We start from the raw sequence: 283,244 nt of genomic DNA on the forward strand, positions 1-283,244 counted from the left end.
TACAACCACCTCGGAAAACTGTTGGCAACTTCTGATCAAAGTTAAACGTGACTGGGCAATCCCCCTTCTAAGGTGTTTGCTTAAGAAGAATGAACCGCTGGCTGGCACAGCGGTTAAGCGTCTGCCTTCGGCTCAGGGCGTGATCCCAGCGTTATGGGATCGAGCCCCACATCAGGCTCCTCCGCTATGAGCCTGCTTCTTCCTCTCCCACTCCCCCTGCTTGTGTTCCCTCTCTCGCTGGCTGTCTCTATCTCTGTCGAATAAATAAATAAAATCTTTAAAAAAAAAAAAAGAAGAATGAACACTTGGTTCCACACACAGAATTGTCCGACGATGTTTATAATGACTTTATGTGTAATAGCCCCCAAGTGGAGACCCAGGGTGACTGGGTGACCGGGTTGTACCTCCACACACTAGAGCACTACTCAGCAAAGAAAAGCAACGAGCTACTGGCACATAGATGAACCCAAAAGCATTTTGCTGAGTGAAAGAAAGAGGCCAGGCACAAAAGGACACATACCATCTGATTCCAATTCTATGACAGGCAAAACCAATCTACCGTTGCCAGAAACAGAAGGATGGTTGCCTGGGGGTGGGGGATTGTGGGTTGACTGGAAGGGACCTGAGGGACTTTTTGGGGGATGATGGAAATGTTCCAGGTCTTGACTGGCGGGGTATACACATGGTGTGGGCATTTGTCAAAATTCACTGAATCATACGCTTCAGATTTGTGCATTTCACTATACGTATTTCTTACCTTAAAAATAATAAAATAACCACCAGAGCTTGGGGGAGACGCCTCTGACATGTTAGGAGTGTTTATTTCTAAATGGTGGAAATATAGGGGATTTTCATTTTCTCCTATATGCTCATCTGGGTTTTTCCAAGTTTCCAGCAACGCGTATATTCCTTTAATGATCAGAAAAAAAAAAAAAAGTTAAAAAAAATGACATGGCCTGTGCATTTATTAGGAAAAAAAAAAAAAAAAAAAAAGAACAGGGGCACCTGGGTGGCTCAGTGGGTTGTCATGATCCCAGGATCCTGCTCAGCAGGGAGCCAGCTTCTCCCTCTCCCTCTGCCTGCTGCTCCCCCTGCTTGTGCTCTTTCTCTCTCTCTCTCTCTCTCTCTGTCAAATAAATAACAAATAAAATCTTAAAAAAAAAAAAAGGACATAGACTTCTTTTGAGCAACTTTTATTTGTTTAGTCATTTTGAGGGTTTTTTGTTTGTTTTTTTTTTAAAGAAGGAAAGGAAGAGGGAAGAAGGCGAGGAAAGGAATCCTCTCTGTCATTCTGTTTTTTATTTTATTTTACTTTCGACAAGTATTAACTGGGAAGCAGCAATATTCGGTGCTGAGTACTACGGAAAATGACAGTCGTTCCAGGCAACAGACACTGCAATCAAGAAGCTTAGGATTGTGCGGAGCTCCTGAGGAATCCTCTCAGTCCTTTTAGAGCTCTTGAAAAAGGCCACCTCCTTTAGGAAGCTTTCCTTGATTTCTCCTTCAAATTTCTGCCTCTGCACATGGAACTCCTCTTACCTCCATCTGCCCTGGAGGACAGGGTGCTTTCCTTTTCTCTGAATCCCCAGAGCCTAGCCCTGTGCTTTGCAAGAGATGAGTTCTCTGTCCAGGCTCTGTGCACTTAGTTTTTTAGAAAGCCCCAAAACAGGCCGGGGGGGGGGGGGGGGCGTGGGTAGGTCCCTGGCTTTTTACACTTTCACCCTACACTGAACCCATCCTGGGTAGATGAGGAACCGAGAGGGTGACCTCCCAGCCTCTGGGGGGTGGGAACAGATACTTAGGGGAGTCCCACAGGCTTTGTAGAAACTCCTGCCTCCCCTTGAAAGGTCAAGCTGGACATCTCTGGCTTGCCTTCTCTTCTTTTCTGGTTTTCTTGGCCTAGAAAGAGACACGTGCACGGGTGGGGGCTGCGACCTGCCGCAGGCAGAAGTGTCACGCGCACATCTGGCTCCCCTCCTGCCCCTCTGGCCTGCCTGGGAGCTCAGGCGCCCCAGCCTCAGGGCTGGGCGAGAGTGTGTTTGCAGGCGCAAGGGTTGGCCTGGGAGCAACTGGGCCACTCGCATTGTTTTCTGTCTCGGGCAACACAATAGAAGTTTTGCAGAGCCTCAGGGAGCGTCTACAAAGTGCCCTCCTCCGAGAGCGAGGCGCTGAGCCCCGGCGTGTGGGCGGCTTTTTTATCTTTGGATCCAGGCGAAGGTGTGGAGGGGCAGGGCCAGAGCAGGGTGGGAGACAGTTGTTGCAGTGTCGGGCTTTTCTTGAGGGGTGGTGGTCGGGCGAGATGAACGGGATGTCATGCTGCAGGATAAGGGGGCAGGGGTGGGGGGCGGGGAGCACCTCCATTCATAAAGTGGGCAGGGAGGCCACGAGGAGCTTCGAACCAGAGCCCTGCTGAAAGTCCCGCCAGGGAAGGGAATCAGAAGGCATAGCTGGGATACTGTTCACACCACCAGCAAAGTCTTTGCTTTCTATCTAGAAATTGTATTCCAGATTCAGGCCCTTCTCCATCTGCAGTACTGCGGGTCAGGACCAAGTCCTGCCTCCCAAGCCCCCCCCCCCCGCCTCCCCCCCCATAACTCACGGCCTTTAGCTCACCTCCCTGTTTCCTATAATTCTGGTTCTGATTTACTTGCTGTGTGACCCTGGGCAAGTCACTTCACCTCTCTGTGCCTCACATCTATAAAATGGTAATGATTACAGTGGCACCATACTCATTCTCATTGTTATGACGATTTAATGAGAAATCGATCCTTGTATTTCAAATGAAAATATAGAAAGTATTTATTTATTTTAAAAGATTTATTTATGCATTTTTAGAGATGGGGGAGGGGCAGAGCGAGAGGGAGAGAACCTCAAGCAGACTCCCTGCCTAGTCTGAGCCCCATGCCTGCCCCTTCCACCACCCCGAGATCATGGCCTGAGCTGAAACCAAACCTTGGTCTCTCAAACGACTGAGCTGTCTCAGGCGCCTCTTTTTATTTATTTTTTAAAGTAAGCTCTAAGCTGCATGTGGGGCTTGAATTTACCACCCCCAGGTCGAGTCACAGGCTCAGGTCACAAGGGGGGCTCAGTCCGTTAAGCAGCTGCCTTCTGCTCGGGTCACAATCCTGGGGTCCTGGGATCAAGCCTGTGTTGGGCTCCTTGCTCTTCGGGGAGTCTGCTCCCCCCCCCCCCATGCTCTTTCACTCTCTCTGTCAAATAAATAAATAAAATCTTAAAAAAAAAAAAAAAGAAGAGTTGCTTGCTCAATGACTGAGCCAGCCAGGTGACCCTGAAAATACAGAAAGTGTTTAGAACAGTGCCTGGCACACTGTATGTATTACAAAAGGGTTAGTTATGATTGCTTTTACTACTGAGGGCTGTTCTCCACTCAACAGCACAATCATTTAAAAACCAGAATCATGTCATATTACACCTTTGTTTTGACACTTCCTCTGGCTGCCCACTGCACTTAGCATGAAATCCATGCATTTACCTGTCTGCACATTACCTTTCTTTTTTTCTTTTTGTTAAAGATTTTATTCATTTATTTGAGAGAGAGAGAGAGAATGAGCAGGGGGAGGAGCAGAAGAAGCAGACTCCCCCCCCCCCACCCCGCAGGGAGCCCTACATGGGGTTCAATCCCAGGACCCTGAGATCATGACCCCAGGCCAAAGGCAAAGGCTTAACCAGCTGAGCCACCCAGGTGCCCCACCTTTCTGACCTCTTTCCCTACCACTCGTTAGATTATTCATTTCTTCCACCTCACCGTCCTCTTGCTGCTCCTGGAATGTTCCAAGTTTTGTGCTTGCCATTTTTTTTTTCTCCTAAGAAAGCTCCTCTCATGCTTTGTAGCTGGTTCTCACTCAGCCCTGAGACCTCAACTTAATTATTCCCTTCCTAGGGAAGCCATCCTGGATCACCATACCTAGGGATGTGCCTTCCTGTATTTTTCTATAAAAACATCTTGTATATTTCTTAGCTGTCATTGGCTATGTGTTTGTATGTTTACCACCTCTCTCCCCTGAATAGAAGATAAGCTTCACAAAAGATGGAACTTTGTCTTAGTCACTGTTTTTTCTCCTACATCTTGCATAATGCCTCGTACATACGAGTTGCTCAATAAATATGAGTTGGTCAAATGAGCGAAGGAATGAGAAAATCAGTCTAGGATTACTCATGAAAGAGACCAGAGACGGTGATGGCACCCATCTGGTAGAACAGTGGATAAGGGAACGTGGATATAATTGGGTCAAGGGTGGACTTTTTTTCTTTTCTTTTTTTTTTATTGAAGATTAATTAACATACAGTGTTAGTTTCAGGTGTACAATATGGTTCAATAATTCTATACATTTCTCAGTGCTCAACAAGATAAGTGTACTCCAACCCCTTTATTTCAACCATCCCCCGGCCCAGGGACATGTTTTTGAGGTACCTGTGGGACTGCTTGGAAAGATGCCCACTCGGCACCCCACATGGGTCTGAAGTTGTCTGAGGAGGGAGGCCCTGGCTGGTGCTGTTTCTAGAAGTTTCACCATTCATGGGATATATTCATCAGGATGATTTTTTCTACAAGTGATTCAAGACCCAACTCCGTGTGGTTTAAACAATGATGGCAGTCCTAGGCTTGGTTAATTCGGTGACTCAACAGTAGCATCAGGGATCCAGATTCTTTCCGTCCTTCTGTCCGCCTTGATGGTGCAGTCTTTCCTTGTGGTTCCTAAATGGCTGCCATGGCTCCAGACATTGAGTCTTCATATAACATCCATAGGTCAGAAGAACGGAAGAGATCACTTTCCTTTCCTGTGTCCTATTTTAAGAGGGACAAACTCTTGAAGCTTCCAGTGGACTTCTATGAAGGAAACTTCACGTTTGGGCACCTGGGCACCTGGGTGGCTCAGGTAGTTGGGCATCTGCCTTTGACTCATGTCATGATCTCCAGGTCCTGGGATCAAGCCCTTCATCAGGCTTCTTGCTCAGCAGGGAGTCTGGCCTTTCTCTCTCTCTCTCTCTCTCCTCCCTCTGTTCCTCCCCACTGCTTGTTCTCTCTCTCTCAAATAAATAAAATCTAAAAAAATTAATTAATTAATTAATTAAAAAAGGAACTTCACATTTATTGGCTAAAAATGTGTCATATGCCTGTTACCTATGATTGGCTAGGGCTCCTTAAGATTTTCCTATTGGAGATAGAAGGGGCTCATTCTCTCCAGAAGCACATGGCAGCCAAATTTGGAGTTTTGGTAGAAAGAGGGGGAAATGGTTGTTGAGTTTGCAACCAGTGGTATCTTCAGTGGGTATAGAAGACAAAGTCTGAGCTGGCCCCAGGAAGTGGCAGTGGGAGAGAATGAAGAGAATGTTGGAGGTGGTGGTGGGGAGGGGGCAGTGAGCCGGGCACCCCCAGCACTTTCCAGCAAAACAGAAGGAGGGAGAATTCATTGTGCTGAGAGCTCTGAATAATGGAGTAAAATAAGGATGGCGAAATAGCTGTTAGTTTTGGACTTGGAGGTCCAAACTTGCGACCTTGATGAGAGCAGTTTCGGTGGAATGACGGATGTCTCTGGAATCCACGGCTGCGTCCTGACTTTTGCTTCCCAACTCCGTGCTTTATCTTTGCTTTCCTGGGTTTTTAGAACAGCTTCCTCACTGATCCCTGGGACCCGGGGAAGACTGGTGTCATGTTGCAGACGTCTTTCCATGCCAGTCAGAGCGAATTACAATGATATCAGCCAGCAGCAGGGACACTGGAGGTACCTGAGCAAGAGAATAACTTGCTCATAGCTGCCCTTGATGGAAGTTAACCTGAGAGAGTGGTAGAGCCTGGAGGGGAGGCTGGTGAGACTGGCGGCCACAAGAGCCTCCCTTGTCCTTTGCGTTTGTCTGCCAGCATCATTCCCCTCTTTCTACTGCTAGTGCTTCAGTGGACCTTAGGTAATAGCCCCTCTCCACTTTCAGTCCACAAGGTTCGAGTGGAACCCACATTCCTCTCCTCTAGTGGAAAACACCTAACCCAGGCCTGGCTGTTCAGACTCAGTGATTGGACACATGAGCCAATCCTGCCTCATCACACAGCTTTGCAAAATAGGCTTTTGGGAAACGAACAAACAAACAAACAAACAAACACCAAAACCCAAAACAGCCACTTTCTTTGGTACCTGGATCCGGCTGTGCCTAGGAAGCCAGTGTAGACTTTGTTACTTACATGAGCCGATATAGTCCCTCGTTCACTTGAACCGGTTTGAGTTGGATTTCTGCTACTTGGATCTTAAGAATCCTGGAATAATAAAGTAGCCCAGGGATTTGAGAGGTGAGAGTTCTGGACATGGACGGAGGGAGAGTCGAGGTTGACTTTGGAGAGTGGTGGGGCTTCTTAAGATTGGACAAGTGTGGGAAACCATTTATTCATTTATTCAGCACATTTGTTGAGTGCCAGGCTCTTTACTAGACTGCGGAGACTCAGCAGTGAGCAAAATAGATACAAGCCCTTACCTATTTGAGCAGTGGCTCGGGAAACATGGGCTACATTCATTTTGTTATTATGATTATCAGCCTCCTGCCCATTTATAGATGCAGAAACTGAGGTCCCAAGCGGTGAAGTCACACAGCCAGTGAGGGGCCGAGTGGAGCTCTGACTTCATCTCTTTATAATTTGCAAATGGGCTCTGTCCACCCCACTAGGCAGGAGAGAGAGAACACGCCCACGTGGAAATGACTTCACGCTCCAGAAAGAACGCGCAAATTGGTTGATGGGAGTAGAATAGGAATTTTCTACAGAGAGGCTGCAGGAATCCACTGCAAGGTAGAATGTGATCAGAAAAGGGTGAGATTTGGTTTGCAAATCATAGTGGTTTGGGAGCTGGAAGAAGGTCTTTGAGATCAGATGAATCGAGCAGGCTTTCTGAAAGGAGAGAGGCTTATGGCAGGGTCTTAAGAGAAAGGTATTGGTAGGAGAATGTGTGTGGTCTGTGGTCCCCTAATTGCTCCATGTGCCACATACTCAATCCGACGCTGAATCAATTATTTTTTTTCTTTCCTTTTTTTTGTTGCAGGCTGATGAGACTGGGGAACGGAGCCCTGGTTAGTGACGACAGCTTTTGTTGCTGCTGCTGAAATCATTAGCCCCCTGCCAACGGCACCCAGAGCCTGCAGGTCTGCAGGCTGGATATACACACAATGATGCATTAAAAAAATTCTCCAACAGGAGCTATGAGTCATACACATTTCTGCTAGAAGAATAAAAATACTAGGAGTGAAAGATAGATTAGTCACTGGAACACAATTTGCTTTTGAGAACTGAGTCCCTCACAGTTGCCCTGTTCCTCATCAGCGTCTGAAATTTGGAAACCAGACCCGAAACTGATGCCTACCAGAGAGGTGGGATGAAGCCTGGTTAGGTAGGTGTGGGGTGTGGGGGGCAGAGGGTAGGCCTGAAGGAGCAGGACTGAATCCGCCCAGTATAACAGTTCAGTGGCACAGGTTGTGCACAACTGGCTCCTGTTCTGATTGGTCTTTGCCTGAGTTGTTCAGTGGGACTACCTCTAAATTAAAGCCATACGTTCATTCATTCACGACTCATTTACTCATTCAGTCAGTCTACTGCAGGCGAGGTAAAGTGTGAGGCTCTGTGTGGGACCCCAAAATAGATCGAGAAAAGGAGCTTACTGCAGAGCTAAGGCCAGAAAACATGACAACAACGTCTACATGGAGATTTAGAGAAAGGAGAGATCTCTTTTTCTGTCTAGCTCAGGGATTGGCAAACGGTGGCCCTTGGGCTATTGTTTTTATGAATAAAGTTTTATTGGCAACCAGCCACACCTATTCATTTACTTATTATCTGCGTCAGGGCTACAAGAATGGAATTGAATGGTTGCAACAGAGACTGTATAAGCCTTAAAGACTAAAATATATACCCTCCGGCCCTTTACAGAAGTTTGCTCACTCCTCGTCTAGCATAAATCGGGGATTTGCAGTTGTAAACAACAGAATCCACTTTAGTAATTCTATTACTGTCTATGGGGGACTCACAGAATCTCAAGGGTGCCCTGGAAGCCACTCTTCGAGGTCATGCCCCCAAGAACAATGGCCAAACCATTCCATGGGTTGACTCCAGCGATGACCCCACTGAGCACAGACGTTCCAACTGGGAGTGCCAACTCTGGGTAGCTGAATACCAAAGCTCCTGCTGTCACTGGCCCCCAAACCTGGATGCCTCTGCTTCAGTCAGGTAAGCAAAATACATACAAACCCTATCGCCCAGCCATTCCATTTCTGGTAGACAACCTAAAAAACCTTGCTCACAGATGCAAATGGAAAAACGCATGAGGATGTTCACCATAGCGTTGATTCACAGGGTTACTCGCACTAGGAAATGGATAAGTAGACTATGGTTTTCTTGGTTAGGGTTAATGTTAGCCATTATAATAAACAGACCCTAAAATATGTAAAGTCTCAGGCCCAATGGAAATTTTATTTTTTGTTCACAGAATAGTCCAAAGTGAATGTTACTGGTCAGTGGTCTGGCTCCTCCATGCAGGCACTCAGACTCAGGCTGAGGGTGGCTCTGCCACCTTCAGTCCATGGCTTCCAAGGTCACTCTGGAGTTGTCATCCCAATCAGCTTAGAAAGGAAATAAACAGGGAGGAGAGGACACAGAGAGATTTTGTGGCCAGGGCGGAGGCAAATGCACACTTCATCTGCTGGCGTCCGTCCGCGGGCTAAAGCAGGGCTCTGTGGCTCCACCCACCCGTAGGGGGCACTGGGAAATGTAGTCCTTCAGTGGGTCCTGGGAGAAGAGGAAACTGCATTTGGGGAACAGAGAAGCAGTCTCCACCACGGCGATGGGCACACAGTGGAACACTAAACAGCAGTTGGAAGTAGTGAGTTATATTTACACACGGCAACAAGGAGCCATCTCGAAAACATGATGTTGAGTGAAAAAGGTAAGATAACATCAGAAGCATAGCTCTATACCATTGATGCAGAAATTTAAAAATAATCATAAATGACACTTTATCTTGATCTCTTTCTATCTTTTTCACGATGTCTATTTGGATACACACCTATCCAAACAAATGTATGTATGGCAGACGGGTAGAAGGAACGTACTTCAAATATACCCAAGTGGGTGTCCACGGGGGAGAGGGAACTAGGAGCTGAGAGGGATGGTGAAGGCAAAATTAAGGGAAAATAAAACAAAACAGAGGCCACGCTCGCATGCTGCTGACGGTGCGCTGTGGCCCGAAGCTTGGGTAACTACTTTTTGCATCTGAGGCCTGAGTTAAAAGAAGAGGTGGGGAAAGCAACACTGTAAAGAATAAAAGTAGGGGCGCCTGGGTGGCTCAGTCAATTAAGCGTCTGCCTTTGGCTCAGGTCATGATCCCAGGGTCCTGGGATCCAGCCTGCCTGGCTCCCTGCTTAGCGGGGAGTCTGCTTCTCTCTCTCCATCTGCCTGTCTCCAGTTCATGCTCTTTCTCGCTCTCTCTCTCTCAAATCAATCAATCAGTCTTTAAACAAATGAAGAATAAAAGTATACACATCGAACTGTAGAAAATCTGGGAAATGTAAGTGTAGAGAAAACAACAAATACCCGCAATTCCACTGCCCAGCTGTATCTACTCTTGCATTTTTATATATTTCCTTCCTGTCTTTTTTGTGACTGTATAATTTATATTGATAATACTGACATCACAGGCTGCATGTAATTTTTATTCTGCTCTCTTCCCCCCCATTTACCCATGTGCCGTGAGCATTTTCCTATTCCACTGACCATTCTTTGATAGCAGACTTTTTTTTTTTTAAGTAGGCTCTACGCCCAGCGCGGAGCCCAACACCAGCTCAAACTCACGACCCTGAGATCAAGACCTGAGCTGAGATCAAGAGTTGGTTGCTCAACTGACTGAGCCACTGGCATCCCTGAGAGCAGATTTCTAAATGGCTGATTAATTTTCCAATGGTGAAGACAGCATAATGTCATTAGTGAGAATTTGGTCTGTTCCAATGTGGCGCTAAGTATCACTGCAGCGAACATCTTTGGGGCTCAAAGTTTGAGTGTGTGATTGTCTCGTCCTTTAGATTCCCCGAAGGAGAGTAACTTGGTCAAAGCGCACGGATATAGGTGTTTCTATTTATTTTTAAGGCTTTTGATACGTTATTAAGTTGGGACACAGAGAACACATAGAGAAAAGGGCATAAAACATAAATACGGATCAGAATACATTATTATAAAGTGAACCTCTGTGAAATCACCACCAGGGGCAAGAACTTGAGCGCTGCCAGCCCCCTGAAGTCCCCGCGAGGCTCATCCAAATCCCAGATGGCTCCTCCCCAGCCCCCGGGAGGAAACCACTGCCCTGACTCGCATGGTAAACGCTGTGCGCTTTTCTTTATGGCTTCCCCTTCCAAGTGTGCTCTCTGAGCGCCGGGTTCACATTGTCTGCTTTGGGGCACCGTATAAATGGAATCCAACTTCACGTGCTCTTTTCTTTTTTTCTTTTCTTTTTTTTTTTTTTTTTAAAGATTTTTTATTTATTTATGTGACAGAGAGACAGCCAGCGAGAGAGGGAACACAGCAGGGGAGTGAGAGAGAGGAAGAAGCAGGCTCCCAGCGGAGGAGCCCGATGTGGGACTCGATCCCAGAACGCCGGGATCACGCCCTGAGCCGAAGGCAGACGCTTTTAACGACTGCGCTACCCAGGCGCCCCCACGTGCTCTTTTCTATCTGGCTTCGTTGGCTCAACACTATGTTTCAGCAATTCATCCGTTTTGCTGCTTGGAGCTATATATGCAGTGCTTTCTCTGTCATAACCTCTCTTTTGTTTTCTCTGAATTGGTGTAAGGTTTTTTTTTTTTTTTTTTGCCTTTTTTCTTTTTTTGCTTCGGTTTCACATTTCTGAGCACCTCAAGTTGGGAGGTAGGGGAAGAAATTCCTTTCATTTGTGCAGGGCTCTTCATGTTTTCAGCATTTTGGGGTCTGTAAGGTCTCCCTTTGCGCTTGCATTCCCTTGGAGAGCTGGCAGAGACAGGCTTTTTAATGTCCCCGTTTAACAGGTGGGGAAGCGGAGGCTCGGGGCCATGAAGGAAATGACTGAACCGACACTGGGAGCGAGGTCTTGGGAGACTCCATCGCTGTGTTCAGTCTTCTTAAGGAAGCCAGGGAAACTCAGGAAATTGGAAATGGACTCTCTCCAGTTCTGCTCTGGCGTCCACTGGCTGGCTGCCCCAGCTCTGAATGTCGGTGTGGCCTGGGCCTCTGTCCTTGTCTCTTCTCCCCCCATGTGCCCTCCCTGGGTCATCTCACCAAATCCTGTGGCTTTAATTATTCTTATATCCTGACAATGCCTATATTCTTATCTCCAGGCTGGCCTCCCTCCCGAACGCTGGGCTTGTGGATCTGACTGCCCACTCAACACCTGGCTATTGACTTTGACATCTAACACAGCCAAAGCCAACTTTTCCACCTTCTCCCCCAAACCTGCCCATCTCGGTCAATTCCAACCCCAGCCAAGGCCAAAAACCTTGGAGTTGTGTTTAACTCTGTCACTCCCAGCACTTCAATAAATCCTGCAGGCTCTAGCTTTAGGATATGTCTGGAATAGACCATTTCTCCTCCTCTCTCCTGGTGCAAGGCATCAATGTCTTTTGCCTGGACCCGTGCAGTGTCTTCCTCACAGGTCTAACTGCTTCTGACCTCAACCCCTTGCTGTCTCCCCCGCACAGAGCAATCAGAGTGAGCCTGTTAGAACCCGTCAGATCCTACGTCTCCTCTGCTCAGAACCTGCCATGGCTCCCACTCACTGGGAGAAAAAGCCAACATCCACACCGCCTTACCTACACAACTCATCCATCAAGCTTCCCTGTCCAGCCTCGGCGTGGCGGCGCGGCTCTTACAGCTACCTTGCCTTCCCCTTGCTTTCTCGGCTCCTGGCTCTTCCTGTCTCCCAGCCCTGGCACCTGCTGCTTCCTCTGCCTGGAGCACATGCAGGGAATGCTCCCTCACCTCTTTCACTCTTTGCTAAAATGTCACCTCCTTTCTCTCACCCTCTGGGGCTGTGCTGGCCCAGCACTCCGTGCCGTGTCCCCACTCTGTCTCCCCATGGCCCTCACTGCCATCTGGCAGACTTTGTGGTTGACCTCTTGGGGTCCTTATTCCCCACTGCTTCTGCCACTCGTCTGTCAGCTCCCGGGGGGGCAAGGACCCCTGCCTGTTTCGTGCACGGTTCTCAGTGCCTAGAACAGTACCAGGTGTCCCAATGAGCTTTCTCTCAACCCGGGGTCCAAAGAGAGTCCTGGAGGTATTCTTTCACGCATTCAATTCATAGTTAGGTGTGCCTGGCACCATTCTGTGACGGCGGAAACGAGATTCTCACTGTCCACTGGCAACACCTGGCAGGTGGCTTGGCGTGGATTTCGGGTCAGACACAGTCAGGTGGCTACACTCTGGCCGATCAGGTGGGAGTGGGAGTGATGTGTGACACCGCCAGGTCGGGGTCTTGCAAGGACAGGCATTCCCTTCATTGTCCCTCTTTCTCTTTATGTTGGTAGCGATGTGGCGCCAGAGAAACCATGTTGGAGCACTCAGTGAGCACCCCACGTCAGGGACGGTGCAGCCAAAGTGGGAAGGAGCCGAGGCCCCAACACCATGAGGTCTCCACGCCAGCTTTGGGCTCTTCACGCCCAGACACGAGAGCAAAAGAAGCTCTACTTAGAAAAATGTATTACTCTTAGGGTCTCGTCACAGTGGCTCTCTAACTGCACTAAGACAGTGACCTTGACTGGGTTCCTTTCTGAGGCTGAGGTTTCTCATCTGTAAAAAAGGGATGATAATATAATAGTCATCACCGTGAAGGGCAGTTGTGAGAATTTGCTGCCAAATCTTACCAGTGCCTGGGGCACGGTGAGCAATGGTAACAGGTGGTATTAGAAGGTCCCTCCTTTCAGCAAGGCCCCGGGAATGGAATTTGCCAGGGAAACATGGAAGGCAGGCTGCGGCGTAAACGGCATTTGGAGAGGGTGTGGCTGTTTGTGTTTCTGCTGGCTAAAGCGGAAACCGTCCGCTTTCCATCAAAGTTGCCACTGGGATTGCCAGGTGTCTGGATTTGGACTGGGCAGCCCTATTTTTGAGCTCTCAGGCCAGGAAACAAACTGAAAAAGGAAAAAAAAAACCAACCCAGACATATAAATGTGTGTCCAGTATGTCTGTTGGAACCATCTGGCATCCTGGCTGCGGAATTTCAAGATACAGCATCCAGGTCAATCTCTGGTCTTGACTAAGTTATAGAATTTACCTTTGAGGCACTGATCTTTTTCTGAAAAAGTTTAAAAAGATTTTATTTTTTAAGTTATTTTATTACTTTTTAAGTAGGCTCCATGCTAGGCGTGGACAACCCTGAGATCAAGACCTGAGCTGAAATCAAGAGTCAGAAGCTTAACTCACTGAGCCACCCAGGCACCCTAAAAATTTTATTTTTAAGTAATTTCTACACCCAACAAGGGGCTCGAACTCACAACCCAGAGATCAAGAGTTGCATGCTCTGCCGACTGAGCCAGCCAGGCAGCCCCTGAACCTTTTTTTTTTCCCCTTAACTTTTACCCCCCAGTCCAGCCTTCACGTTATAATCCTCAGGTCTTTGCTTCGTTGGGAAAACAACGTGGTGGACAGCAGCACCGTGAGGGCGCATCTGCGTTTTAAGAGAGAATTGGAAAGAGCACAGTGCTTATTTCAAAGGACAGGGTAATCATAATCATCCAAAGCAGGATGTTATTAATAATTATTTGGGGACGACAGGCACAAACCGGGATTGTCCCAGGCAAACTGGGCGTGTAGTCCTCCTCCCTTCCTTTCCCTGTTTTAAGATTTATTTATTTTAGAGGGCGAGAGCAAGTGTGCACACGTGGGGCAGGGACGGAGGGAGAAAAACCCGAGTAGACTCCGTGCAGAGCACAGAGCTGGACAGGGGGCTTGATCCCATGACCCTGAGATCATGACCTGAGCCGAAATCAAGAGTCAGACGCTCAATTGACTGAGCCACCCAAGTGTCCCTGGTCTTCTTTTCAGTAGAGGAATCAATCAGTCCATCTAAGTGGGGAAAAATCTAGGGAAGGGGAGGTATATCAGTTAGGATGCCCTTGGCTGCAAATAAAGAAAGCATGACTCATCTGGCTTAAACAATAAGGAAATTTCATGGGGGCGCCTGGGTGGCTCAGTCGTTAAGCGTCTGCCTTTGGCTCAGGGTGTGATCCTGGCGTTATGGGATCGAGCCCCACGTCGGGCTCCTCCGCTGGGAGCCTGCTTCTTCCTCTCCCACTCCCCCTGCTTGTGTTCCCTCTCTCGCTGGCTGTCTCTCTCTGTCAAATAAATAAATAAAGTCTTAAAGAAAAAAAGGAAATTTTATCATCTTTTAATACGAGAAGTCCAGAGGCAGAGCAGTTCCATAGTTGGTTAATTTGGGGGCTCGATGACATCAATGATCGAGATTCTTTCCCTCTGTCATTTTGTCATCTTCAGCTGGTTAGCAATGACTGTCCTCATGGTGTCAAGATGGCTGCCACACCTCCAAATATCGTGGCTTCACTCAGTTCTAATAGCTAGCATTGAATTGAGTGTCAGGCAGCATTCTAAGCACTTTGGATCTATTAAGTATTTTAATCCATACAACCCTGTGAGGTAGGACCTCCTATTGACCCCATTGTACAGACAGACACATCAAAGCCCAGAGAGACTAAGTCACTTGCACAAAGCCACACAGTTAGGAAGCTGGTGGGGCTGGGATTTGAACCCAGGCAGCTGGTCCCTAGGGCTACAACAATCCAGTCCAAAGGCTGGGAAATATGAACGCATCGATATCAGTGGCAGAGCTGGGATTCAAACCAAGGGTGCTAAGCATTTCCTTCTTTGTTTCCTCCAGTCTATGCTTCCAATGCTTCCTGGCAGGAATAAGATTTGGCAAAGCTCTGGAGCCCTAACTTAATCTGATATCCATTATGCTCGAATCAGATCTTGAGCCAGGGTCCTCTGGAGAGATCTGCTTCTAACAGCCAGGCTTCCTTTGGGGAAGTTTTGACTTTGACTGTTGGGGGTGGCTCACTAGGACTATAAGGAAGGGAATATTTTGGTTTGAAGACATGAACCTTGGCCTGTGTGTCCTGCATTGAGTTCAGTTGTCCAGCTGTTCTGGCCAATGCCAAGGGTGGAGACGCCTCTCTTCTTCTCAGAAAGCTGCTCTCGGTGCTCAGAATGGGGCAAAGACTTTCTGGGCAGCTGGCCTGACTTACTGAGAACTCATTTGCATTTGGGAAATGTTCGCAATCCTGGGCAGTCCTTAAGTCATTTCTCATTGGTTTGTTCAATTTGGGATGGACAAAAACCATCCCTTGTTTTGCTCGCTTTATCTTCGTTATTTTTTTCTTTTGAGCAGAGCTTGGGAAGGCAGCCTTCAAATCCTGAGCCTGCAGAGTCTGAGAGGCTCGTCAGGGAATAAGGAACTGTCTGATGTTTCCAAGCAGCACTAACTTCCCTGCACCTGTGAAATGCACGCAGCAGAAATGAAATGGTATTTCCCACTATTTGCAAAGTACATGGCAATAGAAACTCTAAAATTGTCCCTGTAGAAGAGAATTTCCCTATCATTATCATCACTCTCCCCAGCTCAACTGAAAGATTTTTTTTTTTTCTCTCTCTCGCTCTGTTCTTTTGGTGAATGTTTCCCAGCTATAGCCTATTTTAGGCCCTACCCTGGAGACTGGTTCTAACTGCTCCCCACTGGACATTCTGGAGGGTGTGGGTGGAGGCGATGGGGAAGAAGGTAGGAGAGGTCAAGCCTAAAACAGGGCTAGGAAAAGAAATCTCCCCCGGGTTGTGGTTGCTTAGTCATGTTCTGTTCAGTGAGTCGCTCTGTGCCAGGTTTAGCTGGGAGGCAGCCAGGCCCTGGACCAAGGGAGTCCCCATTGATCATACCAGTGCAGAGCTCCCTGTCTGAATCATAAGATCTGGGGTGGGTGACGACCTGAGCAGAGGCCTGGAGGGGCCACCAAGCAACTCCGGAGAAGCTGAAAAGATCTCATTTGTTTATTGATTGACTCTTTATTTGATTATTTTCCTTCTTTCCCTGCTCTGGACTGGAAGCGCCAAGAGGGCAGGCACCCTAGCTGCTGTGTTACTGCCCTATCCCAGCCTGGGGCGTAGGAGCCTTCCATAAACACTCGTGGAATGAACGACAAAACGTGCTGTCTTTTCTACGTTTCATTTATCCCGGTCTGCCCCTCCCCTGCTGGAATAAGGTCAGCTCCACGAGGGCCTGAGCATATCCGTCAAGTTCACTTCTTTCATCCTGGCACCTCACCCAAGGCTCAGCACAGAGCAGGCGCTCGTGGCAGGCACTTCTCTCTGGACAGCGCAACCCCAAGGTGCTATGTCGCAGATGGAGCAGAGCTTCCGTAAATCGAGAGCGACAACTCTGCTCTTGGTCAGGGACGAAGTGAGGGTGGTCACAGGACCCAGCCTGGCATGTGAAAGCGTAAGAGAAAGCCTGCCTTGGACTTGTTGTGTTGGCGGGGGATGTTGCCCTTGTAATACCCATCTTGAGACTCTGAGGCCCCAAAGCTGGGGAGGCAAGTCACCATGATGGGGATAGCACGGTGGAAGGTCCTTGGTCCTTGCTGACATCATGAGTCTCGAACCAGCCAGATGAACCGGTCTCCTCTGGACCTCTTGTTAAATAACCGATGTCCTTACATTTGAACCCACCAGTAGACCATTTTTCTTGTCTTTGTAGCCAAATGCATCCGAGTGGATTCAGCACACAATCCAAATAATAGCCTTCACTTGCTGAGTGCTTACTCTCTGCTCCAAGCCCTGTCCACGTATTAACTCAGGAATCTTCGCAAAAACCCTATGACATAGGCACAGCTATTGTCCACAGTTCCCAGAAGAGGAAAAGGAGGTGCAGAGAGCTTAAGTAATTTATTAAAAGTTGCATCATCTTCCAGTGGGGATGAAACATCCCAGAGGAATCGGACAGAATGTAGAAGAGATGGAGATGGGCCAGGGGTGGGCTCCGTCCGCAAGTGAGGAAATGCTGGGAATCCTTTTGGCAGCGTGGACCAACGCTTGGATGAGGCATGGGATCTGTGTGTGCACATGAGATGGACAGCTGAAGCTGAAGCTAAGCTTTCGTAGTCACAGTGGGCAAGCGCACTCACAGTTGTTGAGCACCTACTATGTGCCAGGTTTCTGTGTCAGGAACTTTTTTTTAAAAAAGATTTTATTTATTTGTCAGAGAGAGAGAGAGCACATGCAGCGGGAGCGGCAGGTAGAGGGAAAGGCAGGCTCTCTGCTGAGCAAGGAGCCCCATCCCAGGACCCTGGGATCATGACCTGAGCCGAAGGCAGACTCTTCACCAACTGAGCCACCCAGGCATCCCTGTGTCAGGAACTTTTTATCGGTGGTTCTCAACTGGGGGCGACTCTGTCTCTCAGGGGACATTTGGAACTGTCTGGTGACATTTTGGGGGGTCACAGCTGGAGCGGGAGAGAGTGCCACCGGCATCTGGTGGGTGCGATCTACTGCCGAAATGGCTGCAATGTGCAGGGCGGCTCTCCACAGCTAAGACTTACGTGACTCTAGATGTCAATAGCCCTGAGGTTGAGAAACCCTGCTTTACGTACACTCCCCCCCCCAAGACTCCCATTTTACAGATTAGGCAACTGAAGCTCAGAGATGCAACGTGTCTTAGCTAAGGTCACCCAGCCAGTTAGAGTTGGATGGGGGGTACAAATGCAAACCAGTTTCATTCCACAATGTTCCCACTATGTTCTCTCCTTGTGGTGGATAGGATTTATTTAAAGATGAGACTTCTGAGGCTCAGAAAGGTGCTGTGACTAGTCTAAGGCCACACAGCAGAGTGACTCAGAGACCGCTACATCTTTCGGACATAATCGACTCCCCTACCTACACCTGGCAGACTCACCTACCTCACACCCTTTAGCACCTACCTGCCCAGAAGAACTTCACTCACTCAAGGCCCAGATCTAATGTCACCTTGTCCACAGTTCCAAAGACACACCTCCTAGAGGGCAGAAGCCACCCCACTCTCTCCCAGGGTCCTGAAGAACTTGCAGTATTTCCCCAGGCCGACAGGAGAACAGTCTTGGGTATTTGGAACAGAAGATAAATAAGCAATCATGTTCTGGCCTAAAGGATGATTACAGTCTAGAGGGGGTATATTATATGAATGATTTAATCCACTGCAGAGACAGTACAATCCCTGGAAGGTAAATAGGGGAAGATTAGGGATTTTGTGGACGGTTTGGAGAATGAGGCCAGGCCAAGAGGGCAGATTACACATGAGTAACAATAATAATAAAGGACAAACACAGAGAACTTTCTAGGTACTGGGCACTGCTCCAAGTATGTCCTGCGGACTAACACATAACCCTGGGCAGGACCCTACAGAGCTCGACAGCAATATCATTCCCATTGTATTGATGAGAACGCTAAGGCTCTTGAGGCAAGGAAACCAGCCCAAGGTCGCCCACTAGCAAGTGAGGGAGATGGGATTCAAACCCCAGCAGCTTGCTCTAGGCCCCAGAGCTCGGTCACCTCTCCATACCTTCCTGTGAGGCAGGTGAGGACATTTGTCAAGCGGTTCCGCTGATGATCAAGGTCACACAGCGCAGCCTGGAGTAGCAGCCGGGTTTCCCAAGGCCTTATCCCGGGGTGGGGCGCGGGCAGAGCAGCTGCTACTTGATTAGTAACTCGAGAGCAGATACTAATTTCTTCTGGGAAAGGTGGAAGGTGCAGGGTCGTCTCTTGGGGGCTAAGAAGTTCAGAAAGAAAGAGACAAAAACGGAAGGAAGGAAAGGGCAAGAGAAAGGGAGGGACAGAGAGAGCCACGCGTCTTCCTTCCCAAGGTCGTGGCAGCGCCCGAGGGCACCCAAAGGGCTAAGCGTCCAGGAGGCTGGCACGGCCCGGGCAGGAGCCACCCCCCTTTCTTCGCCGGCCGGCGGGGTCGCGCGGGCCGGGGCGGGCTGGCTGGCTCCCGAGCGGCTCTGCCGCGAGCCTTTCCAGCCGGGTGTTCGCTGAGCCCGGGCGGCGGCAACCGGCGGCCGGACCTGCGTGCGTGTGCCTGCGCGCGGTGGGTGTCGCGTGTGGCGGGTGGGAGTGGCGTAGCCCGCGGCGGGGGAGGGGGCCCCGCGTCCCGGCGCGGAGTTGGCGCGCGGGCGGCGGCGCGCGCGCCGCCTCAGGGTCCCCGGCCTCCGCGGCGCCCCTTCCGGAGGGTTCCCGCCCGAGCGCCCCGGGCGCCCCGGCTCCGGCCGCTCTGAGCTTCCGACGTAGCCGCCAAGCGCCGCGGCGCGTCTCCAAGGGGCCCGGTGCGCGCGCGGAGCGCCTCTGCGGCCCGAGAGCGGCGTGGCACTTGGCAGACGCTCCCTTGGCGGCGGGGGCGGTGGCGGCGGCGGGGCCCGCCGTCTGGGAGCCCCGAGGGCCGGCCCCCTCCCGCCCCTCATCCAGCCTCCGCGCGCTGCCTCCGCCCCCGGCCCGGGCCGCCCGCCCCCAGTCCCGCCCGCCCGCCGCGCCAGGCGCCGGGCCCGCCGCTGAGCCCGGCCCGCCGGCGCGCCCCGTCCGGGATGGGGCGCCTGGACGCCTGAGTCGCCGTTCGGCGCGACCTTCGCGCGGGGGAAGGAGCCGGCGCCGCGCCGCCGCGCTAGAATGGAGGGACCCGGCGGCAGCGATCCCAGCGGCGACGCGGCTGGGGACGGTGCCCACCCGGACCCCCGGGTCCCCGGCGCCGCTGCGCCCAGCGCCGGCCCGTGCGCGGCCGCCCGGGAGTCAGAGCGCCAGCTGCGCCTCCGCCTCTGCGTCCTCAATGAGATCTTGGGCACCGAGAGGGACTACGTGGGCACCTTGCGCTTCTTGCAATCGGTGAGTGTTGCCCGGGGCGCGTGGGGACAGCCTCTGAGCCGGCAGCCAGTCCCGCTGTGGAGCGCAGGGGCCTCTAGCGCGGCGCGGTCCCCACAACCTGTGGCCGCGGTCACTGGGGGTCGCGAGAGTCGCCTCAGGGGCGTCCCGGCGGGAGCACAGAGAGGTGGGGAGATCCGGGCTTCTCCAGGGCTAGGCTGTCGCCTCCTTGGCCCGCCAGCGGTCCAAGCCCGGACTCGGGGTCTCCCGCACTCCGTTTCCCCCCCTGCACGCTGCCCTTTTGTCTTTTTCTGTTCCCCTCCCGCCTTTCAAATAGTTTTAAAATTAGTTACATCCGCGAGACAGGGGCTCTGGGACCCAGGCGCCGGGAGCTTTTGCTCCTGTGTTTTTTTCTCGGGGATTTCTTCGCCACCTAGTGCACCACCGACTACTCATCCGGGATGGATCCTAGACAACCTAGAGCCTAGCGCCCCTCCGAGAGTAGGAGTCTGCCCAGAGCCCGGAAGACGGACAGAGATCCCACAAACCCACAAAACCTCTACCCTTTCCCCCGTGCACACGCTTTTGCTGGAGCTTGGGGAAAGTGGGTTTCGAACTCATGACTTGGCAGTCCAGGTCCCACCCCCATATCTTTAAGTCGCAAAACCACAGCGTCAGACTCTACAATAACAGTGGAGCGCTTACTATGTGGCAGGCGCTTACATGTGTCATTAGGAGGTTTAGCCTTCCAAGTGGCCCATGAAGTAGCGACAGTATCTACCCCATTTTTTTAGATGGGAGAGTTTAGCTCCAGCGAGGTTGAGTAACTTGCCCAGAATCACACAGCTGGTTAATTGGGGATACCGGGTTTTGAACCAGGGCTGCCCCAGCCGGGGCGCCGAACTCCTGTGCCGCGTTTCTTTTTCTTCTTTCTTTCTTTTTTTTTTTAATTCCCCCTGTGAGAGGGGAGGAAGGGGTCACTTCCTTACTCTCCTAGGAAGTGAGAAAAGTGGCCGGGGGCGGAGGGGGTGGGCCTGGGGCCAAGCCTCGCTGGAAGTTAGGAGACTCTGAGGGCTTTAATCTCCCGAGCCTCCTGCTGGGACCTCATTTACTCCCTTCTCGGCTCTAGGAAGTCTTTTAATCCTGGTTCTGGAAGAGCTGGTGGGGGCGGTGGTTGTTCCTCCAGAGACCCCAGAGCCAGGCTCTGTGGCTCCCAGTCTCTGGGGGAAAGAGGGAGCCTCTGGCATCCTCTGGGGTCCCCATTGGCTTGGAGGTACAGCCGAGGCTGCGTGAGGTCCTAGTTCCAACTCAGGAGAGAACCCTTCTCTCTGTGGGAAGAGGTGTGTGTGTGTGAGGGGGGTTTGGGAAGGGTTGGGGAGCTGTGTGGTGGCATTGAAAGCCATTTGGCTAAAGGACCCTTCTAGAAAGGCCTGTGAGAATAAGGCAGTGTTGGCATTTCTTTCCCATCTCTCCCTCTCTCATAGTTAAAAAAAAAAAAAGAAAGGAATCTGTTCAGTTTGGAGCTGGCAGTTTCTGATATAAAGATGCAGACAGCTCTGATATCTCTGAGCAATGTCAAATTCTCGGGAACTCCTTACTTCTCCTTCTGAGCCACTCCCTGCTCCTCAGTCGGGAAGGGAAAGCGGAAAGACAAACCAATTTTTATATTAATGGGTAAGAAAATATACCTCTTCCTCCCACGCCCTTGCCGAGATGGTGTGGTGCGTTTCAGAACAGATACAGATTGTGTTTGAGTTAACTGTGGTTTGAAAGTGTCCACTTGTAGAGTCTGAGGTGGCTGGAATAATGGAAATTGATTGGAATCAACCATTCTTATTCTTAAAGAAACAGGAAAAAAAAAAGATTTCCGTACTTCCCACATTATTGAGTTCATCAGTATTTGTTATGTTTGACCTGTCAGTTCTGAGAGGAGCTGGTTCTTGGACCATCATGCCACCTGCCCTGGCCTCAGTTTCTCCACCTGTAAACCGAGGGGAGGAGAATCCAGGCTGCTTTTCTGCTTTGTCCTTTTGGGTGTCCCCAGGCTGGTGCCAGAAATGGACTGATTGTGTAACCTGACCAGCCATACCTTGTTTGTGATCCCCAGAAGGCCTCTCTTGTTTTGCTCCTTCAGAAATGCCCCTGAAACAACCCAAGGCCTTTCAGTTTTGAAAACCCAGGGCTTAGCTTCAGGAACTGCTAATTACCAAGGCTTTCCACGCAGCGAGGCTGGGAGCCTGCGGGTTGTTCTCTTCTGTCTTCCCACTCTCTCGTCTGAGCCTTTATACTTGCTTAGGGAAGAATGCTCCGTAATCCCTCCCAGCTTTTAATTCCACCGGGCAGAGGCGGGTCTTGAAGGGCTGGCCTGGCCTTCCTGTGTCCCTAGTTTTAAGGTCTTGTTGTCCGTAGAAATGACCGAGAAATGTGGGAAATGCAGAAGGGCCAGCTCTCGGTTCCTGCCCTCAAGGAGGGGACAGTCTAGTTGATGGTGGCAAAGTGGATGTTTACAGAAATTCAGATACAAGGCTGGGCTCTGGAGCTAGACTGCTGGGGTTTGAGTTCTTGGGCTGTATGACCTGACCTGAGGCAAGTGGCTTAACCTTTCTGAGCCTCACTTTCCTCCTCTGTAAAATAGGAGATGATAATAGATCTGATCTTACAGGGTTTTTAAGAGGATAAGTCAGTTATGTAAACATATAGAAAGCGCTTAGAACAGTGCCTGGCAGGTCGTATGGCATATAAATATGAGTTATCATCATTAATTATTCTGTTATAGGATGAGGAAATAACACAGATGATTAGGGTTATAGGATTCCAGCTTCCAGGGAGCAGGAGTAGCCAGGGAGGGCTGCCTGGAGGAAGTGAGGTCTGAATCAGCACTGAAGGGAGGACAGGGACCCTGAGTTAATTTCCTTTTGACTGTCTAAACTCCGGAACCAGTGTGTTTTTTTGTTTTTTTTTTTGTTTTTGGTTCCGGTTCTAGGGCTCTGTGGTTCCTCCAGAATCTCCCCATCTTTCCCCACCACCTTCAGGAACTGGTTTACACCCCTCCTCATCTCCAAGGGGGACTGATGACTATGGTGCCGTTTTGTGTGTTTATGTAAGAGTCACAGGAAGGCAAGGACAGCCCTCTTGTAGAGATGCTAGATCTTTCTTGGGGGATACCACAGAGACTGTGGGAGAAAGTGCGCTGGGTTTTGACTCAGAACGTTGGATTTCAGTGTTGAGAAGCCTTGGCTGTGGTGGGTGCTGCCTGTGTGTCCTTGGACAGTGTTAACGCTGATAATGACAAGTGTAGTCCTTACCGTGTAGGAGCTGACACTGATCCGTTATTTACAGTTCTGGGTACGTCACGTGTATCAATTTATTTGATCTTTCCGCTACCCCTATGAAGGGGGTGTTGTCGTTACCCCACTGACACATGAGGAAGTTGCGGCAAAGATAGTTGAAGTGGGCTGCCCTGGGCCGTGTAGACAGCAGTGCCAGGATCTGGTCCCAGGCTGCCCACCCCAGAGCTCATGTCCGTAGCCACATCACAGGCTGTCTCTGGCTTACAAAGGGCTTGGCCCGTGATTTCTTAAGGTGGCGGAACTGGGATTCGAACCCAGGTCTGTGTGACCCTGACCCTCTGCCTGCGCCTCCTCTGGTTACTTCCCCTCTGTGGCTCCTGTTCTGTCTTCTGCAGAATGGGCAGAACTCTAGAAGAATGGAAAGGGCAGGCTGCCAGCTTCCTCCTCCACGCTCAGTGTCTCTCCATGATGTGAGAGTTGAGTGGGGCTCTGGAGCCAGGCTGCTGGCTTTCCCCCATATCGACTGCGTGTGGCCGGGGGCAGGTCACCAGCCTGCTCGGTGCCTCAGTTTACCCATCCGTACAATGGGAACAGTCTAGCACCTGTGTCATAGGGGTGTTGTGACGCTTGAATGAGCCTGACCTTGAAGCTGTTAGCACTGTGCCGGGCACATAGTGGGTGCTTGGTATGCTACGGTGGCTTTTTTGGGGATGTGCAGTGGTGGGGGTCAGAGGAGGTTGTTTGGGGTTCACAGTCTCCCCCTCCCCCCACTTAAAGAGGAGGCTGATTGAACCTTGGGCCCATCTGCCTCTTGGTTGGATGGGTTTGGGGTCCCTGCTTGCAAGTGGGGAGATCTCAGGGGCGGGTGCCGACGTATGCTATGAGGGGTGTGCTAGCCAGGCAGTGGTGGGAAGACGGGGAGCATGGGGGAATGGTAGAGAGACCCCGGGGTGAGGGTTGGCCAGTGGCCCCTGAAGGGCTCCCCTTGGCTGAGGACAGAGACCTCTGTCACTCCCAGGCACCCAGAGGGTCTGCTCGATTGGCTGGACCAGGGTCCCTGAGGATCAGGGGGTGTCGGCAGAAAGCTCCCAGAATGCTTTCTGGTTCTGCTTTTTTGGGGGTAGGAAAGTAGAGCTTCTCTTCTCATTGGAGCTCTGCTTGCCAAAACAAGAAACTGTGGTTTTGTGTTGTCACCCCCTTTTTTTTTTTTAAAGATTTTTTGCTCCTAGTCTCACACTAGAGAGAAATGCCAGGAGGTGGGGGTAGGGGGCACATTTTAAATTCTGTAGTCACTGAAACAGAGTGACCTACTCCGTGACTTCGGGGATTTTCACGACAGCGTGTTGCAAAAGGTAGGATGCTGAGAAGTGTATATAACACAATTCTGCTTTGGGAATATAAATGATAATCGTAACATACACACGTCTGTCGTACGTATGACATTACCGGAGTTTAGGGAAAAGGAGACAAGGATGTGCATCTTGTGGAGAAAGGCAAGCAGGAAGATAATAAAGGGAAAAATCTACTCAGTAATCTCATTTGTAATACTGTTTTCATGTCAAATTATGCATATGTATGTGAATATATATGTTAGAGAACTCTGACGGAAAGAATTGTATTTCAGCCTGATTATTAGGTTAATGTAACGGCAATAATAATTTGCTAACTCCTATGAAGCACTAAACATCTGCAAGCCCTGTGTAAAGCATTCTCCGTGTATCAGTTCAAAAGTGCTAGGTATTGTGCTTCCCATTTTACAAATGAAACCAAGGCACAGAGAGGCCAAGTCAGTTTTGCAAGGTCACACAGCCTGACAGAGCTGGGATTCAGACCTAGGTAGTTTGGCTGCATAACCCACGTTCTTTACTGCTTTCCTGAGCTGCCCAAGATGATGCCGTGTTCACGACCAAAATTAGCTGCCTCTGTGAGATGTCTGGCTGCCCGTGTGGGGAAGGATTAAGCCCAAAGGTCCAAATTATCGGAGCTTTAGGGTGCCAGAGAGCCTGGGCCAGGCCACTTTGTGTTGGACCGGACATCATTAGGAAGTCAGGGAGAATCTTTGGCTGATAAAAGCTTCAGTGTCAGCGGGAGTGGGGGGGCATCCTTTGTGCAGGGCAGACAGAGCTACACACAGCGACATCCCAAAAGAAATTAGACTGCTTTTCTCAGTGCGCAGGTAGCTTGGGAGCACCCGCTGTACAGTCGAGGCAGCGTTCTAGGCCAGGAAATGCAGCTGCCGTCCACAGGGCAGCTGCGGCCGTTGTCCTGGGGAGAAGGACGTCGCAACAGAGATCCTCCGTGCATCTGAATGGGCGCCTTCTTCAGATGAACATCCCGGACGCCCATTCACTACTCTTGGGTGTTTTCCCTCGTAACCGTTTATCTGTCCCTTAAGAAGAGAGAGAGATGGAGTTGGTGTCCCTGGCTTTTGGAGGCTTCAGGGCACCCCTTTCTTAGAGGGTGTCCCCCTTTATCAGGCCACTGAGCAGAAGACCTGTTGATCTTGGGCCACTCCCTCAGATCAAGAAGCCCACATCCTCTTTGCTTCACAGCGTGCCCCCCCGCCCCCCCAGCTTTTGCAAGAGCTGTTTCTGGAGCGGGTCATGGCTGCCTGTAGAAGAACTTAACCGCTCAGATTTTTGTGATTTCTCTTCTCCCCCCCCCCCCCCCCAGCCACCAGCTCTCTGGCCGGAATCCTGGCAGGAGGCGGGTGATCCGGGTGGGCTGGTCCTCAAACCAGTGTGCCTTGTTCCCCAGGCCCAGGGAGGGGCCCCAGCTGGTTCTTGCCTCAGAGTTTTGGAGACGTAGAGTGGTGGGGGTGAGGGGAGAAAGGAGGGGGGGGTCTGAATCTCCTTGTTTTGCCGGTGAGACCCTAGAGGGACCCCCTGCAGAAGTTGTGGCCCCCAGAGGGAGGTGAGCTGTGGTCAAGGGTGGTAGCCCTGGGGCTGGTCAGGGTTCCATCCTGAGAGTTCTGGGAGAAGAGTTCCCAGGATTTGTGTTTTAGCCTGGCTCAAAGGTCCCTCTTAAAGAGGTTCCACAGGGGGCCTTTTGGCCCTAGCTGTTGGTCTAGGGCTAATCCCTCCATATATCAGCCCTTGGCACTCCTGAAATATTGGGGCGGGATCACTGTCCGTTGTGGGGGGCTGTCCTGTGCATTGTAAGATCTTTAACAGCAGCTCTGGCCTCTACCCCCTAGATACCTGTAGTGCCCCCTCCCTCAGTTGGCACAGTCAAAAAATGTCTCCAGATATTGCCACGTGTCCCCTAGAGGACCAGATAACCCCTGGCTGCGAACCACTGGGCTACAACCTCCTTCGACCACCGGCTCTGCATTCAGATCGTCGTAGGGCATTTATATGCATATTCAGAAACATATGGAATCGCCCTGTATGAGTGTGTATGTGCTTACCTGAGTGGCATGAGGCTCTTTTCATCCAGCCGTGTGTCTCGGGTTCGTTGTTAGGAACATGGATTCTAGAAGCCAAACGGCCTGGTTTCGAATCCCAGCTCTGCCCCCGTGTGACCTTGGGCAAGTCCTTTTGCCTCCCTGCGTCCTGGTCTCCTCATCTGCGAATGGAGATGATTGTAGCCCTTACGGGATTGCTGCAAGGACCAAGTACAGTCATCCGTGGGAAGTGCCTGTACAGCCGAGCCCTGAGCCAAGGTCAGGGCTACCCTAGTACCTGCCGCAGGCTCTCCTATTATCTGAGAGGAAGCCCCGAGGAAGAAGGGAAGTCTTCCAGCCTCCTAGCCCTGTGTCGATTTTTAAGTTTATTTTTATTTTCTCGGCTCCTTGAGGACCAGAAGGGGATCTGCCTGCTCCTCTTTTGTCTTGCGGTCGGACACTCAATCTGTGTTTACCCGCCTGGTTCCTTCCCCAGGGTGGGACTGACAGACGATCCCTTGTGTCTGGGCCAGGGGACGCAAGGCTATTTCAGGCTGGTGGGACTAGGGCCACCAAAGTCTGGTGGAAGCAGGTGGCCATGAGCCACCAGGATCTGGGGGCTTGTATTTTCCCCCTTGTAGAGGAGCGGTGGGCGGCTTCCGTAAGGAGCTGCTCCCAGCAGCAGCAGCGAGGCGAGGGCCAGAGGGGGCTGTGGGCAGTCGGTGCTTTCATTCACTCATTCACTTCTTCCTTCAATAAATGGACACTGGGCCGGGTGCTGGCACATGGCCAGAACAAGACGGATAAGGCCCCTGCCCTCGTGGAATCTTCAGATGATACAAAGAGAGATCATTGAGAAGGTGGCGACAGATGTAATGATTACATTCACTGAGGCCCTGCTATGCCTTGTGTGGATTATCTCTTTGAGCCCTTGCAACAATCCTTGTGCCTATTTTGCAGATGGGGCAACTGAGGCCCAGAGATACGGAGTAACTTTCTCAGGTCTGCTCAGCTGGGGAGTCGACGCGCCAAGAAGGAAATAAAATGAGGATGTGTTGGTGACAGGGATGGTGCATCTACTTGAGACGGGGCGGTCAAGGAAGGCCTCTCTGTAGAGGTGGCATCTGAGCTGAGTCCTGGGGTTGAGAAGGAGCCAGACGTAGAGAGAGTGAAGAAAAATGTGTTCTCGGTAGAGGGGGCAGCACGTGCAAAGGCCCTGAGGCAGGACCATGTCTGGCTTGTCTGAGGAACAGCAGGAGGCCGGGATGGCGGAGTTAGGGACATGAAATTGGTGTGGTACAGGACTCATGCATGGTGAGCATTTTGGGTTTTATTCTTAGTGGGGTGAGGAGCCCCTGGAGGGTTTTCAGCAGGGGTGTGGCATGGTCTAATCGAGGATCTGAAAATCATACTGCACGGGGGTCTTCCCAAGATCTCAGCAGCCACCTCCTGCCACTGGCTTGGACATTCAACCAGGAGGGAGGACCATACTTTCCCCTGGCCAGGCAGATCCCCAGACCCTCTGGGAAGGCTGCTGTGTGACCCAGGGCTATTTCCATCCTGTCTAGTTCTTGGCTTCCATGTGAGTAGTGTGTCTGAGCTGACCACACCCGATGAAGAGTTCGGGTCTCTGTTTATGGCCAGGGCGTAAATGGGTTGTGCGGGTGGCCACTGGTGAGACGGCTGTTGATTTATGATGGGTCTCTGCTTCCTGTGAGAGAGGAAGGCACCCCCTGTCTTCTGTTCAGGAAACTAATTTGCATGATTAAAAACTGTTCGGCAGCACCTTGGTCTCCACCCGACTCATAGCCATCTTAGCAACACTTTCCTGTGTGGTGGTAGCTCCCACCTCTGCCCATTGTGGCGGGGAACGTATTTTTCAAACCCACTTTACAGGTGAGGAAGACTGAGGCCCAGGACGTGAAGTGCCTTGCCCAAGGACACACAGTCGAGAAACAGCTAGGGCTATTACAGTTGCCTGCTCTGCTCTCACCTGGGCCCGCCCCAGTCTGCCCTCCACAGCCAGAGGGGTCCAGTGAGAGCGTGAGTCCGTTCAGGCCACCGCCTGCTCAGAGCCCTCCCCTGGCTCTTGGCGCCCTCTGAGTAGAAGCGAAGTCCTCAGGATGGCCTGGAAGGTCCTGTCTCCTCTCCTGTTAGAGTCTCTTCTTCTTTCTCATATAGTTTTTTTTTTAATTGAGATATGATTCACACACCATAAACCTCACCCTTTTGAAAGTGTGTGAATCTGTGGTTTTGAGTATTTTCGCAAAGTTGTGCAATTATCATTGCTACCTAATTCCAGAATCTCCTTTTGCTCCTACTCCCTCCCCCTGAGCCACATGCGCCCTTTCTCCTGCCTCATGGTCTTCCCACTGGTTCTGTCTGGGATGCTCTTCCCCCACTCTCCCTGTGGCTCACTTCGGCCTCCCGAGGAGGTCTTTTGCTGACCACCCCTCCCCCTTTCACAATTGTACTCGACCCCCACCTCGCCACTTCCTATCTCCTTCCGCTCCCCCGCGGGATTGTTCTCCACCACCTGACACACTAGGTGGTTGACCGACTTACTATTTATTATTTGTCTCACTCACCCGAGTGTCAGCTCCAAGAGGACAGGCCCTTTCTGTCTGTTCCATTCGCTTTGTCTGTCAGGCACCAAGAAGAGTGCCTCGCACATAGTAGGTGCTCATTAAATATTTGTTGAATGAAAAACTTTGCTTTTCCTCTGTATACGTGTGTATGTTTTCTTATATCAGAGGATATAATTGTCTTGATTGATATAACAGCTAAATACTTTCGTGCAGACTTTTGGGGAGCTGGGATGAAGACAGTCTAATGCTAACATGACCAAAGGTGGGTGGTGGGCTGAGGGCCCCGGTGTGCTGTGTTTGCTGATCAGTCCCCAACACCCAGCCCTTGTCAGCTTCGGGCAAGGGAGTGGATGAGTGAAAAGGGGATGAATGAGGCACAACGTGGTTCCTGCTACTTTCTGAATGAGTGGCCTTGACTTTGGGGAGTGCAGAGCCCAGTGTGGGAAGTGGCTGCACACTGGTGTCCTTGGCCTCCTGCCCTTAGCACGCCGGGAGGGCAGAGGGAGCTCTGTGTGGTCCCCGCCACCAGCTGATGGCTGGCCAGACTGTTGCTGGGTGGTTTTGAAGATTTATTTCCCCTTGATCACAAAGGTAATAAATAAAGTGGCGGGGTATGTGTCAGAAGCACATTCCCTCCTGTCCATTCAGCCACAAGCATTCTTTCACGGAGCCAAGGATGGTAAAATGTTTTGCGTATATACCTGGCTATATGTATTATCTATTTCTCCATAGGCACAGAGGGCTAGACACAGAACCTTCATATGCCATATTTATGGGCAATGCCATACATTTTTTTAAAAGTTAATTTTTTGGTAACTTTTTATTTTGACATGTCAAGAATACAGAGCACCCCTGCATACCCTTCACCCAGGCTCACCAATCGTTAACTGTCGGCTACATTTGCTTTTAATCCTCCCCTCCTCTTTCCCCTCTCCCACCTGCTTCCCCCAGCCCCGTATAGACGCACATGCACACACACACACACACACACACACACACACACACATTATTGTAATTATTCTGACTTTGATCCATTTGAGAATAATTGCAGATGTAATGCCCCTAAGTCAATCAGCACGTATTTCTTAAGAACACGGACGTTCTCTTAATGTAACCACAGTACACTGAACAAAGTCGGGAAATCTAACCTCGGTACTAACTTACACAGTCTACAATCTGTATTCAGATTTCACCTATTTCCCCAGCACTATCCTTTATACCTAGCTCCCCTCCCCTGCCGTCCCCATTCCAGGGTCCAGTCCTACCTAGATCCTGTCCCTGTGGTGATTTTGTGTGTGATTTTGACCCCTTGTGTGGGCGGTAGAAACTCTTTGCTAAGATGTGGCTCTGCCATTGCTTGTCCTCGGCCACCACTTCCCAGCTCTGTGACCTGGGGCAGTGGACTTTTGGGCCTCAGTTTACTTAGCTGTAAAATGGGCAGTTGCTGTTCGTACCTGATAAAGTTGTAGTATCTTCCCACACGTTTTACCGAGCATCTGCTGGGCGTCTGGGCCTGCTGTAGATGCTGGGGGTACTGCAGCCCAGCGCAGGCAAGCATACGGGCCCCCGGGGCGGGGGGCTCCCGCTCCCACGGTCGCCGGGGAGAAAGGATTTGCTGGGCATGGTGCTGGCTCCCAGGGACACCCACCATGCACTGGCCATCTTTGCTCTCGTCATGCTCATTGTAGAACCTTGGGCAATAAGGTACCCTTCCAAACAGCCAGTGTCCCCTTTTGTGACATTTCGTCCTTTCGTCTTGGCATTTGTTTTAGCGTGGGGGCAACCCCACTGCCCACACGATATTGTATCTTTCTTCTCTGGCCTCTTCTGGGGGTTTCCTCCCAAGTTTGCACCAAGCCTTCTTCATCACCGAGCCTTTGATGGCTTCGTAATGAGACGTGGGGGCTTCGTAAGGAAACGTGGGCTCCCCACTGCTCCGGTTGGATCCTGACTCCTTAGTGGCTGCGTCATCGAGGGCCATCTGCTTCACCTGTGAGTGCCTCAGAGTCCTCGCTCCTGAAAGAGTGCCGCCTCCTGGATCAGTGGGGCAGTTAGCTGAGGTGACGTCCCTGACGCTCGCACAACACTGCCAAGCACGCGATAGGTGCTTTACGTGTATGAGCTGGAATTCCAGTCGTTCTACCGATAGAACAGGAAATCTTACGTGAATACAATTACTATTATTATTTTATTTTTTTAAAAAAGATTTTATTTATTTATTTGAGAGAGAGAGAGATCTTGAGCAGGAAGGGCAGAAGGAGCGGAGAGAGAATACCAAGCAGACTCCCCACTGAACACAGAACCTGACGCGGGGCTCAATCTCACGACCCTGAGATCACAACCTGAGCCGAAACCAAGAGCTGGACACTCAACCGACTGAGCCTCCCAGGTGCCTCTATTATTATTATTACTTAAACTTTTACCTCAGATTGAGCCTTTACATGGTTTCCAGTTTTTCAAAATGGCAGACCACGTGCATCATCTTTATTCAAGCTGCCAGTTCTTGTATCCGTCTAGTAACTGAGGGCTGAAGAAGCCTTGGTTCAAACCTTTTTGGTTTTTATTAACCCCAAGAAGTCATTGCAGCTAGAGTCCTAGAATCAGCTTGTAAGAGCTGGAAGAGACCAAGACGTCATCTCACTCATTCGTCTCATTTTTCCAGAAGGGGAAACTGAGACTCAGAGCTGTTCCAAGCCTGACTTGGCCCAAGCTCACCCAGTGAGCTTGTGGCAGAGATGGAATTTGAACGCAGGTTTCCTGGCTCCTGTCCTATGATTGTTTTGCTTTTGTCCAATAGCTAAGACACGTTGGAGGACAGGGGGAGGCTTACATCGTATCCAGATGAATTGGAGGGCTCCCGTGTGCCCACAGGATTCCTGTGTCCCTGGGAAACATCACTTTCAGACTCTTTGACATGAGGGCCCATAATTGTGGTATATGTGTGTGTGTGTGTGTGTGTGTGTGTGTGTGTGTGGGTTGGGGGGGCCCTTGCTGTGGGCCCAGGTCCTGTGCTCGCTGCTGAGAACACAGATGTGATGAAGAGCTGCTTCCTCTCCTTCACGGTCCATGGGGCCATAGAACTTGGGTTTCCAGCTGGAGGTCCTCGCGCCACATCAGGCCCGTAAGTAGATTTTGTCAGGCCTGATACAGTGTTTGAAAAATTTTTATTAGTTGCCAACATTGAAAAATCAAGATATTTCATATAAAAATCCATATTTCTGGCTTTTTAATCAGAAAATCTATCCACACCAAGTTCACATTCCTACAGGCAGGGCTTGGCTGGAGCTGAATGGCAGCTGCTCCCTTCAGATAGGGCTTGCAGTCTTTACTTTGCCACACTCCCCACTCATCCCTAGCGTCCCTGAAATCGACACCAAATGGTAGTTGCCATTTATCATGACGCTTCCCCTGCTGGTTTTTTTTTTTTTTTAATGTAGAGTTCAGAGGACGATGGAATATTTCTTCTTCTTCTTCTTCTTCTTTTTTTTTTTTTAAGATTTTATTTATTTATTTGACAGAGACAGAGACAGCCAGCGAGAGAGGGAACACAAGCAGGGGGAGTGGGAGAGGAAGAAGCAGGCTCATAGTGGAGGAGCCTGATGTGGGGCTCGATCCCATAACTCCGGGATCACGCCCTGAGCCGAAGGCAGACGCTTAACCGCTGTGCCACCCAGGCGCCCCTGGAATATTTCTTCTAACCTTTGTTTCTATCAGATGGAAAACCGAAAGCCCAAGAAGGTCATGTGTTTTAAGAAAAGTAGGATGTGGCAGGTTTCTCTTTGGAAGAAAGATGTGTTTAATAAGCAAAAATGTGTTGAACAAGCAGAAATGCACTCTTGTGTGAAGAGGATGCCGCTTTCGTTGCCGATACGAAGGACACCCTCCAGCTCCACCGCCGTACCCGCCGGGTGGCTGTAGGCAGTTGAGTTTGACACGTGTGTTCCAGTTTGTGGGTGGGTGGTCCCTCTGGCTCGGTGAGGTGAGCAGCGGGGGAAGGAGGGCCTCCCTTCGAGAGGGTGATTCCATCACCTCAGCTTCCATCTCCGGAGGCCTGCAGGCAAGTCCATCTTCTTTTTTGCAACCTCAGCTGTTGAACTGAAGATTCCCACATTTGTCTGTCCTACTTCCCGAATCTTGTTCTGTACTTACGCTCTCTTGGGAGGCCCTGGGGTGCAGACCCCAGAGAGGAAGCAGAGGGTTCCTGCAAGGGCGTGAGAGGGCCTCCTGTTGTGCTGCAGGGCCCCAATACCACCCCCGGCAGGTGCACGTGCAGCCCAGCAGCGCCCTCTCCCCGGCTTCCATACTCCCATCTTGGTTTTGAGAGAATAACAACAAGAGCGAGCACAAGAACAATAATAGTACTGCTGTTGCTGATGACAGCAGCAGAGGCTCATTGTCAGCGGTCCTCGGTTGCAAGGGACGGGAGGCCCAGCTCAACCTGCTGTAGCGCAGATCAAAATTGCTTGGCTGGTGTAAGGGAAGGGTCTGTCCTTGGTCCTGGAGTGGGCTCTGGTTGGCCTCCTTGGGTCAGGTGGCCGTCCTTGACCGAGTCATGGAGACTTGGAGTGGCCAGGTCTGGGTGAGGGGCCCACCCATGCTCCGTGGTAGCAAGGGAGCGTTAACTCCGGGAAGGAAGACCCGAGGGGCTGGGACAGGAAGAAGGGAGGGGTGCCAGGTGCGAGCATCTCTCCTCCTCTCTGCTGGTGCCTCCCTCCCAGATTGGAAGCCTTTGCCTTTTCCTGAGTCATGGGTTCCCAGTGAACCCTGTTGTCACCTGGCCCGCCTGCAGCGCCTCCCATGGCTTTTCCAGTTCCTACCCTCGAGGTCTTCCTTCACTGTCCTGGCTCTCTCCATGGATCTAATAATAATACCAGTGTCCATAGGTATGAGGTGGTGTGCTCAGTGGACATGTCTCAAGCAGTGTGGCCTCCCAGGAACCTGATGGGGAAGGTTGCCTATGTTGCCTATTTTATATACGAGGGAACAGAGGTTGAAAAGGTTCAGCAACCTGCCCAGAGTCACACAGCATCCTTTTCTCTTCCGGCAGACCCTGCTGGATACATTTTGTCTTCTCTGAGGCCACACAGCCTGGGTTTGAATCCAGGCTCTGCCCCTTCTAGGTATTGTCACCCCAGGAGAATGACTTAATCTCTCTCTCTGAGAGAAGAACATTCCAGGCACGGGGGAACAGCAAGTGCAAAGGCCCTGAGGCAGGAACATATTTCAGGAAAGAGGCCAGTGTGGCCGGAGCATAGTGAGCCAGGTGGAGAGTGAATTGGAGGTGGAGTCAAGGAGGTAGCAGTGGGAGTCGGGGTGGGGGGGGGAGGCTGGTGGCCAGATTGTGCAGGGCCTTGTGGGCCACTGTAAGGATTTTGCATTTCACTTTGTGTTGGGGGTGGGTGTCCTTGGGACTTTGGAACGGAGGAGGGACAGAATCTGACTTAGTTTTCCCAGGGCCCCTTTGGCTGCCAGTGGAGAATGGACGGGTGGAGGGGCTGGGTGGAGGCAGAGGGAGGAGGCTGCCCCATGGTAGCCCAGGTAGAAGAGCGTGGCACCTGGGGCCTGGGGTGTTCTGTGGGTGCTTAGAAGTCACTTAATTGCCTCTTCTTTGTGCTCCAGTGTTATTTAGTAGTTGTGTGATGTTGGGTCCTGGCTTTATCTGATTGAGCCTCAGTTTTCTCATCTGTAAAATGGGGGTAATGATGTTACCTCGCTTATCAGGCTGTGGGGATGACTTCTACGAGGTGATGGATATAAAGTGCTTCCTGGAGTGCCTGGCATGACAATAAGCCCTCAACAAATATTTGTGGAATGAGCCAGTGAGTGAAGGATGGGGAGTTTGGGGCCGCTCCAGCTCTGCCCCAAGCATCTACCCCTAAAGTCAGCCCCAGAGTGGGAAGCATCCTGCTCTCCCCCGACTTTACTCTCCTCCTCCCCACACACGGAGATTTGAATGAACAGAACCCAGAATGTTCTGGCAATAGTCGCTCCCTCTTTTCTAGTGACAAAGGCGTCTTTGTTATGTCTGGGTGTGAAATCCATTTCAGAAGTGAGGACAGTGCAGGCTCAGGAGTCAGCTTGTGAGGATGGGGGTGGGGGGGCTTGGGAGGAAGGCATCTCAGGGCCCAGTAGATGGACAGGCTGCTTCTTGACAATCCTCTGTCCTCATCTGTGTCCAGAATGCTCTTGAATTGGTATTATTTTGTGGAACGAGAGCTATGTGGACATTCCTGCTGAGTAACCAGTCAGCATTACCTTTGGTAGCATTACCGTTCTCTCTCTCTTACCCACGCAAACTGATAATACCCAGTGCTGGCGTGGCTGCTGGGACACAGGCAGTTCCCCATGACGCCAGTGGGAGTGTTGACGACTGGCGTCTTTTGGGAAAAATAGTCTGGCAGTGTCTTTAGAAATAAAATTTAAAAAATCCCACAATACCCTTTAATTCAATTCATTTGGGAATCTTCCCTATAGAACCAAGAAAAAAGCATGTAGAGACGTAAGTTACAAGGATATTTATTTCGGTTTTGTTTATAAATGGCCAGCAAAAAGGGGGCAGGGACGCCGCATCAACAGAGAAAATTCTGATGCAGGTTGTTGCGTATCCGTGTGTTGGGGTATCAGGTAGCAGTTTAGAAGAATGAGCTTGATCTCCTTGACAGGAAGGGCTGTGTACGCTGTACCGTTGAGCAAGAAGGGTTAAGCTGTGAGTCAAAGGTAGGGTGTGATCCCAATTTTTAGGAAAAATATGTACAAGACTCTCTCACTGGCGTTTGTAAACGTGGAGAAAGGCTCTGTAGGACACGCACCAGAAAATTAACATCGGTGGTCTTGGGCTGATAATGACGAGGGGTGCGGAGAAGATATTTTGTTTGTCTTTTGTATTTTTTTTTTTTGCATTGCTTCACCAGTTATAATTAACACATTATTTCTTAAATCTCTCAAATTAAGATAAAGTAATAATTAAAAGAAAAAGGTAATTACTGGCTTCTCACCCGCCGTGTGGCAGACCTGTTTGTCTATAGTACTGGGTCGAAGACATACTCCTGTCGTGCTTTGAGAATCAGGCTGGCGGGGTGGTTGAGGCCCCTTAAGTTACACCTGGGCCCCGGATTTGACAACTGGACGCAGATCTTTCCCTTTATGGAGCCGACACGCTGGCCGGCCTAGAACTGTACCTGGGACCCGCAGTTCGCAGAGAAGGGCCGTTTCTGCCCCCCTGCCCCCACGGGGGACATTTGGCAATGTCTGCAGACATTTCTTGGCTGTCGTAACTGGGGAGGCAGGGTGCCGCTGGCATCTGGTGGGGAGAAGCCAGGGTTGTTGCTAAATGTCCTGCAGGGCCCAGGACAGCCCCCACCACAGTGACCTGACCCTAAATGTCCGTGGTGCCACGGGCGAGAATCTGGGTTCGATCAGTGTCTGATCGCGCTGACGACATCGGTGTCTCCGTGTCGGCCGCCCATCGGACAGGCAGGGCCGCGAGGCCGAGAGAGGGGCCGCTGCTAAGGTGGGAGCATGATGCCCCGTCCCTGGGCTCGGGGCTGGCCTGCACGTCCAGGAAGAGGAAGACCCTGATCCTGGGGAGGCTCTGGAGACCCAGTCCTGAGTCTGGTGCTGGCTGCCCTTCCCGCCTCTCAGCTTGGTGCCTGCACTGTCCCGGCTGCATTCACTGGGACGCCCTGGGCCGAGACATGTCCTCGGCCCCTTCCCTACGTGTCGGGCCTTTGTCACATCCTCCATGCTGGCAGCCGTGGAAGGTGGGGTGGAGGCGGTGGGTGAGGGGGTCTCTTTACTTCTGCTCGTGAAAAGCTGTGCTTCACAGCAGCATGTCGGGTCTGCAGCCTGCGGCCTGTGTCGGGTGGCTCTGCCAGCCGAGTGGCCCTCAGATCCCCTGGCGCCAGCTTCGTCCCTCTCTGGGCCTCCGTTTCCTCCGTTTCTCAGTGGGGCAGTGGAGCGGGGTGGGGAGCTCATTCCTGCCCCGTCGGCCTCTCCCAGGAGCAGGGAGGGGATGGATGAGGACCCGCCTTGTCCACAGCCGTTCATTTCAGAAGGAGCTGATGTCACCGTGACTCTTTATCAGTCCCTTTCTCTGGCTCACAGTCAGGGAGGCTGGCGGGCGAGAGAGCCCAGTGGCGAGGAGATGGGGAGGGTTCGTTCCCTCTGTCCCTTCGTCTCCCGTCTTTGCTCACCCTTCTGCGGTTGAGGGCCTCCTGTTCACTCACGTGAAATGCCGTCGCTGCTGACATTGCCTGTGCTGACCTCTGCCCTGCCATCCGGGTATCTCTATCTGGATGACAGCTGGGCATCTCTGCTTGGGCGTCTGGTGGGCAGCACAGACGCTGCGTTTTCTCCAGCTTGCCCTGTTCGGGGGCCCCTCCCGTCTAGGTAGTGGCCCCTCCGGCCTCCTGCTTTCTCAGGCACATCCTTGGAGCCATCTCCTCTGCTGTTCCCCTTACATCCTACATCGGGAAATCCCATTAGCTCCATCTTCAACGACCACCCAGAATCCGGCCACTCCTCACCCCTCTGCAGCAGCCACCCTGGTTTCTGCCGCCATTGCCTCCTGCTGGGACTGGTGCCGTCACCTCCTCCCTGGTCCCCTCTGTCATTGCCCCCTGACAGGTGGTTCTCCACCTTGTGTAAGTCACGTCACATTCCCCCTCTGCTCAGAACCCTCCCATGGCTCCTACCTCACTCAGTATAAAAGTCACAGCTCTGAAGATGACCTAGATGGCCCTTCAGTATCTGGTCTTTCCACTCCTCATGTTTACCTCTCTGACCTTATCTCCAAACATACCTTACATAGTCCAGCCCCAGGGCCTTTGCACTTGCTGTCTGCATGGTCTAGAGCATTCCTCAGGTGTCCATGTAGTTTGTTACCTCTTTAGGTCTCTGCTCAGATATCTCAGTTTCTCAGTGCAGCCTTCCCCGACCTCTCCATCTAAAAGCTGCACCGCCTCCCCGTGCCCCCCTCCCTTCTGCACTGCATTTATAATTTACTCACTTGTTTGATTAGTGTCCGCTCCCCACCTGCTTGAATTTGAACTCCTAGAGGGCAGGTTTTTTTAATCTCTCCTGTTCCCTGTTGTTCCCCGACCTAGAGCAGTACCCGACACCTAGTGGGTACTCGGTAAATATTTGTAAAGGAAGGAAGACCGTTCATTTGTTGTCCTTATCTCCTGAGATTATGTTATATATCCGGACTTCAGATATAGAATATATCGATCGACACCAGGGGCAGAGCTAAATCGAACAATGGTGTGTGTCCTCAAGGACCTCCAGTCCAGGGGAGAGAATGGGAATGTAAGAGATGATAGTGCAGGGTGGTAAGTCCTTTAACAGATGTATCAAGATATATCAGGACTCTGGATTGTAAATGACAGAACCCCCAATTCAAAGGGTCCCAAGTTAAAAAAAAAAAAGACTTTTATGGGTTCACTTAGGAGTAATGGCTTCTGGCGTCGTTGGACCCATGTGCTCTCTGGAGGGCTTCACCCTTGGGTCATATACCCATCCATGAACCAACGATTGCCCATCCAGGAGTCCAGAGCTCTGACTGGTCAGGCCTGGGGTCCTGTGTTTGTCACTGTAGATGGAGGCGAGGCTCAGCTCCTCCATAACCATATGTACCAAGATTGGGACTCAGGATGGCTTTCAGGAGGTCCCATTTCTGGGAGCTGTTGAAAAGGTGGATTTCATGTATACTCTCAGTGGTTTTGGGGGTGCGTGGCCCTGTGTATTGCAGGTGGTTGGGAGCAGAGTGGGGGTGCTGCAGGTTTCCTGGTGACAGGTGGCCCCCTGCCTCTCCCCGCACACACCTCCTTTGCCCCATCGCCCCGCACTTTATAAATACTCCTGGCTCCCCGCCTCTCCACCGTCCTCCCTTGCCTGTATCACAAAGGGGCTCCAGATGGTGCGGCTCTCGGGGAGTCTGCCACGCAAATCTGCCAGGTTCCTACCCCCCTTCTCCCTCCCCTCCTGCATATGCTGACTGTGGGCTTCTTGGATCCTATTTCGGGCCTGAGGGAGGAAAGATGCTCAGGGTCCCTGGATGGGCCTGGGGTTCTTTCTAGCCCAAGGTGCCGGGAAGCCATGTTTTACCTACTTCGGCCTTTTGGGTCCCAGGGATGCCTTTAACCAGACTGGCGTGCTATTACCCGCCCACCCTGGGTCTAAACCAGGATATCTCAAATTTTACTATATATTCAAACCACCTGGGGACCTAATTAAAGTACAGATTCTGGGTTAGCAGGTCTGGGAGGGGGGGCGCTGAGAAGCTGCATTTCTAATGAGCTCCCGGGAGCTGGGAGGTGTATACTGTTGGTCTGGGTATCCCACTCTGAGCGGTGGGGGTCTACAGTACCTTCTCAGGAAAGCCCTCCTTGGCTTGCCCCCTCCCTGTGCCCTAGCCTGGCTCAGATCCCCCTTTGCTGGCTCTCAGGCCTGCCCGTCTTCTGTCAGAGCCCTTGCCACAGAGGGAATGGGTGATTCACACACCATGTTAGACACACTTTAAGCTCCAGGAATCTTGTTTTCTGCTGTCTTCATACTGTCAGCAAATATCGTTTAAGGTCTTACTGTTACCCCAGCCAGGCACTGAGGAAACAGCAGTGAACAAAACAGAGAAAATCCCTGCTCTTGTAGATCTGACATTTAAGTGGGGGGACATGGACAGTAAACAAATAAGGAAAACCCTGCAAGTGACAAGCCCTATGAATATGGCAGTACAGGGATACGAATTAGAGTGCTGGGGGCTGTTTTGGATTTGGTGATCAGGGCAGGCCTGTCTGCTGAGGTAGGTAACTTGAAATGGGACCTGAATGCTGAGAAGGCACGCATGGGAAGAAAGGCAGGAGGCGTGGCGTTCTGGGCAGAAGGAACTTCCCGTGCAAAGGCCCTGTGGCAGGGTAGAGTTTGGTGAGTTTCAGGATGAGCCAGGAGGCCAGTGTGACTGGGATGGAGTGAGTGTGAGGGGAGAGTGGGTGGGAAAGGAGATCTGAGCAACATAGTGGGAATCACATCGCACAGGGCCAAGGTGAGGGGCTGGGCTTCTTTTGTAAGAGCAGTAGAGGGTTTCAGGCCAGGGAGTCTGTAGTGAGTGATTTACCTCTGAGAAGAATCCCCCTGACTGCTGTGAGGAAAGTAGTTTGGGGTGGGGAGACGGAGAGGAGTGGTGAGCTTCAGGATATGAGTAAAAAGCCAGTTTCCATGGCACTGAAACTGTGGCCTTGGCTCTCACCTACTCAAGGGCCACACTCCATTGGGTTCCACTAAAGGATGGTTTTAGGACCCTGCTGGGTGCTGCCTCGTGGCCAGGCCAGTCTGGGCTTTTGAGGAAATGACTGATGCTGGGGGTCCAGGTCGAGGTGGGGGAGATCTCCTTCTCAGATTATCTGTGAGTGGGAGAGCCCGGCTGGCTGGGCCTGGCTTCTCAGAATGAGGCCTTTGACATCACTGACCCATACAGAGCTGCTGAAAGAGGGGGTGTGCTGTGCCCCGCTTCCCTGGTTTCCATGAAAGACAGCGCTGCTCATGATACTAGTAATACTAACACCACGGCCGCTGCTGCCCTTGCTGACCGCGGCCGATGCTCAGCGAGTGCTTCCTGCGTCCGAGCCCTGCAGTGGGGGGAGCCTCGTGGGATGCTCGCTGTGATCCAGCCAGAGAGTCCTCGGTATCCCCTTTGCACAGCTGAGAGACCCGAGGCCCGGAGGGGTGCAGGGACTGGCCCAGAGACCTCCCGGTCAGTGAATGGCACCTGTTACTGTCTTTTTAGAAATCCCGGAACTGGTTGCATCCACGGCAGTCCTGTATCCCACAGGCTTGGGGCTCCTACAGGGGAGTGTTCAAAGCGCACCGTGGCTCTTGGGGTCCTGTTTGGGTGCGGAGAGCCCTAGGACACGGAGAGCCGGGCCACTTCTGCCATCCGGGCGCCTGCGCTCCCTCTGCTGGGTGCTGACCTCGGGCAGCTTCGACAGCCTCCGTGGTCCTCGGTTTCCTTGTCTGTGAAGCGGGGGAGGGGACGAGGAGAACAAAAGCCCCGATCTCTGTCACGGGGCGGTGTGGTGAGCGGTCAGTGAAGACCGTGCTCCGGGGGTTTGCACAGAGCCTGGCTCACGGAGCGGCTCGGTGGTCGTTAGCGGCTGTTACTGTTACTCTTGTCGTCTTTATTCTTACTGACAGGTGGAGTGGTACACAGAGTGGCCAGCTGTCCTGGTTTCTTTAGGACTGTCCTGCTTTCAAAACGAGAAGCCCCACATCCCAGGAAACCCTGAGTCCTGGGTGAACTGGGACGGGCGGTCACCCCTCTGGTCAAGTGCTTCGAAGTGAGTTTAGGCCCTGGTGTCTGCCAAGCCTGGCCTGGAATTCCGCCCCGCCACTTCCCACTGTGTGACCTTGAGCAGGTGACTTCGCCTCTCTGTGCCTCAGTTTCCCTCTCTGCTCCTTGGGGAGCGGTTGTAGTACCTGCCTCAGAGGGCTTTTGTGAAGTTTAACTGAGATCATGGGTGTGGCGCAGCGGTTGTATTTAAATTGTCTGGGGGGCCCAAGTGGGCTCTGGGGAGAAAGTGAGAGGTTCTGAAGGCTGGGCCTCTGGCCTTGCAAGTCCTCCCCGCCCCCACAGCTGGCTTCAGAGCCTGGCTGGCTCCCTCCTCTACCACATCAAAGCACCCCCGGGCTGCCTTTATGGCAGGGTCTGCCAGGCCCCTGGTGCAGAGGCCGATGACAGCAAGATCCTATCTGGATGCGGGGTGGCCGAGGTGGGGGGGCCGGTGGGGGCTGGCGGGGGGCTTCTTCCAGCAGCCCCTGCTCCTCCCATACAACCCAGAGCACTGGCTGATGCTCTCTTGGGTTTCGACCTGGCCGGCCCCTCGCTGGTCCTCTTGACGGTGGACAGAAGCCCACACGCCAGTGGGACCCCGAGAGGCTGGTCAGCCTCTCTCAATGGGGGTGCTAGAGCCTCCCCTCCATGGGGGGGCCTCCCAGCTTGGACTGTATTCACAAAATTCATGTAGGACAAAACCAGATCCCTGGGGGATGGCATTTGAAATCTTTTTCTTGGAACCAGTGAGCGCTTTGAACACACACAGGGGTGATGGAACTTGCTGTCTAGGCTTAGGATGCTGCAGACAGGGTGCTCAGGGGGCCACAGCTTCAGAAGGACCTTTCCAACTATTTCCTCCTTCAGTCCCGTCTTGCTGTCCTCGTGGGGGGCAGCTCTCTGGGCAGCGAGCCCCGGCCACCCCCAGCCCAGCGTGCAGGGCTGTCTTTTGAGAATTAAGTGGGGGAAAATAGATGGGCCCTCCAGAAGTGAGTGCCATTTCTTTTAAATTGAAATTAAAATTTTTTATTTGGTTCCCTGTCGCCAGACTTAAGTCAGGGTCTTGCCCAGATTGGAAAAGATTTCAACTTATTCCCAGTAGTGGGACCAGATACCTCGTTCACCACAGTCTGATTTCGCCAGGTGACAGTAACTGGAGTAGATGCATTTTCCTGAGCACTGACTATGTGCCAGAACCTTGTAGGTCCTTTCCGCCCTGCAGGTGTGCTCCAGGGGCCAGCAGGGATGACCTGGGAGCTTGCCCCCCCGCCCCACGGCTGTATCAGAATCTGCTTTTTCAAGCCCTTTGTGGTAGTGAATCACAAGCACGCCGCAGTTCGAGAAATGTCAGTTTGGGTGTTATTCACTCCTTCAGTCCCTACAACCACCCCACGCGGGAGGGCCCCTTCTTACCAAAGAGGACGCTGAGGGACAGAGAGGCTCCCATGGATAGTGGAGTCTATAAAGAGGCAGCCAAGGGCTCACACCCAGGCCACCGGCCCCAGGGCTCTGTTCCTGAGCACCGTTGTAACCACTCAGGGGCTGCCAGCGGAGACCATGGAAAGGGAGGGGAGATTCTGATTGGGGCAGGGTCCGCCCCTGTGGCAGCTCGATTGAGTTGGACCCTCAGGGAGGAGGAAGCTCTCATGAGCAGAGGAGCCTGCCTGCTCCATCCCCAGAGTGCTGCTCCGTTTGGCCCGTCCCTGCCCAGCACCTCGGGGGAGGCCCTTGCTCTCTGCTCTGGCTTCAAGGAGCGGTGTGGGATCCACCCTCCTCATCCTGCTGGGAGCCCCAGGGGAAGTGGGGAGATCTTGGCTGGTACCCAAGAGCTGGTCAGTAGCACCTGCTTACTGTAACATAGGATGGGCTGGCGCTTGAACTGGATATAATTCAAGAAGAATAGGAACCACTTTTCATCAATTAATCAAGTCCCTAATCTTTATTGAGGAGGGGAGGAGGTCCTGTCTTTGATGGGGTGCTCAGGAAAGGCCCGATCTAGGAGCGAAGCCGTGGATAATGAGCGGGAGCTGGCGTGTGCCGGTTTGGGGTCAGGGCTCCAGGCGGAGGAGGAAAGTGAGGGGGAAGCCAGGGAGGTAGGAGAGGACTTGGCGAGTTTGAGCAGCAGGTGCCAGAGTGGAGAGAGGGAAGGCCAGGAGGTGAGGAGGTGGCATTGTGCAGGGCCTGGCAGGAAAGGGGGGGGTCTGGGACTGCCTCCTAGCGGTGGCCATGGGGGGCTGGAAACAGGGCAGAAGAGTGGTCTGATTTAGGTTTTAAAAGGGGCTGCTCAGGTCGGAGTGTGGAGGCTGGGCTGTAGGAGCAGCAAGACTGGTTGGGTGGCAGCGGGTGGCAAAGGATGGTGGTGGCCTGGGCCAGGAGGTGGTGCAGAGAGAAGATGACAGACTTAGGATGGCGATCGAGCTGGCTCAGACTTGAATTGGCGGTGGAGGAATGTGGGTGGTGTGGCTTTTCAGTGGAGGGGAAAATTTGACCTTGACTGGTGTAACCTGGAAGGCTTCCTGGAGGAGGTGGAGACTTTCAGGATAGGAGGGACGGGCTTGGGGACATTCTGGAGGTAGGGATACCATGAGTGAGGGCAAAAGTGAGTTCATGTGAAGGGCAGGAGATTGGCTTATGTAACCTCTTTCCAACCCTTGAAGGTCACCGAATGAGCTCAGTTTTCCCTGGGGTTTTGAAACTAGAGAAAAGGTTGAGGGTCAAAGGTTTGGGTCACCCCCTTGAGTGGAGGCGGGGGGGGGGGGGCAAGAAGGCAGCTTAGGGAAAGTCAGGACATCCAGGCAGAGGAGAGTTTTAAGGCTCTTAGCGCTGGCCCTGGCTGGACTGAGGGCCTGACTGTCCTTGGGCCTCAGTTTCCTGAGGCATCAAGTGGGGTCACAGTGAGGTACAAAGCGTGCCAGCAGCCTGGCACGCTGGAACAGGGTGCCATTCCAGGGCCTGATGCCCCTGTGCCAGGGCCAAGAGCAGCTTGGTTTGCAAAGCAGCGCTTTCTGGGTGAGAACAGAGCTGTTTGAGGAAGGCGACAAGGAGGGGTGCGGGGGGGGGGGCTCTTTCTCTTTTCTCTCTGGGGAGATCATTGAGGAGGAGCGGGCCCATGGAGGGGCAGTGAACAGAGACAGCGCTGTGGGCCTCCTTTTTGGGGGGTGGGGAGGGGAACGGGAGCTAGGTCAGCTGTATGGGCCACTTAATACCCATGAACTTGCAATTAAATGCGGAAGTGGGAGACAAGGGGGTGGTAAAAGGGGATATTGTTCCCAGCTCCGGCTGGAGCCCTGGGGAAATGGCCAGCCTCCAACATGAATGGGCTTCAGTGTCCTGGGGGGGCTGGGGGGAGCAGGGGGCCGTCATTTGGCCCTTTGTCCTGCTCTGCTGGACCCAGCCACAAAGGCCAGCTTGATTCCCATTCGGCTTCTTTGGGGAGGGGGGAGCGGAGAAGGGGGAGCCTCAACCCCAGCTTGGCCCCCTCCCAGGGCCTCAAGCAAAGAGTTCCCTCGGGCAATGGGGGGATGATAGAATTTGGGGGCTCTCTAGAAATCCCCCTCTCACCGTGATGGAACCTTTCTTTTTTTCCACAAAAAAATTTTAATTAAACAATTTTAAGGTGTATTTTGCATGCGAAATGCACAGTATTAAAAACATGGCTTGATAAATTTTTACATATGATTTATCCGTCTAACCGACACCCACATCGGGTAGCAAATATTGTCAGTACCCCAGAGAGGGTTCCTCTCAGTCAGTATCCCCTAAAGTAGCCACTCTTCTGATTTCTATCGTCAAGATTTTGCTTGTTCTTGAACTTTTTGGAAAATGGAGTGATACAATATATGCTTTTCTTGTATCTTTACATTAAAAATATTGTAACTATACACGTATACGTGATTGTATGTATGTGTATACACAAAAACTATATATGCTGTATGAATAATCTATTTTTTTGGGTGTGTATGGTATCTGTAATCATCCCCACGGTCCAAATTAAGAAGGCATAAATAATGCAGAGTGAAAAGTCAGCCTCCCAAAACTCCGGAGACAGTCAAAAGATCAGTGGTTGCCAGGGGTTGGGGGTTGGGATGGGGAGGAGATGCAGAGGAGGATTTCTAGGGCAGTGGAACTACTCAGGATGATAGTGTAATGACGGATGGATGTCACGATGCGTCTGTCCCAACCCAGGCAATGTCCACCACCACCAGGGAGCCCCTAATGTCACCTGTGGACTCTGGGCAATAATGATGTGTCAAGGCAGGTTCACGGATTGTAGCAAATGGACCACTCTGCGGGGGGATGCTGGTAATGGGGGAGGCTGTGCGTGTGTGGGCGCAGAGGGTCTAGGGGAAATTTCTGTACCTTCTGCTGTGTTTTGCTGTGAACCTAAAACTGCTCCAAAAAGAATAAGTCTTAAAAAAAAAAAAGTCAAAGCCAGCCGCTGGCCCCAGTTTCACATAGGACCTCCCGATGGTCTAGACATGCCCCTTTTGTTACACAAGCGGTGGCTCGTTGAACGCACATTTCTGCCCTTGGCTTTGTCCCCCTTTTCAGCCTGTGTCATGGACGTTGTTCCGTAATAGTACAGAGAATTCCATCGGATGGTTTGGTTGTGCTGTTTTCTTCCTTTTCTTTTTTTTTTTTTTAAGCTGGTCCCCTTTTGCCGGGCATGGAGGTCGCTCCCATCTTTTGCTGTTACAAATGACGTACGGCAGACACAGGTCACTTCATACCTGTAGGTTTATACATTTTTTTTGGAATGAAATTTCTGGGTTAAAGGGTACATGCACTTATAATTTTTTTTAAAGATTTATTTCTTTGAGAGAGGGGAGAGGGGCAGAAGGAGAGAATCTTCAAGCAGGCTCCCCACTGACCGTGGAGCCTGATGCGGAGTTCGATCTCACAACCCTGAGATCATGACCTGAGCGGAAACCAAGAGTCGGATGCTTACCCGCCTGAGCCACCCAGATGCCCCTGCACTTAAAATTTTTCGTTCATCTTAAATTACGTGACAGCTGTGAATGCGATCTCTTTGTAGAAAACTAAGCTGTTACAGATGAGGTAACCCTCCCCTTCCTGCTCCTGGTTGCCCCCACCTCCAGTTTCTCTTGTTACTGGTCTCCTGTGCCGCCTTCCAGGTCTTTCCCAGTGCTCGTGTCATTGACATACATCAATACGGACCGTGGAAGCGGCAGGGCATGATTTCACGTGCGTGCGTTTGGGGAAAGGGCAGCAGACCGAGGCCGTGGTGCAGGTGGTCGAGGCTGTAGACCCCGGAGCCAGGCTCCTGGGTCTGACTTCTAGCTCCCGCTTTCACCTGCTCTCTGAGGGGAAACCGCCGTGATCACCTAGCTCCTGCGGCGGGCTTTGTTCCCCGGATGTGGACTTCTGGGTGATCTTTATATGTTGCTTCACACAGTTGCGGCTCCTTCCTTCTAACTTCTGTCTACCGTTTTGCAGGGCGATTATGCTGGAGTTCAGATCTGCTCCCCTCTTGCTCGGCATCTGGGCGGTTCTCTTTCTTCTACAGCAGGAGTTCTCAGCGCCAGCACTATTGACAACTTGGGCTGCATAATTCTTTGATGTGGGGGACTGTCCTGTACAATATAGGGTGCGTACGGCATCTGTGGCATCTCCCCCCCAGATGCCTGTCACACCTCTCTCCCCAGTCGTGACAACCAAACCTGTCTCCGCGCATTGCCACATGCAGCGCTGAGAAGCGCTGCAGGGAGCGTTCTTGTCCAAGCCTCTCTGTGCACCTGGGGCAAGGTCCTCATTATTGTATTCCCCTTCCGCAAATAAGGAACTAGAGAGGCCCAGAGAGGGCGAGTCATTTACTTGAGCTCACACAGCACATGCGTGGCAGAGCCAGGGTTTGAGCTCACGCTTTTTCTCATTTTGGGGGGCGCCCTCCAAGTGCCGGGCGCAGTTCTGCGCTGAGCTGGGTGTTCAGTGGCTGACGGAGCAGACCTGAGCCCCTGCCCTGTGATGGATGTAGCCTTCTCGTGGGAGCGACAGACAGACAGTACGCCAGTCATCTCACGGACACTTGACACATCAGGCTGGGGTGTGAGGGGAAGGAGGAAAAGAACGGTACCAGCAATGTCAGCTGACATTTGATGGTATTTTACAGTAATAACTAGTGTGTAGGGAGGGTTTCAATACGTCAGTTACAGAAACTGAAGAGTTTCACATGAGTAACTCACTGAATCCTGCCCCCCACCCCCTTTGAGGTACCATTAGTGCTTTTCCCATATGGCAGGTGGGGAAACCGAGGCACAGAGGGCTGAAGTCCTTTGCTAGGAAGTGGCAGAGCTGGTTCTAAAACCTGGGCTGCTAGAACTCGGAGCTACTCTGCAGCCCCGCCCGCACGCCCGTGCTAGCACCTACTTCCTGGGTGGTCGTGGGGGTCACCGGGGCTGACAGCACAACTCAGGAGTGTGGTTTGTGTGCCGGTAGAGATGGAAACTGTGAGTGAACGTTTAAACTTCTATAGCAATTGCGCAGAGTACTTTTATGCCAGTTTAGGCCAGTACTAAAATGATTAGGCTTGTGGGTTTTTTTTTGTTTTTCAAAGAATTCGTTTTTATTGCATTTTACAAAAGCCTAGGTTTCAAGCAGATTGGAAATTAAAGGAAAAAAACAGCTCTTCCCAACACAGGTGGAGGCAGGCTGTGCGAGGATGGGGCCAGTGCTGAGAACGGAGCCTGGCTCGTAGTAAGTCCTTAGAAAATACGAGCTTTATTGTTCATCTGTTACTCTCACATTTGGTTCTCTCCATCCAAGCCCCTTGCCCCTTAGGGCTCTAGATCAAGCTGAAGCATCTTCTCCCCATTAAATGGATGAAGAAATCGAGGCCCAGGCGGGTTGAGTACTTAGGGTGGTCTGGCGGGGTCTGGATGCTGGGGGCCTTCTCTTTGCTGACTGCCCCTCTCCAGCCCAGGCAGCTGGATAGGCCCTGACCTGCAGGCTGCCCCTGGAGGTATGGGTGGCCAGCAGTTTGGAGCCCTGGCTAAGCAGGTCCTAGAGAGAGGCTGGGCTTCTCTGGGCCTGGAAGTGGCCGGGGCCCCTCTTGGGGAACCATCCCCGGCACCTCATCAGCTCCTGTCTTTGTCTCCGTGGCCATGGCAACTTGGCTGGACACTAGGCACTCCCAGGCCCAGCCCCCAGCCTGACCAGCCTGCTTCCTCCGCTGAGGCTTCCCTGGCAGCTCCTGCCTGGCCGGGGAAGCCGCCCCCACCTCCCACTGATGAAGAACCCCCAAATGAAAGCCCCTGCTGGGTCTCCTCTCTTTTTCTCAGCCTCTCCGCTTCTGGTTTGAGGCACTCTTGTTCTCAGTCATCTTTCATTCTTCCTTTCTTTCTTGGCTTTCTTTCCCAACTCTGCCTTCAGCCTCCTTCTGGAGCTTTTTGTCAACCTGAGTCTGTTCCTGCCCTTCCCTCTCTGTTTTTCTGCCTGTCCTATTCTTTGTGCCTCTGTCTCTCCCGCTCTGTGTCTGGCCTCTCATGCATCATTTGCGGCTTGGTCCTGCATCTCAGAATGGGGCTGGTGCGGAGCCCCCTACTGCAGGATGCCCTTGAGGACCTCTCCGTGCTCAGAAAAAGGGCCATGCTTTATCGGGGCTCATTTGCGGAAAAGCTGCAGCCCCGATCCCAGCCCCAGCAGCCCAATGAGATCCTGCTGCTCCAGGGCACTGGGGAGAAGGGTCCGTGAAGGGATCTTCCCATGAGGGTTGGGGTTCTCTTGTCCCGTAGGAGCTCCTCGTGGTGAGGGAGGGGTTCCTCTAGCCTGGTAATCTTCCCATCTGGTGAATAATTCCCATCTGGCCAGGCACTAGTCCCGACGAAGGGGATGGTCTCCTGGTCAGACCCTCTTAGGAGGAGGTGGGCTGCTGAGCCCCCCTGCTCTGACACCCGAGCTGGTTTTGTGAAGGGCTCAGACTTGGAAAACCCAGAATGTTTTCTTCCCGTGCACCTGGGAGGGGGCCAGTTCCCACTGTGGCTCGTTAAAGTCATTACTTATTAATGGTCACAGCTGTCCTTGTAGCTATGAATACGTAATGCTTCATTACAATGCCCTAGACTTGTAGGATCCTCGAGGACCTCAGAAGGATCTAGATTAAGAGTCATCCCAGTCTGGCCTTTGACTGGAGCGCAGAGAGAGGAAACGATTTGCCCGGGCGAGGTGTGAAAACCCAGCTGCCCAGGGCTCCTACGCGTCCAGCAGCCAGGTGTAAGGAAGAGCACGTCGCCCTCCCCGCCGGTGTCTTCTCTTTCTCCACTTTCAACTTCTGCGTGGATATAGAGAAATATTTATCTTTAATTTCTCTGGGCCTTGGTTTCTTCATCTATAAAATGGGATGATAACATCTTTCTTTTTTAGAAACATTTAAAAATTGAGATAGAATTCACACACTATAAAGTCCACTCTGTTAAAGCGTCCACTCCAGTGGCTTTTAGTATCTTCGCAAGGTGGGGCACCGTCACGTTTTCTCCTTCCAGAACATTGTCATCGCCCCAGAAAGAAATTCTGAACCCATTAGCGCTCACTCCCGTGCTTCCCCTCCCTGGCCCCTGGCAGCCGCCACTAACCTACTTTCTGTGTCTGTAGGTCTGGACGTTTCATGTACGTGGAATCCTACAGTATGGGGCCTTTCGAGTGTGGCTTCTTTCACTTCCCGTCATGTTTTAGAGGTCCGTCTGTGTTGTAGCGTGTGTCCGTCCTTCATTCCTTTTGATGGCGGAGTAATATTCTATTTATATGGCTACATCACATCTGGTTGTCCCATCATCTGGTGACAGACATTGGCTTGTTTCCCACTGTTTGGCTATTTGTGCCAAGAACACTTGTGTACACGTTTTTAGATGGACATAGGTTTTCATTTCTCTTGAGCCTCTGCCTAGGAGGGGTCTTACAGGCTTCTTGGGAGGATTGATTAAATCCATAAAAGTACAGCTCTCAGGACAGGGCTGGGCTATAGCAGGTGCTGGGTATGTGCTATTCTTACTACCCCACAGTGCCTCAAGCCGCTGGCCTTGGTGTTGGGGCGACAGCGGTGCCATGGAACACTTACTGAGTGCTTATTGGGGGCCAGGCACTAGTCCCATGGAGTGGCTCCTCTTTTACAGATGAGGAAACTGAGGCCCAGAAGCAGTAATTTACCCAAGATCACACAATAAGGAGATGGCAGAGCCCAGACGCGAGCACGCCCTAGCGGTCCGCCTCCAGAGCCCATGCCCCTGACCCTGGGCTTCTGCAGAATGGGAGAGCACGTGTCCGTGCCCTGAGTCCCAAGTGCCGTGTAAAGGGGGTAGCTACTTCTCAGCCCGGAGCAGCGGTTCTCATGTGCAAACACGAGCCCAGTATTGCCAGATTTCCTGACTTTTTAAGGATGTTTCCCAACAGCCGGAAATGTAGAGTTTTTGGTATGAAATCATTCGATTTTTAAAAGTTGGCCACTCAGTCACATTTTTAACAAACACTGCGTTGGCCAAACAAAACACGTCTGTGGGCCAAACCTGTGGGTTGCCCGTTTGTACATTCTGCCCCGAGGGCAACGTCGCTGGGTGGGGGGAGGGGGCGTATCTGGGCACTGACCTCCACAGCCTGTACCCTGGGACCTCGGGCACCTGCCTTCCCTGGGGGTTTCTGTTTCTCTTCTGGGCCAGTCCTGTTTAAGTCTGGGTCCTCACTGGCATGACAGGGGCAGGTTCGTTGAGGGCCCCAGGGGCGTCTGGTCGTTTTGGGATCCCTCCCTTTCATCCCCAGGGTCATAAAACCCTGGCTTGCTCGTATTGGATGCTGGATGGATAGATAGCCCTTGCCTCGGACTTTAGGAGTTCACTGTCTTCCTACGGCTGGAACCCCCCTGGTCCATCAGTGCCTGGGATCCAGTTTCCATCCCCGGTTCAGACTCCGGCCCTGCCACCTCTCCGCTGGGACCTCGGGCAAGCTATTTAGCCTCTTCGTGCCTCAGTTTTCTCATCTATACACCTGCAGAATGGGACTGACACAGTATTTCAGGAACTAAGACATAAACTGTGGTCAGGGGCACGGGGAGCCCAGCATCCCGGTCAGCTGGCTGTGCTGTTGCAGCCCTATACAATGTGTATAGTGCGCCGTAGGGTGCAGGCTTGGGAGCCCGGCTGCTCGGGTTCGAGTCCCACCTCTGCCACTCGGCAGCAGTGTGACCTTGGGGCAAGTGACTTGACCTCTGGGCCTCCGTTTCCTCATCTGTCAAATAGGGGTACCAGTAACACCTCCGTCATGGGGCCGATGTAGCACGTAGGATGGCAGGACAGCGTCTGGGAGCGGGTAGGAACTCAGCTGCCACTATTATTACATACCAACAAATGCACAGACACGCAGACACGTGGTAATTGCCAAGGCTCTGCCATCTGGCAGAAGCAGCGCGAAGGTGACTATTTCTGTGTGCGGCTCTGCGTGTTTACTGCGGGCGCGGTGCTAATGTGTGTGCCTGCACGAAGCTGCGGGGTCCTGAGCCAGCTAGCTGGGCTGCTGTTCTCTGCTTACGTAGCGCCCTGCATTCACGCAGCGTATACCTTATGTGTGCATGTGTGCACTCTCTCTCTCTGGCACGTGCCCAGAAAGAAGTACACGTTGGGTTCTCCGGCTGCGAACCCGGTCACCAGAGCAGCCAGTAACGCTGCAGCTGACTGGGGAGAGTGGGAGCTGGTGGGGGGCCGGCAGGCGCAGGTGCGTGGAGGAACCGTGAGGGCCGCTCGGGAGGTCGGGATGTGGCAGGGAGAATGTTGGGGGCACGGAGGGCCGGGCTGGGGCCTTGGGCGTGACCCGCAGCTGCTGGCCATGGCCGTAGGGAGAGGCTCTGGGATCCCGTGTTCCCCCTTCCTGTGTTCACTGGTCTGGGCGCCGCGCCCAGTGGGCCTGAGCTTTGCTCCGCTTGTCTTCACCTTCCCTTTCTCTGCGCGGCATATTGCAGGCGCTAATTTAGGCAAACGCTCCTCGGAGGCTGAGAAAAGCTGAGGCAGGCAGAAGCCGCACACCAGAATTTAGCTATGTGCAGGGCAGCCTGGGCTTCTGAATTTATTGATTTTTCCCTCCTGCCTCACGTTCTTTTTTTCCTCCTGTTCAACTTCTCAGCTCACCTTGCAGCCCACTGACTTCCTTTCTCCTTTGAGCCTGTGGGGAGTCGAGAGCCTGGTCTCCTCTTTTCTCTTTCGTCCCTGGAAAATCTTCTGGAGCTTCGGGGCTGGCTGCTTGCGAAGGAGTGAGGGGGATCCATTTTGGATCCTTTTCCTGTCCCAGTCCGAGGATGGATTCAAGAAATGATTCTTCACACTGTCACGGACATAGATCAGGCCTTAGGCTGTATCGGACGGTGTCCTGAGCTTTCTGCAGGCACGAACTCACTCGTTCCTCCTGACAGCCTTGATGGAGGGATTCTTATTGTCCAGGTTTACAGGTGGGGAAACTGAGGCCCAGGGAGGTTCTGTCAGGCGCTCTGGGTCCCCCAGTGAGGAAAGGCCGAAGCAGGATATGAACCAGAGGCGTGGCTCCAGGCCCAGGCTGCTCACCGCAGCGCTGTGCCGCTTCCCTTGCGAGTGGGTTTAAGTCAGTGTGTTTCCTGAGCACCTGCTATGTGCCAGGCCAGTTCTTCTCCTTCCTTCCTCGCCTCTACTTCATTCTTTTCTCCCCCTTCTCTCTTGTCCGTCCGTCCGTCCGTCCGTCCGTCCATCTAGCCAGTTAGTGTTTCCTAAAATCTACTCATCCTGGATCGGTCTGATTTCTGTTGTCTTCATCTACCAGTGGCAACATTATTTCTGTAGTTTTTTGACTTAATCTGACCCTCCTCCCTTTTTAAAAACTTTAGTCTTAAGCAAAAATGTTCAGGAATCATGGATGTGATATGATAGCCATAGGTATAAATATCAGAATAAGAGCTATTCGTGCACGCTGCCCCTGTGTAACCTCTGCCCAGCATTGCGGGGAAGGCCTGGGGAAGCCCGGCGTGAAGCAAGCACAAAGGTCACGGCTCCACACCAGACCCAGGGTAGCCGGGGCGTCTGAGATCTGGGTTTTCCGCCAGTAGCTTTTACTGTAATGGGGAAGGTCACACAAAAACCTCCCAGTGGGCATGCAGCAGGGAAAGTGCCCGAGCTGTATTAAAGGACTCTGGGAGAGCACCCGAGATCACCTCTGGCCAGAGAGTCAGGGAGAGGTGACATTTGAGCAGGAACCCAACATCAGATTTTTTTTTTAAGATTTTATTTATTTGTCAGAGAGAGAGAGAGAGAGCACGAGCAGGGGGAGCCGCAGGCAGAGGGAGAAGCAGGCTCCCCACTGAGCAGGGAGCCCGATGTGGGACTCGATTCCAGGACCCTGGGATCATGACCCAAGCCGAAGGCAGATGCTTAAACAACTGAGCCATCCAGGCGTCCCCCAACGTCGGATTTTGGGTTTTGATTTGTCAAATATGTATTTTAAATATTTATTTGTTTAAGTAATATCTACACCCACCATGGGGCTTGAACTCCCTACCCTGAGATCAAGAGTCACATGCTCTTCTGACTGAGCCAGCCAGGTGTCCCTCCCCTTTTTTTTTTGAACATTTTATTTTTTTAAAAAGATTTTATTTATTTATTTGAGAGAGAGAGAGTGATCATGAGCGGGGGGAGGGACAGAGGCAGAGAGAGCAGCAGACTCCCCACTGAGCAGGGAGCCCAAAGTGGGGTTCCATCCCAGGACCCTGGGAACACGACTTGAGCCGAAGGCAGACGCTTAACCCACTGAGCCACCCAGACACCCCTGGTGTTTGTTTGTTTGTTTCTTTCTTTCTTTCTCTGGTATCTATCTATCTATCTATCTATCATCTATGAATGAGGGGGAGATGGGGGGGCAGAGGGAGAGGGAGGAGCAGACTCCCTACTGAGCAAGGAGCCTGACATGGGACTCGATCCCAGGACCCTGGATCAAGACCTGAGCCAAAGGCAGATGTTCAACCGATTGAGCCACCCAGGTGCCCCCAGCCAGGTGTCTCTTGGTTTGTCAAATATGTTTTGAGTTCCTGGTCTGGGTGAGTGCTGGCCAGACAGGGTAAATGGGAGAGTTGTTTCTGACCTTGTCGGGCTTACGTTCGGGGGTGCTTGGGGTTAAAGACAGACAAACGGAGGGATGAAGCATGGATCACTCAGACAGTGGGCAGGGCAGCGAAGACTGTAAAATAGGGGTGAGGTGGATAGCGTTAAGGCGGTTTCAATAGGCTGTGTTAGCCAGCACGGGCAGCGAAGGCCAGGCAAGGAGGTGACGTCACTGAGCGATGGGAAGGAGCAGCATTTAGAGTTCTTGGAGAGAGTTGTTTGAGTTGTTTGGGCAAAAGGAATGGCGAGTACAAAGGTCCTGAGGTGCCAGATGGGTATAAGGGGCAGGGAGCAAGTGAGGAAGCAGCCGGGGCCAGATCTTCCCAGGCGAGGTGTGGAGCTGGGATTTTTTTCTAGGTATGTGGGAAGCTGGCCATTGGAAGGTTGGCAGGGGAGGAACACAAGTGGGTTTTTTTCTGAAAAGTTTCCTTGGTTGCTGCATGGATTGGGGCAGACCAGGGAGGAGGCACTGATGGTCGACCTGACCAGGGAGATGGCAGAGAAGAGAGGTATTTAGAAGGTGGGGCTGATAGGATTTGCTGATAGTTGGCTCTGGGGGGAGAGATGGGAGTCGAGGGGAACCACAGTGAGGCACAGGAGGAGCTCCTCTCAGGGTTTGACCCCATGCTTGCAGGACCCTGAGCGGGGGCCCCCCCGCCCCCCGCAGCCACCGTGACTCCAGGGTTTTTGGCCTGAGCACCTGAGCAGGAGGCTTGGAGAGGGAGAAGAGCTCATGCAGATGGAGCTGAGTGAGGGAGGACCCACAGTGGCCCTGGGCCCCCCTCCTCCTCTGAGCTATGCTCAGGTGGGTCTGTCGGGGGGGGGCTCCTCCACTCATCTGTGGACTAACATTGTAGCTCGTTTTCTCTCATGGACAAGAGTTTTCTTACTCAGACTGATCCCGGTGTGAAAGAGGCTGAGGGGGTGACAGGTTGGGGGGACGGACAGTGAACAAATAAACAAGTAAATCCACGGAGTACCCATTGGTGATGAACATCAGGAAGAGAACGGAGGCAGGGGTGGGGAGAAGGAGCGCAGGGGTGGGAGTGAGCTGCTTTTCTCCCATAGGCTGAGCAGGGATGGCTTCCCAGAGACAGTGATGTTTGGACAGAGTCTGTGGGGAAAACCAGAGCCAGAGCCTGAGGCTCAGCGGGTTGTCCTGGCAACACAGGTGAGTGGAGACTTTGAGGAAGCATTGTGAGGTTGGGAGAAGCTGGGGGCCTGAATTTGCCCTCTTCCATGACACCTGAAGGACTTGTCACATTCTGAATTGGTGGTTACTTGGAAGAGATGGACATAGCGGGCCTTCTAAGCTCCTAGCTGGAGTCAGAGTTTTGTTTAATCCTTGGATGGGGGACTCCTTGAAAACACAAACTAAACGGACTTAAACAAGAGAGGAAATGTCCTAACTCACGAAGCTAAGACATGAGCTTCAGGTACTGTTTGATCTAGGGGCTGTATGTCCATCTCTTAGTCACCTTTTCCACAGGCTTCATTCTTGTGCCTTGTGTGGGAGATTTGTCTTTGAGGTGGGGGACTAGGGGGCCTTCAGGTCTCAGTCCTGTGTTCTGCAGTGGAGATTTCTGAAGGACATTTGAGGGCTGCTTCCATGACTCATTCTTGGATGAATTCACTTCACCCAGGTTACATCATATCCCCAGACATCTGCCCTCCATCCTGCATCCTAGGACACTGCCTGCCTGGTCCTTGGGGGGTAGAGAATGGGGTTCCACGGTGGCTGCCGTCTCAACAGGGAAATGTCCAAGGCTTGCAGAACACTTCCCACCGGCTTTTCAAACACACCGAGAGAATTACTCGTTCCTTCTGGGTTTGCACACACGCTCTCACGGTCCGCCTCTGACGGGATGTTTGGTTTCTGGGAGCATTCATTGCGAAGCCCTGGCAGTTCGCACGTGAAGTCACCACATGGGCAATGTTCCTAGCGTTTCTTCCCTGGGTACTTGTGACTTCCTTAATTTTTAGGTTTCTTAAAAAACAAAGAAAATAAAACAAACCACAGTCGTATTTCCAGACCCCAGCATCTGGTGGCCACTTGTAATTTGGGATGTTTGGAAAAAAAAAAAGTGTTTTGATCATTTTTCAAAATTAGACTTTAAAAATGTATCATTGGGTGTTTGTATATTAAAAGTTTGTGTGGTTTTTTTTTTCTTTCTTTTTTTTTCTTTTTAAAACATTTTGCAACCAGGCTTCTTTAGGGATTGCCTTCATTCTTCCCCTCCCCTTCAGATCTGCTTATAAAATTCCTTGTAAAAATGGGCTTTTCTTTTTTTTGGCAAGAGTTTTGTTTTGTTTTGTTTTGTTTTGTTTGCTCTTTGTTGTTTTGTTCTTAATGGAAATCTACAAAGTCATGAGCAGCAGAAAGAGGAAATGAGCTAGAAAAGTGGCTCAGGCCTTTGAAATGTTCGCTTATGGACCCTGGTTGGCCAGGAGCTGTTGCTTTTTCGAACACTTGTTAGGTGTGATGTTTGGGAATCAGCCTTTTTTTTTTTTTTTTTTTAAATGTATAAAGGACCTTTTTGATGCACTCACTGGACAGTTGGGACCAACTTCTAAGATCGGTATATTCGGAGGTGCTGTGCAATCCCATGTCTGGGCAATCAGACACAGGTGTTGTTTTTACCAGGCTGAAAGAATGCTCTCTGTCCTTCCTCAGGGAGGGCTCAGGGCGCAGGGGATGGTGGGCAGCCATCACCCACTACCATGGTGGGGAAGGGGGGCATCCCACATGGCCTGCTGCTCAGCTTTGCTGGACTTGCCGGCCACCAGCGAGGCCCAGGGAGTGAGTCCCCAGAGGGTCATCGGCATGCGGTGCTCAGCGGGGCTTCTGAGAGGTTCTCAGAGTGTAGGGTAGGGAGCAGGGACTGGGAGGGTCATGGGTCATCGCAGAGATGCTCTGACCCTTTCCAGCGACCTCTTGCCCTTCCCGCCCCTCCTCCCCTTCACGGCCTCCTGACTCTCTTCCCCTTCCCCCCCCTCCCCACGCTGCTTGCAGAATCCCTGCTTTTCACCACTTCCTTTTCCGCCGGCTTTGCGTGGACTGTCTCGGGCCACAGGTGCTAGTCTCTGCAGGATCCAATCCAGAAGGGGACTAGTTTGCTTCCTCTGAGGACACAAGGATTTTAGAGTTTGGTAGTTGTTGCTTATTTATCCTGTAAAGGAGTCTTTACACGTGCCTTCCCACCTGAGAAGGTCCCTTTCCCAGGGAACTTTGTACAAGCCTGGATTTCTGGGTCGGCTGCCCCCCCCCCCCCCCGCACCCTGCCTCAGCCTGGAGCCCCCCTGCCCTCCTGCAGCTCCTCAGGCACCCCAGGCACCGTCCTGCCTCATTCTCTTCCTGCTGTGGGACACTGTCCTCAGGACCCACCTAACCTGCCCCCCCAGACCTCTTTCCCTTGAAATACTCCTCTCAGGGGGGCCGGCTGTGGCCACCCTGTCTGAAAAAACCCCACGCCTCCCCCAGGTTTATTCTTCCTCTAACAACTTTCCCCTCCTCTTGGTCGCTTGTATTTATTTTTAAAAAAATTATTCGTTTATTTTGGGGGGGCACGCACAAGAGAGAGTGAGCAGGGGGAGGGGCAGAGGGAGAGGGAGAGAATCCCAAGCAGACTCTGTGTTGCGCTCTGAGCCCGATGTAGGACTCAATCCCACGACCCTGAGACCATGACCTGAGCCTAAATCAAGAGTCAGACACTCAACTGACGGAGCCACCCAGGCGCCCATGGTCGGTCGTATTTGTCTGCTTTTGATAATCTGTCCTCCTTTACTAGAAGTAAATGCTAGATTTCTCCTGTTCCCTGCATCTCCATTCCCTGGCCCGTGCTAGGGGCTCATAGATATTTGTGGAATGAATTTTGGGGTATATGCTCAATTCTTTTCCTTTCCTTTCCTTTCCTTTCCTTTCCTTTCCTTTCCTTTCCTTTCCTTTCCTTTCCTTTCCTTCCTTTTTTTGCTGGGGCACTGGGGGTTCAAAAACCAAAACTCAGAAGTGCACACATGGGCTCGAAGGATAGCAGAGGGGCCATTGGCTGGGGCCTGATTATCAGGGGAGGTAAGCTTTCGAACGTTGGCTGTAAAAGCCGAGAGTTCGGCCAGTTGAAGCGTGTCCTTATGGCTTCCGAGGGGCTCAGGGTCACGTCCATGGGGTGAGACGAGGAGCCCCAGAGTTTGATTCCTGAGCTTGGAACTGGCTGGGACAACAGAGCCGCCCTGGTGCCAGGCCCCCTGGAAGGGGTTTGGGGAGCCCTGAGCGGACACAGTTGTTGGGGGCAAGCCTGAGCACCACCAGGGAGAAGCCCTGAAGCCAGTGTCCTGGGGCGGAGTGAACGGCATGGGGGCACCAGTGGCTCTTAGTGTCCTGTGCATTTCTTAGGAGTGAGCCTTAATGGTGCTTCCTGGCCCGGTGTTGGCCCTTACCTGTAACTGCTGGGGGGCTGGGCTGCCTGCTGCAGGCCGTCCCCCAGCTGGCCTGTTAGAGGGGGCCATAGGCAGGATACTCACAGGCAGTTCAATACTTCTTACAAAGATAATCTTTCTTGAGGTGTAAATCACATAAAATAAAATGTACCCATTTAAAGCCAACACCTTTATAAGATGTCACAAGGGTAGGTCCAGGGACTGCAGGCGGGGCTGCTGATGGCAGCTTGCTGCCTGGCCTGTGGGGTGGGAAGGGGCCGCTGTGGGGTCAGTGGGGTCAGGGGAGGCACTGGGTACTCCCCACTTAAGGCGTCACACCCAGCAGTCCCCTTGGCTTTCTCCTCTGGTGGGTTTGTGGTTCCTGTGGGAAAATCAGCTTCTTGCCCCCCCCCCCCCCCCCCCGCCCCGGGAAGAGGTTTCTCTGGAGAAGGCAGGGATGTCCCTATGGAAGGAGGGCCCGGCACCCTGCGGATCCGGGACAATCTTGCTGTCACAGAACGACCTGAACCCAAGAAATTCATGCAGCTTGAGAGTCCATCGGAAATGGGTCCTAACATAGCAATATTGGGGGCGTTGGTTAGATGAGGACTTCACCTTGGAATAGAAAATCAGGATCTAAACATCAGTAGAATTTCCTCCTTTCATTAATTAGGATCTAGTATTTAGGATACAGGAGCAACTCAGCACGGGTTCTTAGAATCAGCAAAGAGGGAATCAGTTGTTGATATATTTTTTTTCCATTGGAGCATGTATATTTTTTTTCACAAAAAGAAGTGATTGCATGATAGGATGTCGTTCATGCACGTTTGCCCTTTGCAGGGTGATGATAAGGAGTGCGAGGATAGAGCCATTTTGCAAAGACACGGGAGCCTGTCTTCGGCTCTCCTGTGTGTAAGTACGCTCATGCGTGTAAAATGCACGGTCTCGGATCTAACTGTAATTCTGCCACCTGTCGGCTCTGCGACCTTAGATAAGTTGCTTGACTTCTCCAGGCCTCAGTGTCCTAATCTGTAAAAAGGGGCTAATCTTCGGATTGTGGAGAGGATTGCGTGCAGGAATTTTGTAAAGCACGTAACTGTAAGGAGTCCAGTATATAATAACTGCTCAATAAATGTTAGGTTGTCATTACCATCATCATTTTTATTTCTAGACTAGCCTTATAGGTGCGTCTTGAACTTTTTCGGGCACATTTTAATCTTCAGGATTTCCCTTTGTGAAGTCCAGTGTGGATGTGGCCATTCCCATTTTATAGATGGGGAAACTGAGTTTCCTTGAAGTTCACTGACTTCTTGCAGTTACGGGGTTCCGTAGCAGAGCAGTGAGCAGTGGGCAGCCCCAGCCCTAGCAGGCACGCCACCCATAGGCTGCTCAGTCTTCCATGGGAGCCTAAGCGGGCCAGGCCTTCCCCTTTTGAAGCTAACCGCAAATTAGAAGGGTCCTGGGAGCTGGGACCTCCTGGTGAGTGGTTGGGTTTCCTACATCAGGAGTGTGGGAAGTTGGGGAGAGACTTCACGGACATGTGGCTGAGGAATGCGGGTGGGCATGGCCCTGGCAAAGGATGTAGGGTCATTCCAAAAGACCTGCCTCGGGAAAGAGAGGGATCCTGTCATTTTGGACGATGGGTTCCCAGCCCTGTCTTCCTCTGGTACCCTTGGAAACCTTAGGATCAGGTTCCTTTTGCCCTTGAAGGTTTCCCAGGGTTCCAGGGTTTGGGAGATTTCTCCAGGGTTGACTCTGAACCTCTCTGCCTTTCATTCCCTGGAGGCCAGGTCTCTTAACTCCTTATGTCCTTAGGAAATTAAACCCCACCGTGTAGGCTGTGTGTCCACTGTCTGCCTTTCTCAGCACTGCTCCTTCCTCACTCCTCCCCAGCCTGTGGGCCTTCTTGAGCCCTCCCACAAACTCACTCCTGCCTCAGGGCCTTTGCACCTGACGTTTCCTCTGCTGGAATGTTCTTCCTTAGATTGTCCCTTGTCTGTTTCCTTCTCATCCTTGAGGTTGGAGCCCAAGTGGCACCTCCTCAGGGAGGTTTAAGAGAATGGCCTTGGCTCATCTCTGGATCTTTGCTTCCCCTAAAGGCTAGAAAAACCCAGTTGAAGTTACAGAGCAAGTGTGGAAGAAGTGGTGGAATGTGAGAGCAATAGTTGTAGCACCCCGGGTTGTTGTAGCGCTTAGATAAATGTGTTCATGCATGTAAGACCCTCAAACATGGTTAGCATCCAGTAAGTGTTAGCTATTATTTTGTTGTTCTATTGTTATAGCAAACTCATTGTCCTTCGGGGGTTTGGTCTGTGTGATGAGCGGCCTCCAACGTGGCCCCTAAATCTCCATCTCCTATTACTCACACTCTGCCGTTCTCTCCCCTGGACTGTAGGCTGGACATAATGACTCACTTCTGATGAATGGAATGAGGAGGAACAGAAAGTGACCTAGACTCTCAGTCATGAAAGGATCGTGGTGGGTGTTCTCTTTCTCTGTGATCGCTCGCCCTAGGGACGTTAGCCGCCATGTTGTGAGGCAGCCCTGTGGAGAGGCCCATGTGGTAAGAAGGTAACAGAGGTCTCCAGCCCAAAACTGTGTCAGTGGATCCTCTGTGCTCCAGATGACTGGAGTCCCGACTGGCCGTTTGTCTGCAACCTCATGAGAGACTCAGAGTCAAATTAGCCATATTTGTTACCCAAAAGGTTAGTGGCTTAACATACTAAACATTCACGTCTCACACAGTTTCTGTGGGTCAGGAATTTGGGAGCAGCTTAACTGCGTAATTCTTCTGGCTCTGGGTCTCTCATGACGTCGCTGAGAAGCTGCCAGCCAGGTCTACAGGCTCATCTGAAGGTTTGCCTGGGGCCAGAGGCTCTGCTTCAAGATGGCACCCACATATGGCTGTTGGCTGGAGGCCTCCATTCTTCACCGTGTGGGCCTCTCCGTAGGTAGACATAACAGGTGGCTTCCCCCGAGTGTGTGGTCCTGAGAACTGTAGGTAAAAGCCACAAGAGCTTTTATGAACTTGTCTTGGAAGTGCTATCCCATCTCTTTTACTCTGCTGTGTGTAGTCTCTTGGTCACGACCCTGATGGAATGTGGGAGGACACTCTACATGTATCAGGTGTTGTGAGTACCAGGAGGTGGGGTTCACTGGGGCTCATCTCAGAGGCTGCTGGTCACACAGCTCTTCCGAGCAATGTTGCTGTGAACCCTGTTGGAGAGTCTTCTGGTACATATGTGCTGGACGAGTGGAGGTGCTGGGTTGTGAGGTCCCCCTCTCTCGTTTTCCTCTCAGTCATCTCTCTCTCTCTCTTTTTAAAAGATTTAATTTATTTGAGAGAGAGCGTGCATGTGCTTACGAGTAGGGAGAGGGGCACAGGAAGAAGCAGGGAATCTGGTGGGGACTCGATCCCAGGACCCTTGAGATCATGACCTGATCTTAAGGTCACTTAAGGCTTAAGTGACTGAGCCACCCAGGCGCCCCTCTTATTCACGTATCTTGGAGCTTGTTCTCCACAGTACCTACAGACTTCCTCATTCTTTTTCACAGCGACATAGTTTTTCATTCCTTGAACGGACCCTAATTTGTTTAGAATTGTCGCAACAGTCCTGCAGTTACTATTCTTGTAGCCACGTTTCTGTGCCTGTGTCTGAGATGTTCCATGTATTAGGATGTCCTGTGTATGAGGATGTCGTATGTGTGAGGACGTTCCCAGCAGGGGAGCCTTTACCCATACGCAGAAGATCATTTCCCTGCCCTGCCTCCTTGCCGTGCAGAGTTCTGGGGCTCAGAGAAGGTACTGTACACAGAGCGGGGTACAGCTGTGTTCGACTTGAATTTCCTTCCCCACTCATAAGTTGTTGATGAGATGTCTCTGTGCTTCAGCCCCTGTGTGTTGCTGTAATGAAAAGATAACACCGAACATTAGTTCACCGTAGCTTTCCTAGCAACTTCATAGCAAGGCACGCTCGTCTGAGCTTCATGATAACCCCTGAAGGTTGACCCCTGCCCAGTTTTCAGACGAGGGGGAGACCCTCACCCAGGCTCCCACACTGAATTTGTAGCCCCGTGCCCTTTTGTCTGCAGATTCTAGGTGTGGCCGTGAAAAGCTGATCAAGAGGGTGGCTGGCGCTGGGGGCACCTGACTTGGGGAGTCTTCTATGTATGAGTTCAGAAACTTGTTTGCTTGGGCCTCCCTGGGGAGGAATGGGGGTGTCTGGTGTAGGCCAGTGTATTAGTCTGCACGGACTGCTGTAACAAAACCCCATAGGCTGGGGAGCTTAACGAGGACACTGCTCACAGTCTGGAGTCTGGGAAATCCAAGATCAAGGTGTGGGCAGATTCAGTTCTTGGCGAGGACTTCCTTCCTGGTTTGTAGACAGCTGCCTTCGGCCGTGGCCTCACATGGCAGAGAGATGGAGAGCGTCTTTTCCTCTTTTTATAAGGACACTAATCCTTTGCTGGGGACCCCACCCTCGTGACCTCATCTAAACCTAATCACCTCCCAAATGCCCCACCTCTAGATACCATCACGTTGGGGGCTAGGACTTGAGCGTACGGATTTGGGGGAGGGTCACACATTAAGTCCATAACAACCGGGAGTGTGAAACTGTGGCTCGTGGGCCGAGTTTGTTGTGTAGACGTGTGTTGTTTGACCAGTAGCTGAGTTAGCTTGGCCAGCGCAGGGTTTCTGATTTTGAGATAATTTCAGACTTATGGAAAAGTTGCAAATACAGTACAGAGTTCCCGTACCCCCTTCAGCCAACTTCCGCTTAAGTTAACATTTTGTAGAAACGTAGTACAACGACCACAACGAAGGAATTAGTCTGGACATGATGCCATTAACTAAACTACAGAATTTACTTGGATTGCACTGATTGTCCCACTCGGACCTTTTTTCTTCCCGAGATCCCATCTAGGATACCACGTTGCCTTTAGGTATCAAATCTCATTCTGTTCTAGTCTCTGACGATTCCGCAGTCTTTGCTTTGTCTCTCACGACCTTGACACTTGGGAAGAGTACCGGTCAAGTATTTTATAGATTGGCCCCCATTTGGGTTTGAGGTTCTGCGTTATTGGGAGGGATAGGCAGGGGTGATGTGTCTTTCTCAGCACGTTGTATCAGGGACCCATGGAGTCAGTATTTACTACTGATGTTGTTAACCACGGTCACTTGGCTAAGATGGCAAAAGCCAGAATTCTCCACGGCGCAGTTACGATTTTTTCCCTTTATAATGACTAGATATCTGGGGGGAGATTCTTTGAGACTGTGGAAATATCTTGCTTTTGCTTCAATTTTCACCCACTAACTTTAGCATCCATGGGTGTGTATCTTGCCTGGGGCAGTTCCTACTGTGATGTTCTAATGGTGAATTTCTATTTTCTTCATTCCTTCTATTTTTATTAATGGGAACTTTTCTGTAAGGAAGCATTCTCCCCTGTTGACTTGTTGATTCACTCGGTTATTTATATCAGGATGGACCCATAAATCAGTGCTATCATTATTTATTTTGTCCAAGTGGTTCCAGCTTTGGCCACTGGGAGCTCTTTCCACTTGGCCCCTCTGCCCTTTTGAGATGCCTTCAACCTCCTTTTAAAAAGAAATTTTTAAAAAAATTAATGAGTTAATTTATTTTTATTATTTATTTATTTTTAAAAAAGATTTTATTATTTTATTTGTCAGAGAAAGAGAGAGAGAGAGCACGAGCAGGGGGAGCAGCGGGCAGAGGGAGAGGGAGAAGCAGGCTCCCCGCTGAGCAAGGAGCCTGATGCCGGGACTCGATCCAGGACCCTGAGATCATGACCCGAACCGAAACCAAGAGTCAGACACTCAACTGACTGAGCCACGTAGGCACCGCTGCCTCCATTCTTCTAAAAAAAAAAATATTTCTTTCTCTTGCTTTTTTGCACTATGTAATATTTCAGGCCCATCTTGTATTTTATGTGTCCCAGCCCTGGGATCAGTTAGTTTTCCAAGGAGCTCTGGTTCTTTTTTTTTTTTGGAAGATGGTGTTTAGAAACCTTGATCTGGGCGCTACTGCATGTCACTGTTCCCGGGCTCCAGGGGAGAGAGCGAGGGGACACACATATACAGACTAATTCGTGCTTGCACCAGCTCTATGCCTGTAGCATTGTCTCTGAATACATCTTTAAACAAAAACCCTGAGTTCGTATTGGTACCCAGTGCAAGATTTTTTCAAGATTTAATTAAAAAAATTCTTGTACAAGAAACATGACATTTTGGGGTGCAGAGTTTTATGCGTTTCAGCACCCATATAGAGTCGCATTCCTACACTGCAATCCGGATACAGACCACCAGGACACTCCTTAGTGCGGCCACGGAGAGATCCCGCCACAGGTGCAGCCCCTGCCGACCCCTCATCTGGCTTCTGTCCCCGGAGTGTTGCCGTTTCCAGAACTTGTATCTGCCACGTGAGCAGAGTCACGGCGTGCAGCCTTTGAGACGGGCTTCCTCCATTCAGCACGAAGCCTCTGGGATTCACCTGTGGTGTTGTGCGTATCTGGAGCTCGTTCTTATATTGCTGAGCAGTGTCCCCTTGTTGGCATAGGCCAGTTGTTCATCCATTGGCCTGTTGAAGGACGTACTCATTGTTTCCACCTTATGGCAATTATCAACGGAGTCGCTGTAAACAGCGGTGTACAGGTGAGCGTATGTGTTGATTTCTCTAATGTCGATGCCCAGACGTGGATGTTTAACTTCACGAGAAACTGCCAAACAGTTTTCCAAAGTTGCCGGACCGTTTCACGTTCCCGCCGGCAACAACTGAGACCCTGTGGTTTCCCATCCTTGTCGGCACTTGCTGTTGTTGGGTTTTTTAAAAGCCGTTCTCACAGAAGGACAGTGCTATCCCACTGTGGTTTCATTTCATTTCAGGTATATTCCCGAATGTCCGATGAGGTTGAATGTCTTTTCCTGTGCCTCTTTTCCATCCGTATATCCTCTTGGGCGAAGCATGTGTTCAGGTCTTGCACCCGTTGTTTTAAATTGCGTGTTTTCTTCCCGTGGAATTTAGAGTTAACATTTTACATGCAGAGCTTCGGTCAGCTGTGTCTTCTGCAAATATTTCTCCCAGTCTGCAAATATTTCTCTTTTCATTTTCTTAACAGCATCTTCTGCAGAACAACAGTTTAAAATGTTAGTTAATCACTTATTTCCTCTCCCGGAGCTTGCTTTAATGTCCTGAGAACTTTTTGCTTAAGCTCAGGTCCCAGAGATTTTGTCCTACGTTTTCTTCTAAGGGTTTTCTAGTTTACATTTAGCTCCATGATCTGCCATCCACCTCGAGCTAACTTTTGTATAAAGTGTGTAGTTTAGGTTGAGGGTCATTAATTTGCATATGACCTCAGCAGTTCCAGCCCCATCTGTTGAGAAGACTGTCCTTTCTCCGTTGAAGGGCCTTTGCGTCTTTGTCAGGAATCAGATGGCCATATTTGTATGAATCTGTTTCTGGACTCTTCGTTCTGTGCCTTTGATCTAGTGTCTGACCTTTGGCCAGTACCATACCGTCTTCATTACTGTAACTTCAGAGTAATTCTCAAAATTAGTAGTGTGATTCCTCCAACACTGTCCTTTTCAGTATTGTATTGGCTCCTGTAGTTTCTTTGCCTTTCCATATACATTTTAGAACGAGCTAGCATGGGGTTTTAAAAGTGGGAAAAATGATCACAAAAAATCTCAATCCCTAATTCCTCTTGGACAGCAGAGAGCTCTGGTTGCGCTCCTGCCTGCTGACCATGATGGGAGCGGAGTAGTGGCCACCCCTTGCGACGAGCGTCTGTGCTCCCGTGTGCCACAGTCCTCCCCGCCTCCCTTTAGTGCCACCTGGTCGGCTTCACTCGTTTACCCTACGTGTGTGGCTCCTGTGGGCACTGCACTGGGATTGGCAGCCCCCAGGGTGGGCTGCTGGGGGGCGTCTCTGGCTGTGGGATCTGCAGTATTGATAATCCTGATAATGACGATGATGGGGCAGTCCCAGTCAGGGCTGTGCTGTGGGTGCTATTTGCAGCCTTGCTGCTGCTGCTGCTTTTTTCTTTTTCTTTTCAGCCTCGATTCTCATCCACACCTTTTCCTCAGATCTTTGCTGCTGCAGGTTACTACTTCATTGCGCGTCCATTTTACAGATGAGGAAGCTGAGTCTCAGAGCTGAAACGGCCGGCCTAAGCCCTGCGTTCTGTTAGCGTCCCCTGGATGCGGTTTTGGCTGCCTGGGGACTGAGGGCAGAGGCCCTGCCAGCAGGTTCTCCGCTTCCCCAGCCGGCTCTGTGCTGTCAGGGTTGGTTCTCAGATGTTTGCGATGGAGCCGTTTACTTCCCCGCAGGCCCTCTCTGTAGATGACTCTGGGTGGTGGGGGTGGGTGAACGTCCGGCCCAGTGGCCAGCCTTGAGGAGGACGGGTTCACAGCTTTCTGTGTGGCTGCCTGGTGGGGGGGGGGGATTCCAGTGAAAGCCGGCACACCCTCAGGGGAATGGTGGGGTGTGGCGGGGCGGGACCCTGGGCCACAGGCTTGAGGCTGGAGGGTTGAACTGGGGACTCCGAGGCTTTTCCAAGACAGGCTCCGATTGCGGTGATGAGACACTTACTGAGTGCTCCATGTGGTGTGGTGGGTTTTGGTGTCAGAAACTGCAGTTTCAGGACCATCTTGAGTACCTTCCAGGCAAGTTGCCTCACCTCCCTGTGCCTCGGTTGCTCCCCTGTAACAGGGCTGTTGATACACCTCACAGGGTCGCGAGGACGAGGTGAGCCAGTGCAGTTGAGTGTCTGCTCCGTACGATGCACTCAGGAGACCTTGGCCGCTGTTGTTACCACTCTTACGAACACTGGAGGAACATTTGCTGACTGGACCAAGCCCAGGCCCTTCGTACACCAGAGACAGGGTGATGGCGTGGTTAAGAGGCCCGGCATGGCGGTCAGCCTCTCTGACTCTGCCCCTCACTACGGGTGACGCTTTCCGTCCTAGTGCCTCAGCTTTCTCATCTGCGAAATGGGGTTACTACATAACAGCACCCACGTCCGGAGAAGTAAATCCCATCATGGCACATAAAATACAGGGTTCTCTGTAAATGCTCGCTGCTCCTATTTTTGTGTGTTAATGCCGAATTCTCAGGTGTCCCTCCGTGGTAGGCCTAGCCTCCCTTCCGGAGAGGACATGGAAGGCCCAGAGAGGCCAAGTGAACCACTCAGGCACCCAGGGCGGGGCAGGGAAGGGAGGCCTGGGCCTCCAGTCCTACAATCGGTGCCTGCTGGACTTTTCTGAGGGGCCGTGAGTCACACTGCTTTAGAGAGGAGCCTGGGAACCCCCTGCCTTGACTCCCCCTCTGAAGCGGTGCCTGGCCTCCGGGCCCCAGCTGCTGGTTGCCATGGAGCCCGGCTGCCATCCCACCCCACCGTTGCTAGGCAGGCGTCTGGTTGCCAGGCGCCACCTCCTCAGACACCTTAGCTTTCAGAGAGCCTGTTTCAGGCTGTCTGAGGAGGGCCGGGTCCTTGGGGGCCCAGCTGACACTGGAATCTGGGAGGTTCGTTCTCAGGGGAAGAGGCTTCAGAGCAGCCCTGAGGCTGGGGCCTGGGGTGCCCCAGCCTCTTGTTTCAGCGTCTCAGCATGCTCCTCACTGGACCCTCATGGGAGGCTGGGTAGGGCTTGCGTCGCCATTTTATGGATGGGGACAGATGAGGCCCAGGGAGCTGAGGGGAGGGTCCGATGCGGGGGTGTGGGGGTTGGTGTCAGGGCTTGGAGGCCTTTGCACTGCCCTGGGGGAAATGGGGCTGCACTCACCCTCCAGCCCTGAGGACTCGGACTTTTCCCTGGCTTGTCAGAGCTGCTGAGTGACCCGCCGTGCTTAGATCAGAGTCCCGTCTCCTTAGTCTGCACGATCTGGCTCCTGTGTGCCTTTCGGCCAGAGTCCGTGAAGCCCGCCTCCAGGGTCACCTTGCCCGGGCCTGCCACTCACCTGTTTGCTCTGCTTCGCCACCATGGTCTCCTTGCTGTTCCCTAGACACACCGAGCAGGCCCCTGCCTCAGGGCCTTTGTACGTGCTTGGGCTGTGTTCTCCCCTGGTATCCCAAGGCTCATTCCTTCCTTTCATCTGGGTCTCAACTGGTTGTCCGCTTAGAGAGGCCTTCCCCTTCATACCTCCCTTACCCACTGGAGTTTCTTCGTAACGCGTGTATCCGGTGTCCCCAGGGCCTAGAACAGTAGCTGGCCGTTTGGAACGCTCAGTCTGTGCTTTGTTGAGTGAGTGAACGAATGCACTCCCAGTGTTATCAAGGATGCAGAGGCAGTGTGTCCTGGGAGGTGTGAACAAGAAACAGTGTGAGCAAGAGTATGGTGACTGGCTTATAAAAATGCGGGCCAGCAGGCGCCCTTTCACCCCAAAGCTGAGGAGAAACTGCCTTCTGGTTGCTTGCCACCCAGACCCCTCTCCTCTTTCTCGAAGCCCCTGCCGCCAGCACTGCTGTTTCAGACTAAATTTGGCCTCACTGTGGAAAAACACTCTTGCCCCGTGGCAGACTGGGAGCCTGTGCGTTTTCATAGTTCCCGTTTTGAACGGGTGGAAAATCCCAGCAGGGATGGCCAGGGTGGCTGGGGGCAGGAGGCTCGCTGGGAGCCGGTGCTCCAGGCCTGTGGTTTTAGCCCTGCGGGGCCCAGCTGCTCCTTGCCCGTCTTGTTCCAGCCTCTCAGACAAAGCAGCTTTCACTGGGGCTCAGGGGAGGCACGCCGTGTTGGGGGAGGGAGGTCGCAGCTCCCTCTGGGTTTCCAGAGCTTCACAGCACCCCAGAAAGTTGGCACCGTCACCCCTGTTTATAGATGAGGAGACTGAGGCATAGAGGGGTGAAGTCACCAGCCGAAGGCCACACAACAAGAAAGAGGTGGTTCTGGGACCTCACTCTGACCCCACGTTTCCACCATAGAAGCCGTGCCGCCTTCATTCCTGGACTCTGTCCCTGCCGGCTGTGGAGGGTGAGGGGAGACACCAAGGAAAGTGGAGAATGCACAGAGGTACCCGTTTTCCTCACCTCCCTAGCTCCTCTGCCTCTTGGCCTCAGTTCTGGTGTGCCTCCTCCAGGCAGCCTTCCCTGAATGCCATGCCGTTGCCTGGGTCCCCTTGCCCAGTCCTGCTTCTTAGAGCTCAACACGATCGCACTTGAATCCACACCGTGCGATGATTTGCTGACAGTCTTGTCTTCCTTGCCAGACGGGCTTGCATGGAGGCCGAGACTTAAAATGTCCCAAATTGAACTCTTGCTCTACCCCCAACCCCCAATCCACAGTCTTTCCTGTCTCAGTAAAAGTGACCTCCTTCCTGCCAGTGTCTCAGGCCAGATACCAGGGAGTCAGCCTCTACTCCTCTCTCTCACCCCCCACAATCCCATCCATCAGCAATCAGCGAAGTCCAAGGTGGCTCTGCCACATTGGGAGCCACCTGACCATTTCTCCCCCTGCCACACCCTCAGTCCTGGGCGAGACACTGCCGTTTCCCACCCGGGCTGTGGCAGGAGCCTTCCCGCGGGGCTCCCCACGTCCGTTCTCTGCACACAGCCAGGTGGGTCTTTTGGCCACTCCCCCACTAAATGTAGGTGTCAGCCCATATGTCACCTCCTCGGTAAACACCTGCTGAATGAATGCACCAGGATTCTGTCCCAGGAAAGTTCCTTCACCTCTCTGTGCCTGGCATGCGGCTAGTGCCTTATATGGTTAGTGGCAGCCAGGAGAGGGGTTAGTGCAGGGCACGTGGAGGCCAGGGGCAGGGCCTCAGCTCCGCCAGAGGAGGCTTTGGCAGGATGTGGGAGCCAGCTGCCAGGGTGAAAAGCTGGAACTTGATAATTGTTACGGACATTTATGGAGTGCACACTGCGTGCCGGACCCTGGCCCGGGAAGCACTCTCTCTATAGATCTTTCCTTATATAAATCATCATAGCAGCCCTCAAGGTAGGTACTGTTTTGCCCATTTTCCAGATGACGAAAACCGAGGCCAGTGACAGTAGTGGCTTGCGCGTGGACACACAGTTGCTGAGTTGACTTGTTTGATTTCTCCAGACAACTTCTCCCTCTGCCTCGGGGTGCTGCCACGTGGCCATCCGTGGCTGCACAGCAGCGGGCGGATAAGTCCTAGCCCGGCCCGAGCTGCTGCTTCCTCTTTCCTCAGCAGACATGCAATGATTTGTGTCACTGTCCCTGTCACCATTCCTCCTGCCGGGTTTTTCGACTTCCTTTTCAGCTTGATGCGGTGGGAAGTTCTGCAAAGTCAAAAAGGGAACTGGGTCTTCTGTTCGAAGCTGGGTCCGTGGCTTGTGGCTGGTGGCCAGGGGCAAGATTTGGGGCATGAGGATGCCGTCCTCTGATGGCACATCTCGCCTACAGATGTGTCTGCAGACTTATGCCTTCCTTCCGCCATGAGTCACCTGCTGTATTCCCAGGGGTTTGGCTCCAGTGCTGGGCCACAGGCTAGGGCATCTCTCCAGCAGGCAAGGTCCAGCAGTGACATTGGGATGTGTGTCACCGAGGGTCCCAGGGACAGGGCTGGCCTTATCGCCAGGAATGGCTCTGTCACAGGCTGTAGACTGATGACTCCTCTTGTCCTGTCTTGTGGGGGTGGGCACTCTGCCAGGGCATTCCTGTGCTGTCTGAGAAACTTGGTCCAGCGTTCCGGAACCCTGATTTTGTTTGGGGATGCTCGGGGATTTTCCTACACATCTGTAGGAAAATCAAACACAGGTAATAGCAATCATGAAACGTGCTGCGTGCTCGGTGCCCACCAGTACGTGGGCGCCCGCCCCAGCGCACAGGGTCCTGCCGAGGATCACATGGGTTCTTGTTAACAGCCCTCAGGACCGTGGTCAGGGTTGAGTCAGTTCTCCAAGAGCATCGGCCTTGCATGTTTCACGGTCTGGGCCTCAGTTCCTCTGAGCGCTGGTGGGGCTGCACCCACGATAAGGCTTGACCTCGATGCCTTTCGTGGCATTTGGGGGCGGTGACCTAGTGCAAACCCTTCGGTGGATCGTTCAGCAGACTTATTAGCAGGAGCCTCCCAAACATGATGCCCCCGGGACTGCGGGACCCCGCGCTTGTAAACGGAGTCTAGAAACAGTCCTCAGCGTGGGGAGCGGGGTAGGGGCTCCTGTGTGCCCTGGTGTTCCTCGGAGCACTGTGGGTGAGAACCCAAGGCTGGAACAAGCTGAAAGTCCCCAAGTGGTGAAGGAAACAAGCTACGCCCCCTTCTTCAGTCACCAGGGAAAGGGGACACCCCAGACCACATACAGCCTGGGATGACAGCTGCCACCTTGGGAGCCACGCGGGAGAAGGCACCGGCGGTGACAAGCCCAAGTATTTGCTGTGGGGGCTGCTGCATTTCCAGTTTTCTTAGGATTGTATCAGTTCTCTTGATGGAAGGCAACTGTACACATTCAAACCGAGTCAGACCCGGCCAGTGCTTCCCGAATCTCAGGGCCCATCACAGTGTACTCAAGCATATTGATTGATTGATGGATTGATTTATAGATTTTATTTATTTATTTGACAGAGAGAGAGACAGCCAGCGAGAGAGGGAACACAAGCAGGGGGAGTGGGAGAGGAAGAAGCAGGCTCCCATCGGAGGAGCCTGATGCGGGGCTCAATCCCAGAACGCTGGGATCACGCCCTGAGCCGAAGGCAGATGCTTAATGACTGAGCCACCCAGGCGCCCCATGTCAAACATACTTAAAGACGCACTTCCATCCCACTGAATTGGAGCCTCTGAATATCAGGGCCCAGGAATTGGCTTAGTCTGATCATGGCTGTTTGTCAGGATCTTCTCTGTCGTCCTCTTCTGGGCAGCCCTCCCTGACCACCTGCCCCATTCCCAAGTTCCACAGGTGCTCCAGTCCTTCAGGGTTCTCTGGGAGCTTTGACAAAGGCACAGGTTCCCTGGCCTTCTCCAGACTTCTTGAGCCAGACTAGAACTTCCCGGGGCACCTCCCGGGCCAATGCGCCCTTTGAAAAGCTCCTCAGGTAATTTTTATGCCCAAGCTTTGGACATCAGACCCAGTGACCTAGGGATGGTTCCCGCCTGGCTTTTAAAACCAGGTTTCTGATTGTGCCTTTTCAGTTGTAAAAGTTAACACATACTCGTAACAGAGAACTGAAACAATGCCAAAAATATGAGAGTGAATCCTATGATAAGCCTCCGGTTTACCTTCTTAGAGCCATCAGTAATTTATCGAGCACCTGCTGTGTACCAGGTGGCTGGAATGCAGTAGGTGCACAAGGCAGACAAACCCTCACCCCCATTGAGTTTACAGCAGACAGACAGTGAGGATATTAAACAAGAGAAGTTTATAGTGCTAGTGGATGCTAAGTGCTGTGGGAAAAAGAAGCAAGGCGAGGTGACAGTGTCCTGGGAAAGGTGTGGCGGTCTTAAGTAGGGTGGTCATGGTGGGCCTCCCTGAGGAGGTGATGGTTGAGTCAGGACCTGAAGGAGGGGAGGAAATGAGTTGGGTGGACACCAGGGGATAGGTACAAAGGCCCTGTGGCAGGAGCCTGCTGGGGGTGTCCCTGGGAGGTCAAAGGGGCTAGTGTGGGAGCAGAGGAGAGGGAGGGGAGTCAGAGGGGATAGGAAGCTAGTGAGGTCAGGCCTTGAAAGCTGCAGTAAGGAGCGTAGTTTTGTCCCGAGAGTGGTAGCTGCTCTCGGAGGGTTTCAGGCAGGGCCGTGACGGTGAGATGGCCTGTGATACACAGGGCGTGCCCAGTGCTGCCGCTCCTGGAGACACCCCATAACTGATGTAGAGCGGGCATTTGTGGATGTCCTTGTGCCTGCGGTGGGTGGGGGACACCCATCAAACACCCAGATAGGATCTCCTACAGTATTCAAGGCACATCTCGTTCAGGGGAGAGCCCCTCCCGCCCCGTGCCTTCCCCTCCCCTACCACCCTTGGCCTTTTCGCTTCACAACCTCAGAGCAGACTTCCTGTTCTGGCATCTTCTCGGAAGCCGGGCCGGAGGGCAGTGGTGGAGGGGTGTGTGCGGAGGGCGGCTTGTCTCTCTGGCAGCGGGCCCCACAGGAGCCAGGGCTGCGTGGGTGGTGAGGGGGCCCGCGTCTGCCCGAAGCCAGAGGGGTGTGCTTGCTGCCAGGGCCCGCGAGACCCCCGTGTGGGCAAGGGAACAAACCCCTTTCTGTCACTTTGGTGACAAATAATTTTTGGAACAGCTTTTATTGCAGTGTAACCGCATACAGTAAGACACGCAAGTCTCCAGCGTGCGTGGCCACGGGTTCACCTGTGCGTCACCACCAGGCGAAGATCTAGAACATTGACTGGCCCCAGAGGTCCCGTCAGGCCCCTTGCCAGTCAGTACCTTTGCTTTTTGGGTTAGAAAAGGAACAACTGCTGTAACCTCTTTATCAAGGTGCATTTTGTCAGCTTCTGGGTTTTGTGGCGTGGAATCCTGCAGGAAGCACCCCGCTGTGGCTGACTGCTTTGGCTCGGGCAGGGTGTTCAGGACCCAGCCACGTCGTTGTGAGTGTCAGCAGCTTTCCTTCTGATTGCTGAGTTGTATCGCATCGTGTGAACACACCACACTTTGGCCAATCCCCTGGTGATGGGCATTTATGATTTTTAAAAAAATTTGAGCTTTTCTTGTGTTCCTTTCCCTGTGCTAAGCGCTTGATGGCACACGGAATGTTTTCTTTATTTTTCTCTTTCTTTATTTTTAAAGATTTTATTTATTTATTCGACAGAGATAGAGACAGCCAGCGAGAGAGGGAACACAAGCAGGGGGAGTGGGAGAGGAAGAAGCAGGCTCATAGTGGAGGAGCCTGACGTGGGGCTCGATCCCGTAACACCGGGATCACGCCCTGAGCCGAAGGCAGACACTTAACGACTGAGCCACCCAGGCGCCCCGGAATGTTTTTTTTAATCCTCAAAAGAACCGTCCAAGATAGAGGCTCTTATTTATCCTGTGTTACAGATGTAGAAACGGGATACTCAGAGGCTTATGTAACTTCCCTCCTTTCTTCTCTTAACAAGTCGTTTTTGAGCATCTTCTGTCTGCCTCACCCCATTCTAAGGGCCGTGGATACAGCGGTGAACCGGACACACAGACATTGCTGTCCTCAGGGAACTGGCCCTTCACGGAGGGAAGGACAGCTGGTCAATGCACAAAATACCGTATAGATTGTGATAACTGCTTTCCAGGGACCTAAAGCAGAGTTGTTGTGGTAGCGAGTGACTGAGGGTGAGGGAGGCTGCTGCAGCCATGACGGTCAGGGATAGGCTCTCTGAGGGGCAACATTTGACCTGTCCTGTGCTGTAAAGAGCTGGAGAAAACATCTTCCAGGCTGAGGCAGCATCATGTGCAAAGGCCCTGCGGTGGGAATAAGCCCGGTGTGTCGGGCGGACCAGCCCATATGACTGGTGTGGAGGGAGATGCTTAGTTTCGGGGAAATGTCAGGAACATACGGTGTGGTCTGTATGTTGGGGTGAGGTTTTCCTTTATCAGGATGCGCTGACAGATAAAAATAACATCAGTGATGGTAACAGCCAGTGCTGACCTCTCCTGAGGCCTCCTTCTGGGGCGGTGCTGAAGTTGAGGTTCATTATCTGTTTGATCTTCTGAGGTAGGTGTTTGAATCTCCGTTCAGAGAAGAGGAAACTGAGGTTTACACTCTTGGGCCTTCCCCAGCTGGCAGGTGGGACTGGGGCCAGAGCCTCCCCCACCCTCCTGTTTCCTCCCTCCTTGGGGTCCCTGGGCCGTGGTTGAGTCCCCCATGGAAGGAGCTGTGGAAAGACTCACTTGTAAAGTCTCTGGGGACCTGTCACTCTGTGGTGAGGCTGGTTGCTGTTCATTTGGCTGGAAGGTGGTGGGGGCTGGGAGCGGTTAGAGTGGGTGGGCCTGACCCCCCAACTCCAGAGCTGTGGTTCTGTTGTCTGACCCCTGCGACCTGTATTTCGCAGAAGAGGGAATAGAGGCTGGAGCACAGGAGTGGATTCCCCCGGTCACACGGCGAGTCAGTGGTAGGGCTGCGTTTGGAACCAAGCCAGCAGGTCCTAAGCAGTAGGCATTGTATCGTACCCATTGTGCAGAGGGGAAAACTGAGGCCCAGAGAGGAGGAGTCAGTCTCCCTAGCCACCTAGCTAGTGTACATCATTTCTTGTAATTCTCGTAGTGATCCTTGAAGTCAGCACTACTGTTATTACTGTTTTACAGGTGAAGAAACTGAGCTGCAGGGAAAGGGACCGACCCTTCCTTCCTTCCTTCCTCCCTCCCTCCCTCCCTCCCTCCCTCCCTCCCTCCTTCCTTCCTTCCTTCCTTCCTTCCTTCCTTCCTTCCTTCCTTCATCAAAAGTGTACTGAATGCCAGGCACTGTGGTGCTAAGTGCTGGGCCTAAAGCCATGGCTAAAATAGAGTGATTGAAACAAGAATAAAACTGTGAGTAAGCGAGCTCTGGGAGCTCCCTGTTGGGTGAGGAAGACTGCCATTAATTGAATAATCTCAAAATCAAGGTTAAGTTCCAGCTCTGGTGGTGCTAAGTAAGGAGGGTATGTGGAGGGGTTCCCCGGGTGGCACAGTCGGTTAAGTGTCCGACTCTTGGTTTCAGCTCAGGTCGTGATCTCAGGGTGGTGAGATGGAGCCCTGTGTGTCGGGCCATGCACTCATCAGGGAGTCCGCTTCTCTCTCTCTCCCTCGGCCCCCCCTCCCCCCATGCTCAAGCTCTCTCTCTCTCAAAAAAAAAAAGGTTATATGGAGCTACTGGAGTCTGTGTGGGCTGTGACCTCATTGGGAGGGCGGGGGAGGTGAGTGGTTGTGAACTAGGTGAAGGGACGGAAATGAGGGTTGGAGGTAGAGGGAACTGTATGTGCCAAGGCTGGGGGCAGGTATAAGCTTGGTGTGTTTTCAGAACAGCCTGAAGAGCCTAGAGGCTGGGCTGGCTGCAGCATACTTTGGTGGTAGCAGTGAGGCTGGGTCCTACTTTTGGTTGTTACTCTCAGAGCAAGGGGGGAGCCATTGATAGACATGGTGGCATCCATGGAAGAAACTACATTTGCATTTTGTAAAGATCCGCTCTTGACTTGCCTGTTGTCACTCTAGCCAGGGATGTTTAAGCGACCTAGGCCTCCCAACCCCCGGTCATCCTGCCAGGCCACGCTGCTCTCCTACCCCAATGAACTTCGCCCAACTTCTGAACTCAAGAGGCAGAATAGTCCCATGGGAAAGACTTGATTCTGCAGTGCCATGGGCCTGGGCTCAGTCATGGCTCTGGCCTTTCCTCCTTGCATGACCTTGAGGAAATGACTCTACTCCGTGATTGCATTTCCTTGTCTGTGAAACAGGGACACAGCAGTTACCTCCTTATAGACCCTTGGCGTTGATATACAGTAAGTGCTTGATACATGTCGAAGCTCGTTCCTGTGGCCATACTGCATTGGAAGCACCAGCGTCATATAGTCCAGATAACTTGTTGTCCTGGGGTTTCCCTCATCTGATCTCACCAAATGGCTCCTTGCTTTCTAAACTCAGGAACTGAATGTAATTGGGTAGTTCAGCATAGTTTATATTATTATAATTATTATGATAATTATCATTATCAGATCGTCTGTCCTTAATGAATATTTGCTAAAAGAGACTGAGTGGTGGAGAAAGAAGCCATTTCACAGCTTACTGATTATGAGACTAATACATAGCCTATGAAATAGGAAGCCATGCTATGTAACAATATCTATTGCGTATTTGTAATAATTCACAATGAGGTGTTAGGACCATGTCAGCTCCTACTGGAGATGCTTTGGAGGTTTAGTTCTCTTGCCAGCGAGGTGATTGTATTCGTTAACTTTTGCTGCTGTAACAAAATGCCACAAACTTGGTGACTGGAGACGACGGAGATTATTATCTTAGACTCCTGGAGGTGCGAAGTCTGAAATGGCACTTACAGGGCCACCATCAAGTTGTTGTGGAACATGGCGGGCTGTGTTCCCCATGGAGGCTCCAGGGAAGCATCCACTTCCTTGCATTTCCGGTCTCTGGAGTCGTCCTGCGTTCCTGAGCTCCTGGCCCCTTCCATCCTCAAGGCCAGCAGTAAACCGGTGGGGTCTTTCTCACGTGGCACCACGCTGACGCTGTCTTCTCCTGCCTCCCTTTTAAATTTCCCAGGGCCCTTGTGATGACGTTGGGCCCCTCTGGGTATTCCGGGATAACCTTCCTGTCTCAGGTTCATTAACTTAATTGCCTCTGCAGGGTCCCTTCTACCATGGAACACCGTGTATTCACAGGCTCAGGGATGAGGATGCAGACATCATCTCTTGGGCGGGGGTGGGGGCGTCTTGTTTGGTTGACCACAGTGGTCAAGGGCAGGTGGGGTCTCTCTGTTCTATGGCATCTTCAGACTCCCTCTGCAAGGTCTCCCTCCCTTCCCTTCCCCTTCCGGGCCCGGAAGGCCAGAGACTGTGCTGGACCATGCGGACGAAGGTGCCTGCCCTCGTGGGGCAGGGTGAGGATGGGGACAGCTTCATCGATGTGGCCGCATCACGAGCGGCACGTGGGTGGGTAGCCCTGGAAGCTGAGAGCACAAGACTAGGTCAGAGCGGATGCAGCCGGGCAGTGTCTGGACGCTCATGGCCCAGAGGTCAGATCCTGGCTCCCTCCAGCTGGCTGTAGGTGGTGGGGCTGGCACTTCCTCCACGGAGAACCTCGGTCTCCTTTTCTGTGAAGTGGGGTGAGGTGGTCTGGGATAAGGCGATGTGCAAGAAGCAGTGGGAACGTAGCCGACACACCCTAAATTTAAGACCCCCCCCCCCAACTGCATCGGAGTGGCAAATGTCTGTGCCCTCAAGACAGACGCTGCTCTTCCTGTGCCCGAATTCCTTCCCTGGGGTCTGAGCAGGCGCTGGGAAAAATCAACCAGAGGAAACTTCTGTGCAGAGCCCCGTCCCCTGGCCGTGCCCTGAGTACCGCTATTTTTACATTCTCTCACTTTTGTGTATTGTTTCCTGACTCTGCAAACACAATCCTTCACAGGCTGGGGCGGCGGGGGCGGGGGGCGGAGGGGGGACTCCCTCACCAGCCCCAGAAACGATTGTTTGGGGAGAAGGAAAAAAAAAGGCTGCTCTGAGGAAAAAACAAAACCTCTTGAAAGTCATTGTCTTCAGATGTCAAGTGTCAGCCCCTTGGAGAGGAGACCACATTCCACCCATTGTCCTGCCACAGACGGGCACAGGGACCCCAGGACGTCCCGCCGCCCCGCCCTGCATCCTGGGGCCCCCGAGTGACTTGGTTTGCTTTGTCTGGGACATTCCGGCGGGAAATACCACCCAAAACGGAGCCTGTTCCCAGCCGTCACCGTCCTGGTCACTTGAGGCTTTTCCTCGCAGCTGACCCCCCCCAACAGGCCCCTGATGGGCTGGTGCTGACAATAAGGGCTGACACCCGTTTTGTGTTTTCTAGCGCATTTCATCTCAGCTCATCAAGGTGGGCACCGTGTGTGTGTGTGTGTGTGTGTGTGTGTGTGTGTGTGTGTGTGTGAGAGAGAGAGAGAGAGAGAGAGAGAGAGAGAGACAGCTTAGCAGGGTATAATTCACGGACCGTCTGATTTACCCACGTTTAGTGTGCAATACAGTGGCTTTTAATATATTCACAGAGGTGTGCAGCCATCACCACCATCTAATTTAAGGACATTTTTAGCAACCCCCCCAAAGAAATTCCACACCCATCAGCAGTTAGTCATTGTGTTTGTATCCCCATTTCGCAGGGAGAGAAACTGAGATGACAGAGGCTGTCCAGGGTCACAAGGCCAGTAAATGATGGAGCCTGGCTCTAGAGACGTTTCCTTCACTGTGATGTAATGCAGTGGTTCTTAACTGGGAGACATTTCGTCCCCCAGGGGAAATTGGGCAATATTTGGGGGCATTTCTTGTCACAACTGAGGGCAGGGTTTGTTACGCTGTTTAGCGGGCAGAGGCCAGGAATGCAGAACATCCCACCCTACACAGGACGCCCCCACAACAATGAATTACCTGTTCAGATTTCAGCTGAATGAAATCTGGGGATGACAAGCCCCTCCAGAATCCTGCTCCGATGAGCCCAGCCTTCAGGAAAAAACACCGAGGGGCCCGAAGGAGGGGGAGAAGTTGGGGTGAGGATAGGAAGGATCTCAGACCACGTTACAGGTCTAGGGGCCAAGAACAAAGGGAGAGAAATTCCCAACAGTGTAGAAAGGACTTAGCAGGAATGAGATCTGTGTTCCATTAGTGATGCCTGCCCTGGGTGAGGGTGTGGGAACAGTGGGCTCTCAGTGGCCAGGTCTGCATCGAGGACTGGGATCTCATAGGCAAGTGCCCCTAGGCCCAGGTAGGAAGGTGAGTATAAGCAGCACGGCGGGTAGGGGAAAAGAGCAGCGCTGGCCCTGGGTGAAGGTGGGAGCTGCGGTGCTCCTGCAGCCGGCTGTGGCCCTCTGGGCATTTGAGACCTGTGGTCAGCTTTTCCAGAAGAAGCTAGGAACTGGGATTTTAATGGGAAATCTGGTATTGAGACCTAGGCCTGAATGTTCTCAAAGCCCACTGCTGGTCAGACGAAACATGCCTGGGGGTCACCAGTTTGAGAGTGAGTTTTAGCTTGATAGCATGCAGGAGGCTCTGCGGGAATCATTGTTGAAAGAACGGCAGGTTGTCGGTGAGTTCAGGGAAGAGTGCAAGCCGGGCCCCAGCCCCGGGATGGGGTGGGGCCTGTGTGGGGAAAAGTGTTGCCTTTCCTCTGTCCCTCCCATCCCCCTATTATTGCATCAGCCTGTTCACAACAGGTTGTAGCAACTTGGGTTTTGCTTCAACTGCAACTTCCTCCATGCTCAGGGATGGAGTGGTGCTGGGTGAGAACTGGACACCTTTTTTCAGGGCCTAGAAACTAGGTTGGGGGTAGGGCGAGTCTTTTCTAGATGATTTATGATTCCTCAAATAAACACAGATGATTTACCACGTGGTAGGCCCAATCCTGGGCTTTGGGGGTCCAGCGCTACCAGGTCAGACAAACATGATTGCCTTCCTGGAGCTGACAGTCTGGCACGGTAGCTGAACAATAGGCTGATAAACGGACGCGCGTACCATCCACAGCGACTATGGAGAACACAGGTCAGGAGCAGGGACTGATAGTTTAGTTAGGATGGTCTTGGAAGGACCGAATGTGCCTCGGGGCCTTTGCACTGACAGTTCCCTCTACCTCGAATGCCTTTCCATCAGATAGCTGCAAAGCTGCTACCTCACCTCAGTCCCCGAGTATCTATCTCCTCAAATGCCATCTCATCAGAAAGGCTTTCCCTGACCATGTCTGTGAAATAGCTCCCCTACCCCATCCCTCTGTGTTTCCTGATCCGGCTTTATTTTTACTCCTAGCACTCATCCCTCACTGCCATCGCATTTTAAAATGCGTGTGTAACTGGTCTTGCCGCTGCTCCACGAGGACAGAGATCGGGCTGATTCACTCAGTCACTGACATGTCATTGGCTGCTGGCACAGGGTCTGCCCGGTATATAGCAGCTGTGTCGTAAGTGTTGAGTAAATGGGTGACTGCAGGAATGAGCGAACACGCCCATAGCAGGGTCCTGTCCTGTGTGTCTCCAGGGCACACAGGGCCCCGGTAGTGCTGGTTCGCATGGAGAAGACTTGGTGATGGCTTTCTCCGCCGAGAATATAATCATCCCCAGGGTCCTGCTTCCTTTTGTGGCCCCCGGCCACTTCTTCCAGGTTCTTCCAGGAAGTCTTTGTAGTTGACAGAGTTTTTACCTGCATCATCTCGCTTAAACCTCAACTGCCTGTTTTTTTAGGCACGGACACAGAGTCAGAGAAGTAGGGTGACTCACTGAGGTCACGTGGTTGGCAGTTGACAGGGCAGGATGGCGAGGTGTGCCACTAGTGACGGGGATGTGGCAGCCCACTACAGTTTATAAAGCCTTTCTCTTTCTCGAAACTCCAGGAGACTTGGAAGCAGGCAGGCAATCACGGAACTGTTTTTATGGAAAACACAACTATCATAAGTGAAAATAATGTAGAACAAGTGTAAAAGTCCCTGGTGGATCGGAGGAGCTCTATAAATGGGGTTGATCCAATTCCAGAAGTTTCCTTAGGAAACACAGTGGGTTCGTATCTATCCACACCAGGGCTTGGGTTCCCAGAAGATACCCTGTAAACTCAAGGTGGGGCTGTGGAGAATATTCTAGCTGATGCTTGACTGAGCACTTCCTGTGTACCAGGCACCACTCGAAGTGCTTGTTACCCGTGTTCGCTTCTGTAATCCTTAGTGTAATCCTCTGGACTCGTTCTTTCCCCATTTCATGGAGGAGGGAACTGAGGCAGAGAGAGGGTAAGTAATTTGCTCAAGGTTGCACAGCCTGCCAGTGGCAGAGCTGAGATTTGAGCCCGCTGACCCAAGCACATTGTTTGCGCTTACATTGTATTTCGTTTTAGGTTCACCGGAGCCTATGATGTCAGTGGTTTTGTTATTCCTATTCGAATCACAGATGAGGCACAGAGAGGCGGAGCCCCTGGTGTAGGTCACACAGTAGCAGGTGGTGAAGGCAGGACCTGAATCAGGCGGCGGGTTCCAGCCCCTGAGCCTCAGCCACTTCATATACCGCTTCCCTGAGAGATGCAGGGTCCTTCCCGCATTTGAGGAGGGAGAGCAAAGAGCAGAGAGGGCTTGGGGGGGGGGGGGGCGAGGAGCATCTGGGAGGCGGTCCTGTCTCACGGGGAGTGTATGTAGGTGCCCGGCCACGAGGCAGCCCCGGTACGAAACCGCTTCCAGGTCTGACTGGGGCCTGCCCGCGGTTCCGCAGCCCCCCCCCCCCGGACTTCAGCCCCCCACCCCCTGCAAGATGTTGCCACTCATCACAGTATTTCCATGTTTTAGCAGCCAGGAAGGCTGTCCTGGTGCGGACCGGGAATGTCAGTCTGGCCTGGAGGGGCCTCTGTTAACCAGTCACCGTGCCCTCCTTCTTCAAAGGCTTCCCTCCTGCAGACAGGGCCGTTCCAGGTGTTTCCTCCCACCCCTCAGCAAGGCCCTAGACCCTCTTTGTTCTGGAGGCTGCATGGTGGCCCCCTAGCCAGACTCGCCACTGCCAGCCCCTGCAGTCCTGTGCCTGGTGGCTTCGTCCGGCCAGCAGAGCTGCAGGGCCCACCGAAGTGCCAGGCAATGAACACCCCCTCCCCCCAGCCCTCCAGGCAGGACTGGTGTATAAATGCCCCAGCTCCCTTGCTGCCTCCCTGCCCCAGGGTCACTCAGAGACACGTGTTCTGCACTGGCTCTCAGGGGGTCTCGAGGGCTGGAGCTCCTGTCGCCCACCCTGGCCACTTGCTTGCTCTCATGCCCTATAGTAGCTGCCCTCCCCGCCCGGGCCCGCTTCTCCCCTCCCCTGCCTGTGTTTGCCGGAGCACCTCCCAGATCGACTGCTTGCACTCAAATCCTTATCCTGGCCGGCGTCTGCTTCTCGGGGCCCAGCCTCAGGACTCCCATCATGGCCCGTCTGCTAGAATATGCCCGCCGTCCACGCCCGCGGTGTTGTCTGCACAGCTCCGAGTAGAGCTGGTTGGTGTTGACGTTTGTAGACGTGTACATCAAGATTTATTCCTTGGACGACATGGTTTTCTTTTTGCATTTGGAGCCAATACTCGGATTTTTTAAGGTCTCCAGTGTTTTGTTTTTTAAAGATTTTATTTATTTATTTGAGAGAGGGAGACAGCGTGAGAGAGGGAGAGAGAGTGTGAACATGAGCAGGGGGGAAGGGCAGAGGGAGGAGAAGCAGACTCCCCACTGAGCAGGGAGCCCCATGCGGGGCTCGATCCCAGGACCCCGGCATCATGACCCAAGCCAAAGGCAGCCACTTAACCCATTGAGCTACTCAGGCATGCCAGGGTCTCCAGTGTTTCTGGTGGTCGGAAAATCCAGGCCTAGAGGCCAGGGGGAAAGGGCCTACTCTTGTTTAATACGGAATTAAAAGTGCCTACCCCTTCCGTGGTCATTTATCGAGTACTTATTGGGCATCTCCTGTGTGCCTGGTGACGAGCTGGATCCTGGGGGCTCTCAGTGTGGGGGTGGAGGGAGACACACAGGTTGACACATGGTGTTTATTTAATCCTTATGTGAGCACGTTGCAAGGCGAGGCCTTGTTACCCAGGCACAGAGCCTGGCCGGCTGACTGTAGGGCCTCCATGTGCAGATTTATGCCCTGGTTTCCTTTTCCCTAAAATGGGGATGCTCACAGCACACCTTGTAGGATTGTTCCCAAGGTCAAACAAGCTGGTCATCATCAGGCACCTGCGAACCCACTTTTACTCCTCTGTGCCAGGCAACGATCTAGGCTTAGGAGTGGATGCTGTGTGAATAAGCCTCTGCTTTCCTGGTGTAGACATGGCAGGCAGTAAATGAGTGATAAGCAAGGAAATAGATATGTGTAGGTGGAGGTAAGTGCCGTAGGGCAGGAAGAGATGGGTGAGATAGAGCGATCGGAGGGCAAGAGTGAGCTGAGCTTCTGCTGCAAATGGGGTGGTAGGAGAAGGCCTCTTAGAAGTGACGTTTGGTTCTAGATGGGAATGAATTCAGTGAGGAAGGGGCCCTGCGGATATCTGGAGACAGTCTTCCAGACAAAGGGCAAGTGCAAAGGCCCTGGGGTGGGATGGTGCCCTGTATGTTCATGGAACAGTATGGAGGCCTCAACTGTAGCTTATTTCTAGTGCTTACAAGAAGATATTAGTCTGTTAAAGCTATGGTACGATGCAACATTATTTGTGCTGCTTTATATAGTGACATGAATTTTATATACATATGCAGAATTCATCATGTGCTATGGGGGACGTGACATAAAGGAATAAGTGTGAAGTTGTAAAAGGAATGTTATTTTCTCTCAGTCCTGTCTGGTATATCTGTGAGTGAATGTGTAACCTTCCCTGACTATGACGTCTCTAATCTGAAAATTTGGGTATTTTGGGAAAGTTGTTCTGGGCAGTGGCTTTCTGCTCCTGGCACAGGCCCCACAAAAAGGGGCGAGGATGGCGTGTAGGAGGTGTCACTCTCAGCCTGGGTGGTGGTGGGGGCTCGAGTGGGGGGATGGTCTCTCCCCCCTGGCTGTGGAAGTGCCAGGCCAGCTCGTCGGGGGCAGGCGGAGATGGGCACCTTCCTGGGGGGCCTTGTGGCTTCCAGAGTCAACACACAGAAGGAGGGGTGTGCAGCTCAGAGGCTCACAGCAGAAGGAAAGCCTTCTCCTCTCCTGTTTGTCTGGCTCCTGCTCTCCGCCGGCGGGCACTGCCCTATTTGCACGGGGACACACGCCCTTCGGGAGGAGAATGCAGACTAGCCTCCTCGACGCTGAAGAAATGATAATTTGGGTGGGCAGGAGGGCCTGGTTTGTGTAGCCAACTCTTCTGCCCAAAATAAAAGAGAGAAAGAAAGAAAGAAAGAAAGAAAGAAAGAAAGAAAGAAAGAAAGAAGGAAAATACATTTATGTTAGAGAATGACTTGTGATTAGAAAGTGGCATGCTCATTTTGGAAATGTGGAAAAAAACAGAAATGAAGAAAGAAGAAAATTAAAATCACTTCTAATTCCATTCTCAGAATTAGGTTCCCTGGCTAGCGATAAAACCCCAGTAAGGGTTTTAATGAGATGGAAGTTTTCTTTCTTACTGAATTACAGGCAGTCCGGGGCAGATACACTGGCTCTTCTGTCCTTAGGGACATAGGCTTCTCTGTCACTGCTCCATCTTCTTCAGTATGGTTTCCACTTCATGGTACAAGGTGGCTGCTTGACCTCCAGGCATCACATTGGTTATCCAATCGGTAGGAAGGAGGAATAGCAGAAAAGAATCCTTGCCTGTTCTTCCCATCCCCAAGGATACCTCCAAGATGTTGTGCCGGGTATGTGCACTTACAGTCCCTAGCCCAAACTTAGTCACACGGCCATACCTAGCTGTAAAGGAAGCTGGGAAATAGTCTTTATTCTAAAATCTTGGATTCTATTTAAAGGCGAGACCAGATATTGGGGGACAGCTACTAATGTTGGCCATATTCTCACACAGTTCAGGTTCTTTCCTTCCACACTTCTTTTTTCTGCGCTCATGTGGAGATGATTTATTTAACAAAAAATGAGATTATATTTTCTGTATTCTGTAACTTGTATTTTTCCCCCCACCGTCAGGGAACCATCAATAGCCTTTGTCCATACCATTAAATGGACTTCTGAAAAACCATTTCTAGCATGATCGTCCTTTGTGGAGATGGACAATTTATTTAACTGAACCCCAAGGGATAGAATTATAAATCAGATACTGAAGTTAAATCTCGATGTCACGTGTGAGATTTATTTTTTGCCATGGCATAAATGCCCGGAACTTGAATGGATAGAGCATAGAATTTGGGCATTCGAAGGAGTCAGTGGGCCTTTGAGGGGTCTCCCCAAACTCTGGCCTCTGTGGGGCTGCTGGGAGCAGGCCACGCAGCCCCCACTCTGCTGGTTTTACTGTTTCATTGTTACTGCTTGGACTCGAGGGCCCTGCTTTTCTGTGACATGCTGCTTCCCTGGACACCCGGCCACCCAGACCGTGGTGGGGGATGGGTCCCCCCTTTCCTCTGTCCTTGCTGTAGTCCGGGGCTGCCCCGCCCCCCCACCGCCCCTCACTCCTGGCTGGTCCCCTGGCCCTCTCCGATTTCACCATATGTCTGGTGAGGTCACCCTGGCCACGGCAGGGATGTCCTTGGGGGGCAGCCGAGCCCCCCTTCCCCCAGTGATCAGGTTGCTGGCATCAGTCTCAGAGAGCCACTTGGAGGCCTCTTTCTATCCTTTTTATCTCCAGGGAGAGATTGATCCTCCCCAGGCTGTGGCTGCAGGTTCCAGACAGATGGCAGCTCCCCAGAGGCACCCCGAAGGGCAGCTGCTACCTGTTTTATGCTCGTGTGGTTTGTTGTCTGTAGTTCCTCACCGAGGATACATGTGTGTTGGGGGGGTAGGCTGGGGACTCATCACCGGACCAGACTGCCTGGGTTCGAGGCCCAGCTCTGCCACTTGCTAGCTAGGTGGCTTCGGGTAAGCTCTTTACTGTGCTGGGCCTCCGTTCCCTCCTCTGTAAAATGGGCACAGCAGTAATAGTACCTACCTGCTATTGTTGTCTGAGGATTAAAACACTTCGCGCAGCACTGGGCACATAATAGCGCCGAAGATGTGAGGGATGGTACAAATAACCAAGAGCGAATGTTTTATTATTGCTATTATTATTACTGTTACTATTCTAGTACTCCCAATTCTGTACTGGTTACTTCTGGAGCCTCTTCTGGGCCCCCTGCCTCGGTTTCTCTCCCTCTCCCACCTGTCCTCCACACCTTTGTTAAGCACCTGCTGTGGGCTGAGGACATGGCAGTGAACGAAACCGCCTTCTGCCCCGAGACAGCTCGCGCTCTACGGGGGAGACGCTGCCAGACAGGGCGGTACATACGTAACTCCGTCGATCAGGCCACTGCCGACAGTGACCAATTCAGGGGAGGGTGACAGGGTTCAGATGGCTGTGGGGAGCGTGGCGAGACTGTCCTTTCCCTGGGCCTAAGAGGAGACCTCTCTGAGCAAGCGTCTCCCCTGCTGGTCGAACGTCTGGGAAGAAAGCTCCCTGGCACAGAGCAGCCACCGCAGGGGGCTGGGGGGGACAGGCCCACTGCGTTCACGGGACAAGAGGGGACTAGCTCCCTGCAGCTGAGTGAGAGGGGCGGGAGGAGCCCTCATCCCGCAGCGTCTTGTCTTTCTGGGTTTTAGTAGGAGCCTCTTCTAAGGCAGGGCTTACTCTTCCTTGGCACTACTGACGCTTGGGGACCAGACACATCTCTTTGGGGCCCGTCATGGTCACTGTAGGATGTCTAACGGCATCCGTGACCTCTGCCCAGTAGCACTCACATCCCTAGTGACAACCCCAGGTGCCTGCAGACATTGTCATCTCTTCTGAAGGGCACAGTCACTTCTGAGTTGGGAACCGCTGCTGCAAGGCAAAGATGGGGCAGGTGTGAGCCGCACATCGGGAGACCTGGTTCCGATCCGTGTTTTATCCCTAACTTTTTGTTTGACCTCGGATTAGTGCCTCTCATGCTCCCTGGTTTCCTCCGTGCAGTAGGAGTTCTCTGGAGACGGCAAACACACAGCCCTGCTAGCCCCGCCATTGCCATAGCTGTGGCAGACGTCACTGATCGATCCTGCTGTGTCTGGGAGCCCTGGAGACACTTGGGCCCAAGGAGCAGCCTGTCTGGTCCTCTCTGAGCAGCAAGCAGGAGTCAGACAGTCCTGGGCTCGGGTTTGGCTCTGTTGATTTCTGGCTAGTTGACTTCTATTAGGTTACTTAGCCTCTGGGCCTCAGTTTTTCTCATCTGTAGAGTGGGACCAATATACCTACCCTGAAAGCTGATTGTGGGGTTCGAAATCAACTAATGATGGGACCGTGTGGGTCTCAGCACAAGTCTGGTACGTGAAAGAATGAGAGCACTTGGGTATTGTTCTGGGTGTGGAGTCGTGGGGACTCTCGTCCACTGCTGGTTGGAGTGTATGTGGGTACGGTCACGTCAGAGAGCTGTTTGGTATTCACTTGTCAAGTTGAACATGTTTCTCACCTCGGGCCAACAATCTCACACCTGCGTACACATCTGGAGGGACTGGCACGCTCGTACCGCAGGAGACCCAGGTGAACTTGGGGGATCTGGAGCACCTGGGCCCCGTGGACCTACTACTCGTAGCTTTGTGTATTCGAAGGACATTTGAAACGACCTACACTTCTGCCCCATGCGAGTGGGTACTACACGTCTAAGTCCTCAGCAACAAAGTGAACAACGCTGGGGGGGCAGGTGCACAGGTGGCTCACCTGTTTCTGCCGTGATTCTTTTCTTCCTGTTCCGCACTGAGGTTTGAGATTCACACGGTACGTGGGGATACAATACACACTGATGAGGCTTTGCATATGCATTGGCCTGTAACCGCCGCGCAGATCAAGTAATAGAACATTTCCAGCACCTCCCAGGGCTCCCTGGTGCCCCTTCCCAGTCTGCACCTCCCCCAGATTTGATGAATTTCTTTTAGAAAATGGTCTGAAGCAAATTTGGGGTAATGCTAAGATTTGCCAAAGCTGAGTTTGTGGGTGTTGGTTGGCTTTTTCTCTGTCCTTTTCTAAATCCTTCACGTATTCCAGCATCATCGTCATTAAAAGCAGAGGGGGGCTTGGGCAGGTGTGGGGGCAGGGAGCCCGGCGGCATGGACACCACACGGACAGAGATGTCGGGGCCAGAGCAGAGTCTCAGGCAGCCCTGGGACTCCTGAGAATGGCCTCGTCTCTAAGTGAGGCTCCCGAGACAGACCTGCTTTTGGCCGAGTGTTCCAGAGCTGTCAAGGCTTGGGCCAGGAGTTGCCCCCGAGGGTCCCTCTAACCACCCCGCCCGCATGGAGGGCATTGGCACCGGCTAGAAAAGCCAGTTGTGCCTTGGGCAGCGCAAGGGGCTGGGCCCAGAGCCCCTGCCTATCCATTCTTTCTGGGTCACGAGCTGCCCATTGTCCCCATCACGCAGGCCCGGCCCGTTTGCGGCTCCTCTGTGGGTGGCCCGAGAGGCCTCTCATTGTCCCAGCACAATAGGGGTAGCTTTGCTTGCTCCAAGAAACCAGGACAGGAAGCCCCAATCTAGGCCAGCACTCCCAGCTTCCTGCTGTCCCCAGCAGTGCTGGGCCAGCAGGCCTTTGTCTCCCTCCAGTCTCAGGAGGCTGGAGGCCGGCCTTCCCAGCAGCACCACTGCCTACTGAAGCATCTTCTAGGAGCTCCTGTCCCCCGGCCCTGGCCCTTTAAAAGGAAAGGTCAGCAGGCTTCCAGTAGGCTCCTGCTGTGTGTCGGGCACATCCCATCCCTTCCTTTGATTGTTGAGTGCTTGCTGTGTCCCAGGAATACCGCTGGGAGCAAGACAGGCAAGCCCCCTGCCCTCATGGAGCTTTTATTCACTTTATCCTATTACATTCTGAAAGGTAGGGTGGTGTTGCTATGATCCCCCTATTTGGGAAGAGTAAAGCGAGGCTCAGAGAGGTTAATGCATTTTCCTGAGTTTACACAGCAGGAAAAGGAGGATATCTGGTTTAAACACAAACTGTCAGTTTCCAAACCTGGCCTTTATCGTTGGATTGGGGTAAAGGTTTCGTTCCAGCCATGCTCCCTTCTTATCTTGGCCTTTCCCTTAGGAGCTGATGTAGATTGCCTAACCTCACTCTTTGCATCTGTCGAATGGATTTTTAATGCAAGATGGGAAGGTGGGGAGTGTATGAAGACAAGGAGGGCTTCCTGGAGGAGGTGACATTTGAGCTAAGTCCTGATGGATGTTAAGGAGCTGGCCCATGGCAGAGCCAGGGAGAATATCCTGCTAGTAAGAGCAGCATGTGCCAAGGTCCTAGAGGCAGGAATGTTTCCTGGCAGGTGGAAGAAATAGAATGATGGTGGGGCTGAAGATTATTGAGGTGTGGAGTGATGGAGTGCTGGAAAGTGCTGAGAGATTGGCTAGGACAAGATCATGGGGGCCTTATGGGCTGTGGAAGGATTTGTTTGTTTGTTTCTTTAAGTGTAGTCGGAAGCCATGGAGAATTTTAAGCTGTGGATTGACAGGATCTGATTTACATATTTAATAGGATTCTTCTGGTAGCGTGTGGAGAGAGGACTTTGGGGGGCAATGAGGGGGAGCAGGGAGGAGTGATTGCATTAGTCTAGAGGTGCCTTGGACTGGGGCAGGGATGGCCATGGAGGTGGAGAGAAGAGGTTGGATTTTTTTTTTTTAAGATCTATTTATTTATTTGAGAGAGAGACAGAGAGGGTGCACACGCAAGCAGGCGGAAGGGCAGAGGGAGAGTGAGAGTCTTCAAGCAGACTCCCCACTGAGCACAGAGCCTGACGTGGGGCTCGATCCCACGACTCATGAGATCATGAGCTGAGTGGAAACCAAGGGTTGGATGACCAGCCCACTGAGCCACCCTGGTGCCCCCAAGGTTGGATTTTTAATACCTGTTGAAGGTAAAGCTGATAGAATTTTCTAATGGATAGAAGTGGGGTGCCAGAGAGAGGGGTGGCAGGTGACTGGGACGACTGAGGGGTTTCTGCTGGAGCCCCCGGCAGGCAGCGGTGCTGTCAGTCGGGCTGGGAAGAGCTTGGGTGGTTTGGGTTGGGAGGGAGGATCGGGAACTAGGTTTCGGATGCCCCTTGGCATCCGGGTGGAATATATGGAGTCTTCAGGGGAGAAGTCCAGGCTGGGGACATAAAAATGGGCTGAGGGGACTGGTGGATATGCTGTGCCTGGCTCTGTGTCCTTACTTTCCTCCCCGTGACCCACGACACGAGGCACCAGTGCATCAGCCCCTTGGAGACCTGAGCCTGCGGTGGCTGGCGCCCTGCGACAGCCACTGACATCCACTGGGTGATGGAAAAGGATCTGACAGCCGTCTGTGGAAGGCCAGCCTCCTCTTGGCCTGCCTGCCCTTGCTTTCCTCCGTCCTGGGCTGTCCCCTCTGTGTCCCCGCCACTTGGAGATCTCTCCAGACAAGCATGGGCACACGCGACACATTCTTCATTAACCTGCAGCCGGCTCTGCAGTGGGGACCCCGCGCAGATCCCCTTTGCTATAATCAGCTGTGGCAGGGAGGGCAGCCGACGGGCCACCACACCTCCTTATGGCCCTGTGGCCGTGACAGGACCATGAAGTCGTTTTCACAGGGGATGTCCTATAGCTGATGCCAGGTCAGCCTGGGTCCGAGTCCTCCAGTGGGGGCAGACCAGGCAGAGTTTGCCGTGTGGGACCGGCCTCAGTCTCCCTTGGGTGCGTCTCCCCACCCCCCACGTTCTTATCAGTAGTCTTTCCACCACCTGCTCTGTCCCACCCACATGAGGGCCAGGCCACCGTCCTTTGTCATTTCTCATCAGCATGACTGCACCCCTCCATTCTGGTGTCCCCCTCCCGTCACGCTCAACCCTAAAATCCTGTTCTTCACAAAAATGACCAGTATTTTAAAACTGGGAGACTTTGCTAAAAAAAACAAAAATAAAAACAAACCAAAAAACCACTTTATTTCTGGCTTCTGTTGAAAAAAAATTCCAGAACACCTGGTGGTACTGGGCCCGCCACCTTCCCACCTGACCACACTTGGAAGGGAGAAGCGGCCACCCCCCCCACCTTTGATGGAACGTGCTTACCAGCTCCTCGCAGTCCCCAGCACCCCCCCTTCATTGGCGTCTGTCACCTCACAGAGGACAGAGATGATTTCTCCGTTCTGAGCCCCTGAAAAAAGTGGCAGGACAACTGCGGTCCGTCCATACAGCAGGATCCTGGGCAGCTGTAAAAAAGAATGAGGATGCTCCCAGTGGAGGATAGGAAGGGTCTCTAAACAGGATTAAGTGGGAAAAGCAGGTGCTGCCTGTCCTGGGTATGCTGCTATTTTTTTTGGTGTGTAAAAAAGGGGAAAAATAAGAATACGCGTGTGTGTGTATGTGTATAAGTCTATCAATTCCCATGCGTCATTTTTGCATGAAGATTCTCTGGAAGGGTACCCAAGACACCAGGAGCTGTGGTTTCCCTGGGGGGTGGGGAGGGACTAGATGCCCTAGGGCCCAGGGTGTAGGAGAGAAGCTTCTCGTATTTTTGACTCTTTATATTTTTGACTTTTGAACCATGTGAATGTGTTATTATTAAGAAGTTAAGTTTTTGAAAAAGGAAAAAAAAAAAGAAGGGAAATGAATTATAGCCTGAGAGAGACCCATGGGCGAGGAAGCAGATGGGGGTGCGTCTCCCAGAAGGCAAGGCTTTGCCGTGTTCCCTGCACAGGGCCTGGGCCAGGAGATGCTCAGTCAACATTTGTTGACCGAAGGGGGTGAGGGATATTCCAGTGTGTTTCATGCAGAAGCCGGGTAGGTTTTTCCTTTCCCCGGGAGATCGGGGACCTGGATGCTCACGTCTCCCTGCTTCTCTTCCCCTAGGCATTCCTGCATCGCATCCGGCAGAACGTGGCGGACTCAGTGGAGAAGGGCCTCACGGAGGAGAACGTCAAGGTGCGGACCGCTGAGCCAGCCCCTTTGCACACTGTGCTGCTGCTGGAGGAGCGAGGCTCAGAGGGCAGAGTGGGAGGCGCGCCCACCCTGCGGGCAGCTGGCTTTGCCTTCCTACAGCTTGCTCCTGCAGCCTCTGGGGGCTCCGTGCTTGGCGGATGTCAGGAGGACTCAGCCAGCTCGAGACTTTGTCTCCTTGCTCACCATGGCCATCCTGTCTTCCAGACTTCTCTGTGCCAGGGCCCCCTGGCATGGAGCCAGCGGAAAATCCCTTCCCAAGCGCTCCTGGGAGCCTGGCACCTCCAGCTGCCCTCTTGGCAGCCCTGGCCTGTGCCCCTGCACTGGGCATTGAGTGTCGAGGCAGGGCGGTTGAGTAATTGGGTCCGGCCTTCGTCTTGGCTGTGGCTCTGGGGAGTTTCGGGAGGACGTCAATAGGCCCTCTGTGTGCATAGCGGGGGCCCCTGCACTCCCCGGGCCTGGCTTTCTAGCGTGACCTCACTCTCTGGGAAGCCGCCTTTAGTTCTCGGGGCTCCGCGGTCCTGGTCCAGAGGGAGAGCGGGGGCAGGGTGGGGTGGGCGTCAGAGGTGACTGGCACGTACTGCACACGAAGGACTTGGTCCAACAGGATGTTCCCCCCACATGTCTCGGTTAGTCTGGACAGGGACCTTACAGTGGATAATTCTGAGTCCAGATTTTTGATAAGAAAGCTAAGGCTTTAGATGTAAAGAGACCTGCTCGGGTCTCGCTGCCTGGCTGGTTCCTGATAGCGCTGGGATTTAAGTACTTTAGGCATGCACGTATTCTTCCGTTCAGCAAATATTTTCTGAGGACCTGCTGTTTATTTGTTACGTGTATTTCTCACAATTTATTTCTTTTTTGCAATTTAACAGTTATTAGAATTTTAAATTATAATTTATTACGGTTTTTTTAGAAACTTTTTGAATAAGCTATGACTCAGTAAAGAGTGCATCCTAAGTGTTAAAACGTGATGCAGTTTCACATGTGAACACACCTGCGAACAGGACCACAGTGAAGACGGGGCATTTCCCGCCCCCGTAGGCTCCTCTGTGTTCCCCTCCCCATAAATGCCCACTCCCCAAAGGTAAACCACTGATCAGTTTTGCCTGTTTGTGAACTTTATGAAAAGTGAGCCCTTTCACGTCTAGTGCCTTTTGCCCACTGGTATGTGTGTGAGATTTGCCCACGTCGTTATGTGTGGCTATGATTCAGTCTCTTCAGTTGCTAGGTCATGATCCATAGTTCGAACGTCCTGTAAATTACCATCCATTCTCCTGCCGACAGATATTTGAGTTATTTCCAGTTCCGGGCTTTTAGGACCATTCTTACATATGCCATTTGGTGGACACAGGCTCTCGTTTCTTTTGGGAGACAGGTATTTATTTTGAAATTTTGCCGCCGTCCCTTGGAGGAAGTATGGCACTAGGCTCTATCCTACCTGTCTTTAACATAAGCCGATTCAACCATGTGAACTGGAAAGGATGAGAGAGAGAAGCGTAACCAGAGAGCACACGTGATTCTTCCAGCCACCTGCCTGATGAGTGTCCCCCAGGGCGAGGCGGAGGAGCAAGACACTCCCTGGCCCTCTCAAAGCGCAGCCACTGAGGAATGGTCTCCACCCCTCTGCCTTCCCTGCCCACCCTCAGGCCATCTCCCTCTGCAGACTTTCTGGTGCATTCCAAAAGTCAGTGGGGTTGGTCTTCGTTCCTTGAGGTCTTCGACTCAGATGTCACCTTCTCAGAGTGACTGTCCCTGGCCCTCTGCCCCACCCTGGGACTCCCTTCCTGTTTTACTTTTGTCTTTAGTGCTTCTGACCCCCTGGAATATTCTGTTCTTGTTCTTTGTTGTCTGTTCCCTTCCATTCCAATGTCACCTCCGTGGAGGCATGTACTTGTCTGTTCCCTGCTGTATCCCCCAGGGTCTCTAACAGTGCCTGGCATAGAGCAGGCGCTCAGTCAGTATTTGCTGAACAAATGAATGAGGAAGAAAACCTAGAGGGAACCAGAAACCAGGAGTAACACCGTTACCCCTGCTGCGAGCCCCAGTGAGATGGCTGGGGGGAGGGACTCCTCACTGGATTCATTGTGCTGTGTTTTAGTTTTTGAACCCTGGGGGTACCTTCTTCAAAATTAAATTAAAAAAATGCACCTCTTTTTTAAAAAAGAAGGAATAAAGAATTTATGCCGTTCAAAAGGACCTTAAGTAAGTACGTGAAATTCTTCCTAGTTCCTTTTCCCAGAAGTCCCTGCAGTCACCAGCTTGACTCTTCATTCAGATAGTCTCTGCTTTTGCCAGTCTAGAGAGGAATGGCCTTTTTAAAAAAAATTTAAATTTAAATTTATTTTTTTAAAGATTTTATTTATTTGAGGTTGGGGGTGGGGACTGAGCGGGGGCAGAGCGAGAGGGAGAAGCAGACTCTGCACTGAGCAGAGAACCCGATGCTGGGCTCGATCCCACAATCCTGAGATTATGACTTGAGCCGAAGACAGATACTTAACCAACGCCACCCAGGCTCCCCCCACATCCCCCCCCCTTTTTTCTTTTTCATCAACAAAAATGGGCCCATGCTGGAATCTTGCTCGGCACCATGATTGTCCCCCCACTTGCTAATGTATATTCAGAATCATTCCAGGATCCCGTATCCACATATACAGAGCTACAGATTCTTTCTATAGGCCGCATAGTATTTCCGCATGTAGAGTTTATTCAGTTATAACCACTCCAGTTTATTTAACTATTTGACGAGTCCCCCTTTGGACATTTGCCTTTTCCCCCAGTTTTTTGCTTTTGCCAATAAGGCTGTAGCATGTCCTTGTCTATCCACCAGGCTCTTCACCTTGGAATTATTAACACTTTGGGCTGGATGATTCTTTGCTGGGGGGCTGTCCGTGTATTGTAGGGTGTTTCACAGCATCCGTAGCCTCTACCTAGCAGATGCCGGTAGCATCCTTCCCCACCATTTGTGATGACCACAGATGTCCCTAGACACTGGCAGACGTTCCCTGGGGGACACAGTTGTCCCTGTTTGGAGACCACTGATTGACAGGCTAAATTCTAAAATGGAGAATTGGTGGGTCAGATTATGCATTTCAAACTTTGTAGATTCACATGGGGAAAAAGGCACTCATGTTATATATTGTTTGTGCATGCTAACGCAAGGATATTTTGGACATCCTTCCCTACTGTATTTTCTTCTGCCACATAATTTTAATAGGTGCGTGGAAGTACCCCCATCGTTTTAAAAATCAGCCTTATGATTGGACACACTGGTTGTCTGGCCACGATGAAAACCGTGATGAATGTCTTAATATAAAATTCTCTGCATGCTGCGTGTGAACCTCAGTTTCGCTGCTTACTGGACTGTGTGACCTTGAGAATGTTAATTCACTTTGGGTCCCTGCTCTTCGTCTATAAATGAGGAATGACAGTAGTCTCTACCTCATGGGGTTACAGTGAGCATTAGGGCCATCAATGCACGTAAAGTTCTTAGCACAGGATTGGGCATTAATCCTGCATCATAAACGTTGGCCATATTTTGTTTTAGCATTATTTTTATTAATAGGGTAAACTGACTCCAATGTATCAGAGTGCCTGTTGCGTTACAGCCTCATCCGCACTGGGGGTTTTGGTTTTGTTTGTTTGTTTGTGTTTTGCTTGCTTTTGCTCTCCCTCTGTGCCCTGATTGATGTGATCCTTTGGCCTCCCTTTTCCTCGCAGGTGCTGTTCTCGAACATCGAAGACATCTTGGAAGTTCATAAGGATTTCTTGGCTGCCTTGGAGTACTGTTTACATCCCGAGCCTCAGTCTCAGCACGAACTTGGCAATGTTTTTTTAAAATTTGTGAGTACCATGGCCCAGCCTCTGTCGGAGCCTGCGGCTTTGGGGAAGTGGGCTTCTTCCCCAGCTTCCTCAGCAGGCCTGTGTGGGAGATGGAGCGGCAGGTGGCAGGCAGGCCCAGCCTCTGCTCCCGGGAGCAACGGGAAGCAGTTCAGGCCCAGCAGACTAGTGGTATTCTGAGCGGGCTCTCCCTCCCCTCAGTGCCACGTAGAGTGTGGCTCCCTTTCCCTCGGGGCTCCTTGCTGAATGCCTGTGTCCTGGGGTTCCCATGACCTCCTGGTTTGGCAGGGCCCTTCTGCCGCAGAGTGACCGACAGGGGTAGTCAGTGCCAAGAGGGAGGCCTTGGGTCAGACAGACCTGGGTGTGAGTCCCCGCTCAGCCAGCCTCTGGCCCATGAGGGTGTCTTAGGGTCCCACTTCACCTGCTGGTCCGAGAGGCTGATGCTCTTCCTAATAGCCTCTGTCTTCCTGCAGGATTGCCAAGTGGCTTGGAATAGTGAGGGGATGGCTGGAGGAAGGAGGGGGTGGGCACCCGAAAACCCAAGCACTAACTACCGAGTTGATCGCAAACTTTGTGCCGGGCACTGTTTGCAGTGCTTTACATATTATCATTCATTAAAACTTCACAACAGCCGGGGCGCCTGGGTAGCGCAGTCGTTAAAGCGTTTGCCTTCGGCTCAGGGCGTGATCCCGGCATTCCGGGATCGAGTCCCACATCAGGTTCCTCCGCTGGGAGCCTGCTTCTTCCTCTCCCACTCCCCCTGCTGTGTTCCCTCTCTCGCTGGCTGTCTGTCACATAAAAAAATAAAAAATCTTTAAAAAAAAAAAAAAAACCAACTTCACAACAGCCTTCAACAGTGTGTACTGTTACCGTTCTCACTTTGGAAATAGGGGAACTGAGACCCAGAGAGGGTAAGTCCTAATGCAAGCTTTCACAGCCCGAGAGCGTTGGAGCCTGGATTTGGAGCCACTGTAATCTGGCCCCAGGGCTTATGTTTTTCACCATCTTATATGATAAGTCTCCTGAAATACATGGTAAACATCTACTGTGTGCCAGGCACTGTACTTGGCTCTGAGGATGCTGCCCTGAATAAGCGGGCTCGTGCATGCTGCCCTGAGGCTCAGAGGCTGGAGAAATGGAGGAGGCCATTTCAGATGGTGACGCGGGCTGTGAAGAATATAAAATACAGATGTGGCAAGCAGTGACTCTGCTCGAGGTTGCTTGAAGTTGGGAAGTCAGGGACAGGGTTGCTAGACTGGGCCAAAAAGAGCACCCAGGATATCTGAGTAAATGTGGTAAATGACAGATTAATTTTTTAGCATAAATATGTCTCATACACTATTTGGGACGTACTTATACTAAGAAATGCTTTGTTGTTCATCTGAAATTTTGAACTCAACACAGTGTCTTGTGTTTTATCTGGCAACGCTGGTCAGGGCAGGCCTCTGGAACGTGGTGAAATGGAATGATCTTGGGGAGGGACATTCCAGAGGGAGAGATTAGCAAGGACAGAGGCCCCAGACTTGGGAACAGGCATGTCCCCAGGAGGAAGGCAGGCACCCGGTGTGGCCGGAGCAGAGTGAGTGACGGAGGGAATGCAGGGATGCCATGGGGGCAGATCCCACAGGGATCTTATTCTAAGATTTTTAGCAGGGAGCTCATGTGGTCCACACATTCCGAGCTGTGTGAATAGGCGGATGAAAAGTTGGGGAAACCCTTGCAAAAGCGAGACCTGGATCTCTTGCTCGCCTCCGTGCTGGGGGAGATGTCTACATGGCCAGCTCCTTCCCTTCTCTGTCTCAGTCTTTTTGGGTGTGAAGTGAGTGGTTTGGAGCAGATGGTCTCCGTGGAGTATGTGTCACTCCCTGGGTAACTGTGGACAGCAGCCATCACCTCTGACAATCCTTGAGGCCTCCCCGGGGGCTCGACCCTCTTCCCCAGCTGTCCCTAGCTGGCACCTGTCCACTTCTCCTCCTTCACAGCCCAAACCCACAGCCACACGTTCTCCACCCGCCACATCTGTGTGTGCACAACTGCTTGTCCGTTTCTTCTTGGCACAACAATCAAAGCCCCATGTGGGGCCCCTAGGAGGAAATTGAACACTTGGGCTCTTAGCTGTCTAAAGCAGCATTTGCATATCTGCAGGGTCTCAGGCCTGAGACACAGCTGGGATTGGGCTCAATGAAAGGACAAGGGGGATCATGGAGCTGGGCATGGTTTTGAGGAGGGGGTGTTGCCATTTGCTAAATTTAACTACTCCAAGCCTCAAGCCTTTGGTCGCCTGCCCTTTCCACAGGCTGAAGGAGAGGAGGACACTTCAGTGTGTATCCGAGAACGGGCTCAGGGAATGAGGAATGACAGACCTGCAGCGATCTTACCACTCGCTCCCCCCTCCTGCAGCCGTGGCAGACATTGCTAATCAATCACAGCATTCTGCCTCTGGGCTCCCCGGGGGAGCTCCAGAACTCTTCTCACCAGTGTTCCAGCCAGTGCTACTCATCAACTGAGGTTGGCATGTGAGAATACACAGATCTGCCTCTGCTTTCTGGCCCAACCTTTTCATCGTACAGATGGAGATAGACAGGGAGACCCTGTCACCTCACCAGGCTTGGGTCCAATTTTTTATTTTCTTCTCCTTTTCAGAAGGACTGTCTTCATTGCAAGTGACAAAACCACCAATTCAAATAGGTTTAAACAAACAAACAAACAAACAAACAAACAAACAAACAGAAAAGACTTTATGGCTCATACAAATGAATATTCTAGTGAGTGGGCTTTAGGCATAGCTGGATCCAGGGCCCCATACAGTGTTTTCAGGACTTGGTCTGTATCTTTGGGCTCTAGTTTCCTCTGTGTTGGCTTCATTCTTGAGGTGTGAGGGGTGGGTGTATGCTTCACATGGCCCTCAGGAGTTTCAGGCTGACATTCTGCCAGTTCAGCAGTGACAGTGCAAAGGGAGCTTCTCTTCACAGTAATTCCAACATGAGTCTTTGAGGGCTGTCCTTGGCCCCGCTGGGGTCACATGGCCCCTGCTGCCAGGACAGAGAGCTCTCTGATTGGTTTGGCCTGGGTCGTGTGCTCACTTGTGGTGCCTGGGAGTGGAGCGGGGTCAGTGGGCTCAGAGTGGAGGAGCTGGTTCCCAGGGGAAACATTGGGGGCCATGACTGGAACAAGGGGGAACGGCTGCTGGGTGGGTAAAGCAAGACATGGTCCAGCAAAGAGCTGAGGCTGTAGTTGGGGTAGACCAGGGTCATCTGGAAGAAGCGCGGGGCTGGTGTGAGGCCTGTTGGGCCCCTCTCAGTTCCTCCTTCGGCTTTCTTGCTTTCATTCACGATGCCTGCTTGCTGCCGGGGACTCCAGTCCCCACTGGGACTACGGCAGTGACCCCAGCAGCTGCAAAGCCCGCCCCCATGGAGCTCACATTTTGGGGGGAGTTGAGGGAGGCAGATAGTGCACAGCTGAGGAGTGAGACGTACTGGGGGTCAGGGCCTACCGTATTTTCCAGATTCTTCCTTGGTGGCCTGTTCTAAACCTGTGAACCCTCTCAGCTCCCTTCCTCCCCACTCTGCCCGCCTCTTTGTCCGCCATCAGAACCTACCCACCCACTGCCCCACCCTGTCATAGGCCAGCTCACCGTGGGATAAGGAATTTGCTGAAGTCCTAATAGTAGTCGTAATAGCAGCCCCGGTAACAGCAGCAACAATACCAGCTAATATTTAGTGAGCCCTTGCCACGCACCATTTTCAGCGGTTACAATGTATTCACCCGATAATCCTCACAACCACCTCCTGGTGGAGAGGCCGCTGTTGTCTGTACTTCATGGACAAGAGTGCAGGGCTCTGAAACCTGACGTGCCTTGCCCAAGGCCACAGAGCTGGCGGCCTGGGGAGCCAGACTCTGAACCTGGCTGGAGAACTTGCACTTGGACTTACAAGGTTGGTGCTGATAGGGCCATGGAGGCTCTGGTGGCTTATCTCTGAACAGGACTGATGGCAGGGTCTGTGGGTCCCTGGGAAAGTTCAGGCTCTTCTGGCTGCAGAGCAGTATTTTCCCCCCCCCTAGAGCTCCTTACACGTGGTGGGACCTCCTGCTGTCATTCCTGTGCCTGCATTCGGAGCCCAGCCTCCGCTGTAGGGCCCTGCAGACCCTCTCTGCAGCAGCAGGCTCCGGGCAGGCCACTTCCTGTCACTTTCATCAAGCGAGGCCCTTTCTCTCTTCTCTGCAGCCCACGTCACCGTGGTCTGCAACAGGGGCCTGGCTCCATGTGCGTCTTGCAGCCCCCCCCCCATTGTTTTATCCTTGCTTGGGTGAACCCCTGCAGTCCAGACTTCTGACATGTCTCCAGTGGACTCGATGGGCCCCGGGGCTCACTGGAGACAGTAGAAATGGCAAGAGGTCTGCTTGGGCAGTGTGGGGGATGCTGGGGTCCCCCCTCCCCATCCTCGTGTGTCTGCAGACACTGGGTGAGGGAGATGGTCGTTGGTGACTCGGGGCGTGTTTCTGTGTGCCCGCTGACACTGGCGGCAGGGTCTGGAGCACGTGGCTTCTGTTCTGGGATGTTTCAGATCCTTCAGCCACTCCTGGGAGTACCCGTCGGGGTTGTTCGTCCCGGGTAATCGCGACATTGTTTGTTTTGGTGTTTTTCTCTATTGATTCCTGTTTGTTGGTTGTGTGTGTAGCCAATACTTTCAGAGGATTTTGAAATATTCTGTAGAGTCCCCTGTGTCCCAGGTACTGTCCTCCTCATTCTGCACGGATTATTTAACCCACCAGCCGCTCAAGTCGTGGGGGGCTCTCATTATGTCTGTGTGTGGATGGGCGAACCGAGGCAGACAGAGGTGAAGCAGCTTGTCCAAGGTCACCTGCTACTCCGGGAGCACAGGGCTGGCCTTCCGACCCAGGTGGTCTGGGTCTAGAGTCACTCTGAGCTTTTCATCATTACCTGCAGTCCCCCTCCGAGCTTCGTGGGTGGATTTGTGGCTCGCGATCTGTCCCCTTTGGCCTTCTCCCATCCCCATCTTTTGCCATGACCTGGAAAAGCACACCAGCGAGGGGTTTCCGAGAGGTCGAGTCCTGGCGCTGCCGCTTCACCAGGCGTGAGCCCTCGGGCCCGTGACTTGTCCTCGGTTCCCCCCATGTGCCACTGGGGCAGAGAGAGTCATTACCTGTCAGGTTGTTGTGAGGAGTGGGTAAGTGGACCCGCATTCCATGAGAGCAGCGTGTGGCAGGGGCTAGGTGCTCAGCGCACACTCAGTGTTGGCCAGCGGCTCTGGCAGTGCGCCCTTCGCTGTTGAGGACGTCTGCGTAGGTCGTGGACCCACAGCCCCCAGAGCTGAGCCACGGCGGGCTGGGACAGCTGATTGATTCTGAAACCCACTCTCCCTCCTCTTCGGTTTTCTCTTTCCTGCAGCCACCCGTCGGCAGGATGCCTGGGGCTTTGTTTAGAACCAAGATGAGATGCTTGCTTTGCAGACCCACCTCTTCCTTCCTTAGCTTCTTGGGGTCCCCTGCCCAACCCCCAGCCCAAGGTCAAGGCCCTTCAGTCCTTCCTGTCTAGTGGTCTTATCCAGGACATCCTTGTTTAGGGTTCGGCAGGTTGGGAGGTGGTGTTCTGTGAGCCTTTTGGAGCCGAGAATGTTCAGTGCAGAGCTTCCTCTAGTCCCGGAAGCCCTGACTGATGGTTAGAGACCTGGTGACCCACAGGTGACCTCTAGATTGGAAAGAGTCCAGCTTTGGGCTTAGGGGCATTTGGAGGTCAACAGAGCTATCCCCATGCCTCAAGACTGCCACGGCTGTGTGGAGGCGACCAGGGATCTACTTTACCCCCCAGATTCCTGAGCCTTCTCTAGATTCTTCAGGTTCATATATACAGGGCATTGCACATAGTAGGTGTTTAACTCTAGCTAGTTAGCAAGTGTTCATTGAGGGCCGACTGTGTGCCAGACATTATGCCACAATCAGGGAATAAATACCTCAGTAAACAAGACGAATGTGGTCACTGCCTTTAGGGAGCTGACCGCTACGTGGGAATAGACAGATAAACAAATGATCTGAATCATTCCAGATTACACCTGGCTGGCTACTTTAGCTAGCTTCGTCCAGGTGTTGCTTGAGGAGGTGGGATCTAAGTTGGGGAGTAGCCAGGCTTGGGGGAAGAATGTTCTGGGTAGAGGGTATGGCAAGTGCAAAGGCCCTGAGGTAGGAATAGGCTGGCAAATTCAAGGAGTGGCTAGAAGGCCAGGGAAATGAGGTCAGAGAAAGGCAGGGTCACATTATCTGGCCCTTGAAATTTATCATCAAGTGTTGGATTTCATTCGTAGTGTAGTTGAATACCACTGGGGGGGTTTTCAGCAGGGGTGTGACAGTCTAACTTGCGCTTTAATGCTAAGGATGGACATTTATTGAACACTTACTATATGCTGAAGCCTTATGTTTTAATTCATTTAATGCCTCTAACAACCCTATGAATTAAGGAGTATTAAAAACTCCACCTTCCCGGTGAGGAGACAGAGGCACACAGAGGCCAGGGAACTTGCCCGAGTTCCAACTTGGAAATGTGGAGCCAGAATCGCAAGCCCAGGCTGCTGGCTTTGAGTCCACGCACTTGACCCTGGGCCGTGCTGCTTCCCGAAAGGTTACTTGGGCTGCTGAGCACAGACTTGGTGCAGGCGTGGAGGCTGCGAGGCCCACAGTGAGCAGGCACCACCCACCTGAGGTGTCCCTCCTGCTGTGTGGTCGCTCAGGGTCTGGGGTTCCTCCCAGGCTGGCCCAGCCATCGGCACATCTCAGAGCGTCTGCTTTCCTGCCATGGACTCTCTCCCACAGGCTCTGTCCTTGTCTTGCAGAAGGACAAGTTCTGCGTGTACGAGGAATACTGCAGCAACCACGAGAAGGCCCTGCGGTTGCTTGTGGAACTCAACAAGATCCCTACTGTGCGCGCCTTCCTTTTGGTAAGTTTCCTTGTCACCCTCCCTTCTGCTCTGCTTCAGGCCTGCGGATCTTTGGGCACAAGAGAGCTTTGCGCTGACCCGTGTTGCCTGGGTCAGCCGGGCATAACAGCTGGGGTAATGCTGAGATCACCAAATGTTTTCTAGAAAGGGCCAGATTTTTGCCTTTTTGCATCACGCAGTCTCTGTCACAGCACTCAGTTTTGCCGTTGTAGCATGAAAGCAGCCGTAAATAATATATAAAGGAGTGAGCATGGCTGTGTTCCAGTAAAGCCGTATTTACAAAACAGGCGGAGGGCTGGATCTGGCCCCAGGGCCACGTTTGCCAATTCCTGATCCAAAGTAACGATCCTGATAAGAGTGGCGGCAATGGTAGTAATGATTGTATTGTTAGGATTATTTAACTGTAAGTGAAAGAAAATCCAGTTAAAATTGGCTTATGCCAAAAAAATTTTTTTAGGGGTTCATTTTCTGGGAAGTTTAAGACCCAAGAGGGCTTCAGGCAGAGCAGAATCTAGGTGTTCAAATATGTCATAGGAATGTGTTTCTCGGTTCTGCTTTTCTCTGCCTTGGCTCCATTCCCAGGGAGGCTTCCCCACGTGGTGCCAACATGGCCTCCAGCAGCTCTACGCTTACAGCTTTCATAGCAGAGCAGCTGTAGGGTACAAGAGCTCCTCTTCCTCAGCAGTTAACAGCAAAAGTCCTGGGTCTTAAGCCCATTGGCTCAGCTTGGCTCAAGACCTTATCCCTGAACCAGTTGCTATAGGGGGAGGGTTTGGTTGTTGCTCTGATTGGTCACTGCTGGAGCTGGGGGGCGGAGTCAGCTCCACCCATACCACAGGCCCTAAGGGTGGGGTGGAGTCCTGAAGGACTGTTGGTTTGCCCTTGTGCAAGTAAGTTGGGAAGAGACATTGGTCAGGCCAGACCCCAGACATCCCTTCTTCTCTACCATTGCAGAGAGCTTCACTTGTGTAGAAAGGTTCTCATTTGTGATTTCCTTGGAGTTTTACCAGCCACTGTCTGTTGTGTGTGAGTTAGGATATACGTTCCTCTGCTCTGCAGACATCCCAAATAACAGTGGTTTAAATAGGACGTTTATTTGTCTGTCATGGTAACAGTGTGGATGTAGTAGACAGCCTGAGGCCGCGATGGGGGCCCTAGTGTCGGGCCAGTGCCCTGGGCCATGCGCTCATCCACGTGGTCCAAGTTGACCTCTCACTACTTCCACATTCCGGGTAGTGGGGTACAGGAAGGGTGGGAAGGAGGGCCTGCCCTTCTCCTTTTAAGGGCACCGCAGGAAGTTGCACACATCTCTTCTACTCACATCCAGGACCTCGCCACATGGCTATACCCAGCTGCAGGGGAGGCTGGGGCGTGCAGCTGTGTGCCCAGATGAAAATTCTCTTGCCGTGGAAGACTACAGTAGGGGTCACACAAAGCCCTTGCCAGCAGGTGATTTTGATGACTCTAAAATCTGAAGTGACTTCCCAAGAGTCCGTGAAGAGCGATTGAGCTTCTCATGGGTTCGAATCCTGATCCCTCACTTCTAAATTCCCAGCTCATTCAGTCAAAGACCAACACCCCTGCCCCCAAGGACGGTTTTATTTTCCAACAGCACATAGAGAAAAAGCACACAAAAGTAGAACAGCTAACCGGGCACAAGGAGTGTTAACCATGTGCCCAGAGGGCTAAACTACACAGTAAAATTCTGACCCGTGCTTCCCCCTGCTGCACAGTCTCCAGCAAAGTATTTCCAGAATTTTGACTCAAACTGTGTGTTTCCTTCACTAGTGTGTTCGGGTTGCTTGGTCTATTTCTTGGGAGCGTCTGAAGAAGGGCAGATGGGTTTCAAGTGTCTTAGTGTTCAGACTGATGCTGTTGGCTGCCCTTACCGGCGTCCTTGCCTTGCCAGTTGTGTACTTACATTCATTAAAGAGTTAAGCCAAAAACAAAGATAAAGTCACGTAGCAGCAGACCACACACGGCCCCGTTTCTGTGATTGACCTGCTGACTTGAGTCCCGTAGTCCCTGCTGCCCAGGCTCTAGGCTCCTGGAGGTGTCCCCGTGGGCTCAGCTGGGTCTTGGGAAGCAGGAGATGCCAGGATGGTGTTAGCAGGGGTGTGGGAAGGGAAGGGCCCCACTTTCTCTTTCCTTCCTTCCTCTCTCTCCTGCAGTCTTCCTGGTGGGCCAGGCTGCCGTTTGCCTAGCAGCAGCTGAGCGGGGTTGGATTGGGCAGGGGAGGACACGGGGTGGGGGGTGCAAGCCCATGCATCATCTCCCCCCCCTCCCTGCTGGTGTCTCCCAGCTTTTGGCCACCTCCAGAAGAGCTGTCTCGAGTCTACCATGGGCTGTTAAGGCATTGGGAACAGACAGGATCTGGCTTTCCAGTCATGATGTGGTATGTGCTCACTGAGAGGATGGGGACTTCATCATTCTGAGACTCAGTTTTCTTATCTGTAAAATGGGGGTAATTTATTCATTTATTCATTCATTCTAAGTCTTGGGGTACAACAGTGACCAAGGCAAGAAAAGCCCTTGGTCTCATGGAATAGCCATTCTAGTAGGAGAAACTTACATGCTATGTCATGTGGTGTTAAGTCCTCTGGAGGAAATACAGTAAGTTAAGGATGACAGGATGTTTGCAGGGAGTTAGGGTGGGGGCTGCTATTTTAGATTGGTCTGTGGGAAAACCGTGTCTTAGGTGATGTTTAAGCAGAGACTTCGGTAAAATAAGAGAGAGAGCCACGAGTATCTGCAAGGAAAGCATTCCAGGTAGAGGAATTGTACGTCCCAAGGCCCTAAGGTAGGAGAGTGGTTGATGAATACCGAGAAGGCCAGGGTAGCTGGAATGGAGAGTCTGAGAGGAAATGTGGGAGGAAGTAAGATCAGAAGAGTCTAGAGGCCAGATAATAGAAGGAGCATTTAGAGAGTGGAAGGGATCTGAGATTCTTAAAAAGCTCTTTTTATTGCAGGATATAGCGACACATACTCAATGCACTCGTAGTGGAACACCTCACCCGGATCAATTCTGTGGAGGAGGAGAATTTAAAGAGATAATTTTCAAAAGTTCTTCCCATCGTGCCCTGAGTGTCATCTTGCTAGAATAGTGAATGGCAGCTCTGTGTGTGTTTGCTTTTTTGTTTTTCCTTAAACGAAAATAATGTGAAACAAGAATTTGGAGTGTTTGGGGAGAAGTGCGGTTGGCAGCTTTGACAGTTATGTGAAAACCCCTTGATCCTGGACAAAGAGCCAGGCCCTTCTCCTGCCAGGTCCTGGGGGCTTCTGGAAAGCACTCCCCTACCCCTGGGCTCCCCTCTCTCTGCCCGGAGCTGACATCACCAGGGCAGCTTGTGGCGAGCCCTGGCTCGGAGGACAAAGGCCTGAGTGTGAGCAGTGTGGGGCCTGGCCTCTCCCAGCTGCCACAGCTCAGATCACCCATCTGTGCCCCGGGGGCGGGGGGGGGGGGACGTGTGGACGGGAGCCGTGCGGCTCCTGCCAGAGCAGGGACCTGGGCTCCCCTGGATTCTGCTTCTCCAAGGAGAGGGCCCACTGAGCTGAGAGGCGGCCGCTCTGAGGCTCGGACCCGTCCTTACTTCTGTGTCCCATTTCCCATCTGTAAGAGGGAGATAACGTCCCTGCTTATCCCGGGCCGTGAGGATGAACTTTACTTATAGGCGGAGTGCAAGGTGCAGGGCCTGGCACGTGGTGAGCACAGGGCGAATGTTCTCTGGGCTCGTTTTCACTTGAGTATAAGCAGGGAACTTGTCTGCTTTGTCGGGCAGGTTCCCCAGTGCTTGGAACCGTGCCCAGCCCATAGTACACACACAATATATATTTGCGGAATGAATGAGTGAGTGAGTGAGTGATAGGATGAGAATCCTTTCCCCCAGGAGTTCCTGTGTCATTTGCAGTCTGCTCGCGCAGTGTCGGGGAGGAAGGCAGGGACCGTGGTCGCTCGTCCCTTAGTGTGTCCCTTCCTTCCTTCCCGCATGCATGTCAGCACGCATGCGTGTAGTGGGCACATAGTGAGCCCCGGGACAGGACAGTGAGGGGTTACGGTGGGGGACTCAGTTCACTTTCCGAATCCCGTTACCCTCCCTCTGCAGAGGTAACCAACCCCGTTAGAATTTGGTTTATTTTTCTTCCATGCCCGTCTTTGTATTTTACCACAGACGTGTTCTCCACGGACAATGCCTGGTTTTGTTGTGTGTGGTTTTAAAAGCTTTGTTTGAATGGGTTCATAGCATCCACATCCTTTGGTTTGTGAGGTCCGTCCGTGTTGCTCTGCGCAGTGCCCGGTCCCCCGTGTCCCCCGCCGTGGAGTGTGGCAATGATCAGTCGATGGGCGTATGTTTCCGTCCTTTCTTTGGTGGCTGTTCGGGTTGCTTTCCATTTTGTGCTGTTGTAAACAAGGCAGTTGGGACTGTCCCTGTTCCCGTGTCCTGGCGCGTATCTGTGCAAGTTCCTGTAGCTCTTACAGACCAGGAGTTAGCAAGCTTTTTTGTGAAAGGCCAGATAGTGAACACCTCAGGTGTTGTGACCACGTGCTGTCTGTCACACCCGCTCTGCTCCGCCACAGCAGCTTGGAAGCAGGCACGTGCAGGTACGGAAGCAAAGCATGTGGCTGTGTTCTAGTGAGACCCTGCTGACCGCAACAGGGAGCGGGCAGGATTTGGCCCCGGGGGGGACAGGTTGGCAGGCCCCGATCTGGGCTTTGTGCCGGGTGACAGGTACGCCTATTTCCGCCTCCCCTGGGTGTTGCCGAATTGCTTCCGAAGTCTGCAGCTGTGTTTTGAGAGCGCTTCCCCTGCTCGTTTGAAGGCGGCCACGTCCCCTTGCCGTCCCCGGCGAGTTTTAACGAAGGTCTTCTGTCCCTTGCAGAGCTGCATGCTCCTGGGAGGCCGGAAGACCACGGACATCCCTCTGGAGGGCTACCTGCTGTCTCCCATCCAGAGGATCTGCAAGTACCCCCTGCTCCTCAAGGTGAGGCGCTCGCCCAGCTCCTGCCCTGCGCGCGAAGCAGCAGAAAGCCCGGCGCCAACTGGCTCGCTCAAAAGTAAAACGTGGCCGTTGGGGTCGCCGAGACGCGCAGGGACCACGCTGGCTTTGGGCCGGGCCGGGTGCTACCAGGACCCTGCCTCGCTGTGTTCAGTTCTGCTTTACGTTCCTCGGGCCGCGCGCCGCCTCGCGTTCGAGGGCGGCGGGAAAGCGCGGGCCTCTCTCGTAGTAGCTCTGACAGAAGGCCTGAAAGCCACTCAGGCTCTGGCCATCTGGGACCAGAAGAATGTGATGTCCTGAACGGTTTGGGCCCGAGGCGTGTGGTTTAATTCGAACCAATTACATGAAGCCTTTGCTTGTGCCATTTAGCCTTTTTCTCGCCCGCGCTTAGACGTGCCTTTTACCCCAATGGCGAGGAGCGGGGCAGTGCGGCTCTGATGGGCTGAGATGTGGTCCAGTGCGGCGAGCCGGGCAGTGTTACGTTCTGGTGGGCTGCTATCAGGATCAGGTCCTTCCTGCCTGACCCAGTCACACTGAGCCATGAGCTCTGATTGGTGCAGACTTCGGTCATGGGCTCCACCGCCAGCCAATCACGTGATCCCACAGGCCGCAAGCCCGTGGCTGGGGATGTAGGACCTCCTCGTCACAGTGCTGGCTATTTGTGGAAGAGGCTGGGGGCTGCTGAGTGGGCCAAGCACAAACAGCCACACACCTGCCGACTTCACCTCTGACTGAGTCTCGGGAGGGCAGACCAGGGGAAGATTTGCTGCTTGCGTGGCGACCCAAGGAGTCTTCATTCCCAGCTTCAGAGTCGGCTTCTGGGCCGATCCCCAGCTGGGTGCATGGCTCTGCCACCATCCGTTGCTCTCCGCCCCGGGTCTTCGGTGCTTGGAAATGGCAGCTATTGGCCCGAGCCTCCCCTGGCTCCATCCTGAAGGCCTTGCATCTAACAGCTGTTCCTTGGGGTCCCTGCTGGTGGATTGATTTGGCTGGTGGTGCCTCATTCATGCACCTGTCACTGGGGCCACATGCATCCTTGCTCCATGAACCGGAAGGCAGAGGGGAGGGGAAGATTACTAGGGCACTCTTGAACTTGACTTTCTGCTGGACAAGGTGGGTGACCCTTGAGTCTGCGAGCTGGACCAGACCCCCTCTGGGGCCATCAGCTCTGCCCGTGAACACAGGCCTTGAACATGTGCAGCCACGGTTGGTGGGACGAAGTTCTCTCTGCGCCTCCTCTGGCCTGCTGCTGTTTGTCTGTCCCCGGGATCTCAAAAGGACCGTTTGTGGTGGTTCTTGGAGCTGCTTTGACCCCCAAACTCGTGTTTGAAATGCTGTGTGTAGCTAGCTTTTCACCTTGGTGCCGGAGAAGCTCCGGGTAGAACTGGCAAATTGGCAGCCCGTGGATTGAATTGGACCTACAGATGTGCTTCGTTCGAGCTACTCGGTGTGTTTTCCCAAACTTGAATCGGTTGCCGGCGTTTAAGAGGCAGTACCCTGTAGCGGTTTAGGGCAGGGGCTGGCAAAACGGGCCTGTGAGCCAGATTTAGCCCGGGGCCTGTTTTTGTACAACGAATGAGCTAAGAATGATGTTTACATTTTTTAAAGCCTTGTTTAAAAAAAAAAACAACCCTAAAAACAAACAAAGGAGAATATGTGACAGAGACCGGATGTAGCCAACAAAGCCTAAAATATTTACTATTTGGCCGTTTACAGAAAAAGTCTGTTGACCCCTGGATTAGCGCCGGGCTTTGTCGCCAGAGGCTGCTTGAGTTTGAATTCTAGCTCTGCCGTTTACTAGCTGCCTGACCTTGGGCAGGTCACTTCCCTGTGCCTCAGTTACTCATCTGTGGTACAGGGTTTGTATTAATACAGACAGGGTTGTTAGATGATTGAACATTTATTCACTTAATTCTGAGAACAACTTGATGAGGGAGGCACTGTGATTAGCCCCATTGGAGAGACCGAGGCACAGAGGAAGTGGCCTAGTCACAGCCACATATTAGGTTAAATAGTAGGAACCATGATTTGAGCCCGTTCGAGAGGCCCGCCCTCTAACCACTAGGCTACGCCGCCGGGTAAGCACTTTGGGGAGTCAAGCTGTCAAAGTCCTTGGGTTTTGGGGATGCTGACCTTCTCAGTTCCGTAGGTGGGCGTCTGGGAAGGTCAGCGGCCTTGTGTTTTGTGGCTCAGTGGCTGCTGTGTTCTTTCTTTCCTGGGTTTTCAAACCTGGAACATCTGACCCTTTGGAAGAAATGCCAGCTCTAGCCCCACAGCCCAACCAAGGCTCCCTAGGTGTTAACCCTTTGGTTTCTGGATCTTGGAAAAGTCTGGGGTCTCAGCAGGTGCTTGGAGTGGTAGTTTCCATAACGTATTTTAACAACCAGCAGAACTGGACCTGTGTGTGTGTGTGTGTGTGTACTCAAAGCTCACAACGGAAGACCCAGGCGTTTCTGAGGGGCCACAGTTCGGTCTGGCGGGATCCATGGGCTCTGGATTTCCAGGAGAACAGACAGAGAGGAACAGAACTGGCTGGCAACCAGTGGGAGAATAACTACCCACAGGAAACGATGATGAAGCCAGGCTGTGGGTTTGCTCTCCTGACCAAATGGCTGTTTACTCGCCCCGTTTCCTCGGTCTCCAGCTGTGTTTATCGGGAGCTCAGATAGCACCGGGGGACCGGCCAGCAGGGCCTTAGATTCCTGTGGGGACGTGCCATGCTCCCCGCCTGATGGACTCGCTCAGTGTCCTGGCCTTTGGCACCCACAGCTGGAACATTTGCATCAGGACACAGCTGGGACTGAGGGCAACGCTTCATGCTCCTCCTGAGTTCCTCCTTCCTGTCACATTTTCCAGAGGATTCTAAAGGACGATACCATGAGCCCAATCCCTCAAGCCTCCCCCCCCCCCCCGGCCCCTGCAACTCTGACGCCCTCGCAGATGTCCCCGTGGCCCTCTGAGCCCCCTTGTTTGAGCTGAACTCCGAATCCAGGAGGTGAACAGGGTCAGGGAGCCTGGGTGGGAAGAGGGAAGAGGCGAGAATGAAGGCCTCATTGGGAATGACCCCAAAAAGCTGAACTTGAACATTGCCTAAGAATAGCCGGAACATTCTATCTCAGCCGTCGGCCCAGGCTCAGGATAGACAGTTGGCATTTTTAGCCTTTGTTGAGTTTTCCATCGACGTTTCCAGGGAAATGATTCAGGCTTGGGGTCGTGCCCCTGGTGCTCAAGTGACAGGTGCCCGAGGGGAGGCTGACTGTCCCTGGCCCTTTGGGTTGTTTCCTGGTGATGCACAGATCTCATGGGGCCACTCACTGTGCCCCAGCTGCTGGTGTGGCCCCGGACCTGCAGTGGCGCATGGGATAGCCCCTGCCCCTCAAGCTCCAGGCGGACTGGGCCCCACGAGGGCCTGGTATGTCATGGAAACGGGTTGGAGCAGGTGAGGGGCAAACTGGACAGGCACATCTGTCCAGAGGGGGCAGCTGCCACCCCAGGCCCCCTGTTCTCCTTTGCTTCCTAAGCCCTTGGTGCCTTCCTTGTAGTCTCCTTCGCTGGCTCGACACCTTCTGGGCCCCTAAGCGTCGGTGGGCCCAGGGCTTGGTCCTTTTCTCTCTCTAGACTTGCTCAGGAGTGGCCTCATCCACCTTATGGCCTTTTAAAAATATGTATATATTCAAAAGTTGTGCGATCTTCATCATAATAATTTTAGGACATTTTCATCACCGTCGAGAGAAACTCCAGACCCATCAGCAATCCCTGGGCTTTTCCCTCCTGGCCCAGCCCCTGGCCGCCACTCATCCACTTCCTGTCTCTGGGGGTTTGCCTGCTCAGAACCTTCCATATAGATGGGATCATATGATATGTACCCTTTTGTGTCTGGCTTCTTTCATTTAGCACAGTGTTTTCCAGGCTCGTCCACGGGGCAGCGCAGATTCGAGCGTCATTCCTTTTTATGGATGAATAGTATTCCGTTGTATGGAGCCCCATTTTGTTTATCCATTCATTCCTTGAGGAGTGTTTGGGCTCTTTCCACTTTCCGGCTGTTTTGAATAGCGCTGCTCTGAACACCCGCACGCCACCTCCTTGTGGCGCCCCCGTGGCTTGAAGCCCCGTCTCTGTGTCCAACGTGCAGCCTGGACCTGTCTCCCAGGCTCCGGGCTTGTTCTCCTGCCCACTCAGCTTCCCCACTTGGAGGTCAGACAGGCATCTCCTACCTAACATGTCCAAAACAAATGCTCGGCTCTCCTCTTTCCCCAGACTGGGCTCCCCTCCCCGCCACCCGCTTGTCCCCATTTCTATAAATGGCCAAACCCGAGCTGTCTTTGGCTCACTGTCCATCTAGTCTGTTAGGAGGTCCTGTTGGCTCTGCCTTCGGAATCTATCCTGAGTCCAGCCCTTCTAGCTCCTTCACTCCACCTTGCTCCCGGGCCCCTGCTACAGTCTCCCCCTGGGTCTTCCTGACTCTGCCCTTGTCCTCCACAATCTCTTCTCAATTCAGCAGCTGAGCCTAAGCCAGTTCATGTCATTTCCCCACTCAAAACCACCCAGCAGCTGTCACTCAGATCGAAATCCGGATTCCCCATCCCTGTTACCCATAATGGGTTACACAGTTCAGTTATGTTTCTTTCTGACCTCCTTGCTTCTTCTCCCACCCCCCTGGCTCTGCTTTGGCCACACGTGTCTCCCTGCCGTTCTCTGAGCACAACAAACACATTCCTGCCCCAGGGCCTTTGCACTTGCTCTTTCTTCTGGGACATCATTACTGTAGATATCCTGAGGCTCATGCTCTAATACTGTCAGGCCTCTGTGAGCCTTGCCTGACCTCCCAGCTGTAGCAGAAGTACCTCTGCCATTCTCTGTCCCCTCGCCCTGTTTTTATTTTTCTTCACAGGCCCTTTCCCTAACTCACATTCTGTTCTATAACTCGTGGTATACGGATTGATCTTCTGAATCCTCATTAAGCTGTCAGCTACTGGCCAGGGCAAAGGTTTGGGCCTGTTCTGTTTGTTGCTATCCCCCAGTGTCCAGAATGGTGCCTGGCACATAGTAGGGACCCCTCCTCCCCCAGTTACTCACTGAATGACTATGGAAATGCCACCCTAGTGTTGCCAACCGTTTCTAAATCCAGAAATTGGGACTTTTATGTGCAAGCGCCTGATTTCCAAATGTCATCTTGGTTCAAAACTTGTCTAACATGCTGGGGCCAAATAGGGCGTGTCCTGGGTGCCGTCTGCTGGGGACAGCTGCTCTAGCGGGCTTGTGGCAGGGATGCTTTTTGCAGAATGGCTGCTCAGGGTACAGCCTTGGGGCCCCGCACGGGCTCTGGTGTGTCTTACACCTCCCACATCTGTCTGCGGGTGATGCAGCTGTCGCCCACGCTCAGCGCGAAGACCTTGCCATTCAGTTGTTCCCTCCGTGTCCCTGGCCACCAGGCGTGTGGCACCCCTGGGGATGGACCGTGGTCCGTCACCACTGGGGAGGTGTTGCCATCAATTCTTGGTGCAAGGGGATGGCTGGGGAGTGGCATGTTCCCCGGAGTGGGGATGTGGACCACTCGGAGGCCTTCACAGGATGTTAGGTGGCCCGTGAAAAACCTTTATGTGTGGTGAGTGGTGGGGGAGGGGGCGGGAAGCCCTGGAAAGCTGTGCATCCCATAGGGAGGATGTTCTTTTCTTAGCAGATCCCTTTGTGCCTTCCTGATTCCCTCCGGGAGAGGGTTAGGGTTGGTGCTACAGTGTCAAGCGTTTGGGAGGCCATTTATTTACTCACCAACGACTGCTGAGCAACTGTTACGTGTCAGGCATCGTCCTAGGTGCTGCAGATACAAAGTGAACAAAATGGTCCAGAGCCCTGCCTCTGTGAGACCAGCATTCTGCTGGGGGAGACAGACAACGGTTGGATGGATAGAAAATGAAAATGCCTGTAGAGTTGGCACGGGTGGAGGAAAATATCTCAGACTAAGAGGGTTGGTAAGGGCCCGGAGTGGGGGACTGAGAGGGTGACATTTGAGCAAAGACCTGGAGGAGGTGAGGAAGGGGGCTGTACAGGTACCTGGGGGAGAGTCTGACAGACAGAGGGAAGAGCCAGTGCAAAGGCCCTATGGCAGGACTGTGTCTGAGGAACAGTGAGGTGGCCAGAGGAGGATCTGAGGGAGAGAGTGGGGGAGTGAGGTCTGAGAGGTGATGGGGCCAGATGGGGCCCTTATGGGCCATTGTGAGGTCTTCGTCTTCTCTGAGTGTTGTAGGTGGCTCAGGAAGGTTCTGAGCAGGGGAGGGACAGGGTCTCACTTCGTTCTGACAGGATCCCTCTGGCTGTGTGTGGAGAATGGACTGTGGGGGGAGGTGGGGGCGGGGTCCAGGGAGTTGACTTCAGCCGTCCAGGTGGCAGGTGGCTGGACCAGGGTGGTGATGGTGGGGGGTTCATTTTGAGATTTGCCCCTTCACATCATTTGCCCATTTCCTATTGGATAATTTGGGTCATTCCTCTGGAGTTCTTTCTCTGACCCTGATGTTATGAAATGAGCTCCTTATCTGCCAGGATCTGGCACTGTTTGTCACCATCTTGGTGCGGAAGTCAGAATTCTCCTCAGTGCATCCCCCGCCGCCCTGGCTCTCGTGCTCCCCCGGCCGCAGCGCCCACCCTCCATCCTGCCTCTCGGGCTGAGCGCTGACACCTTGCCCACAGCTGCTCTGACACCCGGTGCCAACCCAGGTTCTTTCCTGTGTGGTCGAGCAGCAGTAGCCTTGGGACGCTCCCTCGGGGGGCGGCACCTGCTCTCACCTCTTTTTTTTTCCCAAAGCTTCGGGTCACACTGTCCTTCCCCTTGTCTGATTTATCTCGTTTGTGTTCACTGCCTGGGGCCGTTGTCTGGTCCCCCTTCCCCTGCGGGAGCACCTTTTGCCAGAGAGGGGGCTCCATCTCCCCTTCCTTGCTTCCCCTTTGCTGTGTCCCCGGAGCATGGCAGGCGCTCAGGAAACCCTCAGCGCCCTGATGTTGCAGAACATCTGGGCCTCGGCACCGTTAGGACCTGTCCTCCAGAAAAGAGGCTGTTGGTTTCCAGGCAGGGCAGAAATGAAGTGAATGGAGAAGGGGCGTTCTGGAGCTGGTGTTCTGCTCGGAGTGCTCCGAACAACGCGCTGGCGGACTGCCATGCTGCCCAGCTAGCCAGTGTTGTCAGACAACAGACTGATGATGGCTAGCGTAGCCTGAGTGCCTACCAGGTGTGTACTTGACCGCGGAGGTCCTTTTCCTGGAGTATCGGATTCACTGTCTGTGAACAGAACCAGACAGGCTCACGTCCAGGTTCCTCCTTTTACTTTCTCGGGGCTTTGGGCTCTTCTGCCTCAATCTCCTTATCCGTTAAAGGGGATAAGAATGGACCCTGCCTCTCAAGCACAGAGTAAAGGCTGAGTGGGCGGGAACTGCTGTCACCCTTCTTCTCCTCCTCTTCCTCACCACAATCCTCCTTATCAGTGCTTTTCAGCATGGAGGGCGACTGGCCCAAGGTCACCTGGCTGCAGAGGGGCGGAGGCAGCCTGGCACCCACGTGTGGCACGTCAGAGCGCCACGTCTGTGATTCTCAAGGGAACAAAGAGGTGGGGAGATACTGGAACTGTTGGGCACGTCTGGATCAGATGGTTAAGGGACCCATCTCTGCCGGCATGGTCCTGTCGGTTGAGATTTGGTTGGAAAATCTTCCCTGCAATCTTGAGGTCCTGCCAGTTTCTCCCTCTTGTTTCTCTCTCATCGCACGTAGCGCGTGGCTGAAGCCCTTTGATGACAACGAGCCTGGCCTTCAGCTCGGCCCAGGCCTGCACTTGTGCGGGGGGGGGGGGAAGTGGTGGGGGAGGGCCGTGGAATAGGACCTGCCTGGACTGGCCACTTGATACGGTCCGTCCTGGTTCCTGGGAGGGTGGGGTGTTTTTATACCTGTCCTACAGATGAGAAGACTGGGGCTGGGGGGGGGTCCGTATCTGTGGCCTTCTTCTGACTCCTGATGTCCGTCTTGTTTCTCTATTTTCCTTTCCGTCTTTCTCACTTACTCCCCGCTACACCGCCTCCTTGTTGTTCCTCCTTATATGCCGTCTGTGCTCCCACCTCAGACCCTTTGCATTTGCTCTACCCTCAGTCTGGCACCCTTCCCCGAGATTTTTGCAGGACTCCCTCCCTTGCTTTATCCAGAGTCTCTGTTCAAATGTCACCTCCTCCGAGAGGCCTCCCCTGACCTGCCATTTGAAAGAACACCTCCTGGGGTCCTGGGTGGCTCGGTCGATTAAGCATCTGCCTTTGGCTCAGGTCATGATCTTGGGGTCCTGGGATCGAGCCCCACGTCGGGCTCCCTGCTCAGCAGGGCATCTCTTTCTCCCTCTACCCATCCTCTGGCTTGTGCTCTCTCTCTCTCAAATAAATAAATAAATAAAATCTAAAGAAAGAAAGAACACCTCCCTTTCCAAGACCTTGTAGCCTGTCATTCTGATTTGCTTTCATAGTATTTATCACTGCCTGACATTGTATTGTACATGTGATTTTTCTTTATTTTGGCCCTTCTCCTTTACTAGAATGTGATACCCACCCGGTGAGGAATTTTTCTTTGTTTCTTTTGTCCCCAGGCCCTAAAATACTGCTCTACCACGAAGAAGGTGCTCAGAGGACATTTACTGAATGAGTGAATGAATCAGTGATGTTCCCCAGCCCCAGAACACCCAGCCTGTACAGAGCAGGGCCGGGATGTGGTGCAGGGCCGGGTGTCTGGGCCCCAGTGAGTTGATGTCTCTCATTCCCGTCCTCCCCTGTCCCTCCAGGAGCTGGCCAAGAGGACTCCTGGCAAGCACCCGGACCACCCCGCGGTGCAGAGCGCCCTGCAGGCCATGAAGACCGTGTGCTCCAACATCAACGAGACCAAGCGGCAGATGGAGAAGCTGGAGGCGCTGGAGCAGCTGCAGTCCCACATCGAGGGCTGGGAGGTGCGTCCGGGGCGGGGCCTCCGCGCTCGCGCAGCTGCAGGTGCTCGCACCGCATTCAGCCTGCCGGCTGTGTTTTGTTTGGCCTCCGTGGTGTGTGTAAAAAAAAAAAAGTTTAGTTATTTTCCAGTGAAGTCCACATAAAAGTCTAGATTTCACGTTTCTTTTGAAAAATCAGTAGCACGGGGCCCCCACTTTCCACGGCCACAGCCACTAGAGCTTTCGGTGTTCCTCAGTCCCACTGCCCCCCAGTCCTCCCCAGTCTCTCTCTTTCACACGTTGCCTTCTCTGCCTGGTGTCTGTAGGCCTTTGAGCTCTTGATGCCAAGGTCCGTGGTAGTGCTTACGGGTCTACTCCAGGACAGAATTCTGGCTTCGACGCTCCCTTGCTGGGTGACTTTAGTCAGATGTCTTGACTTCTTTGAACCGCCTATTTCCTCATCTCTTCCTGGCACACAGTATGTACTCAATAAATGGTCTCATCTCTTCCTGGCACGCAGTAGGTACTCAATAAATGGCCTCATCTATTTCTGGCACACAGTAGGTACTCAATAAATGGTCTCATCTCTTCCTGGCACACAGTAGGTACTCAATAAATGGTTAAGTGTTGCTATTATATTACTATCGTCATGCTTACTGGGGGGGGGGTCTGGGATTCTTGAAATCTTTTCGTTGTGCATGTGTTTAAACCTCCACATCTTCCTTAGATTTATTTGTTTAAACCTCCATGTCTTCCTTAGATTATCAGAGATTTCCTACAAATCTGTTGAAGGAAATGGGGAAATCTGAATAAATAAAAAAAATCAGTATCAGAGTAAATGCAGCCGGCACAGAAGATCAAAAGCAGAGATGAAAGACGTCTAGATTCTTCTCTGAATCATCTGCCTTTGGGTTTTCTGGTGCTTGCGACTTTTGGGATTTCCACTTCTTTCCCCTGCGTTCCGGAATCCTGGATGCGACTCCGTGTCACTGTGGAGATTGAGAGTCTGGCTGTAGAGGGGGGCCTGCTTTCAGGGAGGAGGCCGGTCGTGTGGATTAGCGCGGCCCTGTCCCCTTCCTCTTCCCGCTGGGCCTTCCCGTCCTGCCAAAGCCGGGGAATGAAGAGCTGAGTCGCTCAGTCCCCCTTGTAGTTCAGGGTTGGGATGCAATTGGCCGCACTCAGATCCAGCTGCTGGGGATTTGGAAGACGGGGTGGGGCAGAGGCCCCTGGGCTGTTTTTGCAGCAGAGCAGAGCCCTGGTGTGTCTGGCTTTCTGTGGTAGCATCTTCACAGGGTCCGGCCTCCAGCGCCCTGGGTATCCAGGGGCACGGGACATCTGCTTGTTGTTGGTGGCGTGTGTCTAGCAGGCAGGGATGGCTCTGCAGCTGACAGTGGAGGCGGCAGCTCCCGAGGGCCTGGATGCAGCCTGGGTGGTGATTTCCTGGAGGATCCGCGTGGGCAGGGGTGTGTGATTCTTCCTTTTCCCAGTTGGGGCTGAGGCAGTGGTTCTGTGGGGGGTGGGCCAGCCCTACAGTGTTGTTGGCTTTCTGGGAGCCCTGGTATGGATTCCTGGCTCCCCTAGACCATCCAATGATGAAGGAAGCCCCTTATTTCTTTCTGCTTAAAATGTATGTAGCTTGGTTTCTGTGTCCTGCGACTGCAAATTATCAGATCCTCCGGTGTGTCGGTTAGGGTCAGTTGTCTCAGGACTCATTTCAGCCCCAAGATGTGAGAGCTCCCACTTTGTCTCTTGCAGTCCTGTTGGCCTTGCCCTCCCGGTTCCATGAGAGCGGGAGCTCCAGGCATCATGTGTTCCCACATAGCAGGAGACAGGGGCACGGCCAGCTCAGTGAGAGGGAGCTCTTCTCCTCAGTGGAGGAAAACCTTTCCCAGAAGCCCCAAAGAGACTTCCCCTCTCATCTCATTGACCAGGGGGTCACACGGCCACTTTCAGCCAACACGCTTTCCTGAAGAGCAAAAAGAGTGGAGGATGTGTTTAAGCCTGTTTGGGCTTTGAGCTTCCTGGCAGCCAAGGTGAAGAGAGCAGGAGACATAAGTTACTCAATATTTATTTTTCAAAAAAGGAAGACAGAACTGTTCTTCTGGGAGACAGAGAGTTTCCTGGAAACCAGCTGAAGAAGAAATTTCTCACATGGGCCCCTGTGGAGAGGAAGATTGAGCAAGCAGTTTGGCAGCCGGAGCAGAAGTGATTTCTTGATGCCTACTTCTGGGAAGGACCTAGGGAAATAAGAACTGAGGATCTTTGGGGGTCCTTTTAGACCCTGAAAAATCCACAGTTGGAGAGTGGCCCTGATTTTGATCACCGTTTCTGGGTAGGACATGCATGCGGCACGATAAGAATTTCTGGCAATTACTGAGCCCCTATTACACGTCGCCAGGGCTAAGCGGAGGTGCCTTCATGATCCCCATTGGAAAGCTGAGGAAACTGAGGCACGGGGACTTGCTTTGGAGGCCCAGCCCTGTAACTGATAGACTGCCCGGCCTCAGGCAAGTCTGTCCTGCTCTCTTGGCCTCCATTTGCCCTTGGTCGTTTAATTTGACTAATAATATCTCTTGAAGGTATCCCCTGGTGTCATTCTTTTTTTTTTTTTTAAAGATTTTATTTGTGTGTGAGAGAGAGAGAGCACAAGCAGGGGGACCAGCAGGCAGGGGGAGAAGCAGACTCCCCCCTGAGCAGGGAGCCTGACTTCGAGGCTCAATTCCAGGACCCTAGGATCATGACCTGAGCCAAAGGCAGACGCTTAACAGACTCAGCCACCCAGGCGCCCCTCTCCTGGTGTCATTCTGAGGATAAAGTGAAAATTGGAGTGTGACTGCTCTTTGGAAGAAGTAGAGTGGTTTTCTGTGCAGTAGAAAGGTTTTTTTTTTTTTTTCCTTTTAAGTGTATTTATTTAAGTAATCTCTATACCCAATGTGGGGCTTGAACTCGCAACTGGGAGATCAAGAGTCACATGCTCCACTGACCGCGCCAGTAATAGAAAGGTTTTTAAATGCAGTTTGATCCTCAAGGTGACTTGTAAAAATAATGTGTCATAGCTAGAAGAAATGATGCGTAACAGTGAAGCTCCTTGCGGTGGCCTCACGCGCTCTGTCCTTACAGCCTCGGGGACAGTGTGACTTAGGGTGTAGTTTGTGGTGAATGGCCGTGGTTGCAGATCCTTACTGCTGATAATCTTCCTGATAATTACCGATCTTTCCATCTGACCTCTCGCCAGTCTGGTTAGCTGGCTGCATCGAGCTCTTGGAATATGGCTGGCAGGGGACTCGTTGTGGGGGGAGGGGAGCCTCTCCCCGGCTGCTCTCTGGCTGTGTGCTTGGGCTTGCATCATGAGTTTGATCGCTGATCGCTGGCTCCTCCCCCTCTCCCATCCTTCCTAAGCTGCTTGTCCTTTTTAGTCGTGAGACTGGTTTACTTAAAACCAGATAAGTTAAGCCATAAATCCACTTTACGGCGCAAGGAAATGGCAGGATGTTGCAATACCGTGGAAGCGAGTGAACGAGCCAAGCTCTCTTTGCGGGGAGGGGTTCTTTGTCCTCAGTTTCCCCATCTGAAAAGTCTGGATAATGGCAGTCCCCCTTCTTGGGTCACTTGAGGGTTCGGGAGGGACGCATCCACAGCACTCAAACCGGTGCTGCTCCGTAAACGTCGGGCGGAGCTGTGGCCGCAGAGCGGGTTTCATGCTTAGTTTTGTTTTGTTTTTTTTTTTTAGATGAAAAAGCATCATGCAACTTTAGCTACAGCTCAGACCCGGTGTGGGCTGACCCTCCCGCAGAGGGACACTTGGGGAGCAAGCCCCATGGACTTTCGTGCGAAGCTCACAGTAATAAAAAGAAATGCATGGTCTTAATAAGAAGGAAGTAGGGCACACTCGTCTCGCTGGCTCTGGAAACGCTGGTTTAAGAGACCGTCAATTGCCCACTCACCCACGAGGGGACGGAAGGAAACAGGAGTGAGGAGCCATAAAATTGTTATTCAAATAAAAAAAAGAGAGAGAGAGAGACCATAAACAGAAATTGTCATAGGTCCTTCCACCCTTCCTGGGATGCCTTGTGCTCCAGGGGGCTGTGGTCTCTCCCCTTTGGAGACCCCTGCTCTAGACCAGTTGTCTCATAAAAAGCCCTTCAGGTTGTCAGGTTACCTTCTAAGAGGCAACCCTCCCTCCCCCTCCCCTGGGTATTGGGGCCATCCTGTCTGGGTTCAAATCCCAGCTTGCTCACTGACCAGCTGTGTGACCTTGAACACGTCACTTTCCTGCTCTGTGCTCCAGTTTCTTCATCTGTAAAATGAGAGTTGTCGTAAGGATGAACTGGACTTGTTTAAAACACTTAGAGCAGTAGTGGGCAGGGGCGCCTGGCGGCTCAGATCACGAAGCGTCTGCCTTCGGTGACGGGCGGGTGGTAAGCTTTCCCATCTTCTCTCCATGTCAGCGCTTCAGGTCGAGCACGTCTACACTGTCCGCAAGTCTCTAGCCCGGGCTGGCGGACACCTTGGTGCCCAGCCTCTTCCCTGTGTATCCGATCCTCGGCACCACCCCTGACCCAGGGGCAGGGATCCTGGGGAGACCGAGAGCCAGCTGGGCTTCTCAGCAGGGCGAGGGCGGACGGGGCAGCCGCTGGTAGTGTCCTTGGCATTCCGGGTGTATTTGCTAGGTGGTCTTTGGCCAAGGCTGGAGGGGCAGCTTCCCAGGCTGGGTTCACTGCTCTCTGTGGTCCCTGGATGTTGACAGAGAGGTCAGGGGTAGGCCTGTGTGACGTCGGGGTTCTGGGCCCTGCAGCCCGGCCAGGTACTGGATCCAAGCAGCTAGAATCCCCCTTTGGAGGCTGGAAGGGCAGAGAAGTGGGCATGAGTGAGGTGAGGGGACGAGGTGGGGAGGCAGGCGGCCTCCAGGAGCGGCTGGACGGCTTCTGCCCTGAGCTGGCCCATGGGCCCTGGATAGAGCCTCATCACCCTAGGAGTCACGCTCACCCTGTTGGCGAGGATACTGGGGGTCCCGGGGGGCTCTTCATCCTGAGAGCCCCGAGCCCTGGTGCGGTGGGTTCACTCCGCCGCTGGTGGCTGTGTGTGGAGTTCGATCCCCGTCTGCAGGGGGCAGGCGTCCATGCTGTGATTTCTGTTAACGGTTGCACACTCCTGCCCGAGGCTGCCTAGCCCTTGACCTCGGGAGGTGGGTGTCCCAGGACCCCAAGTGAGCCCCAGAGGGCTCCCTGGCATTTTTGGGAGATGAGTTTGCTGTGCTCAGGGGACACTGCATGGAGCAAGGGAGACTGCAGTGGGCAGTTAGGAGAAAGCCTGATTTCTGTGTTTCTGGAACCAGTTCCCCTTCCTGGGTCTCAGAAATAACTGAGTCAGCATACCTCATCGGGTATGAGCTCCTCTTTGGTTCTGGGTGTCATGTGTTTGGGGAAGGAGACGGGGCACACTTCTCCCTCTGTCTTTCTCAAGTTCATTTTTGGGCAGAGACAGCATCGTGTCTCATTCTCCCGCCTCTGTAATCTGCAGGTCTGTCAAACGAACCTCCCTGAACCCCTCTTTTGCATAGTAACCCTTGGGCCTAAATGTCACAGGCACCCCACTGTCTCCCTGTTGATGGGCCTGGTCCTAATCCTGTTGTGTGGGTTCAAGTGCATGGTTGGGTGCTGAAAGGAGAGAGGGTGGCATAAACGAGGTAGAAGTTGGTTTCTCAGCAGCAGAGCTGGGCGGGGGCGGGGCAGGGGCTCCCTTTGGACCCAGGTTCCTCCCAGCTCCACCGTCTGCTACAGCGCGTGCCTTCACTCCGGCTGTCTTCCAGCCTGTGACAAGAGGGAAGGGAGGGAGAGGAGAGGAAGCTGTTTTCTTTCAAGGGAATGTTGTAAAAACGGGGCACACAGGCCAGATGTTAGTCACATGACCACACTGGTCCAGGGATGCTGGGGAACGGAGTCTGTGGTTGGATGGCTAAGTGCCAGCTAAACTCTGTTCCTGCGACAGGTGAGCAGTCTGCGTAGCTGGCCTCCTGGGCCCTCCCAGGTGTGTTCCCAGCTTCCTCTCATTTCGCACTTTTGAGAGCTCTGTGCCCCGCCTCGTGTCACGGAGATTCAGGGAGCTGCACGCACAGTGAGGTCGTAGGCACTCCCGTCCCTTAGCAGAGGTGAGCGGGTAGAGTCTGAGACCTGCTTCCACCTGTGTTCTGTCTGTGGCTAGGGTCCTGCCCCGATGGCGTTCGCACTGTGTTTGGCACCGGCTCTGTAGGCATTTCCTGAGCTCTGCTGTGTGCCCGAGACGGTTACAGGTGCTTGGAAGACAGGGGCAAACGCTTACTGATGCTCAACAGGCATGCTGGTCGGGGTGATACCATCACCAGCCGAGACTTAAATGAGGAAGGGATAGGCAAAAACAAAACAAACATGAAAAACTCTAAGCCTCAAGCAAGAACTGAACCAAAATAAAACCGGACGCCAGCGTGGGCCGCGGGCCGGGTGGGTCATTTCCCCTCCCCGAGCACAGGCTTTTCTTCTATGAAATGGGCCTCCCCATGTGCTCTCCCCGGCATTGTTCCAGCCTGCTCCACAGACAGAAGCCGTCGATCAGATAGTTTGGATTTTTCTGTCTGCTGACAGATTTCCCGCAGCGGCGCATTTAGGTTTTGGGCCGCGAGCGAGGCAGTGGTAGGTTCGGTCTCGGAAGGAAGCGGATAGCCCCGAGTGCTCTTCCAGATTGGCCAGCTCATTCCCTGCTCCCTCATCACTCTCCCAGGGCTCCAACCTCACGGACATCTGCACCCAGCTCCTCCTCCAAGGGACTCTGTTAAAAATCTCCGCGGGCAACATCCAGGAGAGGGCCTTCTTCCTCTTCGACAACCTGCTGGTCTATTGCAAGCGGAAATCCAGGTGAGCTGCTGGACGGCGCGGGCGGGGCTGCCGGGTGCGCCCGGAGGCAGGGATTGGGTGGGACCTTGACGGTCTCTCTCACGGTGACCCCTGAGGCTCGTCACTTCCCTCTCTTGACCTCCCTTCTCTCTTCCGAGTTGAGGGGTTTGTTCTGGGTCAGCACTGCCTAATAGGAAAATTACGCGAGCCACACGTGTTACTTAAAATGTTCCTAGCAGCCACATTAAAAAGGTCAAAAAGAAACAGGGCAAGTGAATTTAAATCATTTATTTTTTCCAATATATCTCTAAATATTATTTTAATGTATACAACCAATGTATAATCAATTTTTGAAAATGATTAAAGAGATATTTTGTATTTGTTTTGCTTTGTACGCGAAGTCTTCAATCTGCTGCATATCTTACACTTACAGCTCCTCTCGGTTTGTCCTGTCCTCGTTGTAAGTGCTCAGTAGCCACACGTGGCTTGTGGCTGCTGTATTGGACAGTGTGGATCGAGACGGTCACAGAAATTTGGGGATCTTTGTGACATTAACATCCTATGATTCTAAGATCCAAAGGTGGGGGATTCGAGGGCAGAGGGCTCTTCCACTCTCAAGCGTTTTGAGGGAAAGGATAGTATGTTTGCCACCCTTGTGTTTTTCCCTGGAGTTTCCCACACTTTGCAGAGTCGAGGAATGAATGGATGGGTGGGTGAGTGGTAGACACGTCCAGATGCGTGCATGACTGCAAGTGTGAATGACGGGATGTGTGGGCAGATGGGAGGAGGGACAGGTGCATGGGGGGTGGAGGACGAGTGGATGGTGGATGAAGGGGGGCAGGGAGGATCGTGGATGGATGTGTGAATGGATTTGTGGGTGGATGAGTGAGTAGATGAAGGAACGAGGGGGTGAGTGGTTGCAGGTGTAGGAGTTGGCTGGATGGAGGGATGGACAGAAAACTGGGGGAATGTACGGGTGCTTGGGTAGCTGGAGACGTGCGTGAAGACCTGTGAGCTGGCAGACGTGTTCAGATGAATGGTGAGTTGGGGCCTTCATGTGTGATATTTAAATGAATGGACTGATGGAGGGATGGTCATAAAATGGGAGACTAGTAGCTAGATGGTCAGTGGGGTGGATGGATGGATGGTTGGTTGATAGTTGTTGGGGTGGTTGGATTCTGGGATGGAGGGTTGGGTCATTGAATGACCAAGTGGGTGGATGGGTGGATGGATGGTTGGAGAGAGGGAAAATTGGGAGACAGAGGGGTAGGGGAACAAGTGGCTGGCTGGGTGGGGAGCTGGGTGGATAGATTGGTGGACTGAGACCCCTCTCTTCCAGTATTCTGAAGAAGCTTTTTGAATCCTCCTTCTTGTTACCTTATTTCAGGGCTGAAACAGTGACTTTCCAGAGGCTTCTTTACTCCTTCCTCTAGGAAAAGCTAAGGCGGAGGGGAGGTCCAGACCCTGGGCCTTACCATCAGCATTGCCTCCATCTTCCTTTGTGGCTCTAGGCATGTCCCTTACTGTCCCTGAGTGTCCTTTTCCTTGTCTGTTTTTGCTGGCCTCCTAAGGTCATCGTGAGGAACCTTTCCACAGGATGAATGATGGCGTTCCTTGCATCGGTGTGGGCTTCTCTTTCTCCTCCAGCCTGACCTCGCTGAGCCTCAGTTTTCTCTTCTGTAGAATGGGGATGATAAACCCCTTCTTACAGTAGAGTTTGGTGTAGAGCCAAGCCCCTTACAGTTGAACCCCTGTTCACATTTCTCTAGCTCTGTGGCTTTGCCTCTCTCTGCCTCAGTTCCCTCATGTCAAACTCAGGTGCATTACCGTATGTATCTCAAAGAGGGATCGCCTAATACGTTAGGCGTGCCCAGTACGTAGCAAAGCTCACAAAATAAGGGTGAGCTGCCGTTACCGTTACTGTTAACTGACCTCCATCCGTGTTGGGTGCCTGTTCACGTACAGGTACAGCTCCAGGCACATAGTAGGCACTTCAGCCACGGGCCCCTCCCCCTCTGCCCTTCTTCCCTGTTCCGCGTTTGGTCCTTCTGGTTAAAGGCCTTGGCCTCCCTCTTCTACCATCTCCTGGAATGTGTCTTCCTTTTTTGATGTTTTATTCCTGCCCACTCTGGTAGGTCTGTCTGGGTCTGTCTCAAGTCCCCCAGTCCCCCCACGAGCACCCCCTTTTCCTTCCTCCTTGCTTCCCGTCTCTTCTCGCTGGGCCCATCCTGAGAGTCCTCCGCCCTTCCCTGCCAGGCGCCCCGGGCTGTCTGAAGCAGGCACCTTTCCCAGAACACTGGGGTTTAGAAAACAATGTCCCTTCGGTCGTGTGTGACCTGCTCCAGCTTTGACTGACTTTGCTCATCCTTCGGCCGCCCTAGCGCACGCCTTTCCTCCGTCCGTGTGGTCGCACCTGTTGGAGCAATAGCGACCGATTCTGGTGCCGGATTCCAAGTGGGCCTTCTAGGGCTGGCCCTGTGGCTGCCATGAGCTCTTTTAAGGCCATTCCCTGCCTCAGTTCTGTGAGTGAGCCAGGCTGGCTGGAGGGAAAGGGCACATCTGTCTCCTGAGAGAACGTGGCTGGCGGCCAGCATTCTTGCCTCTGGATGGGGAGCCAGAGGGCTGGGCTCCAAGAGGTCCCAGAGGGATTGGGCAGGGGTGGATGGAACTGGCCGGCCTGACTGATGTGGTCACAGGAAACGCCTGCCACTGCTAGGTGTCTGCCGACTGTTTTGTCTTTGCCTGGGTCATGCGGGGCACCGCCCGTCCGGGACACGGGTCAGGGAAGGTCTCTGACTCAGAGCGTTTCTGGCCTAATTCTAAAGTAGAGGCTCCTTGGATATCAGAAGCGGAAGGAGTGTTCTGAGAGCCCACCTCCCCATTCTTTGGAATGGGAAACTGAGGCCCCCAAGAAGAGAAGAACCCGAGAAGAGCTCCATCTCTAATGCCTCAACTGCTTGTTGGCATCTTAGAAGTAGCAGCAGCGTGTGGGGCTTAAGGGCACAGAGGCCCTGCCGCTCACTGGCCCTGCGGCCTTGGGCAAGTTCTGTCAGCTTTCTGTGCCTCTATTTTCCTATCTGTTCAATGGGGCTAAAAGTCCTCCCCATCCGATAGGATTGTTTTTCTAGATGAAGTACTATAAAACACGTAAATGGGTTAGAATAAGGCCTGGCACGTGTACGTAAAGGAGAAGAATTACCACTCTCTGGCTTCCTTTGGGGGTCTTGCACGCAGCTCACACTTAAATCGTGTCTAAAGAAAGATTCTTCATTTTCATCACAACTCCCGCCACAGACCTTTTCCTCCTCGAGTTTTCCTCGTTCTGAGTAAACGTGCTACCGTTTACCCAAGAGCCCAGGCTGGAGCTGTAGTTGACCTTGATGCTGACCTGCCTCACCCCACGCCCACTCCTTCAGCAAGTCCCTTCCTTCTGTCCCCAAACTTTGGCCAGAACTTCAGTGTCATTCTAGTAGGAATTCCAGAAGGGAGTTTTTGTGTGTGTATGTGTAAATGACTGTAAAATTTATACAGAAACACAAAATCGCCTCGACAGTTTGAGAAAGGACAAAGCTGGGGGCCTCCTACTGCCGGTACCCCGGCTTTCCTCCACAGCTGTGGTTATTAAGACAACGTCGTATTGGTGCAAAATCAGACAAAGAGCGTAGTGGAAGAGAAGAGCGAGTTCAGGAGCAGCCCCCCATGGAAGTGGTCGTTTGGTTCGTTTGATATCCAATGGGGGAAACTGAGTCTTGACTGTCAGCTCACACAATGCACGGAAAATCAACCTCAGATGGATCACAGATTTCAATGTGCAGGGTAGAGCAATCAGGCTTCCAGAAGAAGGCATAGGAGACTATCTTCACGGTTTGGTGGTAAGCAAAGATTTCTTGAATCGGACAAAAAGTGTAATTCTAAAGGAAAAACAGATTCATCAGATTACATTAAAATTAAAAACTGCTCATCAAAAGACACTGTGAAGAGAGTAAAAAGCTAAGCTGTGGATTAGGGATCTTCGCAATCCATTTAACTGACAGGGGGCTTACATCCAGAGTATATTAAGAAGTCCTATAAGTCAAATTTGGGTCTCTGTCTGTTTCTATAAATAAAGATTGATTGGCACACGGCATGCCCATTTGTTTTGGTGTTGTCCGTGGATGCTTTCCTGCAGCAAGGGCGGAGTGGAATCTTTGACACAGAGACCATGGAGCCCACGAAACTGAGAATGTTTGCTATCTTTCTGGCCCTTTTCAGAAAACATTTGCCAACTCTTACTATAAATCTTCAGGAAAAAGTTAACCCAACAGAAAAATGCCCAAGGGACAGTCATTTCACAAAAGCCCGTGGGCCACAGGACCAGATGGCCAATAAACATGGAAAGGTGCTCAGCCCCGTTACTTACCAGGGAGATACCAGTGAAATGTTTAATGAGCCGTGACTCTGCCCACCACAATGGCCAGCATGGAAATTCGCTACAGAGGATGGGGAGCCACCGGAATGTTCCTACTCTACCGCGGCGGGGAGAATTGGTGCAACTACTTTGGAAAACAGCTTGGCATTCTCTGGTAGAGCCGACCGCGTACCTCCCTCGTAACTCACAGTTCAGGTAGATCCCCTGTGCAGACGTGCACGTGTGTTCTTCGTAAGACCCGCGCAAGAACAGTCATGGCTGCGTCAGACGGGAATCAGCCGACATACCCGTCACCGTCAGCCTTTGCGATTCCATGTGTGTGAAGTTCCAGAATAGGCAGAGGAAGCCACGGGTCATAGGTCAGGATAGTGGTGACCCTTGCAGGGGAGACGGGGGGAGTGACTGGGAAGGGGGCAAGGTGGGGGGCTTTGGGGGTGTTTACAGTGATGATGGAGGTGCTCACTCTATAGAAGTGAAACGAGCCACGTCCTTCTTTGGGCATTTTCTCCCTGTGTGGATTTTCTACTGTAATGAAAAGCTTACAGAAGCTTGTACATGTGCTCACGGGTATAGGGGCACGTGGGTAGGCACGCACAAACCGTCGCGCTGCTTGTTGGCTCCTAGCTCCCCCCCTGCTTTCTGCTGGCCCCACCTGCCGTCCCTTCTCCACAGGAAGCCAGGGGGAGCCTTTTATAACCTGGATCAGATCGTGTTCTTCCTCTGCTCAGACCCTCCATGGCCCCCATCTCACACTGGCAGGAGGAGTCCATCTTCCTGGCCCACAAGACCCCGCAGGATCTGGCCTGTGTGGCCGCTCTGACCCCTTTCCCCACACTTGCCCTCACCCACTCCGCTCCAGCCACCAGCTGGCTTGTTGCTCCTTGCAATGTGGCATGAGGGCTGTGTCCTCCGCCTGGAATGTTCCTCCCCAGATACCCTGCTAGGCTCCTCCATCATCTTCCCTAGGTCTTTGCTCCAAAGCCACCTCTTCATGAGGCCTCCCCTGACCACCTCTCCCTCCCCGGTCCCAGTTAAAATCACCCTCCCAACCATCTCCTTTATTATTATTATTTTTACAAACCTTCAATATTTTATTTTAATCAAAAGCACACACATTGCATTCATTAAACATTCTTTTCATTGGGAGCCAAGGTCTCTTCTTTGAGGGTAAGTTCACTCTTAACACAAAAGCAACTCACCTTTTTCAGGTCTTTCCAAAACAGTTTAATTTTCAGGGAGACAACTCTCTTTCCACATTCATATGTCCTCACTTACATAACACATAGTTTACCCAATTATAGTGACAGGAGCACATCAGGCCAATAGATGTGGGAACATCCCCCACCTGGTGGAGCAGAGGGGCCTGTGTGTACCACAAAGTGGCCTTCGAGCCCTGAGACTTCCTTCTCTGCTTTATTTAACCACACATTTAGCACTCCTGACGTCACTCGTCTTTGACTTCTCTGCTTAGCGTCTGTCTCTGTGCCCCTGCCCCCTCATATCGGAGGATGAGTTCTCAGAGACTTTGTTTTGTTCACTGCTGTAGCCCCAGCTCCTAGCGGAGTGCTGGCACTCAGTAGGTGTTCTCTAAAGTGCTTGTTGAATGCATGGATGAGTGACTTGCCTTGGCCCCAACTTGGCATCCTCTCCATAGGAAGCTCTGGTCAGATGTTTGTTGAGTGACTGAGTGAGTGGCAGATGGACCTGAGCGAGGGCATGAATGGTGGGCAGCTGGATGGGGATAGTTGGGTGGACTGCTGACTCTGGGCACCCTTCTTCTCCGGTCTGATTTCAGGAAGACCCCTCTATTAGACACTCTGAGAGCCCCTACCCACTTTCGAGCCAAGAGGGATGAGTTTCTATTGCTTCTGATTAGTTTCTCATCAGTGTCAACTGTTAGCTATGGCTCTGTGAGGTCAGCAAGGCGACGAGCCTGTTTTCCAGATGGAGAAACTGCGTCTGGAAGTGGAGAAGTGACTTGTTCAGGTCAGCCAGCCACCAGCCGAAAACCCATGCTCCTGAGCCCGGTGCAGTGCTCCTGCCATCTCCGGGCGCCCTTCCAGATTACCGCTCTGCTTCCCTTTGCTCTTTCCAGCCCCTGTTAGGTGAGACATAGGGGTTGTTGACTTCCTGCTGTCTTTCAGGGTCACCGGGAGCAAGAAATCCACCAAGAGGACCAAGTCCATCAATGGCTCCCTCTACATCTTCAGGGGTCGAATCAACACTGAAGTCATGGAGGTGGAGAATGTGGAAGATGGGACAGGTAGACCCTAACCCCAAGGCCCTCCTGAGCTCAAGCCCCACCTGCTCCGTGGCACAGTCTCTGTTTTTTCTTTCCTTTCTTTCTTTTTTTTTGTGAGGTTGGGAGGTGCAGAGGGAGAGGGAGAGAGAGACTCTTAAGCAGGTCACCATGCTGGGCGTGGACCCCGATGCGGGGCTTGATCTCACGACCCTGAAACCATAACCTGAGCCGAAATCTAGAGTCTGATGCTTAACTGACTGAGCCACCCGGGCGCTCATCAGTTTTTCCTTTGATTTGACATGTAACCTACCTAAGAAAAGTATCTAAAACATAATGCACATCGAGTGAGCCCCTGGGTAGTCACCATTCAAGTTAATACGTAAAATGCTGCACGTACCTCGGAAGCTCCTCACACACCCCTCTCAGTCACAGCACCTCCTGTCCCCCAGAGGTAATTGTCCAAGTTGTCTGATGATCATTTTCTTGTTCTTTAAAAAACATTTTTATCTCCTAGGTACGCGTTAGTAAACATCTTAATGAAAATTTGTTTCAAAACTTTCTTTAAATGGTTATATCATTATGTGCGTATTAAGTGGCTTTAAACATATCCATGTGGTTGTATAGATCTCGCCTTATGAATCTGTCTAAAGGGTCATAAAATATCGTGTGTTCTTTCGCACCTCGCTCTGTGTTTCTGCATGTAGCCGTCTGCACGGTGTTGGTTCCCACTGCTGTGTGACACTCTTATTCATGCCTGTGGTGATAGACATTTGGGTCATTTCTGCTGTTTGCTATTATGCACAGTGAGGCCGTGAGCAGTCTTGTGTGAACCTATTTCTGCATGCGCCCTTGGACTTGGCGAGGGCAGGAGTTCCTAACTGGTTTTGAGACACAGACTCCTTTGGCAGTGTCACGAAACCTGTGGACCCCCTCCTCGGATTTAGGGTATGGGCAGCTTCCACTTCCCTGGAAAATGATAGCCTGTTTTTAAAGATGGTGGCCAGTCCCCATCCCAGCGAGCAGTGCGTAGGGGCCCCGGACTTGATTTTGTTGGGCTTGCACTAGGTTTTAAGTAGGCTTGCCCAGATGAGATGGGCAGGGAGGCTGGGACATAATCCCAGGCTCTGGGACTCCTGCATTTGTGCCCGGACTGTGGGGTCTTGAAGCCCCCGTAATTGAGGGGTGGGGGTCTTCGTTTGCAGATCTTCTGTTCTTTGCAGAGAATAGAGAGGAGAAGGAGTGAGCATTCGAAGGGTTGCAAGTTCAGCTCTCAGACCCTGTTCCTGTTGGTGCCCCTGGCACCCTGCCTTTCTGGAGCGAGATGCACTGGTCCCGTGATCTTGCTTTCAAGCGTGCAGCGGGGACCGTTCAGAGTTGTATGGCTGAGTCCGGGCTCACCCACCTTTGCCTTCTGCCCCTGCCAGCGGATTACCACAGCAACGGCTACACTGTCACCAACGGCTGGAAGATCCACAACACGGCCAAAAACAAGTGGTTCGTCTGCATGGCCAAGACAGCGGAGGAGAAGCAGAAGTGGCTGGATGCCATCATCCGCGAGCGGGAACAGCGTGAGAGTGAGTGGGCCCTCTCCTGGGCCTCCGAAGAATGGTGGCTCTGGAGGGCTTTCCTGGGATCCTGGTGTGTATGGCTTCCCCTAGGCTGGTCACGTCTGCAGAGTGAGGACTGCGTCCAGGGAAGGAGCTGGGGTCCTTTCCAGAGAGGTTGGAGGTATAAGAAGCAGGTCAGTGAAGGGCTGTGTTACAACTTGGTGGTATCTTAGATCACCCGAGGGCATCTGTTAGAGCCCACTCGACAGATGGTGAAACTGAGGCCCCGTGGAAGGGACTTGCCCAAGGGTCAAGGGTCACATGGTTGGCCACCCTGAGATTCTTGGCACCCTTCACCCTTGAGGGCTGGTAGCCAAGACGTTCCCTGCATGCCTCTGTCTCCCCCACGGTTCTGTTTCCTTCAGCTAGGGTTCTTTGTGCTTGAGACTCGGAGTCTGCATCTGGGAGGAGGATGCTTGGGGGCCGCTCATTGACTGTGGTCACAGATCTCTCTGGGCCCAGGTTCCCCCGAGGCAGCTTGCATAACGTCGTGCGCGGCTGGGTGTGGTAGCTGGGTGGGGTTGGGACCTGGCTTTGGGTTGTTGTGCAGAGATCTGGGAAAAGGGAGCTGTGCTATGTCGGGGGGCAAGTTACTTTAGCTTGCCAGACCTCAGTGATGCCGTCTGAGAAGTGGGGATAAAACGTTCCTGCTGCACAGGGTTGTAATGCTGCTAAATGCGGTTTGGATTTGACCTTACTTGGGAAATTTGACACATGATCCTAAAAACCCTACCCCCTCCCCCCACCTTTGCAAAGGAGGAAACCGAGGCAGTTTTCTCTGAATCTGCAGCCTTCCACTTGGGTGTGTCATAGACCTCTCACACTTGCCGTGTCTAGTCAGAACTCCTGATTTCCACCCTGCCTTCCGCTCCAAACCTGGAGGTTCCCCATCTCAGTACCTGGTTCCTCCCTTTGCCTGGGGCCTCAGATTCAAACTCTTGGTGCCGTCCCTGGTTTCTGCCCACTCCCCAAACTCAGTATATGGAGTCCCTTTACTTCTGCCAAATCCGCCCGCTTCCCTTTCCCTCCTACTTCCATCCGTCAGCAAGTCACCACCATCTCTCAGGAATATGGGCCCAGCAGCGCTGGATCCATTGTTTTTTCTTTTCCGTAGAGAAGCTAGATTTTAAGTTTCAGGTGGTATTTCTTGACTTTAAAATTTTTTTTTTTAAAGATTTTGTTTATTTATTCGACAGAGATAGAGACAGCCAGTGAGAGAGGGAACACAAGCAGGGGGAGTGGGAGAGGAAGAAGCAGGCTCATAGCGGAGGAGCCTGATGTGGGGCTCGATCCCAGATCGCCGGGACCACACCCCGAGCCGAAGGCAGACGCTTAACCGCTGTGCCACCCAGGCGCCCCTCTTGACTTTAAATTTTGTTCACAGTTTTTTCCAGTGGTTTGAGGCCCAGCTAACCCCTGAAGCTGGCCCCTGGTTGGCAAGCTTGTGAGCCCTGAAACTGGTCAGGGCTGGGCGTGTGCTCAGGACGGGGGTGGGGTTCAGGGGTGTGGACTGGCCTGGGTGTGGCTGATCAGTGTCTTTGTGGTCAGAATGGAGAGCTGTGGTCCTTGCAGGGTATATGCGAGCACCAGTAGGGTGTGGCCTCCGTGGGCCTCAGTCGTTAGATCGGGTGTTGTCCAAACCTTGACCTCAGGGCTGGGTGTGCGGGGGATGGTGCAGGCTGGGATCAGGAGCACAGATCTGGGTCGAAATCCTGGTTCGCCACGTCTAGTTGGGGAACAGACAGACAGCTACATTTCTCTGGGCCTCCGTGTCTTCATTTGTAAAGGGGGATTATTTTGCCTAACAGGTTTCTTGAGGATTAAGTGGCGTATAGTAGGTGCTTCCAGCATTTTCTATTGTTATTTGTCACTGCAGTTGTCAGGAGTGGACAGGGTCCAAGTAGAAAATGGGGGCAGGGATCTGGTCAGGGTTCTGTGTGTATTGTCTAAAGAAATGGGCAAATTTTTATCCCTGGCTAGAAGAACTCAGTAGGCTTTCTGATAACCTCTGAATTTGGAAACCCATGGTCAGGTTGAAGGGTCAAATGAGCTTGACTGCTTATTACCCTGGGACTAATCTCTCTGGGCCTCAGCTTTGCCATCTGTAAGATGGGGGAGATCAGCCTCCCCTCCCCCCCCCAAGCAGGGTTGTGCCAGGAGCCACTGGCAGGTGCTTGGAGCAGTGGCTGACACGCAGTGAGTGCCCTATAGGTGACCCCGGCTGGGGCAGTCATGGGGGCGGCTGGGCGGCGGGCTTCCAGGAGCTGCAGGCCTGCCCTTCTCTGCTCCCTGGTGCCGACGCCCGCCTGAGTGCTGACCATATGCCTCCTCCGTAGGCCTGAAGCTGGGCATGGAGCGGGACGCCTACGTCATGATTGCGGAGAAGGGGGAGAAGCTTTACCACATGATGATGAACAAGAAGGTGAACCTGATCAAGGACCGCCGGAGAAAACTGAGCACCGTCCCCAAGTGCTTCCTCGGCAAGTGAGTGGCCCCACCCAGGCCTCTGCGGGGTCCCTGGGCTGGTCCCGGGCAGCAGGTGGGCCAGACTGTGCCCACCTGGCTCTTCTCCCGGAGCCCTGCGGGGCAGAGCTGCTAAAGCACCCCGCATCCTCATGTGACAGACCTCAGAGGTCAGGAAGGATAGTGGGGTCCCCCGTCAGGTCTTTCAAATGTTTCCTGCCACAACTCACTGCAGAACATAAGTTTTATGTTGTCACCTGGGGCACACATCCATGTGACGTATGATCGAAGCCAGTTTCACGAAGCTTACCGTGCTGGGTATGTGCTGGAAGTATCTCTTCTGTGTCTTTTCTGTTCTCTTTCTTTGCTATTCTGCCTTGTCCTTGGTATGTTACTCATTTCTTCATTTGTTTTAAAAATAATGTGAAGCAAGACCATGGCATTGATTTCACAAACTACTAATGGGTTGCCCACCAGGGATTGAGAGACACTGTCCTCACACTCAAAACGGAAGTCACCATAGATATTTCAAGTGAGGGATTGAGAGACACTGTCCTCACACTCAAAACGGAAGTCACCATAGATATTTCAAGCGAAGAGGTCTTTAACACAGGGAGTTGATGTCAGAGTTGCTGGAAGCGCCGAAGAGCAGACGTGGGCCTTTGCATCATTCCACGCAGGCTGCTGTCACCACGCACCGCAGACCGAGCAGCTTAAACAGAAACTTACCGCCTCATGGTCCTAGAGGCTGGAAGTCCGAGACCAGGGTGTGGACGGGGTTGGCGTCCCGTGAGGCCTCCCTGCCTGAGTTACACGTGAGGGACAAAGGGAGGCTCCTGAAAGCTTTCAGGATTTGAGGGCCTCCAACGTCTCTGTTTGGGAAATACATTCCTTCCCAATAGTAAAACATTTCCCCCCCTGCGCCCATTTTATAACCAAGGATCCAAGGGGTCAGAGCACAGGTGTATCTCAAACCCAGATTTACATCTCCTTCACCTGGTGGGGGCGGCAGATACACCGTCCCACTAAAATTGCCAAGCTGTGTGTCAGCCCTGCCGTGCGCTCGACGTGGGGGTCTGCACGGAGGGTGCCAACCTCATGGAGCTTGTGGTCCAGCAGGGGAGGGGAGTTTGCCTGGGCGGCGGGGACTTTTTTGAGATCGTATTGACTTATAACCCACCCACTTCCCAAAAGCTCTTGAAGAGGCCCTGGATACAAGCCTTTGTGTTATGATGTTGCCACGGACCAGGGGAGAGGTGATTTGGACAAAGGGAGTCACAGTAAAGATGGGGGAAGTGGTTGCATTCTGCATCATTTTGAAAGTGACCGCATTTGCTGGTCGGGTGAGAAAAAAGAGAGCTGAGGATTGTGAGCCCCTGGAAGGCTGGAGTTGCCGCTTGCTGAGAAGGGGAGGGAGACGGATGGAGGAGCGGGTTTTGGGGGCGAGAGTAGAGCTCAGAGGTCCCTTTCGAACAGGTTCCCTTGAGACTCGTAGACACCTGGACGACCGTTAGTTGGCTATAGATCTTGACTTGGGGAGAAAGGACTGGGTTGAAGAAGTAAAGGCGGGCATGTGGGCATTTGTATTTATTTTCAAAGATTTTATTCATTTATTTGAGAGACAGCACGAGCTGCGGGAGGGGCAGAGGGAGAGGGAGAAGCAGACTCCCTGCTAAGTGGGGAACCTGATGCGGGGCTTGATCCCAGGACCCCAAGATCATGACCTGAGCTGAAGGCAGATGCTTAACCGACTGAGCCACCCAGGTGCCATCAAAACATTTTGATGGTTTTTATTTTTATTTTTTTATTTTTTAAAGATTTTATTTATTTGAGAGAGAGAGAGAGACAGCCAGCGAGAGAGGGAACACAAGCAGGGGGAGTGGGAGAGGAAGAAGCAGGCTCCCAGCGGAGGAGCCTGATGCGGGGCTCGATCCCAGAACGCCGGGATCACGCCCTGAGCCGAAGGCAGACGCTTCACGACTGAGCCACACAGGCGCCCCCATTTTGATGGTTTTTAAAGCCATGGGACTGAACTCTGCAAGGGGACGTGCAGGGAGAGCCGAGGCAGGTACTGGGCCTTGGGGCCGCCGGCGTCAGGAGGAAGGGCTAAGAGGGAGCAGGCAGAAAGGTAGGAGGCACTCGGGGCAAGTGTGGCGTCCTGGAAGCCAGGTGAGGAAGGTGCAGAGACAGGACGCAGCGGCAGCTAGGTTTGGACACGCTAAGGTCGAAGTGCCCTGGAGACATTTAAATACCAATGTGGGACAGGCCTTTGGGACCCAAGTGTGGAGCTGGGGCGGAGCTCACTGGTCACAGCCTGAGGCTTGTGGTGGAAGGGGCAGCAGGCAGGAGATTCTGGGGGGGTGGTTGGGCTCCTGAGGGGTGGTCGGGGGATGGCCTGGACTGGGGCTGCCCTGTTGCGTCCAGGGGTCAGCAACCCCAGCCGCGAGCTCCCTGGGAGGGTGTGTGGCGAGGAGAGTGTGGACCCGGGACCTGCGGGAAGCGGGGAAGGGGCAGCTTGGCTCGTCTCCGTCAGCTAGTCTGTAATCCCTGGGCAGAAACGAGGTTTTTTTCTCGGGAGGGGCTTGCTTCCGGGCCCCCTGGGTCAGACGACCTCTCCGCCTCCTGCCAGGCCCCCTGGGGAGCTCAGTCCAGCCGGATGGGATAACCTGTCTGTGATTAGAGCTTCAGCGGAGGGTTCTGTCTCCTCAGGAAGGATTAGGGAGATTTCTCTTACTGCCCATTTGAAACAGGGCCAGGATTGAAGCTTGTTTTACAATCACCGGGGCCTTACGGACCAGACTTCCTGCAGAAGACTGTTGTAATAAAGCTCTTCTCCCGGCACAGCTCTGCTCTGTGTCCAGACCTTCCTCCTTCCCCACTAGGGCTCAGCTCCCAAGTCTCCTGTGGAAGCCTCCTTGGTCCCTTCGGGTGGAAGGAACCTATAGGCACCCAGACACAATTATCAACCTTTTCTCTGCTCCAGGCACTGGCAGGTGGCTATGCCTTTTAACCCGCATACAGCACTGCGAGGCAGGTCACTGCCATTATCCCCATTTTAAGGGTAAGAGAATTGAGGCACAGAGAGGGAAGAGGTCCTGTGTAAGGTCACACAGCCACAGAGAGGGAATCCATGAATACAAAACGTGTCTGATTTATCTTCATAACTTTTGAGGGTTGGGCTTTGAGTCAGACTTGGATGCAAGCCCTGGTTCCTCTTCTAGCTGTGTGACTGTGGGCAAGTTTCTTAACCTCTCTGAGCTTCAGTAAATGACCAGTTAATGAGAAATAATCAAATACGCTTCACAGGATTGTCAGAGGCCTCCGTGAGAAAATGCGTGTGACGTGCTGAGCACCGTGCTGGCCAGAGTGACAGAAGTGTGCATGGGGGTGGCCTGTTTCTGCCCTGCTCCGAGACAGAACGCACAAAGAAAATAGATCTTGCGCAGACAGAATCGATTCATTCGTGCTTCCGTGCCGTTCGTTCAGTGTTTACTGAGCCCTTACTGTGTGCAGCAGGGAGCAGGACAGATGAACCCCTGTCCTCATGGAGCTAACTGTCCAGTGGGGAACCAGAAAATACACAAGTGGACAGCCACCGGCACCTCTCTGTGTTGAGGGGATTTCAGCGAGTGAACGGATGCTGAGTTAGCTTGATGTTAAGGAGGTGAGGAAATCGGGTGCTGTTTCAGCCAGGGTGGTCAGGAAGAGCCTCTCAGGGGAGGTGACATTTTAACCAAGCTCTAGATGATAAGCAAGAACCAGTCATGAGAAGATCGGGGAACAGCCTGCCTGGCAAAGGGAACAGCAGGTGTAAAAACCCCACGGCTGGAATGAGCCTTGAGTAAGTAATTAAGAGACAGCCAGGCCAGTGTGGCTAGAGCGAGGGAGTAGCCAGGGAGTGGGAGATGAGGCTGCGGGGGTTGGCAGGGGCCATTTCGGTCAGGGAAGGGGGATCGGGGGGTGGGTTTTATTCTGGGTGCCCTGGGGAGCCATTCAGAGTCTAATAAGCAGAAGAGTGGGATGAGGATGAGCTCATCACACAGGCTCTGGATGGAGGAACTGTCAGAGCTGTAAGAACTCAGGGGACAAGTGTAATGGTGTGACTGGCAGGGGCAGTCAGGGAAGGCTTCCTGGAAGGAGAATGCCTTTGGTTTCCCCCTTGCCAGAGGTTAGATGTCATTCATTGATGGATGTCTGCCGGAATAGAAGGTCTGAGGTGGGAGGGGCCTCGTGTCTCAGCTGCCTGCACACACAGGTGCAGGGTATCCGTGGGGAAGAGCCCATCAGTCATGATTTGTCGGACATTGCTGCGGGAAGCTTCTCCAGGAATTCTTCAGGAAGCAGCTTCAGGCAGTGGAATTACAGGGACAGATATAAAACCCCCAGTCCTGCCCTCACGGAGGAGACAGGTGAGAACAAGGGGACTGCCGTACCGGGTGGTGAGTGGTACATTGGGCCTGAGCTCAGGGGACTGTCCCAGGGAGAAGGCGAAGACACACCCGTGTATCCCTGTGCCCAGCATTGGGCTTGACACGTGGTAGTGATTCTGGGGGTCAGGAGGGAAGGAGGGCAGACGCTGGGCACGTGCTAACTCAACCAGTGCCCCGTTGCCTGAATCCCAGACTCCCCACCAGCCTCGGCTGACCTTCTCTCTGTGTCCCCAGCTCAGTGCTCCCAGTTGCATCTCTCTGAACAGCTGGATCTTGCTGCTCTTCGTACCCAACGTCCAGCCACTGGCAGGTGGCTGGTTTCCCTCCTTCCTTCTCACTCGGGGCCTTTGCATGTGCTCATCCCCTGCCTAGAACACCCTTCCTTGCCCCGGTGGAGGCACGCGGTGCCGCACTGACCTAGTGCAGTTCGCGCACGTGTTTTACGTGGGCCACATGGTGCTTTCAGGAAATTTGGGATTATATATCAACATTTAACAGTTGGGAGATTTCCCAGGAAATGCCGAATTTCCGGCTTCTCTTGGAAAGTAAGATGCTTTCGTCTTCCCATGTGGCCGCCGTCAGCTGTGTGGAGGGGTGGCTGGCGTCTTCAGGAGCCCCAGCCCTGGCTGGTTCAGCATAGCCTTAACCTGGCGCCTCCTCCTCCTCCTCTTCCTTTTTTTTTTTTTTTTTTTTTTTTTTTTGAGAGAGAAAGTGAGCAAATGCGAGGAGCGGGAGGCGCAGAGGGAGAGGGAGAGAGAGAATCTTAAGCAGGTTCCATGCCCAGCCAGATCCCGACACAGGCTCGATCTCACAACCCTGAGATCATGACCTGAGCCGAAATCAAGAGTCGGACGCTTCACCGACTGAGCCGCTCTGGCACCGCCAACCTGGCCCCTTCTGTTCGCTTCTAAGAGCTTGAGGTTCCTGCATTAGAGATGAGTTTTACCTGGTTTTGCACACCGGGTTCCAGCTTGAGATTTCATATGATGTGAGGGTTTACCTGCTGAATCCAGAAGGCCCTTGAGTGAACCACTTGCTGGAACGACCGTACTGAGGCCCAGAGGGGAGCGATGTCTTGTCCAAATTCGCCCAGCAAGCTGTGAACCTCCCTTGTTGCTCTAAAAAGGGGTAAGACTCAGCTCGGGGCAGAAACCTGGGGTCACAGTTGCTCTTCTCTGGGCTGCCTTCCTCCGTCCTAGCAGAAGACGCTGGGACACTGCCTGCCCCTCATCTGGCCACAGGGCGGCCGGTCAGTGCCAGAGGCGGCCCCCGACGGGACAGCTGGTGGGCAGCCGGATGCCGAGTCTCCAGCTTCCGAGAGTGGGCACTCAACATCTGTTCGCCTCCCTCCGCTGTTGGCAGCTTTCCCCTGGCTCTGAGTTTTGGGGCTTTGAGAATGAAACCAGGAGTGGAGGACCTAGAACAATCTCTTCCCCACCTGGGGCTCCCACCCCACAAAATAGATCCATTTCTTCTCTGTCTCCCCCCCCCCCCCCCGCCCCCCTTGGCCTGCACCCGGGGCCCTTTGAATGCCTCGACACACACCACTACCTACACACGGGCGGGCTTTGCTCAGCCAAACACTGGGAAGCTAAAAATAGCCCTGCCCCCTCTGGCCCTGTAATTGGAGGCGGGACAGCTGGTTTCGATAAGCAGGAGAGCTCTGTGCTCTGGCCAGCTGCCACCTGCTTTCATTGAACACAGATTGTCTCGGTGCAAACAGCCCCGTTACCGGCTCTCCCTTTTCCTGCTGACTTGAGAGGGTTGAGCTCTGCACTGAGCCTGAGTGCGCCTCCAAGAGCAGGGACCTGGGGTCCGGCCGAGCCTCTACCCCCACTGGGTAGTCACGTTGGATCTGCCTGATTTCCTCGGGCTCGTGAGCCCTTCTTTCTCCCAGAGACCTTCCTGCCGAGCCTAGAACATTCCTTCTTGTTTGATGGCTCATTCCTTCCTGTGTTCAAGAAATGATTATTGAGGTCTACTGTGCTTTAGGTCCCCCCCAGGTGCTGGGGCTAGGGCTGTGAATAAGACCGACAAAAGTCCCTGTCGGCGTGGAGATTACTTTCTGGTGGGGCAGACGGCTGATAAACACATATATAAACCTGTACCAGTACAATTCCAGACAAGGATAAGTGCTAAAAAGGAAGCAAAACTGAGAGATGTGAGGATTGTGTGGGGAGCTGCTTTCGGTGAGAAGGAAGGACTTAACATGAGGAGCTGGGAGAGAGCGTTTCCAGGCAGAGGGAACAGTAACTGCAAAGGCCCCGAGGTAGGTAGGAGTCTCATCTTTTTGAAGAAGCAGAAGGTGGTGGGTATCGCTGAAACATAATAAGGGAAAGGTATAGGAGAGGAGATCTGTGAGGACGGCCGTTCACGTGGGGCGTTGTCATCACACAGGCAGAGGTCGGATCTTTTTCTGAGAGCAAGGGGGAAGCCCTCTGGAGAGTTTGACTAGGAGAATGACATGATCTGATCACCATGAGCTCTCTTGACTCTCCACAGTCATCTTTCTGGGCCCTTATTTCTTCCTGCCTGTTTGTTTCTTCCTTCCTTCTGCTCATCCATCCATGTTGCCATCCATCATCCCTTCCCCCACCCATCTGCCTGGGTCTTTCTCCATTTAGCATCTGCCCATCCCCCCCACGCTCCCCTCCACCCCCTGCCCACTGGTCTTTCCAGCTACCTGCTCATTTGTCTATCAGGTCATCCATTCATCTACTCCCTATTCACTTACCTCCCCACTCATGTGTCCATCTGTCCATCTGTCCATCCATCTATCCATCCATCCTCCCATCCTCCCTCCCTTCCTACTTTCCTCCAGTCTATGCATCCATCCTCCTTCCCTCCCTCCTTGCCTCCCTCTCATCTACCCATCCATCCTCCCTTCATCTCTCCTTCCCTCCCTCCCTCCCATCCATCCATCTACCCTTCTTCCTTCTGTCTTATCCATCCATCCTTCCATCCATCCATGCACCCATCCAGTGCACCTGAGTCAGGGCCTGGGGTCTGGTCACACCCACCCCTCTGCCATTGGTCCTGGGAAAAAGCACAAGGTCTCAGCACAACCCCCAGGGCTCTGGGCCCCCAAGCTTTGCTTTCCTGTGGGACATTCTAGCTGTCCTTTACAGGAGTGGGTTGGGCCAAGCCAGTTTGGTGCTGGTCCCTGTGTTCCCAAGACTGGGGAGGTTCTCTCAACGGCATCTTATGTTCCTGGCAGTGAGTTTGTTGCCTGGCTTCTGGAAATTGGTGAAATCAGCAAGACCGAAGAAGGAGTCAACTTGGGCCAGGCCCTGTTGGAGAACGGTATAATCCACCATGGTGAGTGGGGGCTGGGCCCGGGCAGCCCCAGGGGGAGGCACAGGTCAGACCTCAGCAGTGTTGTGCTCCCCCTAACGCAGGGGGTGTCGCTAGCCTCCTGTGCAGCCGCCCCGTTCCCTGGGCACAGTGTGGCCTCGGGACGCGGATGCCCTTACAAATCGGCTCACAGGGCCGGAAAGCCCTGCCCTCACCTGGGACACCAGCAAAGCAGGGACACCTCGAAAAGTCCTTTCAAAAAAGGGCAAGAGCCATTTATGTTTTAGTCATTCAGCCAATCTTTATTGAGTGCGTGTTAGGTGCCCGGCACTGTGCACACAGCAGAGAACAGGCCAGATGAAACCGTCCTCATGGGGCCGATGTTCTGGTCAGAGGGGAAGGTGATGAACGAAGTGAAATCTGTGTGTATCCAGGTGGCTATCAGTGCCGGGCGGGGGAGAGAAGGAAGGGGTTGGCAGTCAGTTTTGAATAGGGGTTTGGAAGGCCTCTCCGAGAAGGTGCCCTGAGAGAGCAAGGGGCCGGGTAGCACCCGGGTTTTAGGCCGCGGGAACAGCAGGTGCAGAGTCCCCGCAGGAGAGTAAGCAGGTGTCCAGGGAGCCGCAGGGCGGCCGGTGCTTCCGTGGGAGCGGGCGTGGGCGCTGCCAGGAGACACGGTGGGCGGGCTCGGGGCCGGGGATAGTGGGGAGGGGATGAGGTCCGGGGCCGTTGGAGGGATAGTGGGGTCTTTGGCTTTTACTTGCAGTGAGATAGGTAGCTGCGGCTGAGTGCCGGGAAGCCCTGCCAAGACTCAGACTTGTGCAGGATTCCTCTGGCCGCCACGTGGGCAGCAGGGGACCGGGCGAGGGGCCGTGATGTTCCAGACGGGAGATAACGGTGGCTCGGAGCAGGCTGGGGTGTGGAGTCAGACTGTTAATGTTTTGAAGGCAGAGCCCCCAGGATCTGCTAATGGATCCATGGTGGGGAGGGCCAGAAAGAAGCAGCAAGGGCACCCCAAAGCCATCGTATAGAGAGGGTTTCATAAATCCTGATTGTGTAAGACCACACCCCGGCACCCACAGTCCCAACACATGCTTTGGTGAACTAGCACCGTGGAGGTGCTGGGCCAGATGGGTCCCAGTGCAGGCTGGGTCAGGGCATTTCTGGGCCCCTCTTGAGACCTGTAGGTGCCCCGGCCCCAAGCGGCAGGGCTCAGCAGGGCCTCAGGCAGAGCAGGGGGACCTGGTTTCCACAGAGGAGTGAGGGCAGGGGTTCAGCGAGATTGCGCGTGGCACAGACCCTGGCCGAGTGCAGGGCGGTGATGGGCGGGGATGGGCCCAGCCTCACCGGCACCCTGCGTCCCTCCAGTGTCTGACAAGCACCAGTTCAAGAACGAGCAGGTGATGTACCGCTTCCGTTATGATGACGGCACCTACAAGGCCCGGAGTGAGCTGGAGGACATCATGTCCAAGGTAGGGACGCCGCCCGACCCCACGACCCTGATCCCACCATCACTGCAGAGCAGGCCTGCACCCCAGTGGCCTGTGATCGTCCCCCTCCCCCACCGGCCTGCTCTGTCCTGAGAGCCATCTCTCCCAGCAGCCCGGACTCGGAGGCTCCTGAAGGTTGTGGCCTGATCCCAGACACCCCCTTTTTCTCTTTCAGGGTGTGAGACTTTACTGCCGCCTTCACAGCCTCTACACCCCCGTGATCAAGTAAGTTACCTTCTCCCAGCTCTACTTTCACCTCTGCCTCTTCTCAGCTGGCTGGCCTTGGGCTGGTAACTTAACCTCTCTGAGCCTCAGTCGCTATCTCCATCAAATGGGGCTAATCATCGCCTCCATTGTCCATGTTTGTCCTTAGGGTTAAGTGAGCCAATCTGTGGGAGACGCTGCAGTGCGGTGGTGACGGGTGTCCGTTCTGGAGCCAGTTTGAGTCTCAGCTGCTAGTTACCAGCTGCGTGACTTTGGGCAGAGTTACTTAGCCTCCTGGTGCCTCAACATTTTCCTCTGTGGAATGGGGATGATAATAAGATCCACCCCGGGGCCTTTGCACTGCTATTCCCTCCACTTGGAATGCTCTTCCCTTACCTATGTGCATATTTACTCCCTCACTTCCTTCAGATGTCTCCAAATCAGAGGGGCTTCCCTGCCCACCTCTCTAAAGCATCACCGTCTGGTCTGCACTGTCCTCCTTACTTCACTTTGGCTTTCTTCTTGGAACTTGTTAGTGGTTGACATATTACATATTTATTTTTTATTGATATGCTGTCTTTCTTTACCACTGAACTGTGAACTCACCAAGGGCAGGGAGTTTGCTCACTGCTGTGTCCCCAGACCCTTGCCCAGTGTCTAGAGCGCTGCTGTCCTGTAGCCCTTTCCACACTGATAGCTGTGCTCTGTGGCTGTGGGGTCAAGTACAGTAGCCATGACTCACATGTGGCTTTCAGACCCTTGAGATGGAGGAATGTGATTTTAAGTTTGATTTAATATTCATTGATGGACAAATGGGTACATATTGGAGAGCGCAGGTCAAGGGCAGAGTAGCCCTGAATGAATGTTTGTCAAGTTGAAAGGTAATTAACATCTTTGGCCTCTGATTCTGCATCTGTGAAATGGGCATAAGAAGAGCTCACGCCTCTTGGGTTGCTATGAAGATTACATCTGAATGATGCCCGGTGCATAGTGAGGGCCGTATAAATGCCAGCGACTGGTTGTTTTCTTTATTATGAAGCTATGGTTATGGATGAAGGGACGGAGAGGGTGACCTCATTCTTACCCAGCTGCACATTCCTCTGCCCCCTGTCCTGACGGCTCGTGTCCACTCTTAGAGAGGCAGAGGGGATTCCAGCATTTGCTGGCCTCGTTGGGGATCAGGCCTGGGAATCCCTCGCCTCTCTAGATCTGCCTCTGCTTCCTCGGTCCGGCCCCGGCCCTTGCGAGAAGGGCCCCCTGATCAGCCCCAGAGAAGGAAGTGGCAGGGGCCAGTGTGCCTGTGGCCTGCCAGCTCCCCAGTTCCTAAAAGTCTGAGACAAACTCCCCAGCTGGACTTTGTCATCAGTCTCAGCATGGCTGGTCACGTAAACTCCTGTTTGCCAGCTTCGAAGCCCGAGACATGGTTGCAGTCTGACTGCAAGGTTAGCGCGACCCTCCATACCAGCGCTTGGGGGGGGGAGTTTAGACTCCACGCACGTCAGAGCCTGTGCCTGGGGAGAGACCCGGGGGCCCGATTCCCACCCCTGTGCTCCCCGATGTGCTAATGTGTGCTCCCTCCCCCTGCAGAGACCGCGATTACCACCTGAAGACGTACAAGTCCGTGCTGCCCGGGAGCAAGCTGGTGGACTGGCTGTTGGCTCAGGTGAGCTCTCCCCCTGACCCCTGGGAGCATCTGCTCGCTCTGCCCGCCACTGAGCAGCGGGCCGGGCTGTGGGCCTCGACGTTTCTTCAAACCATTTTTTCTCTAGTTTTTACTCCTATAAAATATACATCTTGCTTAACTGTCGTCACCAGTGTTTAGCATGCAGTTCATGGCATGACGTCCCCTCACATCGCTGTGCAGCCGTCCCCACCTTCCCTCTCCTAGAGCTCTTTTCATCTTGCAGAACTGAAACCCTGTGCCCGGTCAACGCCAGCTCCCCACTCGCCCCTCCCTGCGGCCCCTGGCAACCTCACTTCCACTTTCTGTCTCTAGGAGCTTGGCTGTGCCAGGGACCCTGCGTGAGCGGGATCACCCAGCTGTTGTCCTGCTGTGGCTGGCTGATGGCGCTCAGTGTCATGTCCTCAGGGCCATCCATGTGGTGGCCTGGGACAGAATTGCCTTCCTTTGCCAGGCCGAATAACATTCCATTGCATGTATCGCCCACATTTTATTTATCAGTTATTTAATATTATCCGTCTATTAGTGTCTATTTCACAGACGCTTGGCTTGCTGCCACCCGGAAGCTTCCAGGTAAAACTGGCACAGTCCCGGCTGAGCTGGGACAAGTTGGTCTCATGCTCGAGCACCAGATCAGAGCCTCCGCAGTTACTCCTTTCACAGAAGTTGCCAGGGGGCAGGGGCTGGGCAGAGGCTTGGAAAGTCCACGCGTCGGTTTTGCTCCAACTTCCCAAAGGCGTTTGCTCCACTGAGATGCCGCAGACACTTCTGTCTGCCTACCGCCGATGCTTTGTGGCTGCTGCTCCCTTGGCGCTTTCTCTGGGCCTGGCCCTGGCTGGGTTTTGTGCCTTACCTCGTTGAGTCCTCCAACCCATTTATAGACAGGGCAACTGGCACCCAGAGAGGCCGAGCACTTGGTTCAAGGGTACACAGCCCGGGTAGCGGCACAGCTGGGATTGGGATGGGCCCGTCTCACCCGGCTTGTACCTCGGTTCTGCGAACTTTTCAGGGAGCTCGCAAGACTGTTCATTTGTAGTCTGTAAAAAGACCGTATTGGCTCCAAAGACGAGGAGACAACTGTGAAATCAAAATGGATAAATGTTTAAACATTTACAGAGCGCAGGTTTACGTCAGCCTCCTTAATTGTTACATTTAGCATTCATAAAAACCTCGTTCCATTTGAAAACAATTTGCTGGCGGGACTTTCGCATGTCGCACAATTCCCGATGATGGCCTAGAAATCGTAGCCAATCTGTAAAGTGAATGTTTCTTGGCGCCAAATCACTTCAAAAGCAGGTTTAGAAAAATCCTTGAAACATTTTTTTCAGGCCCAAGCAGCATATTAAATGTAGGATGTGGGTGTATTTTAATAGATTTGCTGTGGTGTGGGATGCTAAGACCCGGGAGGTCTTGAGACAGCCCCGGATTTGTATTCGGTTTTGCACATCTGGAAGGGGCAGAGCGCTAACCACTGTGCAAGACTGCCTCCTCCCCCAGGCTCCTGTGAAGCCAGCCCGGAGCACGTGCTTTATTGATAGCCGGCCGACCTGGGTCGGATCCCAGCTGTGCGTCTTCCTAGTGGGGTGATCTTGGACAAGCCTGTTAGCCTCTCTGTGCCTCCCTTTCCACACCTGGAAAATGAAGCTCAAAACAATACCTTTCCCGTTAGATTATTTTGAGGATTCAATGAGTTAATCACGTAAAATGCTCAGACTGGCACCTGGCACAGAGTAATTGCTCAGTAAATGCGACTCTTATTATAATTCCTCATCTCCTGCACAGGGGACTCCAGGTGGCTCCAAATTACATGCAGTGCGGACGGCTGAAGAATCTGCAGAGGGGTATGGGGGCGCAGGGACGCTAAGATCAGGAAACAACCTGCTTGGGGGGAAGGGCAGATGCACAGAGTCCCGCCTCTGGCGTGTGCGGCCACAGGTGAGGGTGACACGGGGTGATTTGTGGTTTAGGTTCTTTGCTTGGAGCCCAGACGTGCCTGGGTCCGGGCTCTCTGAACCAGCTGCTTCTCCCCACCTCGGCCCTTTCTGTGGCCTCGTGTTTCCCAAGCCCCAGTGGTATCCACGGCCATGTGGGGGTTTCAAAGCATGATGTGGACTTTGCCCTAAGGGGCGAATCCCAGGCCTGAGTTGGGAGTGAGGCGGCTCGCTGCAATGGTGAGACGTCAGTGGGTCCGAGAGATGTCTGGAGATGGGGTGCAGGGCATGCAGTGCTGTGGGGTGGGATGGGGAGCAAGGATGCGTCCTGGGGCTTTGGTGCGCCCGGGGGCTGGAAGTACCCTTTACAGTGATGAGAAGACGGCGGAGAAAACCCCTGGGTGCCTGGGAAAATCAAGAGTTGTCCTCTGGTGCAGGAAGGCGCTGTCTTTGGGGTGCCCGCTGGACTTCCCAGGGGGTGGGTGGAGGATGGGGCAGGGTCGGCATGCCTGGCGCTCGGGTGGCATCTGCCCTGCGGACGCTCTGTTCCTTGTCAGCTCTGGCAGTATTGAAATGAGCAGTCAGGAGAGCGTGTAGACCAATTCAACAAGAGGGCCCGTTAACTCCTCCCTTTGAACACCTACTGTGTACCAGGCACCGTTTTAGGGTTCTGGGGACACAGCAGGCTGGTGGCTCAAGGCGCTGGCAGAGGACACAAAGCATCCTCAGGGACATGGCAGGAGCCCTGGCCGCAACCTTCGGCAACTAACGTGTCCTTTTAGAGCCTCAGTTTCCCTAACGTGGTGGTGGGGGGAAGCGTCTGGCTCTGAAAGGATTCCTTTCTCAATGGTGCAACCTAGGGTGAGTGCGAGCACATCTGTGCCCCAGTTTCTTCTTCTGTTCAATGGGAGTAAGGAGTGTGATTGCCTCTGGGTTGACACTCAAGACCGGGTGAGATTGTGCAGCGCCTGGCTCGCTGCGAGTCAGTGAGAGGCATCCTTGGACGTTGTCCTGGGGTTTCCCAAGTCACGGGCAGGGAGCCTCCCGCAGCCCTGTCCGTTACCCCCCGGGAGTGGTCCATCACCCAGCCCAGCTCTGCCCCTGCTGCCTGCATCCCAGGTGGTTCTCGATAGAGATGTTTTGTGGCCCACTGAGCGCTAGATGCCCTGGGGAGACAGGTAACCTTGACGGCCACCACTGCTGCCCACGTGGAGCCGATGTTCTAGTGAGAGACGCACCTTAAACCATAGTCACATATCTGGAGGAACCCCAGCACCGGGAACAGTTGGTGCTGATTCTCCCGAGAGCAGTGGCGTGAAGGGATGAGTTTGTTTCAGACTGTGACAGGTGCAGCCCCAGTATCATACAAGGTCATGAGAGTGTAACGGGATGAACATTTGTTGAGAGGATGTGCGGGGGTGGGGGACTACTTTAGGGTGTCCTCTGAGGAGCTGACTTGGACACTGAGACCTAAAAAGCCAGGACGGGGCATTCCAGGGGGAGGAAAGAGCAAATGCAAAGGCCCTGAGGTGGAGGCATATAGTTTGTGAAAGGACTAGCAAGGAGGCCAGTGTGGCTGGAGCCCCAGCACGGGGGCTAGTGGGTGGCTGGGGGAGATGAGGGGAGCATGGCAATGGCGGTGCGGTGGCCAGGGCTGTGTGTGCTCGTGCCTTCCTCCGGGAGGGAAGAAAATGATGATTTGAGCTTTTCCCACAACTTGGCGGGATGTGGGGTAGGGAGCTTACTTTTCAGGTGTCCAGGGACGGCGTATTCCATGGCTCACTTGAGAATCCTGCTGTTGTTCTAACTTTAGGAACCTCCCTGTGGGTCATCCCAGGGCTCTGTGGGAAAGGGGGCAGGGCTGGGCTGGGAGCCCAGACTGTGAGTGCCTCCAAAAGCCAGGTGGGCTCCAGACGCCTGCTGGGGCCTCCCAGGCTGCAGATCCGGGGCCTGCTGGCCACCTGGATCCCGGCTGTGCCTCCCCTGCTGGCCCCACACAGCTGGGGGGCTGCTGCTCTGGATGCAGCCTCCCTCACGGACGGCCACCTCCCCTGGCAGGGCTCTGTGCACACAGCCCTCCGGCTGCTGGCCGGGGGTCCCACAGGAGAGATTTGTCTTCCTCGAGTCGGCCAGTGCATGCAGTCCTGCGGCCAGTGGCTTTGCCAGGCCCCGTGCCCTGAGTCTGAGCCGCAAGCCTCGGCAGGCTGAGTCCGGCAGCCCCTGGCATTTGTTTCTCCTTTAGCTGGGAAATTCCCTCCCCGCCCCTCGGCTGCCGGCGGAGGCGCGGGGGGACAGTCGAGGAGACTGCCTCTCGAAACAGCTTCTCACTTTGGGAGTCCTTTAAATGAGAGGTCGTCGGGCCTTGTGGCCATCTGAGTGTGGTTGAAGCTCACTGACCTGTGACCACAGGCTCCAGCATGATTTGGCCCCTGCTGACAGCATCTTTATTCAATCACCAAGTATTTATTAAGCACCTCCTGTATGCCAGGCCTAAGTTCTAAGCCCTCGGGATTCCGCAGGGAACACAGCAGTTCAAACTCCTTGTCCTCATGGAGCTTGCTCACCCCCTCCCTGGTGGCCAGACTGCCTTTTGTGCCACAGGCTTCGTCCCACCCCTGGACCTTTGTCCGTGCTGTTTTCTCTGCCTGTCACCCAGCCGCTCCCCCCAGCCCCCGTCCCCAACTGCACCACACAACTCCCACGATTTCCCTGATGAACTGAGATCGTTGGGTTTGCAAGAACCAGAAACAGACTTGGGCTAACTTAAGGAGAGTGGGAAAGAAAAGAAGGCGGTTCATAGAAGGGTAAAGACCGCCAGAGTCAGGGAGACCCAGAGCCAGGCTTAAAAAGAATCGGCACCAGGCAGGGGCGCCTGGGTGGCACAGCGGTTAAGCGTCTGCCTTCGGCTCAGGGCGTGATCCCAGGGTCCTGGGATCGAGCCCCGCATCAGGCTCCTCCGCTATGAGCCTGCTTCTTCCTCTCCCACTCCCCCTGCCTGTGTTCCCTCTCTCGCTGGCTGTCTCTATCTCTGTCAAATAAATAAATAAAAAATCTTTAAAAAAAAAAAAAAAAAAGAATTGGCACCAGGCGATGCCCAGCTTCTTGGGAGTGGGAGCTGAGGGCACCTTCTTCAGGGCACTGCTCTCAGGGAGAACCACACCGACCGTTCCCTGTCCTTGGGTTCCTCCTGCTACGGGTCGTGTTGCTGGGGCAGGGAGCGTCACCTGGGGCAGGGAACGTCACTGTAGCTTTGCACGGACCATGTGTCCTCAACCTGGTCTGGGTTGGTGGGGGGCGGGTGGGTGGTAGTGAAAAACTCTGAGGGGCTGTCCCACTACGATGACATTCCACAGGGGAGAGTCGGGCCCAAAGGCGGGCCCAGTAGGCCATGACCGTTGATACTTCAGTTTTGGGTTGGCTGTTACTTCCTTGGAAAAGCCCTGAGATGAACCAGACTTCCGTTGTACTAGTTAGGAGTGTGTTCATTTGCAAGAACAGAAAACCCAACTAAACAGTGGCCCAAGCAGATAATTGTGCCCCATACCAGTCACATGTCACATGTGAAGCAGATAATTGTGCCGCATAGCAGTCACATGCCACATGGCAAGAACGTTCCATCCTTCACTCTAGCCTCAGTGTTGTCTGCCACCGTGGTCACTGGATAGCCCCTTAGCCCTACATATGTCACTTCCTCCTATGACTTCGTGCTTGGTAGGGGAGTGTGGTACTGCTCTTCCTTTTTATGAGGGAGGAAGGTATTTTCCAGAATTCCCTGGTAGCCTTCCCCAGGTGTCACTGGCTATAGCTAGGTCATTAGGATTCGGACTTCATTGCCCGTATCAAAGACCCAGCTACAGGGGCTGATACAAATCACGGGTTGATCTTCCTTTGCTCTGAGAGGAGCCTAGAGGTGGGTGGTCTAGAGCTGCTAGGGTGGCCTCATGAGACCTCTGGGGACCACACTCTCTCTCTCTTCTGCTTTGCCATCCTTAGCATGTTTTGATCCCGGGTCATATTATGGTCTAGGATGACTGCAGGAGCTCCAGCCATCACATCTTTGTTCCAAGGAGGAGGAAGAAAAAAGAAGGGCCAGGGACAAAGGATTTTTCCAGAGCTCCCTACCAGTGATTTCTGAGTATATCTCATTGGCCCCCCTCTAGCTGTGATTTCTAGATGGATGCCTTGCCGTCTTCAGCAGTGATAGTTTCGTTACTGGTGTGGTATGGGGGAGGGGGAGAGGGTTATTGCTAGGCAGCCAACAATATCTGGCACAGAAAATCTCCCTTTCTCCTTTGTTTATGGCACAATACACAGTGGATTTATCCCAACTACTCTTACTTTTCTTGTGGGGTGTATTCACAATAGTCATTGACACGTTCGGTCAGTACGACAGTGCCTAAAATAGACACAGATTCCTGCCCCCACGGAGCCTCCATTCCAGGTGGGCTTTTCACAGCCTCGCTCAGCCCCTCTGATGTTGGGTCACCTAACACCCTCCCCTTCCTGTTCCGTTCCAGGGTGACTGCCAGACGCGGGAGGAGGCGGTGGCACTTGGCGTGGGCCTGTGTAACAACGGCTTCATGCACCACGGTAATCTGCCCCTTCCCTTCAGCCCAGCCTCTGGGGGGGGGGGGTCTGTCCTGGAACAGAAAAGCTAGTAGGGAGCCTGGTCCCTGGGGCATTTTATGGGTGGGGGGTGAGGGGAACTGAGGCCCAGAGAAAGCAAATGGTGGGGCTGGAGGCCGCTTAGCCTGCCCACGGGGGAGCGCAGGCGAGATGCTGGCTCTGTGGGCCCATAGACCTTGGGGAGTTTGGGGCGGCTCAGGAATCTTACCCCCCCCCCCACTTCTGCACCGATGGCTACATCACCTCAGGGGTTCAGTAGGGACCAAGATGGCTGGAAATGCTTGGCTGGAAAAATGGACTGGACTTGAGGTCAAATCTGTGGGCTTCCTGGGCCCTTCTCCTGGATGGGACGTGACCTCTGGGTGGGCAGGGAGGCCGGATCATGCAGGCCCGGCCCGCGGGCTTCCAGGGGGAGGAGAGGAGAGGGGTCTGAGGGGACAGAGGGCAGGCAGGTTGTAAGTGAGAGAGGAAGGGAGCCGGGCAGGGACGTTTGCACCGCTTTGCCCGGCCTCACCCCTTAGATAGGTCACTCTCCTTCCCATCGGAGAAACACTGAAGAGGGTCAGAGAGGTGGGCTGTCCTGGGATGATCCTGAATTGGGAAGGTGGGCATAAGGAAGGAGAAACTGGTTCTGCTGTTACCATTTCACATTCAAACAGAAGTTAATACGCTGTGTGCCTGGCCTCCTGAGCGCTCCCCATGTATTAATTAGTTTAATTCTGAAACGATCCTTTGATGTTGGTATTAATATCATCCCTGTCTATAAATGAGGAATTGGAAGCCCAGATAGTTAAGAGACTTGCTCAAGGTCACACAGCAAGTAGGAGCTGGGATTTGAACCCAGGCAGGCGGGCTTCACACTGAGCTCTGTGACCTTCCCACTGGCCGGCCCTGGGGGAGCCCTGAGTCTCCTACCCTTTCAGCAGGACGGGTAGACTTAACTCCCACTAAGGAGCCTTTCTTCTCCTTCCAGAACATTCCCCGGGGCCGTGGCTCTTGCCGTTTCCCTGGCCTGGGGTGCCCTACCCACCTCACGCCCCCGACTTGCTCAATTTTTCTGTTTGGTTCACGTTTCCCGAGGCCTCCCCAAACACCGCTGCCTAATGGCTCCTCTCCTTCGTCGCTCTGTGCTTAGCTCAGATTCACACTTCTTCATAGAGCTGTTCTCTCCCTGTCAGACTAATCCCACGCTTCCCTAGTGTCTTCGTTCATGCTGCTCTTCTCCAGCCCTTGCGTGCCTGGTGCAGGCACCGTGCTAGGCTCCGGGGACGGAGCGGTGAACAAGGCAGATGAGAGTTCCGTCCTCGGGAGCTCACAGCCTAGTGCATGTGCGTGCACGTGTGTGCGCGAATCAAGCAATGAAGTCAGTCCATGTTCTGGAGCAGTATGGGCATGTGAGGAGGACTTCGGCTTTTACTCCAGTGCAGTGGGAGTCCTGACAGGGTTCCGAGCAGAGGACGGCTGTGGAGGATGTCTGCGGTGGGGGGTGGGGGATGGGAGTAGAGAGGCCAATACAGAAGCGACTCTGACTCCAGGGGACGGTTGATGTGGCTTGGGCCCTGGTGGTGGCAGTGAAGGGGTGAGACTCTGGAAGGTCTTTTGGCCATTCCTTCTCCCAGCTTCTGCGTTGTGCTCTCAGAGGTCAGCAAACCCTTTCTGCAAAGGGCCAGACAGTAAATATTTTAGGCTTTGTAGGCCATAGGGTCTATTACAGCCCAACTCTGCTGTCGTAGCATTAAAGCCGCTATGCAGTTTTTAAATAAGTGAGCGTGGCTATGTGTCAATAAAACTTTATTTAGAAACACAGGCAGTGGGCCATAGTTTTCCACCCCTAGTCTAGCTGCTGGGTTTGCTGTCCCTTCGACAGGATGACAGGTGTGCCAGTGAGATGACAGGTCGCCAGGCACATCCCCTGCCTTGTAGCCAGCAGGCCTTGTTCCTGCCCTGACTCGGCTGACTCCCAATAAGCCTGTGCCCCTCTGTGGGCCCCCATTTCTTTATCTTTCCATTGGATCCCTTCCTCCTCTGAGGTCAGCATATCCATGGCTCTGTGGGGTTAGGGGTTAGGACGCACTCCCAGCTGCCCATTTCACCAGCTGAGAAGGGTAGGTCAGGCCCAGCCAGGGTCATTTCCGTCCATCAGCTCCTCTCCGCAAAGTCCCTCATTCCCAGAAGCTGCTCTGTTCCCTGCGGGGCCCTCTGACAGCTCCATCCTTCCCGCCAATCAGCTGGGCAGAACCTCTCATTTGTGGGTGAGAGTAATGAGGGGTCCACCCCAGCTGCTATTCTGGGAAGGCTGCTGGCTGAGGACATTCTGTGAGGGGGGGGGTGACTCCCAGGCAGCGCCAATACCCGCGGGGCCCCTCAGGGAGAGAAATTGCAGGGCGTGGCCCCTGCTCCCCTGTTCCCCGCCACGAACTCAGAAATAAGCTAAAATAGGAAAGGGCCAAATCCCAGGGTTGTGGCTGCTGCAAAGTGCAGGTTAGGGTGCAGGGTGGAGGGTGGAGGTGGGGCCCGGGCGGCACCTCCCGCGGCGCCTGACCCGAGCTCCCAGGCCCTGAGGTGTCCTTTAGGCACATATGGGGAAACTGAGGCTCAGCGTCTCATCCCCCACCCCTCTGGACGTTGGTGCTGTTAGGATCCCCACAGATGGGCAGGGCGAAGAGGACATGAAGTTGGGCAGGGGCTGGCAGGGGTTTGAACTTGGCCAGTGGCCTTGAGTGAAGCCTACATCAGTGAGTGGGGGGACCTCACCTGACTGAGGTCCTGGACTCTGGGGTTCCAGCTGTTTCCCTGAACATTCCAGCCAAGACACAGCATCGTGCTTCCTCCTTCCACTCCCAGAGGCTGTCAGCCTCATGTTTACAGTGGAGGTGAAGCCAGCCGGCCCCCGGGGCCTGGCTCCCCAGCTCTGGGCAAAGCAGCAATTTGTGTGTCTGTTTTCTCCAAAGAGGTGATGGGGTGGCCGGAGGGAGACACAAACAGCTCGATGTCCTGGGAAAGAAGGAGAAAGAAAGGATCGCCTCCTGCTGCTTTTCATGTAGTCACCAAATCGGTAGACAGCCTCCGTCTTCAGGCATGGTGGGGACGTCTGGAACCTCAGGCAGCTGGGTTTCCTTCTTTCAGGGGCCCACGGACTTCAGACAACTGCCTTCCCCACACCAAGCCTGCATTTCCCCCGTGCTGTAATTCACCCCTGCCCCCATCTAGCAGGCCAGGCTGGGATGGTGAAGAGAAGGAGCCTGCCCACTCTGTGACCTTGTGCAGTTTATTTAGCTTCTCTGGGCCTTAGTCTCCCCACCTGCAAAAGGGGTGCAGCAAATCCTGCCTTGTGTGAGGAGTAAATGAACCTAAGCCTGCATCCACGGTGTGCCCAGCACTGGTAGATACTTAGTTAAGTTGTAATCCACAGGGACCAGATCACATGCTCGTTGTTACTGGTTACTTGTATTCATTTTCCTGCGTTCTAGAACAGAGATCAGAAAACGTTTCCTGTCAAGGCCCAAATAGTACATATTTTAGGCTTGGTGGGCCATGTAGCCTTTGGCAGTTATTCAGCTCTGTCACTGTGGCCTCAAAGCAGCTACAGACAGTAAGTAAATAAATGGATGTGGTTGTGTTTCAATAAAACTTTATTTATAAAAAGAGGTAGTGGGCCGGATCTGGCTTATAGGGCCTGAGTTTGCTCATCCTCACTCTCAAGCGTCTCATCGTGGTCTGTTTCTGATTGTTAGTGAGGTCGAACTCCTTTCTACGTACTTGCTGCCCGCTTGGGTTTCCCCATCTGGAAATTGCCTGTTCATATCCTTTGCCCATGTATCTGTTTCCCAGCTGCCTCTGGTTGATTTGTCGGAGTTTCTTTTATATTCTAGATCTTTATTCCTTGCTGGCTTTAGACATTACCGTTATTTTTGAATCTGCCATTTGCCTGTAGTCTTGTTATTGAACTGAAGCCCTTAATTTCATTATATTGCTCTTTTTTTTGGGGGGGGGTTCTTGTATGAAATCTTTCCTGCCCTAGGACAAAGATATTTTGCATTTTGTTTGGTGAGCTTTAGTTTCCCTGTTCGTATTTAGGTCTTTAATCCATCAGGAGTTTATTGTGATACATGGTTTGAGGTTGGGATCCAACTTTATTTTTTTTCCTCTTAAGTGAGTCAGTTTTCCCTACATCAGCTGCAGAATACGCCACGTGGTCATCATTATCATATGCTAAGTTCCCATAAACACATGGTCCTCTTATGGGATTTCTGTTTTCTTTCACTGGTCCTTTATCTGTTTCTGCCATAATTCCACACTGTTTTTGTTACTGTGGCTTTGTAATATGTCTTTATAGCAGGTGGGGCAAGTTCAGACTTTTCACGAGCAGTCACAAAAGCCAGACGTCTATGCGAACTATCCTAATCCGTTAGTGTTGGCACATGACTCCCTCTAATAAAACACCATGCTCGCCAAAGCAAACTTGTCCAGGGGTTGGTTCCGGCCCCGTGGTTGCCAGTTGGCAGACGCTGCTGAAGCCTTCCCATGTGAGCCTGACCATGTGCTGCGCGTCTGTGGGTTTGCAGTGCTGGAGAAGAGTGAGTTCAAGGACGAGTCCCAGTACTTCCGCTTCCACGCAGACGAGGAGATGGAGGGGACCAGTTGCAAGAACAAACAGCTTCGCAACGACTTCAAGCTGGTGGAGAACATCCTGGCCAAACGTCTGCTGGTAGGAGCAGAGCTGAAGGGCTGCATCTTGCGTCCCGGGCGCAGCCGCAGCCTGGGAGCTGGGTGACCTTCCGATTATGGCTCGAGAAGTTGGGCTCAACTTGGGGCACCCGAGTGTGGGGCTTCCAGGTGGTGGCTGGCGACCCTTCCTGGGCCAAGACTGCTACCTTCTTTATGAGGAGATTGGGCTTGCTGGCTCCTTTTCTTTTCCTTTCCTTCTCCCCGCGTCCACCCCACATCCCAGCTTAGTGTCGTGTAGAGAGGTGGGCCCCCCGCAGTGGCTCATCCCAGATAACAAAGCCTTTGGTCTTCCGGTGGTGCCCTATCCATGTTCAGTTGCTCTAATTATCCTGGCAGTGGAGGAAGAACATTTACCAGGCTGTTCAGATATTTCTCCAGCCTAGCCCACCAAGTCCTGTTTCTCTGCCTCCTGATGACCAGCAGCCTCCCTCTTCATGGCTGGTCTGCAGGAGGCAGTCGAGAGGAGGCTCAGCAGGTTAGATTTCCTGTTCTAGCCAGAGTTGGGACTGATGTCTGACTCATATGAAGATGGCATCACTAACTTCCCTCCTGTGGTACTTACAGGGCTCCCATAAATATGTGGATTCCCATTTCTCCCACTATAAAACCCACCAGTGCTCGCCATCATGCTGGGGATGAAATCCAGCCTCTCATCCTGGTTTACAAGAATCTCCCTACCTCTCCAGCTTCATCTCCTGTGTTCTCCCCTCCCTCACCCCACCCCAGCCACTCTGATCTCCTTTCTTATCCTCAAGTACTATGGGCCTGACTCAGGGCCTTTGCACATGCTGTGCCCTCTGCCTGGAACACTTTTTCCGCTCTTCATAAAGTTCTGTTCCTCATTTCAGTCAGGTCTTCTCAGCCCAGAGAACTCCTCCAGGACCCCTGCCATGCCGTGGTCTATCCCTTTAAGTGCTTGATTTTAATCGGACTGTGTACACTCGCTGCATCGCATTCTGCATTTGCTCATTTGTTTGTAGTCTGTCTTCCCCACCGGACAGTCGGCCGCAGCGGGGCAGGAACTGTCTGTCTTGTCCAGCCCTGTTTCCGGGGCCCAGTAAAGCACTTGGCTCACATAGTGGGCAGCAGCTCAGCAAATATTTGTTGAACGAATAAATGCATTTCTCTGTCCCCCCCCCGCCACTGAACCCCCAAACCTCCCAACCTGCCTGCCAGCCTGCAGTGGGGAAGGACTGCTCCTCCCTAAGCTCCTTTCATGTCCTTAGGTTCTTGGCGGCTGGACACCTCTGGATCTGTTTTACTCATTAAGCCGGCGAAGGCTTACTGAGCACCTACAGTTTGCCAGCAGATGGGGAGACAGTGTGTATAGCCGAGGAGACTCGGCGCTCAGGTTGGGAGGAGAAAGGGGAGAAAGGCAGTGAAAAGTAAGAAGCATGTGGTCAGCACCAGGCTGAGGCGCGAGCCAGGGGGTGTGTCTTCCCTTGGCAGGTGTGTATTGAGCACCTACTGTGTACTTGCTGCTCTTTGTATTTAATCTCATCCTGCCGCGCACCCCCGCTCCATGTAGGTCTGGGGCACGAGGAGCCGGCGGAATCGCGGTCTCGTGGGGTCATGGTGGGGCTGGCAGCAGGCCCCGCTCACCACCTCACCGGGTCTCTCTTGCCTTGGGCCCGCAGATCCTGCCCCAGGAGGAGGACTACGGCTTTGACATCGAGGAGAAGAACAAGGCCGTGGTGGTGAAGTCGGTCCAGAGGGGCTCGCTGGCTGAGGTGAGGCTTCTCAGAGGGGCCCCCGGCACTGTCCATCGTTCCTCCTCGCTTGTTGCCCTTTGGGCACACTCAGGCCAGGGCAGGCTCGCCTGCCGTCCCCGGGGGGAGCTGTGAGAGAGCCCCCTGCTCGGGGCTGTCCTCCCAGCGTGTGCGCCGCCGCTCCCCTTGCGGCCCCGTGGGGAGGTGCAGGAGAAAAGCGGGTTTCTGAATCAGGTAGTTTCCTGCGTCGGCTGTGATGTGGGGCAGACTACAGCGACTTGAATAATAGGACAAGGTGGTGGCTCTGCCACGGACGTGACATGAAGATGAGGGAGGAAGGAGAGCCTGGGCAGGCCGAGGGTTCAGCCCTGCTCCCCCCAGCTGCTCCCGGGGCTGTGGAGTTGGGGGGGGCACCTGCTGCATTGTCGGGTGCTCTGCTTGCGTCCTTGTAGCGGTTAGGGACGCTTTGGGCAGCGGGTGGCCACGTGCTCGCCTCCTAGTGGCCGGAGCCATTGCATGGGTGCTTAGAAGAAGGTGGCTGTGAGTCTCCGTTCAGGGTCAGCACCTCTGGCCTTCCTGGCCAAGCCGTCATGGTCACAGGGCGGCGGCCCCCGTTCGATGCCTTGTGTCCTCACATGGCAGGTGGGAAGCAGGGGCGGGCCACGGCCCTTCCTCCTCAAGGAAAAGTCTTTCCCGCTAGCGCCTGCGGTAGGCTTCCCTGCAGAGCTCATTGGCTGGAGCCGGGCCTGCTCAGCCACTGAACCGCTGACCACAGCGGGGCGCGGGGCTGCCCTGGGGGGCTCACTCCGGGCGTGCTCGGTCCAGGAAGGGAGGCTGGTAACCTCGTGTGCTTGTCTCCCCCCCACCCCCGCCAAGATGGCTGGCCTGCAGGTGGGGAGGAAGATCTACTCCATCAACGAGGATCTGGTGTTCCTGAGGCCCTTTGCTGAGGTGGAGTCCGTCCTCAACCAGTCTTTCTGTTCCCGCCGCCCGCTGCGCCTCCTGGTAGCCACCAAGGCCAAAGAGTGAGTGTCCCCTGATGGGGCGTCCGGCTCATCTTCCTCTCGGGCTGAGGAGTTGCCCGAGTGCCGGGGGGGGGGGGCGGGTGGTGGGGACCCCGGGTTGTCCTGGTTCCCCGTGGATGGGGCTCGTTCTACAGGCACGTGACATGAGGCTGCTGCTTTCATTCATTGAACAGATGTTTACTGAACGCCTACTATGTGCTGAGTGATGTTTCAGGCTGTGGGGATCCAGCTATGCCTGGTGGACACATTTCTTCCCTTCATAGATCTCAGTCTAGCTGGAGGGTAGGGCAGGAGACAGACAGTAAAACAAAATAGAGAAGAGACATAGTGAACCAGGTGGTAGCAAGGCTGGGCCAGTCTCTGTAGCTGGGAAAGGAGATGGGCTGTGTTGGGGGGATGGCGGTCAGAGAGACGCCACTGTGAACTGATGGGAAGACCGAGGAGGGAAGGGAAGGAGTCAAGGGGAGGAAGAGCGTTCCAGGCAGAGGAGACAGCCAGTGCAAAGGTCCTGGGGTGGAACCGTGTCTTGTAGCTTTGAGGAATAGCAAGGAAGCTGGTGGGGTGGAGCAGAGTGAGTGAGAGGGAGGGGTGGGTGATGAGGTCAACCAGACAAGGGAGGTCAGGCCTTGTAGGACTTTGTGCCCATGGTAAGGCCTGTGGAGCCACTGGAAGGTTCTGAGCAGAGGCAAGGCATGATGTGATGTAAATTCTGGAAGAATCCGTCTGGCTGCAGGTGGAGACTAGATTGTCAGGGGCAAAGGTGGCAGCAGGGGAGGGGTGAGGAGGCTGGTGGCCCGGCCCAGCCCAGTGTGGTAGCCGCAGAGGTGGTGAGAAGTGGTCGGATGCCACATATAGGTGCAGGGAGAAGCGTTTTCTATTTTAAAAGTTGTGCATTTGGTTTTCATTTCTCTCTTCTATTTAAGGCAAATGCTCCCGGTTTCCTATTGACGGGAGTGATGGAAAGTTTTAACGATGATTCTTTCAGTGAGAAGGCAAGCCAATTTAGGGAAGATGATTGATAGTTTGGTATGTGGAAGTGGCAGAAATCACCCAGGGGAATGTGTCTGCTTAAAGTTCTGGAAATGCCTGGGGTTTGAGAACAGGCTCCCTAGATGGTTTTATGTGGCTGGTGGGGATGGGAAGAGGACCTTCAGGCCCACTGTGGGGGACATGCCCTTGACAGGGAAGCACATTCCTACATCGAAGCTGCTGGATGAACGTCGCCCGCCCCACAGCCCTGGGTGGGCGCTGCCCGCTGTGCTCTGGCCATCCATCTGTGGAATGGCCAAGACCTGGCCTTTCCAACTGTGTTCTCTAGGGGACACTCGTGGGCATTTTTCTAGAGTCAGCCCCAAGCCATTCTGGGTCATTTCTCACCCTCCCATCTGTGATTGTTGGACAAAGTATTTGCAGCCTGTGGGGCTGGTTTGACCACCAAGAGGCCCCCTCTCCCCAAGAGAGTGACGGAGAAGGCACGGGAGGGTGATCTGGGATTTCCATGCATGGATTCACTCTCCTAGGGCAGGACGGGTGGTTCTGAGTCATTAAAGGTGCTGGAGGTATGGGCTCTGGTTAAATGAGGTTTGTCTGTCTCTTTGGGAGCCGGAAGTCTGCCATTGCTACTCCTTTGGGCTGGATGTCCCCACAGTCTGGGAGGCAGGGGCTCCCAGGGCGGCCCCCGGGGCTATGGGGCATAATACTGCTTCTCTTACGGCTGCCCCTACCTGGTGCAGGATCATCAAAGTTCCTGACCATCCAGAGGCTCTGTGCTTCCAGATCCGTGGAGCTGCCCCGCCGTACGTCTACGCCGTGGGCAGAGGTGAGCCTGGCAGACAGAGCGGGGCGGGGGGTTTGGGAGATGGGTCTGTGTGTGTGACCAGCAGGCCTGTGCCTCATTAGCACTCACTTTCCTCACCCGGAGCAAAGGCTTACGAGCGCCGACGTCTCTGGGGGTCAGGTAGTCACAAACGGACGGCTGAGGGGAACGCATAGGGAGTGGTGGGGACTATGGCAAGGTGAGAAAAGACATGCTCATCTTAAAAGGGGTTCATTTTTCCTCCGCTCAAGCTCATTTTTGCCAGGTAGGGATGTGGGCCCATCCTTGCCAGACCTGAGTTTTTAAAGGAAGCCAGAAATGGGAATTTTGGCCACCCTTGTGTGGTCAGATCCAGCCCGAGGGCCGACGGTCAGAGACCCCTGCTTTCACAGTGCCTCGTCCGTGCGCGCTGCTCCCAGGGTAACTCTGTCCTGGAGACGAGGCCAGATAGGTCTGAGGGTCTGGCCTCCGAACCCTCTTTGTATCTGAGGGCCCCACTTCTAAAGTTGAGACATGAATTGTCCAGTTTTGTGGTCCGAGTTGTCGTATGAGTTGACGAAGGAAACGCCTGTCATGGCAGAAAGTTACCGTGAATTTGTTAACTATTTTAAAGCAGATTTTTAGTTTCTCCTCGAAGCAGTGGTTCTCCACTGGCGGGGCGGAGGGTACTTTCACCCTGCAGAGGGCATCTGGCACTCTCTGGAGACATCTTTGGTTGTCAGAACTAGGGGTGGGGCTGCTATGGGCGCCTCGGGTGGGTAGAGACCGGGATATTCCTGCACACCCTGAGCCGTGCACCGGGGGCCCCCCAGCAGAGACTTGCCCGGCCCCAGACGTCAGGAGTGCCGAGGTGAGAAGGCCGGCCTTGTAGTATCTACAGAGAGTAGGTGTTTATAGGTGAGCCAGGCTGAAATAGGAAAGCAGCTAAGATTTCTTGAGCCCTTACTAAGAGCAGGGCGTGGGGCTAAACGCTCTCCAAGTTTAACTCCCAGTCTCTCGAGAATCCTATGAGTAGATACTGTTAGTGTCCCCCTTTGACAGATGGGAAACCAAGGCACAGAGAGGTTGGGGAGCATTGCAGAGGTCACACAGTTGGTCATGGCAGAGCCCGGTTTTGAACTCCAGCCCCTGGGTCCAGGTGGGTACTCGTTACCATCACACCAGACAGGTCTGATCTTCTCCCAGGCACGGATGGAACTTGGCATTCATGTGTATTTCCAGACTCTTCATATTAACCACACAAAACCCTGGGGGCCAAGACCTGTACTTTGGGAGTCATGGTATAGCCGAAAAAGCATGCACTTGGGAGTCTGGTAGACCTGGGTTCGAATCCTGGCTTCTCCTTGCCAAGTGACCTTGAGAGAGTCACTGCCTCTCTGAGCCTTTGTTTCCCTGTCTGCAAAATGGGGCCGAGCCTGTCACATCGCAGGTTGCTGAGGGATCTTAAAGGAGGTGAAGCGCCAGAGCGAAACGTGCCTGGGTTCGCACCCAGCCTTCCTTGCTGTGTGACCGTGGGCTTGCTGCTCAGTTTCTTCTTCTGTGAAACGGGAATGCCAGTCCCTGTCCTGCCTGCTGGGGTGGGTTGGAGAGTGGCTCTAGGGTGGGAGGGATGGGGGTGGAATGTCTGGGTATGTGTTTGGGGGGTTGGGGTGGTGGGTGGGGTGGGGGCCAGTGTTCATCTGGTTACTTGCCCTTGTCTGCTGCTGCCCCAGCCTCTCTGCCTAGCGTTCACCCTCAGACACTCCTGTCGCCTTAGGCTCTGAGGCTGCGGCCGCTGGGCTCTGTGCCGGCCAGTGCATCCTGAAGGTCAATGGCAACAACGTGGTGAGCGAGGGTGCACCGGAAGTCCTAGAGCACTTCCAGGCATTCCGGAACCACCAAGAAGAGGCCCTGGTGAGTCAGCCAGCAGCCAAGGGGATGGGGATCGGGGAAGCCCTGCTCAGTGGGGTGGGGGGGCTGAGGGCCACCTCCCTTCCTTGTGGAGAGGCCTGAAGGCACCGCAGCGTTTGGGGTGGGGAGGGGCTGCCTACCTTGCGGGGCTGAGCTGGGCTTGGGCTCTTGCCCACTCTGTCTCCCTGGACCGGAGCTGGGCCGTGATACTTCACGGTCTCGATTGTCACAATTGTGACATGGGTGTGATAAGACCCTTTTTTCTTACCGCATAGCACATTGGGCAAAGAGTCGATGGTAGAAGTTGATGTTCTAGTTGGGTTGGGGGCCGGGGTCCTGGGGTGGGTGGCACTCATTCACCGGTTCATCCAATAAGTGTTTATTGAGCACCTGCTATGTGCCTGGCATGTTTGTGGGCCCTGGGGCTGCGGGAGAGACAACGGGTGTGCTCCCATGGGTCTGAGCTCTGTTTTCAAAGGCCCCCTCTCGTCTGGCTTCTGTATGGAGCATAGACTCTAGAGGGTGAGGGCCGAGCATGACTGGAGGTCCCTCAGCAAGGTTCCAGAGCGAAGTCTTAGAGGACTCTCCCAAGATGGTGTCACCAGCAGGCGAGAAGCCTGGGCTTTGGAGTCAGGGAACAGCCTCTCCCTTAGCCCCGTCCCTTCCTCCCTGGGCTCCTGGTGTCACGGCGCCCTCTTACTCTGCCCTTCTGGTAGGGTCTCTACCAGTGGGTCTACCACACCCACGAGGATGCCCAGGAGGCCCGAGCCAGCCAGGAGGCCCCCGGCGAGGACCCCCAGTCCGACTCAGGTAAGGGGCCAGGCGGGCCGTATAGCCGAGACTCCAGCGGGGACTGGTCCTCTTCTGTGTCCGAGGTCCTCCGAGGTCCTTCCTGCTCCCGGCCAGGCTGTGTTGGTGCCACCAGCTCTGCGTTACGTTCTGCCTGCACCTGTGACACAGTGCCCACACACACGCCTTTATTTCCTCACAGCACTGGAGGTCAGGCGTCCACAGTGAGCCTCGTTGGGCCATTGGCCAGGTGTCAGTGGAGCTCTGGTTCTTTCTGGGGCTCTAGTGGAGAATCCATATACTTGCCTGTTGCAGCTTCTAGAAGCTTCCTGCATTCCTTGGCACACGTGGTCCCTTCCTCCATCTTCAGAGCCAGCAGTGTTGGCCTGAGTCCCCCTCACACAGCTTTCTCTCTCATTCTGACTCTCCTGCCTTCTTCTTCCCCATTTAAGGACCATGTGGTCACACTGGGCTCATCTGGATAACTCAGGATAATCTCCTTTGATTCTAAAGTCAGTTGGTTAACACACTTAATTCCGTCTGCAACCGTAATCCCCTCCCCCTTGCCGTGGAAAGCATACTTATGGGGTCTGGGCGTTAGGGCATGGACATCTTTCAGGGGCCAATATTCAGTCCGTCCACTGAGAGCTCCCGTCTTTACTTCTAGCCCAGCCTCAGCCCTGAACTCCAGACCCGTCTTTCTACTGGCCATCCCTGGGATGTCCATCAGACTCGGCACGCTTAGCATGGCCCAAATTGAAATCGTAACCTCGCCCTGAAACCTGGTCCTCCCCTAAGTGTCCCTGTTCCATCCTTCCAGATTCTCGGGCCCCAAACCTTGGAGTTCGTCTTGACTTTTCTCTTTCTCCTCTCGCCCTGCACCTTGATCCCAGCAGCGCACCTGTTGCCCTACCTTCCTCCTGCATCCAGAATCAGACCACTTCCCACCCCCTCCATTACTGCCTGGCGTAAGCCACCATCGTTTGTTTTTTTTTTTTTTTTAGAGATTTTATTTATTTATTTGACAGAGATAGAGACAGCCAGCGAGAGAGGGAACACAGGCAGGGGGAGTGGGAGAGGAAGAAGCAGGCTCATAGTGGAGGAGCCTGATGTGGGGCTCGATCCCACAACGCCGGGATCACGCCCTGAGCCGAAGGCAGACGCTTAACTGCTGTGCCACCCAGGCGCCCCGCCACCATCGTTTTTACCAGGACCCCTGCACTAGCCTGCTCACTGTTCTTCCTGCCCTGCCTTACTTATTTCTCCTGCAGGCTCTTTTCAAAAAACCGAACAGAACCTTCTGGTGGCTCCCACACTACTCCAGGCAAAGACCGAGTCCTCCTCCTCGCAAAGACCGAGTCCTCCTCCTCATGGTCTTCCAGCCCCAGCCCGGCTCTCCAGCTGTACCTCCCAGCACTTTTCATCTTGTGCTCTCTGCTCCATCCACTCCAGTCTCTTGCTCTCAGATACCAAATGTACTCCTGCCCCAGGGCCTTTGCACTTGCAGCCCCCCCCCCCCGCCTTGAAGGCTCTCCTCCAGAGCACTTCTTACCTCATGCTCTTCACCTCACTCAGCTCTCTGCTCAAATGTCACCTCGTCAGGGAGGCCACCTGAGCACCCTGGTTAAGCCCTTCCTTTTCCTCAGTGTCTCCTTATCCTATTTTATTTTTCTTTGCTGCAAATATTAGTTAACATATCATACAGTTTTTGGTCTGTTGTTTTCCCCACTAGAGCCTAAAATCCACGAGGGCAGGGGTGTTGTTTGTTTTCTTCCTTGCTGGATCCTCAGGGCCGAGAACCGTGCCTGGCACATGGTAGGCACTCAGTAAACGTGTAGTTTGAATCGTAGCCTGTTTCCTGCAGTTGCTTCTCCGGACTCTGCCTTGTGTTTCTGCTGGGCTGGAGGCAGAGGCTGTGGGAAGAGTAGGGGCTTCGCATGCCTCTGCATCTGACATCTGTGGGCTCCGTGCTGCACTCACGGTCAGCAAAGAACAGGGTTTATGGGGTTGTTTGGGGAGCCGTCCCCCTACTGTGAAGTACACACAGCGTGGCCGAGGGATCCTGAAGGGGACAGGCTGATGGGGAGGGAGGAGAGGCCAGTTGGCAGCTCTGAGAGGAAAGGGCTGTGGGCCTTCTTCCCCAGCCTGTGGGGGACCCCTGATAATGACGGTCAAGTATGCCGAGAGAAGCTGGCAGTTTCTCCTGTTCAACAAGGAGAAGCGCCTGCTGTATGCCAGGTCCCGATCTAGGAGCTGGGGGTCCATAAAAACATTGGTTTCTCTTTTACATGCTGTTTTCTGCCCACGGTGGTTCTAGTGACTTGGAGTCCGCAGTTGAAAAAGAGAATGTCTTCTCTTTGTAGATGCAACAAAAGTCCCAGACTTGACTCTCATTGGCCTAGCGTGGGTCACATGCTCGTTTCTTCAGTCCAGCTTCCAGGTGGACAGAGTTTCTGTCCTCATGGTGCTGACCTGAGGGGAACAGACTGGGAACAGAAAAACTGACAGGTAGTGGCATCGGATGGGTGTGAGGGTACGACAGTCCTGGTGTGTGTGTTGAGAGGTGCTCTTTGGGGCAGGTATCAGGGAAAGCAGTTCAGTCCAATAAAGTGCCTGCGTCATTTTCTAGACATGTCACTACCGAGCTGTGTGGCCTCTGAGGAATCACTTAGACTCTCTGGGCCTGTGTTAATCAGGACTGAAACTGGGCTACATAAAAACAATGGCTCAGCAAACTAAAAAGTGCATAGGGTCAAGCAAGCTTCAGGTCTGGCTCTATCCAGTTCTACGTATAGTCTTGGCAAGAGTCTCTCTCTTTTTGTCCGGTTCTCGGCTGTGCTCTCTCTGTTTTCTGCCTGCGGTGGTTCTAGCACCTTGGAATCCCATTGAAAAAGAGAATGTCTCATTCTCTTTGCAGATCCAACAAAAGTCCCAGACTTGACTCTCATTGGCCTGGTTCGGGTCAGGCCTGCTCGTTCCTGAACTAATCATTGCAAATAGGGGAGATCGAATTGCTGCTTGGCCAGGCCTGTGCCTCTGGGGAAGGCTGTGGTCAGGGCTTCCTTCTTCTGAGCCTCAGAGACTGGGAATGGGGCACAAGGGTTGAACCCTAGCAGGAGAATCGAGGACAAGGGGTGAGCAAGAGTGGGCTGGCCAGGATGGGCAGGGCTGCCGCACAGGCTTCGTCTCCCTATGTGTCCCACGTGAGCCACTGCGGTGCTGGGTCGGGGGGCGGGCTGGCTCGGGGGTGGTGCCCCCTCCTCAGGGCTGCCTGTCCCTTTGGTTTCCAGCCTTCCCCCTGCTGTCCCTGGGGCCCCAGCTGAGCCTGCATGAGGACAGCCCTGTGGTCACCCTGACCGTGGACAACGTACACTTGGAGCATGGCGTGGTGTATGAGTATGTGAGCACTGCGGGTGTCAAGTGCCACGTGCTGGAGAAGATCGTGGAGCCCCGTGGCTGCTTCGGCCTCGCCGCCAAGGTCTCACTGGGTGCTGCCCTGCCCTGGGCGGGGGGTTGGAGCACCTCATTCTCGTTTTCTCAAACTTAGCCTGGAGCCCTGAAGTCTAGCCGCCCCACCACTTGGTAGCCGTGGGATTTAGGAGAGTAGCTTTTTTTTTTTTTTTTTCTCTTTAGCCTCAGCTTAGTTATCCGCAAAATGGGCCAGTAACAGACCCCGTCTCCCAAGGCTATTAGGAAGCATAGAGGAGTCACTGTAGATAAACTGCTTAAGGCCCCCCTTGGTGCAGTGAGTGCTCAGTGCTTGTTCGTGTTTCTACAGATCCTCAAGGCCTTTGCTGCCGATGACAGTGTCTTTGTGCAGAACTGTGGGCGGCTCATGGCCCTGAACAACAACATCAAGACCATGTCCCACTACGAGTTCCGCAACATCTGTGACACCAAGCTGGAGAGCATTGGCCAGAGGATCGCCTGCTACCAGGAGGTACCTGCCCCAGAGGGTCTCAGCCTGGGGTATCTTGGTTGCAAATGTCAAAGTCCAACCCAACGTAGATTAAACAAACAGGAGCATTAATTGGTTTATGTTACCGAAAAGTCTGGAGGTGAACTTCAGGCATGGTTGTATCCAGGTGCTCACACAGCCATCACACCATCACGAGAATGCGGCCTCTCTCCTTCTCGTGCCTGTGCTTTCCTGTGTTGACTTCATCTTCAGGCAGGCCCTTCTCACATGGTGACAAAATGGTCCCCAGTAGCTCTAGCCTCAGCAACCCCAGTAGAAAAGGAACTCAGTGGGAACTCTTACTGGCTTGGCTTGGGTCCCTTGTCTAGCCCTGTACCAGTCACTGCAGGGATGGGAAGGCCAGCCGTTCTTATACCTCATGGACCGTGGGTTGGGGAGAGATGGTTCCTCAAGGATAGCTCAGGGCAGGTAAGATGAAGAAATGAATGTAGGTATGTACTTGGAGGCCTCCAGTTTCTCCACACCTTCCCTGAAATCTGGGTGCAGTGAAAGGCCGTGTAGGGGAATCCACTTTTCCATTTGAAGCTGTTGGCATTTTGTCCAGTTTTGGAATGTCTGGCTCAGGCTAGGATGAAGTGGGTGCTGGGGGTGGTCCGGAATTCCAAGCCCCTGAATCATGACCCCATGTCCCACACCTTTCTCAGTTTGCAGCCCAGCTGAAGAGCAGGGTCAGCCCACCCTTCAAACAAGCATCCCTGGAGCCCCATCCGCTGTGTGGCCTGGACTTCTGCCCCACCAATTGCCACGTCAACCTCATGGAAGTGTCCTACCCCAAGACCACTCCCTCAGTTGGCAGGTCCTTCAGTATACGTTTCGGTCGTAAACCCTCCCTCATCGGCCTTGACCCCGAGCAAGGTAACTGCATGTGTCTGCTAGATGTTGTGTTCAGGTCTACGGATACATAAACGGAAACAGGTCCAGAGGCCAGCAGTCCAGGACTAGAGCGGTGGCTCCCCAGTCAGTCGTCAGGGATCCAGGTTCCTTCTACCCCACCATCTCTAGATGTGGCTTCCTTCCTGAAGGATGCCTTATGATATAAAGTAGCTGCTGGAGTACCAGCCATCATGTCTGTGTTCCAGTCAGGAAAAGTTTCATGGTATTTAAAAGCCTATTAGCACCAAACTGAAGCTTTCTTCTCGAAGTCATCTAGTGGGTTGAATATTTAACAGGGAGTTTTTCTCACTCATTGGGATCCTTGAAATAGGTTTGTATATTTCTGTGTAAGGGGTATATGGGTGTCTGGGGCTGTTTCCAAGTGAGCTCCCCCTCCCTCCACTGTAGGCCACCTGAACCCCATGTCCTACACCCAGCACTGTATCACCACCATGGCTGCCCCATCCTGGAAGTGCCTGCCTGCTGTGGACGGGGACCCCCAACACCAGAGCCTCAACGACAGCGGCTTTGGGTCAGCCAGTGAAACCGCTGGCCAGGAGGACCGGGGCCTAAGCTTTCTACTCAAGCAGGAGGACCGTGAGATCCAGGGAGCCTACCGGCAGCTCTTCACCAAACTGGACGTGGCCTTGAAGGAGATGAAGCAGTACGTCACCCAGATCAACAGGTGCGCTCTGGCCCCGGTGGGGGGAGTGGGCCAGGGAGGGGTGGGGGTGGGGGTCAGCGTTTGCCAGCCTCAGCAATGCCGGCATTTTGGGTAGAATAAGCCTTTGTAGTGGGGGAAGGGCTGTTGGATATCTTCTAGGCGACTTAGCGATGCCCCTGGTCCGAGGTTGTGACAGCCGAAAATGTCCTCAGACATTGCCTGATGCCCCGTGGGTGGGGGGCAGAGTCCCCCCTGATTGAGAACCGCGGCTCTAATGAAATAATGGACGTGAGCAGCGATCATTAGGAGACGCTGACACTATTTGGAGAAAGGTTTGGGGGGGACTTCCTTTGCAGAAAGAGAGACAGCTGGACACGTCCTTTGTGGTGTCATGCCACGGGACACGCAACGGAAATGCGCATCCTCCAGCCAAAGTCTGGGTCTCACTACTTGGCGACAGGATGTGGGGGATGGAGGATGCTGGACTGGCACTTTGGGAATACAGTTGGCCAAATCCATAGGGTGGGCGATTCTAGAAGACAAGTGGCCCAGTCTCTTTAACACACAAATGGTGGTGGGCGGGGAGCAGGTACAGGGAGGAGGAGGAGGAGACTTGAGACACACATGGGCCACATACAGCATCTGGACCCCATCAAGATCCTGTTTTTAACACACCAGCTGCGAAAAGACACTTTCGAGACTGTCAGGGACATTTGAATGTGGATGGGGGTACGAGATGGTATTAAGGAATTATTAATTATGTTAGGTATGGTGATAGCCGTCTGGTTATGTTTGAGAGAATGTTCCTTGGCCTTGACACTGTTGACATTTCGGGCCACGTTGTTCTTTGTTGTGGGGCCATCCCGTGTGCTGTAAAATACTTCGTGGCATCACTGGCCTCTACTCACTGGAGGCCAGAAGTGGTCCCCTTGTCCCCCACGTCAGTTGTGACAAATAGAAATGTTTCTGGACGTTGCTAAATGTTTGCCTCTCAGGAAATATGCTAAATTGCTAAATGCTTCCGGGGGGGTGGGGGTAGGGGTGGCAGTTAAGAACGTTGCTTTAGAAGAAGGCCTTACGGGGCACCTGGGTGGCACAGCGGTTAAGCGTCTGCCTTCGGCTCAGGGCGTGATCCCGGCGTTGTAGGATCGAGCCCCACATCAGGCTCCTCTGCTATGAGCCTGCTTCTTCCTCTCCCACTCCCCCTGCTTGTGTTCCCTCTCTCGCTGGCTGTCTCTATCTCTGTCAAATAAATAAATAAAATCTTTAAAAAAAAAAAAAAAAAAGAAGAAGGCCTTACATTCTAGAGACGCATCTGGAAGTATTCATGGGGGAAATTATATGATGTCTTAGATTTGTTTTAAATACTCCAGCAGAGATAAAGGCAGCGGAAACAACTGAGGAGACAGAGGTGGGCCTTGAGCTGCCACGGCTGCAGCCAGCTGCTGGGTCCCTGGGGCTTCTTGTACTGTTCCTTCTACTTTCGTGTACGTTGGAAATTGTCCGTGATAAAGGGAAAATAACGTAAGGTCTGGAGACAATAGCTGGGCGACCTCTCTGAGCCTCACCGGTAAAATGGGGCTGATTCTCACCCTGACCTTGCCGAGGGGTAGTAGGACCGCATCAGCCAGGGTCTGTTCATCACTTGCAAGGTACCGGCCGCTTTCCAAACATTTTACATAAGTCCCTTAATCTTTACAGCAGCCTAGGATATAGATACTGATAGGACTCCATTTGACAGCTGAAGAAACTGAGTCTCCGAGAGGTTAAATAGTTGCTCTAGGTCTCTAAGCTAGTAGGAAACGGTAGCATTGCGATCTGAATCTGGGACCTGTCTTAAAACCCTATACTCTTAACCGTTATAGTCTGTGCCAGGGACTGACAAACTATGGCCTATGGGCCAAATCCAGCCTGGCCCACTGCTTGTTTTTTTAAATAAAGTTTTATTGGAACACAGCCATGTCCATTTGTTTACATCTTGTCTGGGATGCAGCAGAGTTGAGTGGTTGAGTAGTAGCAGACTGTATGGCTTACAAAGCTGAAGAGATTTGCTCTCTGGGCCTTTTTAGACTCAGTTTCCTAGTTGTGTTCTGTGCTTTTGAGCCTTCTGTGGCTTCCCCATGAAATAAACCTCACACCGCCTACAGGAGTACAGGAGGGACGGTGTATGCGCATCTGCACGATTGCTGGCCGGATTTTCAGGGAAGGGGTAGGAAGCCTTTGATGGGTCCCTGTGTTTTGGGTCAAAGGCGAGGCCTGAGGGCAGGGCCTTATCTGGGACCTCCCTGGAGGGGAGTGAAGCTGTGGGCCCGTGCCTTTAAGTTGACACTCTTTGCTCCCGCAGGTTGCTGTCCACCATCACGGAGCCCACCTCCGGTGGGTCCTGCGATCCCCCCTTGGCCGAGGAGGCCTCATCCCCCCCGCTGGCCAACGAAGACACCGAGATGGACAGGGCCGACCACGGGGGCATCAAGAAGGTGTGCTTCAAGGTGTCTGAGGAGGACCAGGAGGACTCGGGCCATGACACCATGAGCTACCGCGACTCTTACAGGTGAGGGCATCACGTGGGGATCCTGGGGGGTTGACGTGGATGGCCGGGGGAACACTTGAGGACCCTGACCCATGGGAAGTCGGAAATAGCGGGACATTTCCCAGGAAACAGTGGGATGGAGCAGTGTTCTAAACCGTTTGGTTCTGGGAGGTTCTCTGAGCCCCCCAAAGCACATCCCAGATGCCCCCCCTTGGCTCTCCTGCCCCGAGGCCAGCGTTTCAGGGCCCCGCCCCTTGTGGCCCCGTCCACCTGTTTGCTGCACTTCCGCTCTGCGCTTGTTGGTGGAATGTGGGCAAAGAAAAGTCAAGATCGCGGTGTGTTTTAAAACTCAACATTTAAGACATATGGTTCCTACAATAAACACCATTTATTTTTACTTGATTCAGGGAGGAAGAGAGTGTTTTTTTCCCCTCCTAACTCTGAGACGATCCGAATTATTTTCCTACTGGTTAAGTGAATTATAACCAGATCAGCGAAGTCCTAATTAGTGGGTTAACTCACTCTAAAAACTCAGTTTCCCATCATAAACCATATAGTGGATACGTAGAATTTCTCACCTTGAGTAAACAAGCACTGTGGTCTCCAGCGAAAGGTTATGTATCGTTTGACTATTGTGAGTAACGTAGAGTCTTACAGGGCGCTTCAGAAAATACGGAACTGGCCAGATTGGACAAGAAAGCCCTTTGCCCCAGTCCCCCTTGTTCATAGTCTTTCTGTCTCCAAGGGAGCCACTGGTCAGTGTTTCTGGCTTGCTGTTTACACATCGAGGTGCTCTGGCCACCGGACACTGTGTCCTTGGAGCCTCCTGTCTGTAGTCCAGGAGTTCCACTCCTACATTTTTGGGTCCTCCGATTTTTCCCTTAATTGTTGAAAAGGTGAAGGAAAGAATTGTGGGATTATGGGTTTTGATCCCCTGTACTTTCTGAGCTCCCGGACAGTCCCCGTCCTCACGAGGTCACAGCCAGGCTGGAGAGAGAACTAGAGCCGTGGGGCTGAGTGTGGCACGTGCAGGTGTGTTCAGGGACAAGGCTGTCCCTCAGGAGGAGTGACAGAAGTTCCATACGGGCGGAACCGATCCACTGCCCTCCTGCTTCTGTGTTTCTGTGCTGGGGCCTAGAAATGTTTTCCCACCGTCAGACATGGAAAACCCATCCAGACCACCTTCCCTGTTTCTGACACTGGGGGTCGAGGGGCCGGGGGTTCGGTCTACACTCTGGAAAGTGGGTTCTGGGAGCTGGGACCAGAAGGTGTGATCCGGAGGATGACTCATCCCTTCCTCTCTGCCCCTTTGCAGCGAGTGTAACAGTAACCGGGACTCGGTCCTGTCCTACACCAGCGTGAGAAGTAACAGCTCCTACCTGGGCAGTGACGAGATGGGGTCTGGTGAGTGCAGCGGCTCGCGCTCCGGAGAGCGGCCCCCCCCCCGGGATTTTGTTGTGCTTACTTTGATTTTATTATACTTGTATTATTTTGCGTAGAGTGGTGGTATATTTCCTTTCAATCAGTCAGCAAATGTTTACGGAGCACCTGCTGTGTGCCGGGACCTCAGCAGTGAATGGAAAGACAAAGGTCCTGGCGCTCATGGAGCCCATGTTCTCCATGAACGTCACGGACACGGAACAAATGAAGGATACCAGATGCACTGACGGACAGTAATGTCACTCGGGAAGGGTGACCTGACGGTCTCCATAAAAATGACACATGCTCAAACCAACATTTCACGTGACCTAGAAAAATGCAAAAGAAGTACTTGCAAGTAAGTCAGAGTCTCACCCCGTCCGCCAGAGGTGACCGGTGGTAGTATTTGGAGATCACTGGTGAGCGCGTATTTCTGCACAGATGGACGTGTGGGTGGATGGCCGGCTGGACACACAGACAGAAATAATCGTTTATAAATGAGATTAGACTGTACTTGCAGCTTTTACTGAAAGACCGAAATTTGTTTTTATTTTAGTTTCATTGATTAGAGCCTTTAAAAAATTTATTTCGTGCAGAGGTCACATGTCCATACGGTTCCTATTTCAGAAGGCAGAGAGGGTGGGCGATGACAAGCTTCTCTCCCACCCTCGTCACCCGGCCGCCGGTTCCCAAGCTCCCACTGTCCCTGCTGCCTTCTGGGCTCTTCCCCAGCTAGTCTGTGCCTACAGATTTAATTGTCATTATACTTCGGCTTAACAGAAGAGAAAGAAGCTCAAGTACAATTGACGATATTGCTGAACTTCAGATCAGTATTTCATCACATAAGATGTTTCGCCGCATCAAGTGTCCCTGGGGAGGTTTTAGGCGGGAGCTACTGTGTGGCAGCTGATTTAACTCAAACAGCTGGGAGATGAGTCTGGAGACTTGGGATCCAGCTCCTTTTCTCTGGCTCCTTATTTGCAGAACGGAATACTACCAATGACTTGCCGTTGTGTAATGCTTTAGTTCCTGGTGTCTGTTTTGCGAATGAAGAAACTGAGGCTCAGAGAGGGCAAGTGATTTGCCCAGTGTCACACAGCCAGGATCTGAGTCTGCCAGACGCCAGATCTGCCTTGGGTGTTGGAACTCTGTCGCTATCCTGCCTTCTTGGCAAAGAGGTTGGGAAGGTGTGGATGGGGCAGGGATGGTTGATGGCCATGGCTTCTTCCTTCTTCCAGGGGACGAGCTGCCCTGTGATATGAGGATCCCATCAGATAAGCAGGACAAGCTTCACGGGTGCCTGGAGCATCTCTTTAACCAGGTAGGACCCTTGTCCCTGCCCCCAGCCTAAGCTCGGGGTCTTCCCATCATCCCTGGGGAGAAGAGATAAGCCAGGAGCTGGGGCAGGGGCTGTGGGTCATGGCCCCTGGAGGGCTGCAGGGGCCAGACTAACCCGGAGCTTCCTGCCATCCAGGTGGACTCCATCCATGCACTCCTCAAGGGGCCAGTCATGAGCAGGGCTTTTGAAGAGACCAAGCATTTCCCCATGGACCACAGCCTGCAAGGTGAGCAGACAGGAGTCCCGAGGTGGCAGTGGCATCTTGCACCCAGCAGGGAGACAGCCTGCGGTGCGGAATGCGTGCCGGACGGGGCAGGACGCCTGGGTCATAGTCTCAGCTTTGTCCCTCTCCTGCCCGATGGCTGTGGGCTAGTCCTGGGGTCAGTAAGTTCAGCTCCTGGGTGATATCTACTCATAGCTTGTTTTGTTTCCATGAGCTGAGAATGATTTTTTTCTTTTTTTATTGAAGAGCTGTAAAAATAAAGACAGAGACTATTTGTAACAGAGACCATATGCCTGCAAAGCCTAAAACGGTTCCTATGTGGCTCTTTCCAGAAAAAGTCTGTGGATCCCTGGAGTGGTCCTGAGCCTTTCTGGGCCTTTGTCTGTGTGTTTGTAACGTGAGGAGAAGGACTGGAGCAGCTTGCCAAATTCCCACATCCCCCCCTTCATCATTTTAGCTGCATTCACAGATCCTACCTACATCCTCACATTTTTTAAAGCCATATTCATTTGCTGTCTTTGTTATTACTGATATAACTTTTTGGGAAAACCTTTCCCTTTTACAAATTCAATTTTGAAGAGAATTTAACCTCCCTGTGTAGAAGGAAAGCCAGTATAACATACCAGAAAGTAATGATCACCATGATGCTGAATACAATGGAAGCATCAACAAAAAATGTCATTACGCTCCCATTAGATAGTGTTGCCTGAGCGCTCTGTGCTTTCATAAGGGGATCAGTGAGTGAAAGAAGCATTAAGGATTTACCAGAACCAGATTGACACTTTATTCTTGAAATGATCGAGAGAAAAAGAATTGACGTTTATGCCCTCCCATCAGCCTTTTCTCCCGTCTACCCATCCGCCCATGACCTGTGTGCTCACCCACCCGCCCGTCCACATACCCACACACCCACCACCCATTCACTGACTCATCAGCGTGCCCCCGCTGACCCCCCCCCACCGACCACCCATCCACCCACCTACTACCAACCATCTACTCATACTCACTTATCCGCATACTCACCCACCACCTACCGTCCGTCCACTGACCCACCCACGTGTCCACCCAACCACCCATCCGCCATCCTGTCCACCCACTCACCCCCACGCATCCATCCATCCACCTTCTTGTCTACATACCCACCAACCACCCACCCACTCATCCACGTTCCCACCTACCCACCGTCCATCCATCCATCCACCCACTTGTCTACACGCCCACGCACCCACGACCCATCCATTGTCCACCCATCCATGCACCCGCTCATCCATGCACCCACTCACCTACCCACCATGCATTCATCCATCCATGCGTCCATCCATCCAGTAATTCCCAAGAACCAGCTTGTGCCAGGCCTTGTGCTGGGTGCTTGGGACCTGAAATGGATGTGATACTGCCCCTGACCCCAAGGAGCTCTCGGTTGAGTGCAGGAGTTGCCCCTAAATAAGGTAGGAAGTGGGAGGAGTGGGAGTGTCCTAGCTCCTCTGCGCCCCCTGCTGTCTCACGATCCTCTCTCCCAGGGACGGGCTTCAACAAGCAGAAATGTCAAACTCAGAAAAACCACAAATATCTCAGCAACCTGAGACCTCATAGGAAGGAAGAGGCCAAAGGACAGGGGCCTGGCCTTTGAATGGTCCTGCTGGGGCCAGGTTCAAATCCTGTCTCTGTCATTACCCAGCTGTGTGATTTTAGGCAAGTCCCTGTGCCAGGACTTCCCTCTCTGTATAGGGAAAAGGTTATACCTCATGTGTCAGCTCGTCGGGTTGTGGCTCTAAGGAGGTAGTACCTGAGAGTGTTTCCGGGACTATGTCCAAGCCTGGGAGAGAAGGATGCAGTGATTGATTTGTGATGTCTGCATTGGATTGGTTATAGCTGCGAGAAGCTACAGGCTCAGTCTAGAGGGAAGGAGTGCTGAGATTGATTAGTGATGTCTGCCGTGAGTGCGGTACCATGAACCCGTAGCACACTTACCATGGGTTTGCCCTCTACGGACTGGTTAATTCCCAAGAGTCCTGCCAGCATCCTTGATCTAGGATTCTGAGCTTTGGAATCTGGTGATGGGACCTAGGCCTTTGTGCCATCATTCTTCAAAGCTACCTCTGTCACTCTCCTGCCCCAGAGTTCAAACAGAAAGAAGAGTGTACAATCCGTGGCCGCAGCATGATCCAGATCAGCATCCAGGAGGACCCCTGGAACCTCCCCAACTCCATCAAGACCCTGGTGGACAACATTCAGAGATATGTGGAAGGTGAGCTGGGCAGGGAAGGATGTTTTGTGGCCTTCAGTTCTTAATGTGGCTTGCAGAAAGATCAGGAATGGCTCTGTCTCCATGTCCCGTGTCCGTCCATGCCCAGGGGAACAAAAAGAGCGGGTTCTCCTTTCTCAGCTGAGTGTCCTGGCCTGGGCATGGCCCTGGGCCTTGTATGCACTTGAGCTGGGAACTGCTGATCCTGGGAGCCTGGGGCTTCCTTGGAGTCAGGAGGCTGAGGAAGCTGAACTGGTTTCCTTCTCAGCCTCCGAAATTGTGGATTTAATTCAATTCCTTTTGTTTGTTATTAAGGTCTCACTGAGGGCCCACAGGTGGGTTTGGGTGCTCTAGCATTAAAAACTGTGAATCCACCGACAGCATTTACCATGCAAGAGCTCACATAAAAATCTAGATTTCGGGGGGCACCTGGGTGGCTCAGTCAGTTAAGCATCTGACCCTTGGCTTTGGCTCAGGTCATGATCTCAGGGTTGTGAGATCGAGTCCCGTGTCAGGCTCCGTGCTGAGCATGGAGCCTGCTTGGGGTTCTCTCTCTCCCTCTCCCCCCACACCCACTCACGCTCTCTGTCTCTCAAAAAAAAAAAAATCTAGATTTATGGCTGCTCTCGAACAGTCAGAAGATCTGGCAGATAATAGGCCTATAGTCCCACATTCACACTCAGCTAGAGATGAGGGGCCGAGGGTATCTTCTAGTTCCCCACACTCCCCAGCACTCCCTGCGGCCTGCTGTCCACTTCACACATCCGACCTGACCTGTCTGGTCCTTGGCAGTGTTTGAGCCGGGGCCTCCTGGGTTGGAGGGACCCCAGGACAGCAGGAGGTGCTAGACCTCAGGGCCATCCCCCCAGAAGAGCAGACTCTGAGTTGGAAGTCTTTCTCGGCCCTGAGCCATCCCATTTTCCAAACTGGAATCTTAAGAGCATGGACTCTGGAGCCAGATTGCCGAATCTCAGCTCTCCTATGCTGGGCTGCGTCGTCTTGGCAAGTTCTTTGAGCTCTCTGTGCCTCAGTGCCTTCGTGTGTAAAATGGGCTCATAGGGCCACCTCCCTCCCATGTTGTCGTGGGAATTAGAGATCACTACAGTAAACGCTGCAGTCAGCGCCCGGCTCACGGAAGTCATCGGGAGTGGACGCCTCTGTGGCTGCTGTTAGTACCACACCGGCCCTGCGCCTCGGCCTCTCCACGACAGAAAGGATCCCAAGAGGCCGACACTAAAGGCCTTTCTGATTTTTCTTGTAAGCCCTCTCTTGGCCCAAGAGCCTCTTTCCTTCCTTTTCTTTTTCTTTCTTTCTTTCTTTCTTTCTTTCTTTCTTTCTTTCTTTCTTTCTTTCTTTCTTTCTTTCTTTCTTCTTTCTTTCTTTCTTTCTTTCTTTTCTTTCTTTCTTTTCTTTCTTTCTTTCTTTTCTTTCTTTCTTTTTCTTTCTTTTCTTTCTTTCTTTCTTTCTTTCTTTCTTTCTTCCTTCCTTCCTTCCTTCCTTCCTTCCTTCCTTCCTTCTTTCTTTTCTTTTCTTTTCTTTTCTTTTCTTTTCTTTTCTTTTCTTTTCTAAGATTTTTTATTTATTTATTCGACAGAGATAGAGACAGCCAGCGAGAGAGGGAACACAAGCAGGGGGAGCGGGAGAGGGAGAAGCAGGCTCATAGCAGAAGAGCCTGATGTGGGGCTCGATCCCATCACACAGGGATCACGCCCTGAGCCGAAGGCAGACGCTTAACCGCTGTGCCACCCAGGCGCCCCTGTTTTCTTTTCTTCTTTTTTAAATTATGTTATGTTAGTCACCATACAGTATATCATTAGTTTTTGATGTAGTGTTCCATGATTCATTGTTCGCGTATAACACCCAGTGCTCCATGCAATACGTGCCCTCCTTAATACCCATCACCGGGCCAGCCTATCCCCCCACCCCCCTCCCCTCTAAAACCCTCAGTTTGTTTCCTGGATTCCATAGTCTCTCATGGTTTGTCTCTAGCTCTGTTTACCCCCCTTCATTCTTCCCTTCCTTCTCCTAATGATCTCCCTCCTATTCCTTATGTTCCACAAATGAGTGAAACCATATGATAATTGTCTTTCTCTGCTTGACTTATTTCACTTAGCATAATCTCCTCCAGTTCCATCCATGTTGCTGCAAATATTGGGTAATCGTTCTTTCTGATGACTGAGTGATATTCCATTGTATATATGGACCACATCTTCTTAATCCAGTCATCTGTTGAAGGGCATCTCGGCTCCTTCCACGATTTAGCTATTGTGGACATTGCTGCTATGAACATTGGGGTGCATATGGCCCTTCTCTTCACTACATCTGTATCTTTGGGGTAAATACCCAGTAGTACAATTGCTGGATCATAGGGTAGCTCTATTTTTAACATTTTAGGGACCTCCACACTGTTTTCCAAAGTGTCTGTACCAACTTGCATTCCCACCAACACTGTAAGAGGGATCCCCTTTCTCCGCATCCTCTCCAGCATCCGTTGTTTCTTGACTTGTCGGTGTTTGCCATTCTCACTGGCGTAAGGTGGTATCTCAGTGTGGTTTTGATTTGAATTTCCCTGACGGCTACTGATGTTGAACATTTTTTCGCGTGTCTGTTAGCCATTCGTGTGTCCCTGAGAGCCTCTTTCTGAAGGAACCAGAGGACGCAAGGCCTGAGCTTGGTCCCCGCGTGTGCAGGGCCGTGGCTGCGTAGCATGTGCACAAGTGCCCGAGGTCACGCCTGGGTTATGTCATGTGTGTGTGTGTGTGCCCACGCGCGTGTGTGAGGCTCCTGGGCTCTGGCCCACAAGTTGGAGGGGCGGTGTCAGTCTCTTTTTGGTGGCCACAAGTAAACAGATGTGGCTAACACTTGGGGTTACATCCCCTGGATGTCCGGGGTTTCTAGAATGCACCCAGGATGCCACAAAAGCTGCTTTTTAGCACAGCAGCATGTGCCCGGGCTTCGCCACAGGGGCTTCGGAGCACCTGGGCTGTGGGGAGGGCCCAGCTCCATGGTACCTTTTTTTTTTTTTTTTTTTAAGATTTTATTTATTTGTTAGAGAGATAGAGTGTGTATATAAGCTGGGGGGATGGGCAGAGGGAAAGGGAAAAGCAGGCTCCCAACTGAGCAGGGAACCCAGTGTGGGGCTCGATCCCAGGACCCTGAGACCACGAGCTGAGCGGAAGGCAGATGCTTAACTGACTGAGCCACCCAGGCGCCCCCCCCCCCCCCCGCACTTTTTGCTGACTCCTCTCAGCCTGTCTTTTCTCTACCTTCTCCTTCCAGATGGGAAGAACCAACTGCTCCTGGCCTTGCTGAAATGCACAGGTGAGGCCTTTGAAGGGGCACTGGCTGTGATTGGCACACACCAGTGTGTCCAGGAGAGGCCGTCCTGGCAGGGGCTTTCTCGATCACTGTCCAGGGAGACCTCTTCCGCCGGCCGAGGTCGACTTCCCCATGGTCACTGGGGCCTGCACGTGGTGGTGGGGGGGAGGTAACATCATGGCCTCTAGCCCCTCTAAGAACTGCTTAGACCTCACGTCTTCCTCTTGTGTCCGAGGGACAAGTCTCAGGGCCCGGGAGCCAGGAGCCCCGTCTCTTGCCATCTCCTGGGCCTGGCTGGATCTTGATGAGGGCGCAGGATAGAGGGTGATGAGTAGGGAGGCTCCTTGCCTCTAGGGCCTTGAGCTCCAGCCTGGGACTCCCTACCCAGCAGACAACGGGGAAGAAGAAAGAGCTGATGGTGGGCTGGGGGTGGGGGGGAGAAGGGGTTGGAGATGTTCTCTGTCCCTCCCTTCTTTCCAGAAAGTCTTAGCCAGGGAGCAGCTATAATAGGATCTAGGTCAAAATCGGTCACTGAAAACTAATTGGCAGAAGCCGGTCATCAAAAATAATCTTTTCCAGAAGATTGCAACCCTGTACAACTGATTGATCGAAATTGGCCAGTTCGGCAAACCGTGTCTAGAGCAGGGGCAAGGAAAGTGGGGGACGGGGGGGAAGGAAGGTCGACTTCTCAGAAATAGAGAAAATGGTAAAGTGCGTTTCTTGAAACATGGAGCTTGGCAGACATGCTTGGTGTCATTGTCATTCTCCGTCAAGGCCGAGAAGTCCCCTAACACGTGGAGTAACATAGCTGAGGGTGAGGGTTTTGGGGAAAGCCTTAGGACAATGAGAAAGGTTTTTTGGTGGTTGTAGTTTTTTGAGTAGGCAGATGGATCATGGAGAGAATTGAGTCTTTTGGCAAATTGGCTTGTTTTCAGAGAACTGAATTTTGCAAAGTTGGCTTTTGGGGGCGGGGATTCATTAACTTCTGGCAAGCCGACCCCCGAGGGTGGTGTGCTGGGAGGTTGCTTCAGGGCCCGGGCTCTGGGGCAGGGGAGCCTGGGGCTGGCCCGGGAGCGCGCAACCCAGCGCCCCCCCCCCCCCCCCCCCCGCCTCTCTCCAGACCCCGAGCTGCAGCTGCGCAGGGATACCATCTTCTGCCAGGCCCTGGTGGCCGCCGTGTGCACCTTCTCCGAGCAGCTGCTCGCAGCCCTCAGCTACCGCTACAACAACAACGGCGAGTACGAGGAGAGCAGCCGGGACGCCAGCCGCAAGTGGCTGGAGCAGGTGGCGGCCACCGGCGTCCTTCTGCACTGCCAGTCCCTGCTCTCGCCGGCTGCCTTGGTGAGTGAGGGAGCCGGTAGCGGGGGGTGGGGGGGGGCTCCCTGGGACGTGGTGCAGGAGGGCCCTTGCTGGCTCTCTCGCGCTCTCACACACCTTGTCATGCAGTCAGCATTTATTGAGCACCGACTGTATGCCATTGTTACAGGCACAGGGGATCCCGCAGTGAACAAAACAGTGTCTTTGTAGTCAGGAATCTCATATCCTAGTGTGTGTGTGTGTGTGTGTGTGTGTGTGTTTGTGTGTGTGTGTGGGGAGGCAGACATAAATAAGGAAAATCAATGGTATAGACCAGTGGTTCTCAGGTGGGCAGTTTTACCTCCTAGGGAGGCCCTTTTGCGATGTCTGGAGATATTTGAGGCGGTCACAACTGAGGGAAGAGGCAGACGCTGCTGGCGTCTGGGATAAGAGGTTGGGGATGCGGCTAAACATTCTGCAGGGCCCAGGGTGTCCTTCCCCAGCAGATAATTCTCGGGCCCCAAATGTCAATAGTGCCACATCAGAGACACCCTCCTCTATAGTGCTAAAGGCCAATGAGAGAAACAGGGAAGGGGCGGGAAGGTCTGAGGTGGCAGCAGTTGAACGTTTCGATAAGGCGGCCAGCGAAGTCCTCACTGAGAAGGTGACATCTGACTGAAGAACCGAAGGAAGGGAGTGAGGGAGCCATGAGGATGTTGGGGAGGAACCTTCCAGGCAGCAAGGACGGCAGGTGCAAAGGCCCTGAGGCAGGGACTTGCATGCAATGTTTGAGAGACAAGGTGCGCGGTGTGGCTGGAATAGAATGAACCAAGGGAGGGTGGGGGAGGGCAGTCCTAAGAATTATCTGCCTCCCATCGTGCAGGGTCTTGCAGGCTGTGGTAGGGACGTTGGCTGTCACTCTGTGTGGTGGGGAGCTCTGGGAGGGTTTTGAGTAGAGGAGGAAACAGGGTCTGACTTCTCCACTTAATGAATCTCCCATGCTGCTGGGTGGGGATGAGACTACAGAAGGGCAAGAGTGCGCTGGGAGGTTGGAGAGCAGACTTTTGTAGTAATCAGGCAAATAGCATCTCATTTACTCCTCGTAGTAGCCCTGAGGTGGGTCCTTTACAGCCCACATTTTAAAGATGAGAACCTCAAGGCCCAGGGAGTCAGGTTTGAACCCTGGGAGTCTGGCTCTGGGCCTGGTAACCCCTAGGGTGCCCTGCTTTCTCTGCATCTCCTCTTTTATCTTTGACTGCCCTGTCCATCCACTCTCAGGGCTCAGAATCCGGGTGGGCTCCTCTGCCAGCCCCAGGGAGGCAGAGCCAAGGCCTCAGCCTTTGGGGGCTGCCGATGCCCAGAGCTGACGTCCCCCAGAAATGCAGCCTGCGGTGGCACTTGCCCTGTGCTGTGCTTCTTGCCCTGTGCTTCTCGCCCTGTGTGCCCTTTGCTGGAGCTCCCCCGACCTCTGCGGCTCTGAGCCTCCTAGACATTGTCCCAGGCCGCGCTGGAAGCAGTGGCTGCTGGCCTGATGGGAAAGGGTGGCTGTGGCGCGCCCTCTGCTGGCCAGTGTTGCATGCAGGTGTCTGCCAAGCCAGAGATCCGCGCTGACTTGGTTCTCGCAAAGCTCACTGGAAGCCCCGAAAGGGCTGCTGGAACACTCAGCCCTCACTGTGCTCGTCTCAGATGAGGACGTGGGGCCTAGTGCATTAATTCACCTGTCACCATGGTGTGCCAGGCTCTGAGCTGGGTCTGAAGCTCACTTTCTAGTTGGGTGGGTGGTGGGAGGGGGAAGCAGCCTGAGAAGAGGGGATGGGGGAGGGAGGGAGGATGGAAAGAAAAAGAGTTCTGCAGAAGATGAAGCGGCTGAGTTTTTTTGGGTTCAGTGGTCAGAGCCGGCTTCTCTGAGGAGGGGACATTTGAGCTGAGATCTGGGTAGCCAGACAGCCGATGGGGTGAATGGTCTGAGGAAGAGTGTGCTGGGCAGAGGGAACAGCGTGTGCAAAGGCTCTGAGCAGAGGCCAGTGTGGCCAGAGGGGAGCGCTGGGGGGATTTGGGGGATCAGGTTGGCCGTGTCTGAAGGGCTTAGGAATATTCTAGGAGCAGAGGGAAGACTCAGAGGCTTTGAGGCAGGTGGGTGAAAGAACTCAAATTAAGTTTTTGGGAGATAACTTGTAGTAACAGGGGAACCTAGGTCTGGTAAACCCTTGGCTGCCCTGCTCTCCCTGCATCTCCAGGGTTGTCCCTGTCTGCCCCTTGCTTGGGGGTAAGGGTGGCCGAGGGAGACCTGCAGAGAGGCAGGTGTGGTCCTTGTACTGGGGGTGGTGAGGAGGGTGGGGGAGGTGGGTGGGTCAGGGGAGGGTTTTGGTGGCTGAGTGGGTAGGACTTGGTGACGGTCAGTATAGGGTGAGGGGAGAGAGATGCTGAGAAGTCCTTAAAGGTCTGGGGCTTGGGCACCTGGGCCGATGCTGGGGTGCTTTGCTGAGATGGGCCTGTTAGAGGAGGGTGAGCTGGAGAATGGAGACTTTTGTTGGGTGCGGTAGGTTTGGAATGGCTACGATTGGTGCACGTTAGAGCAGAGATGGGTTCTGACCTCTGACCCTGGGAGCTGCAGCACAATCCAAGACCAAATGCGATTTCACAGCCAGCCCTGGATAGCCCAGCGCAGGACCTCGTGTCTGGCAGGCCCACAGCCCGGTGTGTTGGCTAGAGTTGAATCACAGAATCTTGAAGGGAAATCCTGGGGTAGGGCTGGCATCTAAGACTCGTCCACCCCGTCTTTCTCCTGCAGAAGGAGGAACGGACCATGCTGGAGGACATCTGGGTGACCCTGTCAGAGCTGGACAATGTCACCTTTTCCTTTAAGCAGCTGGATGAGAACTACGTGGCCAGTGAGTGATTCTTACCACCCCTACCAGGAGAGTTGCGTTCTGGGATGGAGGGGACTGCTCTGGGGCCACCCTGCCACCAGGGCAGCTGCCCAAGGTTAAACTGGGATCTAGCACTTTCAAACCTTTTGCTCCCAACATGAGTCTCAAAGCTGAGCCTTGGGGCACATACGGAAAAGAGGGGTTTCTTTTTGTATAAACTCAGCCATCTCCAAAAGTTCTTAGAAGGGAATAAGAGCCAATTCCCAATTCTTATTAAAATTCTACTCTAGAGATTTCCTTCTTTAGAGTGAAGACTTGTTAAGATGTCCTAAGGGTTTATACCGTAATTTTCCTCCTTTCTTTCTCCCTCCCTCCTCTCCCCCCTACGCTTTCAGCTATCCACTCGCCCACCCATCCATCCATCCATCCATCCCATCTACTTATCCATCCATCCCATCTATCCACCCGTCCACCTGTCCGTCCGTCCATCCATCCATCCATCCATCCATCCATCCAACCCACCCATCCACCCATCCGTCCACCCGTCCACCTGTCCATCCATCCACCCATCCATCCACCCATCCAACCCACCCATCCACCCGTCCACCTGTCCATCCACCCACCCATCCATCCACCCACCCACCCATCCATCCACCCATCCAACCCATCCAACCCACCCATCCACCCATCCATCCATCCGTCCACCTATCCGTCCATCCATCTGTCCATCCATCCATGAACCAATTTCCACCTCCTCGGGGGTACTATCCTCCTGTTCAGAATGCACTGACTAGAGTCTAGAGGGCTCACAGGTGTCTTCTCAGGGACCAATTGGGACTGGTCGGCAGTGGCTGCCTGGCTATAGGCAGAGTTGGGCTCAGGGGCAGCTATTGACTGGTCTGTGGCTTTTTGCTGTGGGTGCAGGATGGGGTGTGTGTGCTGTAATTCTGCCACCCCTGCCACACGCTCTTCCTTATGGGTGTAAATAAGCTGCAGGTCCTATTCGAGGACAGCTTCTGCCAGGTAGAGACCCTGGGCTACCAGGTGAGGGGTACAAGGAATGTGGTGAAGCTCTGAAGGCACTGACAGATCCCCAGTGGGGCAGAATCAGCACCAGGTCTAAGAATGAAGTAGTGGAAGCTAGGAACTGCGGAAGGAGGTGAAAAGTCAGAGGCTGCTCTCCTGAGTGCGGGAGGATGGGGCTGTCCGAGGCTAGCCCTGGCGGGTGGGAGGCTGGGGCTGTCTGAGGCTTGCCCTGGCGGGTGGGAGGCCGGGGCTGTCGGAGGCTAGCCCTGGCGGGTGGGAGGGTGGGTCTGTCCGAGGTTAGCCCTGGCAGGTGGGAGGGCAGGGATGGCTGACCAGTGCTCTGGGGTGGGCAGACAGGGAAGGCCCAGGATGCCTCTCTGAGGGCAGGAGGCAAGGGATTCTGAGGCTACTCCTTTGAGGTGGTGAGAACAGGGAGGTCCCGGGACACCATTCTAGAAGTCTGAAGGCAGGTGTGAAGCTGCCCTAGTGAACAGGGGGCAGGGCTCCGCTCGGGCCTCAGTGCTGAGCCACCCTGCCCCGCCATGTCCTCCCACAGACACCAACGTCCTCTACCACATCGAGGGCAGCCGGCAGGCGCTGAAGGTCGTCTTCTACCTCGACAGCTACCACTTCTCCAAGCTGCCCTCCCGCTTGGAGGGCGGGGCCAGCCTGAGGCTGCACACCGTGCTCTTCACGAAAGGTGAGCTGGGGGTGCCGTTTGGGGCCTGCCGGGGACGGCCGCGGCCTCTGAGCATACCGGGACCCCCGACACCTGCCCCCCTCCTCTTCCTTCATAGCTCTGGAGCATGCGGAGGGGCCGCCTCCTCCAGGCAGCCAGGCTGTGGAGGATTTGCAGCAGGAGATCAACGCCCAGTCCCTGGAGAAGGTTCAGCAGTATTACCGCAAACTCAGGTAACTGCCTGGCTTACGTGCGGGGGACAGGAGTCTGGACACTGCCACGGCCGGGCGGACAGTAGCATGTAAGGCACCGGACAGGCCCCCAGCATGGGAATGGGCCTTTTCTTAAGCAGCTGCTCCATGCCAGGCCCTCTTGTACATGGGCTCTTCAGCTCCTCCCAGCGGGCACAGTAGGCCATTCTAACCCACTTCACAGATGAGAAAACTGAGGCCCTGAGAGCATAGCCAGCTTGCCCAAGGTCACACAGGTAGACAGTGGCTGAGCTCAACTTTGAGCTGGGTCTGTTTTGCGTCAAAGCAGATTTTTCCAATTAAGAGGAGCTGCCTGTTTGATTCTGTGTAGGGGTGGGAGCTGGGGCAGAGGCCCTAGGATTCTTGAACCTGGGGGTAAGGGAGTAAGGGGGGTGGTCCCCAGGGCCTTGGCCCTGCTCAGAAGAGAACCCCCAGAAGGAAGCTTCAGGCCCAGGGAGGCAGCCCGGCTCCTTCCTACGCCTGCCTCACCTTCTTCCCCTGTGGAAAAGGTAGGCTGAAAATCAGGAGATCAGGGTTTTGGGGTGTGGGTAAGGGCTTTACTGTTTTGGGGCCCAGCTTTACCATTTGGAAGTGGGGAATGGTGCTTTCATTAGTTTGTTCAGGGAAGATATCCAGCTGTATTATTAAAACCGGCATCTCTCTGGATTCATTGAATCCATCAATCCGTCTGGTGCCGTTTGCTGAATATTTTAAATTTCGCCTCCGAGAGCCTTCCCTCATCCGTCCTTCCCTTACGCAGCACACGTTAAGTGACAACTCTGTGGGCCAGGCTCTGTTCTGGACGCTTGCTCCGGAGTCAGTAGCGGCCAAACAAAGCCTCTTCTTCACAGGGTGCAGAGAGCCGCAGTTGCCCTGCTTTGTCAATAAAGCTTTATTAGCACCTGGCTGTGCTCACTTGTGTATGTACCGTCTGGGCTGCTTTTGTGCTGCCACAGCAGAGCCGAGTAGCATCTTGGTGGAGACAGTCTGGTCCACGCAGCCTTAAATCTTTGCTGTTCGACCCTTTACGGAAAAAATGTGGGGGAGCCCGATTTGTAGAGGGGGCGATGAGCAGTAAGCCAGTCGACGGAGCCCTGTAATGCGTGCTCCGAGGAGAGGTTCAGTAGGACGAGGGCATGGACAGTGGGGAGGTCGGGTGCTGATTCTGATGGCAGGCGGGGGAGGTGGCATTCGAGGAGTGCCTGGGGAGAGTGCCCAGAGGCCCCCTTGTTTTCCACCCTCTCCCCGCCACTATTGGAGGACTAGGTCCCTGTGGACAGGGAGAGCAGTGCAAGGTGCCCCCAGGGACAGTCGTTGGAGGAACAGAGGGGGTGGCGGCCGCTGTGGGGTGGCCGCCCCACCCTCCCCCCCTCCTTCTCTCTCAGGGCATTTTACCTGGAACGGTCTAACCTGCCCACGGATGCCAGCACCACGGCGGTGAAGATAGACCAGGTGTGCCCCACCTCCCCTCACCCCGCGGCGGAGCTTGGACAGAGCTGGGGGCTGTCGGGGTCAAGATGCAGCAGATGGGGCCCGGGGTCCCACCGCAGCCCACATCCTGGCAGAGATGCCCCTGAGGCATCTGGAGTTGCTCCTGCAGGAAGATGCCTCCTGGGAGAACTCCTTCCCCATTCAGGAGTTCCACCTTCTTCCGCACCGGCTTTGCAGTTGCTGAGATGGCTTTCCGCCTGCTGGCACCTGCTCCCCCGCGCCTTCCTGCTCCCCCTTGGTTACCCAAGCGTGTCTCTGAAGCAGGCCCACACCAGAGGTGGCCACGTGGCATTCTTTTTGTTTGATTGGAATTTGTTGTCAACATTTGAAAATCAAAAGCTTTCCAGTGAAATGGAGGCTTCTGGCTTTTCTGGAGAAGCGGAGGGATCTGGCCGTCCAGGGCCCACATTCCCACGTGGCGCAGTTGGCTTTCCAAGGGCATGTGCTCTAGGCCTTTCACCCCCTTCCCAGGCTCAGACAGGCCTCGAATTTGACAGTACTTTGGGGGTCCTGGCCTCAGGACTGGAGGCTGGGGGGTCCCAGAGAAGTGGTGGGCACAGCCCTTTGGGAGTTTGTAGTCTGGCTGGTAGAATCTTAAGATGACACAGAAAGAATTGGCAGACCACCACTGAATGCCCATTGAGAAAAGCTGGAGTCATGGGCGGGGCGGGGGCGGGGGGGCTCTTCCCAGGAAGGCACTGTTTGGAGAGGACAGCAGAGGGCACTTCTCTCAGGGTTCGTTGGGGGCACTCCGGGGCAGGTGGAATGTTAGGCCTGCAACACTGAGTAAACACTGAATACCAGCTTGCGGGCCAGATGGTCCTTGAGCTGGGGTCGTGGAAAGTTAACTGGGCCATTACCCTGGGAGGGTGAGCTGGGAGGGCGGCTGCAGTAACAGAGCTGAAGGGGAGGGAGAGGATGGGAAGGAAGGCCAGGTGGAGGCCTCCTGCGAATGTCCCGGTGTGTGCGCCTGCCTTGCAGCTGATACGCCCCATCAATGCCCTGGACGAGCTCTGCCGCCTCATGAAGTCCTTCGTCCACCCCAAACCCGGCGCCAGCGGGAGCTTGGGTGCCGGCCTCATCCCCATCTCCTCTGAGCTGTGCTACCGCCTGGGCGCCTGCCAGATCGCCATGTGCGGCACGGGCATGCAGAGGTGAGCTGCTGTGACCCCTGCGTCAGGGCAGGAGGGGGCTGGACGGGCTCCCGGCAAGTTTGGGGGCCCAGGACAAGGAGGCAGGAGGCCGGCTTTGAATCCTGGTTCTGGCACTGCTTGTTGAGCCCTGTCGTGGCCTTGGCCCTCCCTCGGCCTCCGTTTGGGAGGTGGGACTTCAGGAGTAGGGGGTCCGAGGAGGCCCGTGGAACTCTCTGGCTCCCTGACTCTGGGGTTGGTGTGAATGAGAATCTGTGCGCTGTGGTTCTTCTTGACTCTCCAGTCAAAGTGAGCTCACTCCTCCCTACTGGGGCAGAACTGGCCTCCGTGCCCCACTGGATACCCTCCAGTCACCTTCTCCGAGTGGCCTTCCCTGACTTCCCTATTTAGGACTGCACTCTCTCCCCACCACCAACGGCCTCCCCTACTCTTCCTCAGCAACCCCACCGCCATCCCACACACAAGGCACTTTGCTCGCGTGTTCGTTTATTCCTGGTCACCCCAGCGTCGGCCAGCTCTGTGAGCGCAGGGACTTGTTTTCTTTCTCTGCCCTACCCTGGCACTGAACGGCACCTGGCACACAGCAGGTGCTCAATAAATGCTTGTTGAGAATGCTTACTGTGCATTAGGCACCGTTGTTAAGGGATTAACTCATCTCCTCTTTAGAGCAAGCCAGTGTGTGTGGCCTTTCCCAGGGGCTCTCTGTGCGGGGCGATTTTGCGCCCTGGGGGACCCTTGGCAATGTCTGCAGACATTTTTGACGGTCACAATGGGGAGAGGAGGGTCCTATTGGCATCTAGCGGTCAGAGGCCAGGGACGCTGCTGACGTCCTACCAAGCGCAGGACAGGCCCCCGCCCTCCCCCCTGCCCCGGTCGGTAGTGCCCTGGTAATGGTCTTGCCCTGTCTTACGGTGAAGGAGACCAAGGCCTGGGAAGGGCCGCTGACCTAGTGAGGGTCAGAGTAATTCTGTGGCTGAGACTTGAATCCACGAGGTCTGGCTGCAGAGCCCATGTTCTCGAACTGTAGAAAACAGATGGGAGGGCTGACTAGATGTGTCCGTGTCAGGCCCGGAGAAGTTGTGGGGCATTAGGGGAGCGCTTCATTTATTCCTTCCGCAAGAATATTTACCAAGCACCTCTTCCGAGCTGACCCGCCGGGAATATCAGAACAACACAGGCAAAGGAAAGCTCCTGCTGCGCCGTGCTGACGTCTTAGGGGGTGCCCAGAGCAGAGCAGGAAGGTGCCCGCTGTGTGCAGGAGTGCTGGCTGCCAGGAGGAAGGACGGGCAGGCGTGGGGGGTGGACAGGAGGGAGGGGTGGTGGGGGGCTGTCAGAGAAGACGCCTGAGGGGAGGGAGCGCGTCCAGCAGTTATCTGGGGGCCGGAGGGGCAGTCCCTGGGGGGAGAGGGCAGTGATGGCCCCGCCCGCCCCTGCCCTGCAGGAGCACCCTGAGCGTCTCCCTGGAGCAGGCGGCCATCTTGGCTCGGAGCCACGGGCTGCTGCCCAAGTGCATCATGCAGGCCACGGACATCATGCGGAAGCAGGTGAGGTGGCCCCGGGCCTCCGGGGACTCTCTAGCGCCTGGGAGGCTGCGGGCACGGCGGGTTCTCAGCCACGTGTGGGGACTGGGTGGTCACCAGCCCCAGACTTGGGCCTTTTCCCCATCTGCTGGGGCCCCAGATCTCAGCATCTGGGGCCTCCGGTGACTCCCCTCACCCCGCCCCCCCGCACCCACGTGCTTCCTCCCTGAACTCCGTGTGGAGGCAGGCGCCGGGCCTCATGATTCTTTCTTCCCAGGGCCCCAGGGTGGAGATTCTGGCCAAAAACCTCCGAATCAAGGATCAGATGCCCCAGGGTGCACCGCGGTGAGTGGCTGCTCCCTCCGACCCCCCCAGAAGGCCAAGAAACTCCCAGCCTCACGCCAGGCAGCCCCCCTGGTGTTCCTAGGGGGCTTCACTCAGGCACCGTTCTTATTTCTTTCCCAAACGACAACCCTGTGGGCATTCTCTCCAGGTGGCCAGTGGGGACACTGAGGCACAGAGAGATTATGTATCTTGTCCCAGGTCATACAGCTAGTAGATGGCAGAGCTGGGATTCTGCAGCCAGGCAGTGGCGGCCCAGGGGCCAAGCTCCTGACCACTGGGCTGCCCTGCTTCTCTCTCCTGCCCCTGTCCCCGCAGCAGCCTCCTGGCCGGTCCCCCTGCCATCCTCCTCTTCACAGCAGATCTGTCCAGTCTGTCCTGCTTGAGACCCATGAGTGGCTCCTTCCTTGCAGATGAAGCTCAGAATCTTGTCGATGCAGATGTTAGGGAAACCAGGGCTGTCCATGGGGTGCTGGAGCGGTCCCCAAAATCTGTTAAGTAAAAAAAACTCCAGGGGCTGAGCGCTGTGTCTAGTCTGCCATTAAGTGTGGAAAAACGTGGCCCTTACACAATGTACACACACACACACCCCCCCCACGTATCTTAACACCCAAACACGCATGTGCAGGTGCGTCTATATTCATAAACCCACTGCCAGTCTGGAGGGGGCCGGAGAGCTGGGAGAGAGCGTGCACAGTCCGGATCTTTTTCACCGTGCATCTTTTTATACCTGTTGAGTTTTGTTTTCTGGGCAGGGATTACATGTTCAAAAAAATGGCCTGCCCGCCTGTTCCTCATTCTCTTCGCCTCTGTCCACCAGGCTCTACCGCCTCTGCCAGCCGCCAGTGGATGGAGACCTCTGAACGTTGGGATTCTGCCTGGTGCTCGGCTGTATCCTCTGGAGCTGGGTTTGGGGGGGCATCGGGGGCCACGCTGGCCTTCTCCAGAGCTGGCCGAGGCTCCTTCCTGCTCTGGGACCTGCCAGCCTTCTCCATCCCCTCCCGTGAGGACAAGTGGTGCCCCTGCTCTCGGAGGAGCTGGCCCATTGGCCGTGGGCCAGCCCATTCTCCACACTCGGGCCTGAAGCCCGAGGGGTGCTGGGGACCCGCAGAGCTGGCTGATGGGTACAGCCAGGACCTGGGCTCCTGCCCACAAGTCCCCGGGACATAGGGGAGAAGTCACGGGCGCTGGAGCTGGAGGCCTGCAGACCCAGCTGCCTCAGGATGGCTCAACCTGCACTTTTGAAACCCCTGGTTTCCTTCTAAGTCCACATTCCAGGCGACACACGTGTCTCCTCCTCCCCTTAGCTTCCAATTCACCCCTAACCCTGTACTAACCTGCTCGGTGGACTCGGAAAAGCCAGGCCTCTGACAGGAAAGACAGAGGGACAGGGCACACCACCCGTCACCAAGAGGAAATTCGAAAGCCACACCAGCTTCCGACGTGACCGCCATCGGAACTTGAGCCATCAGCCCTGGGCGCGAGATTTGCTCCGACTTTATTTATATGGCGTGAAATCTCTATGGTTTATTTTGGGGTTTTTATGTTGTTGGTGTTGTCGAGTTGTTTTTTTTTTTTCCTCTGGGTTGTGTGATTATATATTCGACATTTTAAATTTCAAAGAAAGGTGTATTGTCTAACAGGGGACCAACATAAGGTAGCGTTGATGACTTTTCCCACTTCTACTAAAAAAGAGAAAAACTAAATTATTGAAAATTCAAAAAATGTCAGTATTTCATCTTTTTTTAATATTAGGGTCTTAAGGTATCACTTATAGGTTTTGACTACGATTCCCACCCACCTCTGTTCTCCAGCGGTCGGTCCGCATTAGCGTGAATGACTCTGCTGTCTTTGGACGCTGCGCTGCAAGGGTCGTAGCGGCAGCTGGACCAGGGCTGGGGGCTGGAGGGGGTTGAACCACCCACCTGAGATGCTGTCCCGCACAGGTGTCTGCCCTGAGGGGAGGAGGGCCACCGGGAAATGCAGGGTGGTGGCTTCTGTAACTTATTTTTTTTGATGTTAGCTCAGAGCAGGACATTTGGGACTTCTCAGCCAGCCAGAGAGACAGGAAGCCAGCCTGCCCACCTCCTGGGCACAGGGACCCGCAGTGGGATCTCAGCAGTTTGTCCCCTCCAGCTTCTGTGTGCCAGCAGGGAAGCATCCTAGCTGAGGTAGCAGGGAGGGAAGGTCTTTCTAAGCTTGTTTGGTGGCTGAGGTCGGGAATGGGTTCCTCACTGCCCCTAAGGCTTGAAGCCCCACCAGCATCTTGGCCCCCTGGGCCTCCAGGGGCCAACCCTCACTCTCTTGCCACTGTGGCCTACGTTGCAAGAGGTGGGCCTGTTGCTGGACACAGGTGACCCGGATACAAATGAAGATGTGCTTTAGCCCCCTGGCGGGAGATGGAGAGGAACCCCCGAGGGCAAGGGCCTTGTGCACTGGTTTACTTTAAAATGTACAGATCTTCTCATTAAATTCATGATAGATTTTTTTATTATTATTAAAAGTCAGTTTATAATACAAAGATCCTGATCTGTGGAGGGTTCCTTTGGGGGCTGCCCCCCGTGGGGCGGGGTGGGATGGGCTCCTGCTCTGAACGGGGGACAGGGGTGGTTCCCATCGATACTGTCCTAGTCCCTGAGCCAGCGACGCCTGCAGCGACGTTACCACTCTGAACCTGTCTCCTCTAAAATGGGGGCAGTCTATGTGATTTCTTGCAGGGGAAGATTGGTGAGGACTCCCCGGTGGGCCTGTGCCTCACGTGTGCCAGGAAAATAATGGTCTTTATATTGTGTTCCCCTTTACATGCCATTCTGGGCTCCCATTTCACCGCAATTTTCCAGGCATTCCTTGTCTTCTCTTGGGGGTCACGCCAGGGCTCCCCTACACGTGCCCAGGGGTCAGGGTGGGTCCAAGCGATGCCACCGAGGGGTCCTCGGCTCCATCCTGCAAGGCCCACTGGGCTCTGGGATCTGGGATGGGGCCAGAGTGGAGTTCTGCTCAACACGTGGGCTGGTGCCGGGCCAATCAGAGTCCAGGCTGCTGCAAGCGGGCCAATCAGAACAGACGCCAGCGCAGACTCTGCGCCTGCGCCCCTGGACCCGTGATGTGGGTTTCACCTCCCTGTTCCAGGGCCGTCCTTCAGGATCTTTCTGGGTCCGTCTGCCCCAGCCAGAGAAATCTCACTGCCTGCGCTGGATCTGAGCTGCAGACCTGTTTCGCTGGGCTTGTTTGATTCCTGCCTCCCTCTGTCTCCCGCCCTGCCTCCTTTCCTCCTTCCCTTCCCCCCACCCTCCCCCGTCCAACCGTTTCCTCTCCCCTCCATCCTTTCCCTCTTCCCACCCTCTGGAAGACACTGACATCTATGAAAGGCTCCCTTGGGGTACCCTCCTCTTGAAGCCTGCCACCCTTGGGAACTCCCTGAGCCATGATGTCTCTGCCCAGTTCTGCCTCTCAGATCCGCGCTCCTTCTTGCAGTCTCTTCTCCTTCCAAGCTAACCCATTCCAGAGCTCATTCTAAGGGCCAGATTGGGTCCTTCCCAGAGAGATGTCCTTGTGTCCTTCAATGGCAGGTTTAAAAGATTCCATACTGTAATAGTTGAGAATGAATCCTGGTGGGATTTGAGGCACAGTGACGGGCTGATTGTTTGGAATTACTTGAGACCAGCGTCTGGATCCAGGGAAGAGCGCTTTGAGGGGAGAGCTGTCACCTCAGTCTATATTTGAGGTCAACAGGGAGGATTTGATGCCTTCCTTCAGGCAGGTGCTTGCACAGGAGACAGCAGATTCTGCCTGTGCTATTCCTGGGTACCAGAAACAAGACGTGAAATCTCAGGTAGTGATAGGCAGGGGCAGCTTTGGTTTGGAACTGAGAGGTAGGGTCTCTGTGGCCTTGAGCAAGTCACAGCCCTTTTCATACACACAGCTTTGCAAACGGGGTGATGGTGGTGGTGGTGGTAGTGGTGGTGGCGGTCAGAACCTGCCTTCGTTTCAGGAAGGCCTTTCTCACTGTACAAAATGGGGCTCGAAGTGCTGCCTGGAGCAAGGGGTCATTTTATGGATCTCCAACTGGTGGCCCGCGGGTTGAAACTTGGAAATAGATGTGGGTTTTGTTTTTTCCTGATATGGTGTAATTTTCATAATTTTGAAACAGACACTTGAGAATCAGCAGATTTCACTTCCAAATTCTCATTTTTTTGCTTCCTGTGAAAATTCAGAAGTTCTGGTCTCACCCTGACCCACATTTCTGCCTGGCCATGTGCGGCTGCCGCGGAGGAGGGCCACAGCCTTTGGGCAAGACGCCAGCTCTCCCGTCCCCCGCAGCCCCACCCGGCCCAGCACATTCCTTTACCTGACCTTCTCGGCTCTGGGCTGGCCTCGCTCAGGCCAGCTTGGCCAGTGCCTGCCTTAGAAGTGTCCAGATCCTTAGATCTCGAGTCACCATGGTGATGTTGGCTGAGGGAGGACCTGGTGACCGGGGTTGCTGGGCCGGTCAATGGAGCATCAAAGCCCTGCAGCTAATGAATCTCTTGAACCTCCCCACTGGGCTTCCAGAATCCCTCTGAGCCTCGATTTCTTGCAGCTGTCAAATAGAACTCAGAAATGGCCCCTTGGTGTGGATGGTGTCAGGGGCCACTCAGGAAGCCAAAGGTGGGATGGGCTGTGTTGGCCACTTTATGATTTTATCAAAATTTAAATGTCTTTGCATTTACCGTCCTTCTTTCCCACCAGTAAGAGCATCCTGAGAACAGGAGCCATATCCCTTCTGCATTCTGTGTCCCCAGTGTCCAGCCCAGTGCTGGGCAGCAGTGAACCATGGCTAAATAAAAGAGGGATCACGACTATCAGAGCCAGGAACCCATGGCACAGCTGCCTGCAGCCATCGATCGTGTCTCTAACCATGTGCTCTGCACCTGGCTTTGTTCTGGGGCTGGACTGGATCGAGGGTTATGAGGATCTGGCCTGAGACCTTTGAAATTGGATAACCTCACCTCCCCCCCGGACCTGGAAGTCTTCTGTACTTGCTGGTGCCTGCTCCTGAGAGGTCACCACCTCTCTTGGAGCCTCAGTTTCTTTCTCTGAGAAGTGGAGAGGTTTACCCAGCTGGTGTGTTGTTGGGAGATCAATGGTCTCCAGGTTTCCCAAATTTGGCTTCCAGCGTATAAATGTGGTGCTCTGTTCTTCCAGCAGGTGGCGCCAGAGACCGGGTAGAGACCGGAGGTGTTGGTTACCTGTGCTCTTGTCCTGCCAGGTCCTGCCTTCTAGCTTCCAACCCAAACGTCGTTGCTGGGTGCCCACATTTGGGACAGAGGTGTCCTGGAGGCACAGGCTGGGACTGTCCGGATGATGGGCACTGGCCCCTGCTCTTCTGGCCTGGGTTTGGCCTGACTTGGTGTGGATATTTTCTCTTTTTCTTTATTTTTCCATTTTTTGTTATTTCTTTCTTTAAAATTTTTTTAAAATTTAATTTTAATTTATTTTTATTTTTAAATTTTAATGAGTTAATGAATTGATGGATTTAATTTTAATTTTAATTTTTTTACGTTATTTCTCTTTCTTGATTATTTTTGTCTCGTTCCCCTCCATTTCTTTCTTCCCTAGATTTTCTGTTTTTTCTTTGTCCAAAACACACCTGTGAGCTAGACTCTATATTCTTTCCTTTTTTTTTTTTTTTTTTAATTTTGAGCGTTTCCTTCTTTCTCTTCTTTCGTCCCTTGCAATTGGATGTATGAGAAGGATGTGAAAGATCCTTGTACACTGTCAAACGAGATGCTCCTGAGGGCTGTGGCCAGGAACCCGCCAATTACTGAGGGGCACCCCACCCTGGCCTGGAACGAGGACCGGCCTGGAAGCACTGACCACCAGGTGGCGCTGTGGGCCTGGCTGAGCCTCCCAGAGCCACCGCGGCAGGGTTGCGGGGGGGGGGGGGGGGGGGTGCGGTGGTCGGCTCCTGCTATAAGTCCCTGGGGTTTGGGGCTTTGTGGGGAGGTGAGTCAGAAAGCCTAGCCCAAACTGGCCTTCTCTGGGCACTTTGTAACATCTCCTGGAGGGTCAGGAGAGGGCTGTAGGGCAGCAGAGTCCAAGTTGTCCTTCCATGTGCCTCAGTTTCCCTACCCACGATGAGAGTGGGCACAACTCAATTCCTGAAAAAGGACTTATCCTCTAACCAGCCTGGCCTTCCTGAGATGTCTTTGAAGGATTAATAGCAACGTTGAGAATCTCTCACGTGTGTTGAGCGCTCAGTATCTATTGGACACTTGGCTGGCGGCTTAATGGCATCTTCTGGTGTGACCCTCTCACCATCCCTTTGAGGGAGGTACTACTAAGGCTCCTTTTTACAGAGGAGGAGATGGGCTCAGATACTTTTAAGTGACCTACCCAGGGTCACGCAGCTCAGAAATACCGGCCCCTGATACAGTTTCAGGGCCGTGGGAGCAACATTACATGTTGCAAGTGGGAAGCACAGTGGCCACTGGATTTCTTGGACTCTGCCCCAGGTGCACCATGGGAGAATCTGACTTGGATCCCAGAAGCTAGCAGAAATGGGGGCAGGGGAGGGGAAGGGTTGAGAAGGTCACCTGACTATGGAAAGGCCTGCAGGCTCTCATGGGAAAGCAGAAGGGCGCTTTGCTGCCTTCTGGCCACAGGTGCTGCCTCAGGGCTTTTGCACATGTTCCCAGGGCCTGGAGCGCTCTTCCCTTGGTTGGCCTCGGGCTTTGCTCCCTCATTTTACTCCTGTGCGCTCAAATGTCACCTCCTCTTCCATTCTTTCCTGTGACCCCCCCCCTCCCCTCACCCCGTCTCGTTCTCCTGCATAGCATTTACCAGCACCTGGCCGAAGCGATCCTTGGTTCGCTTCCCATCTCGCACTATAGGTCAGCTCCGCAGGGGCGGGGCCCCTGTTCATCACATTTATCAGTGACTCGCAGTTCATCAGAATGTGGCTTCTCATGACAGAGCAGCCGCCTGGGTCCCTGGCGGAAGGACATGGAGGCTTAAGGGTACAGGAAGAGGCCTAGAGACTTCAATGCTGAGGCCACACGGGCTCTGGGCTGCCTGTGCCATGGGTCCTGATCGAGGTGCCTGTCACCAAGGCAGAGGGAGAGGAAGCCCACGGGAGGCCTGGTGGGCCCAGGTGCAGAGGGAGGTGCCCGCTGTGAGGTCAGGCCCACCACACAGCCCAACGGCAGTGCTGCATCTTGAGCACCTACTGTATGCCTGGTGCCGTCCTGGGCATGTTAGTACAGTGCTCAGTACGCTGGAGGTGCTCGTTGTCTGCGGAGTATGATAATCTGAGTCTTGTCCCAGTAAGTTCTTCCTATTTCTTGCCGGTGTTCAGTCAGTACTAGTTGACTTTCATGGACAGAATCAGGGGACGAGGGGTGCAGTGCGGAGGGCAGCGCGTCCCCACTGGCGAAGATTCTGGTCACTAAGCTTCACCAGTTCTCCCAGTGCCTGTGAGAAGACACAATTATTAGTCCCATTTTACAGATGAGAAAACAGGCGGAGAGTGGGAAGAGACCTGTCTGAGGTCACGAAGCCTTGGAGCTGGGACTGAGCGCATCGAACTCCAGCTCGCCGGGTGTTTGACCAGCCAGCGCCGAGGGGGCTCCAGCCTTTGCAGTCTCCCCCACACCCTGCCTCTCTGGCCCGCTGTCCTTCGGGCTCTCTGATCTCGCTCTTTGTTCCCACCTCGGGAGCTTTGAACTTGATGTTTCCTCTGCCTGGAACGCTCTTGCCGGCTGCCTCTCCTGTGGCTGGCTCCTTCCCGTTCATTATTCAGGTCTCAGTGGCCATGACACCTCCTCCAAGAGGCCTTCCAGATTAAGTAAAGACATCGCCACGTATTGACTCTCACACAGCATGCTCTTTCTTTCTGCCCAAGATCCAGTCTTTATTTAGTTTCCTTTTGCATTTCTTAACTCACATATCATTGGCCCACTGCAAGCGGACTGCAGGTTCCGTGAGGGCCGGGCCTGCCTTGCTCACAGCTGTATCCCAGTTCCTAGGACTGCGGCATAGTAGGTGCTCAGACCATCGTTGTTGGCTTTGGCCGAATGAATCAGTGAAGGAGCGACCGTAGCTGGCAGGATTTGGATCAGTATACAGCCGCCCCCTCATGCAGTATTTATGCTCATTTAATCTTCAAGTTTTGGAAAGCCCACGGTTATGTCTCTCTTTCTTTCCTGGGTGGATAGTTCTGGTCTTAACCCACTTCCCTTGGAGCCCTTCTGCTTCAGCCAGGCCTCAGAGCCCTTGTGGGAGGCCAGGATGGAGCTGAATGGCCCCACGAGAATGTTCTTACATCAGGCTGGATCCGAGTCACTGGGTGCTGGGTCTGATTTGGCAGGAGGGCACAGCTGGTGACGCAAAGCCACCCTATCCAGAACGTGTCCTCACCTGGCATTCCGGCGCACGAGGTCCGCAGAAACCCCTATGTGACCCTAGGTCTGCCCTGCAACCCAGCTGGCCCACCTCAGGCATCGTTTATCAAATATTTGTTAAGGGCCCACTGGGTGCCAGGCCCTGTTCTAGGCCCAAAGTCACATCAGCGAAGTGCTTGTGGAGTTTATTTTCTGCTGGAAGAGATGGACAAAACCAGTAAACACAGGGGTATGAATATGTCAGATGGTGTAATTGCCAATAAGATAAACCCAGCAGGTGGGAGGTCAGGGACAGATGTGGGAGCTATTTTAACAAACGGTCAGGGAAGGCCTCTCGGGGGCAGACCCTGGAATGGAGACCCAGGAGGAGAGACTGCAGAGATAACGGAGTCCACACAGCAGAAACAGCCGGAGCGAAGGCCGGGAGGTAGAAAGTTTCCTGGTGAGTCGGAGGAGGCGTGACAAGGCCACTGCAGCTGGGGCAGTGTGTGTGGGGGAGAGAGTGTGACATCGGACTGGGCAGGGGCCAGGGCGCATGGGTGACCGGCAGGCTTTGGAGTTCCGTCTAGAATCAGGAAGCCACTGGCGGGTTTGGAGCAAAAGACAGTTTTCTCATCTGTCCACCAGAGCAATTACAGCTCTAGGTCCCCCAGCCCTGCCCACTGGAGCGCTTTCTAAAGGAAGCTGAGAGGACTCTCGACAGTGAAAGTGGTATTGTAATATTTTATTTCCATGAGCTGTTGCATTTTTCCTGTTGGGTTTTATGAAATGTGTACCATTACCATGACATACAATTACACTGCTGTCTGGTCTGTGGACAGCCGTCTCTGATGAAGCCTGAAGCAGGGGTGAGGGTTCTTCTGGAGACAAGGTACCTGACCGATGGCCGAGTCGCAGGCACGCAGACTGATGGGGGCGTGGGCCGGAGAAATCCTCCCGGAGCTTGGCGGGGGGGGGCGTTGGGTTACAACTGTGCGACACCAGGAGCTGGGAAGGAGGTGCATCCGGTCCCAAGAGGTGAGGAGAGTAAGAACCACTGTCCTCAGCACTTGGTGGGTGTCACTCACATCTTCTAGTAACTCCCTGGGCCACTGGTCCCATTCGAGGGACCCGCAAAGCTAGGCCCGTAACTCACGTACGCTGAGTCTCACCTGCTGAGGCCACGGCCCACCCTGGGGTCTCCCCCCACTGCCCACACCCTCCCTCCCGCCCAGGCCCCTTGATCAGCCCAGGGATGAATCACAAAGACAGGGCTGCCTTCACTGCACGTGACCTCTGTTGTCACACGGTGCTCAGAAGGGCCCCGCGATTGGCTCAAGGCTCTGTGGTTGCTGTCTTGAAATTCTTTTAAAATACATTTTTTTTTAAAGTAGTCTCCATGCCCAACACGGAGCCAATCATAGCCCACATTCGTGAGTCTGAGAGCTGAGACCAAGAGTCAGACACTCAACCGACTGAGCCACCCAGGCACCCCGCAGTCTTGAAATTCTTAATTATCTTCGAGCAAGGGGCTCTGTGTTTTTATTTTGCACTGGACCCCATACATGGTCAGGGTGGTCTTCACGAGGCTGTAAGCGGATCCTGGGATCCTGCCTCTTTGCCTGTCGTTGGTGGACATTGACCCACTTCTGACCAGTGAGGTGCAAGGGCCTTGAGCTGATGTGTTCTGGGAAAATCTTTTCTCCCGGAAATGAGAGGGCTCATGAGGGACGTTTCTTTTCTCCCTGAGCCCCAATCCTTCCTGCTTTGGGTGTCGGCCACTTGGCTACTTCTCTCCACATTTACTGCTCCCACCCTGATCCAAACCATCAACTTTTGCCTAGAATATTCTGGTGTTTTGACTAGTCTCTCTGCTCCTATCCTCACCTGCTCTGCAATCAACATCCGGTTCTTCTGCCTTTCTGCCCAGAAGTTCTGGGATATTCAGCAGAGAGGCCCAGTCCCCCAGCACAGCCCCATCCTGGGCAGGTCTGAGCCAGCCTCTGCCCAGCAGGCTAGGAGGGCACAGCTAGGACCTGTCTTCCCTGCTATTCCTCTTCCAGCACTTTCCATGCCCATGTTCCCAGTGCAGGGCTGTCCCAGCATCCCCACCATGGAGCCTGTCCCTGCTGCCCTGGGTTCAGCTTCCAGATCTTTCCAGATCCTTCCTGCCCATTCACCCTCTCTCCAATCAAAGCCTACCCACTGTCTGTCCCCCTTCATCTGGTCCTGCTCCCTGCTGAGGGACACGTGCCTCACAGTGCCACAGGAGCAATGGAGAGACATCCCCTAGTTCCCTAGTTCCCTATTTGTGCTTCACCAGGACCTCCCTAGAGCTGGGGGTTTTTCAGACACCATGACAATGGAGGGGGAATGAACTGTTCCAGGGCCAGGAACACTGCAGGCCAACAGGCTGGAGGAGGGCAGCCCTGCGGGGGCCACACACACTTGCCAATCTTTTTTCTGGCTTTTGATTCAAATAGCTCTTTGGAAAAGAACACGGAATGGCCCTGGCAGGTGGGACTTGTTTCCATGGTGTGTGGCCAACATTCAAGGACAATGGAGCTACAGGCCTCTGGGGAACAGCCCAACAGAGACCAGGGAGGCTGGGGTGAGGGTGGCAGGGCTGCCCCTCCATCCATCACACCACCTGCTGCCAGGGAGCCTGGAGGGGGGCTTGGGCAATGGTGCCTTGTGGGGGGGGGGGGTGCAGCCAGGGAGGGGCTGCCCTGTCTGTGTCCTAGCAGGGCCAAGCCAGTCTTGGATCCTGTTTGCAGAGACTCAGCTATAGAACGGGGGCCAGAAACACTCTGTCACCCTTACCCCCAACCCCTCTTCTGTTTCACCTGGTCCGACTTGATGGTGGCAGCTCAGAATGTCTGACCCTGCCTGACCCTGCCTGACGGGCATGAAAGGAAATCTAGCCTCCCTTCTCCAAACTGACCGATGGCAGGGATCCCAGCGCCCATCTGGGACTAAGAGTCAGTATGATGTGTGGTGTTCACTGAACACCTGCTATGGGCCAGGCCCAGTGTTCACGTGAACACGTCACTTCATGGATTCCTACAACAGCCCTACGAGGGCACCGTATTCACCCCCTCCCATTGTAGAGAGGAAGGGGGCAAAGAGGTGAAAGGGCTCACCCAGGGTCACGTGGTTGAGGGGTGTCCGAGCCGGGATTTGAGAACATGATGCCCGGTCCCAGTTCTCACTCCCAGCCCTCAGGCCTGCCAGCTGCTCGAGGAAGGGGAGATGCCTCCGGTGAGGACGGGGTCGGTCGGAGAGGGGAGCCCAGGACGCTTCCCCCTGGGGGGCTCCTGGTGGACCCAAACACGGAGCCATGCCGGAATCGGGTAATGAAGCCGGCGGGCTGCTGAAATGTCGAGGTGGACTAACGCTTTATCGTGGTGCTGCACAGAAAACAGGAACTGCGCTGATTTAAAAGAAAGATGCCAATTCCAGGTGCTCTCAGGCACGAGGACCGGGATGCGGGGACGGGTGGAGACACAGGATGGGGCCTCGTGATCAAGTGATGAGCTTTGTGGCCGGACTTCCTGGGTTCAAGCTGATTTTCCCGTGCCTCAGTTTCCCCGTCTGTAGCAGGGGCTCCCAGCAGCGTGCTCCTCCCAGGGCTGGAGTGGGGCTGGCTGGGGGAGCGCAGGTGCAGCCTCTGCTGGGCGCGGGGTCCGGGGTGCGCTCAGGAGGCTGCGGAGGCGGACGGGGCGCACAGACCAGGGTTTCTCTCCGTCTCCAGGCGCCTCATTCAGAGAAAGCTCCAGAAGTCTAGGAGTCAGGCCTTTTGTGAAAGTGAGGCCCAGGGCCTGTGATAGCCCGGGCCCTGGGGACGCATAGCATCCATTTATTTTACAAAGCGGTGTGTTTATCTGCATTTTCCACCTGAATGCTCCAGGGAAACGTTCATTTGTGAGGAGCTGCTCCCAGAATAACCGGTGATTTCATGTGAGGAGCTAATTAGGCAGGATCAATGGGGTTTACTCTAAAGAGGGTCCGTTTCCACCAGAGAGGCGCGGAGATGAAGGCATGAGCACCGCTGGGCTGAATGCGAACCGGCGAAGGGTCTCTGGGACTACCCAGAACCTCCCCTGGGGAACGTCACCCGGGTCACCGGGAGCCGCAGGATCAGAGCCTGGGCCCCCTGCACGACACCCCCAGGGCGGAGGTGGCCCCTGCGCCCCACGTCCTGCCCCAGCCCTCAGGGTCACCACCAATGCTCCAGGGAGACTTCAGTGTGAACCCCAAATCAGGAGTCGGATGGGCCTTGGTTCAAACGCCAGCTCTGCCATTGACTGGCTGTGCGGGCAAGGTTCGCGCATGACCACGCTGAGCCTCAGTGTCCTCATCTGTCAAATGGGAATAAATAACAACACTTCCTTCCAGGAGAATTGTGAGGCTCCGAGAAGTTGGCAAGTGCTTGGCAGGTGCCCAGTGCGCTTGAAGTGCGGAGGGAGGCTAGCGGTGATCATTCCTTGCTCCTTCCTCAAATGCAGAATAATCTTGGCGTGCGCACATCCGTCACAGAGGTTATAGTCCTTACCTGGGGCAGGTGTGGGGCCTCGGTGAACCGAGCGGTTCTTCCCAGGGGCGCATGAGGCTGGACACCCCGATGCACACACTCGGGATAGGCCGGTGGTGCTGAACGGCAAACAGCCCCCCAAGAAGAGGCCCTGCCCCGGAAGGCGATTTGTTGCTGGAAGTGCAGGTGCACAGAGGGGAGGCTGGGAGCTGGGCTCAGGGGCTCCGCACTTGCAACCCAGGTGATGGGGCAGCCCTGCCCTGCATCCCCAGGGCCTGGGCACAAAGAGCCAGGTTGGCCAGGGGGCCTCGCACTGGCAGTAAAGCACACAGCCCGGGGCAGTGCAGCGGGGTGTGCCCGCAGGGTGGACGCACCCCTGACTTCCAGAGGAACCCTGTCCGCGTGGACGGTGGATTCTGCACATCTGAGCACGTGGCCAGGGAGCCTGGGCCACTCCTGTCCCCGCTCGTGAGCTGGATTCAACGCAGTCCCTCCGTGGGGAGCCGCGGGGCTTGTAGCTGATGCGCCCTGGGATCTCCTTTCTGGGGTGGTCCCTTCCAGGTCACACACGGACTCGTGAGGAAGCACACGTGGGATCTGTTCGATTCTGCAGGAACCGTGTGTCCGTCTGCATTTCAGTCCCAAAGAGAAGGGTTTGCTGCAGAAGGGCCTCTGTCTGATCAGAGCAGTTCTTAAAGAACATTCTCACTCGTGGATTGTGTAGTGTGTACACATGTGTATGTGTGTATATGTGTATGAGTGTGTGTATGTGAGTGGATGTGCTTGTGTTTATGTGCACGCATTTGTATGTGTGTTTATGTGCGTGTATGTGTATAAATGTGAGTGTGTATGTATGTGCATGTGTGTATATATGTGTGTATATATGTGTGTATGCATGTGTGTATATGTGTGTATATGCATCTGTGTATATGTGTGTGCATATGCATCTGTGTACACATGCGTGTATGCGCGTTACGTATATGCGTGTACATATGTGTGTCATGTGTATGCATGCGTGTGCATGTGTGGGTGAGAGACTTTCTAAAGCCTTCCGAGCTCACACAAAGCTTTTACGGTGCCCCGGCTCTCAGAGGTCTGGTTGCACAAACGTGGGATCCCCCGACAGCAACGGTGTTAAAGGAGCCCATGTGGACGCTGTTGAATTCTGCTCCCTTCGGATAGTGAACTCTGGAGTCTCCACTTTGCAGGGAATGGCAGCTTGGGCACAGAAAATTCCAGGGCACTGATGCTTGAGCCTGACTCTGGGCTACCCTGTGCTCCCGCCCCATCTGATGGTGCGCCCACATTCCCAGCACCCCGAGAAGTGCAGAAGAGGGGTTGGTCTCTGGCCTCCTGCTTCACCCGCTTTATCCTGCTCCCCGGCTATCTATGGTCACGTGGTCCTCAAGCTGGGCTTCCCGGGCTCCCGGGGCCTTCCCAGAGGCCCGAATTGCTGAGGGCGGGGGGGCCTGCACCCTTAGCTGGGTCTCCACTCCTCCCCCTGGAGGCCTCCCTGACCGTCCTGTCTCCTCTGAAGTCACTTCCCGTTCCAGAACACCTGACTGTTTCCTTCGTGGGGTTTCTCAGTCCTCTGATCATCTGGCTCATGTGAGTATTGACTGTCTCCCCTCGAGGAAGCCAGGTCCGTGAGTGCAGGAGCTGTGGCGAGCCCAGGGCCGTGGCCCCAGGACCCCGCACTGCGTGGGGCACAGTGGGTGCACTTTTCCAGGGCTCACTGTGTGCACGAGTGTAGGGACGAAGGAACAGAAGCTCGCCCTGGTACCATGAGCAGACTCCGCTCCAGCCTCACCTGTCCCACGTCCCATATCCTTCAAATCCTGCCACCGCCGAGGACTAATGAAGAACTTATTTGTGATAATGAATATATATTAGTTCTTTCAAGATGAGATATACATATTTAATAAGGAATGTCTAGAGGGGCGCCTGGGTGGCGCAGTCGTTAAGCGTCTGCCTTCGGCTCAGGGCGTGATCCCGGCGTTCCGGGATCGAGCCCCACATCAGGCTCCTCAGCTAGGAGCCTGCTTCTTCCTCTCCCACTCCCCCTACTTGTGTTCCCTCTCTCGCTGGCTGTCTCTCTCTGTCTAATAAATAAATAAATAAATCTTAAAAAAAAAAAAAAGGAATGTCTAGAGACTCAGGTTTTTAATCCAAGGAAGTCACCCCGATAATGAGAATGTAGAATGATAGTGTTGAGAGGGTGTGGATATTTAGGGCACAGAGGCCGGAGGAGCCATGGATCCCAGACCTGAGAAGGCCTCCTGGATGTGGCGTGGGAGGGCAGGGGGAGCTCTGCAGTGGGAGTCAGCCCAGGACCAGGGTCTGGTCCCAGCTCCGCTACCCCCTGTGTGTCTGACCCTGGGCGAGCCACTCCCCCTCGTCCTCCGCCTCAGTGTGGCTATCTGTAAGTGGGGATCCTAACCCACCCCTCTTGGGGGTGTCCGGTGCAGGTGCCGTGAATGCGGTTCTGGTGTTTCGGAAATTACTAAGTGTTAGCTCACTAAATAGAAGGGATTATGGTAATGAGCAAAAGTGTCCCTACCTGTCACAGATGGGATATTTTTGGCTTCAAAAAACAGAAAACTCCCAAACATGTGGCTGAACACTGAGGACAATTGTTCCTTCATTACCGAGGCTTCCCCAGGGTGTTTCAGGCAGCTCCGGGTCTGGCCGGCTCAGATGCCGAGGCTTCGCTGGGACCCGGTTCCTTCCAGCTTCTTGCGGGGCTATGGTCCCCTCCTTGGCTTTCGCCCTGACGGTTGCCGGAAGGTTCTGCAGCTCTGCGTATCACAACCTCATGCAACAAAGCCCAGAGGCAGAAAGAGAGAAAAATATGTTTCTTCCATTGCCTCTTTATAAGACCTGGGCAACCTTTCCCAGGAGCCTCCTGCGTATTGCCTCTCATGTGACTTTGGCCGAGATTGCATCCCAGGCTTACTCCTAGACTAGTGGCTGGCAGAGGAAATGTACCAATCGTGATTGGCCACCATGATGTTTTCAGCAGAGGGGTCGGCTCCCGGGGGGACGTGTTGGGACTAGGGGGTGTTTTGGTTTGTCTTCATGATTGATGACACTGCTGGTCTTTACAGGGTGGGGCCGGGAATACGGGGTGTCCTACAATGTGAAAGACAGTCTAAACAAGATAGACGTCATCCACGTGTATGAAGAGCCACTTTAATTTCATTTAACAGTGTGGAGAGCCCCATTTAATCATAGAACCTAGGTCAACGTTATAGCAAAGCAAAGTATTTTTGCAAGATTTTAATGTACTCTGAATATACTATTGCTATTCAAGTATCTCTCATTTTTCTGCCCTTCTATTGTGGGGTGACCCCTGATCTTATTTCTCTTACACCCAAACTTATTCCCCCGACGTGGGCAAGGATCTGACTATTCACCACGTCTCCTCATGTGTCTGCCTGCTCATTTACATACTGAAATGTGATTTATTTTATTACAAATTATTTTCCTTTTATTTCTTTTTTATAATCCACTTAAGAGCATTATAATGGGTTTTTAAGTACATGTGATATTATAGGTTAATTATTTATGACTTCCATTGCAGGGCAGAAGAGAGGTTATCGAGTACATTCCTTCTTTGGAGAGGTCGTTGGGTCTGCCAGATTTGAGACCATTGGCCTGACTCCATCACGAGTCACATCCTGGGGTGGGAGGAGAGCCCGAGTTCTGAAACTTGTGGCTTCCTGGGACCGGCAGCACGTCAGAGTTGGGTTGAGAGTGAAGACCAGAAGAGGCTGTTGGCTTGGCAGCCATGATGTCTGGTTGCCCCAAGCAATGGCCTCTTCGCTGCCACTGAGTCACAGTGGACGTCCAGGAAAGAGATCCACAGAGTTCCACAGAGAGGCGTGAAGGTGCCACGAGGGCTCCTGAGGCAGAGCTGGGTTTGCATGTAGCCCTGAGACCCGACGGTGGAAACCCACCCTGCCCATGGCCTGCCAGGTGTTGGTCATACAGCTGCATCAATTTACCTCTGGGAGAGAATTTGCTGGTGGGAATGAAAGATTGGTTCATCTCCTTGAGCACAATCTGAAGAATACAGAGGACAGGTAAGGTGTGACCAATGCCCAGCTGAGACGGATAGCTCTGGATGAGGCCTCGGAAGACAATTCCCTACATTCATTCATTCAGCCATCCAGCTAATATCTACCGAGCGTCTATCGGATAGTAAGACTCATGCTCCCGGATATGAAGGTTCGGGATGCATCAGACCTGAGCCTGCCTGTTAGGGGAGGCCGGCATTAGCTCGAGACAGGGCTAAAGAGGAGCCGGACAGCGGGGGTTCTGTTCAAGGAGGCTTACCTAGAGGAAAAGCCTCAATTTTGATGGTGAATTTATTACAAATTAAAACATGAGATAGAATTTCAAATGCTTGGCCCGTACTCTTGAAATGTTTTTACTCATCCATTCAAAAATATTTGTCATGTGCCCTCATAGTGGGCACTGGAAGTCACACAAACATAGAAAAAAAAGAAACAGGAACCAAGTAGAACCAAGTAGAAACAGGCTCCTTTCCAGGCCTCCCTAGAAGGTTGTTAGAGGGTTTCCTTGCAAGGAACTACCTCTTCCCCTCAAACCCCACCCTAATCACTCGTGCTGCTACTATACTAGGATCGGGGGCCAGCATGTTCCAGAAGGGCAAGCGCAAAGTCTGAGCAGGAGGAAGTAGCACGCACTCCAAGGCGGTTTGGGGATGTTGCTGATTTACACGGGCAGAAACCCGGGGAGTATGTGCAGGAATAGATTTTGCAAGCGTGTTAGACCAAGGAGGACAGCATGTAACACTGGATCAAAGTAAATGTATAGATGTGGGTGCACTTACGGGGACTGGGAATTCAATGGTTAGCTCACGAAACCGGAAGTGGCTCTGTTTACTTGGTTGCTGACCACCCTCGGCCTCAGTGGTGGCCCTCATTTAATCAGGTTGGGATAACAGAATGTTCCTTGTATAACGTAAGGGAAGAAATCCAAAGGCTTAGGGATTTGTGGAGGGAACACCTGCATCCTTGAAACTCCATGTGGCTGTTCTCAGTAGGCCAGCTGCCATGGTAGAGGGGCCGAGGGAGACACCAGATGGCAGCTATCAGTGGGGATGAGGACAAGTGACAACATTTATCCCCCTAAGACAAGGATGGATATTTACCATATTTTCCAGAGGAAAAGAAGTGGTGATCAGAATGTCTCAGGAAATCTTTTGCATGGCTCATTCATCATGGTGTCCTTAGAAGCGAAATAGATGGGCAGTGTACCAAAATGTTATTGGATCTATATAATGGGAAAAGATCTGGTGGCCAGAAACCAACACATGACTCTCCGTGGCCTCTTGTCTAATGTTCTAAAAACAGAGATCAGGTAATACATGGAATATTGACTCATGTTCAAATCACAGTGGACCCAGTAGGTCTGCAGATCCCGAGCTCCTTGGCAACTATTGGAATAAAATCCACAATAGAGGTAAGACCCAAGTGAAACCCTCTAGTAATGTCGGTCCTAACCAGGATGGCATTTTTGGTGAATTGCAGAGATTGGCGCCACCCTTGAAGACTTGAAAGATGTGGGGGTGGGGAACCCAATCACGTCTCTATTTAACTTGCCTGTTTGGCCTCTATGGGGGCAGGTGGTTCTTGGAGAATGACCGTGGATTACCTTAAACCTAATCGGGTCATGACTTTGATTATAGCTGCTGTTCCAGACGTAGGATCTTTGCTTGAGCCCGTCAACGGCTCCCTGACACCTCATACGCAGCTATTGACCTGGCAGATGCTTGATTTTTTTCTAGAGTGATCTACAAGGACTATAGGAAGCAGCTTGCTTTTACCGCTCAGAGCCAACAGTATATGTTCACAGTCTTGCCCCAAGTCTATGCCAACACTCCCGCTTTTTGCCTCAATATAGTCTTCTGAGATTCTTGGTCATCTTTTCATCGCACCAAGCATCACAGTGGTCCACTACGGTGTTGACATTTGGCTGTTTGGACCCAATGAACAAAATGTAGCAAACACATTAAATGCTTTATTTAGTAAGTCAAATGTGAATCCTAATCTTGGTTCTAATTTCTGTATGAGTAAGAGTCCAGTCAGGAGACAGAAATCATGCCAGTTAATTTAACAATGAAAATAGTATGTATATAATTGTTAACTAGGTATTGAGGGATTGAAATGCAAAGAGAGAACACTAAGGCAGGGAGAGCAAACTGCTGTTCATAGGTAGGCTATCTGCCTTTGTAAATAAAATTTTATTGGCACAGCTATGCCCGTTTGTCCACATATTGTCTATGGCTTCTTCCACACTACCAGAGCTGAGCTGAGTGGTTGCAACAGAGAGCACGGAGCTTGCAAGCCTCAAGTATTTACTAACATGTCCCTTTAAGAAAAAATTTGCCCACTCCTGCTCTAAGGTGTATTACAGATGGCAACTGCAGGAATCAGCTACCACCTTAGCACTGTGGGGAATTAGGTGATAATGATGAAAACAGAAGCTTGGAAGAGGGACCTTGCAGAACTGAAACCATAGGGCTGAAAACCATCGAGCACTGGTTGCTTGATGCTGGTACGCCTGAAGACACTCAGGTGACATTGATAGGACAGTAAAACAGACCGGAAGAAGCAGCGAAGCAGTGACGGGAAGCAGAAGGAAACAGCAAAGCCTTTCTTCCTCCTCCAGTCTTGATGTCTCCCTCTAGAGCCCCCTCTTGGCAAAGCCCACCAGGGAGCACTAGCAAAGCTAACATGCGGTTTGCAGAGGCGGCCCCAGTATCTCAAAGGAGCACACAGAAGGGTAGGTATTCAGATGAGAGACAGTAGTTCAAGAACTGATACAAGGAGCAGGGCATTCAGGGTACATATCAAATAGTCGATTGTAGGTTCTGTGGTTAAGACTCAGTTTCCTCATCTGTAAATGGTAATGAAAAACACAGCAGTAATAATACACCTGTTAATGAACGTGTTTGGTTGTATTTGGTCCTGATACCCAGCAACAGAATGCAGCATGCCCACCGCCGCTGGCCACATGTGCATGGATCGATGCCTCTGGCTCTATCCACCTATGCCAGCACCCGAGAGGGCTGTTTTTGCCCACACTCACTGTCACAGTCGGGTCTACGGTGTTATCCAGCTAAGGTGACTCTCCTTTCCCTAGTCACTGTCACAGACCCTGTTTCACTCACTTCATGGGCCTCATCATTGAGCATACCCAGGCAACAGGTTCCTTCCCTCGTCTGTCCTCTTGCAACACCTGAGGTCTGGGGCCTTGTCTTCCTGGCCTCCACTGTTCCCCCAGGGCGAGCGGAGGCCAGGGCTGGCATGCAGAAGGCGCCCAACAAAGAGTCCATCCAGAACTGCCCTTTGTCCTCAGCCACCCGCTTAGGTGGGTTTTGTTATCCTCAGTGACAGGTGAGAGGACTAAAGCCCAGAGGGGTTAAGTAACCTTCCTGATGTCACAAAGCAATGAATGTGCACAGCTGGGCTGCAAAGATCTCTCATCCCGTGCCCTTGCTACAATGCCGAGCACCTCGCTTTCCTGTCCTGCCTTCCAGGGGCCTCTCTTGGGCCACTTTGCCCTCAGTTCACAGAGGGCCAGTCCCATGCTCGGATAGAAGTCCACTGTCCTCTTTATTTTGATAATGGAATGAAAGACATAAATACAGCATTATGTGTGTGGCCAGTTGTCCTATTTCTTTTTTTTTCTAAGAAATAAATTTATGGGGCATCCACGCTCAGGGGTGATTATTCCCCAATAGTTTATAGTATCAAGGCTCCTTTATCCCCCTCCCCCCGCATAAATCTAATTTATATGGTCCGGTAGATCAAGCAGTGCGTTTCCTGGTGTCGGAATGCCGTGAATCACTCACAGTACTTTTAGAAACTTGTGGAGATTAAGGTTTTGCATAATGCAAATTGGGGCGAGAAGATGTTTGCTCTGCCCGTGGATGCAATTAGAGCAATGATCACCAGGAGAAATTCATTTTCCCGGGACAGGGAAAGGTCTGCTTAGTATGCAAAAGAGCAGAGTTATTTGCAACACAGGAGCCCGGAACCTGGGGTTAGCAAAGCACCCAGTGCCTGTTTGATTTGCAGCTTTAAAGAATTTAAGGATGAATAAAACATTGAATAAATTTTCAAAGAACGGTTGTCAGACAGCATAAGATCTAAGCATTTGCGGGGGAAACAAAAAGCAAGACTGTACCTGTGATAGTCCAGCTCCAGACCCTGGGAAAACCTTTATGCCACCTGGAATTTTCTCCCACCAGCTTTATGGCTCTCCTAATCCCGTAAGTCCCAACTCAAGCCCCCTCTTCCAGGAAGTCCTCTCTGCTGACCCCAGCCCACCTACCCTAGCTCCTTGGACCTCTGGTTCACTCATTCATTCAGCAAGGACTTCTGATCACCTGCTACGGGCCAGGTGCTCCCTGTTCTAAGAGCATGGCCTAGATCAGCCAAGAAAACAGACAAAAATCTCTGCCCTCTCGAAGATGATGTGCTAGTGGGATGTGAGAGACAATAAATGAAATAGAGAAGTTATTACTACATGAGACAATGCTAAGTGCTGTGGAGAAAAAGAAGCTAAACTGGGGGTGGGGTAAGAAATGCCTGGAGGTGGGGGTGGTTTGCAGTTTTAGACAAGCTGGTCAGAGAGGGCTGAGATAGCGACATTTCTACAGACATCTGCGGGAGGTGAGGGGCAAGACCTGACCTATAGCCAGGGAAGTGTTCCAGCAGCAGGAAGAGCACGTGTTGCTGGACAGTTCGGAGGGAGGGGAAGAATGTGGGCCACGAGTCCAGAGCAGGAGCAGGGCCAAGGTCATACAAAGCCCATTCATCCATCCGTTCCATCATCTCCCTGAGCTATTCATTCCTTCAACCAATAATTTGGTAGCCTGACTGCGGGCCAGGACTTGCTATTCTAGACCCGGGAATCCCCGCAGTGGACCCAACAGGCAAGGTCCCTGCTCTCATGGGACTCACATTCTGGTGGGAAAATAGAGAATAAGCAAATAACCAAATAAATAAGATCATTTCAGAGAGTGATCCAGAGACAAAAGAGAGTGACAAGATAGGAGGTGGGCAGGGAGATCCACTCACCACTGGCTTCCAGGAGCGCCTGGGTCTGAGAGGACACTCTAGCAACCAAGCTCTCCGACCAGGCCAGGCCAGGCCGTCCCAGCACCTTCGAATTAATCCTCCAACTACGTGGAGTGAGGACTGCTGTCATCCCCACCTGCTGAGTGGGAGCCCCCACCCCACCCCGGCAGTTGTTGAATGAACAATTGATCGGGGGGGTGACTCCCCCTTCTCTGCTGCCCCGGGCTCTTGGGAGGGCACAGGGGAGGCCTGTGCCATGTGCAGGGAGGTGGGGGGTCCTCCCTCAGGGGCCGTTTCTTCTTGGTCCAGAGGCAACACCGGACTCTGCTCCTCACCACGGGGGTGGGGGGGCACTGGGTGTCACTTTAAAACAGAAGGCCCTGCTCCCACTCACCAGACACTGGTCCAGCCGGCTCGGTGTTCCCATCCCTGTGGCCTCAGAAGGCCTGGGGAGGGAGAAAACAGATGTGATTGTGACGGGCAGGGGACGGGCAGGGCTCGGAGGGACCGAGGCACAGAGACAGGCGCCAACCCGAGGCTTTTTGTCCAGAGGCTGTTCCAGGCACCTGGGTGGACGTGGCCTTGAGTCCACTGCCTGGACAGACCAATTTGGGGGACATCTATCTGGCTGTCTGCCCCCATTTTCATGTGAAAGGCAGGCGGGACATGACATGGGGGATGGGGGGGGTTTGCCATCTGCTCCTGGAAAAGCTCTGTGTTGAGAGCCATGTGTCCCACGACAAGGGTGGAGAGGCTGGCTGGGGCAGAGGGTCAAGGAGAAGGAAACTAGCAGAAGGTGCTTTCAGGACGGCTCACGTGGAGGGGGGCTCTGAAGGGCAGGGCTGTTCTGGGCTGTGTCGCCATCTGTGCCCATTTCCCTCTGGGGCGGTTCGGGGCTCAGTCCAGCTCAGCGGCATCCCTTCCTGCCCGGGCGGGGCTGTCCCGATGCCGCTGGTGTGCAGCCCTGCTCAGCGGCCAGCTGCGGAGCCAGCATCTGACCCAGCTCGGTCTGGCTCCAAGGTGTGTCCGGCAGGCCATCCCGCCTCAATCGCTTGGAGGCCAGAACGTTGGGGATGGTCCCCAGGCCACACCTGCTCAGCGGCCAGGAGGTGGCCCCCAGGGAGGCTCCCTCCAGCTCTGACCCTCCTGGTCTGGACCCCTGGACCCCCCACCAGAGGTGACCCAGGATGAGGGCAAGCAGCAAGCAGGTGGGGAAGGAGGGACCCCCCCATCCTCTGGCAGTGAATTTCCAGAAGGAAGAGGCTGTGGTCTTCTCTCTCCGCAGGGACTCTGCGCAGTGGGGCAGTCCCCTGAGTCAGGACAGCCCGCTGTCCCGCCGCAAGGACCTCGCTGCGGCCCAATCCCAGTGCTGACCTCAAAGTGATTCCTTTCCTTGTTTGAGTGGATACATGGTGCGCCCCCTTTTGGAGCAGTTTTAGGGCCTGGGGAACAAATACGTGTCTGAACAGCAGCCCAGGTGGCGCAGAACCCGCAGGAGCAGCTGCAGGGGTTTGACTGGTGACGGGGGGTGGGGGGGGGTGGGGGGGGGTGGGGGGGTGGGGGGGGGAGGGTCCCCAGACACAGAAGGAGAAAGGAGGGAGTGCTCTCGCTGGCCGCAGCCAGGCAGCCCGGATCGTGATCGGAAGGGACATGCCAGGCCTGGCCATTCCTGCTGAGCCGTCTTCACTTCTCCCCCCTGCACACCCGGCCGTGCTCACGCCGAGGGAAGCACAGATATTCTGTTTGTAATTAAAAAGTAATTTAATTATCCACTGAAGACGAGGTTCCAGCATTAATATTGCGATGAAATCTAGCAGTGCCATACAACACCCTCTCTCCTGCTTGATAGAGAATCAGGAGGTTGGAGGGCGAGAAGGCCCAGGAGGAAGCGTGAGGTTCCTTCCTCAGCAGACCCCCAGCTCAGTGTCAGGGGCCCTTCCCAGGTGCTGTGGGAATGCAGCCGTGGGGGCCAGACAAGCCTGAAAATCCTGTCCTCTTGGAGTGTATATTTCAGGGGCAGGAGACAGACACTGAACCAGTAAATGGTTAAATACACAATGTAGTGTTAGGTTGGGGTAAATCTTAGGGAGAGTAAATCTGTCAGAGGAAGGGGATGGAGAGCAATGGTGGGCTATGTCAGCAAGGCAGGTGGAGGGGATCTGTGGGGAAGGTGGCCTGTGAGCCCAGGCCTGGGGTATTGGGTGGAGTCATCAGGTATGGGGGTGGGTCAGGGGGTCCTGATAGGGGACAGAGCCAGGGCAAAGGTCCTGTGGGCACCGCCTGGAGAGTAGGGGGTTCCAAAGGCAGGGGGTGCAGTGCCCAGGGGGCAGAGAGGAGTTTGGGGGGGCGAGGTCGTTCCTGTGGTGCCCGCAGACTGGGGTGAGGGCCAGGGTGAGGGCTTCTGCCTCGAGCGACATGGGAACCGGGATGTCCCAGCACAGGAGCGACCTGAGTGGGTATTGAAGTCTCCCTTGAGCCACATGTGGAGCCCCTGCAGGGGAAGGGGAACGAAGGGAGAGGAAGGAGGCCGGGGAAGTGAGTGGCGCACAGGCAGGACGACAGTGTGTAAATGAGCAACGGAGAGAGAGTTTGGAGAGAAGAGTAAGTGTGTGCGCGGGGTCTTGTTTTATATCACATGTTTCCTTGTCCTCCTTAAAGCCTCATCCCATCAGGGACACAAAGCGGGGGTGGGGGGGTGGGGGAGGCCCGGGACACGCCCCTCACACCCATTGGTCAGGTGTGGTCACTGCCCACCAATCGCAGACAAGGGGTGGATCCTGTCACTGGCTCAGCCCCTTGTGGTCCCCTGGGCTGGGCACATGGCTCCAGGCAGAAGTGGGGTGTCAGCGGGGCCGCGCGAGGGACCCGCGGGCAGAGGCAGGTGACCCTGCGGTGAGCCGCAGCCTCAGCAGCATGAGATCCGGGACAGGGAGTAACTGCCCGGACCTCTAGCATCTGTGAACCACAGAGAGCCAACTGCGCCCCAGTAACTACTTACAGTAACGACTGAAAAGCAGGAATGCCAACTCTTGAGACCAAGACGGTGGCAGAGTGGGATCCAGGGTCTTGACTCCGCCAGGGCCCCTTCTTCATGTGCCCCACTGCCGGCCCGCCCGCCTCACGCGGAAGCTTCCGGGATGCTCTGCCGGGCCTTGGGAGGATAGGGTCATCGAGCTGAGGTTCGCTGAGGTCTTGCAGGAAGTCCGGGCCGTTCAAGACCCCATCGACCAACAGGCCGATCAATACGCTGTCAGCGGAAGCTTCCGGGCAGGGGGCCGATTCCCAGAACTGGGCTCTCAAGACGGGCCTGTGACTGGCAGGGACATGGGGGACCTGGCTTCCTGGACGCCCTGGCTGGTGGGTGGACGCCGGGCTCCAGCGGTGGCTCTGACACAGGCCTCCGCAGTCCCAGCGGGAGGAGCGCGGGATCTGCCGGCGAGCGAGGGCCGGACCACGGGGCGCGGGCCAGAGCAGGTGCTGGCGCCGAGGGCCCTCCCGGGGCCGGGCCGCTTCCTCCAGAGTGCTGTCCGTCCTGCTGTGCCCGCCGTCGGGAGTGCCGACACCCTCCGCCGTCCTCACGCGCCTGTGGGCTGCGCATGACGCTGGAGGCCGGCCGTGACCCTGGCCGTGGGCGCTTGGTCAACATCGTTGAGTCGGTGGTAGACGCCGAGCCTGGTGACGCCTGTCACGGCGCGTCAGGGACCCTACCAGCTGCTGAAGGATGGCCTTGTCTAGGGTCTCTGAGCATGTTCTGTCTGCTTGTCCTCTCTTTCTCACGCTGCGGCTCCCCCTCCCTCCATCTAGGATCAAGGACAAGTGACCCTTGAGCCCCCGAAGGTCAGGCGATAGTGGGATCCGGACAGACACATGGCTGAGGCCGAGGAATTGCCAGCAGCTGTCCCTCCCCAGGCCGTGGGGGTGCGGCTCCAGTTCCTGCCTCGGGGGAGGGCACGTGCCACACGGAGGCCGACCATGTTCACCCCAAGCTGGGGGTGTGCTGTGGGCTGGGGACACAGGGAGGAAACAGACCCGTCCCCACCCTCGGGGATGCCCCGTCCGGCAAGGGCGAGCCTGAGTCAGGCTGTGGGCTGAACCCTCGTGCGCATGCTCCCATCCCTACCTCAGTTCCTTATTCCAAGACACCATTCCACTGCAGGTGAGAGAGTTTTATGGTTTTCTGTTTTGTATTTAGATCTAAGATCCAGTTGAGTTAGTTTTTATACAAAGTATGAATTATAGGTTGAGGTGCATTTTTTTTTTTTCCGGAGACATGACCAGTTGCTCCAACACCATTTGTTGACTGTACTCTTTGTTGCCCACAGACTGGTTTTTGTACTTTGTGTGAAATCAATCGGCCATAGGACTCTAATCTTTCTCATTGATGTATATGTCCATTCCTTCTGCGATACCCCACTTTCCTGATTGCTAGAACTTTATACTTAGAATCGGGTAGTGGTTCTTCAAACTTTGTTCTTTTTCAAAACTGTTGAGCTATTTTAGATACTTTGCATTTGTTTCTACACTTTACAGCGAGCTAATCTATATTTAAATTTTTTCCCTGGTATTTTGATTGATAACGTGTTAACTCTCTGAATAAATTTGGGGAAAATTGGCATCTTTACTATGTTAAGTCTTCCAACCCATGAGCCTGGTGTGTGTTTTAATTTATTTGGGTCTTGTCTGATTTCTTTCATCGACATTTTGTAGTTTCAAGCGTAAAATCTTACACGTGTTTGTTAGATTTATACTGAAACATTCCATTTTTGGAGTGTTTTTGTCAAAGATATTTAAAATAGTTTTTCCTATTGTACATTTCTATTGTATAGAAATACGATTAGTTTTTCTGTGCTGACCTTGCTAATCTCATTATTAACTTCTAGGATTTTTTTTCTTTTTTGTGTGCATTCCTTGGGATTGTCTATATAAGCAATCATATGAATGCAAATAAGGGCAGTTCTTTTTCTTTTTTTCCAGTTTGTATGCCTTTTATTCTTGCCTTCTCATGCTGCTTTTCAAAATTGTGTTTTTGCCAACATCAAAACAAATTACAAACAGTTTATTTCACATCCCAAACCCTGGCATCATTCAAAACCAGAAAAGTAAGCTGCACAGGACATGGCTTCCCTTACACAACAGGGTGGCAGAGCTGGGGAGCAGCCATCCCTGTAGACGGAGCACATGCCCTCCTACACCCCTCACCACCCATTCACTAGCCTGCCCTTGCAACCTTCGCCCCGAGCAGTCAAGTCTTGGAGGATGGCAGCGAGCGCGGTCCATCCCAGTGCCAGAGCCGTGGGGTGATTTCCCTGTGCTCCAGATGTCTTGGCGATCGCAGAAGAGCAGTCGGGCTAGGAACGACAGGCACAAGGAGCATCTCCATGGCAACCACTTGAGCCAACACTCAGGATCCAAGCGGAAGGGTGGGGGTTTCAGAGAGCGCCAGCTCAGAGAGATGGTGCCTGAGGACCAGGTTGGTGCCCCCTCCCCTGGACCAGGTAAGTCCTCAGAAAAGGGGAAGAGTCAGCCCCAAATTGTCTGAGGCCAAGTTTCCACCGGCTGATGACGTGTTTCCCATACGTGAATCTTTGAGCATGACTGCCGTGAAATGAAGCCATCATGTTCCCACGTTAGTGCAGGAGGACGATGACCAGGATGGTGACAAAGGCAGACTGATGCACATGCCCTGCTGGGGACCTGACACCACAGGCGCCTACACGGTGAATGCTGTCCCCTCAACGTCTATGAGAGCTTCTCTCTGAAAACCCCAGCAGGTCTTCAGAGCGGATCCAAGCGGAAGGGTGGGGGTTTCAGAGAGCGCCAGCTCAGAGAGATGGTGCCTGAGGACCAGGTTGGTGCCCCCTCCCCTGGACCAGGTAAGTCCTCAGAAAAGGGGAAGAGTCAGCCCCAAATTGTCTGAGGCCAAGTTTCCACCGGCTGATGACGTGTTTCCCATACGTGAATCTTTGAGCATGACTGCCGTGAAATGAAGCCATCATGTTCCCACGTTAGTGCAGGAGGACGATGACCAGGATGGTGACAAAGGCAGACTGATGCACGTGCCCTGCTGGGGACCTGACACCACAGGCGCCTACACGGTGAATGCTGTCCCCTCAACGTCTATGAGAGCTTCTCTCTGAAAACCCCAGCAGGTCTTCAGAGCACGGGAAGAGGATAAAACAAGCAGCAATTGAGGTCATCCTGTCAGTACCTGTGCCCCTTACCCCTTCCTTTCCAGGGTACAGGCTCACCCCCAGCTTGGCACCTGCCGGCCTCGGGCTTTCCCGGTCCCCAGAGCTGGTGTTCATGTGGAATTCATACACGCAGGGCATAGCTTCAGTCCTGCTGGAGGAGGTGGGGGGCAAACGTCCACACTGCCGGCACGTGGGGACACTGGGCCCAGGGGGGCACCGCTGGCACACGTCCTGTCCTGTCTGCCCAGGGCCCAGCTGTCTGTGCTGCAGGCACCCCTGAGGGCTAACATTCTTGTTGACACACCCAGTGTCCACTGCCTTCCCTTCCCCTCCCCCACCCACCCACTCTAGCGGTCCTGGGGTCCCGCCTCGAACAGACCACTGGCCCTTGAATCCTTGACTCAGGGTCTGCTTCTGAGGAGACCGAACCAGGATCCCAGCGGAGTGAGATTCTGACTCCATGAATGTCTGGAGGCCACGGGAAGCCCAGCTGGACTGGACAAGACCCTGGTTTGTGCAGGACTGTGCCACATGCGGAGGGTGTGATGGCTGGCACCCCAGCCACATCCGCGGCTGGGGTCAGTGGAGTCCCCAATTATCATGGTGATCCAAAATGTCTCCACTATTCTCAAACACTTCGGGGGGCAGGACCAGCCATGTTGAGAATTCCTGTATCTGATCCCTCCAAACCAGGAATGTGGAATCCACGCTCTGGATGGGTCAACTGTGAGTTCTGGTCCCCACCCCACCCCATTTCCATCAGTGTCACCCTCCTGGTCCCCTCCCCATTTTGGGCAGGAGGGGAGACTCCTTCCTACTTGCCCACCTTCACCCACACCGCAATGCTGGGGTGGTTTTCTTGAAGGTGTAGGGCACGGTTCAGAGGTCATTAACTGCTGGGCCACTGGCTGACTCTCTCTCCCAGACATGTTTCACTTGGTTCACAGAGATGACCCGCCCAGTGTTTTGAAAAACTACATTTGTGGCAGATAGTCTCTCCTCTGCTGTTCTGCCTGCCTCTCCCTTGCAGTTTATTCAATACACTTCTATCTCCTTTAAAAAGAAGAAGAAGAAGAAGAAGAAGAAGAAGAAGAAGAAGAAGAAGAAGAAGAAGGGGAAGAAGGGGAAGAAGAAGAAGAAAAAGAAGAAGAAGAAGGAGAGGAGGAGGAGGAGGAAAAACTAAGTTTGTGATCAAAGTTTTAAAATTAGGAGACTTATAAAAAATTTCAAATCCAACTTCTCTTGAGTAATTGGAAGGTCTGGGTACATTGGGGTCATATTCACACTGGCAAAGATCACTGGAGTTGAGTAGTGGCTGCCCCTCCACAGGTAGCCTACAGTCCCCACTTTGCCACACTCCCCACTCCTTCCTGTTGTCCTGCACTTGGCCTATTTCATTCACTTACACCCCTTGCCTCACCCTGTGAGTGTTTGAGTTTATGACCCTGCCGGACTGTGGAAAATACAGTGAGACTAAGGCACTCCATTCTCCGAGGCTCAGTTTCCCCATCCTAAAAACAGGAATGCCTATAGTCCCAACCTTGTAGGGCTGTTGCAGGGACAAAAATGAGATGATGCAGGTAAAGTGCCCGGGACATGAGTCCGCGATACATGTTAGCCAATCTGATGACTGTGATTATCACTGTATCAAGTTAGGGAGACAGCATGGTGTCATGGTCTAGAGCATGGATTCTGGAGCCCAGCTGCCGGGGTCAAATCCCTGCTTCACCACTTCAGTGCTGTGTGACCTTGCGTGAATTACTAGTATCTCTGGTACTCAGCTCATCAGTAAAGTGCATGGTAACAATCACAGCGACTTCCCTGGGCTGTGCTGAATGAGTTGCTACACCCCCAGCCCCTGGGACTGAGCTGCCCACAGTGAACACATCGCTGAACAACAGCTACCTGCATATCATCTCCATCACTCCCTAGTGCGGGGAGTGTGGGGAGGGACCCCGTCCCTCATGAACTTGAGGTGTCACTGTGGTTCTGAGGTGACCTGCCCTGGGTCGCACAGCCAGTGAGTGGCAGAGGGTGGTCCTGCACTCAGGTGTGTTTGTTGCTAAAACCCAGATCTGCCCATACCTCCCCCTGGCCTTTCCTCCAGATATGAGTTCCAGAACGCCAAGCTTGCCCTCAGGTGGGCTGTTGGCTCAGAGAAGGTTGTGGTGAGACTGCGAGGTGGCATTTTGGGGTCCCCTCCCCGTAAGCTCCACTGGGCTCACTCCACATAAGGAGACTGGGCCCCCTGCAGAGGACACAGCTCACCTTTACACACGGACAGGATGGCTTCAGGCATGGCTACATCCAGGGGCTCCTGCAGTATCAGTAAGATGCTGCCTCTCCACCCCCCAGCCCTGCTCTCCCTCTGTGTCGGTGGCATTCTCAGACAGGCTCTTCCAGGTGGGGGCAAACTGGTCACCCGCAGCTCCAGGCTTCCATCCACCAACTTAGTAGCCTCAGCAGAAACCAGACACCTCCTTCCAGGAGGCCAGCTGAGCCCCAGGAGATGTTCCTCGGCCAGACCTAGGTCCCACGAGGAGGGAATGAGGCCACGTGGACAGGGAGTGGGCAGGAGTTTCCACTGCTGAGCCCAGGGCTGGGTGTCAGGGTGCAAGCTGGGGCATCTGTCCCGCGGGCAGCAGCACTGGGTCCCAGGGAGCCGTCCTGCCAGGGACATCGGACTTGGTTGCCGCCTGTGGAGCCCCCAAACCTGCCTCTCTGGTCCTCTCGGAGGTTCTAGAGCCTGATTACCGTGTGATCCATTTCTTTTCCTGCTCAGACCAGCTGCAGCCATCTCTGGTTTGCACGAGGAGCTCGGACACTCTGACGATACAGCCTCATTTTACAGATGGGGAGACTGAGTCCCAGAGAGGGGAGGTGAGTCCCCTGGGGCACACAGCTGGCAAGTGTGGAGCTGGGGTTTGAACCCAGATTTGGGTAGAGGGGGGCCTGCTGCCATCCCCGTGCAGCGGGTGTCCTTCCTGCAGGGCGGGGCCAGGCCCGGGGCCAGGCTGCTGGCCGGGGGACTGAGCCTGTGCCCCTGCCATGCTGGCCCTGCGGGCAGGAGCTGGGCCCATGTCCCCCCGTGGCTTGAGTCTCACTCTGTCATGGCCAGTGTTAATGGATGCTCGAGGCAGGGGTGGGACGCAAAGGTGAGCTCCGACGGGATGTGAATTTTCCAGCACCCAGCGCATTTCCTCCTAATGGATGGGAAAAGAAAACACGGGAGCAGCGCTGCCTGGCCCGGGGCCATCCTGGGCGCCTGCGTCCCTCCTGCTGTCGGCTCTCCTGAGGCCAGAGACGGCCTTTTCCGGGGGTGGCCCGGGGCAGGAGGCTCTGGGTCCTGTCCCAGCTCTGACCCCCGCGATCTCTCAGTGCCCAAAATCCCCGCTCGCCCAGGCATTCAGGCCGTGTCTATACATGGGCAGCACTGCCCCTGGGCTCTGAAGCCACACCGGAGAGCCAGCCCTGGTCCCTATGTCACCTGGAACTCCCCAGCATGGCTTTTCTACTTTGACTCCGCTCACCTCCCCTGTCCCCACCTAGCTGGAGCCGAGTCACCTCTCCCTGGGGCACTGCCGATGCCTCCCCCCTGACCTCCTGCCACCACCATGAGGCCCCCACTGTCCACTGTCCCCTTAGCAGTGACATGACACGTTAAACGTGTAAATTGCTTCTTGATACCTCTCGGCTCACCGTCCCCCATGTTCCCCTCCTGACTCAGCACCAATGCTATAGCCTCGGCCTTGGCTGTGGGTCTGTACCACCTGTTTTCCCTTTGTCCTCCACAGCCACTCTCTGTGCCTTCTCCTGCTCTCTGACCCATAAATATGACTGAGGTGGCCCGTCCCATGGGGCTCTCTTGCTTCTGGCTTTGGGTCTGGCAGTCAGTGGAGATCATCAGCAGATTGCCACAAGGGGGAGGGTGGTGTTGGGAGGTGGTTCACCTGGCTCCCTTTTCAAGATGTCCCCTTGGGTTGGCTGTGCTCTAACCTCCTGTCTATTCCTCCACTACTGGAGGATGTTTCCTGCCCCAGGACCTTTGCACTTGCTACTCCCTCTGGAAAGCTCCTTCGCCAACTCTTCCTACACTGACTCCTTCTATCTTTCAGTAAACAGTGCAGCCATGGGCTGAGTTTGGGAAAACTGAGAGGGGATAGGGGATCAGATTTGGATAAGAGAAATAGGAACCTCCCTTCAGTCACGTGGACTTGAGGGCAGAATGGGCCTTGCAGGACATGTTGAGTCGGCATCTGGAGCCCAGTGACTGGAGCTATGAGGAGAAGTCTGAGCTGGAGGCAGATGTCTGGGGTGCAGGGGCTGATGTGTTTCCTTCAGTCACCTCCTCAGGGACACCCTTCACAGCCCTCCTGTCCTTATTGGGTGTCCCTGTTTTCCCCGCTGATCCCTGAAAGATCACACTGTTTATTTTCTTCACCACACTAATGTGATCATAATATTATTCGACTCGGTTACTTGTGTACCTGGGTTTGTCCATCTCTACATCGGCTGTATAATCCGTGAGGGCAGCAACCTGAATGTCCGTGTTAACTTGTTGGCCCAGAAGCGTGGAGCACAGTCCCAGGCACATAGCAGGTGCTCGAGAAATATTAGCTGAATAAGTGAGTAAACAGCGAATATACCTGTGTACATGCTTCTGTCCCTATCTGTCCACATGCATACACACGCCTCTGTGGACATACATGGCCGTGATCATTCATTCATTCATTTATCGGCATATTTATGGAGTGGGTGCTCAAAAATGAAGGATAGTGACCATTGGTACAAACCCAGGTGAGGACATAGTCACACATAGCCACACAATGCACCTTGGGCGCACACACACGCCAACACTCATGCACAGTATGGAAGAAGTTGTTGAGCTGTTCCTCTCAGTATGGTTTTCCCTCTCCTCCATAAGGAAGAAAGAATGTAGCTGTCACAGAGCAGCCCAAAATAATGACTCTGTTCCTCAGCTTCCCTTGCAGTTAGATTTGGCTACGTAGTGAAGTCATTGTCAGTGGGATGCTTATAATTTCCAGAAGTATCTTAAAGGAAGAGGAAGGAGGTACATGTTTTGTACCTCCCTCCTCAGCTGGCAGAAATGTGGATGTGATGGCTGGAGCTGCAGCAGCCATCTTGGATCACAATTTGGAAGCCTCATGAAATGTGTTGTGATGGACAAAATGATAAATTAGAAGGAACCTGAATCCTTGATTAGAGTGAAGCCATCCCATCAGCCCTGGCTGCTTACTGCTGGGCTTCCTTTACCAGAGAGAGAAATAATCTTGTGTTTTGCCTAAGGAACATTTAAAATGGATTTACTGTCACTTGTAGCTGAATCTATTGCTAATACACACACACGTCCTAGTTTCTCACTGGAAACCATTAAGAGGACCCATTCTGTCTGATGACATCACCGGAGGAGCTGCATACTGATTCCTGTCTGCAGTCAGGCCCACCCTCTGCTGGACACCTGCCGACACCTGCTGAGTTATTTAGACTTTCCCTATTTATTTAGACTCTCGCTCCTTTCGGCAGAGGCTCCTCAAACCTCTGTGGATTTATGCCCTGTCCTTCTCATTTCTCCACAAGGGTCTGGGGAAGATTTATGGAAGAAATAACAGAATGAAACCCGACTTTCCAAGAGCCTGGGGACGCCAACTGCAGCATCGTCATAGGGAAGGACGCTTTTCTGTGATGGCAGATGTCATATGGATAGCATCATGTGGTCCCCCGGGGATGCTCTGCCCCCAGCACCCCTGTCTCCTGAGGCCCCACCTGCCAGTCTGGCCTCCTCCCCGCAGTCTCATCTGTGGCTCCTGCTTCGTGGGACGCATCTTCTCTGAGCCCCGAGCCCTGCAGGCTGCCCGCCCCATGGGGATCTATTTCCACTTATTCTCCTGCCTCCTTCCACATGGTCAGAATGCTGCTTGCCACCCACCGAGGCCCACGGTTCTCCCTGGGGTCGTTCCTCCCCAAGGGCTCAGCTTACCAAGTCATAGACAGGACCATGTTATGTCACAATACACCATAAAAGCCAAGCTACAGCTTTGAACCTTTGTAAATATTTAAAAGTAATGAAATCATACTCCAGATCTTATAAAGATGTTCATAAATCTCCAGCCCATGTTGATTATATGTGGGCCCTCCAATGTAATAAAAACATACACATCATACATTATAAATGCACCTCTCCAGGCCCATAAATTTGACGTAAAACTAACATATGAGCTATAACAGGCATTAAACATTTCATTAACACTTGCTTTGTTTGTCTTCTTAGAATTTAGCATGTCTATTTTGGAATAATTTGGGTGGCCCAAGACAGTGATAAAAAGCTGACAGGGAAAGGTGGTGAGATTAGCAAGTGGGGGGTGTAAAACTCCTGGGAACGTTGATTTGAAAAAATCGCCTGCAGGCTTTTCTTTCCTTCTTGCTGGCAAGCTCAGGTGTGGGTGCACCTGGGCGATGGGAGGTGAGTAACAAAGATGAAGGACCTACTGTGTGCCCTGTTCTCATATTAAGCTCTCACATCCGTCTGTGAAGCCCTTTGTCCATGAAGAAAAATGGAGATTGGCATTCTCTTTAAAGTGTTGTTGCCTTTGTATTAAACAGAAGTTTTTTTGATTGCAAAGGATAGAATTAATCCCAATTCAGGTAAGCCCAAATGGGAAGTTAGTGGCCCAGCAATGGGTAAGCCTAGGGGTTTCAGGAGGGGCTGGATCCAGGATCTGTAATGTATTTGTCTCCATCTCTCATCCCTGATTCTTTGACGTCAACTTCATTCCCTGCTGGGCTCTTCCGTCACAGTGATATAGATGGTCATGGACTCTAGCCTACTTCCCCACCAGCTCAGCAACCCCAGTGGAAGGATGTTTTTTCCTTTGTGAGAGTTCTAGCAATCGCCCCAGGCTGACTCTCACTGGACTAAAGTGAGAACCATTCACACCGGCTGAAGGTTTGGCTGCTCTGATAGGCCTGAGGTGCCCGCCGCGGAGTGGGGTGTGCGAGTCACCGTCACCCAAGCATGTGGACCAAGTGTGTGAGCTATGCATTTGGTTTTTAGCAGCAGAAATGGAATCTAGTTAACTGAGGCAACGGGGAATTTACTGGGTGCAAACAAAGGGTGCTCAGGGGATCAGAGAAAGCTGAGAAACAGAACAGGTGGGATATAGCAGCGTTCCAGAATGAAGCTGCAGCGGAAATTGCCCGAGTGACCTTGAGACCAATGCACAGCCAGTGAGCCCAGTGAATGTTGGTTGGTTGGATGAATGAATAATTAACAAAAATGAGGGGGCTTAGAAACTGCTCGACAAAATCACAGACCCCTTTCATCTTTTTTTCCCCCAAATACTCTCCCTATCACTTATTCTGGATTACTTTGCAGGGTTCAACCCTGGTACTAACTTCCAATTTCCTGATGCCCATTACGCTCCTGGCTTCCAAGATCCTGATGTCAGGGTTTTCCTCCTTCTTCTCTTACCACCTCTGCTGACTGTCCCCTCCTCCTGGCCCCCAACGTCAACATGCTCCAGGGTCCTGTCTCCTGCTCTCCTCTCCCCACTTGCTCTCTGGGGCAGCCCCTCTTTGCTCTCAGCTTCAAGTATCACTTCAGGCCTGGTTCCCAGCATATCTCTCAAATTCTATTCTTAGGTTTCCCCAAACTAAGACTCACATCCCATTTATTAGGCACCTAGTGCATGCTGAATCCTTTGCTAAGCACATACAATGTCTCATTTAATCCCCATGACACCTCAGAAAGGATGGCAATTCTTGTGCCCATTTTACAGATGGGGAACATGAGGCTTGGAGAGGTAAAGGGGCCTTGCCCAAGGTTGATCTTCTGCGTGGTCAAAGATCCAGGACTCAGCCCCAGAGCCTGTAACCTTGGTCCTGTATGGACTTAATTGTCCTTCACCCCTTTTCCTTAAAATGACCAAACCATTCCTTTAGATGCCAGGATCCAAATTTGGGGACTTTCCTAATCGCCTCACTTGGTCCACCCTTGTCTAAGCAAGCACCTAGTCCTACTGTGCCAATCTTTGTGGGCCCCTTCTTTCTAAAATAGGTAGATAGATAGATGATAGATATCGAGATAGATAATTATGTTGTATGACTGTGTTGGTATAAAGATGAATATATGATGAATATATTCCAGGATGGGTTATATTCATTTTTTACTTCATGTTTTTCAAAGTAACTAAAATTTTTTTATTAGCTCCTAAAAGCACCATGAGCCCTAGGCACTGCTCCCCCTGTGCCTAATTGAGAAGTTGGCCTTGCTTTGTTTGTTTCTCCCCTGGCCTGTGTCAACCCCTGACATCCCGCCTGCAGCCGGTCCTGAGCACCCTGGCAGGGCAGTCCTTGTGCGATGGTCACCTGATGTAGCCACCCATCAGGAATCTGTCCCTCCTCTGTCTTCTGGTGATAGGGACCCAGTTTTCCTTTGGAGACCCTCCCTTCCCCACCCTCAGGCCGATCTGACTCTGGCTCCAGGAAAGGGCATACAACTGAGCTCTAGCCTGAAGCAGTGCATTCCCTCAGCCTCAGTGATTGATTAAAGAGCTCCTGGAACCTGCTGGAAAAAAGCGCTCCCTTCCCTTGAAATTGGAAAGCTGGTAGGAGGGAGGCTGGGAGCTTCCTATAGCACTACTCAGAGTGGGCCTGTGGGGAACAGTCAATAGAGAGGAAAGTTGAGCCAAGAGGAGGGAGGAAGAGGATGAGGAGGAGGGGGAGGAGGGAAGAGAGACAGGAGGAAGAATAAGGAGGAGGAGGAAGAGGTGAGGAGGAGAGGAGAGGAAGAGAAGAGAGGAGGAGGAAGAGCAGATCTGATAGCATCATTGGAACCCCTGGATGCAGCCATGCCTGAAGCAGTACTATTCTTGGACTCTTCATTTCCTGTCAGAATTTTACCCCTTTTGCTCTGGGTTTCTGGCATTTGTAATGGAATAACCACATACTTTTTAATATACAGCTCCCCAGGCTCTAACTTCCCTTTCATTTAGACCCTGCTCTGATGGCAGTGTGGACAAGATGAAGCCCTGACTTCCCATCATGGCACTTGGGCTCCTCACAGTCAGTTTAAAAAAATTCTCTTTTACCTCTGCTGGCACTTAAAAAAAAAATCCAAGGAAAAAGAAACAACCAGATGCCCTTCACGGGTGAACGGTTAAATAAACTCAAGTACATCCACACCATGGATTACGACTCAGCAATAAAACGGAGTGAATTATTGATACGTGCAACAATCCTGATGGATCTCAGGGCATAATGCTGAATGAAAAAGAATCTCAAAAGGTTGTGTTCTGTGTGATTCCATTATATAACATTCTTGAAATGACAAACCTATAAAGATGGAGAATAGATTAGTGGTTGCCAGGCAGTAGGGATGGTGTGGGGTTGGGAATGGAGCGGGTGTAGTATTTAAGGGCAGCACAAAGGAGTTCCTTTGTGGTGCAGGGACAGTCCTTTATCTTGATGGCTGTGGGGGTTATAGGAAACTATACACGTGATAAAATTGCACAGGACTAGATGCACACACGTGTAAGTGTGCGTATGCGCATGGCACACGTACCCATGGACACACGCACACAGACAAATGAGTTGCATGTCAATAATGATGGATCTGAATAAGGTCTGTGGTCTAGTTAACAGGATCGTCTCAAGGTCAATTTCCTGGCCCCGATACGAAACTACAGCTATAAGATGTCACCACGGGGGAAGATGGGTGAGGGTACATAGGGCTCTGTAATACTCCTTGCAGCTTCCTACGAGTCTGTAATTATTTTAGAATTTTAAAAATGTAAATTTCAGCAAAAGCTGGCCAATTCCCATCCTTCAAGCATTGCCTTCCCTTTCTGAGATTCTTTTTTTTTGTTTTAATATTTTATTTATTTGACAGAGAGAGAGACAGCCAGCGAGAGAGGGAACACAAGCAGGGGGAGTGGGAGAGGGAGAAGCAGGCTCCCAGTGGAGCAGGGAGCCCAACGTGGGGCTCGATCCCAGGACCCTGGGATCACGCCCTGAACAGAAGGCAGACGCTTAACGTTTGAGCCACCCAGGCACCCCTGAGATTCTTTTTTTTTTTTTTTAAAGATTTTATTTACTCATTTGAGAGAGAGAGAGAGCATGAGCAGGGGGAGAGGCAGAGGGAGAGGGAGGAGAAGACTCCCTCCTGAACAGGGAGCCTGATGTGGGGCTCGGTCCCAGGACTCTGGATAATGATCTGAGCCAAAGGCAGATGCTTAACCAACTGAGCCACTTAGGCGCCCCCCTCTTCTGAGATTCTTGTCCCTATTCATGAGTATACACCTCCTGGAAAACCTTCACCGCCCCCTTTCATGCTTTCTTAAAAGACGACATGTAATGTGCTGTGTGGTTCCTAGCATGGGCTTTGGACAGGGGCACCAAGAGTCCTGGTTTGTCTGAGACTCAAGGGGTTTCCAGAATGTGGGATTTTTCAGTTTTCAAACTGGGACAGTCCTGGGCAAATGGGGACTAGGTGATTGTCCCAGCTTTGGATAAGTCGGGGTGGACCTGGGTTTAAATCCCAACTCCGCTACTTACGAGCTGTGTGACCTTGGGGAAAATGCTAGACTCTTCTGGTCTTCGGTTCCATTGTTTGTAAAATGGAGATAAAGCAGGACCCCTCTGAACGGGGTTCTCCTGAGGACTCAGGGAAATCCCAGACGTGAACAGGACCTAGTGTGTTGTATGCACTCATTAAATCAGAAGCCTTTATTGTTGCTTGGCTACCCAAGGGGCTGCCCCCAACAGTCCAGGCTCTGCTGAATTCCCCAGGGGGAGACCCCATGCTACACCCCCACCAACACTTAAAATGACGAACACCTGCCCTGGGACTCAATAAAACATAATGATGAACATGACAGACCCCAACGTACTAAAACATGCAGATATAGGACTTTAAAATACAAGGCTCTCTGGCCCGTAGACTTGACATACAACTTGCACATGACCCAGAGCAGACATCAAACATTTCGTTAAGGCTCATTTGCTTGCCCTCTTAGAATTTAGAACAAGGTCGGGCGACACCTGTCACTTTTTGCTGAGTGATCCAGGTCCCTGTAGACAGGTCTGCCGCCCCGCCCTTGATCTGCATTTCTGGAATCTGGCATTTACCGCACTCTCCTCTTGTCAACCCTGACTCTGACAAGGGGTTTTCCGTCTGCTCAGGACTCAGGGGGTTCACCCACTTGATAAATATTTACGGATCAATCGCTCTGTGCCAGGTGAGGTCATGGGCCCTGGGGCTAGGACAGTGAGCAAAGCAGATAAAAGTCACTGCCCTCATGGAGCTTACAGTCTAATGAGCAGGAAGGAAGGCTGGAAAGGAGGAGGAAGGGAAGTGAGGCTCGAACTTACAGAGAGTTTGCTCTGTGCGGGGCTCCGAGTCGGGCAGCCCACGCTCTAGTCTGGGAAACTCCACCTGTGTCAGCACTGTTAGGTTGGGTTAGACCCAGAGAGGTTAAGGTCCTTGCCCCACCCAGCAAGGAAGCGGGGGAGCTGAGATCGAACCATCTGGCTTCAAAGCCTCTGCTGGAAGGAAGGAAGGAAGGAAGGAAGGAAGGAAGGAAGGAAGGAAGGAAGGAAGGAAATCCCGTGAATGAATGAGTGAATGCCAGCCATCCTTCTGCAACTCTGTTCCAGGGAGTGTCCTTGTTCCTGGTCCAGAGCTTGCCGGGACCATGTTGGGAGATTTGTAACCGTTCTCACGGAGGGATCCCGTTTCCATCTACTCTGCTCAGGCTGTTCTCTCAGTTCCCACCTCTCCCAGAACAAAAGCCAGAGTCCTTGCCTCTACGGTTCTCTGTGACCTACCCCCTCCCCACCCTCATCTCCCCTGCTGTCCCCTTACTCACTCTGTCCCAGTCGCACTGGCCTCCCTGCTGCTGTTCCGCAAACACACCAGCTCCATTACTGCCCCAGGGATTTGGCACTTGCTGTTCCCTCTGTCTGGAAGGCTTTCTCCCAGATACTCACACAGCTCCCACCCTCACCTCCCTTATGTCCTTTGCTCAAGTGTCACTTTCTCCGTGAAGCCCACTCTGACCTCCTGGTTTCTGATTATAGTCTCACTTCCCCTCTGTCTTCATTTTTCTCATAGCCCTTATCATCACTTAAGGTGTTTTCTGTCTTTACCTTGTTTGCTGTATTTCCACCCACCCCCTTCACTGTCCCTGACTAGAATGTAGCTTCCATTAGGCAGGAGCTGTAAAACTTGTCTGTCTTGTTATTGCTGCATCCCCAGGGCCTAGAATGTGGCTGGCATGCTGGAGCTGTTTAACAGAGGTTTGCAGATTGAGTGGACATGAAAAGGATAAACAGCAGTGACATTAGCCCGGCTGGTGGGGAGTCCCATTTGAGCTGAGACATGAAAATGAAAAGAGAACCAACAGGAAAAGATGTGGGGAAACAGCAAGTGCAAAGGGCCTGGGGCAGGAACGAGTTAGGCGAGTTGGAGGAACAGTGAGGAGGTCAGTGTGGCTGCAGTGGAGCGAGCTAGGGGAAGGGTGAGTGCCGATGAGTCTGAGAGGTGACCAGACCATGAAGGGCCTTGCAGCCCATGACAGGTGGTTTAGATTTCATTCTAAGAGCAATGGGGAGCCATTGAAGGTTTTGGAGCAGGGGGTGATGTGATTTGATTTATATTTCTAAAGCTCACTTTGACTGCAATGTGTGTTGAGTGAATGTGGGTTTGGATTGCAGGGGGCTGAGTGGAAACTGGGAGGCCAGGGGGAGACTGTTACAAGTATCTAGGGGAGCTATGGTGTATGATGGGGCCCAGCCCAAGGAGGCGGTGGTGATGGAGAAAAGAGAGTGGACTGAGGACACAGTTAGGAGGTAGATTCGGTATTTCAGTTTGGCTGAGCTAAAACATGGGAACAGTGAGGTATGGCATTGCCTGGAAATTCTCTCGATTTCTGGACATATTTCTCTTGGGACTTCATGGGAAAGAGAGGGTATGAGATGCCCTTCTAACAGCACGCCCAGTCCCTCTTTCCTCCAAGAGGCTCCAGGGGGTCTGAATCCCTGGGCTACCCTGCTGGGCTTCATGCTTCTAAAAGCTGTCTTCCTTGTGAATTTGCGCAAAGTTCATGTTTATTTTTGCTAATTGATATAAATGACTCGCCTTTTCCCACCACTCATCAGCGTTGTATGCTTTCGTATTCATTGGGTTGGAGGAGGAAAATTAAGTGCTTCAATTTGCCATCTTTCCAGATGATAAAATGGGAAAGAAGAGAATGACTTGGCTGAAAGAGAGGAGCTGTGAATAGCTGAAACCCTGTTGGCAGAAGGGGCAGAGGCTGCCTTGGGGAGGGGTTTGGACTCTAGGAGGGGGTGGAGCAAGGGGAGAGGAAGGATGGTGATGAGCCCACCAGCACCTCCCGCAGCCCTTCATATTCATAAAGTGTTTACAATGACAAAGGGCTTTTCAGGGACAGGGTGTCACTTAACTTTACAGCTGTCCTGCAGGCTGTCATTCCCACCCCCCCGGCCCCCCAAGGTCTGATGGGGCTCCAGGAGGTGTCATTGACAGAAAACCCAACTCCACGGACTTAAGGTAAGAGGGAATGTATGAATGGGCTCATAGAACTGAAGTCCCAAGGGTGATGCAGGCCTCAGGTAGGGCTGGATCCAGGGACTTGAGCCAGTTTCTCTCAGTGCTGCAACACTGCTCTGTTCCTCTACCCTCTTGGGTGGGGGGAGGGGAACCAGATGCCACTTGCCCACACAGCAACCCTGGAGGGAAGATCTTTTCTTGGTGGCACCTGTGCATTTCTCAGGATTCACTTGGAGGGACCAACCTGTTCATATGCCTGTCTCTGACCCACACACTGGGGCCAATGCGATGGGATTTGCTCATGGCCAGGGCTACTCCCTGAGGTGCCTGATGTCAGTTAGAAAAGGCACCCTTTCCTCTTGGGAGAAGCAGTCCCATGCCAGGACACAGACTTGGTGGGCAAAATTTCCGCCCCTCGCACAGGTACAACCTGCTCGGGACCGACTCAGTTGTCCTGCGTATACTGGCTGTCAGGTCTGGATCATGCATCTGGCATGGAGCTGGGTTTGGGGTTTGGCCCACGCAGCACATGAAGAGAGGTTCCCGTGGAGGACAGAGGGTTCCCAAAGGACAATCAGGGCACCATGCACAGAAGGGAGAATTCATTTACTCATTTACCGTATTTTTATAAAGTGCCCACTCTGTGCCGGGCGCTGTGCAGTGAAGACAGTGAACTGAGGTCCCTTCCATCATGGAACTTAAGGCCTTGTTTGAGGGAATAGACAAAACCAAAGTCAACGACTTCGTTAGGCAATAATCATGACGATAGTGCTGTGGAGAAACAAAGCAGGACCAGGGTGTGCCATGTCGGATGGGGTGGCCAGGGAGGGCCTCAGTGACAAGGTGACTTTTGAGTGAAAATTTGAAAGAGGGGAGTCACGTGGCTGTCTCTGGGAAGAGAATTTCTGGGAGGGGGAAAAGGAGGTGCAAATGTCCTGAGGTTAAAGGTCGCCTGGGGCAGTTGGGTGGGACCAGAGCCTTGAGGGTTATTTTGAGAACGTTAGCTTTTGTTCTGGGTGAGGTGGAGCCGGGGCAGAGTTTGAGGAGGGTAGGGACCTGATCTGACTTAGATTCTGAGAGGCGATGCTCCCTACTGGCTGCAAACTGGCCTTACACCCTCCTGCCCTCATGGAGCTCAGGATCCAGGCCGGGGTGGTGCGACATTGGATAAATGCACATAACCTATTTTTCAAGTGTGGTGTATGTCCTATATATCTCTCTTCTCTCATCCCACTCCGATTCTATGACCTCCGGGAAGCCGCTGGCTGTCCCTGTCTAAAGCCACCAGACTGGGCAGGACCCGTGTGACCCCCGGAAAGAGGGACTGTGAGCTGGGTCCTGAGGCTCCCATGGTGCCCCGAGCCGGGCCCATTCTGGGGGTGGACAAGGGGACATAGCACAGCCCTCCCCCAGCTGGAGGAGCCCCTCTGCATGCCGGGTCCCCAGATTCGGAGGACACAGCCTTCCTGAAGCAGCCCCCCTTCCACGGTCTGCCTGGTCTCACCATTTAGGGGTCCCGAAGGCAAACCATAGGCTCCATTAATTGGGATTCTTCCGGTTGCCAGTGACAGAAACTCAATTCAAACAGGCTTAAGTGAGAAAGAAAATTTATTAGCTCACGTAATTAAAAGTTAGTTGTACTGAGCTGTTGACCCAGCTGGATCCAGGGACTCCAACAATTTAGCCATGATTCAGTCCTTCTCCCTCTCTGGGCTCTGCTTTCCTCTGGGTTGGCTCTCAAGCGGTGACCAAGGTGCCTGCCAGCAGCTGCCGGCTTCCCTCCCACCCGCCAGCACCCCTGGCACAGAGTCACTCCCCACCAGATCCTGCAGAAGTCCCCGGGCAGCCTCTCATTGGCCCATTTTTGGGTCACGTGTCCATCCCGTAGCCAATCAGAGCATCCAAGAGGATGGACCGCCTGCTTGTCCACACCTGGTCGCAAGTCTACCCTTGGTGTTGGGGGATGGGGTCGGCCCGGCTCGGTCCCCACGACGGCTCAGTGTGAGGGAGGCTGTGCCCCGTGGGAAGTCAAAGGTGGACGGGGTGGACGCACAGAGACAGAAATCATGGATGCTCACGGGGTTCTTTGTCCCAGAGCAGGAGAGCGAGTCTGAGACGTGCCTCGGCCAAGGCCACGGAGCTCGACGTGGCCAGAGAACGGCTCCTGAGGGAGTGGGGTCTCCAGTGTTTTCCATGTAGAACCCCGTCAAGTGTGCAGCAGGCACGGGCTCACGGGCGGGGGCCTCCCTCCAGAACGGCAGCCTCGTCTCCATACGGCAAGCCTCCTTTGGGCACCCCGGAAAGCAACCTGCGCGGTATGCGCAACCCCGGGAAGCCCTTCTGTGCATCCCCGCATTGTCCCCGGGGCCGCTGACGCCCCACAGCGCGGAACACGCAAATGAGCAGCATCTAATGCAGACTCATCCATCAGGCTGCTTTCCTCCTCCCCGACTGAGAGCACCTGCAGCGACACAGCAGGGGGAGGAGAGCCCTGGGGTCGGAGGGGTGTGGGGAGGAGGGAGGAGTGGGAGTGTGGGAGGAAGAAGGGGGGGGCGCTGCCAGGAGGACATCTGCTTCCCTTAGAGCTGTTTGGGGGCCCTGCAGTCCCCCTCCGTCCTGTCTGGGTGCAGATCCACACCTCGTCCCCAGGCGCGTGTGCAAGCACACTCACACTCCTCTTCTCCCCAGCTCCCTCATCTCCACCCTCTTGGGCTCAACAGGGTACCCTGAGGTTCTTAGTCTCACCAGGACCCAGGCAGAGGGAGGTCCTCATCTTTGAAAATGTCAGGGATATGTGTCCCATGACCCAGTGTGTCCAACCTTAGTCACAGTCTGTCCTGGGGACAATTTTACCCACGTGGGCAAGGAGATATGTCTGAGGATGCTCCTTGCAGCAGTGCCCCTAATAGCAAAACGCTGGAATTGATCTGAATGTCCCTCAACAGAAGAACAACTACGGGGGCGCCTGGGTGGTGCAGTCGTTAAGCGTCTGCCTTCGGCTCAGGGCATGATCCCGGCATTCTGGGATCGAGTCCCACATCGGGCTCCTCCGCTATGAGCCTGCTTCTTCCTCTCCCACTCCCCCTGCTTGTGTTCCCTTTCTCGCTGGCTGTCTCTCTGTCACATAAATAAATAAAATCTTAAAAAAAAAAGAAGAAGAAGAACAGCTATATCTATATATATTTCTCCTAACTAGGGAGCACTGTATAGTGATTTAACAAATGTGTAGGTCTTTATTAGTGTCTTGGAAAAATCTTCAAGAGATGGTGCTGAGTGAAAGCAAGTTGAAGAATGAAAGCCAGCTGCATAATGACAACACAATTTGATAATGTTTGCACAAAATAAGATCCAATATTATGCTTTTTTTCATGGGCTCGTATGTATGTGGGGAAAATATATGAAAAAGGTTCTAGAAAGATGCCCTCAATGATGTTACTTCTAGGGAGGGGACCAAGGTCAGATAAAAGAGACTTTTGTTCTAAGGAATCAACAAAATTACTGACAAGAAGCAATAAGTGAGTTAGAAAGATCGCAGGCTAGAAAATCAATAGAAAACATCAATTTAAATTCTGTATACTAGCAACGAACAATTGGGAAATGAAATTTTAAAATGCCATTTACAATAGCATAAAAAGCTTCACAATACTTAGGAATATACTTAACCAAACAGACACAGGATTTGTATTCTAAAAACTACAAAACACTGCTGATAGAAATTAAACACTGAAGTAAATGGAAAGTTATGCCAGTGTCCTGGAATAAAAGACTCAATATTTCGGGGCCTGGCTGGCTCACCTGGGACAGCATGTGACTCTGGATCTTGGGGTCATGAGTTCGAACCACACGTTGGGTGTAGAGATTACTTAAATCAATAGAGAAAAAAATATTTTAAAAAACCTCAATATTATCATTAAGATGGTAATTCTCCCCAAACTGATCTATAGTTGGAATGCAATCCCAACCAGAATTCCAGCAGGCCTTTTTAGAAATTGATGAGCTGATTATAAGATGTACAGGAAAATACAAAGCATCTAGAATAGTCAATAAAATTTTAAATAACCTAGTCAGAGGACTTATACTTATCTGATTTCAAGACTTACTACAAAGCTATGGAAGTCAAGATAGGGTGCTAGGGGCTTAAGGAAAAATATATAGATCAGTGGAACAGAAGAGAGACTAAAAATAAAATCACTCATATGTATTCTGCTGATGTTCAACAGAGGTGCCCAGGTAAGTCAGTGAAGAAACGAAAGTCTTTTTGACAAATGGTTTAGAAGTAAATGAATATTTATATGGGGAGAAAATGAACTTCAACCCCTAACTGATACCACATAAACATTAACTTCAAATGAATCATATATTTAAACATAAAATCTGAAACTCTAAAACATCTAGAAGAAAACAGGGGTGATAAATCTTTGAGATCTTGGGAAAAGCAAATATTCCTCAGGCGGACCATGTGCACCACTAACAGGAAAAGGAAAGAAAGATAAATCGGACTTCATCAAAATTAAAGTCTTCTGTTCCCCCCCCTCTCTGGGAAAGGACTGGCAGCACAGAGGTTGGCAAAGGCTGAGTTTCTCTTCCGACGCCATTGCACTTGCCAGGTGACCGTCTTGTACAAGGACAGCTGGCCCTGGGGCCATAGGAGCTTTCATCCTCAAGTCTGCCGGCCTGGGGACAGCTTCCCTCTGATGCCAATCTTTGGGGTCCTCATCACCCCTTAACCTGCCATCTCCTTGTTGATGCCCCCTCCTCAATCTCTCTCCTGAGAGCTGCCCTTTGTTGGGAACCAACCTGGAACAGAAGCTGTGCAGTTGCTGGTGTGAGGTCTGTCCGGCGACACCCCACAGGTCAGCCAGCAGTAGGAAGTTCAGCTTCATACACGGCGGAGCAGAGCCTGGCTCCAAGGAACGTGTTGTTCCTGGGGGCGTTGGCCCCCCAGTCTGGGGTTAATCACTCTGGAAACGATACAGAGAAACCTCAGGTTACCAGAATGGACAGAAATGGGCGAGTCTCTACTAATGGGTTTCCTTAGGCCACCCCTTTGTGCTCCGCATTATGTCGTCTGAACAAGAAATTTCTAAATGTGTTTTTTGCCTTCCATTTCAAGGGGATCATCTAGTCCTTGGATTATCGCAGATGGACATCTCCCTATCAAGAGTGGATTCCATGTCTAGGTCAACAACCTGCATTGTAGGACAGTTCTTCTCTTTATCTAACCCGTGGCTTGGATGACTTCGCACTTAACCTCTGAGAGAATCAAAATGAGCTTTTCTAAAGTGAATCAAATTTTCAGTCCCCATGACAGTTTTTGACATATCAAAACAGGGTTTTACTTATTGGGTATCTTTGTCTTTCTCTCTTTCTGTTTATCTTTTAACATCTATGATGAATTCGGAACCAAACTTACGCATCCTGGAAATGCTGGGTTAAACACACACGTGTGTTGGTTGCAGGGCTTTCCAGAACATTTAACATGCTAATATTCCAAAGGAAAAGCTAGCGGGTACAACTTTTCCTGAACCCATTGACTATGGAAACTTTCTGTAGTGGAGTTTTACTACTAATACCACAGGGCACATCTGTGGGAACAGATGATATATTCCAGCTCAGCTCCTGCTTGGATGGGTAAACTGAGGCTCGGGACAATGTAGTTTGCAATATCTCACTGTTAGTGTCACATTAGGGCTTGCAAACCCAGCTTCATGACATTTTAAAAAGCAATGGGAACAGTTAACAGGGACAGTAAGTAATAAATAATTATTCGTTCCTTCCCTTTTCTTGTCTTCTACTTAGAGCCTCAGTTTTATCACCTGTCAAATGGGGGCACTAACCCTTGCCCTACCGTATCTGTCCTGCCACTTTTGGTTACAAGTGATGGAAAAACCAACGTAAACTGGCTTGGACACAAAGGGAATTCCTTGGTTCATATAAGGCTTAGGTTAATCCCGACGCTGAGAAGGCAGTCGGGACTCTTTTTACCTCCATAGTGGCTTTGCCCTAAGGCAGACCTTACCCTGGGGGCAGCGGGGAAGACCTCCCAGCGGCTCCGGACTAATATCCTCCTAGCTCAGCCACTCAGCAGGTGGAGGACAAACTCTTCCAACGTCACCCGCAAAGTCTCAGGCCCAACTGCATCCACAGCAACTTGGGTCACATCCTGAGCCAATCACCGCAGTCAGGAGAATGGGCACTCTGATTGGTCAGATCGTGATCACATGATAACCTGGGCCACCATTGACAGGACTCTGCTCAGGATTGACAACAAGTCGGTTGCTTAGCAACCAGCTCCTGTCTCCTTGCTGTCATTCAGGATGGGCAAAGCCCTGCCAGGGCCCTGAGCCTTGAATTTTAGGGCTCAGTAGGGTTTTCAGCCACTGTAGCTCCTTGGAGCAGAGGCAGGATGGCAGAGGGATTAAAACAGAGATTGTGAAATGTAATGAACTGTGGTTCAAATTTGGCCGGCATCGTTTACTCGCTGGATTAAATTACTTCCCCTCTATGTGACTGACTCAGTTTCCTTGCAATAAAATGGATTAGTAATGTTATGCACCTCTTGGGTTGTGAGGGTTAAATAAGGTGATTCAGAGGGATGGATGGCTTCGAACCACGCCTCACCTGCCGATGGGGGCGGGGCTCAGGAAAAGTGAGCTGAGTGTTACGTTCTCCTTGGAGGAGCGTCGGTCACCACGACCGCCAGAACACCCTCACCATGACCACCCTTCTCCTCCCCCTCCCAGGGACCACCCTGCAGCCAGGGAGCATTCAGTCCACGTTCCTCACCGCTAAAAGCCCCTTAGTGACTCAGCCAAAGACAATGTTTGCCACACAGCGGACAGGTTCTCCCTAAATATTTGCTGAACCCATGAATCCAGAGCAGTCCGGGCAGAATCAACCCTTTGCCTGCTCTTCACAAACCGTGATGAAGCAGTGGTAGGAGAACTCCTCCTTTCTGGGTCTCCAGGCAAAAAGGTCTTACAAGCAAAAAGGAGCAAAAGCCGGCTCCCCATTGCCGTGTCAGACCCCTCTCTCTGAACGCAGGGGAAGCTTCCACCTGGTGAATAATTCACTTGCTGCAGTCAGCAGTTCTAAATGCTGTGTTGGCAAAAAAGCAAGCAGCCTGCAGAACTGTTTCTTATTTTTAATGGGCAGAAAACCAGGGTCTTGAGTGCTTATGTTTCCGTCCTACTAATTTCAGAGGCAATTAGCTGTTGGGTGCTTTTGCCTGCGAGCGCCCTTGCATATTTGTGAGAGGCACGCATCCCTGCCCAAATAAGCCAGTCACAGAGTTATGTCATCTTGCTATTAAAGTACAATTTTAACAATCCTTTTAAATGACAGCAGCATCACTATACATTAAGCCTCCCCTTGGGGACAGCAACCTGCTTCATTAAAACAGCCATAATGAAGAGGTGCTATAAATCAGTAGCTTTTCTACAAAAACATATGATCTAAACCGTTTCTGCAGCCCAGCCCCAAAGCAAGAGACAGTTCCAGTGGGAGGTAAGAACCTGAAAGACACGTCACAAAGGACAAAAAAAGCCGGTTTTAAACTTTTAAACGAAGCCAAGCCAGCCAACCAAAACTTGTTTTCTCCAACATTAGGCAGTAATGTGGGGGGAAAAAAACAGAACCAATTTCTTTCCGTGACCAAATGTTCCCACCAGGCTGGGTTGGGGCTGGGGTCATCCTGACACCTTTCTCTGTCACTCTGATGGGCTGGGGAGGGTCCCCTCCCAGGGTCCCCTCCCACCTCCATGATGGGACTTAAACTTCAGTGCCCAAACCGCCCCTAACTGCCAGACGCTCAGCGTGTCCCAAGCGGCACCCAATCACACAGTCCCTCATGATTGTCGCTTGGACCACCTCCGTGCACCCCCTGGCTACCATTTAATAGGTTTCTCTAAATGGACTCACTCGTTTGAATTAAGCCTCATCCATTCAATTGTGGCTGTGAAATCATGGAGCTCATCCATGCTTTCTATGTTTTCCTAATATACATTACAACAAATACATGCCTTCAAAATAAATAATGTTTATGGACATGGCATGTAAAATTGTCTTGGGTACTCTAGTGTCACTACAGGTCACCCACTTTTTGAAATGCTGAATTAACTCAGTATTCAAAAGGACTGGCTCCAAACCACTACCACTTATTGGACTTGGCATTTGGTACATGTTTTGATGGCTAAGACTGGATGCTTAAGTCCAGAGACTTCTGTCCAAGAGATCGGCTTCACCTGGGTAGAAGATATGTGCAGCACCTCCTTCAGACCACTTCCTGTGACCCCCAACTTAGGTGATACAGAAGCACCATGCCTGATAGATAAGTCATGTGGCCATGTCTTTCAATTAGAGAGAAATAGATTATGGGATGGCAGGAGCTCTCTGGAAAAGTAGAGTGGGGGAGGTTGGGACGATGAGATGAATGAAGCTGGAGTGAGTAAACCCAGAGCCTCGATGCCCAGCTGTGTCTAAGTACTGCTGTCTCTCTCCTGGACTGTCATACAAGTCCCCTAACTGGTCTTCCTGTCCAACCTTGGCCCCGCCCTGTGCTCTCCATTCAGCAGGAAGAGTGGTCTTTCCAATACATTAAATCAGATCACCATATTTCATTATTCAAAACTCTTCCAGTAACTTCCACTCTTGCTCCGAATTGAAGCAAGTCTTCATGATGGTCTACAAGGATTTACGTGGTCTGATCCCCCATCCTCCCTTTGATCCCAGCTCCTACCACTCCCCCACTTCACACACTCTGTTCCAGCCACACGGCCCCCCGTGCTGTTCTTCAAACACATCAAAAAGCTCCTGCCTCAGGTCCTTTGCACGTGTTGGTGCCTCTGCCAGGACTGCCTGCCCTTCCCTCAGGTGTTTGTGCAGCTCATTTTCTTATTTCATTCTCTGTAGTTGGCACCTCCTCAGAGAAGCCCTCCTGGTCCCACCATCTAAGAGAGGCTCCTGTTGCTCTCTGCCTCCCTGTTCTTTATTCTCTCTCTCTCTCCTCTCTCTCTGTCTCTTTCTTTCTGTCCTTAGAGAATAACACACATCACATTGAAAATGATACTGGCCCAGGGTGACATGTTTGAGAAGTGGGTGGGGAATGAGGGCTACTTTTGCTTTGCCTTCTTTGAATTTTTAAAATCACAATCCTTTATTCACATAAACAAGATCACTGGGGGAGGGAAGGAAAGAAAAATTGCCTGGCAACAAACAAGTCTGGAAAAGAACCGAGATGTCTGGGCCTTATGAAAAGGATGCTGTATATGGCATAGTTTGGAATGTTCTAGTGGAGACATGTGGGAAAGGACTCATTTCTCCTTGTAGGTGAATACTAAACATGACAGCTCACAGGCCAGATCTTGGCTCTGTCTTCCTGATTCATTCGAAGACAAAGCCAAACCCCCGTGAAACTCAATTTGAGGCTTTTCCTGCCATAATGGGAAAGTGTAACCATCATTCTTGTGGGATGGCTTGCTGTACAGGTGCCACCAACAGAGATGGTTGGTCTGAGAAGGAAGTCAGGAAGAGGAAAGGTGAGATCAGAGAGATGGGGATTCAGGAGATACAGCTTGAGCGCCTAGATCCAACCACACCTGAAGCTAGTTAAATTTGAACTTTTAATTTCAACGAGAAAAACTTTTTTCGTGTTGCACAATCTTACTTGTGTTGGGTTTCTGTCCCTTGTGACAGAAAATTCAGACTGATGGGGAGGCAAAGAGAGAAGAATTCAAGTGGTGATGTGTCAGTTTCTCTGGAAAGAGGCCGTCAGAGCACAGTCAACCAGACCAGAAAGCCTCTTCTTTCCAAGCTGCTGAAGCTCCTCAACTATGAGTGAGGCCTCCCTCTAAAAGCCTCACAACCTGCTCCAGGACATCCGAATCTTCGAGTTGCCAGGTAGAGTGATCTCTTGAGAAAGTCCCGGGGTATGCACATGCTAGGAAGTTATGTTTTCTCTCTCTGTCCTTACTCCTGTCCCCAGAGAGTGAAAAGTGGCTCCTTGTCATTGTTCACCTCCCTTGGGTGGAGGCAGTCCTGAGAAGAGCAGACCCAGATCCAGGAAAGCACCTGCATCCCTCATTCCGGACAGACCAGTGCAGGCAAAGCAGCCCTTTGTTAATTGTGGGCTCAGACTTTGAAGTGTGTTCTCGGAGACCGGGACTTACCTGCCTGCGCAGGTGGGCCTCCCTTACCTGGGCTACGAGAAGTGATGCATTCTCAGGATATATTTGCACTGCTTTTCTTTTCTTTCTTTTTTTTAAAATTTATTTATGAGAGAGATCAAGAGAGAGAGAGGGAGACAGAGCATGAGCAGGGGGAAGGGACAAAAGCAGAGGGAGAAGCAGACTCCCCACTGAACAGGGAGCCTGGTACAGTACTCGATCCCAGGACCCTGAGATCATGACCTGAGCTGAAGTCAGACGCTTAACTGACTGAGCCACCCAGGCTCCCTGCACTGCTTTTCTGACCTGTTACAGGTTTTGCATAATGTGACTGACTTTTCACAGGTTATTATCTCTCAGATACAGAGCCTGAGGTTATGCTGGTGGGAAGTGGTGGGGGGCGGGTAGAGAAACTGGCCTTTGTGATTCTTTGGTCCACACCCCTAACTGTCTGGATGGTGAGGCTGAACCCTAAGAGGAAGAATGTCTGGGCCAAGGTCATACAATTGCCCAAGGCAGAGTCAAGACGTGGCCTGAGCCAGGAGTCTGCAAGCAGTCCCTGTCCTGCTCTCCTGAAGGACTCCTCCTTCCCCTAGCCACAGACACCCCCTGTACCCCAAGAATGGGGGCAGAGTATAGCACCATACATTGGCAATCACTCTTTTGTGCTCTGATGTCACAAAGTCCTGAGGTTGTAGGTGGATGGCTGATGTCTGGGGACCCTGGGCTGGACAGTTCACTCCTCAGGGTGAAGGCCATACTCAGCTGGGTGCCCCCAGGGCCTGGCAGAGTCCTGCACCCAAAGAGACTCACCAAAGGCTTGCCTGGATTGGATTAAGCCGGTAACACCGGGACAGTGTCCACGGCTGCTATGTCTCCCTGACCAAAGGACACAGTGCAAACAAAATCTCGGCTTCCATGGTTCCCTCCTGCTTTTAGCCACCTAGTGACAGAAGCCTAAAGATCTCTGAGCATCACCCAAACGTAGGGATTTTCCTAATTTATTTGGAAATTTGGTGACAATTTAGGATATTTATTGACCCATAAAGTCATAAAACCAGTTCTTCTGAGCTTTTGATACATCCAAGCGGCAAGTTAAGGAGGTATGACCATTTCACGGAGGGAAAGGCTGAGACGTTCATGGTGTAAAATCTCCAGACTTCAACTTTACCAACAGGACACAGGGTGAGACTCTCTTCTTGCTGTGTCTGCCATCAGTTCTCCCAACCTGACCCTAATTAGGATGGATGGCTGTTCTCCACCCCGGGACTGGAAGGAAGCCTGGGATTATTTTAGCCAAGAAATCTCCAGCCCAGAGAAATGTCAGAACTGCCATAAGGGTGAACAGAAGAGAGATGGTACATTTTTCAGGAGCCCCCTCTGCACGTAGGCTGCCGCAGACTATAGGATAATGGGTTGGGTTTGGGGGATGGGCATCGCTGACCCGGCTGTATTTAGAGGTTCTGAAGACTCATCCTCCCTTCCCATCCCCCACTCCTGGAAGGTGCCCAGCCACCTTTCAAGGCCAGTTCAACCACTGGGGCGGGTCCCCCACTCCTTCAGAGAAGGAAAGACTGTGAGGCACCGACGTAAGAGTGAAGGGCTGCTGGGTGGGGCTGGCAGGTGTCACAGAACATGAGGGACCCTGAGCCCACTGCCTCTACTCCCTGAGTTCATCTTCAGAAATGCTCACAAAATGTGTGTATAAAGACCTTCCCAGCCACGTTATCTATAACAATGAAAAATAACCTTTCAAACTCAAATAGCACAGTATCCCTGCCAGGAGACCAGTTAAATAGTGCCATGGCTAAGAACACGGGCTCTGGCTCAACTCTCGACTTGACTACTTTACCGGCTGGAGGACGGGGAGCAAGTTTCTTCACCTCTCTGTGCCTCAGTTTTTCCATCTTTATAATGGAGGGGAAAATGCACACACATTTTAAGGCTTCCATGGTTTTGTTTACTATGTTCTCCCTGATGTTCTCATCCCACTTTCTTATTCCAGGAGATGCTGTTGGTTTTCAAGAGTCACTGAAGCAAAATTACGAGCAGAGCCTAATAGGAAGCTTATTGGAACCACAGATCTTATAGTAAATGCTTGTTGCTTCCAAGAGAGAACTGATACTCAGTCAACCAACCTGGAGGCTCAAGGTTAAAACATAGGTCGTATCCTTGTTCTTCTCTTTGCTTCCACCCCACCTCTAGTCCCCCCAATATAGATGGCGTCTGACCGCTTCTCACCCCCCGCACTGCACACCTGGCCCGAACTTCATTAGCTCCTGCCTGGTAATGAAGCTGCTTCTTACGTGGACTCTCGGCTTCTGCCCCAGTCCCCACAACGTGTTCTCCACACGCTGCCAGGGAGCCTGTGTCGCTCGTGCCCCTCCCCTTTGTCAGCCTCGAAGCCATGCTTATTCATTTAGAAGAAAGTCTAAACTCCTCACTGTGGCCTTGTTTAATCTTCCCAGATGACCCATCAGCTCCGGCCACCCCTGCCCGTCACTCCCTGACCTAACTCCCTCCTGTGATTTCCTACTTAGCATTTATTTCTCTTCGAGATGATTGCATGCACTCACTCGTCTAACGTGACTATCGTCTCCTCCACTCTTTGCGAGCAGGGATTGTGTCTGTCTCACTCACGACTGCAGCCCCCGCCCGGGACGACTGCCCGGCAAAGGATGTATTCAAAAGATATTTGTTGGAAAAATGATTTGGTCTTAACATCTCTTCCTAAGGCTTTGGGGGGAATCTGAGAACAATTTGATGTTAGAAGCAGGATGGAGACTCTTATCCTTGTGGATCCAAGTGCAATTGCTGCATCTTGGTCTAAATCCACTTGCCAGCCTATGTTCACGTGGACTCAAGTCTTCTTCCAGCCTTGTGAGCACTGCGCGTCTGGGTCGATGCAGCCAGGCACGCGCGTGGAAACACACAGCTTCCCTGAGAGTCTTCTGCCTCCGTTTCCCCATGGGCCAAAAACAAATACAAAAATGGGCCTGTGTCCTTCAAGGGCCTTTCCAGCTCTGGGGTCTGTGATGTTCAGGTAAGGAGGGATGGGATCTGCCACCCGAGTCTGGTGCCCTGGGCCAGGTGGGATGGAGCCCTCTGCCCGGTGCCCTGGTACCTGAGTGGGCTGGGCCTCTCAGAGCATCCGAGGACAGCTAGCGATCAGCCAGCTGGTTTCTCCGGGTTTCCTAACCGGTGAGCTGTGGCTGGCGAGAAACAGGAGAGGATTATTCTGTCAAATGGAGCTACTGAGGGGCCGGTTTCTGAGGGAACCCTCCAGCTCTGCCTTCTGGCCCGGGGCCAGTTTTCTCTCCAGATGTGGAGGAAATCATTGACTGTCTATGAGACACATAGATAAAGTATAAAGCAATTCTAGCAAAACATTCATGGTGGAATCTAGGTGGTGGGTGGAGAGTGTTCACTTAAATTTTTTGAAAAGTTTTTCAAAATAGAAGGTTGGAGAAAGATGACACAAGCATTTCTGCTCCCTTTCAAAGAGTTTTCTTCCTTTTTTAGTAAAAGATTGAAAGTAGCTGAACTAAGTAAGATAGTCTCCAGGACTCAGCCACCCTGATGTTCTGTTTATTGTGGGGACAGCCCTCTTGGTCCCGTTCCCCATTTCGTGGGCACACAGCTGGTGTGTGTCCCCTTCACTGTGCATTTTCTCATGGGTCTTGGCAAAGGCTTCCAGCCCAAGAAGCTGTCTCTGAAAACACCTAATGAGTCTGGAGTGTGGAGAAACATCACCCTTGCTTCTGGATTCTTTTGCAGATTTGCAGAAAGAAATGGCCTCCGAGTGACCGATGAGCCTGGGCTCCGCACACCACACTGTGGAGAAACACCTGAGACCTCGTTCAGGCCCCACTGGAAAAGCTCGGATGGCTGTTTGCCTGTGAGGAGTCCCAAATCTGACACAAGGCGCAAAGAGGGATTTGGCAGGAGGAAAAAGGGGCCAGAGACAGAGCAAGGGGGCTGGTCTGACATGAGAGCTTCCATGAAGGTGTTAGAAGGGAAATCGCCGCAGTGGGAGAGGACTATGTGGAGATGCGCCACCTGCTGGGGCCAGAGACCCTGCCACGGAGGCAAGGACCCTTCAGGGAGGTGAGCGAGCCTCACCACTAAGTCTTCTTTCATTTTACAAGTATTTATTGATGGACCAGTATGTACCAGGCAGGGAAGTGGGCACTGGGAAGAGCAGCTTCCTGCCTGGACAACCACTGTCACCTTCCTCCCTTAAAATCCATTTCTCTACCCAACGGCAGGTGGAGACAGTTGGAATCCTGGCTGACCTCAGGGCCTTCGCCCTTGTTCCCTGTACCGGCACTGCTCTTCCCCCAGTTGTCTGCGTGGCTCCCTCCCTCTTCTTCTTCAGTTTCCTCCTCTAATGCCACCTCAGTAAGGCCCTCCTTGGCCACTCTATTCAAAATTGCAGTCTCCCTCCCATTCCTGCGCATCCCCCTGTGCTCGCCAGTGCCGCAATCTGACATGACGCGTACTTTACGTGTTCATCTTACTGCATTAGAACGTCTCAAAGCGTCGCGTGGGCTTTGTTCCTAAATCTGCAACACGAAAATAGTGCCTTTAATAAATATATCGGAGTGCCAGCAGGGGTTCAAATATATTTATTGAATGAGAAAAATTCCTTCCCTCTGTTTTCTAGTGTATTGGTAGATAATGTGAGGCAAACAAGGCCAACAGGTCAGGAAATGACTGTGGTTGAAGAGACAGCTAGTTAGTCTCCCTCTTACATACACACACACAAGCACCACAAGGGGCCACATGGGGAGGTGCCTGGAGGGACAGAGGCAGAGGGAGAGGGGTGGGTGTCTGTGGCAAGAGGCTTTATTGCAATCCCCGAGGGAAGGCAGAGACGAAGCCAGGCAAGCAGGCTGAGGATTGGCTAGTTTGAACGATTTCAGGGGGCTCTGGGGTGGAGAGGTGTCTCTGGTCGTCTGGTACCCGGTCCTGGGGTGACTGGAGCAGACGGATAGTGGCCAGGAGTGTGAGAGCCTGAAAAAGGGGGTGGCTGGGCGTGGGCTCTGGATTGGCTTGTGTTTCAGAAAAGCGCACTCCGCGGGGGCGGCGGGGGGGGGGGGGTTGTTCGTCATCTCCAGGAATTGGCTAGCCCGGGAGGGGCAGTGCCTCCAGCGTCAGCGAGGCCCCAGATATCCAAGTATCAAATATACACAATAAAGATGGCAGCGCTTTACACAGTGCTTACAAAGGTCGGCTATGAGGTGGAACATGTGACCCAGGCTAAACCAATCAGCACTTTCCATTCCTCCAGCCCAGCAATTGGCTCAGCGACAGACATGTGACCCAGATCTGACCAATTAGAGAGAGGGACTCAGGCTGAGGAAAGCATATAGGGATGGGTCAGGTTGGGGGCCGAAGGCTACTGGAGGTGTGATAGTCCTATTTCCCTTTGTTAGTGGTTTATGGGTGGGTGTATAATTGGGACCAGTTCAATCAGAATTTCAAATAAACAATGAATAATTTTTTTTAAAGTAGAAGTATGTCCCAATTTCAATTCCAGACAGCCTGTATATTTATTTGCTAAATCTGGCAATCCTATGTATAACCCTCTGTGGGCCAAAAAGACATAAAGGGATATTTTAGGGGGGGTGTGGGTAGGACGGCTGGCAGCGATGTTCCAAGAAGTACTTTGACACCTGCTTAAGAGAGAGACGGTGAAGAGTTCTGTCATAGCTTTCTACCCTGGATGAGGATACGATGGCTGGAAATGTGCAGCTGCCTTGAGACTATTAGGTATTAAGTTTGAAGACATGATGAAGATGTTTGAGCAGAAGGATGGAAAGATTCTGGCTCCTTAATTATACCATTGTAAGTCCAGTCCCAGGAATGCCCCTTTTTGTACTTATTGTTATGTGAGGTCATTCAATGTCTCTCTTCTTAAGCCAGTGGTTCTCAATCTTGCTGCACATCAGAAGCACCTGGGGAAATTTAGAATATGCCGATGCCATACTCCATAGCCATTAAGTCAGAATTTCTGAGGCTAGTACTCAGGCACTGGTGGGTTTTTAAAGCTCTCCAAGTGATTGCTTGTTACTCAAAGTGTGATTCCTGGACCCGATGCATGGGCTTCACCTGGGACATTCTTACAGCTATCATCCTAGACCTCATGAATTAAAAGCTGCTGTTTAACAAAAAACCCAGGGGATTTGTATGCATATTAAAGTCTGGGAAGCACTGGCTATAGCCATTGTTAATTATTTACTCTTTGCAGCTGAATAAATCTCGATTCACATTCAAACAGTCAGGACTCCCAGGCACTGAGAATCCCAGCACATCAGGGTTCCTTGTTCTCTGAAATAGATACACTGCATTTAGAGATTTGGTATCTTCTGAACAGCGTCCATCTCTCAAACAGGCCATAAACAGCTTTTTGGGCTGATTTTCACCAGAGTAGGAACCACTCCTGAACTTCTGTGTATTAATAGCTTTCTCAACCTTTTAGCCAAGAAACTCCCCTCCTGTGGACGCTGAGGTGGGTCAAATGACCCTGGGGACGCTGACTGTGAGCCAGTGAGGAAGGCCGTCGGCAACATTCTCTCCCTAACACATCTGCTTTCCACTTGGCCAAACATGGCTTGGGTACTGCTCTTGGTCTCCAGGGGATGGCTCCACCCATCAACTCACACACGTGAGACCCACTCATACAATGATTCTGGGGCTGGAATGGAGTTTAGCTGAGTCTCAAGTAGGATCGAGGTACACAAGGTTATGGGCTAAGTTTTTCATCAGATGAAGCTTTGAGTCAAAAGTCAGGGCTGCTGGGCAATGGTAAGCGAGCATGAAGCATTTGAGACAGAGTGGTCTCTGGGTGGAGGGAATTCCCTCCTTTTGAGGAAGATAATGTCTAAGAAGAGATGATGTTTGCCTTGGACAGGGTGGGCTAGGAATAGTCCCCATCCAGCTGAAATCAGCAGACTGGAAGCAATCCCTGTGTTGCAGGTCTCAACACTTAACATTCACCAGTTCCAGACTGATGAAGAGAAAAGTCATCCCCAAATCAGGGTGAAGGTCTTCCAAATATCAGTGGACGCCCTCTGTATTGATTTGCCTTTGCAAATATGTGAACTGGATCTTTAAGATCATTGAATGGGAGCTACGTTCTGGGGAGATAGACACACAAAGGCTCATGTGGACACACACACGTGTGCACTCACACATGCACACATACAAGCACACACTGTCGTCCTCCAAGCCCGGCTTTTCATAGTTGACTCATCATTCAACCAGTAAGTTTGGAAACTTAACATGTTATTAATGTCCCCAAAGAACTCAAGTTTGAAAAAAGGAAAGCAAACAAAGCAGCAAATATACCCAAAGACTAAACCTTACACCCACCCCTCTGCTGTGGCATGTATGTAAGCTTGACCTGCGGAAGACAGATTCTTCGTGTGTAAATGTCCAACAAGCCTGGTACCAGCCAAGCCTGCCATGGTTGCCCTTCGAGCTGCTTATTGGAACACGAAATCACACCCCCGGACGGGCTGTTTTGATGAGTGTTCTCTCCTCCATGATGTAGGACAAGCAAAGCTGGGAGAACCTCTCTTACAAGGTGAGTGGTCTCCAGTCTGTCCTCCCCAGCCCCTTTACATAGGTAATGAATGGCTTTAATTTAATGAAAACCCTCCAGGGGTTCTGTGATGGGTTTCAGAGCTGCAGTAGAAATCCCCTTCACGATTCACTACAAGATGAGAGCGACTCTTGCTGCTCTGGGGAGAGACACCGGTGTCCTCCAGGGAAAGCCCATCCTACCCACTTCTCTGTCCCCAGAGAACTCGCTCAAGAGCAGCCTCCCCTTCTCTGCCCCGAAGGAAGGGAGGGTGGCGCTGTGGGACAGAGGCAGGGGCAGATGGAGGGGGCCGGGGTGGGCATCCCGGCAGCCACAGACGTGCAGATACCCAGATTCAAACGTAAGCTGAATCTTATAAGTAAACTGACGCTCAGAGAAGTAAAGGGTCTTGTGCAAGGTCACAAGGCTGGCAAGTGGCGTTTGGACCCAGGTGAAGCTGTGCTTGGGTTTGGGACTCAAAGCCTTTCTGCTGCACGGGAGTCTTAGGGGTGCCTCAGTCCATGGGGGTTGGGGCAGGGAGGCTGAGGGGTAAGATCTGAATTTTAATGCCTTTTATGTTGGGTCTTAGGTCAGATTTCATGGGGAGAAATGTGTAAAAATTGTGTATGGAAGGGATCTGAGGTGGGTAGGCTTGCCTGAGAAAATGCAGGGATCCCAGTTAAATTTGAATTTCAGATAAACAAGTAACTTTCTTAGTATAACCATATCGCATGTAATATTTGGTACATACATTAAAAAATTATTCTTTGTTTATCTGAAATAAAATTTTTTTTTTCTCTTAGATTTGGCAAATTTGTGTATATGTGTGTGGGGGGGGCCAACAGTTTGGAAAACCACTGTGTTGCCATGCACTGAGTTCCTTCAGACTCACTTCCCCAGACTGAGCCCTGCCTACAATTTTCTGCCCCATCCCTTTATCCCCCACCAAGGAAACACAATATTGGAGGCGGGGCAAATAGACCCACAGGAGAAGGGGACGGTGGGCAGGGCTGAGTCGGGATGTCACTTGATTACTTGATTTTTCCCCCCTCTATTGGCAGTTGAAAAACCGAACATGGTGATGTCTATGTTTTGCCCCGTATCCTTCCTTAGGGAGGAGGGGACGGATCTGGTTTGTGAGTGCCTCTGGGGTACCTATGTGCACACGTATGTGTTTGTATGTGTGCGGTTATGTGTGCAAGCACACGTGTGTGCTCACTGTAGGCAGGGGCTGTGGATCGGGTTTCAGGCGAGGACTTCACTCACCAGCCCAGAGACTCTCAGAGTCCAGTGGGCTGCAAAGCGCCCTCTGGCCACATCTCATTCTCATAATTCACAGCCTACTCCCTGGTCCTCTGGGTCTGAGGCCTCAGCCTGACTTCTCCAGCTTCCTTCCAGGCAGGAGGGGACCCCTGACCCCGTTCAGGAGCTCAGTGTCTACCTGGAAGACTTGAGGGGACTCAGGAGCTCCAATGTCCCCCGGCCTGGGAGTCACTCAGCCACTGAACAGGGGATGTGGGTGGGGCTCCAGTGTGATTCTTGGAACCCCCGGGTCTCCTGACTCCAGCCCCTGCCCGTCTCCAGCCCCGCCGCCTGGGACGGCCTCTCTCCTCTCCTGTCCCTTGTCACCTTGGTGGCACTTCTCTCTGTGAGTGTCCTGGCTGGATAATTGGGCTTTCCAGGCTCCTCATGCCGGTCCTGACTCCCCACCCCCTTGCTGGTTTAACCTCAAGGGGATCTTTCTCTTGCTGGATATAAGCCTCGTTTTTTTCCTTCTGTGTCCTTCTTGGAGGCATTTTGCAGAGAATACCTGACCTATGCCCAGGGACAAAAATCATGGCTGCTGCGTGTATCTTTCCATTAAGAGGCTGAAATACAATCTGAACTGTTTTTTGTCCAAGCACTTTCTGGCTAAGTATGGGATGGAGCCTGGACCAGATGGGATTTTATGAGAGTGGTAAAAGTCAAGCTTTTATTGTGTCTCAATCAAATTGATGTGTAAAGGAGAGATGTTAAAGGTTGGGAACATGTGGCCTGGGATGTGCTGGGACGCTCCGGAGCACCAGGGCACAGAATAGGGACACAGGTGGCTTTAATGGCTCTTGAAACCGGGCCGAAACTTGTTTCCAGAAGAGCAGAAGAGGCTGTCTCCCTCAGAGTGATCGTGATCAAACTCGGCTTCGCAGCAGGGACCGTCGTGCACGGGCTTTATAACAAAATCCCGGCATCATTCACATCGTACACTCTGTGCTTAATTCTGCCCAAGATTTCAGTTAAGCCCAAGCTATCTTGTTGGTAGAAATGCAATTACGTTAGAGAAAAGCTGTTTATATGTCTTGAGATACTATGATTATGAAAAATAGCAACATGAACTCCCATTAAGTCAGAAGAAAGTTAATTGTGTTTCGCGCTGCCTCCCTGGGCCGGTGCACGGGCGTAGACGTGATTTACTCCAGCAATACGATGCCTCTTCAGCAGCTTACACACGTTTTCTCCCTTAATTACAAATAATTGTATAGTGTAATTTATACTAATGCCTGATGCCTAAAACTGCACATTCAGGAGTAAAGAGCTAGTTTGGGAGGTGGGGGAGTTATAAACAGGTGTAATTGCACTCTCCCGGGGCTGGAGACCAGGGAGATGTAATCAGACCTCTTATCATGGAAGTCAGTCGGGCAGCCTCTGGTTAGGACCCTGTTCGAAGAACACCCGTAATCGTCTCACAGTTTGTCACGTTGCTTAACCATGCACTGAGAGTTCTCTTTTGGGAAAGTGGACAAGGAGGATTAAACACCTGGATTTCACCATGTGATGAAACAGACACAGGAACAGCCCGAGCCCACGAGTAATCGAGCATTCGAGGGAGTAACGCAGCCCCGCAGCACAGCAACAAGTCTCTGTGCGTAAGGCAGAGCGTGTGGGTGTCTGCGGGATGACACCTTCTAAAGGGGACAAGCAGGGGCCATTTGAACTAAGTGCAAATCCATGTAGCCTCTTCTGACAGCACACCTTGTTTTACAAATCACCTTCCTGAAAATTCTCGTGGGAGCTAATGAGTTTGCGTGGTGACTTAGTAAAAGCAGAACAGAGCAGCCCCAGGACCAAGGTTGTGATTTCCCCGGGCTTTGCCCTCACTGGCTGGTGACTCCTTAGCGCACCTCTCCAGGCCTCAGTCTTCTCATTGTAAGAATGGGGATAATATAGAGGACACTGCAGGTTGTCACGCAGATTAGGTGAGATGAACGAGGATAAAATGCACGCACGGTGCCTGGCTCAAGGAAGGGGCGTAATGAGCGTTCACGGAATCAGAATCGGAAACACTGTCACGGGCCCTGGGAGAGATTCCTCCATGGTTTGCAAAACCGAACTGAAAATCCAGGGCAGTTGGTCCTCATGAATCTAATTCCCCACCATCAACCTGGAAGGTTCCCGTGTGGATAATCAGGAATGTCTCTTGGCAGTGCGTTCACTCTGCTTCATAAGGAATCATGAGCGGGGCTATAGGAGCTCTTGGGGTTGTCTGCTTGGAGAAGACGTGGATTGAGGGCTTGTTTCTTTGCCTTGAATGGGGACCACACTGCATGGGCCATTAACAGACACCACTGAGGACGGATGGCCACAGTCTGTCTGCATCTGCCTGGGTGCAGACAGCTGCAGAGACCCCCCCGCAAACAAGCACCGCTCTTGGGGTGTCCACAGCAGGGTGCTGGTCCCGCAGGCATTTCAGAGCATGAAGCCAGGCCTCCCCCCGGGGGGAGAAATTGAGAGAGAAACCATGTGAGCTGCTTTGGGAGAGCTGTATTGCGAAGCCTGGCATGACATCAGTGACCCTGTGCCTTGGAGCTGCTTGCATGCCGCCAAGGAAGGGGTTTTGATGCAAATTAGCAGAGCACGCAGCAGCCTTGCACATCTTTGGTGAGATGCTCATTTATTCATTCGTGTAATAAATGTTTAGCAAGTTTGTGAAGTACCAGGCCATAGCGAACATTGGTGTATAGTGTACATTGGTGTCTAGGATATGCATTGGTATATAGGATAGGGTTGCCAGATAAAATACAGGACACACAGTTAAATTGCAACTTTAGATATATAATGATCATATATAGCACATACATATAAGTATGTCCTATGCTAAACCTGGCAACCCTATCCTGCTCCCAGGGGACCAGGTCACAGTTTGTCAACCTCAGCACTATTCACATTTGGGGCTGGATAATTTTTTGTATGGGGCTGTTCCATGCATTGTAGAATGTTTACTAGCATCCCCGGCTTCTACACGCTAGATGCTTGTAGTGACATCCCCCCAGTTGTGAACTGAGTATGACTCTAGATATTGACAAATGTTTCCCAAGGGATACAGTTATCTCTGGCTGAGAGCCCCCGGGTTAAAGTCTAGTAGGTAAAACGGATATAACAAGCGAGCATGACAACTACCAGTTGCTTACCCAATATCTAGTCCCTCTCTTCCTTGCTAATAGAAATCTTTGGGGATTCATGTCACACTTTCAAAAACTCTGAGACTCCAGCTGCAATGGAATGGCTATGGTAAATCCCCAAAGGGAGTGACTTTCCAAACATGGGAAATAAGAACAAGAAGGCTCGGAGGGGAAGGACGCAAGATTGGCAGAGCGCCAACTGCAAGGTTGATGGGCTGTGGTCAGGCAGGTGTTGCGATTTTGCAGAAAGGAACTTTCTTGTGCTTTGGGTCAGTCTCTGATCTTACATCCTGTTCTCAGAATCATTGACTCAATGAAGGAATTTATGGGGAGTAGGTTTGTTTCTTGGGATCTGGGAACATGGAAGTGAGCTTAGAGTAGAACATTTTGTCATCTTCTTCCCCCTGGCAGAGTGATCTAATTGCAGACGGGTGGTTGGAGACTCGCCCACGGTCCTAGAGGGAGCAAATGGAAGGGCTGGTGGGTTGACCAGCCATCACGTTCCAGAGTCAGGCTCCTCCCGACGATTTCATCCTGCCGATGAAAGGCAGAGGGTCAATTATGCATAGTACCCATTTTACAGATGGAAAAACAGAGGCACACAAAGGTTAGCAATTTCTAAGCTTGAAAGTGGCCGAGCCAGGACCCAGCCCAGCCTGTGGGCTCAGTCCCACACTGTAACCACCTGGCTCTGGGCCCATGGTAATGAGCCCTTTGAAAAAAGGTGAGTCACTTACCTTGGACATGCCTCAGTTTCCTCATTTGCCAAGTCGGGCTCTGGTAATCCTGCCCTACTGACTCACAAGGCGTGGTGAGAGAAGGGATCAGGGCCAAGGCTCCCAGAAACTTCCATCAGGGAGGCACCCTGGCCTGGGAGGAAGCTGGTCTTGGCCAGCTCCGCCCTAGCACCCTGAGAGCCCGTGGCCGTTCACGTCCCCTCGGCACCTGTGTTTCCCCACCTGGGGCGTGGGTGACATGGGATGACACCTCAAACTCATCGAGCTTCACATGTCCCTGACTGTCCGGCTCTGTCCTGACGGACACCAGGGCCGCCCAGGCTGACCATCCAGGAACTGGGCCACTGGAGATGGCACAGCCTGCAGTCTCAGACTCATTCTAGGAAAGTGCACTCAGGGCCAAGCTTGGCTCAGGCTCCGCAGTGATCCCTGTGGCCAGATGACCGTGTGGAGATCTTTTGTGCTGAGAGACACCAAGCCCAGTGGAACTCGGGCTCGTACAGGGTCGTCCTGAGGGACACCGGACAAGGCATCCAGCCCCTGGTTCGGGCTCCAGGCCAGCTTCTGTTGGTCTCCCCGCGTTCTCCTTTGAGGCAGCAGGCTCAGAACAGAATCATTCACGCGTTCAGTTCATTCATTCAGTGACTGTTTACAGAGCAACTCCTGTGTGCCAGGTGCTGTTCTAGGCACCGAGGCTGCAGCTGTGAATGGAGCAGACCAAAGCCTGGTTCTCAGGGAGCTGACCTTCCAGCAGAGGGGGAGGGGGTAGTGAACATTAAGGCACCCCCCCCCGAGTACAATCACATAGACGTACATGCATGTATGTGTGCACACAGGCATGCAAATACATGTACACACACATACATATACATATATAACTGTGTTATTCTAGGCATTAAAGATGTTATAAAAATCAGACAATCAAGCAGGGTATTGGGATAGAGAGTTCTGGAGGGCTACTTTAGATTGGAGGGCTTGAAAGTCCTCTCTGAGATGTGCCAATTGAGCAGAGGCCTGAATGAATTAAGGACATCTGGCATGTGCCCTTAATATCTGGAGGAAAAATGTTCCAGACAGGGGGAATAGCATGTGCAAAGGCCCTGTGGTGGAAGTGTGCTTGGCATGTACTAAAAAAGAATACTGCTAGGACCAGGCCAGTGGGATGAGTAGGGGCAAGAATGGTCAGAATTATGTAGGAGCTGCCAGTCATGACACTAGGGTGACTAACCCTCTTGATTTGCCTGGATTAGGGGTTTTCTGGGGCAGAGGAATTTCAGTACTAAGCCTGGAAAAGCCCCAGGCAAACCGGGACAAGTTGTTCACCTCAATTAACACAGAGATTTGGATCATATTCTGAAATAGGACGAGACTGAAGAGTTTAGGATGGAGGATTTGATAATGGGTCTTTCTAGCTAGGGGTGGGGATACATTGAACAGAGACCAAGCGTGGAAGCTGGGGTCAGTGGGAGGTGCCTGCAGTCATTCAGCAAGAGATGACAGATGTTTGCAGCCTGGTGTTTGTGGTGGACTTGGCTGATCTGCGGAATAGTAGAGTTGCTGTTCCCTGTGATGGGGAAGACGGTGTGTAGGGCAGATTCTGGGGGAGACCAGGATTTCAGACACCTGCAGTCATGTTTCAGGCTCCTGCTGCTGAGAGCTGTCCGCGCCCTTGGTTCCCGTGGCCTCTTTGCATCCTGGCACGTCCACTCTGGCTTTATGTGACCATCACGCCCCTTCCTGAAATCCCATCTCTAAGGATGCCTGGGGGGGGTCTACTCTTCTCTTGGGAAGGCCCAGCCTGGATCCTGCTGATTGAAGTGTATTCCTGAAAAGGATGAGCAGCCTTCAGTTAACAAGAGGATGAATTGTTGACAATCTCACGGGGGCTCTGAGTCCCCTGGGCCCTTTGTAGATATTTATCTTGTCAGCCACCTGCCCAGATGGGTTTGTTGGAATGTGCTACATCTGTTAAAGGGATATTCGCTGGAAGGAAGTTCCTGAGTCTTCAGATGTTATCACCTGGAAAAAAAGAGGAAGGAGCTTTTAAGGATATGAAGTTTATTACAGTAAAACATCTTAATATCCACTGCTATTGACATCAGAATATTGCCATACCATTTGAAAGAGCAGTTTATGGGACAATGATATGTTTCTTTAAAAACAAAACCAAAAAAACTCATTTGCCTAGCTTCTAAAGTGAAAAGAAACATGGAGATGTTGGGCTTCTAATGATTCTTTCATTTGTGCAATGAAATCTACAAAACACCTAGTGAGTGCAGGGCCCTGGGCCCAGGAGAGAGATGGTTCAGGTCTTATTCCCAGAGGGCACATGGCTGGTGGGGCACGTGAACAGGGGCCTAAGTTGTACATTGGGTGCAGTGGGTTAGTGCAGTGAGAAAGGTCCCAAGGTTCAGGGGCTGTTGCTGGGTGCTGGGGAGCCAGAGAAGGCTTTTGGGAGGATGGCGTATCAATTGGCTTGCTTTTGCCGGCACGTCACCAAAAGCCTTCAGGAGTGTGACTCCTGTGGTGAGGGAATGTGTTGTCTCCTATGACAAAAACGAGCTCTCAAGGGGACCTCAGCGTGGATGGATTCAGCAGCTGGACAGCGTCCCCAGGGCTCCCAGATGGCTTGGCCCCCTCCCAGTTGCAGGGAACCAGGTGCTGGAGGAAGTAATCATGAGGACGTGATCACCAGTTGACTTAAGAACTGGAACTGGTGGTCGGAGGCTGCTCACCCCTCCCTGTCTCTGGGATGTGCACTCTGCTTGCCTTCCCCATGCTAGACGCCGCCCACAGACTCGGCCCTGAGACAGTGAGGCAGTGTTGAGACCATCTGGGCAGTCGGTGACTCTGCCCAGGGAAGGCCTCTATGCAAACTTTTAAGAGCGTAAAGGGACCCGTTTCAGATTTCACCTGGGAAACAGGACGTTGAGAACTGGCAGCAGGCCAAGCACCTGGGAGGCTCCTCTCAGCTCAGGTTTTGTGGCAGCCCTGGAACCCCAGTCGTGCATCCCCTCCCAGCAGCACCCCGGCCTCCCTAGGGTCTCTCACAGTGCCCCCCTTTCTCTGGGCTGCAGAACATCCCCTCGTGAATTCCCCCCCAGATTCTCCTTCCAGACGTCCCTCTTCTCTCAGAGGAGATGACTCTCCTCGCTGACTCGTGGACGTTTCCAGAACTCTCTTTGAAACGACTCGGCTCCCACACCTCCAGCTTTAGGACTTCAGCCAAAATGCCAAGTCCCTCAGAAAAGCCTTGGTTGATGCCATTGCACTGGATTCCCTGCCTCAGAAGGGTGGGACTTGTCCCTGGAAAAAGCAGTACTGGTGCCTGGGGCTGTCACCGAGGCCCCTCCTCCTCCAGCAAGGGCACAGTCCACGTGCGGCCGGCGGTCCATGGTGCGGCCTGGACTCGGGCTCTGCGGTCCTGTGGTCACGGGCCTGGGAGTGTGGACCCCGCCCCACCTGACTCAGTGCCTCTGGGACATGTGACTCCTGACGGGGCCGTGTGACTGCATCCAGGAGAGGGGTGACCGAGGTAATGCACAGGAGCTCTCAGACCCCCATCCCCGCCGGCAGGAAGGGCCCTGTGTCAGCCCACGGTCCTTGGCAGGTCACCAGTTGGGGTCACAGACAGATCAAGTCGAGAGACTGTCCTGGAATCAGGGCTTTGGGCTGAGAAGAGAGATTTCTGTAGGAACGCTGTGAGATTTAGCCTATAATGGCAACTTTGCTTCCAATGGCTCTCAAGGGACGAGCCATGAAAGGTTGACTGTCCTTACACCGAGAGCAGAAGGGGCCGTGGGGAGGAGCGGTGGCCTCACTCCCTGAGAGGCGCCCACTCCGCCAGCTGCCGTCATGCGGCTGGACGGGGACGTGCGCTCCGGAGCTCTGGGCTCAGGGCCCACTGCCTTTTCTCCTTCTGCTTCTTAATTAAAAAAAATATATCCCAATGCCTCCATTACTGCAGATGCCCTGACACTCTGCTGTGGGCTAATCTTTCCGAAAAAGCATTGATGTTTTCAAGGTTTTTGTCTTCTAAGTATCCTTTCTTTTATCTTGAGACCAGGAGGAACCGTATGCTCTCACTCGGTGCTGGAAAACACATCCCTTGTTCATTCTTAAATCTCTCCTCCTTCTCTCCCTTTTTGGCTCAATGTCTAGATTTGTGTTCATTTGCTCTTTCAGGGATAGCAGATGCTTAACTACCTACAGGCTGTGAACGCCAGGTGATACTGGTATTAGGATTGTCCATTATAACAAAGGCACGCTGCCCCCCTCCCCGGCCTGGGCCACTGTGACTCCTCATTTGTCCCATGAATATTACTGAACACGTACTCGGTGCTGGAGATGCAGTGGTGACCAGACTGCCAAGGTCCCTGTTCTCCTGAAACTTACATTCAAAAGGGGGCGACAGAGAGTAAATGTGTAAATGAAAAAAATGCAGGGTGATGTCCACCCATGAAGAACTTTACGAAGGAAAGGAACGTGGGGCGCCTGGGTGGCTCAGTCGTTAGGCGTCTGCCTTTGTCTCAGGGCGTGATCCCAGGGTCCTGGGATGGAGCCCTGCATCGAGCTCCTCCACTGGGAGCTTGCTTCTTTCCTCCCATTTGGACTGGGGAGCTGGGAGGCTTTTGAAGGACGGACCATCTAATGTGGAGGAGGCAGCTGAGGGCAGGCACATTTAGGGAAGGTCACTCTTGTAGAGGTGCCTGGAGGGGGACAAGCTTGAGGGATGTGGGACACAGCAGTGTTGGGCAGGGTGGCAGGCATGAGGGGCAGCGTGGGCAGATATGGGACCTGAGAGGAGCAGGATGTGACCCATCCGTCCCCACGAGAGGCCCACTAGACGGTTTTCCACAGAGAGGTGCCGTGACAGGGCCAGGAAGGGTTGCTCGTGGGCAAGAGGCAGGGCAGAGAGGCCAGGACGAGGCTGGGCCAGCGTCCAGATCAGCCGGTGCTGGGAAGGTGGAATGAGGCAGCACGTGCTCTGCAAACTGTGGAGTGCCACCCATCTGAGGGACGCGGGCTGGCACCTGCCATGGGCTCAGTGACATATCTCAGGCTGCTGGTGCTGACGAGGCAGATGACCTCAGAGCATTCTTCTCAGCCTGTGTTTCTGCAGGGAAAGCTCTGACCCTGGCGACGAAATTGTTCCCAGCATAAAAACACATGGCGCTGACAAGGTCAGAAATGAAGGTCACCAGAGTGTAGTCACATGCATTCCTGATGGTGGTGATGGTGATGATGATGGTGATGATGGAGATGATGATGATGATGGTGATGATGGTGATGATGGTGATGGTGATGATGGTGATGATGATGGTGATGATGATGGTGATGATGATGGTGATGGTGATGATGGTGATGATGATGGTTATGATGATGGTTATGATGATGGTGATAATGGTGATGATGATGGTGATGATGGTGATGATGGTGATGATGGTGATGATGGTGATGATGATGGTGATGATGATGATGGTGATGATGATGGTGATGATGGTGATGATGGTGATGATGATGGTGATGGTGATGATGGTGATGATGGTGATGATGATGGTGATGATGGTGACAATGGTGACGATGGTGATGGTGATGATGGTGATGATGATGGTGATGATGGTGATGATGATGGTGATGGTGATGATGGTGATGGTGATGATGGTGATGATGGTGATGATGGTGATGGTGATGATGGTGATGATGATGGAGATGATGATGGTGATGATGGAGATATGATGCTAATGGTGATGGTGATGATGGCAATGATGGTGATGATGATGGTGATGATGGTGATGATGGTGATGATGGTAATGGTGTCTAACATTTCAAACCCTTGTGTCCTGTGGGCTGACTCTGCTGAGCACTTTCTGATACTTTCTGCTTTCATCTGTCCAACGGTCCCATGCACCAGGGACTGTCATTATCCTTGTTTTACAGATGAGGAAACCGAGGCAGGGACAGCATAAAAAGCTTGCCAAGGTCACACAGCTACCAAGCTGTGAGCTAGGATTCGAGCTCGGAGAATCTGTCTCCAGGACTGTGTCTCAGGAGGCTAACAGGATGTCCTGTCTACCTGCACAGGTAACCACGCATGAACCGTTTCACTCTGTGACTTTCTTAGGTGAAATTTCTTAGCATTCCGACATCCAGCTTCCAAAAATGCAAAATGAAAATACTTCATCCAGGTGTTTCCTCTTTTCCAGACTTCATCCTTCCCCCGTGACCTCCCAGTCTCTGCTCTAGACTCTGAGCTACGCCCCCTGCTAAGACGGACAAAGCCCCATTTCCCAAGAGCCTGAGAAGAAGGGCTGGAGAATTGGCAGATGGGGGGGGGTGTCTGAGTGTCCACCTGCAGGTGAGAAAGAGCAGGGTCTGTAGTTTGACGCCCTGAGATGGACTCTGGTCAAGTTCATGCTACACATGGGGATCCACCTGCAGCGGGAAAATGAGGGGCTTTGAGCCATAATTCCTGGTTGGAGAGATTTCTCCTCTCTCACGTGAGACCATAAACCCGAGATTACAGCAAAAATGGCCCTTCCCAGGGGGCCGGACTGCAGCTGAACGTGAGCCAGACGTTCTGCTCCGTGGAGCCAGATCTGCCCGCAGCTGGGCTGGAACAGCCATCCAAGGCCTGTCCCTGACCCGCTCACCAGAAATGCATGCCAGTGACCCGAGGAGCTTGGCGGCCATTCAACCCATGAGTAATAAAGATGGAAACACGATTTCCAGGGATCAGGAGAGTGAACACTCACAACACGCGAAGCCTGCAGTTTGCTGTTCTTTGCTGCACAGAATCCTGCTGTTTGGACATGGTGGGGTGCTGGTGCAGTGTGTGCACGGTGCGTCTACACAGCATGGCAAGCCCTGCTGCCCACGTGGGGCCCGGCAGTGGCACCCCGAGACTGAACTTGCAGGAGAGCTGCGTCCTCCTTGAAGTTCTGAGGAGTTTCTAACTGTGGACTCCTCCTGCTCCCCGTTCGTGACGTCCTACGTCCCAGCTCAGACCCTCCAAAGCTCAGGTCCTGTGCTGAGATTTTGCCGGCTTTGGGCTTATTAACACGTGATGGTCTGAGGGGTCCTTGCACACAGGGGCAGGGTGGGCGGGGACAGGGGTGATGTCCTTGGTCTGCTCCTGGTTCTTAAGAGGCTAGGCATCAGTGTTCTCCTACTGGCACCAGAGCTAAAAATGGCTTTATTTCCCCAAACACAGCTGCACCTGTGGAGGCGAGAACACAAGGCAGCCTATTTTCAGCAGGTGACAGACTGCACACACACGTACACACACACGCACACACACGGGAGCTATAATTAGCCTCTTGCTCAAAGGGTGGAGTTTCCAGCCCAACGTAGGGTGACTGCCTTGGGGGTCCCCTCGCCTCGGCATCTGTCTCTGGTGTCTGGTGTGGGAAGGAACAGCTTGCACCAGGGAAGGCCCTGGGGTTCCCCGGGAGTCCCGGCAAGGGAGCAGACACCTTTGAGGGTATTGTTCCCCATCATCGCTCACTGCCTCTCTCCTCCTGGCCTGTGTGTTTGCAGAAGGCTCGATCCAGTGCCCGGATGTAAGTGCTGTCCCCCTACGGGGATGACCTGGTCAGGCCAGGGCGATAAACATACCCTGTCACGTTGATGCCAGGCTTGTAGGTCACCTGTCCCCACTCATGGCTGCCCTGCTGGGGGATAGGGCAGGGTTTGCTGAGCTGTGGCAGAGACGATCCTTCTCCATGTCCTTCGTAGTAGCAGGGAAGCTGGCTGCCTGGAATAAAGACTTCATCTCCAGTGTGACCAAAAGGTGGCAGGTGGGAGGCGGTCCCTGTCCTCTTTCTCTTTCCATTGGCTGGGAGAGAACAGGAGCGCAGGTTGATATGGTAGAAGGACCCTCGGTTTCCCTAGTTGTGCAGTTGATAGGTAATTGTGCCTGCCTCCTCTGGTTTCTATAAATTGGGGATGTTCTCAATTGCCAAAGGACAAACCCCCATAGGCCAGGGCAAAAAGGAATTTACTGGCTCAGGCAAATGGAAGTTTACAGAAAGAGCGGCTCAGGCACTGACTTAGGAAGAAGTGAGAACCAAAGGGAGGAGCTCTTTAACAAGAGAAACATCTACTCCATCCAGGCTTCCAAATAATCGTCTCTCGCTTTTGCGGCGGGTGCAGGTGGTCCCACTGGTGATGGCTGCACCGCCAGGGACAGGCTCCACGTCGGCCAAGCTCAAGGCACACGAGGGACTGGCGGGGGACACACAGCACGGTCAGAACACCCTGGCTGTGGAAACTCACGGAATGCGGGAAGGACTCCCTGTCTGTCTGTCCTGGGCCCGGCCTAGGTGCAACAGACCCGCGCCAGCTGTTTTCCCAGTAAGGTTGTTGGGAGCACGCACAGTGCTGGCTTGTGAGGCCGCAGCATCTGGGTGTAAGCTGGGCTGCGGGCTGGAGGCTGTGCTCGAGTCCCGCATCCGTCTACAAGGTCTCCGTGATTCGGGGCTGACGTCTGCATGGCCCCTCCACCCCGCCACTTGCCGCCTCTGCACCCTAACTCCTCTCTGCACCTGTCAGGCTCTTCTGGCTCCTGTGGGAGTCCCACCTACGCACAGGGCTCCTCCTCCTCCTGGTCCCTCCTCCCCCAGGTTCCCGCCAGAGGCTGCTGGGACGGTCCCATTTTACTGGGGACTCCGCAGCAGCACAGACGCAGGTGATGTGGGTGATTTTCTGGATGCCCCGTCCCTTGGCCATGTCCGCCAACTCCAGCACCAGGAGGTGCTGCTTAGCGACCCCCAAAATCTCCTCTACCTGCTCCCCCAACTCTGCTCATCACCCCCCTATAGTTTCCCAGCCACTGCTTTGCAGTCTTCCTCCAGCCCGGGGAGCACACTGTCCACCTAAGTGGCTTTTCTAGATCACATCCTGCGCTAGAAAAGTTCCTCTCCTCTGAGCCGCTCTCCTCCCAGCAGGTGAAAGGGGTTTCCTCCGCACTCCCCTCCTAGTCATGATTGAGGCTGCTTCCTGACTGTCTGCTTGAGGCCAGGGTCGGGCCTGCGCCTTTCCCGCAGGAGCTCACTTCTCTGCACAAGGGGGGCCTGTTTCCCCATTTCACAGACGAGAAAGCCGAAGCTGGGGCCGGAGAAGGGGTTTGATGGGGGGTTGGGGTTTTCGGGGCTCTATCTCACCCCAGCGCCAAAGCTTGTCCCCGTTGCTCAGGGTTACCCAGTTTAAATAATTGGAAGGCTACCATCTGGGCTTTCCCACACCCACACACCTGCGGGACCTCCCTTTACTCCAGGGGTGGGCACGTGTTTCCTGCGAAGTTCCAGACAGCAGCTCGTCCAGGTTCTAGGGGAACCTGGTTTCTGTGGCAGATCTCCACGTGGGCCACCGTGCGGCCAGAGCCGCTCAGCCAGAGAGCATATGAATGAATCCATGTGCCAGCAATACTGATTTACAAAAGCCGGAAATCAGCTTTTGGGGCGGCATTTGCTGACCCCATTCATGCAATATTTTTCTTTAAATAAACACCTTTTTGTTTTCACTAAAAAACTTTCACTTGGAAGAGAACTATGTCAGCAGAGCAGTGCGTCTTGCTGGAAAAGGATGGTAACCATAGAAATAAGAACAGCAAGTCTGAACAGAGGGGCTGCCTTCTGCTCCGAGCCCCAGCCTGTTCTCTCTTTGTTCCCAAGGATGACAGGCAAGGCCCTGGGAGGGGCTGAAGGCGTATCAGCCGCGAATCACGATGCTGTCTTTGAGGTCATCGGAAGAAGTGGAGAAGAATCTGTCCAGGATGTAATGTTCCTTACCGCCATGTCCATGTGTCTTGTGAAATGATGTCACACACTGCGAGGGAGGCTCTGAGGTCAGAGGAGGCAGGTGGCAGGCGTGTGAGCTGCACTCCTGATGCAGCCGTGGGGTGGGGACCCCAGGCAGGCAGCGGGCTCTGGGGGTGGGGACACAGACTCATAGGACGGGGGACAGTGGCTTCCCCTCAGGGCAGACGAGCTCCCAGGCGCCGGCTGAAGGAGGCCACTTGCGCTTAAAGTGTCAGAGAAAGCCCACTGCAACATCAGGGAGAGAGTCACCTCAATCCCCTGCATTCCGGTTCCTTTTTCCCTCATTCCTCCACTTTATCTTTCTTGCTCTTCTCACGTTCTCCGTGTAGATTTGCACACATACACGTGTGCACACACACATTTTTGCCTCTCTTAAAGACGCCACGTCTTCTGGTTGTCTTTTATTTCAGACAACCACTTCCTCATCCTCCCCACCGTAAACAGCTGAGCAAAGGATTCATTTAGATTTTCTGCAACGTCAGGGCCGCTCCTGTGAAATCGCTCCCACCCTCCCTTGGAAGCCCCGCTAACTGCGTCTGTTGACCCCCTGCTCCTTCTGTCACTGTCCAATGCCTCGTGTGTCTCTTGGCACCGGGCAATCCTAATTCTCTTGGGAGCTTTAGGTGTCCTTATCATCGTTCCACACTCCCAACCTCATCCTCACCCGGTCCCCGTCCTCCGCTCTGCTCGGAGCCTCCCACCTCCCAGCAGCCCTTGCCCTACCTCCCTGTTCTGCCTGCACGTCCCTGCTCTCGGACTTTCCTGTTTTCTACTCCTATTGAAAGCCTCATTTTACTCTGTCTTGCCTTTTAATTTTAATTAATTAATTAATTTTTAAAAAGATTTTATTCATTTATTTGACAGAGAGAGAGAGAGCTCAAGCAGGGGGAGTGGGAGAGGGAGAAACAGGTTCCCCGTTGAGCAAGGAGCCCAACGTGGGGCTCGATCACAAGACCCTGGGATCATGACCTGAGCTGAAGGCAGCCGCTTCACCCGCTGAGCCTCCCAGATGCCCCATGTCTTGCCTTTTTATTAATTTTTTAATTTTTTTAAAAAATTTTAATGCCTTGCCTTTTTAAAGCCGAACCAGATGATGTGCATTCTGCCCTTACGAAAAGCCCTTACTTGAAGCTTTCCGCACGGCGAGAAAGCAGGGAGGCCCGCAGATTACCACGTCCTTCGGGGTATTACAGACAGCCTTAAATCTACCAAATCAATTTATGATTTTTCTATTGCAACAGTCCTCCCCTAACTTCAGGCATCCCTGAGCTACCTTTGTGACTGCTATTTGTATTCACTACTTTTAATATTATGAAAATGTTTCTTTTGAATCGGTTTACTTGAAAAAAAAAACCCGTTTATTCATCATAGGCAATTGTATCAGTGAAGTTATGGATTCGACGTGCTACCTTTTTTCTAATACACATCTAATAGTCTTGTACTATTAAAATAAACAATGGTCATATTCTAAGGGCCCCAAATCATCTTTGTGGGGACCCTACCATAGATGCAGAAACCATGTGATGGAACTTAGCAGCTTTTCTATCTGGAAGGTGATGGGGATTGTCGTTTTCAAACTTCTGTTTAGCCTCCAAATTCTTACTCTTAAAGAGAATCTTAGGTTGAGTTCCAAATTGGGAAACCACTGTAGGGGAGCTGCTGGCCTCGGAGGGGGAGCTGGGAGGAAGCCGGCCTCTCTTCTCCCCTGGCCACGTGGCCACCCCCAGGGCCCTGCTTGGATGCTAAGGCTGAAAGGGACCCAGTCGAACATGCTGGTGCCCAGCGTAGGGTGGACTCTAGAAGCTGTGGGTTGGGGGTGTGCCTGAGTGAGTGGGGCCTTGTGTCAGGAGCAGCACAAGCTCCAGCCCAGGTGAGTGTGTGTTGAGCACGGTGGGCAGACACTCAGCCTCCGCGTCCCCCTCTGTCCTGCATGCTTCCTGGGCCGCAGAAGCCCCAAAGCTACCGCCTGTATCTCCCAGGCTCACGTAGACGGTGGCTGTGAGGTGGGGGCGTCCTCTGCTCCTCATGCTGGGTCTCTGGCTGATGCATCCATGTCCTGACTGTTCGGTCTTCAGGATGATAGAAAGTTCTGAAAGTGTGTCCTAGATTCGGGCAGCCGTGAAATGCACGCCTATCCCAGATTTCAGCAAGACAGTTCTTGAGATGTTGCCAGCCAAGTGACGAAGATTAAGTTTTTTATGTCAGTAACACATAAGTGTGACCGTGTCTGAAGAAGCAGGGGCTGAAGGCCTGCTTTCCTCCCCAGGGGCTGACGGTGTGACTCCTTAAGTGAGGTAATGAATTTCAGAGTCAGGGACCTTGGGGCCCCTGCAGGGGGTGGGTCAGGGTGTTGGTGACCCCCCCCCTCCGGCTCAGGGCAGACCTTGGGGCCAGGGCGCACCCCATGAGCATGGTCCCCAGGGCCTGGAATGGGGTATGGGTTCTGGGGGGCAGGGACAGGGGGATCCCAGACCCCTAATCCCTGGGCTTTTCCCCACTGCCCAGTTTAAACTCGCCACAGCTGATTCCTTTTCTAAGTCGGTGGAAGATTGATGACCTCATTATTTGTGGTACTCGGCAATAAGTCTGGGAGTTTCGGCTAAAGCGAGCACTTTCCCTGCGTCGTGTCTTTGCTAAGTGTTATTCATCATGTCCAATCACTCGTTCACCTCGGGGAGCCCCGGCCTGGGGGGGGGGGGGCAGCATCTCCCCGACTTGACATCTTTTACTCCTTAAGTGCTGGGGGAAGGGCCGGGGCTGGGAGGACGGGCGGAGGCTCAAGGTGGGCTGGAGCGACAGAGGTGTCCACAAAGGCCAGAGAATGAACCAGAAGGGGGATTATGGGAGAGGCCTCGGGGCCTCAAAGCCCGGCCCTTTGCCAAGAAAGTCTCCCACGGAGGAGAGGAGGAAACACAGCGAAGAAAGGAAGAGAAACTGCCAACAAGTTCTCTGCCAAGGGAGTGTCGAAGATTTTAATTCAAGACGAAATGTGTTCTTGTTTGTGTACGACTAATTTCCCTCCCAAATGAAGGGTTTTGTCTGTCACTCGGGTGTTTCAATAGCAACCATGTAATTAAGGTAGCGGGCGCCTCTCTCGTTTGCGAGGCGGGCTGTTTGCGTTAACATGTTGGGGAAGCAAATGTGGCTTGGGCTGCTTCCTGGGTCCAAGAAGGAAAAAGCAAAGAGTCAAAGAAAACATCTCCAAATAGAGACTTGGCTCCCACAGGGATGACGTCATCTGGAAAATGTGAACGCCTTCGCCCTGAATGAAGGGCCCCCTGGAACTCTGCTCTGGTGAGGGGAGCGGTGAAGAGAAGGACAGAGGCTGTGCCCAGAGATTGTATGAACGGGGTCATAACTCACATGCTTACAGAGGCCAGGGAGGAGGTGTATATGAGGGAAGTGGGTTAGAGTGTGTTTTTTCAGTGTGATTGTATTTTGTCCACATAGTAAACACCCAGGGAATTCATTTCCATGAAGAAATAAGCATACTCTCTTCTGTTGAAACACATGGTGCTTTGATCTATCTTCTTGTTCTGTTGTTTGTGGTAGAGTTGGGGAGAGAGATTTGTTTTTATGGTGGAAAAAAAAGCCCGGCCGTCGGAGAGATAATAAACAGTGATGGCTTTCGGGTTCAGTGTGAGGGACAACAGAGAGGGTCGAGGACTGTAGTGAGCCCAGCCTCCCGGCCCACCCACTGAGGGCAGCAGGGAATTGCTCAGGTCATGAGTTGTTCCATGGAAAGTACACCCAGTTTTCTGTGTGTTTGAACTTTCAGAGGAGCTGGAAATCTAGATGTTTATGCCAAATCTTCTTTCTTCTCCCCCCCCCAGCTTCATTGAAGTATAATCAACGGCTGAAATTGTAAGATAATTAAAGTGTACAGGTGATGATTTGATATACACATACATTGTGGAATCTTCTCATTTTTAATGTTGAAAACCAACTGTGTAGACCAAGTTTGGGGCTGGTCACAACCTATCTCCTGGCAGGACATGGCCTGTGCTCTGTCACTTGCCATCTGGGATAGATTTATGTTAACCTCCCCACTTGAGTAGCAAAATTTGCTTCTAACTTTGGTGACTGATTCATTTCATCTGTCTAGGATTCAGCTTTTCCACCCACAAAATCAGCTCCTTCTATTTTTGCCGTGGGTTATGTTTAAATCCTCCACAACCTACTTACTGATCCTTCCCTAAGTTTGTTTTTTGTGGGGAATGTCTTGACAGCCTGAATCAGAAGGCCTGTAGGTCTTTATCCAGGGTCTGGGGGCCCTGAATTCGTTACGAGTTAGCTGTGGCCACACAAGATAGGGGTTTATTTCCCACTCATGCGAACAGCGGAGCTGGTTTGGCGGTTCTGGCCCAGGAAGCTAACCCTCTGTCTATTTGGAACATATGATCAGGTTCACCCTGAATGAAGGGGCCCCGGGAACTATGCTCTGGTTAGGGGAGTGGTGAAGAGGAAGACAGAGGTTGTGCCCAGAGATTGCATGAACGGGATCATAACTATTCCTAGGCCATTGGCTCTATCCACTTGGTCCACATGCCCCACGTCTGCATTTTGGCAGTGAGAAGAGGGAAAAGGAGACAAGTAAGGCACCCCCACCCCCTTTATGGGCACAGCCTGGCACGGGCTCTCCTCCCCTGTATGCACATTCCACTCCGCAGCACTTACTCCCATGGCCGCAGATCGCTGCAAGGGAGGCTGGGAACTGTAGTCCGAATGCTGGGCTGCCATGTGCTTGCTATAGAAGAGAGGTTCGGGGGGGTGTACGGATAATGGGGGGCAGCTAGTTCCCGCACGCAGACAAGAGGGTGGCCAACTCAGTAAAACAAACAGAATCCCTGTATCTCAACTGGGATTTTCAACTAACTTTTAGTTTTACTCTTGACAGATGGAGATTACTTGGTTTTTGAGTGCTTTCACAAGTTTTGAAGCAAAACAGTTTTCCTAATTAGTCTTAACACTATTGTGTCCCAGACCTCAATAACTTCTGTTTTCCTTTCATAATTTTGGACACATTTTGTCAATCAACTGAATGATTACTTGCTCTATGTTCTATTCTAAATAGGTTCAGTCTTTTTTTTTCCAAATAAATTTATTTAAAAAAAGTTTTGCTGAATGATAATGAAGAAACAACATAAAAATTTGAGGGATGCAGCTAAAGCAGTGTAAGGAGGAAAATTTATAGCTTTCAATGTGTATATTAGAGAAGAAAATCAGTGATCTAAGATTCTACCTTAAGATGCTAGAAAAAAAGGTCAAAGTAAAGTAGATAAGTAGAGATAAGTAGAATTAAGGTAAGGGACTGAAGTTAATGAAATAGGAAACGTAAGTCCCTAGATAAAATGAGCAAAGCTAAAAGTTAGTTCTTTAAAAGGGTCAATGGAATTGATCACCTGTAATGAACATTTTTCTGCATCTTGATTTTATCACTCAATGCCTTGTGGAAATACCTTCAAGTGATCTGGTATGCCTCTGAATTAATTACTCCTTACAACCACTGTGCAGTAAAAGCACTTGGCTACTCCTTTAGTAAGGGGAGTTTGTTTTGTTTCTGGTTTGGGGCCACTAAGAACAGAACTGTGGTGACATTCTTGGGTGAACTGTTACGAGATAGAAGTCCTTTTATTTATCCAGGCTGGATTTCCAGCAGTTCCAGAGCTGGGACATGCTCTTCTATGAATTGTCTATTTATGGCCATTGCCTCTTTGTCTTGTCAATTAGTAAGAGTTCTTTGTATACTGAACTCTTTGTCTATTATTGATTTACAAATGCTTTTACAGATTTATATAAAGACTTTGGTTATGCAATCATTTAATGTATAAAAATTTCAAATGTTTATATTTTCAGTATGTCTTTTTTTTCTTTTATACTTTCAGGTATAAAATCCGTCTTGGTTTGTAAAATCTCCCTAACCTCTCTAGAAGATAATTGCAACATTCTAGACTTTCTTGTAAAATGTTTATATGAGACAGAAGGTGGTTCCTTCAGTGTCTGAGCTGCAGGGAGCCCTCTTGCCCAAGGTCATGCCCTTCCCAGGATGGTCTACTCCTGGTGACTGAGTGGGGCAGGGGTATAAGGCCTAGACATTTGGGCATACGTGCTCCAGAGCTCCCCACTGGTTTTGCTGAGGCTTTGTCGGGCCTGCATCACAGATCAACCTCTCGCCCTGTCTGGCCTCTTCCCCCACTTCCCTATACAAGTGTTGATCCCCCAAAACATTCAGTCTCTGCTTCTGGAGACCCCCACCCTTCAATTCTTCTTCCCTCACACCTTCCATCGCTATCAGTATACACCCTGGGCCCATAGTAGTCAGAACCTCACCACATGATCTACCTGCTTGCCCCCCTCGAGGTCCCTGACTGTCATCTCTTGGAGGACTGTCATAACAGAGTCCTCCCTGGTCTTCCTGCTCAGCCCCTGCACCCCCCTGCAGTCTGTTCTGTGCCCAGAGCGAGCCTGTTAAATGGAAGTCAGATTCTGCTACTTCTCTGACAGAACCCGCCGTCTACTGGCTTTGCTCTATGCAGAGCCCTTTGTATGGTGGACAGGGTCCAGCTCTCTCTGGCCCCTTCTGCCCCCAATACCTTTCTTGCTCCTTGGGGTTCCCCCTGTTCCTGCCATAATAACTCTTCCTGGGACAGGCCCGGTGCTCCCCCCTTGGGTCTTCACCTTTGTTTCGTTCTTCCCTGTTCTTCACCCAAATGTCCACCGCTGCTCCCTCACCTCTGGGGCACCTGCTCTAGTGTCACCTTCTCCATGGGCTCCTTCTCCATGACTGCCCTCTCCCTCCACAACCACCCCCACCCCTGCCCGGCTCCACCTCTCTCCAGGCCACTCACGACCACCTGATGAGTTTATGCCTCACATAGGGCCTTATGCTAGATTTTTCTAGAAGCCAGCCCTGAGACTGGGTGTGAGGCAGTTTATCTGGAGGAGACATCGGGAGCTTTGCAGGAGAGCGGGGAAGGGAGATGGGAAGGTGAAGGATTATCGCTTCAACCCTGGTGGGTCGTGAGCAGGTGCCCACGGTGGGACGCTAGGCTCAGTCCCTCTGGGTCCTGTGGGAGACGGTGTGGGACAGGCCTTGGGGGGACGTGTCACCAGCTCCCGTCTGGCCCTTGCTGAGGGCTGCTTCCCAGGATGTTGGCTCCCAGCCACGTGGGCTCCTGCAGCCGGCAGCCTCCACGGGAGAGCCTCAGGGGCAGAAAGAAGACCCGAGGGGCAAGTGTCAAGGAATGAGGGGACAAATGGCATCGGCTGTGGGCTGTGCTCGCTGTCCCAGGCTGTCACTGCTTTCTGTGTGTCTCCCTCCATAGATCGGGAGCTCCTGGAGCCGGGTCTCTGCCGCATGCCCGGGGGCCTCCGCCGCGCCTGGCGCATTGCTGGCCCTCCTGAGATGTGGGCGGAACGAACGACCAAAGCCTTAGAATCCCGCTCTCGCGCTGCTGAGCCGGACGTCTGCAGCCCCCCAAGAGCCCGGAGGCTGCACCGGTGCCCCGACTCCAGCACTTGGCAGACGTCCACCGTGGCTTTCTTGCCGGTTCCGAAGCTGCCGCTGCTGTTGGCAGCCAAGCTGGGTCTCGGCGTCAGAGGGGCTCGGACGGACCTGCCGATAGAAGCTCCTTCTCCTGCCGGCGCTGGGCTGACGCTCCCGGAGAGACGCCCGATGTTGTCGCAGCCACGGATCCTGATGGCAGCCGCCACTGTGATTGCCCCAGTGACCTTAGCCGTCTTGTCTGGGGGGCCGGCCAGGAGCGCACAGATTGCTCCTGAGTGCACCCCTCGAAGGAGAGCTCTGTTTGGAACCAGATTGCCTGGTTCGCTCAGGAGAAGAAAACGACAAATACATGTATTTTTCCCTGGCCCCAGTAATCCTTCAGTATCACTATGAACGGATAGATTCTTAAAAAATACAAAACAAAACAGTGTGTTCATATCTCTTTCTGTGCATTTTTTATATTCAAATATTTTTACATGTGTTTCGTAGAGGCTCTTACATTGCTTCTGCTTCCTTCCAATCGGTTCCCATCTTCCTCTGAGTACTTCCTGGCTTTCTGGTACAAAACAACTGCCTGGAATCTTGAGAAAGGTCAGCATCCCGAGAGACAAAGTGATGGGACAGTGTTCTGTATTAAGGAGAACGAAAGGATCAGGACAACTAAATGCGACGCGTGATCCTGAAATGAAGAGAGGAAAGCACGAAATCCAGACCCTATGTTAGATCGCATTACTGTGTCGACACGAACTGTCTTGGTTGTGAAAATGGTACTGATATTCTGCAGCAAGAAGGCTTTTTTCTTAGGAGATACATACTGCAGTGTTTAGAAACGAAATCTCATGATCTTGACACAATCATCTCAAATGGTTTAGCCAGAAAAGAAAAACCACACCCACGTAAGTGCACACGTGTGCACATGCACACACGCGGGCACACACACACACACACACACACTGGTGCCCGTGGTGAGGTGACCCACATGTGGCCTGGCCTGGGGCTGTCGGCTGGAGAATCTGGGTGAAGGGTATGTGGATGTTCACTGTGCTGTTCTGAACTTTTCGTTCGGTTTGACATTTACAAAAATAAGTTGGGAAAAATAAAATACAACAAAGCCAAAAAAAAAAATTCAGAAGGGACAGGAATTGTGATCCAGACTGTGGGCAGCTGGACCCGCATCCTGCCCTAAGAAAACATCCCGTGGGTGCTTCTCACGCTGTGACGTAAGGAACACGCTGGGTTCGTGCTTTGTTTTGTTTTTTTTTTAAACCTCCAAAGTGTAAAATCTAGACGGATTTGGAGAACTAATCTCTCCTATTCCAGGAAAGAGGGAGGGGGCGTGAGGACAGAAGGCGGGAATTGGTTGATCAAAGCTCTGAACCAGGCGCTGGGTTAGTACTTCCTCCTGCGTCATTTGCCCGATTCGAACAGCAACTCGTAGAAGACGGGAAAACCAAGGCATAGAGAAGTCACGAGCCTGTCCCTAGTAAAAGCCTGTCATCTCAGAGGCAGGTGCCAGGGAAGAAATAAGATTAAGCCAATTAGTCATAAGGACAGAGGGTCAAAATCGACCTGAGCATAGAGATTATGAACTTCCTGACCGGAGTTTACCTGTTTTTCAAAGAGAGCTTTGCAGCAGGAGGGGCTGAGTCCTTCGGGCTGAAGCTGGAAAAGCCACCCGGACCTCTCCCCTCAGCTGCACCTTGGCCCAGAGGGCGAGTCTGGGAGAGCAGGTGCCGTTCCCCTCTGCCTGGTACCTGTTCCAAGGAAGGCCCAGCCCCCCTCCCCAGTAGGTGGCCCACCCCTGTCTTCACAGCAGGGAAGGAAGCTGCTGGGGACATGGCCTGCAGTTGAGCCCCGAGGGGGCGGTGGGCCGGGTCAGGGTGCAGCCTCCGGACCCCTGGCCTGCGCCCCGCAGGAGTCACGTCTCCATGGGCAGAAACTAAGCGGCTTCCTCCTCCATTGGAAGAGCTCACGAGGCACGCGGGCTTCTGCCTTCCATCCCCACGATGCAGGGGCAGGCGTGCGAAAAGTAGGATATTTTATTGAGGGTGAATGGGTGGGTACATCGACCCCTCCCCAGCCCGCCCCCCTCCATGCCCTGCAGCCCGGGAAGGAAAGGACACGATTGCTAAGACACTGTCTGATTGCACTCGGGGAGAGATTTAAGCAAATTAGCCAATTAAGGCGCTCCGCTAACTACATTCCACATTCAGGCGGTTCGCTGTTTACTTCCCACGTGGACAAGGAAACTAAAAACGGAACCAAATCAACATCTCAGGAAGGAAAAATATCTCTGATGAACGATGAATTAAAATGAAGGATTTCTTGATTATCGAAAGCATCTGAAATGATTCTCACTCCAAGGTCAAGAGACAGTGGCCCTTCCCAGACCAGTTTCTGCCGTTCCTTCTGGAAGGTGCTAAGGAGAGAAGCGGTGTCAGCACAGCAGTTTCGGGGCTCACGATGCCCTGAAGTGGGGGAAAGGAGAAAGCTGGGGTCTGGACACTGGGGGCAGAGCCCAAATCGGAACACAGGGTTTCCACCGAGAAGTCAGCCTTGGGCCGGGGCTGTGACCCCAGGGGCGCGTTGGTCCCCTGGTGCTTTAGGAGAAAATGGCCCTGATCTGTTGCCGTTGCTGGTTTCCGCGGTGTAAATCCTCCCGCCGGGCCGATGCCAAGAGAGCAGGTAGTGAACTTCCTGAACATTCCACAGTGGCTCGCGGAGCTGCTGTCCTCTGCACACAGTGGGTGCGAGTGACCAGGCGGGTCCCTCTAGGGGGTCTCCTGGCAGATGTCGGGGCGGGGACCACCATGGGGCCGTGGAGGGCGTGCACATCTCAGCCCACAGCCGTGAGTGATCCTCGCCCGCAGGGTCACGGAGGAGGGGGATCTGGCAGATTCAGGCCAGTCAACACTGGAGGAGAGAAGCCCGCGGGCCAAGGACGGGCGGGCTCTCCGGGACAGAACCCACCCTGAGGGACTAGGAGAGGCCCTGGGGAGGCTCCAGAACCCTGAGGCTGCTTGGGAAGGACTGTCCTTTGCTCAGGCTGTGGAAGTCAAACAGGCGGGAAGGGTAGTGAGGGTGCTACAATTCTATCCGTAAATTATGCAAAGAAGTTAATGCTCGATTCTTCTTGATTACTCTAAGATTTACGGCGCACCTGCCACTAACACCTAGAAGTTGTTAAATATGTGATAAAAACTTATTTTTCCGTCAAATTTAGCTCCATTTTTCTAGATAAAGCCTTTGTTTAGTAGAGGTGATTGAGAACAGGAGCTCACTCCCCTGCCAGTTACTAGCTGGGCAACCTTCCCGCCTCAGCGTCCTCATCTGTGAAATGGGTTGATAATAACAGTATCTATGGTGTGGAGGACTGAATGCTTTAATGTATGTGGATTACTGACAACAGCGCTGGCCTGAAGTAGGTCCCATGTAAATGGTGGTTAAATACATCACAAACGTTTGCTGTGAAACTTTGGTACCAAATTAACTGGATTTGCCTAAAATTGCCGTTTTATCTGTTTGGCTCATCCTCACATAATGAAGACCTCGTGTCATCATGTGTGGTCCTCGGTGGGAAGGAAGGCATGTGGCATCATGAGAGGCGCTTTGGGGGACCAGACGTGGGCCCTGGGCCAGGGTGTGGGCTGTCATCAGATAGAAGAGACACAGAAGAGTCCCCCAAGGAGGTGACATTTCATCTGAGACCTGACAGGTGGGCTGTAGGTAACTAGGTGAGGGATTGGGGGTGGGGTAGATACTCCAAGAGGAGAGAACAGCACGTACAAACGTCCCGAGGCGCCAGGTGTGTCCAAGGCCAGAGGAGAGACCAGTGTGGTCGGGACCCCGTGGACACTGTGAGGGTTGGGTGGTGGGTCTGGTGAGGGGCAAGGACCCGGGGGAGTTTGGGCTCCGTCTTAAGGGCTGAGGGCCCTCTGGAAGGCTTGAAGCGGGGGTGCGGCTGGGATCAGATTGGCCTATTGGATGTTCCCAGTTGTAATGGATGCTTTCCTGGTCTGGGGCTCTTGTTTTCCTCCTCATTCCCCATCACAGCCTGCTTCACAGTGAAGGGTCTGGGTGGGACGGCAGAGCTCTGTTTTAGGGCCTTGGTCACGTCTCAGAGAAAATCAGTGCAGAGAGTCGGAAATACTGAGCAGGGCACTCTGGCATGGGTGGCAGGGGTCTGGAGTCAGCCAGCAACGGTGTCTTGTTCTGGGGCCAAGTCAGATGCAGTGGTTGGAGCAGAAGCCCGGGACGCGTCCAGAGTCACGGGGTCGAGGGGCTCCGAATGGAAGGACCAGCCTTGGGGGCATCGACCAGCAGCACCGCGTGGCCAGGAGTTCAGCTCCCACCAAGGGGACTGTGTGTGCAGGGCACCAGGAGACACAGGGGCATCCCTGCAAACACCCTCCGTGCTCACGGTTTGCACCCCTGCGAGATGTGAGAATTATCACAGTTCCTCAAGGGGGTGCACCCGGGCCTCTCGGTCTCGTCCGTGCTCATTGCGGGGTGAACACACGACTTCATTAAGTAACACAAGCAGCATTTGGAGTAAAATACAAAGAATTAACTAAAAATCGGGGGAGCAGTACAGTCGGTCACGGGGACGTTCATGAATAATTAAGGGGCCAACATCCGGCTGTATTTCAACGAGACGCATGCTCGGCCTGTCGCTTCTCCCTGCCTCGCACGGGCAAGCCTTTGTTTTCCAGCGTGACGAGTCTCCTAATTAAATCTTATTTGTCAAGAAGGCGAGATGTATTTGTGTTTCCCTGGGCTCCCATTGTTGTAAACTTCGCAGTGTTTCCTCTGAAAAATGCTCCTTTCTGCTCAGCAGAGCTGGCTTGCTGGTGGCTCCCTCTCCCGTTGGGAGGGGGCGATGCGACAAGTCCTCTGTCAGGCCATCCACTCCCCCCTTAAAGGATCCCTGACGTCATCATCGGAAGATTCTGGCTGGTGAAAGAGAGTACAGTCCCATGTTTACAAACTGTGGCGTGGCGGAGTGCGTCTCCCTCCCCCTCCGATCATGGGGCCCGCCAGTTGCCCGTGTTAATGACCCCTGTCTCCAGACACGGTCATCTCCGCCTGTCATGCGTGGGCTGTCGCTGTTGACGCCGTGTCAGCTTCTCAGTAGCCTGCAATGCGCTCCAATTAGTGAACCATCCTTCCCTCTCCTCAGCTAAGTCTAACTGCTCTACTTCGTGTCCCTCGGCCACACGCACGCCATGTGTCATCTGTACCTCGGTGTGGAGTAGGAAGGGCTCAAGTTCAAGGTCCCTGGAGGGGAAACCACGCAACTTCAAGTCCACAGACATCCTCTGCAATCAGCATCAGCTGCTCGTCAGGAAAACAAGACCTTGGCATTGTCGGTGAGGAGCAGATCCTCTGTGAGCTCGTCGGCATGATCCAATGGCCCCTGATCTGTAGCCGTACGAAATAAGAAACCATTAGACAGGAGTCAGGAAAACGTGGCATCCCTCCCTCCTCGTCCTCCTCCCACTTGACATTGGCTCATTCATGTATGAAATTGCGTCTTTGTAATGGTGAAGCACGAACGATCCTGTGTAGTCAAATTAATATCATGGGAGCAGAGAGTGGAAACAGGTTATTATAGGTCCCCTCGCTCACCCTCCTCCCGGCAAGTGGAAGTAAGAAGCAGGGGCCCAGATGCCAGTGTGAATTCACGCGCTAGTACTCAGGAGAACCAGCACAGGCTGAGCACGGGAAAGCGGGTCGACGTCCCAGGGAATCTGGGTGGAAAAGACTTTTATTAAAAGCATCGCTGTCATCCAGGCACAGCCTGTAGCTTCTGCCACAGGTGGTGTGTCCTGTCGCTTGTGAAGGAGCCTCAACGTTTATGCCAACATCTGGAGCATGTGTCGAAGCATCTGAGATTCCGGAGTCGAAGGCAGGTGTTGGGGTCCCAGCTCTGCCACTGCGCAAGAGCGGGGCTGACCACCTTCCCTCCCTGGGTCTCAGCTCCCGCGTTTATAAAGCGCACCCCCCTCCGACCTTCCTCGGTGTTGCCCAGTGCGGGACAAAGCAGCCTGAGAGATGGGAGAGAACCTGCTTCTGCTGGGCTTCCCAGAAGCGTCTCCATCTGAGGACATCCTGACGTGTGTCCTGGGGAGAACGACGCCCTGAAGTTGCAAATGCGTGTGCAGGAATCACGTTCTCTAATGGAACAGCAAACCTTCGACTTACCAAATTTCCTACTTGGGGCGGGAGAGCCCTCGCTCACCGAGGCGGGGAGTAGGTGGCGGTCAGAGCGGTGGGGTCCTGTGGACCTGCAGCGAGACAGGATCTGGAGTGGGGAGAGCTGGGGCTGCAAAAATCGGATGGGTATGTATCCTGCATCTGATACGTGTCCCTTACCCTCTGCCTCTTTATGTCCCCATTTCCTCCTCCAAAATATAAGCTCCCAGGGAAGAATTTGTTTTTCCCCTGTTCTATCTCAAGGGCTCGAAGGAGTGTCCAGCGCACAGGTAAGTCTTCAGTGGCTCAGGAAGGAACCAAGGTACAAGCCGAGGTGGTCACAACAGCAGCCTGGCTGGGACAGGACGACGCTGTGGTTCTCGACAAGAGTAACTGTAGAGAATGTGGAGGGAACTTCCGGGCGTTCCTCGAGCTGCAGCCACTGACCTGCTCCGTGTCTTGCCTCCCAGGGTGGAGGGGGAGTGGACGGTGGGTGGGAATGGTCCTGCTCCCCCCTTCCCCCTCCATTCTCAGCTGCCTTTGATCCAACAGTTGGGGACATCCCATTTCTTCCGTCAATCCCAGGCCAGGGTTTGCGGTAGGAAGGAGGACACCCAGGCTGAAACTGTCATTCCTTAGGTAACGTGTTACTGTCCTTCCGTGCGCTTTGGGACTCGTGTAAAGAAGCAGGACGCCGTCTGCTGAGCACACTCCCCACCCTGGGCAGCAAATTATTCCTTGGAGGCAGATGGGGGCATCTCACCTCCCGCCCACCCACGACTGGGGACGGTCACCAGGGGACAGAGGTCCCAGCCGGGCTTGATCTCTGACCAGCCGGGTATGTGTGAACGGGCTGGAACCTCTTGGAATCAGCTTCTGAGTGTATACAATGGAAGGAACATGGAATCTCTCGGATCCTGAGATGCACCTTTTCCATGCAAATGGCCCTCTAAGCTGGTCGTGTCCTCTGATCGCTGGGCCTTGTCATTACATCGTGATCTCACTGTCACTGTTGTCCTGCTTAGTGACACATGACACGGTGATGCATCATCACGTCCATTTGTCTGAGACGTGGGGGACGCAGTGTCATCTGCCCCTGACCGGCTGTTGTGAAGGTCAGATGTGACCTGGGGGGTCGAGAGGCCCTTGCAAATTATAAACCACCGCCCGGTCGCCCGGTCCGGCTCGGCCTGGTGAACGTCCTTGGCGGACATGCCTACTCTCCGGGCCCCAGATGCTGGTCCTTTACCAGGGATGGTGAGACATTGGTGATGTTGGGATTTGCTCTCCTGGGCAGTGGGGTGGAGGGGTCTCTCCGGAAGCCCCCGGCCCGGGAGCACCGCCAGGCCGCTCTGAGCAGAGATCTCCCAGAGAAATGGAGAGGAAGCCCGGGATGAGCCGTCTCCCAGGTGCCTTCCAGACCGGACGTTCTAGGATGGGGAAGGGCTCCCCGAGGCCCCGAGGGCAGGGCAGGCGGTAGAGGCTGGCGTGCCCGCCTCCAGGGCACCAGTCCCGTGCTCCCCGGTGGGAACGGGCCCTGGAGGTGCGCAGTGAGCGACCTGCATGTGCACGGCTGTGGCCTTGGTGCCGCTCTTCTGGGAAGGGGTGACAGTCCCCCAACACGTGCTGCTCGGCACAACACACGATGGGCCCAAGGAAAGCGGCCGCTGCAGGGAACGTGGAAATCTGAGGAATGACACCGTCCCTGAGAAGTGCGGGCAGTGGCACGTGGGTGCGTGTCGGCTGTGTCTCCACGAGGCCAATGAGACCGGTCACTTGTTCCTGCTCTCATCCGGTTACGGAGAATTGACAGGACGGTCTGCAGTCACTGGAAAGCCCAGAGAGGCCCCGGCAGGCGGCTGTTTCCAGGAGAGCGACAGTCCTGACACCGCCAGGCACTGACCACAGTGCGGGAGCCACAGTGGGGACAGAAAATGTGCAGATGACCTGACCCGAGGCGTTTGTACCCATGAGCCTCGGCTTCTGTTTGCTACTTTCAGAAACTGTCACTTCGTTTTCCTAAATGAAAAATCATTTTTCTTATTGAAGTTGTAAATATTTGTTGTAAAAATAAATAATTCCGTGAGGACAGCCCTGCAGCATTTCTGCTGGAAATGCTGGAAAAGGAGAGCTGCCTTTTTTGTAAAGAGCCATCATGTGTCCCCTGAGCCCGCCTGCCTGTGGAGAGAAGCTGAGAGTCATTAGTCTGGCGTTCAAGGCTCACAGTGATCCATCACAGGGTCATTTCTGGCTTCCCATGAGCCACTCCCCCTCCCTGGGTCTACCTGCCCTCCTTTTGGGAATCTCCCGTCCCATGTGGGAGTGTTGCAGGGTCCTTTGCACCGTGAAAGCGGAGGGGCAAGGCCTTCCCTCTCCCACCCTGCTTTCCTGGCAGCAGCCGCTGGTCTAAGGCTGGCCTGTCACATGCTCTTTCCTGGGACTTGGTTTGAGCGAGTGAAGGAAAGAAGGGCGAGCGCGGGGAGGCCACATCTCTCAGGGCAGCCTCTTTGTCACCTGATTCCCCGTGTGAGATACCGTCTCTTGGCCCCATCGCTCCTATGGTTCCCACCTGGTCCCCTGACCCCTCCGGTCTGTGGGGCTCGAGATCCTGCGGAGAAAGCCCGCTGTGCTCCCATCACCTACGTGGATCTCTGTCCCTCGCAGCCAAGGACCTCGACTGCACCGTGGCGGGCCTGGCCGTTTAGGTGAGGATGTCCCCCAGCTCCCGCCCTCCTGCTGCTGGAGGAAACGATAACCCTCTGGGGCCAGCTCTTAGCCACATCCCTCCTTTGAAACAATCTAGAGTCAGGGAAAA

The 283,244-nt window shown here is 53.0% G+C and overlaps 1 protein-coding gene and 1 long non-coding RNA gene across 2 annotated transcripts; one reads left to right on the forward strand and one right to left on the reverse strand.

The window, feature by feature from the left end:
* The first annotated feature begins 19,572 nt into the window (after nt 1-19,572).
* Nucleotides 19,573-194,714, forward strand: PREX1 (phosphatidylinositol-3,4,5-trisphosphate dependent Rac exchange factor 1). The gene is made up of 40 exons (XM_026503688.4): nt 19,573-19,909; nt 92,974-93,045; nt 96,778-96,900; nt 103,743-103,847; nt 108,726-108,827; nt 117,644-117,805; nt 124,535-124,668; nt 131,200-131,318; nt 132,722-132,871; nt 135,241-135,388; nt 143,015-143,115; nt 144,457-144,560; nt 144,754-144,803; nt 146,370-146,445; nt 152,912-152,984; nt 157,586-157,728; nt 159,386-159,478; nt 160,334-160,482; nt 162,216-162,301; nt 164,055-164,191; nt 164,905-164,998; nt 168,268-168,455; nt 168,756-168,917; nt 169,601-169,811; nt 170,238-170,514; nt 172,838-173,044; nt 174,339-174,427; nt 175,681-175,763; nt 175,917-176,007; nt 178,124-178,252; nt 181,529-181,570; nt 182,688-182,908; nt 185,655-185,754; nt 187,316-187,459; nt 187,557-187,671; nt 189,075-189,141; nt 190,162-190,334; nt 191,773-191,875; nt 192,129-192,196; nt 193,014-194,714. Exons 1-40 carry the CDS (start codon nt 19,697-19,699, stop codon nt 193,054-193,056), a joined length of 4,947 nt encoding a protein of 1,648 aa, XP_026359473.1. The 5' UTR covers nt 19,573-19,696; the 3' UTR covers nt 193,057-194,714.
* Nucleotides 23,225-27,045, reverse strand: LOC130543764 (uncharacterized). The gene is made up of 2 exons (XR_008959345.1): nt 26,585-27,045; nt 23,225-25,564 (listed from the first exon to the last, which is right to left on the reverse strand). It is a non-coding gene; the product is annotated as an uncharacterized LOC130543764 (long non-coding RNA).
* Nucleotides 194,715-283,244: the final 88,530 nt, after the last annotated feature.

Source organism: Ursus arctos, unplaced genomic scaffold (assembly GCF_023065955.2).
Source record: "Ursus arctos isolate Adak ecotype North America unplaced genomic scaffold, UrsArc2.0 scaffold_16, whole genome shotgun sequence".
NCBI classification, from domain to species: Eukaryota; Metazoa; Chordata; class Mammalia; order Carnivora; family Ursidae; genus Ursus; species Ursus arctos.

Bases quoted from the DNA above. Each gene is read 5' to 3' on its own strand.
- PREX1 (XM_026503688.4), top strand. From the start codon at position 19,697: ATGGAGGGACCCGGCGGCAGCGATCCCAGCGGCGACGCGGCTGGGGAC. The intron at 124,669-131,199 runs GTGAGCTGCTGG...GCTGTCTTTCAG, and splicing joins TATTGCAAGCGGAAATCCAG to GGTCACCGGGAGCAAGAAAT. The intron at 190,335-191,772 runs GTGAGCTGCTGT...CCTGCCCTGCAG, and splicing joins TGCGGCACGGGCATGCAGAG to GAGCACCCTGAGCGTCTCCC.